Source organism: Hypanus sabinus, chromosome 9 (assembly GCF_030144855.1).
Source record: "Hypanus sabinus isolate sHypSab1 chromosome 9, sHypSab1.hap1, whole genome shotgun sequence".
Classification (NCBI taxonomy): domain Eukaryota; kingdom Metazoa; phylum Chordata; class Chondrichthyes; order Myliobatiformes; family Dasyatidae; genus Hypanus; species Hypanus sabinus.
Window position 1 is genome coordinate 131,327,856 of NC_082714.1, and position 288,358 is coordinate 131,616,213.

General features: G+C 39.4%; 1 protein-coding gene across 1 annotated transcript; it reads right to left on the bottom strand.

The window, feature by feature from the left end:
* Nucleotides 1-37,076: 37,076 nt before the first annotated feature.
* On the bottom strand, nt 37,077-234,277 carry prex1 (phosphatidylinositol-3,4,5-trisphosphate-dependent Rac exchange factor 1). Its single transcript, XM_059980583.1, has 41 exons — nt 234,206-234,277; nt 233,769-233,918; nt 171,977-172,048; nt 166,483-166,605; nt 161,309-161,413; nt 160,734-160,835; nt 151,113-151,274; nt 148,109-148,242; nt 146,335-146,450; nt 142,177-142,326; nt 126,288-126,435; nt 124,670-124,770; nt 115,134-115,237; nt 114,919-114,968; nt 113,393-113,468; nt 110,865-110,937; nt 109,674-109,816; nt 104,446-104,538; nt 98,711-98,859; nt 95,055-95,137; nt 86,666-86,802; nt 83,111-83,297; nt 78,753-78,919; nt 74,639-74,800; nt 72,165-72,375; nt 70,536-70,812; nt 69,638-69,838; nt 63,369-63,457; nt 62,279-62,361; nt 60,800-60,890; nt 59,990-60,118; nt 55,841-55,882; nt 53,897-54,114; nt 52,959-53,061; nt 50,731-50,874; nt 50,067-50,172; nt 49,368-49,434; nt 48,597-48,787; nt 43,468-43,570; nt 43,283-43,350; nt 37,077-40,446 (listed from the first exon to the last, which is right to left on the bottom strand). Exons 2-41 carry the CDS (start codon nt 233,907-233,909, stop codon nt 40,404-40,406), a joined length of 4,944 nt encoding a protein of 1,647 aa, XP_059836566.1. The 5' UTR covers nt 233,910-233,918; nt 234,206-234,277; the 3' UTR covers nt 37,077-40,403.
* Between the last annotated feature and the right edge of the window lie 54,081 nt (nt 234,278-288,358).

The window sequence follows — 288,358 nt, forward strand, 5'->3', positions numbered from 1 at the left end:
AAATTCAAAGCAGTGACAAATAATTGTAACATTTATTCAAATCTATTTAACACTACAATTAAAATTATTTTAGTCACCTTCTACCACCACTCTTCTCTGCCTCGCAGAATTCGTCCTCACCCTTAACAATTTCTCCTTTGGCTCCCCCCACTTCCTCCAAACTAAAGGTGTAGCCATCGATACCCGCATGGGTCCTAGCTATGCCTGCCTTTTTGTCGGCCATGTGGAGCAATCTATGTTCCAAGCCTACACCGGTATCTGTCCTCCTCTTTTCCTGCGTTATATCGATGACTGCATCGGTGCTGCTTCCTGCACGCATGCTGAGCTCATCGACTTCATTAACTTCGCCTCCAACTTTCACCCCGCCCTCAAATTCACCTGGTCTATTTCTGACACCTCCCTCCCCTTTCTAGATCTTTCTGTTTCTATCTCTGGAGACAGCCTATCCACCGATGTCTACTACAAACCTACTAACTCCCACAGCTACCTAGACTATTCCTCCTCCCACCCTGTCTGCTGCAAAAATGCTATCCCTTTCTCTCAATTCCTCCACCTCCGCTGCATCTGCTCTCAGGATGAGGCCTTTCATTCTAGGACAAAGGAGATGTCTTCCTTTTTGAAAGAAAAGGGCTTCCCTTCATCCACTTTCAACTCTGCCCTCCATCGCGTCTCCCGTATTTCATACACCTCTGCCCTCAACCCATCCCCCCGCCAGCCCACTAGGGATAGAGTCCCTCTGGTCCTCACCTATCACCCCACCAGCCTACAGATCCAACGTATAATCCTCCGTAACTTCCGCCACCTCCTATGTGATCCCACCACCAACCACATCTTCCCCTCCACCTCACTCTCGGCTTTCAGCAGGGATCGCTCCCTACGCGACTCCCTTGTCCATTCATCCCCTCCCCCATCCCTCTCCACGGACCTCCCTCCGGGCACTCATCCCTGCAAGTGGAAGAAGTGCTACACCTGCCCCCACACTTCTTCCCTCACCACCATCCCAGGCCCCCGACAGTCCTTTCAGGTGAGGCACCATTTCACCTGCGAGTCAACTGGGATGATATACTGTATCCAGTGCTCCCGATGTGGCCATTTATACATTGGGGAGACCCGCTGCAGACTGGGAGACTGTTTTGCCAAACACCGGCGCTCAGTCCTCCAGCAGTGGCGGGATCTCCCTACGGCCACACACTTCAATTCCACAGACCACTCCCACTCTGACATGTCTGTCCATGTCCTCCTCTACAGTCAAGATGAAGCCACACGCAGGTCGATGGAGCAACACCCTATCTCCTGCCTAAGTAGCCTCCTTCCTGCCGGCATGAAAATCCAACTCACTGACCTCTGTTGATACCCCTGCCACCCACCCTTACCCCTATCCCTATCTATTATTTTAGTCTGGTTCTCCTTCTCTCTCTTTTCCCCCCTCACTATAATCTCTCCCCCCAGGCCTACCTTTCTTTCTCTTTTATTTCCCATAATTCTCCACCTTCCCCCTAGCCCATTTCCCTCCAGCCTATAACTTCCCAGCTCTCTACTTTATCCCTCCCCCCTCTTCTTATTCCCCCTCGACCATCCCATGTTACTTCACTCCTGATGAAGGGTTTCGGCCTGAAACGTCATTATTACCTCCTCCCATAGATGTTGTCTGGCCTGCTGGGTTCTGCCAGCTTTTCGTGTTTTTTTAAATAAAATTATTTCTTCACTTAATTACAGGTAAAATGATTTTCATCAACAGTTTTAGAGCATACATTGGTAGTCAAGCTATTCATTACTTCATTGTTTTTTCACCTTTCGGTGAAATGAATGGGCTTGGTGCAGTGAGATCAGCTTCTCAACATCAGACTGAATGTCACTCAGAGGGAATGTCAGCTCCCCACATTCAGCAATTTGAAATCTGTTTCTTCACTTTGAAAGAAGTTGGATGACTGCACAGAAACTCTGCTCCACTAAATTTGATGTTGGAAAGGCAATAAAGAACATCTTGACCTTTTTCCACAGTGCAGGATAGCATTCAGAGATTTCTTTCTGGAACCAAATGTCTTGATAGGATTTCTTCAGCTCAAAGTCATTTTGTAGTGAGATCAGTTCCTCCTCCATCCTTCCTGTTAACTCCTCCTTACGAGTGTTCAGGAATAGGTTTTTTACCCAATCTGGAATTTGGATCGAGAGAAGATCCTGAAATTTCTCTGACTGGTCTTTATGCAGCTCACCCAGGTGGACACAGTATACTTGGAGATCATCACCTGGTATTCTGTTTTCCTCTTCCAATCCAGGGAGGCTCAAAAATTGAAAAAAGTTGTGATAGCCAACATTACACTTAAATAGGGTTAACTTGGACAGAAATGTGGAGATGACTGATTTGACCTTAATAAGATTCACATTATTTCCTTGCAATTGAAGATTCATTTCATTAAACTTCTTGAATAATTCTGACAAATAAGCAATGCCATTCCTAATATTCTTGTGTTGATTATTAAATGAAGCATTTGATTCTTCAAAAAATGTTATCACAACTTGAAAAAGTACATAAAAACATCTCAGGCAGTTTCTTTCAGACAGCTATCTGTCTTCTGTCTGCAACAGGAAGTATTCAAACTCTTCATCATTCTCAATTCAAGACCTTGAAATAGTTGCTGGAACTTTACTGCTCTATTTCATGACTTGTGTAGCTGAACACTGAGGTTTTTTTGTGACAAAATGTTGTCAGTGAATTACACAGTGAATGGTAAATATGTACAGTTTTTTTTCCTGAAAGTAATAACTCTGTTGTGACACTGAAGCTGGTGATATAGAAGCCTTTATTCAACACAGCAATCAGGCATTCTTATGGAGACACTCATGGTAGGGTCCCACAAACATAGAAGTACATCATATTTTTATACTCTTAAGGTCATATTCTGCATGGAGGCTGGTGACCAGTGGTGTGCCTTAGGGATCTGTTCTGGGACCCCCCTACTCTTCGTGATTTTTATAAATGATCTGGATGAGGAAGTGGAGGGATGGGTTAGTAACTTTGCTGATGACACAAAGGTTGGAGGTGTTGTGGATAGTGTGGAGGGCTGTCAGAGGTTACAGTGGGATATTGATAGGATGCAAAACTGGGCTGAGAAGTGGCAGATGGAATTCAATCCAGATAAGTGGAAGGTGGTTCATTTTGGTAGGTCAAATATGATGGCAGAATATAGTATTAACGGTAAGATTCTTGGCAATGTGGGGGATCAGAGTGATCTTGGGGTCCAAGTCCATTGGACGCTCAAAGCAGCTGTGCAGGTTGAACTCAGCAGGTCGGGCAGCATCCGTGGAAATGAGCAGTCAACGTTTCGGGCCGAGACCCTTCGTCCTGAAACATTGACTGGTCGTTTCCACAGATGCTTCCTTTGAATTACATATATACAGTGGGAGACACCTCTGTATGTTCAATCACCCCTGCTGGGATAAACTAATTGACTCAGGTATTCTGAAAACTTAAGAAGTCAGAGAGACAGACTGTGAAAACTGACTCTGACTGCACAATAGAAGAGCTATTGATTGCAACTGTGACCATCTTTGAAATGCTAAATGAAAATATCAGCCTGGTCTGCCAGCTTGAACTCATGTCACAATGGTGCAAATAACTGAGCATGTTGTCTAGTTTTGATGCAAGCCAGTTAACACAAACCCTTTGTCTTATGGTTTGGCTGATGCATATGTGGACGTCTCATGATACCTTTTGGAAAGCATGTCTCTTAGTCTGCTGGCTAGCCCATGTTCCACAGACAGTGCAAAGGCATTCTTTTAACTTTAATTTACTGCTTGCAATTTGTAATCCACATTAACAACTGAAGATAGGTTCTTGTTTGAATTAATATCTGTCTGTCTGTCTGCTATTGAAATATTAGAAAGTTTTTGACAAGAACAGCCCATGATGCTCAACAAAGCTTGCCAAATTCCTATTCATGTAGTGTAGTGTGTTGAAATAATATATAGTCATATAACTCCAGAATACTCCCTAACATACCTTCCCCTTGGCTCCTGGACAGAGATCTGTCCCAGGTCAGCCAAACTTTAACAAGGAGGAACTAATCAAGTAAGGCAGCAAAAATGCCCTTCACTTTGAATCCCTTCGCGAATTACGAACCTATCACGTCCCTGCACAGTCATCTCCAACTGGCTACCTACAAGTCTAAGCAGAGATGGCAATAAAACATTTTAGAAACTTGATCACATCCTCTACTCAGATACTTTTGTCCCCTTGATGTCAATCAGTCTTTAAAATGCAGCTTTGTCATTTTGCCTCCTTCCCTGCTGGCCCATTGCAGTTTATCACATCCTCATTTTCATTCCTTTATTCTCTGATGGTGAAAGCTATCAGAAGTGTCTGTCAGTGGTTACCATGTGGGTGGGGCACCAGCAGGGTAACTGCTTCAGGTTCACAGTAGACCGGTGCTTTATCACTTACGTTCCCTGTAATAACTTTCTGACTGGGTGGACTTGATCGCTTGTTCTGTCTGTGAGGGTGACAAGAAGATGACTCATACATTTAACCTGAATTTAACCAGCGGCAGGCTCACTGAGACTGCACACAAACATAGCTGTTATTTGTCAGAAGCACCACCTGTGGTCCTATCCACCTGGGAGCAAACCCTGCCTTTTCAGGCAGCTCCCTTACCGTGACCGGCTCATCTGGCTGTGGGTCGACTATCTTCTTTTTCTCAGGCTCTTTCTGATCAGCAACATGTTGCTGTTGTTTTGCACGGTCCCTCATCGTGATAACCTGGTTACAATGGTCCATCTCCATATGATCTCACTAAACTGGCTCCAGTGGTTTCTTCTTCCATCCTTGTAATTTCTGTCAACTCATTTTCCATTTCTCACTCTACACCGGGATTTGCAGACTCATTCCCTTTCTGTTCCCTAATCTCCCCTTTCTGATCTGACTTCACTTTGATTGCTGCTAACTCTGCAGGCAGCTGCACCGCTTTTAACACCTCTTGTTCTGTGGTTCGCCCCTCTGCCTGGGACCTCCTGACAAAATTCACACACTTGGTACTGTCTCCTGTCCCTGCTCAGAGCTGCTGTCTGTATCCGAGTCATGTCTGTTCTGGGGATCATACATGCCTGGTTCATCCATGTTATTTCTCCATTTCCTGAGTCTAGGATGGCACCTGCCTTACTTAGTGTGTCTATGCTCAGGATAGTACCCTTATTGTTCAGACACATCCAAACATCTGCACTCCCTCAGTCTCAGGAGCCTGAGTCTCATTTCCCTCAGCCCTCAGTGTTTCACCCCCCGGCAATGGTAATGTAAATAACCTCTACAGTCAAAGTCAAGGGGTAGATCAGTGATCAACTCTGAAGATCCCTTGTCCACTAACATAGCACATTGCCAGCCCCTTAAAAAACCTTCTGTGTACATCTATGGCTGACCAGTGCTGGCAATGGAGGCTGCAGCCTGCCATTTGTCTGGACCTAGATGCTATCGTCATTTGCTCTATAATCTGGTCGGCAGTCAAATTGGACAGAGAGGGCACTGCTGTGATTTTTATCTGTTTTGGTGAGTGATTCTCACACCTTCCTTCCATTTTAGAACACTACCTCCAACTATGCCCTGACAGGCCACAGCTGTAAGATTTCTCTTCTATGTCCATTCCAGCAGTTCCTTGCGAGGTGACCCAGTTACTGGCACACAAGGCAAGACCTCTGTGACATCGCAGCAGCTAAATGTCATTAGAACAATGTCTTGTACGAAGGTTACTGACTACCTGTTTCATCCTCAGACAGTGGTTTCAAAGGTACATTTAATGTCAGAGAAATGTATACAATATACATCCTGAAATGCTTTTTCTTCACAACCATCCATGAAAGCAGAGGAGTGCCCCCAAAGAATGAATGGCAGTTAAGTGTCAGAACCCCAAAGTCCACCCCAGCTCCCTCCCCCGAAACGTAAGCAGCAGCCAAGCAACGATTCCCCCCCACCAGCCAAAACAAGCATCGGCACCCACCAACGAGCACTCAAGCATGCAGCAAAGCAACAGCAAAGACACAGACTTGCAGTACCCCAAAGACTACTTGTTCATCCAGTATTCGACACATCCACAGCCCCTCTCTCTCTCTCTCTCTTCCCCCCGCCCCCCCAAAAAAGGGAGAAAGAGATGTCTCCGTTTCACAGCGAGAGGGGAAACATAACAAACAACTCAGTGGTTTATGATGTTAAAAGTCCATTGCGTCACTTTTTCTGAGCTCTGCCCAAAGATCTTGGGTCTCCGGGCACACAGCCAGAGACCTTCCGTCTCCCATGACACACCGATTTCCTGCTGGGACCCCAGCCTTCTGTCTGCCTGTCTCCAGAACCATGAGACCCTGGAACTCTGAAGGCGAGCTAATTCCTTAGGCCGCATCCTTGGTATTTTGAATAACAGCCAGTCACGAAACCCCGAGAGCAGATCCCATTCCCACAAAGAACCAAAGTCAGTGTGTAACTCCAGCTCAGGGTCTGAAAGGAAAAACAGAAATATTAAAGATGGAATTAAAGCTGTTTCCGAAGATGCAAGCAAAAGAGTCACCATTAGGCGCCATTGTCTCCTTCTAAGCAGGATGGAACTTGTAATGAAGGTATGGAATTCTAAGCAGAATCAAAGGCAATGCCTCTACCTCATCTACCACTGAGTATTAGTGTGGTGAACTACATATACCTGTCTGGACATGCTGACTGCTCCTGTGGCTCCTCCCACAGACCCCTGTATAAAGGCGATTGTGCCAGCGCACAGCTCGACCAGCTGTACGCCCTTCATGCACATCTTTGCCATCCGGGGGTCTCCCGATTTTACCATTTCGTGAAAGCCCGGAACCTGCCATACTCCCTGGGGGACATCAGGACGATGACCAGGGACTGCCAAATCTGCACTGAGTGGAAACCGCACTTCTACCGTCCTGAAAGGGCACCACTTGTCAAGGCCACCCGCCCTTTTGAGCGACTAAGTGTTGACTTTAAGGGCCCCCTTCCCTCCACCAACCGCAATGTCTATTTTCTCAATATTATCGACGAGTACTCGCGGTTCCCCTTTGCCATCCCCTGCCCCGACACCACTACCACATCCGTCATAAAAGCCCTGCGCCAGCTCTTCACTCTGTTTGGATATCCCTGCTATATCCACAGTGATAGAGGGTCCTCCTTTATGAGTGACGAGCTGTGCCGGTAGCTGCTAGCTAGGGACATTGTTACTAGTCGGACCACGAGTTATAATCCCCAGGGAAATGGACAGGTGGAGAGGGAGAATGCCACAGTGTGGAAGGCCACACTCTTAGCCCTTAAGTCAAAAGGGTTGCCGGTCTCTCGATGGCAGGAGGTCCTCCCTGAGGCACTCCACTCTATCCGTTCCCTGTTATGTACGTCCACCAATGCCACCCCTCACGAGTGCCTATTTTCTTTTCCCAGGAAGTCTGTCGCTGGGACCACCCTACCAGTTTGGCTGACATCCCCAGTGCTGCTCCAGAAACATGTGAGGAGTAATAAATACTCCCCGCTGGTCGAGAGGGTTCACCTTCTACATGCGAACCCCCAGTATGCCTACATGGTCTTACTTGATGGGCAGGAGGACACGGTCTCCGTCCGCGACCTGGCGCCCGCAGGAGCAGCAGACCACTACCCCAAACACTCCCCGGTAACTATGAACCCTGTACCCGAGGTGACACCGCGCACACCAGGCCCTACACAGACTCCTCACAAGACTCATATACCGGACGTCTCCTACGCATATATACCAGGCGCCTCGCACACGCGTGAGGGATCACTGACGACTAGTGGGCTGACATCTCCAGTTAGGCTGGAACCCGCACAACCTCTGTCTCCGGTGCAATCACAACCGGTGCTACGTAGATTGCAGCAACAGATTCGACCACCTGATAAACTTAACCTGTAAATATAGGTGAGAAACTTCGCCACATGGGGACTCTTTTTTTTAAAAACAAAGGTGGGGGGGTGAATGTGGTGAACTACATATACCTGTCTGGACACGTCCCCTGCTGACTGCTCCTGTGGCTCCTCCCACAGACCCCTGTATAAAGGCGATTGAGGTCTGAGCCTGGCCTCTCAGTCTCCAGTAGTCAATAAAAGCCGATATCTTGCCTTTACATCTCAGAGTGAGTTATTGATGGTGCATCAATTAGTCAAAACATCTGACAAATTTCATAGGCACAGAAGGGATTGAGAAAGATGATGGGGAGACTGAAAATTGTGGCAGAAAGTTAAGAATATCTTGTTTCAGTAACCATACAGGAATTCTAATTCCAAAATCTCCATCTTGTTTATGGAAATTACCACTGAACTATGAACATAAGAACTGCTGAAAAAGATGATAAATTCTAAGTGTCCATAAAATACTGCTTCTTTATTGACTTTGTTCTTGCAGAACATTGGGAGGAATCTCCAGCTCATTTGATCCGCCTTCTTTCCTCCTATGGAATCATACCTACTTTGCAGATTTGCTGCTGATAATCAGTTACACCATCCAGTTACTAGGTAAGAGATTCCTGATTAACCTGCTCTTCAAACTAATGATTTGTTCTTCAGACTCATAAATGAAATGAGAGCATATATTAATAAAATGGTAGACATATCCAATTGAGAGAGACAAGTAGCTTTTGGGATATCAGCTGTACTAGCAGCTTCATATTGAATTTTTTAAAGTATTTTACAAGTATTCCATAATCAATGTTTGATGGATTACCCTATATATACATCCATACCCTTATCAATATCAAATTGCCCAATAAGGGCACGTGGGATGGAGTGTGGTGTCCTTCACTTCTAGCTTTTGTTCCTAAATAGCAAATGCTGGAAACACTCAGTTAATCAGACAGCATTTGTGGAATGAATAGAATTAAGGTTACAGGTTGAAAAAAAAACATTGTCAGCAATTCATTTGTAAAGCTTTTTTTTTGCTGCCCATTGTGTGAGGGCACGATGCAATCTGAACCACTCAGGATTGTTACAATGGGCCAGCTCCAAACTAACATGTTGAAATTGAATTTTCTTTTCACTATTATCCATCCACTTTAGACATGGCTGTGCAACTTGTCATAAAAATCCTAAAATAATAGATTATTGTCTCCAAAGAAGCAAACCCATCATTTTATTGCGATCAACAAACTAAACGTTCTTCATTCACTATTATCTTTCACCTTATTTCTTTTCAAAGAGGCACACATTTCCACTGTTGTTGCCTGACTGCATTTAATTTCTGTTGGTTCAATGGTTCTTAAAAGCATAAGTGCAAGCTCCCAGTTAAAAAAAAATCCGTTGTCACTCTTTTGCTTCAGATACAAACAAACGTGTAAAAAGGAGCAAAAGACCCATTGTTTCTTTTGTGATATTTTTCATGACACGCCACTCTTATAAAAACACTCCACTCATATAAAACAAGAATTAGCAATTGGATTCATTGTCACCCATCTTATATGTACAAATTGTGGGTAAGGGCAATTTTATCCAGGTTACACTATGTTAATAATTTGTGGGTAAAATTGCAACCATCATCAAGTTAACCCAGACAATGCTGCAGCCAAGTCATCTGAGTGTGGCATGTACTGTCTCAATATCAGTTATGGAACTATTAACATGATAATTTGTTCATAAAAGAGAGTTGTTGTGCACAATCTGTGACTGTTGTTGAATACACATGATGCAGGGGTCAGCAATGAGATATCAGTTAGTGGGTCTAAATCATGGGCTCCCAACTGTTTTTGTACCTTGGACCCTTACCAGTAACCGAGGGGTTCAGGGACCCCGGGTTTGGAGCCCCTGGTCTAAACTGTGACTTTGATGTTGTGTATACATTATTTGCCAGTCTCAGGTTTTAATGTTTAGGATATTGAAACCTCAGCCTGGATAGCTCCTTCACATTTCACAGCCTTTTTATTCAGGGCTGCAAAGGTTGACCCAGTGAGTCATCGTGTATTCCACAGCGACATTGACCATGTTCCCTCTAATTAGAAAAAAAACACACAACTTTAGAAATAGCTTGTTTCATCCTGAAGCTGGGGCAGCATAGAAATAGCATAAACTGACAGTTATATTTTGGATGTGAGTTAAATATTGGTGCTTCATTCAATGTTTTGAAAAATATGTTTCTCTTCAGAAATATTGACTTTTGATGTACAGTACAATTAAAAATTAGAAACTGAAATCACGGAAGAACAAAAACATATCAAGTGTTATAGCAAGAGGGGAAGTTACAGCATTCAGATCTTTGAGCCTGTTCATGCCTGGTTTTCTGACTCAGTAGCATTTCCCGCTTTCTTACAAGAATTACCCTCTGATAGCTTTTCTTGCTAATTAACACCACTCATTATAGATTCTGGTGCTGTGCATAGCCAGGCTCCAATAACGTAATACCAATAATCTCAGTTTCTCCACATTCTGATTAAAGCAATGTTTACTGATCATTTTCTCTCATCACAGTACATTGAAAGGCAGGTCTTTATCAAGGTCTGTTTCTGCAAAATTGCTCAAAAGAGCTAACTTTTGACCTTTAAATCATTTGACATCCTCAGTGCAAGATTCCCCCAATTAATCTATATTATTCCGAACAAATATCCAACTAAAAGTAGCAGATTTTGTAGGTATGAAACTTGTTACCATAAAATAAACCATTGATATATAGTCCCTCATTATTCTACAAGCCGTAATTAATGGATAGAACAAAACATTGTGATTAGCTGAATATACAGTATGTAATTTGACATAACTCACATTAGAAAATTATCAATCATTTTTAGAAACATGATTCCTAAAGCTTTAGTCAAAGGAATGAGGCATTGAGTGCATACGATGATTGAAATTTGTCTCTGGAGCATCGGTTAAGGCAGGCTTTCATTGTCTTTCACACGTGATTGTGTGGACAAAGCACAACTACAGTAATGTTATACTTGTCCAAAAGGAGAAACTGATTAATAATGGTTACAAATATACCAGGTAATGAACAATGCACCTCAAAGATTCAGAAAAGCAATGGTAAAATGATGTCAGGATTTTGTTTCCTTTGGTGGTAAGTTTGTTTTAATTGTTCTTACTCTTTTTTCCCCGTACACCCTGTCAATTTACATTTAAGTTGACCCAAACTCCTGCAACAAAATTCAAGTCAGGGGTCATCATGGCTGAATGAAATGTTTTCTCTCTCTCCAAGCAAATACAAGCAATATCTGGAGAGAACAGGAAGAGTGGTTTTGCATGAGACTTGTCCAGCAGAATCAATGAGAGTAGTTGGTCTAAGAGAGCCAAAATCAATTGAATAGATTGACTAGTTTGGTTAACGTGCAAAAGTTCCATTGGCTGAAGATGTCTGAGCAAAAAACCAATAATCTCCACGAATTCAAGAATCTACATGAACACCTAGCATTTGTAAGGCAAGGGCAATATCTGAAATGGTAGAATAGTTTTATGTTTGATATACGAAGAATGATGAATCTCATTTTCAGTGGAGTTTGAATTAACAGATAGGCACATGAACAGTAAATTTTTTGAACATACGAGTGGTGGTTGATATGTTCATGGCCTAGGGTAGAAGGAGTCAATTTCAGAAAACCTAGCACATTTATTTTTCAACACAGTCTCTTCCCACATTTACACACCTAGTCCAGCAGTCGTGGAGCGTACGAATCTTGGACCTCCAGAAAGTGTCCACAGACGGGTGATTGATAAGTTCGTGGCCTAAGGTAGAAGGAGATGAGTTATATAGCTCTTGTTACATGCATATGCAGGTCAACTCTCTGAGTGATTATACAGAAAGTTTGAAGTTAATAACTCGTCTCCTTCTACCATAGGCCACGAACATATCAATCACCCCCCGTAAACCTTTCATGCACATTTTGAATATCCATTTACAGCTGTGAAAATCCCCAGCATCTAGTGACCCTGTGATCTCTGTCTCAGCCATCAATGTTCAAACATCCGTCATGAGGCCTTGACAGTGTACTGGCTGGGTATTGAAAATCTGTGCCAACCAACTGCTAGAAATTTCAAGGACATCTTCAACCTCTTGCTTCTGAGGTTCCCACCTACTTTAGAAGGGCAGTAATCATTCCGGTGCCCCAGAAGGATAGGGTGAACTGTTTCAATGACTATCACCCAACACTCCTAACTGCCTTAATGATATGCTTTGAGAAGTCAGTCATGACTAGAGTAATGATATTAACCTGCTCGAGTTCGTCTACTGTCACAAGAAGTCTAGAGCTGACGTAATCTTGATGGCTTTCCACTCTGTTTTGAAGCACCTAGAAAGCACAAGACATACTTCAACTACTACTTAATGATTATAGCTCAGTGTTGAATGCCATCATCCCCTCAATATTAATAATCAAGCCTCTGTACCACCCTCAGATACTGTGTCTTTTACTAAATATATCTTGTCCACAAAAAGCACTAATTAGATCTACTCATGTATAGCCTATCAAACTTCTTAAGAGATGGAAGATCAACATCATCACCAAGAGGCAGTTATTCATAATCTACTCACCAATATTTAATTTAGATTCTACCTACTCATCATTCCATCAGGACATCAATGTAGGCGTGGCACAAATATGAACAGTTGGTTGGGTTTAAGAGGAAAGGTGTGAGTGATTGCCCACAATAACAATGGTTTAGGAGGTTAATTTGTCATGTGAGTATAATTGGACTGCACAGGCTCATTGGGCTGAAAGATTTATTACAGTACTGCACCTCTAAATAAAACAAAAATAACAATTAAACTTGGCATGGCAATAATAATTTGTGGGAACTAGAGAGCAAGATGAAAATTCTCTGGTATTTCATATTAGGGTCCACTATGATAGACCATAGTATTAAATATGACTCCACACCAAAGAACTGATTGTGGACTTCAGAAAGGGTAGGACGAGGGAACACAAACCAATCTTCATAGAGGGATCAGAAGTGGAGAGAGTGAGCAATTTCAAGTTCCTGGGTGTCAAGATCTCTGAGGCATGGGGGGAAGCCACTACACAAGATCGAGCCAAGTTTCAGAAACTTGTAACATTGGTTAAATCCATCATGGGTACTAGACATCTTCAAGGAGCGGTGCGTTAGGAAGGTGACATCCATCATTAAGTACCCCCACCACCCAGGACATGCCCTCTTCTCATTGTTACTATCAGGAAGGAACACACTCAGCAATTCGGGAACAGCTTCTTCCTCTTTGCCATGATTTCTAAATAGACATTGAACCCATGAATACTACCTCACTACTTTTTTTAAATTTCTTTTTTTTTTGCTCTACTTATTTTTAACTTAACTGTGTAATGGGCATGTATATACTTACAGTAATTCAGTATTTTTCTCTCCGTTTATTTATCATTTATTTCATTGTACTGTTGTCGTGAAGTTTTTCACGATATTTGCCGGTGATATTAAACCTGATTCTGAATGCTTGCTGGAGTCCAGTCATATCCTAGTCCTAATCTCCAGTTTCATAGTCAATGAGCATACCTGCATAATAAAATGAAGCATTACAATAGGCATTGCTGATTATAAAACAGACTGGACCATGCTGACTTTTAGCTGCCAGAATTCAAACTGTGTTCTGGATTTGAGTGTCTACACACAGAGATGAGGATCAGGCTGGAGATCAGATGTCAAGCCGATTGCCATTCAGTCACAGTATGAAGAGGCTGGACACATAATATACACATGGTTCGACTGCTGTGTCCCACGTAGTTCATTTATTTGAACAGGTTTTCTGACTTTCCTTACAAAGGGAGGCTGTTTGCTTAGTCTTTTCCCTTTCTCTAAAACCTGATGTTAGAGTCTGCACAATTTGCACAATGTACAAGTGTTTCTTTAATACAAAATTAAATAATATTGAAGCATGCAAGTCAACAGCTTTTCTAAACTTGCACCATTAACAGCAAAATGTATGTGTTACACTCCACTTCAGAAATCAATTCTGTAATTGCTAGTGCCATGGAATCCATTGCTTTTTAAATTTCAAAACACAAGTAGAAACATATTGTTCACATAGAATAAAGTGGCAGCTGGCACCGCTCAAGTCTTTGGAAACTATGTGGTAAGGGAGCTGAAAATAACTCTGGAAGTAATATTCACATCTCATCTTTCTAGTGGTACCATTGCCAAACTAGTTCTCTTCAATAGAGCCATGAGAATAGGAAATTTGAAGTAACAAGTCCAAATGGTAATTGCCACTTTTCACTCTGCAAAAGATTTTCAATGCTTGGGCATTTTTTTAAAAATCGAAAACATAGGCTACATTGCAAAGAGAGTAAACAAGTGGAATAAGACCACATCCAAGTGCTATGTATATCTACTACATAATGCCATAGCACACGCCACTTTGCAATATCTGGCAAAAGTCCAAAATAAACATAACAGCTGAGTTGCTCCTGGGAAAATCATGGAGAGAGATCTTCATTTCTGGAGATTCCAGAGGTTTGCCAATTCTGCTGGGTGGACTTTGGAATCCAAAGCTGTCGGACCACCTATTGGCTTTCTGGTTCTGTCAGAAAGTGAAAACATCGTTTTGGACGCCCACAAACAAAATCCTAAACAATCCAGATGTCCCAGTTTGAAAGATAAACAACATAATAATTTTGTGAAGACTGTTAAGCTCCTCGCCAGCAAATGCAATCTCTGAGAATAGATGAAATAGATGATTGGCACTATACATATATATATAAAATTTGAAATTTATAAAAATTAAATGTCAGTGTAGCCCAAGAAAACATGTAAATAAATATTTCTTTTAGACTGCAACAAAGACAACAAAGGGGAATCCAAAAGTTATGCCAGGATTAATAAACATACGACACCATACAGACTCACTGTGTGTTTCTGTGTACTTGTTACCAATGCATCCATCCTTCCAAGTTGCCAATGAACATAAAAGATTACAGCACAGCACTGACCCACTATATTGTGCCAACCTTTTAACCTTCTCTGAAATCAATCTAGCGCTTCCCTCCTACTTAGTTCTCAATTTTTCTATAATCTATGTGCCATCTAGGAGTTTCTTAAATGCCCCTAATTTTCTCCATCTCTACCACCACCCTGGCAGGAAGTTCCGCACAGCTACCACGCCCTTTGTAAAGATCTTACCTCTGACTTCCCCCATGCTTTTCCTCAGGGCACATTAAAATTATCCTGCCTTGTATTATCCATTTCTGTCCTGGAAAGAAGTTTCTGGTCATCTACTCAATCTTTGCCTTTTATCTTCTTTTATACCTCTACCAAGTCACCTATCAACCTCCTTTGCTCCAAAGAGAATAGCCCTAGTTCACTTAACCCATCCTCATAATACAGGTATGTGCTTTCTAGTCCTAGCAAATCTCATCTGCTCTCTCTAAAGTTTCTCCATACAAAGAGGCAATCAAAACTCAATACGATATTTGAAATGTGGTACAACCAGTTTTATGAAGCTGCAACATTATGACATAGCTTTTTAACTCAGTCCCAAGACCAACACACGTTATGCCTTTTTAACCACCCTATCAACTTGCGCGGCAATTTTAAGTGATCAATGGACATGGACTGGCTCTGGTTCATCCATTCTGTCCAGGCCATCCTTCACCCTGAGACTATTACCTACAATTCCTACCCCAAAATCAAATTCCCATTTTCCCCACACGTCCCAAGCCCATCCCCATCTTGTTCACTCATTCCTGACTCTTCACTGTTCGCAAAGCCCATTGAAGCCAATGTCAAACTTAACACCAACCTGCAAATAAACACCAGTTGCGTACAATGTGGCCCTGGACAAGAAGTACACTGTATGCCTGGTTCATCCATCCTATCTTCGTGCCACACCACTTTACCCCAGCCCATGGTGATCGCACATCTGCCTACCCATTCGCTACCTTAAGTTTATTCACGTACAATTATCCATATACTAACCACGTCTAGCCCATGGGTGCCATTTCTGGACCACACTCACCCCAGTCACTCCACTTTGGCCCCAGACTTTCATCCCACACTGTACAACTCGTAATCCTTGCTCCACACACTCCTTTCCATAGGGAATGCCCCTATATACCTCTAATCCAGAGCACTCAAACATACACATTCCCCCTTGCACCCCCACCATGCAACATACCACTCCCACAAACCGGTCTTCTTGGACCACAAACATACACATCCACAAGACAGACTTCCAAAGCCCATCTGTCCTATTTCTCCATATTTTCTTGTTTGCTTTCCCTTTCGTGTGTACATTAAGCTTTGTAAAAGGTTGTTTGCATTGAACTAGTTAAATAGATCTTCATCACAGCATAGAGAGCTATTTGCATCAACCACATTTGATACACGTACATTCACCTTCATGTCCAGTTATACGGCCATGCTTCTGTGGACAACTATAACACAAAATGTTAGGCTCCTCTGCCTACCATCTTGTGGAGCAGTCAGCTTTGAAAATACTAACACAAGTCTTTCACCTTATTAGATGTCTCCCTCATGTGGTGAAAATTTTGCAGACGCATTATCACTCTGTGACAGCCAGTTATATGGCTTAACATAAGAAAAAGGACAATTGTGAGATGAGATTGAAATAAAGAAATGCAAGATCCATATCTGAGTAATTTAGTTCTTACAAATAGTATACAGTGCACATGGACATGAGTTAAGTGAGACAAACTGAGCACTTTTTTAATCACTTTTCCCTATTATGTACCAGTTTTAGTACTTTTTGAGATGAGGAAGCATCTTAAATGGAGCTTTGATGGATTCTGAAATTTCCTTCCCCGTGATCTGCTGTGTATTGAGAATAAAGTTCAAAATAAATTTATTATCAAAATACAAACGTTTGTACATGTGTGTCACCATATACAACCCTGAGTTCATTTTCTTGCAGGCATACTCAATCAATCAATAATAGAATAATAACCATAATAGAATCAATGAAATGCTGCATCATCTTGGGTGCTCAACCAGTGTACAGAATACACAAACTGTGCAAGTACATGAAGGAAATAAAATAAGTATAAATAAATAAGCTCTAAATATTGAGAACATGACACGAAGCCTTGAAAATGATTCCATAGCTTGTGGGAACATTTCAATAATGGGGTAAATGAAGTTGAGTGAGGTTATCCCCTTTGGTTCAAGAGCCTGATGGTTGAGGGGGAATAACTGTTCCTGAATGTTGTTCTGAAGCTCCTGTGCCTTCTTCTTGATGACAACGGTGAGAAGAGAGCATGTCCTGGGTGATGGGGGTCCCTGATAATGGATGATGCTTTCCTGCAAATACGCCATGTAGACGTGCTCAATGATGGGGAAGGTCTTACCCATGATGTATAGTGGGCCATATCCCCTACTTTTCTGTTCAAGTCTATTGGTGTTTCCATACCAGGCTGTGATGCAACTGGTCAACATACTCTGTACGGAAGTTTGTCAAAATTTTAGATATCGTGTCAGATCTTCGCAAACTGCTAAGGAATTAGAGTCACTGCCATGTTTTTTTTTTGTAATTACACTTACGTGCAGGGCTCATGACAGGCCCTCTGATATAATAACACAGAAGAAGTTAAAGTTGCTGACCCTCTCCACCTATGATCCTCGATGAGGACTGGCTCATGAACCTCTGGTTTCCTGCTCCTGAGGTCAATAATCAACTCCTTGATCTTGCTGACATTCAGTAAAAGATTGTTGTTCTGCACCATTCAACCAGATTTTCATCTCCCTCCTATATGCTGATTCATCACCACCTTTGAGTCTGCTTAAGACAGTGGTGTCAACAGCAAACTTGAATATGGCATTTGAGATGTGCTTAGCCACACTGTTATAAGTGTAAAATGAGTAGATCGGGGGCTAAGCACACAGCCTTGTGGTGCACCTGTGCTGCTGAAGATCATGAAGGAGATGGTGTTGCCAGTCCAATCTGACTGGGGGGTCTACAATTGAGGAATTCAAGGATCCAATTGCACAATGAGGCATTGAGGCCATGGTCTTACATACATAACATAGAGGCTTATTGATTAGCTTTGAAAGGATCATGGCATTGAATGCTGAGTTGCAGTTGATAAAGAACATCCTGATGTATGCAGCTTTGCTGTCCAGATGCTCTGGGGTTGAGTGAAGAGACAATGAGATGCTATCTGCCGTGGAGTTGTTGCTCCCAACGGCAAAATGGAGCAGATCCAAACCGCTTCTCAGGCAGGAGTTGATATGTTTCATCACTAACCTCTCAAAACACTTCATCACTGTGGATGTAAGTACTTCTAGACAATTCAAGCAGGTTACCACATTCTTCTTGGGCACCAGTATAACTGAAGCCTGCTTGAAGCATGTGGGTACCTCAGATTGCCAAAGTAAGAGGTTAAAGATTTCAGCGAACACTCCAGCCAATTGATCAGCATAGGCTTTTAGTACTTGGCCAGGTAACCCATCAGGGCTGGATGTTTCTTGTAGGTTCACCCTTCTATAGGTACGTCAGCCTCAGAGATTGAAATCATAGGATCATCAGGGGCTGTGGGAGTTTGTGATGGTTCCTCCATGTTTTATGGTCAAAGCAAGTGTAGAAGGCATTGAGCTCATCTGGAAATGAAAGCCTGTCTATGTCGCTTGATTTAACTTTTTAAGAGCCCTGCCACAACTGTGAAACATCCTTCGTTGATTCACATTACATGTACAAGAGCTGGGATGTTGTGATACATTTGTACAGAATGTTGGTTAGGCCACAGTTAGTGTCTGTGTAGAGTTCTCGTCTTTATGCTCTAGGATGGATGTGGTTACTCAAGAGAGGAAGCAGAAAAGATTCACAGGGACGTCACCTGGATAGAAGGATTTGAGTTTTTAGGGGAGATTGGATAGACTAGGCATGTTTTCCCTGCAGTAAAAAAGACTGAGAGGTGATATGATAGAAGAATATAGGATTAGAAAAGGTGGAGAGCCAGAGTCTGTTTCCCATGGCAACAGTGTTGAAATCCAGAAGGCATAGGTTTAATATCCAAGGGAGGAAGTCTGGCGAATAATTTTTCCACAGAAAAATGAGCTGCCAGAGGAGGTGCGAAGGCATGAATATTAACAACATTTAGGCATTCTGGACAGGTACTTGAATCAGCAGAGCATGCAGGGGGATGGAGTAATGCAGATAAGTGGGATTAATACAGATAGACATGATGGTCAGCCCAGATGTGTTGAGCTGAAGGGCTGTTTCTAGGCTGTATAACTCTATGACATTGTCTTCCGATAGGCAGAATCCCCAACAAAATACAAGATCAGAAAAAAAAAACATTCAGACCCAGGAGAAGATAAACCATGTCTGCAGTTTGGAATATAAAATGACAATGAATTTGCAAAGGTCAGACATCCTTCAGGCCTACGGAACCAAAGAGCATCTTTGAAAATCTCACACCAAACAGATCATAAACAACCAGATCAACTGATCATCAGAGTGAAATAGTTGCAAGATGCTCATGTGAAACAAAATTACTGGCACTGCTCACATTTTCACATCTCTCTTGCCCTGAGTGTTTCCGTTTTGCAGGTTTATATATTTCAGGTTATTTTCTTGTGATGTAGAAGGAGGCTATTCAGCCCAACAATGCAAATCCATCAGTCCCATTCCCTCATGTACTTCCCAGTAACCTGTTACGTCTGGCATTCTCATCGTCCCTCAGTATGTTCCAGATCAGATGCAGAACACTCTAAAGGGGGAGGGAGAACAAGCAGACGTCACGGCATACAGTGGTGCTACCATCATTGCTAGAAAGGGGAATAACGTTCTGTACAGTGAGTTTAAGGAGTCAAGTATAAGGTTTAAAGGCAAGACTTCCGAAGTCATAATGTTAGGATTACACTTGTGTCACAATCTAGCGAAGGTAAAAGTAGGAAAGGACAAATGAAAATGTGTCTAGAGAGCTGGTACATGGGGTGAGGGTTTTGGCCATTTGGATTATTGAGATCAAACTTCTAATAATGCAGTAGGTGTGGAGAAACATTTAGAGTAAGTCCAGAGCAGATTGGACTGAGGCAGCTTAGCCTCAGTGGGGACGTGCTGACTAACTCAACTGCATTTCCTTTCATTCAGGCTGTCTCACAGCAAAATCAGATGAGCTTAGATCAGCACTGGGAATTATGATGTTAAACAAGCCACAGAATTGTGTGTGAGGGAAGGGTAGGACTGACAATTAGTGTTCCTAGGTATAGAAGGTTCAGGCACAACAGAATACAAAAGAGGAGGGGAAGTTGCTCTAGTGATTAGGGAGAACATTACAGCAGGATATCCTGGAGGCTTATGGGTAAAATTTGGAAATAAAGGAACAGGTAATCCAATAATCTAATTCTGACTGACTATAGGACGTCCAATACTCAGTGGGATGTAAAGGTTTAGATATGTAACTAACTCACTGTTTGGTGTCAGAACAATAAGGGCATAGCAGTGGGGGATGTCAAATTTCATAATATAAACTGGGATTGCCTTAGAGATTGCAAAGGGTTTAGGTGGGGCAGAATTTGTTAAGTGCATGCATTTTCACGTGCCTATCTAAAAGCTTCTTAAATACTATGATCAGCTCTGTCCCACCACTGGCAACCCACTCCAGGCAACTACACTGTGTAAAATTTTCCCCAGAGCTCTCCTTTAAATATTTACCCTCTCACCTTAAAACCAAGTCCTCTGGTTCTTGACATTTCTGCTCTTGGAAAAAGATTCTGACCACTCTATTTATGTCTCTCATAATTTTGCAAATTTCTATCCGATCTTCCAGCTGGTGCTCCAGAAAAAATGATCCAAGTTTGTCTCGCCTCTCCTTATAGATCGTACCCTCTAATCCAGGCAGCATCGTGGGCAAAGAAACGGCAGATGGAATACAATGTCGGGAAGTGATGCACTTCGCTAGAAGAAATAAAAGGGTAAACAATTTTCCTGAATGGAAAGAAAATACAAAAATACTCAGGTGCAAAGGGACTTGAGAGTACTTTGCAGGATTCCCTAAAGGTTAATTTGCAGGTTGAGTCTGTGGTGAGGAAGGCAAATGCAATGTTCGCATTTACTTCAAAAGGACTAAAATATAAAAGCAACGATGTAATGTTGAGACTTTATAAAGCACTGGTCAAGTCTCACTTGGAGTGTTGTGAACAGTTTTGGACCCCTGATTGTAGAAAGGATGTGCTGAAACTGGAGAAGTTTTAATGAAAATGATTCCAGTTTTCAATGGCTTGTCATATAAAGAGTGTTTGATGGCTCTGGGCTTGCATTCACTGGAATTCAGAAGAATGAGGAGTAATCTCATTGAAACTTAATGAATGATGAAATGCTTTGGTAGAGCGGATGTGGAGAGGATATTTCTTATGGTGGAAGAGTCTAAGACGAGAGGACACAACCTCAGAATAGAGAGGCGTTCTTTTAGAATGGAGATGAGGATGATTTTCTTTAGCTGGAGTGGTGAATCTGTTGAATTCATTGCCACAGGCAACTGTGGAGACCAAGTCTGTATGTATATTTATGAGGAGGTTGATAGACTCTTGATCAGTTAGGGCATGAAGGGATATGAGGGGTGGGGGGGGGAGGCAGGAGTTCGGGGCTGAGAGGAAAAATGGATCAGCCATGATGGAATGCAGAAGCAGACTTGATAGGCAAAATGGCCTAATTCAGACAGACATACCTTATTGATCCTGAGGGAAATTGGGCTTCGTTACAGTCGCACCAAGAATAGTGTAGGCATATAGCAATATAAAATCATAAATAATAATAACTAAATAATGCCAAGTGGAAATAAGTCCAAGACCAGCCTATTGGCTCAGGGTGTCTGACACTCTGAGGGAGGAGTTGTAACGTTTGATGGCCACAGGTAGGAATGACTTCCTATGACGCTCAGTGCTGCATCTTGGTGGAATGAGTCTCTGGCTGAATGTACTCCTGTGCCTAACCAGTACATTATGGATTGGATGGGAGACATTGTCCAAGATGGCATGCAACTTGGACAGCATCCTCTTTTCAGACACCACCGTCAGAGAGTCCAGTTTCAGCCCCACAACATCACTGGCCTTGCGAATGAGTTTGTTGATTCTGTTGGTGTCTGCTACCCTCAGCCAGCACACAATAGCAAACATGATAGCACTGGCCACCACAGACTCATAGAACATCCTCAGCATCGTCCGGCAGATGTTAAAGGACCTCAGTCTCCACAGGAAGTAGAGACGACTCTGACCCTTCTTGTAGACCCTTCTTCTACTCCCATGTTTTATGGTCTTATGTCACTATATACAACCCTGAGATTAATTTTCTTGCAAGTATACTCAATAAATGAATAATAGATAATAACCATAAAAGAATCAATGAAAGACAGCACCTACTGAGCAGTCAACTAGTGTGCAAAAGACAACAAACTGTGTATATACAAAAAAAGAAATTCATAATAGTAATAAATAAATAAAGAACAAATATCAAGAATATGAGATGAAGGGTCTTTGAAATTGAGTCCATAGGTTGTGGGATTAGTTCAGTGATGGGGCGAGTAAAGTTGAGTGAAGTTATTCCCTTTGGTACATGAACCTGATGGTTGAGGGGTTCATTCTTGAACCCGGTGCTGTGGGTCCTGAGGCTCCTTTATCTTCCTGAAGGCAGCAATGAGAAAGGAGCATTTCCTAGATAGTGGAGGTCCGTAATGATGGATATAGCTTTCCCGTGACATCTACTCCTGTTCAATGATGGGGAGGGTTTTACCCATGATGGACTAAAATGTATCCACTACATTTTGTAGGCATTTCCTTTCAAGGACATTGGTGTTTCCATACTAGGCTACGATCCATCTCCCACTCCCCATCCTCACCACATTCTACAGAGGATGTATCAAGAGCATCCTGAGCAGCTGCATCACTGCCAGGTTTGGGAATTGCACTGTCTCGGATTACAAGACCCTACAGCGGATAGTGAGGTCAGCTGAGAAGATCATCAGGGTCTGTCTTCCTGCCATTACAGACGTTTACACCACATGCTGCACCCACAAAGCTAACAGCATTGTAAAGGACCCCATGCACCCCTCATACAAACTGTTCTCCCTCCTGCCATCTGGCAAAAGATACTGAAGCATTTGGGCTCTCATGACCAGACTGCAACAGTTTCTTCTCCCAAGCCATCAGATTCCTCAATACTCAGAGTCTAGACTGACATTTATGATATTATGGTATTATTATGGTATTGAAATTTGTCCTCTACTGTGCCTATTGTCTTGTTGATTAATTAATTAATTAATTATTCGTTATTGTACTACCCCGCACCGTTTTGTGCACTTTATATAGTTCTGTGTAGTTCTGTAGTCTAGTGTAGTTTTGTGTTGTTTCATGTAGCACCATGGTCCTGGATGAACATTGTTTTGTTTTTACTGTGTACTGTACCAGCAGTTTATGGTCGAAGTTACAATAAAAAGCAACTTGACTTGTTGCAACCAGTCAAAATACTTCGCACCACACATGTATACAAGTTTCTCAAAATTTTAGATGCCATGCCAAATCTTCACCAACTTCTAAGAAATTAGAGGCACTGCCATGCTTTCTTTGTAAAGGCATTTACATGCTGGGTCAGAACAGGTCCTCTGAAATAATAATACCAAGGAATATAAAGTTACTGACCCTCTCCCCCTCTCATCTCCCGATGAGGTCTGGCTGATGGACCTCTGGTTTTCTGCACCTAGAGTTAATAAGCTGCTCCTTAATAAACTTAAGGATTTCTGTTACCATTGATTGTTCAACCTCAAGAGGGAGACAAGATACATTTTTTTGCTATTAGAACATCATTTAGCATCTTACAGGGACAGTTTGGTCTCACTACTGCCATCATGTGGAGTAAATGGGAACTAAAGGACATTCAGAATGTAATAGCATTTACTGGGGAATATGTTTTCAAGAATAGGTTTACCACTTCTGTTCCTTAAGTCCACATATTTATAAGCTATATACAGTAGATTACAGGACTCTGAGGAGATTTGCATAGGGCAATGAATGACAAATATGGCAAATCCCTTTTTTTAAAACAAGAATTCAATCCTGTAGTAATTTCCTAAAATTTCACCAGGTTGGCATAATTTCTCAGGAAACAAGTTGACTACAACAGGAATCCAAGTAGAATTCAGAAAGTTTTCCTTTCCCCCACAGACATAGAGACAGAGTCCAAACAGAACTGCCTTCCTCATTGAATTACTTCTGAAAGATGTAAATAAAGCACTTCTGTGAGAGCAGATATTGTGTGAATAATTTGAAATTTGTTGTCACAGCCCGCTCTACAGGTACCTTCCAGAGAATGGAGACACAAAAGGCTGCAGATATTGGAACCTGGAGCAAATGAAAATAAACTATTGGAGGAACTCAGCATTATCTGTGGAGGCAAAGGGATTGCCAACATTTTGGGTCAAGACCCAGCTTCAGGACAGAAAGTGCAAAGGGAAGTTAGGTGTTTTAGACAAGTGAGAGGAAGGAGGGAGACAGAGGTGGGTAGGTAATAGGTGGAAACAAATAAGGGAGAGCACATGGAACTGGATGGGGCAGGAAAGCTAAACTAAGGGAGAAGAAACTCAACCAGGTAAGTATGCTGGTGATAGTAGAGGAACCGGGAGACGAGGAGGATGTGTGTAGGTTATGAGGGGACAGAGATAGAAAAGGTCAAAAGAGACACATCCTAGCTGAATCAATGGGAGTGAAAAAGGAACAAGGGTTACATGAAATTAGAAAACTCAGTGCTTGTTCCAAATTACTGCAGGCAGAACATGAAATGTTGTTCTTCCAGTTTGTGTTTGGCCTCACCTTGGCAATGGGGAAGGCTGAGACAAACATGTTGATGTGCAGAGTGAATGGGAAGTTGAAATGACGTGCAAGCAGATGACCATTACAGACAGTGGAGGTGTGTTGACCAAGACTTCCAGCATCTGCTGTATCTCTTGTGGATCTGCATCATAGTAGTCTGGCCTACACTCAGTCTCACCAATGTAAAGGGGGTTTCATTATGAGCACTGAATGCAGATGCTCAGGTTACAGGAGGTACATGTGTATCTCTGCCTCACTTAGAAAGACTGCTTCTATGTCTGGATGGTGGTGAAGGAGGTGCAGGGACATGTGTGCATTTCCTATGGTTGCAGGGCAAAATGCCAGGCAACAGGGAAAGTCAGACAGGAAGGGATGAGCAGAACTCAGAATCACAGAAGATATAGAACATAGGAACAGAGCCTTTGGAGCACAATATTGTGCCAAAATAATTAATTTGATAATGAAATGCCAAACCAAAGTAACCCCTTCTGCCTACACAGTTCCATTCATTTCCTGCACATTCACGTGCAAATCTTGGAGCTTCTTAAATGCCTCTATCATACCTGCCTCCACCACTACCCCTGGCAATGCACTCCAGCCACTATTCTGCATAAAAAACACTTTCCCCGCACATCTCGTTTGAACATACCCCTTTTCACCTTAAATGCATGCCCTCAGGTGTTGGATATTTCAATCCTGGGAAAAAGATATCAGCTGTCTCTCTCCGCCTTGCATCATTTTATAATCACCTAGCGATCTCCCCTTAGCCTCCACAGCTCCAGATCAAACAACCCACGTCTGTCGAAGCTCTTGTAATAGCAGGCACCCTCTGATCCAGCAGCCTAGCAAACCTTTTCTGCATCTTTTCCAAAGCCATCACATCCTTCCTATAATGGGGTGGCCAGAATTGAATGCATTACTCCAGATACAGCCCAACTAGCTTTATAAAGCTGCAACATAACTTCACAACTCTTGAATTCAATGCCTGACCAATAAAAACAAGAATGCCATTTGCTTTCTATATATCATCTTATGTAGCCTCTTCAAGGGAACAATGGACTTGGACACCAAGATCCTTCTGTACATCAACTTGGTTAAGGGGAGGGGTCACTGCAGAAAGCAGAAATGGGAAAGAAAGGAAAATAGGCGGGTGTTGGGAATCGTTGCAGTTAGTGGAAGTAGCAAAAGATGGTGTGGTTCACCTTAACTATCCCCTTCCCCTTGTTGGTTCCATCTGCCCATTATACCTCCCTACCTGGGTTTCATCTATCACCTACCAGCCTCAATCTGTGCCTCCGAGGAAAGCCACCACTACAGCCTGTAATCTGGTCATCCCCGAGGCTGAGGTACGCAGATGTTTCCAACGAGTGGACAATTGCAAGACTGTGGGACCGGACGGCATCCCAGGGCGTGTTCTTAGGATGTGCATGGCACAACTGGCAGGTGTGTTTACAGACATTTTTAATCTCTCCTCTCCCCGTGTTGAGTGCTCTCCTGCTTTAAAACATCCACCATTGTCCCTGTACCAAAAAACACCCAAGGTTTTCAATGCCTGAACGACTGACGTCCTGTCATACTCACCTCAATAATAAGCAAATGCTTTGAGATGCTGGTAAAGGATTACATCTGCAGCTGGCTACCACAAACACTGGACCTCCTACAATTCACCTATTTACACACCCAATCAACAGACGACGCAATAGCCACTGCTCTACATACCGTTCTTACACATCTGGAGAAGAACGATGTTTATGTGAGAATGCTGTTCTTGGACTACAATTCGGCACTCAACACCATAGTTTCATCCAGGCTTGACAGGAAGCTTAGAGACCTCGGCCTTGATGTTGCCTTGTGCAGCTGGATCCTGGACCTCTTGTCCGATCACCGGCAGGTGATAAGAGTGGGCTCCCTCACTTCCACCCCTCTGACCCTCAACACAGGAGCTGTGTACTAAGCCCCTCCTTTAGTCCCTGCATACCCAAGACTGTGTTGCCACCCACAACTCTAATCTGCTAATTAGATTTGCTGATGACACTACATTGATTGGCCTTATCTCAAACGATAATGAAGAGGCCTACAGGGGAGAAGTCATATCTTTGACACAGTGGTGTCAAGAAAAACAACCTCTCCCTCAATGTCGCAAAAACAAAGGAGCTGGTTGTGGACTACAGGAGGAATGGAGATGCGCTAATCCCTATTGACATCAAGGGATCTGAGGTTGAGAGGGTGAACAGCTTTAAGTTCCTTAGCATCCACATCACAGAGGACCTCACATCGTCTGTACACACCAGCTGTGTGGAGAAAAAGGCACAGCAGTGCTTCTTTCACCTCAGACAGTTGTGGAAGTTTGGTCTGGGCCCTCAAATCCTAAGAGCTTTCTACAGGGACACAATTGAGAGCATCCTGACTGGTTGCATCACAGCCTGCATGTGAACTGTACCTCCCTTAATCGCAGGATTCGGCAGAGAGTGATGCCGAATGCCCAGTGCATGTGTAATTATGAACTTCCCGTGATTCAGGATATTTACAAAGACAGGTGCAAAAAAAGGGCCCGAAAGATCAGTGGGGGCCTGAGTCTCCCCAACCACAATCTATTCCAGCTGCCACCATCCAGGAAACAGTACCGCAGCATAAAAATGAGGACAGACAGACTCCAGGAGAGTTTCTTCCACCCGGCCATCAGACTGATTAACTCACGCTGATTTGAGTGGATTTCTATGTTACATTGACTCTTCTGTTTATCATAAATGACTATGATTGCACATTCCGCATTTAGACAGAGACATAATGCAAAGATTTTTACTCCCCATGTATGTGAAGGATGTAAAAAATGAAGTCAATTCAATTCAGTCTACCCTCCCCTTCCCTCACCAGTCCATAAAACACCACCTCAACCGGGTTCCATGCAGGGATGACTAAAACATCAGCCATCCTTTTGCCTCCAGGAAAGAGCTGTTTGACCTACTGAGCTTTTCTAGCACTCTTCCATTTACTCCACCTTCCAGTAAATGTTTAAATAGCTCCTTTCAAGCTTCTTTCCTCCAACCAAGTCTGCTGATATTCGTCACCTATAAATTGATCAAGGAGTCCTCATTATATTTACCTGCTCTGCTCTCTAATCCTTCATCCCATTTCTATTTATCCATCCAACACAATTCTAAATGTTCACAATTTCCACGACCAAGTCCATATTTTGATTCTATACTATATGTTGCATAAAAGATTGTTTTGTCTTTTATTCTAAATTTCTTTTTATTTGAATTTGGTATTATTGTCTTATTACTCTAGACACCTCAAGTCATCCAAAATGGCCTGCTCATAGCCATCCCCTCCCATGCTTTCATATAAAAAGATACCAGCACAAACCATTATCTATTATTTACTTTAATCCAATGTTAGTATCTATTATTTTTAAATCCCAAACATTCTTGTCAATTTCTCCTAGATTCTACACTAGGGGTGATTTATAGAGGCCAATTCACCAATCCATCTGCATATCTTTGCACTTTCTGGGGAAAGCAAAACCAGGGCAAGCAGACGCAGCACATGTGGTGACAGGAAAACGTACAGACTCCACAAAGACATGACCCAAGGTCATAACTGAACCCTCTGGCACTGAAAGACTGCAGCTCTACTAGATGTGTACCGGCTACAATATGGTCCCAGCAGCTAATCTTCAAGTCAAGTCGACTTTTATTGCCATTTTGACCATAACTGCTGGTACAGTGCATAGTAAAAATGAGACAACGTTTTTCAGGACCATGGTGTTACATGACACAGTACAAAAAACTAGACTGAACTACGTAATAAAAAAAAACACAGAGAAAGCTACACTAGACTACAGACCTACACTGGACTGCATAAAGTGCACAAAAACAGTGCAGGCATTACAATAAATAATAAACAGGACAGTAGGGCAAGGTGTCAGTCCAGGCTTCGGGTATAGAGGAGTCTGATAGCTTGGGGGAAGAAACTATTATATAGACTGGTTGTGAGAGCCTGAATGCTTTGGAGCCTTTTCCCAGATGGCAGGAGGGAGAAGAGATTGTACGAGGGATGGATGGGGTCCTTCATAATGCTGTTTCCTTTGCGGATGCAGCGTGTAGTGTAAATGTCCGTGACAGCGGGAAGAGAGACCCCGATGATCTTCTCAGCTGACCTCACTATCCGCTGCAGGATCTTATGATCCGAGATGGTGCAATTTCCAAACCAGGCAGTGATGCAGCTGCTCAGGATGCTCTCAATACAACCCCTGTAGAAAGTGATGAGGATGGGGAGTAGGAGATGGACTTTCCTCAGCCTTCACAAAAAGTAGAGACGCTGCTGGGCTTTTTTTGCTATGGAGCTGGTGTTGAGGGACCAGGTGAGATTCTCCGTCAGGTGAACACCAAGAAATTTGGTGCTCTTTACGATCTCTACCAAGGAGCTGTTGATGTTCAGCGGGGAGTGGTCGCTTTGTGCCCTCCTGAAGTCAACAACCATCTCTTTTGTTCACATTAAGAGACAGGTTGTTGGCTCTGCACCGGTCCGTTCAGTTCAAAAGTTAGAAGGTAAGATTTTATTCATTTTTATTTCAAAGTATATATGTTTCAGTTAATTAATGGCAGTTGTGAAGTTAAACGCATTTAGAATTTATTGTTTTAATTATGTTGAATTCTTTTTTTGTTTGCAAATATCTTGGATCTTCAGGGACAATTGAAAACAGCGATGGTGTGAGTTCTGAGGGAAGATCCTCTGTCCGTACCATATGTCATCCAGAGGCCATGATGAAGTAATAAATTGAATGCCATGTGGCTGTAAACATTTGGTAAACCACAAGAGCTAATGCAGGTGCAGCACAATGGTTAAATAGACTTTATTTATTTAAATTAGACTTTAAAAAGTCTGCTTTAATTCTTAGAAACCATAAATGCATCCCAACACTGTAGAAACTATTTTTGCAAGTGTGCACCCTCAGAGACAATAATTGATTTGGCACAAAGAGAATCTGCATTAATTGACAATTATCTTCATTGCTTCTGTTTTAATTGAACATGCAAGTCATATAAAACTAAATATTTGTGTACCTACACACTAGATTTCCCTGACCCTCTTTAAACAGTCAAAGCATGGTAATAACCAGGAATGGGAGTTTACTCTAGCCAGGCATTCCTTTCAATCCCAAAGTAACCTCCATGTTTCTGATATGGGGTCATCCACTTTCATTATGGTTGATAGCTAGGGTTTTCACAGCTTTTCCACCTGAACTCTTCAATACTTTATCTCCTTTCTTATCGGATCAACTGTTGTTTCAATTTCATTGGTGCAGGCTTACCTGGCTTACCTGCACCAGCTCCTCACTGGATATATCTCACAGCCTTTAAAGAATGCCATTAATTCAATTGTCTGGGATGGAAACTTGAATTAATTTTCTCAAATGATGTGGAAGTCGAGTCTGACGGTTTAATGATCTCTGAGAAAACAATGATGTGGCATTTTCTCAAAGGATTGCAGTTCTGTTGGAGCAATTACACCTACAATGTTGCTTCTAGGGTGCTCCAGAGTGCTGACACATTAATAACGATGGAACTGTGATACACTTCCTCATTAAGATAGGGAAATCACAAATGGTGATATTTTCATATTCTGGATATTGTGAGGTTTACCAACATTTAATACATATGCCTTTCCAGTTTTAGAATCCAGTTGCAAACCCCACCAGGATGTTTTATAATTTAATTCTCTAATTCTTATTTTTATATAATGGTACTGGATAATTGCTTAAACTGTCCCAATATTTGCTGTTCATCAACCTGGAAATAGCATGACATTTCTTTTCAGCTGTTTGAGGGATGGTTTACCTTTGTTTCTTCTCTAATCAATGTTGATGAGGTCGTGAGCACTTTCCCCAATGCCACGCTTTAATTAGCCAACGTTACTTGAGCATCATGCTTGGAACATCGTTGGTTGATCAGCCTAACTACTCACTGGATGCCCATTCACCACCAGGGGACCTCATTAGTTTTAGACACTGCATTTGTTTCTCCCGTTCCTGGAGTGCACTTTTACTACTGTTGGGTTTAATATCAAACCCACAAAGGAACTCTGCATAGCAAAGAACTGATGTTGTAAAAGGCTTCATAATTTTTATGTGTGGAAGTTCTATAACTAAACAGCAGTAAACACCAGCTAGAAACAAATCAAACACTTTCTGCAATAACACTTAAAATATGATTCAAATAACCCTCAGCAGGATATTTTTGTAAATTAAAAGATAACTCTTCTTTAGAAAACTGGATACAAAGTAACACTCGCACTATACTTTTCCCATGCACTCGTGTACGAGACAAGTTTCTTTCTTCATGAGAAAGCGGAAGTACAAATCACTGTGTGAACATTTTCCAAGCACTTCTCGAGATAAAACAAGGGCTGGAAGTTGGAGACCTTGGTGAGAACTGTGCCTATTCAAACAACATACAGGGAGCTGATTGACTGATCTGTGGCAAAGTAGGTACTAAATCTTTATCCTTAATCAGTCTGAACCTCAGCACTAACTAACCCAATGAAGGGTTCTGTTTCCAGAACATAATTAGAATGTACAGCAAGTTTCCTGAAGAGACTGCTCTACAAAAATAAATCTTACTCTACATTTCTCTGTGCTATATGTGCACAGAGTAAAAGGTACAATAAACCATCATTACTCAGTCCCCCCCCCCCACCCGCCCACCATTCCTTCACTTCATGTAAGTCAGGGGACGTCTTTTGTGGGTACATTTTACAAGGGCTATGACACCTCTGTTATGGGTTGGGAAATACAATGGAAACAGCACTGATGAGCTGCTGTTGAGCAGTGCATACATTGTAAGATTATTTAGAACGTCCTGTGTGTCAAAAATTCCAGTTTAGTGCAATTTAATTTGCCAGCTTTTAGTCTTAGAATCAGAATCAGGTTCAATATCTCCAGCATGTGTTGTGAGATTTGGTGTCTTCATTGCAGCAGACAATGCAATGCATAATAATAATAGAGAAAAAACTGAATTCTAGTAAATAATTTTATATATATATATATATATATATATATATATATACACACACACACACAGTATATTAAATAGTTACATTAAATTAGTGTGCAAAAAATAGAAATTTTAAAAAGTAGTGAGGTAGTGGTCATGGGTTCAATGTCCATTCAGTCATCAGATGGCAGAGGGGAAGAAGCTGTTCCAGAATCTTCGAGAATGAACCTTCAAGCTTCTGTACCTCCTTCCAATGACAACAAGGCATGGCCTGGATGTTGGGGGTCCTTAATGATGGACACTGCCTTTTTGAGGCATCACTCCTTTAAGATGCCTGGATCCTATGGAGGCTAGTGCTCATGATGGAGCTGATTAAGATTACAACTCTGTGCAGCTTACTTCAATCCTGTGCAATAACCACCACCCCTCCCATAACAGATGATGATGCAGCCAGTTAGAATGCTCTGCATGATACACCTGTAGAAATGTGTGTTTTTGGTGACATACCAAATCCTCCCAAAGACCTAATGAAATATAGCCACAGTTGTGCCTTCTGATCCTGTGAGGACTGGTGTGTGTTCACTCATCCTACCCTTTTTGAAGTCCACAATCAGTTCTTTGATTTTACTAGTTGAGTGCAAGGTTGTTGCTGTAACACCACTCAACTGGCTGATGTATCTTGCTCCTGTATGCCCTCTTGTCACCATCTGAAATTCTACCAACATTGGTTTCATCATCAGCAAATTTGCCTAGCCCCAGAGTCATTGGTGTAGAGAGAAAAGAGCAATGCTGAGGTGTGCAGGTGTTGATTGTCAGTGAGGTGGAGATGTTGTCTCTGATCTGCACGGATTGTGGTCTTCTGGTCAGGAAGTCAAGGATCCTGTTACAAAGGGAGGTACAGGAGTCAAGTTCAGAGCTTTTTGATCAGAACTTTAGGAATGATTGTATTATATGTTGAGCTGTAATCAATAAACTGCATCCTGACATAGATATTTGTATTATCCAGGTGGTCCAAGACTGCATGAAGAGCCAATGAGATCATGTCCACTGTAGATCTATTGTGACAATAATCAAATTGCAGTGGGTCCAGGTCCTTGCTGAGATAGGAGTTAAATCTAGCCATAAGTAATATCTCAAAGCATTTCATCACCATTTATGTAAGCACTACTAGATGATAGACATTAAGGGTGCTCAGCTTGCTCTTCTTGGGCACCAATATAATTGTTGCCCCTTTAAAGCAGGAAGGAAATTGAAGATGTCTTTGAACACCCTGCAGGTTTTCAGTCCTACCAGGTACTGCACTGGAGCCTGTTGCCTTGCGAGGGATTACCCTCTTGAAAGACAGCCCGACTTCAGCCTCTGAGACAGAGGTCACAGGGTCATCAGGTGCAGCGGGGAACCGCATAGCTGTAGTTTTAATTCCCCCCTTCAAAGTGGGCATAAATTGCAGAGTTCATCTGGGAATAAAGCATCGCTGCCATTCATGATGTTGGGTGTTGCCTTGTAGAAACTACTGACCTGAAAACTCTGTCAGAGTTGACGTGCATCTGATTTTGTCTCCTACCTTGTTTGGAATTGTTCCTTAGCTATTGAAATAGCCCTCTGCAAGTCATACCTGTTTTTTTTTTGTACAGACCTGGGTCGCCAGACTTGAATGCCACAGGTCTAGCCCTCAGCCCACTACGGAACTCCTGGTTCATCCACAGCTTTTGCAAAAGCACAGAAAGCACAGGTTCAATTACATGTCAAAATACAATGAGTGTTTCTGCCCAACCACTTTTTCAAATAGACTCTGGTAACAAAACATTTACGTGATTGCTTCTGTAAGTTTCTGGATTATTGGGAAGGAGGATTTGGTAAGAGTAAATTATGATAAATTGCCAATAGTGTGAAAAACTGACAGCTCTAATCTTTGCAAAAATACAGTTAAACATGAAAATCTTAAAAGTCACGGCTGTGATGTCTGCTCCTTTATAGAGTGCACTTTGTCTTCTTTTGCACATTGGCTGTTTGCCAGCCTTTGAATGATTATGTATAGTTTTTTTGGTAAATTCTGTTACATTTTTTTTTCTCCCCTGTAATTGCCTGCAAGAAATGAATCACAATAGTACATAACATATGTGTGCAGTGGTGTAGAAAGTTAGTGAACCCTGTAGAATTTTCTCTATTTCTGCATAAATATGACTGGAAATGTGAATAAATCTTCATGCAAGTCTTAAAGGAGAATCCAATTAAATAAATAACACAAAAAAATTACACTTTTTCATTTATTTGAGAAAATTGATCCAAAATTTCATGTATTTGTTAGAAAAAGTATGTGAACCTCTGAGGTAATGCCTTCCACAAAATCTATTTGGAGTCAGGTGATCCAATCACTGAGCTGAGATTGGAGGTGTGGGTTGTAGAGGTGCCCTGCCCTGTAAAAATGACAAAGTCAGGTTACAGACAGAGCCTGCTCTTCTCAAGGAAGATCTGTATTTGTGCACCATGCCTCAATCAAAACAACTTTCAGAGGACCTTAGAAGAATTGTGGAGAAGCATGAAGATGGAAAAGGATACAAAAGTATTTCTAAAGACCTGAGTGTTCATCAGTCCACAGTAAGGGAAACTGTCTGCAAATAGAAGAATCTCAGTACTTTTGCTACTTGCCCTGGAAGTGGGCATCCTGCAAAGATCACACCAAGAGCACATTGTGCAATGCTGAAGGAGGTGAAAAGAACCCAAGAGTAACAGCAAAAGACCTGCAGAATTCTCTAGAACTTGCTAAAGTCTCTGTACATGTGTCAATTACAAGAAAAGCACTGAACAAGAATGGTGTTCATGTAAACTACTGCTCTCCAAAACAAAATTGCTGCAAATCCCAAGTTTGCTAAAGACTACCTGGATGTTCTCTGTTGCTTGCGGGACAATGTTCTTTTTGGCCAAAATTTGCTATGTTTGGAGGGAAAAGGGCACTGCACACGAACACCAAAAATTCATCCCAACTGTGAAGCATGGTGGAAGGAGATCATGGGTTGTGGCTGCTTTGCTGCCTCCAGGCCTGGACAGTTTGCAATCATTGAGGGAACAATGAATTCAAAACTATATCAAGATATTTTACAAGTGAATGTCAAGGTAGCAGTCTGTTATGTGAAGCTTAATAGAAGTTGGTTAATACAAGACAATTATCTGAAAGACAAGAGTAAATCAAGAATGGTTTAAAAAGAACATTTGTGTTTTGGAATGGCCGAGTCAAAGTCCTGAACATTATCCCACTGAAATGTTGTGGAAGGACCTGAAGCAAGTAGTTCTTGCAAGGAAGCCCACCAGTAAGTCAGAGATGAAGCAGTTTTGTAAAGAGGAATGGCCTAAAATTCCTCCAAACCGATGTGCAGGACTGAGCAATAGTTTCCAAACCATTTGGTTGAAACAATTGCTGTACGGGGGTGGGGGGGGTCACACCAGTTCATTTTTCCTCAGTAAACAATTGAGCATGTATAAAGCTTTTTCTATTATTTATGTAATTGGGTTCTGTCTGGTTTAAGGACTTGCATGAAGATCTGATCACATTTTAGGTCAGATTTATGCAGAAGTAGAGAAAATTCTACAGGGTTCATAAACTTTCTAGCACCACTGTACTTGTATAATAAATTTACTTTGAAATTTGAATCTTTGTTAAATGAAATATATTTAAGATCTTTATAATGTATGTCCTAAGTAACTCATCTTTGGTCCAGAAAACAATTCTAACAAGTGTAGAGTCTCATTCTCTCATGAATATATAGTCAGACTATTTTTTGTGATGTTTCATGTAGATTGTTACTTAAGCTTTAATCTTATATCTATTACCCAATTTTTCTTTCTGCAAAATAAAAGTGAATTACAATCCGTGCTTTCTATTTCGTGTGTTGCTATTTGGTAGGCTGAACAGAACGCCTGATACACCCAGCTCATTCCATCCTTCATCCCACAGTACTGTACCCTCATCCCTGCCTTTTCATCTGTTTCCACCTTTCGCCCACCAGACTCTTGCCCCACCCATCTCATATATTGGCAAATTTTCCTTGTCCCTCTCAGTCCTCATGCAGGGTCTCAACCCAGAACATTAATGTACACCTTTATCCCACACAGATGCTGCTTGATCTGCTGAGATCCTCCAGAGTTCTGCCTTTTGTTCCTGATCCCAGTATCTGATGTCGAGATAATTTTATAGTTGATATAGTACAAGATCTCCTGTAGATGGTGCCAAATTCAAAGTTACATCACAATAGAGGGAAACTACGGCACTGCAGCTAATACGATTAGTTGAGAGCACCATTCCTCTGCCTCCTTCTAATATTATGAAAAAAATTTTTCCCAATACTTTGAGTGTTTTCGTTTCATAGTTCAATTATTAAATAGGTCACAAAATTTGCAAAATGCAAAGTATAATCTTCAGTACATCTTTTTTGGAGCTATAAATGATTCCCTCAGTAATATTCTTCAAATAAACCATACGACTTACCATACCATTATTTTCTGTGGTATTTTAGCCTGATAGGTGGGTTGATCATACCAACAACAGGGACAAGGGGAGAATCACTGACAGCCAAACACAAGGTTATGCTCCACAGAAAATGTGTAAGTACAGAAAAGGCAACAGCATTCAAAGTATAAATTTGTGGCAAGTATTTGAGCCTGTTAGTGAACAGTCAATTGAGGACAAAACACATACCATCCACATGAAATTTGTTTTGCAGTTCCCCTCTCCTGCACAGACGCCAGCAATCCCACCCACACCCCTGCACACAAGGACTTTAATACTTTTTTTTAAGAGTGGCTATATAAATACCCCTTAATTCATCTACAAATGATTCATGATGTTGTCCAGCCTCCAGTCTTTTACATCAGAATGATAATTAAAATAACTCAGTTACAGCACTCTGAAACTAAATCAAGTCACTGAATTACACAGCATCAATATTCTATTTCACCATTTTGCAGAATGTGTTTTGTCTGATGTTCTGAGAAATTGATATCTTGGTAGACCCTTTCTCCCTTCTGGAGATAACAATCCATCCTCCTCTGATCACTTCTTTTAAAGAAACTGGTTAAATTATGCTGACCAGTTGTGATCATGCAATTCCAAAAATTCAATGAGATCTGGAACTAAGTGTCTGAGTGAGTTTTATGCTGTGTTAGGTTAATGGACTGAGACACTGCAAGCACTCCCATCTCACCTCTGGCCTCTGGACACCTATATTCTCAGTCCTTCAGGAGACAGTAGATTGCTCGGGCCAACCATTAAGCTCCTACAGACCACCATGTTTAGGATAGAAAGCTTGAGCCTCAATTTGTAGTTCAATCACTAAATGAAAGAATAAGGCAGACAATTCCCAAAACGTAAATAAACATTTATTGCCTATCAGGTTAAATCTACTATTTCAATAAAATAACATTAATCATACTTTCTGTACAATGGAAAATTAAAGAAAAACTACATCATAAACCTAACTTATTTACATTAGCAAAACAATGGTTACTAGCGTTATACACAACAATGGCTTTGTGTCAAATTTTATTAAGTCACTGCATGAAAGTGCACAACTTCCTTGCGGCACTTGACAAAAAGTATTGCACTGGTAATGACAGTAACTGTTAAGGGCTTTGCACTATCCTTTATCTAAATCAAGCAGAATGATTGTCTGCGTTTCACAGGTCTGTGAATTGACAATGTCCACGTCAGAGGTGCAATCTATTTAGCTCTACCCAAGACTTCAAGTGAAACAGAATTCCATTAATGATCCTGAATGTTTAACACAACTGCAGCATCCTGATAAACAAGGAATAGACAAGACTCAGAATAACTACACCACTTTCTGAGCAGTATTGAGTATTTTAAAATTGGATAATTAAATGCATAATTTTGTTATTTAAGAGACATTTTATTAATCAGTAGATTACGACTTGGTATTCAAACTCACTGTATGACTCTTTCTGTGCATAGAAATTGTCAAGAGTTACAGACATGGGATGCAAGACTGCTAAAATATCTATCTGTATCAAAAGGAGATTTTAAGTTGTCCAATTTCAAGTCTTTGCTTAACAAATTTTGAATTTTAATCTGGGTGCACAGTAAATAAAGGGGAAAATGTAAGAAGAAAAGATATCAGAGTGAGAATTCTTGTTATTTTTTAATTGGTGTAGAAAAATTCCAAAATGTCGAGCCCAACCCAGATCTACAAAAGGTTTTGTGTAATTCAACATTGATTTCTGTCCAGTAGCCTGATGAAAATTCCTGCACCAGAATAGAAATCCTAATGGCCCCAAGGTAAAACAGTCTGGCAGCAATCCCCATTTAGTTCACACCCAAAAAAATCCAAATAAAAACCTCCTGAATCAGGCAAAAAGGCTGCTGGCATCTATTGGCACACAACAGGTACCTCCAGGAAAGAAAATAGGAGGAGAAGAACAAGGAAGAAAAGAAACGAAATATTGCACTATGACATACAGCATTTAGTCTCACTAAGCTTTCTTAGCAAATTTCCAGAGTTTACACTACACAGAACCAAGTTACCAAAAGCCTGCACTGGAACAGCACTGAAGACATATAGCTACTTAAATATAAATCTTATACATACATACATATATATATATATATATATATAAAAAGTGGACTGAGATTTTTTTCAGAGAAACTAGTACAGTATTCAAGATTTTTCACAAGTACAGCCCAACTGAACCACACATTTTGGTCAATGCATTTAGGTCAGCTGGGTATTACTCAATTACAACAAACTGCTTCAGTAAAGACTAATTGGTATGAAACAATTATCCATTTTCTAGATCTATGGATGTTCAAGATATAAATGGATTGGAAATCAAATTAGAAAACGATAACTCTGTACCAGAATTAAATGTAGTTACTGCACTTCCCTCAAGTAATCACATAATGTTCTCGAATTCACAATTTAAAACACCTACAAACAAACTACACTAATTCAGCATCCACCAAACAGTAAAAATCGTTAGGGTACTTCTAAAATAAATGCAACTGAAGATACTTTACATTGTAAAAAAATAGAGTAAGTGTGATAAAATATTTACTGCGTTAACAATGAACAAAATTGTATTCCAAAGCAAAAATGACCAAATTTTAAGAGCCTATTCTATATTTAAGGCACTATTAAAGGGCTTCAAAACAGAACTTTGCCCTGAGAAAACTGCTTCAACATGTATCCAATGTGCAAATATACCACAGCAATTTTAAAAAGTTAGTACTAAAACCAAAATTCTTACAAGTCATCTGACTCATTTGTAACATTTAGAACAAATAGACAGTTTGTTTTATACAATTCTACCCCAAATATCAGCATATTCCAATGAAAAACTGACATATACTGGCATATAATCTGTTCTCCCCCTCTCAAGGGCACAACTCCAAATCTTCCCTTAGCAATTCAACACCTGGCAAGTATTGTGTAAAAACGTATTGTTTAAGAAATATTGAAGATCTGTCCTCGGCTGTAAACACAAGATACACTACTGTATTTTCAAGGAATGTCATCTTTTCATCTTTTGTCACAAAATAAAAATGTGAATAATTTAATACTGGTGGTTTTTCCACTGTTATTCAAAGTAAAAATGGATGCTATTTTCGGTCAAGACAAAAAAGCTCCATTCAACAAGACTGTCAGAAGTACCAGTGCTCAGTGCCATCATTTATAAACTTGCAAGTGGAATTCTTCAGACTTTAAGCAAAATGTGTGAAACACTACTGAACGTTTTTTTAAATACTGTATAAATCTGAGAGGTTTGGTTTTAAAATTTAGTTGCAATTGTATGCAAAAAATGTTAACAAATTAACTAACATTGCATTTGAATTCTTAACTTGTACTGTTATTGTTTGCTTTTGGAAAGTAAATGGAGAATTAAAGCATTGATTCAGCAGAAGAATGAATATAATTTAAGCATTTCCAGATTGCTGATCTTCAGAGCTCCTGCATTGAAAGGACTTAAAACAAGGGATGTAATTACAGTGAAGAAAATGTTAAATTGCTTGATTAAAATAGGAATCAATAACAGGACACATCAGTACTCAAGTAAACCAGAATGTTAATTGCTGCAGCTACACAATATATAGCTCTGTGAACAATATCTTGGATGTATACATATGTACATTTTTTGTAGTTGGTACTTGTTAAAGAGTAGCTGGAGCTCAGTCTGGCTAATTTAGCAACCTATTTATATAACATTCTGCTTTTACTTCATTGAATTGTTTTTGGTATTCTAAAACGAATGTCATCTTTTGAGATGCAGTTGGCAGAATTCCAACACATGGGGGGGGGGGGGGGTAGGGAAATGACAGGTGACAGTGGGAATCTGTGCTTACACGTTAGTACACTATTGATGTTAGCTAGCAAAATCTGCAAGTTTCATGCATTAGGATTAGATGGTCTTTTCAATAGTTGTAATATTGGTTCAATTAGCTACATGTATCCAGGAACCAGGGCGGGGGGGGTGGGGAAATCAAACAGTCGACTACCGCTTTGATATAAATGAAAATCTGCAGAGACGACTGTCCGTGTGCACGTTATGACACTGCCATTGTATTACTGTGCATATGTAGACATTCCATAGTTTAACAGAATATAGATGCCACAAACTCAAGATGTTCCAGCAGCTCTAATTCTTTGCGGAATCAGGAAGCTGTTACGAAGCAACTTTCATAGGTCTCCATCAGAAGGTGGTTGACAAAGGCGGTAGAGCCTAGAGAAAACATTTAAAGGAATTACAAATTTAATATCTATTTTGTCCTGTGAAGAAAAATAACAAGCATATTCTTTATGAGAGGAAAAAGTCTTGGAATTTCAAGATATGACCTGTCCTCTAGATGATTAATAAAGCACACTGAGCAGATGAAGGGAAAATTGCTGAGGTAACAGAAGTATACACCTGAATCAAGAATCTATTTCACATTCAGTTTTCTATTTCCTTTGGCTGCTAACATGTGATCACCCATTTTGCAAGTGGACAATTTCACCTCTTGCATTCCAAATTTTCCAGAAAAAACTTTTATGGCTTTCCCAACAAATCCTACCTCATCTAATACTGGAATGAGAAGAAGTTAGGCTTACAATTTCTAAGTTCTCTAAAGAAATGGACATGCTCCTTAAATATGCAAGCAAACCCAGTTAAAATAATATTAACAAAATCCTTTGCAAATATCTGTAAAGCTCACTTTTGATAATAATCTATATCCCCAGATTGTTTGTCACTTTGTCACATGGTGCGAGCAGAATCATCTGCAGCTTAAAGTGAAAAAGACTAAGGAGCTGGTGGTGGACCTGAGGAGGTCTAAGGCATTGGTGACCCCTGTTTCCATCCAAGGGGTCAGTGTGGATATAATGGAGGATTACAAGTACCTGGGGATACGAATGAACAATAAACTGGACTGGTCAAAGAACACTGAGGCTGTCTACAAGAAGGGTCAGTGCCATCTCTATTTCCTGAGGAGACTGAGGTCCTTTAAGATCTGCCGGACGATGCTGAGGATGTTCTACGAGTCTGTGGTGGCCAGTGCTATCATTTTTGCTGTTGTGTGCTGGGGCAGCAGGCCGAGGGTAGCAGACACCAACAGGATCAACAAACTCATTCGTAAGGCCAGTGATGCTGCGGGGGTGGAAATGGACTCTCTGACGGTGGTGTTTGAAAAGAGGATGCTGTCCAAGTTGCATGCCATCTTGGACAATGACTCCCATCCTCTCCATAATGTACTGGTTAGGCACAGGAGTACATTCAGCCAGAGACTCATTCCACCGAGATGCAACACTGAGCATCATAGGAAGTCATTCCTACCTGTGGCCATCAAACTTTACAACTCCTCCCTTGGAGTGTCAGACACCCTGAGCCAATAGGCTGTTCCTGGAGTTATTTCCACTTGGCATGATTAACTTATTATTATTTATGGTTTTATATTGCTATATTTCTTCACTATTCTTGGTTGGTGCGACTGTAACGAAACCCAATTTCCCGCGGGATCAATTAAGTACGTCTGTCTGTAATAGTACTTCTTTCTAGATCACCCCGGCTACTGGTACATCAATATTAGCTGAGTAGAGCACCAAGTCAAAGTTATTTTTAAGCAGATCAGACTACTAAAATGTCAACTCTTCATCTTTGCACTTTTACAGAAATAGATCTGGGCTGGTTCTTGAACTAATCATGTCAAATTCCATACTGGAATAAAAGATAAATGCACCTATTATATACCGGCTTAGTTACATTCCGAGAAGTCGATTTTGTTTAAAATAATTTTTTTACTTTCCAGTCCAAGTCTTAAGTTGTCATTTCTGATTATTATTCATTGAGTCAATTTAAACATGACAACTCACTGCATCGGTAACTAAAGTTACACAAGATGACTGTGGGACGAAAAATATTTCAGAGAGATACAGAGCATCTTTACTCAAAAGAAATGAGTGGGTTGGGAAATATTTTTTTTGAGTCCAGGCTGCTGATAGAAGATTCTCAAATTATGAAACTCAGTGTGCAAAACAGAAAAGAAATATCAGGCTTTAGGTCTGGACCAACTTGCAGAAGCTTAGAGAAGCAAAGTGATGGAACAGACCAAGGATTAAAATAACGCATTGGCTGAGTAGACCTTTGAGGACAGTGGGTTGGATAAAAGACAGAACATAGGCTGTAGAGCCTTAGATGGGTTCAAGCTTAGACGGAATTGTCTACCATGAGTGACCTGGAAAATCTGACATTATGGGAATGGATAAGTGTTAGGCAGTAAATGATCTAAGAGGTATCCAATGTTGCAGACATGGAACACACACATGGTCAGAAGCTCTTCGTGGTTTCAAGAAATTTGTGAATGATCGAGTTCTGTTTCAGGTCGCAAGTAATGGGAGGTAAATAAATGCTCACCTAAGAACTAAACTTATCCAAGGAACTGAAACAACAGTTGTCTCCCCAGTGCTTAAATGAAGAAAACCACTGTTTTCTAAAAGACAATGTGTGACAAATCAGTAACAGCAAAGATTATGAAAGAGGTGAAGAGGCAGAGGTCAAAATCAACTTAAAAAAAGGCACCTGAGGCTTCTCTATGAATGATGTTAATTGACAGCTTGTCAAAAGTAAAAAGGAGCAAAAGATCCATTCTTCAAGTTTGCACTACAAATAACACTAGAACTAGAAAACAAGCATTTCGGGTTATTGCCTGGCCAAGGCTAGGTTAGTAAGAACAGAATATGGAACAATAAGGACAGTAATATCCTCAACTGTGGCAAAGCCTACTGACAGATTGAGAGAGATGAGGAGGGATAGTTTATTGTGCTCACCTTTGTTATGGGGGATTGCAATGCTATGGCAATGTGATTGAAGTTGATCAAAGTATCAAAGACACTTGACTGGAAACAACACCTTAAAATATTTAACATCCTCTCTGCCTCTTGAAATATTTGACACTTCCAATAACTAAACTGATGAAAACATGCTGAAATACTAGTTTTGTTATTCCTTTCTGAAATAAAAGCAACCACTGATGTAACTATTAAACCTCACACATAAATAGAGCAGCAAAAAATTTATAACTTACCTTGGTACAGACTGTGGCATCTTATCCATTACTTTTAAATTTTTGGCAGAGTTTTCAACTCTTGCACCCTGAAAAGTGAAAAAAAGAACAATTCCATGTGCTCAAGTTATAGTAACTTCATTGTATACTTAAGGAACTTAAGGCTTAGGTCATGGGTCTAATTAATTGGTATTTGAAGGTCGTACCTGTTTCCTCATAATGTCTGTGGCCTGCATAATGCATCTAGGTAAAAGTCCATGGCTACGGGCCAAAATGACTGCTTGCTCCAGGGTCACACTTAAAGTACTCCTGCATAAAATTATAGAACTATTAAACCAACATCTAGAGTACATTCACGAGATTTATGTAGAAGAGCCTGAGAAAATATAGTGCATTACACAATAAACTCCACTACAGAGATCCATTTTGTATTTCCCTTGAACAAATCCACAAATGTACAAGAGCAGTCCACAGGAATCACATTAAGCTTCTGGTAGACTGCCACTTACACTTTCTATCTCAATCTGCTCTCTGATTTTGGGCCTTCATATGACTTCAACAATGCAAGTACAACGAACATCAACTGATCTTTCAACGATCCCTCAGAACTTAGTTGTGAATTCCACTATTTCACACACCCAGCCTTTCAAGTTTATGTCAGACCCAATTAGATGCAAAGTCAACATTAACTGTTGTACTTCTCCCAGAAATGTTGCCTAACTAGTGGAATATTTCCAACATTCCCAATCATTTCAACTTTTTTTTTTAAGAACTGCTATGTTCTTCTGTTTCAGCATCGGTCTCATACACCTCTGTATTTTTACACCTCCTCAAATGAATCAGATGCACCTTCAACATCTTTCAACCAGCACAAACACCATCTATGTCATTCAGCCTTCTTGACTCCCACTTTTCTGTGTACGATCTCTTCCTTCCTCTCCTTTGCATCTAGAATATGTTTGCTTTCTAATGTTCCCTGACCTGGATGAAAAGGTAATCAACTCTCTCCATAGATGCTGACTGACTGGCAAAGTATTTCCAGCATTCTTTTATTTAAGATTTCCAATATCTGCTATTTGATTATGCTTTCCCACAGGCAAAGATGAATTTTACAAGGTTAGCATTTTGTCCCAAGATTATAAAGTATAAAATTCTACCATTATCTTTCCAATAATCTAAATAATTAAATATACATCTGGAGAGTTCTGGTTTGGTTGAAAACAAGAGGAATTTACAACAGTTTTATAATGCTAACATTTTTTAACCTTTGTTGGGAAATATCTCCATTTCAAACAATTTCTGCATTGTACGATCACACAGAGTGCATGAAACTACAGAAAACAATCTTTATTAACAGGATATTGGTTAGCAACAAACCCCTGGTGGAACTAAGCAGGTCAGGCACCAGATGGGTGGTCTGGGTCCAGAACCTGGTTAACCTAGATATGGCAAAATTTATTTTACAAATAAACAGCTACCCAACCTCACATTGCTGTTTTGGTAAGTTCTAAGCTGAAGCATACAACTCAGTAGCCACTTTATTAGGTACACTTGTGCACCTACTCATTAATGCAAATATCTAATCAGCCAATCACGTGACAGCAATTCAATGTATAAAGTCATGCAGACATGGCCAAGAGCCTCTAATTGCTGTTCAGACCAACCATCAGAATGGGGAAGAAATGGGATCTCAGTGACATTGACTATGGTATGATTGTTGGTGCGAGGCAGGGATACTGCTGATCTCCTGGGATTTTCACACACAAAAGTCTTTCAAGTGTACAGAGACTAGTGTGAAAAACAAATTTTCAGTAAACTGCACTTCCGTGGGTGAAAACACCTTGTTATTGAGGGAGGTCACAGGAGAATGGCCAGACTGGTTCATGCTGACAAGAAGGTGCCAGTAACTCAAATAACCACGTGTTACAACAGTAGAATGCAGAACAGTATCTCTGAATGTACAACGTATCGAACCTTAAAGGGGATGGGCTACAGCAGCAGAACACCATGAAGATACATAAATATACTCAATAGTCACTGGAACAGTGACTACTGAGGATATACAAGTTCTAAATTTTATTCTGTGCACATCAGTATGTCAAAGACAAACATTCAATACAGTAAAACAAAAATTGCTTTCTTTGTACAATTATCAAAAGGAAAACAAACCCAAAAGGTAAACAAGCTCTGCACAAGTATATTTTGATGGAAGTAACTGTTAGGAATGGAATAAGAAATTACAAATGAAACTGGGACTAACTAAAGCATATAATTGTTGCAGTGCATATAATCAAGTATTTGAGTTCAGTTTAAAAGTATAGGCTCTGCTGTAACAATCTCAGAATGTCACTTCCTGGCTTCACTCTTCCTCTACACAATTAGAAACAAAGGCACATGTTATTGACAATTCAAATGTCAGGTGGGAAGGCAGGTTTCACGAACTTCCTCCGTACCAAAGAACAATCTATACCTATATACAACAGCCATGAAATTGTGATTTCACAAATGCTTCATAACTAATTAATTGGCCATCTATTTAGACATAAAAGGTTCAATTTCCAAAAAGCATCATTATACAAACAGAATAGGTTAAGAAATAGTCAATTTTTATTTCTTTAAATAGTTTTGGTAAAGGATAAATGCTAACAAGGAAACAGGACTTGTTTCTCTTCAGAACACCTTGATCAGGTATACATGGGACCAGACTAATAGCCAAAATTACTCTTCAAAAAAAACACACACACAAAGTGTTCCAATTGAAGTTTCACAATTGCTTCTTCCACTAAAATTGCTGCACCAAACTCAGTGCCAAGTTCACTGTATCCGGTGCAAACAAGAGCTGGCATTTGATGATCAGCTTTAATCTGCAAGTGGCCTATGGTGTCCATTATATTCATGCTAATTTGTGGTACTGGGACATTCGAAAGCTTTGTAGCTTTTATAATAATGCAGAACATGGGTGTCATTTCCGCAGTTCCCAGAACTGCAGTAAAATCCTACTCTGTTGTTTTGAGACTGCTGGCAAATTGAAATTTATACTATTTAGACTTTGCTGACTTAGGCATTGTCACAAGATGATAGGTGGCCATATCCCTGGGGATACATTAGAATGAGAGGTGGCCTCAGCCAATAGTGTGTTCAAAGTTCTGGTTTAAGAATGCAGAAAAAGGATACGAAAGCTTTTGGCATTCAGTATCTGGTGACAGGAATGTGTAAGACTGACTAACAAAACATGGAAATAGCCCACTGTGTCCATCTACAGTAATCCCAATTGCCAGCATTAGGGCCGCATCTTTCTGTCTCTTGCCTAATAAAAGGGGTATAAATGCCATTTAATTGTCGCAATTGTCATTTCTCCAAACAGAAAACTCCAGATATCAACCAATCTCTCTGAAAAAAATACTTAACCCCGCAATAACTCTTTATAACCCCTATCTTTCACCTCAAACCTATACCCTCCTGATTTTAATCCCCTAACCATAAGAAAAACATTTTCTATCTTATTTATGCCTCTCATAATCTTACATATTTCTATCAGGTCCTCCATCAGTTCCTTCATTTCAGGGAAAACAAAGCCAGCCTCTACAGTTAACATTGTGGCGAATCTCCTCTGCACAACCATATCCTTCCATATAATGGCAACCAGAAATGCACATAATACCCCCTTGTGTTATGGACTAGTGTTTTGTAAAGTTGCAACATAATTACCCAACTTTTGCATTCTATGTTTCAGTCTGTCAAGTCAACTTGCCATATGCCTTTTTCACCACCCTATTGACCTGTTTGCTAATTTCAAGGAATTATGAACTTGAAAACATAGGTCTTCCTCTTAATCAATATTGCTTGACACCCTGCTGTTCACTGAAATTGGTCCTGCTCCTACTTATCTTCCCAAAATGTGTCAATCAGGATTAAATTCCATCTAATGATGCTCCACCCAACTTTCTAACAGATCTATACCTTACTGAAGCCTCACACAACCATCTTCCCTATTGACAACACCGCTGATCTGTGGTATTTGCACATTCGCTTGAGCAGGGATTTGCTACCATGATCAACAGTGGCTTCACTAGCAGTTTCTATGCTTCAACAATAACCACAGAACCGCCCATTAACACTTTGGATCACAGCATCTGTGTCACACATCACACAATCAGAAGCACAGTGTTCGAACAATCTCGGAAAGCTGCATCCATCACCTTATGTGGCTGGAGGACTGTCGACCATATTTCTCTTCAAATTGCAGAGAACTATAAAAACCACTTCAAAAGCTATATATTTTGTTATTCATTTGTTCATTAAAAAATCCTGCTGGAAATCTGGGCATTTAATCATCCATTCCCAACTTCCTGCAAGTGAAACAGATGAATTCTTTTTATGACAATCTGGTAGTCTCCTGGTTACAGTTGAGACTAGCTTTACTTCCAGATTGATTTAATTACTTGAATTTAAATTCCCCAAGTGAATTGGTGGAAGTCAAACTTGTGTCTCTGTAGCAATGGTCCCGAACATTGGCTGCAGGTCCAGTAACCTTACCAGTAAACTAAAGAAAACTATCAGCCCAGTTTACAGCTGCTAACACACAAAATGCTGGAAGAACTCAGCAGGCCGGGCAGCGTCTATTTAAAAAGTACAGTTGATGCTTCGGGCCAAAACCCTTCGGCAGGACTGCAGAAAAAAAGCTGAGGAGTAGATTTGAAAGGTGGGGAGAGGGGAGAGAGAAACACCAGGTGGTAGGTGAAACTCCACTGTTGGGATAAGGCCACTCTTAGGTTGGAGGAAAAGCACCTTATATTCTGTCTGGGTAGCCTCCAACCTGATGGCATGAATATCCTGTAATGCTCCCCCTTCACCATTCCCCATCCCTTTGTCCCTCTCTCATGTTATCTTCTTGCCTGCCCATCGCCTTCCTCTCCCCAGCTTTTTTCCTTCCTTCCATGACCTTCTGTCGCGTTCACCAATCAACTTCCTAGCTCTTTCCTTCAACTCTCACCTATTGCCTGGTGTTTCTGCTCAGATTTCCAGCATCTGCAGATTTTCTGTTGTTTGTGATTTGATTACAGCTCCTGATATGCCTATGTACTGCAAATTAACATTAACTCAGGCAGTGCTGTGGGTCTCCGGCTTTATACTATAATACCAACCATGAGGTCAGGATTGCAGCATTATTAATGAAGTGCAAGTGAGCAAAAGAAGATCTATTTCACAAATGTAAACACTCAACCAAACCAGACACACTGATATTTCAGGATTAAGATTATTTTTATGCATTCCAACAAAGACACTGCACAGCTTTAAAATACAAGCTGAGGCTAACTGAAAAGATATCAATTACCTCTGAATGCCAGTGCTGCACATAACAATCTGACAGGCTCCAAGCCGGTTGCAGAGTTCAGAGGATATTGGCAAGACTGCAATTCCGGAAAGATTACTACTCAGGTTTGTCACAGACGTCGAATGTTTGGGACCGATGTACAACTCCATAAGCCGCTGTAGTTCCTCTAGTGCATTCAGTGGACGCAGCAACTATGAATTTAAATAGTTAGTAAATCTTACTTTATTTTAGAAAACCATGAATGGCACCGTAGTTTAATGTTTGCTCTTTCTCAGTTCACCAGCCCTCTCCCCAACTAAAGACTAAGTTTAGATGTTGCTGCACAGGATCTTTACGGGATCAAATAAAGTTTAACATGGTGATTTCATAAAACTGAACTATATTTGCACCATCAAACAGAAAAGGCATCCAACACAATTGTTCTGTGTTTGTATTTCTGCTTCACTAAAACCTCTTCCCACCAATCATAATGTACTTTCATTCCATTCCCTCTCATGTTTGCTCTAAGCAACAATGGCTAAGTTGACAATACACAATATGAGAAATGCAAACTAAATTTATGTTTTAAGTGACAATTCAATAAAATAAAAAAGAAAGCTATAGACAGATTGTTATATTTTGCCACACTAAGAACCAATTTATTAGAAAAACTGTAGGATTTAAAAACTGAAACACTTTATTTGACAATGTTAATTAACCAAATTGATGATTTAATAGAGGATATCAAAAACACACTTCATTCAGTTTGTCTACTCTTCCCATGCAACTTACCCTATTTATCTTTACGGCTGTAGCAGAAGAATCAGAAGGCAAATTAGACCTTTCAAGATAGAAAGCCCTGCAGAAAGATCAAAACTTTAGAAGTCCATTTGATCATTCAATGAAGACACATTTAGAAATACCCCAAATGTAATCGCAATATTCAGCTTGCATCAGATCTAAAACTTGACAAGAGACGTGAGCATCATTTTTCTTCCCATTCCTCTCAGGACATGTGGCTCTTTTGAACATAAAGGATGGTAGTGGCAGTGTTGATTCCTAAAAGTAAAATTAAGCTACCCAATAACTCTGTCCTGGTAAATATTAACACCCACTATGAACCCAACTTTTGCTGCACAATTTTGGCTATTACTTAAATTGACCGATCCAAAATTCACCTACTGAGAATGGAATTCAAACTTAAATTAGGACAGATCCAGCAGATAAGCCTAGTGAACAAACTACCTATTAACCAAATACCAATTCTAAGCAGATTGAATATGTATTTTTTTTTATCTAATTTCAAAAATGTTTTTATATTTTAAAGTGCAAAGTACTCTTAATCCAATGTAAATTTTTCAGAAATCTTGATGTACAGAGAATTCATATATACACCTAGTCTGTTCACAAGATCCTGAATAGACTTAAGAATACTTGCACAACAGCTGATCTTCCAGAAGGTAAATTTGCTTTTCTCCCCCCAAATCTTACCTGAGTTTTCGGTGATAATATTTAACTTTATCAAGAGATGCTAAATTGATTTGCTGTTGAAGTTCTTCTGCTGTCGTATTTTCTGCATAACATTGACCCTCAAGAGCTAAGGGAAAATATTAGAAAATAAAATTGAAAAGGGGAAAAAAGCCTTGATGTAGCCTACTGTGGCTGGCTGGTCATCACACAAAACTACTGATTATGAACAATCAACTCCTTCAGGAATAAGAAGAAAGAGCATCTATTCAACACACAGCTTCCTAAATAACTTAACTGAAACACATGAATGATTTTATCCGATTTATTTTTCTTTAATTGTAATTAGTTTAATTTGGACTGTTTCGCCATAGAATGCATTTTATTACAAAGCACCATTTTGACCAAAATATATTATGAACTATAATCAGGAAACAGGTCAATTAAATTACAGTGATCTTATATAGTTTATATCATAGCATAAAGCAAATGGCTTATAAGGAAGAAGCTACAAGTGCTGTGACTCCTTACGAGTCCAACTACTGCTTAAAGAAAAAAATACACCAACAAAAAACCCCAATAATTTAAAGCATTCCTTAAATTAAGCATTCAGGAGAATGTAGAGTTTGTGGGATTATTAATACATACTCAAAAGGAAAGCTGAAATATTAACAGGAAAATATAATACCTTGAGTAAATAGTACTGTCTGCAATTTTAAGCTTCCACCATTCTGAAACTTGGAAGGCAACTCTGTAAAGTTGTGACTATAGAGGTAAAAAATAACTTTCAGTGCTTGCCGGCTTCCATCCACCTGATAAGTAATGTTGTTGTCTGTAACAATAAAATCAAGACCATCAGTGTAAACATATTTTGATTTCATATAACCAAAAATTGATTACCTGTCATGTCTCTATACACAACATAGGGTGGGTGGGATTACTGCTAAGCAATTTTTCAGAAGGAAAATACTTGTGAAGAATAACCTGCACTTTAAGTTTCAAATACTTAATAATCACAAACACTTCGTGATCATTAAAAACCTCATGTCCACACCTTTCAAAAACTCAGATATATCTTAAAGGCTTCAGTTCATTTCAACAAAGAACAAGAGAAAGAATGGATATTCTTCAAAGTCTGAGAGAGAAGAAAAAATGAAAACCAACATGCAGTGAGTCAGAAACTTAATACCAAAACTCTGCTAATTCAAATTGGAGGTTAGCTCAACAGAGATGTCAGATTCAGGAAGACATTTGGTTCTGTTTACCCTTCTCACAACTCCTGTAAAATCTTTCCAAATTAGTCCCACTCCACTTAGTTCTTTCTCTATAATAGCAATTTTTCATCTTCAAGTACTATCAAGTACTTTTAGAAAGGTATTGGAATCCACCGTCTATTCAAGCAATTATTCCATATAATTAAGTTCTATTAAGTGTTTCTCTTCTCATCTCCTGCTCTTTTGTTAAACACAACTATAGACCGAAAAACTTGGCAACTGGACTGCAAAATATTTCACACTGAAGACAAGTTCTTACAAGTTTTTTAGTTCACAGAGGCTCCAAATGTAATTGCTAATAAGACAAAGGATCCTTGGGTTGACCTCAAACTGGAGTCCTCTGCATCAATAGCAGTTTCTAGCTGTTAGAATGCAGATGAGATTTTTCCTTACAATATCTGGAATGGGTCAATGTCCAGAATGTGGGTAAAGAGAAATGAGAATCAGTGAATTTATTAGCACAAAATGTGACCATTCAATGCAATACACAAGTAATAGGTCCATTCAGCGTCACAATACTATCTTGAAACATTCATCCCTCTGGTTAAATTACAGGCCGAAAACATCAGTCACACAGTGAAGGACTGCATCCAGATGTAGGAAAAACCTCAAGGTTTTTCACAAAATCAATACGCTTGAGGATATTACAGAAATGCATAAAGTGTTTACAATCGTGTTTGCTTTAATAGAAGCATTTAACCTCAAGATGTACATTATTTTTAAAGCAGGATTAATTAATATTATATATTGTGAATATCAAAAGTTAATAAGAAGGCCAGGTGAGTGAACAGAAGAAATAAACATGTACTCAGATTTCACTGAACCAGACAATTTTGTTGGTGAGTTAGAGGCCTTTATTTAAATGAGGATATTCAAAGGATAAGTGGGGAGTATCTCCAATAAGTGGATATTATCAAGTCTTTTAAATCCCTTAAAAAGGTGACCTGCTCTAAATAACATTGCTCCTCTTATTTGAAACTTCCAGCCTAAGAACGAACAGCAAATTAAAATGTACAATAATATGGAAGATATGCCATACAGACATAAATGGAAAAATTACAGCTTTAAAGCTTTGACAAACTTCCCTTTATTTACTGAAATTACATATTTTACAGTTAGACTATAACCAAACCACTCCCAGTGCTTTTTTTTTAAACTTCTGCAAACAGTGGAGTTATATTTCATACAGTGCAAATAAGGCTTTGGCATGACAATACAATCCATGTACTTGTATAATTTACAGGTATAGGTCAGAGCTGAGCTAGCACATTGTTGTAACATGTAAAAGATAATAGGTCTGGAAAACTGAGCTCCCTCAGTTAAAATTAAGTACTCTCAACTGAGATACTGAAGTTTAGCTATAATTTCTCCCTCCATTGAATTAAGTATTTCCCAACCTAAACAAAGCAAGTTTGAACACATTTGATAAGCATCGGCAGAAGCACCTATCCTTCTACCACACACTACTGCTAAATTATTTGATGCTTATGGTAAACAGCTGACTAAAAAAGATAAACAGCCAGCAATAAAAAATTCTTATAACCGACACCTCCCCATAACTACTACCGCAATACTTCACATTCCTTTGAAAATGTTTAGTAAAATCACCAGAAATTCAGTAGCAGATGTATGAAATGCTTACTTGCTACTGGGTATCCCTGCTCCTGATGTCTAAAATGGAAAGTTACATTGTCCAAATCAGATAGTGCAACCTTGGTGTCTTCCAACATAATGCGTTCATCCTTCTGTGCAGAATGAAAATGGCAATAATTAGTTTACAGAATCCAAACACCAGATGCAAAAAAACCCCAATTGTTCAAGTAACTCGCATATTAACTACTTCAACCCGTATCAGTACTCTACATTAACTTATTTTAACATAACTCAAATAAAACATTTATTGTTTATAGAGAATACAAAGAAAAAAGGATAATAGGATAATTCATAAGGTTGCCTGCAGGTTGCTTTAATCCTGAATGAGCAAAGAGTCACAAAGAGGATGGTTGTAAAAGGCCCCATGTTCTCTCTAACCTTACTTTCAACCTTGCTTGCCTATCAGTTACATTTGTGAGACTTTCAAACTATTGTAGCTTGATATTTACTACTGCCCATCTGGAAATTCTTTGAAACCCAACAACCTTACAACACTTCAAGAAAACAGAGCCAACAGAGATTGCATTAAGTCAAGCATGCCAGTAGCAGTGTTTCAGGGGTATTTGGTTGAATGCTCTAAATAAAAGCCAAAAAAAGCAGCTGATATGTCAAAGCAGGAATGAGAAATTCCCCTTTTCACTAATTTTATTAGAATAGTTAAGGTTGCTAACAAGAATGAGTGAATTTTTAATCACTGAAGTGAAAGAACAGGAATTTCACCCATAACACATCTAAAGACAAAGTGGAAAATTCAAATTCTTATTTGAAATGCCAACTTGAATAATTAAAGGTTTTACTAATATGTTTTCAATTTCTGTCCTAAAAATGCAAGCCACAATATCAATGAAAAATGTTATGGACCATGATTTTCATGTTGTTTAACAACGTGTACAGAGAATGGTGATCTGTAATCTTTCAATTACTTACCACAATGGGGGAGAGCAAAGATTGAAAGTTGAGAAGGACACCAGTAACAGCTATCTGCTCAAGCCACTTCTTACTGGCCTCTTTACCCTCCTCTTCATATTCTCCATTGTTGTTATATCGGTGATTCAAAGCAGCCAACAGCTGTTCAGAAAAGCTACAGATGGCTGCTACAAGACTTTGACAAAAGAGGACATCCCGTCGTAACTGCAAATCCAGGTCTGTCATGAATCAGGGATTGGAATGGAATCAGGAATTGTAGTCAAAATTAGTGCAGACAGTTTTCCAGTAATTAATTTTGAAGTGTTACTAGTAAGCTTTCCTTGGCTCCAAAGAATCTAACATAACCGAAACTGAAATTATTCATTAGTAGATGGACATACAAACTCAACTGTGTACTGCATAACCAAGGGACAACAGCCCCATAGAGCTCCACAAATTGCTCTTGAAGCTATGCATATTTAAAGAAGTGCAGAAAGCTTGAGTCAGGTGAATGAATGGCTAGCAGGACGGTTGAAGGACATTTGTTTATAACAAGGTTTGGAAATGTTTCAAAATGTACAGTATATACAGTTTTTGCCACAAAAATGTTTGGAACTAGACTAAGCAAATAAACTACTGAATCGCTGCCTTGCTAAATCATAACAAGCACACTCTTTTCACACTTAGTAAGAAAGTGGAGAATTCTAAATAGTTAAGTATAATGCAATCTCACCTTGACCAAAGAAATAAGTAAAACTAAAGCATACTCTAAATTATCCAAATAAACTCTAATGAATTGTAAATGAAAGATTTATACAAGGACCCACTTTCTGAGTGCCAAGTTGTGAAAGAATGTTTGTGACAGAACTAGGGCTATTTTCTAGTATAATGATTACGGTATATTCAAGGAAAGGGCAAACTGATGCAGGGAGAAATGTACCAGAATTTGTGGATGGTGTAAAGTCATCAACAATAAATTGTTCTTCAAGCCAACATAAATTTTATGTGTGTGTGTGTGTGTGTGTGTGTGTGTGTGTGTGTGTATATATAGTGCCTAATCTAATACACAGAATTTAAATAAAGAATAAGGAAACTATACCACCTCAGAAAAAGATACTGTACTTAACTGAAACTAGAAAACTAATAGGTGTCAACCAGAAAGGTTTTATTTAATAACTAAATTGGCAGTTCAGCTAAAATGCATGACAACTTGCAAATATTGTTGAAATTTGGTAATTTGACATTACCACAAAATACAATGAAATTTTATTAACTTGAAAGGGAGTTCCTTTCAGAGCACTCCCCTATAAGACAATGCTTTATATTGGAGTTACATTTTTCTTTGATTTACAATGAACTATAATTTGAAAATGACAATAATGTAATTAGCAACTTATTGCACATGCAGCACCATCAAGTGCACATTATTACATTAGACTAGTTTATATTCTAACATTAAGGTCCAGGGTTCATTTGAAAACAATCTTTGCTGCAGAAGGTGATTAAATCAAAAATGATTTACAAAGTAAAGCAAGATCTTATTTAAATAAAAACACAAAATGCTGGCAGAACTCAGCAGGTCAGACAGCATCTATGGGAGGAGGTAGTGACGACGTTTCGGGCCGAAACCCTTCATCAGGAGTGAAGTAACCTGGGATGGTCGATGGGGATAAGAAGTGGGGGGAGGGATGAAATAGAGAGCTGGGAAGTAATAGGAAATGGGCTAGGGGGAAGGTGGAGAACTGTGGGAAATAAAAGAGAAAGAAAGGTAGGGCTGGGGGGAGAGATTATAGTGAGGGTAGAAAAAGAGAGAGAAAGAGAACCAGACTAAAATTATCTAGGCGGGAGATAAGGTATTGCTCCATCAACCTGCCTGTGGCCTCATCTTATTTGCTGGTTCTGGCCTTTCACCTGCACCAGATGTTCATCTGTTTTAACATAATTGCTGAATATAACATTTCTTACCTGTGCAGTGGAGTAGAGCTAAAAGTAATTGATTCTTTCCATCTGTGGAAAGAATTATATGAGGATTATTGAAATGCCAATAGTTAAATATTTTGAAAATTACTCTTTATTGCAAAGTTTGTTCAGCAATATTAAAACATTTGTTTTTAATGGTGTCTATCATGGTGTGGAAAGATTAGCATAATGATCAAGTCAAAACAAATTAAAAGATACCAAAAAAAATTGTTGCAGCAGTATGTGGAAAGACAGAACCGTTAAATGGGATAAAGTAAGCAAGGGTAAATGCTACTGGGGAAGAGGGGAGGACTGAAAAAGCAAAAGAAAACGTAAACAAGAGAAGGTGGGGTGGGTCAGAGAGGTAATAACAGGGCAAAAAGACGGGGGATGGAATGATTAGGGCAAGTGAGATTTGCTTCACTTTCAGGCTGCATTGAAAACTGTTGATGTCGCAGAGGAAATATTAGACCATAAGACAGTGGAGCAGAATTAGGCCATTGGTCATCAAGTCTATTCTGCCATTCAATCCTGGCTGATCCTTCTTTCCCCTCTTCGGAACCTACTCCCTGGCCTTCTCCCCATAACCTTTGATACCGTGGCCAATCAAGAACCTATCAAGCTCTGCCTTAAATACATCCAACAACCTGGCCTCCACAGCTACCTGTGGTAACAAATTCCACAAATTCACCACCATCTGGCTAAAGAGATTTCTCCACATCTCTGTTTTACATGGACGCCCCTCTAACCTGAGGCTGTGCCCTCTTGTCCTAGACTCCCCCACGATGGGGAACACCCTTTCCACATCTACTCTGCCTACGACTTCCAAAATTTGAAAGGCTTCAGTGAGAACACTCCCTCATCCTTCTGAATTCTGGCAAGTACAGACTCAGAGAAATCAAATGTTCCTTATATGATAACCCTTTCATTCCCAGAATCAGCCTTGTGAACCTTCTCTGAACCCTCTGTATACACTGGAATTTAGAAGGACGAGAGGGGATCTGATTGAAACATATAAGATTATTAAGGGATTGGACACACTGGAGGCAGGAAGCATGTTCCCGCTGATGGGTGAGTCCAGAACTAGAGGCCACAGTTTAAGATAACGGGTAGACCATTTAGAACAGAGATGCGGAAAACCTTTTTCACCCAGAGAGTGGTGGATATGTGGAATGCTCTGCCCCAGAAGGCACTGGAGGCCAAGTCTCTGGATGCATTCAGGAGAGAGTTAGATAGAGCTCTTATAGATAGCGGGGTCAAGGCATATGGGGAGAGGGCAGGAATGGGGTACTGATTGTGTATGATCAGCCAAGATCACAGTGAATGGCGGTGCTGGCTAGAAGGGCCAAATGGCCTACTCCTGCACCTATTGTCTACTGTCTCTCCAATGCCAGCAGATCTTTTCTTAGATGAGTCCGAAAATGTTCACAATACTCAGGGTGAGGCCTCGCCAGTACTTATGAAGCCTCTGCATCACATCCCTGTTCTTATATTCTAGACCTCTTGAAATGAATGCTAACATTGCATTTGCCTTCCTCATCACCAACTCTACTTGCAAGTTAACGTTTAGGGTGTTCTGCACAAGGACTCTCAAGTCCCTTTGCATCTCAGATTTTTAGACTTTCTCCATTTAGAAAATTTATTTCTACTGCCAAAGTGCATTTCATTTACCACCTGTACGCCCTTTCTCCTAATCTGTGTAAGTCCTCATCATCTGTTACTTTCCTGTCCAATAGCAGAGTTAGCATACAAGCTGAGCTACAACTTTTAAAACATAAATTTATCCTGCCAACTCAACCAACTTATTTACTGTATAAACTTCCACACAGTTGGAAGAAATCTTGAGCCCTGTGTTAACCCCAGGCATATGCCCATTACATAAATGCAGATGATTACTCGATATCTGAGTATTTTAAGATATACAGATCCCAAAGAGAAGCAATCTCCTGTCTCAGTGAATGAATGCAGAAGTGTAATGAAATTTACTATCTATAGATCATGGTAATGAAATATATTTTTGTGTTAGAAATTATCTTCCAACTGGGGAAGTAAAAGACAATGTGACTCAAGTGTATGTGGGTGGAATAGAAGCTACGATCATGTTCAATGATGAACTATGGCTCACTCGAGTTTCTTTCTTCCACCCTCGCTATTATTTCAGTGACGTTAGCTGCAAGCACAGTTACATGGAAATGGATATTCACTTGTCTATCAATTGTCACAGTTGTTACAAGTGAATTTTTAAAATGTTAATGAAATAATAAAGGAAGTCAGTAACCCAATAAATAATTGGACGATATTTTTGCTCTTCACTGGCTCATAAAGAATGCAAGAATATACAACATAGAAACAGATCACTTTATTTTTTAGTGGGAAGAGCATGAAAGATATTGATTCTCAAGGGAGCTGGAGGTCCTTGTGCACCAATCACTGAATGTTAACAGCAGGCAATTAGAAAGACAAAAGGAATGTTGGTAATTATTGTGAGAGAATTTTTATACAAGAATAGAGATAACTTGCTCTGATTATATATGGGGCCTAGTGAGACTCTATCGGAATTAGTGAACACAGGTCTGATTTCCCAACCAAGGGACAGGCCTACTTCCAATAGTGGAACTTCAGAAAATGATAACTTGATGGACTTCAGGGAAAGGAAATTTCACATAAAAGGAGAAATTCAGTAGACTGGATTTATACTCCCTCAAGGTTAGGAATATGAGTGGTGACTTCATTGAAATGTACAAAATTCTTGAGCTTTGTCAAGGATAATGTCTCTCTTGCATGGAGCAGGAATCTCAATCTCAGGGGTCAGATATTCAGAATGGATGGAAAAAATATCTTGTTCTGCGAACAGTAAATCCTAGAAAAACCCCAAATAAGAGGTCTGAGAAAGCTCTTTCACTAAGAAAACTCAAGATGGAAATCAATAGATTTTCGGATGTTAAGGAAATGATGCGTCAGATGACTGGTGCAGGAGAGTGACAGCTAAAAGGCAGGGCAGACTTTATGGGCTAAGTTGCCTAATTCTGCTACCATATTTGATGATCTTATAGTCTAAAACCTTATTGAAAGGCAAAATGATACAAGGGAAGGGGCAAATGGAGTATTCCTCCCCTCCAATTCCTGTGATTGTATTAAGGACTTTGTATTACAGCTAATAACTTCAACTTAACTCAGTTCTTAACTTAGAATATCACCCCTGCTCCTCCCAATAGCGGAATCCCAAATGATCGAGTAGTCAGTGGTCCCGTATTAAAAACTATGAGTAAGTCAACCAAATCTTTGGTTAGGCCACACTTGGGAGCAGTGTATGTAACTCTGGTCATCCCATCACAGAAAGATGTGGAAGCTTTGGAAAGGAGACAGAAGAGGTTTACTTGGATTCTGCCCGCATTACAGGGTGTGGGTTATAAAAGTGGACAAAGTTGAGTTGTTTTCTCTGAGCATCAGAGGCTGAGGAGAAGCCTGATAGACGTTTATAAAGTTATGACAGCATAAATGGGTTAAGGGCAAACTGTCATCATTTTTGTCCCGGAGAGACTTGCCAAAGACCAGAAGATATGCAATTATGGTGAGGGAGTAATGTTTAAGGGAGATGAATGGGGTGATTTCTTTTATGTTTTTTATACATAGAGAGTAAGTGATTGAAAAGGGCCTGCCACAAGTAGTGGTTAAATCATATAAACTGGCATTTAAAAAGCTTTCAGGTATTCACATGAATATGCAGAGAATGTGAAGATATGGGTCATGTACAGGCAGAAGAGACAGAGCCTTTTTAGGCATTATTTTCAGCATAAACACCATGGGTTGAAGGGCTTATTGTGTGTTATCTGTAAATCCTGCCTGCTGAATATTAGGAAACAAGTTATTTAAAATACAAAATGTACAAGACAGTAAAGAACCAAGAACGCAGGCACTTCTATGAGAAATTAATTCAATTTGGTTTTGACTCATGTCAGATTCTGCATCTAGACATCCCATGATGAATGCACATTCAGGTATTTTTGCCTAGCTGTAACAAATAAGGTAAAGGTATCTAAAAATTATTTTAATTTACTTAATTAAGAACTGTTCATTAAATTTGTTATCAACAAATTCTGGAAGGCAACTGCAAGAATATCTGGACCTGTAATTAATAGAAAATACGTCACTAACCTTCCACATACTCCTGTACATTGTCCACCAATGCATTGATTGAACAAGGCAAGTTCCACGGGTCTTCCTGCACATTGGTCTGAATAATACTGCGACATTTTATATTCCGGTCAACTTTCTGCTGAAATTCTGAAAGATTCAAGAAGTCCGTGACCTACATTTCTGCAGTAACTTTCATAATCTGTTTAAGTCCAAACATTTATCTCTACATCAGTGATGCTGCCTATGAAATGGAAAATGGATTGTTGTAAAAATTCATCTTGCTGGCCATTAGGGCAAAACCTGGTCTTTATTTCAGATTGCTTACCCATGGAGTAGTGCTTTCCTTTCCCCAAGTTAGTAATTGCCCATACTTACACAAGAACATTACAAATGAGTGTAAATTCATTTTACATTGAGTAAACAAGTTAGAAACATGATTTAAACAATATTTCAAGAGATCAGCCCTAAAGACTTTATTATATATACAGGTGTACCCCAGGTTTACAAATGTTCGCTTTACGCCACTTCGATTTTACAAAAGACCTACATTAGTAACCTGTTTTCACATTGCAAAGAGGATTTTTGTTTTTACTAAAATTTTTCCCATATAAATTCATGATTACTCGCTTTACGCCATTTCGGCTTAAGAAAGATTTCATCGGAACACTCTACCTTTGTTAAGGGGGGGGGCACCTGTAAGACAATTTTTTAAACATTTGAACACCAATTTGCGATAGCAGTGAAAAGAGAGCTTCAAAAGTATTCAACAGATTGAACATTTCAAGCTAGAAGATAGAAATAATGTCATAATTTGAATGCTAGTGCTACCTTGTACATTGTATTCTGTATTAATGCCATTTGTCTCTTCAAATGCCTTGACCATAACTGCTCCCTTGAGAAGTGCATCAATTGAATCCACCTAGAAGAATTCAAATATTTATAAGGGTCACAATTTGCTTACATCTCTTATATGTTCATGAAACTTAGTTTGGATTCTTTATTTCACAAGTGTTTGAGAATCATAATGAAAGACTCTGGTGAAAAAATGATTCATGAAAAAGGAAGAGGATGTTAGAGTGGGTAAACGCAGCAGCAAGATTTAATGTGCTAATTAATAGGATGAGAAGTAAGCATTTTTCTGGAAAATAATGTTTCTCTCTTCACAAAGCCCTCAAAAATAAATATATCCTTTAATAATATCGCTAAATGGCTCTTTATTCTGTTAGTGTACTGATTAAAGTAAAAGCTAAAAGATTTTAAAAATTTGAAAATTAACACAAAGCTCTTGTTTAAATCCATGCACATTTTGCTTTCTTCACCAATGATAGCAAACAATACGCTATTATCAAAGGTTTGAAAACAGTTAAAACAAGATCACTTTAATAATGTTCTAGTACTTGCAGAACTCAGCGTATCCATTAAACATCAGAGCAAAGCAAACTATTCAAACACCTCACAAAATAATTACTCCTCTCCATTCCTTCCTTAATGCTTCCTACAAGTGTATTTAGCTCATTCAAAATGTCAAATGTAGTTGCCAAAAGGACACCTTGTGTCTAATATTCTTTCTGATCACAGTTAATGCAAAATAGAGCTCATATCAATTGCAGAAACAAGTGACCATTTCAGTTATCTACACACCACCCCCACATTTTCATCAATGGCAGGGTTCCCAATCATTTTTATGCCATGGACCAATACCAATACCAAGGGGTCTTGGGACCCAGGTTATGAAGATACCAAAATACGAATTAATTTAAAAATGTGGTATTATCCTAAGTTTTAAATTTAACATTAGGCTAGGGTGTTTGGCAGCACTTTGAATGTTAAGGTCTGTGATTATTCATTTATAGAAATGTACAGAAGTGGAACTCTGTGCTACTGACTTGTGGAATGTCATCAACTAGTGATGGCATGATTAAAGAACCCCCAAGAACACAAATCTTTTGACTTCAAGCTGGTACATGATGTAATCCTACAGTGTTGTAAACACATTTTGATTGCAGCAAATACAATTATGAAATTATAAATTTTTGGTAACAGTGCAATTTCACTGTTAATCGGAATTATTCTGAATTAGATAGCTTCACAGTAGTTTCTCTATTGCCAGATTTTCTAATTCTGATGGTAATATTCCCAACTATAAAATTGAAACTTTACGTTGCTTTCAAATTTTAAAATGGAAACAGCATTTCCAATTCAGACAGAAAAAAAAATGCAGACAAGCAAAGAGCCTTAAAGATGAAAACTTGGTATGCCGGGCATTATTGGGCACAATTTGCACATTAATGCTTAAGGTATCAGTACCTGATTGAAGAGGTGCTCGAGACAGCCATGCAACTTGTCCTGTTTATCAAGAGGAATTCTCATGTCACAAGGCAGTTCATCTCCTTTTTAAAATGAGAACAAAACATCAGTTTGCTAAAAATACAAGGAGGTGAAGGTACAACATTCTTGCATCTGATCAATCTTCAAGTCATATACTGGAAGATGATTAAAATACATCCAAGTTGTAAATTTCATAAACGCATGCGGTTTTGCTGTTTACACAGTGTGGGCTGTGAGGAGGATGTAGAAAGGCTTCAGGGGAAAAAACACATTAGTTAAATGAATGAAGGATATTGCAGATGGAAAAATATGAAGTTATCCAATATGATACAAAAATAAAAAAGCAGAATTTTTTTTTTTTAAATGGTGAGAGATTACAAGCTATTAGTGTCCAGGAGAACCTGTTTCCCCACACAAAAAGCATTTAGAGTTAACATGCAGAGATAACAAAGAATTAAAGAGGCAAATTTTATAGTGTCCCTTTTTTTTGTAAGAATAGAACGACTTTGCTGTAATCAGATATGGCTCTGATGGTGTCCACATTAGGAATATGTATGGGTTAGATCTGCCAACTTGTGACATAAAGGGAACAGCAATGATTCCTGATACATTAAATTTTATCATACAACAGTGAGCAGGCTTGCCCTATTCTTAAGCTTAAAGGAACAAATGGTAATATCAACAAGGCATGCATGGCAGAAATAGCTTTTGTGATTAAGGAAAAAATTGGCTAATATCAAAATCTATGCAGGAAAATGTAGATGATGCTAACTGTGGAATACATCCTCGCAGATCTACGTTTTTTTTAAATCAGAATCCAGAAGTTTCATTTCAGACAATTACATAATTAAGACAGGATGAACTGAATTTACCAACATGTGCTGATGTTAATATTAATTACAAAAATCAAATATTGGCAGATTTCTTATCCCGAACACATTACACCATTGTACTGACCTGAGATTTGTGATCAAAGCCAAACCATACAATAAGTTAGTTAAATTTTGGGCAGTCTTAGAAAAAAGAGTTTAAGTAGTTTCATAGTATTATACTTAAGGAAAATTTTCACCTGATCCCATTTCATCACTTCCTAGATAAGAGCTCCTGCTGCGGTCACTGGCATAGGAAAGTACCGAGTCTCTGTTGCTGTTGCACTCACTGCAAAATACCAAAAAAAAAACAAGTGGAACTTGCTGTAATAAAGTTCTTCACCATATTTCCACTTATGCACTTCCCATTCATAAAGTAGTCTGTAACTCAAAGGCCAGTACCCAATCAATTATCTTGAATGAACTTTTGCTGAAACTTCATAAAATTCTGGCAGTTTATCAAGCTACTTTTTTTTTTGCTTAGAGTCAAAACTTTTTCAAAACATAAAAGGTTACTTACAAGCACAGAAAATTGTGCACGTTTAAAACCTGGTTCTGTACCAGAAAGAAGCAAATAAATAATCACGTTCTCAGACTGTGTTGGTCATTGCCACAAATTATGCTTTTCATTGTACATGTTGATGTACAGCTTACAATAAAGCTCACCTTTCATATTTATTTCTGTTATTATTATTTCAATACACCATAGTCACTCTCCCACTCACGCACATATTTGAAGCAGTATTTTATTAAACAATTCACCTTGTATCTGAATATAATAACTCAAATCGGTAACCAATAGCTTACACATCTTAGTTGCACTTGTTTAAATAGCAGAAGTACTAGGAACGGAAATAATTTACACATTTCCATTTCAATGGTATCCTACCCCAAAGCACGTCTTGCCCTCCCCCTCCTCCCCACTTTCCATAGAGATCAATCTCCATGCGATACGTTTGGCCAACCGGTCCTCCTCATTGATCTCCCTCCTGGCACTTGTCCCTACAAGCAGGACAGGTGCCACAACTTCTGCCAGGTTCAACAGGATCCAACTATTAAACACATCTTTTCCTTCCCCAAATCCCCACCCGCCACTTTCCGATTCCTGCAGGGATCCCTCCCTCTATGACTCCCTTGTTCTATAGGTCTCTCCCCACTAATCTGCCTCTTCACACTCATCTCTGGAAGTGACACCTGCCTATTCACCTCCACCCTCACCTCTATTCAGCGCCCCAAACATACTTTACCTGCAAATCTGTTCGGGCTGTCTATTGTAGCTGGTGCCCTCGATGAGGCGTTGTGAGACTTAATGCAAGTTGGGGGACTGCTTTATTGAGGACCTCCACTCCATCTGCTAAAAGCAGAATTTCCTGATGGACAACCACTTCCTCATGTTCAGCTGACAGAGATTCTCACCTGGTCCCTCAACACCAGCTCCGTAGCAAAGAAAGCCCAGCAGCGTCTCTACTTTCTGCGAAGGCTGAGGAAAGTCCATCTCCCACACCCCCATCCTCATTACATTCTACAGGGGTTGTATTGAGAGCATCCTGAGCAGCTGCATCACTGCCTGGTTCGGAAATTGCACCACCTCGGATCGCAAGACCCTGCAGTGGATAATGAGGTCAGCTGAGAAGATCATCGGGGTCTCTCTTCCCACCATTATGGACATTTACATTACACGTTGCATCCGCAAAGTAAACAGCATTATGAAGGACCCCACGCACCCCTCATATAAACTCTTCTCCCTCCTGCCATCTGGGAAAAGGTACCGAAGCATTCAGGCTCTCACGACCAGACTATATAACAGTTTCTTCCCCCAAGTTATCAGACTCCTCAATACCTAGAGCCTGGACTGACATCTTACTGCCCTGCTGTCCTGTTTATTATTTATTGTGATGCCTGCACTGTTTTGTGCACTTTATGCAGTTTTGGGTAGGTCTGCAGTCTAGTGTAGTCTTTTCTGTGTTGTTTTTCATGTAGTTCAGTCTAGTTTTTGTACTGTGTCATGTAACACCATGGTCCTGAAAAAACATCGTCTCATTTTTACTATGTATTGTACCAACAGTTATGGTTGAAATGACAATAAAAGTGACTTGACTTGACTTGAATTCCTATCCCCATTCCAAAATGTCAGACCATAACCTCCTCTTTTGCCAAAATGAGGCCACTCTCAGGGTGGAGGAACACCTCATCACAGTAACATTGATTTCTCCTTCCGGTAATTTTTACCTTCCATCTTCTTTCCCCAATGTGGCTGCTCACCCCTTCTCCTCACCTACCTATTATCTCCGCCTGATGCCCCTCTTTCTTCACTTTCTCCTCTCCTGTCAAATTCCTTCTTCACCAGCTCTTTGCCTTTCCCTCCCACCTGGCTTCACCCATCCATCACCTTCTAGCCATCCTCCACCTCTCCCCTCAACTTTTAATTCTGTCTTCCCCTTTCCTTTCCAGTCCAGAAGAAGGGTCTCAGCCTGAAATCTCAACTGTTTATTCATTTCCATAGCTGCTGCCTGACCTGCTGAGTTCCTCCAAAATTCTGTGTGTGTTGTTAAAAGCTTAAAGTTAGATAAGGTCTGCTCCAAATGGAAAACAACAAGCAAAGTACAAAGAATGAACAGAAACTGAAGTATTCCATACTCCATTATTCCTTTGGGGTTTCAAGCAGCTCAAATTTTATTTAGTGCATTAATATAAATTAATATAAAATAGCTTAAGTCCATAAAAATAAGCTCAGGTGAAGTCTGATTATAGACAACATTCATGAAATGCAAACTTGAAAATCAAACTGATCAATTTTTGGAAACTGAACTATGAGACAACATTGACTCATTCCAGCACGGAAGCACAAAACAACAGTACTGTAGTGGAAAATCTACATAAGATTCCAGTATTTTGTTTACTTCACAACCAAGAAGGAACAATTGTTGTGTAACTGAATTTATTGATTTTTTTAAACATATTTTCAGATTTTTTTCCTTTTGACTTTTAAAAACTTTTTAAAACCTTTGACAAAGATCTACTTATAAAAACAACTTTAGCATCTGTTGAAAAGTTAGAAACATTCATCTGGCAGCAATCCTGAAAAGGCAATTCCTTTTACCGTAGGTGAAGACTGCTGTGCCAACATCTTTCCACCACCACATTATGCATTGTAAAGTCCCATCACTGTGCAGATCATCACTTCAGAGGATCAAAACTACAAGTTGTGTGGATTGGTTTGTATAAATCCAAAATTAGTGACAAGAATAAGCACTATTTTCTACGTGACTGCTGTGTACTTTGCTGTCATACCAGCTGTACATACCCAATGACTTTCTACAGCATTTCACATTTGAAAGAGACTTCTATTCAATATAATACTCTCTACAGGGGTCTGGGAATCAGACACACGATAGTATTTCATATCCTTGTCGGATATGGAAATACAGGGTAGTCAGTAGTCCACATTATACAGCTACAAGTAACCCAATAGAAAACAGCATTGTTCAGTCAGATTGGCTGAAGAGTGCCTCTCACAAATAGCCTAACCAGAATTTCCATTCATAATTTGGAATTGGGTGCTTGTAGCAAGAGAAGCTTTCTGTAATGTCAAAAACTTCCTTGGAAATTCTCAATGAATTTTGGTGAAACAAATAGATTCATTGTGAGTGCATCCTCCTTTACAAAAGAGGCATTAATCAGATTGCATTATTTAGCAGCTCGGAAACAATTTATGAAAACCACTATCAACTTTCTGATCTCTTAAATGAGCCAAAACAGATTTTTAAGTCCACACACTTAAAAGAAAAATTCCAAGAATGCTTAATGATCCTTGTTATGGAACTGAAAAATAATTTCAGAATAGTTTTGCAGCCAAAATTTTAAAATCTGGAAATGGTTCTGAAGTTTTTTTTAACAAGTTATTTCTAAATGACACCTGAACAAACAATTTTTCTTCCCCACCTCTTCACCTGCAAGACTCCAACATGAAAAGGAGAGAAAAAAAATTTCTATGTTTGCAACTGAACTCGTGAGAAAATTGCTCAGAGACCAGTGAAAAAAAGTCTTTAAAACAGCTGGTATTTCAAACCTACACCAACCATGAACAAGTTACAAGAAGCAAATCTGTTTCAAATCAGTGCACAATGAAACAATTGATTTGTTCAGCTTAAGCATCTGCATTCTGAAAAGAAGAAAACACACTTATAACTACTACTTAATGCTTCATTTTTAAGTTCTTATAGACCACATAAAGAACAGATTGCAAAACTCTTGGATTAATTTTATGGATTTTGTTTGAAAACGGGCAGATGACATTAATCACTTGCATCCTGTACACAAGTCAATTTATACAAACAAAAGTAATATTTCCACTACTTAAATTCTGAATACTTCCAGAAAAGATGTACACATTCTTGCAGAAATTGAAAGCAGCACAGCTACTTAAACCTATTATTGCTAATTTAAGTCAAGAGAAGATAATTAGCCATTAGTCATTGGAAGGGAAAGGGAAGGTCAGAATATATCTCAGTTATAACAGTTTCGACTTTAACTATTAAGAAGGAATCAAAAAATGAAAGAAATGTAACTTAGGCCAGAAAGGCTATAGTATCACTCAAAACCACAGCACTGAGGCTGGATTACAGGACAAGTAACCCATAGCTTTGTACAAAGGATAAAGAATTCTCATCATGAAAAATAAAAGGAATTTAAATCCATGAAATTATTTTTTTTTAATCTGGAAAAGAAAGAAAAAGCTGGAAATAGAATTAATGTTTCAAGTCAAACATTGAAACATTGATTTTGTTATCTTTCTACAGAAGCTGAATATTTCAAATAATTCCTATACTCAGTTAACTGGAATTGAAAAGATCATCAGAAAGTTTCACCATTTCTAAAATTGTCAGTAAAACCCCACCTGTTTAATGAATATCCTTCAAAGGATTAAATGTATCATCCTCACTCAGTATAGCCTACAACATGACTTCTCACCCACAGCACTATGCACTTTGAAAACCATCCAAATGAAAGGTAATTTATGATGGGACTTTTCCTAGTCTCTTAAGTAAGAACTGAGTATTTCTTGACTCATCAGCCAATTGGTTGTAAGGCCAGGAGTACAACAGAAAACAAATCAATTTGTTCAGAAGGCTTTATTTAAACAGCAGTGGGAAAAGAAAATGCAGCAACTTCTTACAAAAAACATTTGGTTAATTTCTTCAGAAAAGTGAGGTGGGGGATAGGTGTATAAAGTAACTACAGCTATGTGGTCACCTAAATTGTTTCATAGTCATCTCGAGGAAATCTGCAGATGCTGGAAATTGAAGCAAAACACATAGTATGCTGGTGGAATGCAGCAGGCCAGGCAGCATCTAAAGGAAGAAGCACTGTCGACGTTTCAGGCCGAGACCTTTCGTCCTGACAGGCCCGAAACGTTGACAATGCTTCTTCCTATAGATGCTGCCTGACCTGCTGTGTTCCACCAGAATTTTGTGTGTGTTGCTTCATAGTCATCTGATTTGTACTCAATACATGCATCCATAAAAATACGAAAATCTTCACTAATTCAGTAAATACTCCTGAGGAAGAGGTTGGCACATAAAAAAAATGTGCTGAGATTTCAGAGTAGTTAACAAAGACAAACATAAAAATAATTTCTTGCTGCAGCAAATCAACAAAAACAAACCAAGGCTAGTTGAATTCATCTTATTGTGCTGGAATAAAAGCATCAGATATTGCTGAAGAAATTGTGTACTGGTGGCTGTAGCCAACACAGCCTAGTTCAAAAGTCAAAACTTAATTGGTGGTTAGGCTTGAAATGCATCACCTTGTTACAGAATGCAGCATTCTTTGAGTAATCTGCTCTGATGCACATTTTTCATTATTCAATAATATTTTTTAAATCCGAATATTCAATTTGCCTAATCATCCTGTTTAATTACTTGCACTAATCAAATCTCAATCCACAATTTACATCTACACATAAATTCAAAAGTAACCAAGGACTTTGACTTCATCATACTTTCAATCCTTCTTGTGAGAAACCAATCTTTTATTGGATAGCTTCTTAGAATACCGGAAAGGCAGTGTATAAGAAATTAAAGATCTGAAAGGTCCAAATAAATAGGTTTGTAAGTCATTTTCAGACTACAGCAAAGGGCTATACACCATTATTGTCTCTAGGATTTCTACATGGAGTGCTAATGTCAAGTCCACCACAAAACCCATCAGGGTAATGAAACAAGCAATTAACTAAAAAAAAATCTAATAGACTTTCAACCAGAAGGCTAACAGAGGGTGCAACAAGTGAGCAGGTAAATAGAGTTAATGGAAGTGACATCTGTGAGAGAATAAAACTGGAACAAACTTAACAGAATTATTCAGTGTTGAACATTCCATGAGCAAACAACACAGAGTAATACTTGTATTATTGTTAACCTTCAAGATCCATAAAGTGCTAGTGACCCAATAAGAGAATTAAAAATCATACCTATAGGAATCCCTGTAACTTGTTGTGTCATGACCCGAATCATCCTGCTCCTCTTCCTTTACCACAAAGCAGACTCTCTTTGTTCCACAATGTTCAGCTTTATCAATATCATTTTCTTCCATTGACTGGGGAAGTGTAAGCTCCATTGAATTGTGCTCTGAAGCCTCAGAAGGAGCAGGTTCAGTTATTGAGGACAGCAGACTGCAGACACAATTGGAGCAATGTTAGTTTCTGATATTTTTGTGGCTGGAAATAATTTTCTCTTTTTTTAAAAAAAACAAACCACCTGGAAATAATCACTTGTACTTCAAATGGAGTGGGTACCACATCTTGCATTTGCTGAACACATAACTCAATTTAGAGGTGAAAACTGCAATTCAATCCAAACAGACTGATTCAATTTATAGTTAGGCCATATTGCAGAAAATGTCCAAAGGTTACTCCTTCTAGGTCATGGGTGCTGCCATGGAAACAGTACTTCATAGCCTGTCAATGGAACAGCTGAGAAAGCAAACAGTTTGAATCTCATTGGGTGCTTATCCTCCAGCTTCTCTGAGGTTCCCAGTCTGGTGTCGCAAACTTGCCAACTGCACACCCCACACAAGTTTGTAGTCCACCAAAGAAAACAATAATTTGGAACCATCTTCCAGCAGAACAGCTTTGAAGTCCAAAAAGATGCAACAGAAGTATAACCACAAGAGCACACCAAGTCTAAACTAAATTAACAACTTTTCATGTGCAGGATTCAAAACAAATACAGGTCCAAAACCAATAATTTCACAGTTAAGCTGGACCATTAAAGAAAAACTGTCAATAAATTAAAAACCCAGTTAGTTAAATCAGAATATTTTTAAATGGGTCAGAACTGATACTCATTTCTAAGCTACAAACCACTTACTCATTTATCTGCATTACATATTGCTTCATTTCCTTCAGAGAGATTTCCAGTTTATTAAAGAGTTGGAAGAAAGAATCCTGAATCTCCATGTCCTCCTGCTTCAATAGATTGCTCAAGCCTCCACTTTCTCGAATCAACCTTCCATTTTGTTGATTTGATAATTCATCCAGATCCTGTAGTTGATTAGTTTCTCCATCTTCCCCAATGTAACAGTTCCAGTGTGGTGCTGCCATTGTGGTGGTGACATGCTGAGTGTAGTTCATGAGATTTACAATGCCTGTAAACAAAACTGACATTTTAGTGATGTACACCAATGACTTTGATAACAAATGAAAATACTGAACGTTACACATCTCTGAGATGTTGAAGAAATGAGTGAAAGAAGGCTAAACTCATTGTTACCAACAGTTAGCTGCTACCGGTGGTGACAAAAGGGCATACAGGAATGAGATATGCCAACTAGCGGAGTGGTGCCGCAGCAACAACCTTGCACTCAAAGTCAGTAAGACAAAAGAGCTGATTGTGGACTTCAGGAAGGGTAAGATGAAGGAACACATACCAATCCTCATAGAGGGATCAGAAGTGGAGAGAGTGAACAGCTTCAAGTTCCTTGGTGTCAAGATCTCTGAGGATCTAACCTGGATCCAACATATTGATGTAGTCATAAAGAAGGCAAAACAGCGGCTATACTTTATTAGGAGCTTGAAGAGATTTGGCATGTTAACAGATACACTCAAAAACTTCTATAGTTGTACCGTGGAAAGCATTCTGACAGGCTGCATCACTGTCTGGTATGGAGGGGCTAATGCATAGTACTGAAAGAAGCTGTAGAAGGTTGTAAATCTAGTCAGCTCCATCTTGGGTACTAGCCTACAAAATACTCAGGACATCTTCAGGGAGTGGTGTCTCAGAAAGGCAGTGTCCATTATTAAGGACCTCCAGCAGCCAGGGCATGCATTTTTCCCACTTTTACCATCAGGTAGGAGGCACAGAAGCCTGAAGGCACACACTCAGCGATTCAGGAACAGCTTCTTCCCTGCGCCATCTGATTCCTAAATGGCCTTTGAAGCTTTGGACACAACCTCACTTTTTTAATATACAGTATTTCTGTTTTTGCACATTTTTAATAATCTATTCAATATACACAATTGATTTACTTGTTTATTTACTATTCTGCTTTTTTATTTATAATTTTTCTCTCTCTGCTAGATTATGTATCGCACTGAACTGCTGCTGCTAAGTTAACAAATTTCACATCATATGCCAGTGATAATAAACCCGATTCTGATAATCACCATAATGGTTGAAATTTATAGTAAGTGTACTTTACCCTCAAGCCAAAGAAAAAGAAAGGACTTTTTAAAATTAACTTATCTAAGTCTGTGCAGCAAGTGATCATCACTGAGACATGATGGGTCTGAAAAATTACTTTTAAAAATGGGTAACCTTTTCCAGTTTATAGTTATATCTCAACCAAATTATAGTTGAGATAAAAATCAAAACTTTTTTCCAGATTTATTTTCTCTTCTGTCCTTCCATTATTCCTTACTGAGCCAAATTCTTGGAAGTAAGCAAGAACTGAATAAATTGACACTGAACTTCAAATTTCAGTCAGTCACTTTTAAATACCTTGATCTTGCTCCAAGCCAAGGAAAGAATTTTTTCGACCAAAACGTATACTAAAAGATCTTCCAAGAGAGGTAGTATTTTTTGGACTGGACACTTCCATTACATTGACATGACAGTTGGTTGGACAAAAATCCATTCCACTTAACAGGTGTAACTCAGTTGAAGCTTGCTTGAAGGAAGGCCAAGCTCTGCTTTTCAATTCCTGGGCAAACTAGAGATAACCACAATTATATGTAATTTAATAAATATATCCAAGAAACTTCTCAGGGTTCAGCTGCTTACAAAACTTAAAGAGGAGGTTAAGTTACAGTGTTAAATGCTTCCACTCTAAAGACATACTTCCACTCTGAGAAATATCTTTGTACATATATTTACATTGATATTTTAAACTAATGCAATGCAGGAAACTCATGGGATAAAGTGGGGAAGATGAAGTGGTAAGAAATGGAACTATTGTTCTGGATTTTGTCATCAGCAGCCATGTGGCAGGTGAACCTGTAAGAAAGAATCTAGCTATCCAAGGAAAAAAAAAGGAAGTGCTGGAAATGTCTAGGTCAGGCAGAATCTTACTAACCATAGCACGGATTTCCCTTTCCTCAAAGCCAACTTCATTCTGCTAAGTCATAGGACCTTACAAGTTTGGCAACAGAGGTGTCAACAAGCAAGCTCAACAACGGAATGTGATCACAAACAGCAAACCAAGGCATATAAAGCACCCCCACACAAAATGCTGGTGGAACTCAGCAGGCCAAGCAGCATCTATAGAAAGAAATACAGTTGACGTTTCGGGCTGAGACCCTTCGTCCTCGTGTTTGCATATAAAGCACAGTTTTTAACCGTTGTTTCACAGTGAAAGACAGCATACTGGACTGGCCACAGTTCATCTTCTTATGAGCATAATAACTACAGTACATGTAGCAATAGTTTTGATTAATTGTGAAGATCTTTTCAGCTAAATTCACAGATATCTTTACCATTTTATTGGAAGTGACAACAAAAATATTTATTACACTACCTTCTTCAAGGAAGAGGGTTAATGAAGGTACAGTAGTAGATATTGTCTATATGGACTTTAGCAAGGCCTTTGACAAAATCCCTCATGGCAGGCTAGTCTGGGAGGTTAGATTGCATGCGATCCAGCGGAGGTAGTGACTTCATAATCAGCTCAGTGATGGAAGGTAGAGGGTGATGGTCAAGGGTTCTTTTTCAGACTGGAGGACAATGTCTAGTGGTGAGTCGCAGGGATCACTGCTTGGAACTTTGTTGTTTGGAAGTTACATAAACAATTTGAATATGAATGTACAATCCACAGTTAGTAAGTTTGCAGATGATACTAAAATAGGTGGTATTGCTGAGGGGTGATAAATTGATTTTAATCCAAATAAATGAGGTATTGCATTTTGGAAGATCAACCAGGGTAGGATTTATAGTGACTGCTAGAGCCCTGGGGAGTCTTATGGAACAGAATGACCTTGGAGTTCAAAGTTCCCTGAAAGTGATGTCAAAGGTAGATACGATGATGAAGGTGGCTTTTGGCATGCTAGCCATTATCAGTCAGGACACTATGTATGAGCTGGGAAGTTATGATGCAGTTATACAAGATATTGATAAGGCTACACTTGAAGTCCTGCGTACAGTTTTTATCAACTTGTTATAGGACAGATGTTATTAAACTTGAAAAAAGTACAGAGAAGATTTACCAGGATAGGACCTGATACATGCTCATAATAAAATGAGTTACAAGGAGAGGTAGTGCAAACTAGAACCTTATTTTCTGGAATGTAGAGATTGAGGCTCACTTGATAGATGTATACAAAATCATGAAGAGCATAGACAATCTTTTTCCCAGGAGGGGGTGCCAAAAACAATGGCATAAGTTGAAGATCAGAGGTGAGGTGAAAAATTTAGGATAGACTTCTTCACACAAAGGGCAGTACATGTTTGGAATGACCTCCCAGAAATAGTTGCTGAGGCAGGCAGATTAGCAACATTTAAAAGCCACCTAGGCAAGTAGATTTATAGGAAAGGCTTAGAGGACTGTGAGCCATATGTGGGCAGACAGCACACAATGTAGTCAAATATCATAATCACATCAGAAGACTGAGACCCATGCCATGTTGTGCACTATTGTGGAAGACTAGCCAAATCTCAATCCATTATTGAGCTGAGCTGGAAGCCAAGTCAATGTATAACTCTATCCGAGTGAATACATAAAACTGTCATCTGGATCACTTAATGAAGACTGCAAGCTAGTATGAGAAGCATTGATATAGGAAACTATCAAGTACTACATCCCTAACAAATCAATACCCTTGATCAAAGACAGAAATTTTAAATAAAAGCTGTTTAACACTGCTTAATATTATTTTAATAATACAAATTTTTTTAGTTTGCATGAGCCTACAGAAATCATCAGAGAATTCTCACACAAGTCTGATTAAATTAGACTCCATAACTATACAACAGACTTGTACCTTTGAGTATTTGGCAATCCGCATGCCGATGGTGTTGAGCTTGCTTTCACAAAGATGCCGGAATTCAAACTGAGGTTTAAAGATCATGGAATTTCTGGAAGTCATCAATCCTCTGCAGTTTCTTACAAACTGATCATCATCTGCTGCTAGAGCTTCTAAAATCTGATGAAAGAGGCAATGTTTTTGTATGAAGGCTGAATGAGTAAACTTAATATAAGAAAATTGGTTAAAATATCGGCATTATTTCACCTACAGCTTGTTCAGAGGAAACGATCATTTTCAAGCTTATCCTGTACAAAGCAAATAACCAAGTGTTCAACTCAAAAGATTGTTTCTGCCTTATAACTGCTGCCTGGTGCAAGAAAAATATAATCTGGTCAGCAGGGCAGACAAGTGGCTTATACAAATTAAGAGATTGAGGAGGGTGAGCTAATGTCTGGGGAGGCATAACAAGTAAAGGGAACTTACAAGAGCTAGTAGGGCACTGAGTAGTGTGGAACATTATAGGAACACTAGCATGCATGTCCGTAGATGCATAAATACAAAGAGAAAAGGTTAGCAAGGTAGATAATGGAGAAAATTACATTTAGATTTTCCTTAACAACGAGTCACCTAAATAGACAAAAGAATACAGACCTAATGCAGGTAGGGTAAAGGGTCCACTTCAGTGTAAAACTATGATTCTATAACTATGATACAAAATACAAGTATGCTACAAAACAAATTCTGCAGACCACATGCAAAATGTGGTTGTTATAGTCACCATAGCAAGGAAAAGCGCAATTGATACAGAAGAGGTTCATGAGAACATTGCTATGATGTGAATATTTTAACAGTGGGGGTGAAGGAACTGCATGAACTAGGTTGGTTTTCTTTAGAACCGAGGGGATAGAGGAAGATGTAACTATGCTGTAGAAAATTTTAAGGAACCATGAAAAAGTTATTTCCCTTATCTCCCAGTTTTTGACATGCTGCTAGAAATTTAAAGTAATTGTTGGAAGGATTAGGAGAAGAAAATGACAAAAGACCATTATATTTTACTCAGAATATGAAATGGGGCATTGAACTCCCTGGCTTAAAAAGATTGCAGATACAAGCACACTGGTTCTCCACAAAGTTGTGTCTGCAGCCTTCAACTCTACTCCTGTACTTCTGTGGTTGTGTGGCCACATTCTCCTCTAACTCCATCAGTGTTTGTAGCTGATAGCACTATGATAGCACTCTTCATCTATGATGTGGAGTACAGGAAGGAGATGGAGAGTGTAGTGACATGGTGTCATGACAAAAACTCTTCCATCAATGTCAACTAAACTGACATCAGAAAGGGTGGTGGTGCACATGTTCCTGTCTACTACAAGTGCGTTAAGATTGAGAGATTTGACAGATTCAAGTTCCAATAGGCTGTCCTGGTCCAACCACTTTGATGTCACAGCCAAGAAAGCTCACCTATGTCTCTACTAAATAAATGTCCCCGTTGACCCTTACCAACTTTATAGATTCGCTATGGAAAGTATGTTGTCTGGATGCACGATAGCTTGGTATGGCAACTGCACTGTCTGTATCCACAAGAAGCTGCAGAATTTTGTGGACAATGCCTAACACATCATGGGAAACAGCTATGCCTCCATGAACTCTGACTACATAATAAACCTGTACCTTAACACAATTAAACAGCCATTTCATATCTATTTGAAAAGACATGACCTGCAGTACAACAGACTGAGCCCTGGAAAATGAGATCACACCGTTTAATTCTTCCCCCACCAGTTTCCTCCCACCCCACTGATGTTGACAAATAGGTCAAATGGCCACCTCTTGTGCTGTATGTTTCTGCAAATTTTAAGTTAGTACACAACTGAGGCTCCATTTCATACACTATGAAAAACCATACTTGCATTCACAATTAAGAGATCTATGGCTCTTGATGAAATAAGTTCAAAGGAAATTTATTATATACGTACAATCCTGAGATTCATTTTCTTGCAGGCATTCACATTAGGACAAAGAAATACACAGAATCAATGAAAAACTACACACAAAGACTGATAAACAACCAATGTAAAAAAAAAGACCAGCTGTGGAGATGATGTTACTAATCCATACTGACTGGGGTCTGCAAGTGAAGAAATGAATGATCTAATTGCACAAGGAGATAAAGGCCAAGGTCATGGGACTTAATGATTAGTTTTGAAGGGATCATAGTGTTGAATGCTGAGCTTTAATCAATGAAGAGCATCCTGACTTATGCACTTTCATTTTCCAGAGCTGAGTGATGAGCCAATGAAATGGCACCTGCTGTTGACTTGTTGTGACGTTAGGCAAACTGGAGTGGATCCTAGGTGGGAACTGATGTACTTCATAAGCAACCACTCAGAACACTTCATCACAGTGGATATAAATGCAATTGGACGATACTTATTGAGGCAGATTACCATAGTTTTCATTGTAGTCTCAAAGGTAATGAGATGGGAGTCTCAATGAGATATAAACAGTTACATAAAATACAAAACTCTGACAAACCTATCCGGTATATCCATTTCCCTATCCATTATCAGAGCAAAATTTGTTGAAGTGGCAAGCTAGCCAAATAGGCCATGTTAATTGTGTTAAGGGTTGAGCCTGATGCTGTTCAGTATTTCTAGTCATTATTTGGCACCAACAGCAACAATGCAAGAAATGAAAATGAAGTGAGGAAAACAGCTGCAAACGGTGAAGAAGAAAAGATTCAAAGGGATTTCAGAGAGAGAAGAGGTTAAAGAAACTTTAACCTGATGAAAGGTCTCGGCCCAAAATGTCGACAGTGCTTCTCCTTACAGATGCTGCCTGGCCTGCTGTGTTTCACCAGCATTTTGTGTGTGTTGTTAAAGAAACTTTAATTTACATTCTAATTCTAATAGTCATAATGCATTGTCAAATTCTCCTCATTAATCAACATCATTACCATCAGACTCTGTGTTGCTGATAACGTTTAGTGCAACATTCTGCTATCATAACCCACAACTAATGTTAATTCTATGACTCACTGATTGATTCTGAAACTGCAGCCAAGATCCAGCCTACAATAAACAAGGGCTCAATGTGCTCGTCAACAGGCGCATTCTCCTCAATTTATTTTGGCACCAACATATCTGAACCACTGATATGGATTTACAACAGAATGTTTAAAAACTGGTTTGGCTTACAGTAACCTGAACCTGATTGTGTCTCATACCCTCACTCCACCAAGCTCCCAGTTGTTTCACCATCACTTGCCTCTTCTTCCACTGAGGTCACTACTGGGTGTGCTCTGTCCTGTAAAATGGCAAACTCTGACCTTCCTCAATTGTAAATGGTTTATCTATTTAAGAAACAGTAGCATTTATTTGGTAACATCATTTATCACTAGCCCAATGCATTTTGACTTGTATTGATCCTTCTGAGTATTAGACTGCAATCAATAATAAAACTGGCATATTTTCCAAACACAATTCTTTTCTCAGCACCACAGAAATGAAACCAACCCCTTGCACACTGTACAAAATATGCTATAATTTGGTGACACGGTGTTGTGCACAGCCTTTGAAATCAAAGACAGAGGCATTGTTAGTAGAAATGCTTTTTCAAAGCATCAGTAGCCTAGGTTAAAACTGACCTTCAGTGGTATTTATATAGAGATTATGTGTTCTCCCTATGACTGTGTGGCTTTCTTCTGAATGTTCCAGTTTCCTCCCACATCCCAATGACAGAGATTAGGAGGCTAACTGGCCAAATAAAATTGCCCCTAATATGCAAGCCAGTGATAGGATCTGGGGCAAAATGTTAAGAATATGGAAAGAAGAAATTGAGATTGGTGGAAGTAGATGATTGACAGTTGGTGTGCATTCAATGAACTGAATTAATAACCTGTTTCAGTACTGTCAATGACTCCTCATGAATTCTGGAGGTGGAATAGAATTCACTGCCACCAGCAAATATAGTGTCTGGCACTACTTATTGGAGATGAGTTTCTCAGCACATCTCACGAAGATAGCAGTGAAATTATTTATAATCCGCCGGTTAATAATTGGAAAATAATTCAGTATTTCACAACATACACAAGAAATAGAATTTTAAGGGTTAACTGAATAATCTGTACCTTTGCAGTTAAACTGAAGCATCCCTTGGGCTCCAGCATTTTTTCTTTGACGTGACACTTGATTCCCATAGTGCTGACGTATTCATAGATAACGCCGTGCTCCAAATGCACATTATCCACAGTCATGCTGACTTGAGAGGTAGCTCCTTCAGGACTCAAATTCAAGTCTGCAAGGTTTGAAAAATGATTACTCCTCAAAGGTGCAATTCAAATTAGCCTCAGTTATTCACTTGCTAGATTTAATTGAGCATAATAAAGTCTTTTATTATTTTTGTCACTTCTCTGACAGAGGTCAGTATTTACTGTGTCAACCAGAAGGACAGATAAATTATGGAATTAGTCAGGCCAACTTCTGATCTGTATTTAGTTTGTTGATTGTTTATAGGAGATTTCTTACACATGCCAAGACTGCATCATACCATAATGCATTTAAAAGGATTTGAAAACAAGCCAGCCAACCTGGAAACAATTAATCCAAGAATTTTATCTGAAAAATTTCTCAAACACATGGATATACAGAGAGTTGTTTTTGAAGCATACTTGAAACAACTTGTGATGTGATAAGACCATTAACCACTTTTCTAGTAACCTAAACTCTAAAGGATAGGGTGGGGGTAGTGGAAGGGGGAGGAAACAGAAGATAGAATGATGAATACACACTAAAATTATTGAGGGGTATCAGAAGTTGGCACAATACTGGTGCCTAGTTGGAAGGGCGTCATGGCTAAAAAGTGTGTCATGGAGATAAGATTCAGTAAGGAACTATGGAAATCAAGACGGCAAATTAGAAACAACATATTTAGAATTAGAATAGCGAAGCAGTGACTTCACACTCAGACAGAATAAACTTCAGACTCCCTTTGCACACTAGGCCAATCTACAAGCAAGACTCTTTTTTTGGCCAGATAATGTTATCAAGGACTAGGAACACACAAGATCAAGAACACTTAGAATAGTGTTCAGCTCTGGCCATCTCATTACAGGGGTGATCTAAAAGTTTTACAGAGGATGCACAAGAGATTTACCAGGATGCTGCTTAGATTAGAGAGCATGCTTACGAGGACTGGTTGAGTCAGCAAGGACTTTTTTCTTTGGAGTGAGGGAGGAAGAAAGGAGACTTGATAGAGTTGTACAAGATGTTAAGAGGCATGGATTGAGTGCATACCCAAAGAGTTGTTGCCCCCAGGATGGAAAATGCTAATACCAGTGAGTATAATTTTAAGGTAATTGGTGGAAAGTATAAGGGGGGGGGGGGGGGGGGTCGTCAAAAGCAAGTTCTTGACTCAGAAAGTGAGGAGCGCATGGAACACCCAGCCAGAGATGGTGGTAGAGGCCGGTACATTAAAAGGCATTTAAGAAGCTCTTAAACGGGCTCATGAATGATAGAAAAATGGAGGTCTATGGGCTAAATTGCCCTCAGTAGATTAAAAGGTCAGCATAAACTGAACCAAAGGGTCTGTACTGTGTTGTGGTGTTCTGGGTTCTAACACAGAACAAGACATTGCTCTGGTTTTGCTCAGAAGCATTTGCAAATCCATCACATTTCTCAGGCAGCTCTGCACTATTTTATATTTTTGTGCATGCAAATATTTTAAGTGCCACAGTTTGAGCCACAGTTCTTTGACCATGATTTAACACTGTGTTCTATACGAATATCCAGCATCAGGTTGGACCTGGTAGAGCATGTGCTCTGCCATTTATTTGATTAGTAAAGAATAGCCATGAGAGTGCTACAATAATAAGCCTTAGTTAACAAACAAATTCAAAATAATTAAGTAATTCAGTGAGCTTTTAGGTGTTTTACATTTACTTTAAACAGCTTTGAATGTCTAAAATTTATCAGTTTTAACCATTTCAGCTCTGCTCCTACTGGTGGAAGGTCTGGGGTGGGGTGAGGGATGGTAATTCAATTAACCCAATCTGTTTCTACTAAAAAATGGCAAGGCTTTTCTTTGAAAAGGCAGGTTTGTTTTGACCCACCCTCAAGATTGCAACACAGCAGGAAAAGCTTTGCCAGCGTGCGGAGCCTTGTCTAAAGCAACCCCTCTGACTCCTCCCCAGAATGGTACAGCTACTCAGAGCACCCCGGTAAGGACAGAGTTCACTCAGAAGTCAACACCAAACTTGGACTCACGGCAAATACTCAACAATCATAAATAGTGGTAATGTGGACCAGCCATTGCCTAACTGAACCAGTGAACATGTCCATGAGAGCAAGCTGTCCATAACTTTTCCCATGCACTCCCTTTCGCTGATCATCAGCACATTTTTGAGGCAATCGTTTCGGAATGTTACAATTGAAAATATCCAGAGATTGTGCATTACTGTCAGAAACACAGTTAATGCTAACAATGAAAATGGGCAAGAAAAGTTCACTTCCCTGTACTTAGAAACCCTTCTTTTAATCTATTCCACTGCTTACTGTTAAGAATATTCTCAAATTCTGAGATAGTGAATGGCATTATCAAACGTTAAATACATTGGAGGACAAACTACATAACATGTTCACAGCAAGATTAATGAAAGCTTGACAACAATGTCTTCTAGAATTTCGAAACTTGTAAGTCAAGTCGCTCTTATTGCCAGTTCAACCATAACTGCTAGTACAGTACATAGTAAAAATGAAACAACGTTCCTCCAGGACCCTGGTGCTATATGAAACAATACAAAACTACACTACATTACCTGAAACAACACTTAACCACATTAGACTTCAGACCCTACATAACTGGCACTACATAAGGTGTTCAAAACAGTGCAAGACAGTACAATAATTAATAAACACGATAATAGGCACAGTAAAGGGCAAATTACAATATAATAATAAATGATGTAAATGTAAACGATGTTTTAGCAAGAACTGAAAAAGAAATGAGCAAAAATTGCAGTGTGTGTGTGTGTGTGTGTGTGTGTCAGACTAGACTTTGGGAATTAAGTAATAGGGATGGAATGGAATTCAGAGTGGCACAATGGTGCAGCTCGAGGAACTCGGCTTCAATCCCAACTTTCAATGCTGTTTTTGTGGAGTTTTCACGTTCTTCCTTTGACCATGAAGATTTCCTTGGGATGCTCCAGTTTCCTCATATATCATAAAGACTTAAGAGCTGGAGGGTTAATGAGCCACTGTAAGTTGTTCCTAGTGTATAGCTGAATGTTGAAATCCAGGTAAGGTTGATGGGAATCAGAAATGGGAATATTGTTGAATTAATGTAAGTACATGGTTGACAGAAGAACTTGGTGGACTAAGTGACCTTTTTCTGTGATGTATTGTTCTATACCCTCCTCTCTCCCTCCACCACCACTTCCCCCACATAGATTTAAGCTATTGCAAAAAAAAAAAAAATTCTTTAACAGATAGAAAAGGCCTATTCTGAATGAACTGGAATATGCTTAACTGTAAACAATTATAAATTACTATGGAAATATGCCCCATACTAGAGCAAACAACATCAAAATCCTCAGTTTTAGGATGTTCAGACTTCTCCTCCTTCATTCTAGTCTGTCTGCACTGTATGAACTAATTTTAAGGGTTCCTGAAAGGAAAATTCTGGTGAAAAACAGGATCCTTAAAAAGAAAACCAACTTGGATTTGTGAAAGTTACAATAAAATCTGCCAGCCAGATAAGTGAATGGCCTCCCAAAAGCACACCATGCACAAAGAAACAAAATAAACTTCACACCATGTGGATGAAAGACACACACAAATTCAGCATTTTTTTTAATTCAAGGCAGTGGGCACAACCTATCTATAACCCACCCTTGCAACCCAATGCAGTAAGCATGCCTAAAATACATTTTTTCATCCCTCTGAGTTTCACCAATTTGTGGCCACTGGCAGCCAGAGCAAGAGCCACACTCAACATGCAGCCACAAATGCAAACTTAGTTCTTGCGTTGGTGCAGATGAAAATGAAACTGTTTTCCATCTTCCTTTACTGGTTTTAAAGGCCAAAAAAAAACTCAAAAGCCAAAAAAACTCAAAAGCCACTTTAAAGTGGCTTGATGTTTTCACGCTGAAAATAGTAGTTCAGGCCACAAAATTGTAATACCTGGGTAACTGAACACTGTGTTGGTGAATTTCTACCAGCTTGAAATACAGACCTTTACACAGTGTGACTTACAGGTTAACACCATACTATTCGTGTAAATAAGACAAAATTAAAATACATTAGCTGACCCCCCCCCCCCCCCCACCACCCCCATTCTTGGTTGTACAAGTATTACTTGAAATTAAAGGAAATAGGCAAGAAATAACTTAATTCATGTTAAGTTGACAAATCAAGAACTTTAAACCCAACAGACTGGGTGATTGATAACATAAACCTTAGTCAAATTAACTTGCAATTAACCACTGCATACCTGCCTCCTGTCCACTCTCACCAACGTGATCAAATACTTTTGTTTCATTAGTTGAGTCATTTAACAGCTTATCATGCAGTGATAAATCAGAAATGCTGAATAGGCATTCACTTTTGGGCTTGGTCTGTGCCGCCTCTTCATCCACATCTTCAACTGTTCGATAAATCCAGGTTCCTGATCTTTTTCCCTTGAAAGAGCAAAAATGCATTAGGACTGTTGACGCACTTCTGTCTGAGCGAATCATTTTTTTTAAAAAACAGGCAAACTAATTTAAAACAAAAAAGTTTTCATTTTCATGGGTTAATGAAGTCTGTATTTACTTGTATTCATATTTTGAATAATGAGGTTCTTGTAAGTGTTCTTGTTAGGCCCATTGTTTCTGCGTGCTCCTGTCCCACTAAACACATCTCCAGATATCTCCACACCATCTTACACCCTTGGTCCAGTGTGACACTTCACATGCACTTCATCACTAATTTCCCTGGTCCAAATTGTTTTATTTTCACTATGGTCATCCAGTCCTATGCACTTCCATTGCCCATCATGAAGGGCTTAAGGCTTGGCTTCTTTTTGGACACAAACCAAACCAGCTCCCCTCTACCATCATCCTCTTCCATCTCGCAGAACTGGTCCTTATCCTCACAGTTTTTACAAACTAAAGATGTAGCTATGGTTATTCACATGAGCCCTAGCAATGCCTGCCTTTTCCATGTCCCTAGCCTACACTGGCAATGCTCCCCAACTTTTCCTCCACTACACTGACAACTAAGTTGGTGTTGCTTCCTGCACCCATACTGGGCTCATTAATTTCATCAACCGGCCTACTTCCACTGTGCCCTCAAATTCACTTGGTCCATCTCTGACACCTTTCTCAATCTCTTTGTATCTATGTCTGGAGACAGACTATCTGCTGATAAACTTACAAACCTACTGACTCTCAGTTGTTCTGTCTATACCTTTTCCCACCTGCCATTTGTAAAGATGCTATTCCCTTCTCAGTTCTTCCATCTATGCAACATCTGTTGTTAGAAACAAGAAAAAAATCTGCAGATGCTGGAAATCCGAGCAATGCACACAAAATGATGAAGGAACTCAGCAAGCCAGGCAGCAGCGACAGAAACAAGTACAGTTGATGTTTCTAAGGGTTTCAGCCTGAAATGTTGACTGCACTTTTTTTCATAGATGCTGCCTGGCTTGCTGAGTTCCTCCAGCACTTTGTGTGGGTTGGTCTGTTCTCAGATGAGGCCTTCCATTTTAAAATATCTAAGGTGCCTCCGTCTTTGAAGGACGGGGTTTCTTTTCCACCACCCATTGTTGCTGTCCTGAGCCATATTTCCTCGACATCCCGCACATCTGCCCTCACCCCATACTCCTGCTATAAGAGTTGTTCTTGTCCTGATCTACCACCCAACATGCCTCTGTACCCAGTACATCATGCACAGTAACTACTGCTATCTCCAAAGAGATCGTACCACAAAACACATCCCCCCCCCACCACCCCCTCACTGTACTTTCCATAAGGGATAGCTCTCTACTCCACTCCTTTGTCCACTCGTTCCTCTTCAATGATCTCCCACTTAGCACTTATCCCCATGACGACTGTTACACTGCCCCTATAACTCTTCCCTCACTGCCACTCACAGCCCCAAATGATCTTTCCAGGTGAGGTGACATTTCATCTGTGAGTGTCAGGGTCACCTACTGTATCCGGTGCAGCCTGCTCTACATCGGTCAGACATGGTGCAGATTGGGTGACAACTTTATCAAGCTCCTTCGCTCTATCCTTTGCAAAAGGCAGGATCTCCTGGTGGCTAACTATTTCAATTCTAATTCCTGTACCCACTCTGATAAATCTGCCCTTAGCCTCCTCTTCTGCCACGATGAGGCCAAACATGATGGGTTGCCTCCAACCCGATAGCATGAACATCAATTTATCTAGCTTACAGTAACTTCTCCTCCCTTCCTCTTTCTTTTTCCATTCCCTATTTTGATAACCCTCTCAGCTCATCACTTCTCATCTGCCCAGCACCTCCCTGTGGTTCCCCACCTCCTTCCCTTTCTTCCATGGTTCACCTATTAGATTCTTCCTGCTTCAGCCCTTTAGCTCTTCCACCTATCATCTCTCCCTGCTTCTTACTTCATTAGTCATCCCCTCCCTCCCAACCAGCCACCCACCCTCTGCCCTAGTCTTACCCATCACCTGCCAGTTTGTGCACCTTCCCTCCTCCACCTCTCATTCTGCTTCTGGCCCCTTACTATCCTGTCCTGATGAAGGATTTTTGCTGAAGACATTAACTGTTTATTCCCCTCCCTTAGATGCTGCCTGACATCATGAGTTCCTTCAAAATTTTACTGCATTGCTCATTGAATAGCTTGGCAGTTTTCTTCACTGTACCAGAAACACAGAAGAATGAAACAAAATTAAAATATTTTAATAATATTAACAGCTGCTTTGTGCAAAGGATTAAGTATTATTCTTTATTCCAAAACAAAACTCATTTTCTTGCAGTTTAACTCAGTATTGCTTAATGCCATTTCCAGCACACAGGTGTAAAGGAAAATGAAATAATTATTACTCCAGATCTGATGCAGCATATAAAAATACACCAAGATAAAGAACACAAAAATTAAAAAAAATAATAAATATAAATGCATATGATAGCTTATATATATAGATAAATTGTATGTACATAAAATGACGAGATACAGGAGTGTCTGTACATAAGGTGGCTCTGACAGGAAATGATAAAGCAGCTGTGGTGGGGTGGGCTGGTGGGTGGAGGTGTTGATCAGTTTTACTGTTTAGGGACAGTAACTGTTTTTGAGTCTGGTGCAGATGCTACATAGCCTTCTCCCTGACAGACATGGGCAGCCTATAAATAGGCTGTGTGGAGTACTTTCCCGGCACCTTTCTATCTATATGTCCTTGTTGACTGCTGTCAGTGATTTGTTGGGCTGTTTTTTTACCTGCAGTGCTGCAGCATGTTAGGATTCCTCTACTGCACAATGGTAATGGTGGAAAATAGATAAAAACTACTTATCACGATCAATACAAACTAACTCGTTTACTAAGGAGCAATGCTAAAGTGCCTGGTGGTCTAATAGCACAGTGTCCTAGATAATAAGATTAAAAGCAATTGATATATGCTGAAGCAACCAATAGTAAATGAAAATAATTAGTGAGAGACAGAATGTATTAACATTCCATCAGATGTAGTAGATACCCACATAAGTGACATAATGCCATAAGTTTGGTATTCTGTTAAAGGTACTACACAAACTAAGCTTTGACAATTATATGTTCTCCAGAGACAAGCAAATTCAGGTGGTTTCCATTTTGGTGCATGTGCTCCTTCAAACAAAATAGGGATTGGGAAAAGTAACTTAATAAATACCCCCGGGCACTCAATTATACGATAGTGAGATACAAAATCAAGATCTGCCTCAGTAATGCAAGTGATTGAGACACTAAAAAATTCTCAAATGACTAAAGGTGGTGCGCAATAACAAAACCATTTCATGACCAGTTAGGATTATGTGTCTTGTGTTACTTACCTTTAAATGCTGCAGATTTTTTTTGTGTGTTGTAAAGTATTCAAGTACTGCAGTATAGTTCTCTTTACTGACATTACCACCATTTACTTTCAAAATACACTGGCCAGGGAGAAGGCCAGCTGCAGCAGCCCCAGAGCCTGCAAGATAATCAGATTCACATTGTGGAAACTATTTGCAATTCAAATTTCTCAAAACAACAAAACTCCACATTAAATGTAAAAACATTTGATTAACTTAGTTTATGCAACGAATTCGGCAAGAACCCAGATGGTTCCACAGTTTTACCAATCAAAGTGCCAGCCCTCACCGTTGGGCGCATTGTGAAGTAAATCGGTTTATTTTAGTGGGATAGGGGACTGGGGCAGCCGTATGCTGAAGTGGAATATGAGGGATTGGGGACAGCCATAGTGACACAAATTACAGAAAATATGTTGAAAATGGAGGAACTGTCCAAGGACTCTGAAATAAATACAGTAGATTCTGGTTAATTGGAACACCTCAGTACATTTTAGCCCAATTAACCCCAATTAGCTAAGTTTCATGGAAAAAAGATATAAAGATATACTACAGTTTAACTGAATGATAAATTATGTAATTAAATGAAATACAGAATAAAGTAGAACACAACCAATATGACTACAGATCTATAAAACTTTGTATTAGCTCCTAAAGCTCATCAACAGAGGAATTCATCGTGTACACTGTAGAGTTCTTTGGATTGACTGAAAATTAACAATTCAGCACAGACACCAAGTACATATGATGGTCTGCCTTCATACAATGCTTTTGATACTGCATCCCCAAAATCTTCACTTTCATTGTAACATTCAAGATAATTGTCGACACCTTCAAATTCTTTGTAGTTCCTAACTTGTTGAAGTAATGAAATAGATTCATTTTCACTGCCAGCCATTCCTGGCATCTGCAAGCCCAAATATTTGAAACCGAGTAAGCAAAACACTTCTGGGTAGCCTTACTGCTTATTTCTCATCAACTATCAGTGACAAAAATCACTGCTCTTTGGACACAAACACATGCAACTGACACTATTTAAAAATCTGTTTGCTTTAAGCACAGTACAGTATCTAATGGCCACAAAAGTACATGTGACTAACACTAGTTAGAAACTGTTTGGTGATAGTCTCCTGTCCTAATTTAGAGGCATAGTGTCCTAAATGAATCCTGGCAATTTTCTCAGTTAGTCTTTGTTCTTTAAGAGTTGTCCCAAATAAGTGGCTGCCCCAATTAATCAATGGCCCAATTAACAAGAATCCACTGTATCCACTTAAATCATTGAGTAGCATGAACAGACTTGACCCAGCTGTTAACAAGTAAACACTTCAGGAATTGAATGTACAGAACTACAGGGAGGATTTAATCCACAAATGAAACTATTTCACACCCGGAAGAGCTTTGTATACCAGTACACATAAGACACAAAATTAAGAAAGCATATGAACTTAAAATACAGTACAGTACATCCAAATATGTCAACAAATCCTGTTTTCACTTTTCTCCTCCTCCTTGATTTGCCTGGATTATGTTACATTCATTCATAAAGACGGCTTATTTAAGTCCATTAGTCAGTAAAATAGAGAAAGACAGAAGTGAAATGAAAGAGTGTAGAATAAACATCTGCAATTTCTGACAAGCCAACATGATGAATTACTTCATGATTGTTAACCTCTTTAGCTTGTGCAAATCTTTTAAGGACAAATGGCTTATTCTATAGGCTACCTACATACTTATTTTATAAAACTATAGAACAAAACTGTTTGGCAAGGAAAGGCATAGAAACCCATTTTGAACTCTCTTCAGCTAGACTCAAATCAAGTGTCAGTATGGTATTATGCTACACATTTCCTCAATTATTTTCTTTGAAGTGAATGCTTCACATTTTGGCTGGAAAAAAAAAGTCTTGATACATATGGTTTATAATCAGTTGAACTTCGAATCCTGAAGTTCACATACTTTGATTTAAATAGCTCTTAACCCAATCACTGCAGATAGACAATGGGTGCAGAAGTAGACCATTCGGCCCCTCGAGTCTGCACCGTCATTCTGAGATCATGGCTGATCATTCACTATCAATACCCAGTCCCTGCCTTGTCCCCATATCCCTTGATTCCCCTATCCATCAGATATCTATCTAGCTCCTTCTTGAAAGCATCCAGAGAATTGGCCTCCACCGTCTTCCAAGGCAGTGCATTCCACACCTCCACAACTCTCTGGGAGAAGAAGTTTTTCCTCAACTCTAGTTGTTTGCAAGTCAGTATAGCAGTTTCCTGTAGCATTTAATTGCACAGAGATCTACAGGTGAGCCCTGCTGTGTTCCTTAAAAAACTGTGTATCATTATTTTGTGTAAAGCAAAACCCTAGATCCCATTGAATCCCATGTGTTCTTATGGTATGTTTTCTCTCAACAGTAATAATAAATATTGCAATTGCTGTTTCACAGTGTGGAGTGGGGGGGGGGGGGGGGGAAAGGGTAGCCCTCAGGAGATTTGCTGTGGAAAGTGACAAGACAATCTCATAAGTGGCTGGCGGACACTTTTGAAGACACGAATGACCGCAGATACTCTTTACTTCACAGCCTTTCAACAGAATAGAATAGCAACTCTTAAATACATATCAAATATAGTTAATGAACTATTTGGTGTTTAAAAAAAAACAAAATCTACCAAACAAGGTTTTGAAGATGAGTCATTTAGACAAACAAAGCTGATCTGACCTGATGAGAAGTGGAATGATGCGAATTTGTGAAGTATACAAAACAATCATAGATAATCTGCAATCCATGGAAGTGGAATAATATAAACACTGGACGAATGGCACAGTGATAGCCCAGATGATTGCTTTTATTGGAGATGGGACAGAAGGAATGGTAAAAGAAACAAGTCAACCTGAGCAGTGGACTGAGTAAATGGTCTCAAGTGGCCTTGGATTTATGTTCAATCTTCTATCCCTTCAGACCAAACTACCTGCTCTTCTACACAATTGGTTTTGAACCACCAAAATTCTTGTTTATTCATACTGTTACCTTCTGCAAAGTACAAAGTGAAAATATAATCAGAAGTAAATCAAACAGAGGCAAAGAATACATCAAGGGTGCCTCCTACCACTGCAAAGGGTCTTCGTTTGGAATCATTTGGTCTCTGTTTTCTTTTCTACAGGTAACACCTGGCCTGCTGACCAGTTCTAGCATTTACTTTTTTTTTTGTTTTAAATGTCTAGCCTATTTACATTTTCCCATCAGTGCATTATTCCTGCTTCTTAAGGTCCTCAGAAAAACTCATGCTTCCTCATATCACCTTCATTAACTTGCCACATAATTATACCACTACCATGAAAGTCTAGGTTTTTCTTAAACAAACCTATTACTATGTTCCTAGCTACACAAAATCTTTCCACGGGAGAAATCGATAACTCGAAGAGGTGCTTCTCTTTACATCAGAACTGTCTGGATAATGGCGAGAAGAGTAAATGCAATAAATGGGCACCTTAAATATTTTAAGTATTAACCCAACCAAGCACTCGTGTCTGGAGAGCAGACTCCTCTGATGAATTTGAAATCTTGCTGGAGTGTTGGACATGAAACTAGTTTCAACTCTCTCACCTATTCACTTCAATTTCATCGCTTCAACAATGAAGAGCCATATTGAGGATAACCATGTTTTTTTTAATTATCTTGATAATCAGAATATATTAATCTCAAAATTAATAACATTAGAAGCTTCCATGATGGTCAACAAGTGAAGGCAAGCTTGTTTTTCTTGGTTTCAAAAATATGTATTAAGAAACTACATGAATAAATTTAATGCTCAAACTCATTTGAATATTGTTCTTGCTACAATTCTTCCTTTCAATAGAAAATGCATCTAAAGATAGTAGCAAAGTGTTGAACTGTGTGGGCGATAAAAAGTGTAGGGTTTAGCTTATAATTGTCAGGAAAACTTAAATCAATAATTTATTCAAACTCAAAAAAGATCCGCAACGTTTTTCCCTCAAATAATTTTGCAACCCCACTAAACATTTCTGCTTCTCTAGACCAGTCTTTCACTTTCCCGGTAATAAAATCCTACTCTCTTGCTTTCAATTAGGCTATTTCTTTGGCCAGTTCGAGCTTCTTTCCCTCCTTGTTGAAAGAAATCTAAATTACAGGTCACCAAGAAAGCATTTGAAACTTTAGGTTACTGTAATTGTAGAACTGTAAAAGCATCATGCTGAGATCTTTATTGATGTTCTGAATGTAGAGCCAATACTGAAAAGCTAGTATCTAATATGAATTTGAAAACACAGTTCAGCATGTTGATATATTATGTTGATATATGTTGTATTCTGAACATACCACAAATTGGTCACAGCACAAAAGGCCTTTTGGTTAATCAAGACTGTACTAGGTCTAACAAAAGACAATCCACTTGTCCTTCTCCATATTAATCCTGAAGAGTCTTTCCTTTCAGATACTTATCCAACTCCCATTTTAAAACTACATTTGAATCCCCTTCACTGTAACTTTTGGAATCATATTCCAGGCCCTAAACACTTCCTATTTTTAAGAAAAAAATCAAGCCACTCTCAGTTCTTTTATAAACAAGAAAAAAATCTGCAGCTGCTGGAAATCCAAGCAAGACACACAAAATGCAGGAGGAACTCAGCAGCCAGGAAGTATCTATGGAGTACAGTCATGTTTTAAGCTGAGGCCCTTCAGCAGAACTGATTTTTTAAAAATGGGAGTCAGTGTAAGAAGGTGGGGGGAAGAGGAGGAAGAAACAAAAGGTGATAGGTGAAACCAGGATGGGGTGGGGGGGGGGGGGGGGAGGGTGAAGCAAAGAGCTGTGATGTTGATTGTTTGAAGAGATACAGGGCTGGCGAAGGGCGAATCTAATAGGAGGACAGAAAGCCTTGGAAGAAAGAAAAAGGGGGGGAAGCACCAGAGGGAGGTGACAGACAAGCAAGGAGAAATGGTGAGAGGGGGAAAAGGGGATGGAAGGGTTTTCATTACTGGAAGTTTGAGAAATCAATGTTCATTCCATCATCAGGTTGGAGACTACCCAGATGAAACATAAGGTGTTGTTCCTCCAACCTCAATGTGGCCTCATTGCATCCCTCTGATGCTCCTCCCCCTTTTCTTTCTTCCATAGCTTTCTGTCCTCTCCTATTAGATTCCCCCTTCTCCAGCCCTGTATGTCTTTCACCAATCCACATACCAGCTCTTCACCTCATCCTTCCCCCTCCCAATTTGACCTATCACCTTGTGTTTCTTTCTCCCTCCCCTCCCAATCTTCTACGTTGTGGGATAATCATCTTTTTTTCCTCCAGTCCTCTGAAACATCGATTATACTCTTTTCCATAGATGCTGCCTGCCCTGCTGAGTTCCTCTAGCATTTGGTGTGTGTTGCTCAGTTCTTTTAAATCCTTTGGTTTTTGATCTTCCAAAACAAGGCTTCTGTACTTGATTTTACACACACTGAACTATGTACATTTCCAAATTGTAGTTTGTGTATCATAGTCCTCCTACTAAAAAAAGAGTTAAATGTGAAATAATCTTTGTCATGGCTGCTGTGAGTAGAACTGGGGCCAAAGTCTCAAAGGGTTCAAGATTAACAGAAGAATTTTCTTAACGTAGAGGGTGATGAATCATTGGAATTCTCTAGGTGGTTGAAGAGACTCCATCACTAATGATATTTTTAAATAAGACACGTACATGTTTTTAGGTACTAAGGGAATCAAGGTATATGTGTTCAAAGAAGCAAAGTCACGTGGAGCTGAAGGATCAGGTACAATCTATTGAACGGTGAAACAGATATGCAGATTAAGTTCCTGCTTCCAGATTCACCACCAAGTTTGTAAATACTTGTTACATGCCCAAGCCCAAGTCATTAATACATGTCTAATTCCCTTCAGTCTGAAAAACTTAATTCATATTCTATTACTTAGACAATTTTCTATGCATTCTATTACAGCCCCTTTTATTTAATGATCTTCAACCTTGATGACACATCTAGTAATCAAAACCCAATCACATGCCTTTTGAAAGTTGCCATCTACTACAACATCTTCAGCCTCGTCACTGATCCTCTACAACTTCACTGAAGTGCCTCTACCAACTTAGTTAGACATGACTTGCTTGGCCTTCTCAAACCAATCCAAATGTGCAAATGTCTACTAGTTCTGTCCCAGTTCAAGTTTCTCAAGGTCTACTCAGCAATGAGCACTGCCTGACTGTTCTGTCGTTACTTTATTTATACCTTCATCCTTTTTTAGACAAAGGTATAGCATTTGGCATTTCCAGTTGTTTAAACATCACATCCAAATCTACAGATGTCTAGATAATATCGCCAATTTCTCTGCAATATCTCTTTCACTTCCCTCACTTTCATCCTATTTGGACTAAGTGATTCATCAGTTGGTCTTATTAGTACTGATATATTTAGACCATCATACATCATAACTACATTTTATTTGCCAAGAGTTCGACAGCACCTTCTTGGTTGGTTTAAGACTGATGCAAAGTTCATATTTAATTACTCAGCTGTGGCCTCTACGTTTTAAGTACATTTCCTTTTTTTTTTAAATTCCAAATGACCCTCATCTCTCCACTTAAAACTGTGGCTGTTCAGATGTCTACTGAATGTTTTGATTCCCTCTTATATTTGCTCTAAAGCCTTTGCTGATTTTCTCTATGTCCCTCTCATTTCTGCTTTTTTCTAAACTTCCCTTTCAACTTACTGTAATCAGACTGACTCTCACTTGCCTAAACAACTAGCATTTGTCTTGGGGCCTTTTTCAAGTTCCATGGTGGTCAGCCATTGTGCTCTGGTCACATTTCTTTACCATTCTCCTTCATAGGAATCTATCGAGAATGTGCCGAAGTATTTCCAACTTCAAATGGTTGCCTTTGTTTAATAATAATTCTGGCTGCCAAACATCAATTCCAAATATCCAGACTAGATTTCTTCTCAGCCTTGTGAAGAGTCTCTCTTTAATTGAATATTTTTACCTTGGATTTGTCCAATTTCTTTCCATCTGATTCTAAACCTTGTGTAATGATCCCTGCCTCCCAGATCCTGTCTCACAACTCTTGTTAAACTTGGTTTGCCCCATTATCCACGACATGATCTATAATTGTCTAACTGACAAACACCCTCAACCCCCAAAATAACTGAGGAAGTAGATAAGATAAATGATCACTACTGGGGAAGTGAGTTTGTGACATGTGCTTGTGCATTTCTTAGCAGATGATTAAAGGCAGTCAAAGTAAAGATGATAAAAGATCAGTCTGCCGATTTCCTTAGATAAGATCAATCCCATGTTTGAGAAAGCAAAAGAGCAAATAAAAGTAAAATTCAGTAAATATTTCAAAATGCAACACCTTCAAAAAGAAAAGCAAGTAGATACTCCAAGCAATGTTAGATAAGCACAGGATTTGGGTAAAAAAATCCATGTGCCAATATGGAGAGCAAGGATGAATATAAATGTTCCACAAAAGAAATAGAGTGATGCACGCATAGATTCTTCTCTTACAGTTAAGTTGGCACATGTACATCAAAACAGAGTGAAATGTGTTGTTTGCATTAACAACCAATACAGTCTGAAGATGGACTGAGGGCAACCCACAAGTTTTCAGTATAGAAACTGGAGTAGTCATGGTAACAGTTAGCATGGCGCTATCACAGCTCAGAGCGTTCCAGAGATCTGGAGTTCAGAGATTAAATCCGGCACCGTTTGATTAGGTATCTCTGTATATCCTCCCTGTGGATTGTGTGGTTTTTCTCCGGGTCTCCTGGTTTCCTCCCACAGCCCACTAACCAGGTAGGTTAATGGGTCATTGTAAATTGTCCTGTGATTAGGTTAGGGTTAATCAAGTTTGTTGGGGGGTGCTGGGACGACATAGCTCAAAGGGCTGGCCTACAATAAATTGGATATAGATGGGATTGACAAACAGAGGCACACAAAGACTGGTTTTGCAACTGTTGCTTAACCTGAGACTAAAATAAAAACTGCAGATGCTGGAAATAATCAGCAAGACAGGCAGTAGAAACAAAAACAAAATTAACATTATATGGCCTTTTATTAACTGTTGCTTAATGTCTATTCAGAAATGAATCTGATTAATGGGAAGTTGTCATACTCTTGAATGACAGAAAGATTAATGAATCTGCAAAGTAAGGCTCAAAAGAGAGTTGAAATGTGATGAGCTACTTTTCACGAATTGATAGTTCTAAAGATACAAAATGGATTTGGCATGAAACAATTGTGCATTTCACACCTGACATATAACAGATAACACAAGAAATCTGTGGATATTTCTGCGATACCACAGTTAGTATAATACTCACATCATGCAAACTGATCCAAACCACATCTTGATGTCAGCATATCTTACCTTTCAGAACTGCATGAACAAATGGTGGAGCAGTGCCACGGATCTCTAGGTTCAGTCCTTCGGAGTCAGGAATTTTGATTATCCTAGATCAACAACACAAACATTGGAAAGTTAGCTGATTTCAAATACATATTTTGTTAATGGAAATTTACAACACTCCCAGGCAGGTTATAATTTTTGATGCACCTTATCACTATATAACCAATTGCCCTGAAAATTCCAACAGGAAGAAAAGTTGTTATTAGACTTGCATCGATCCAAGGATCTGAGCGATTAACAGCAGTTTAATAAAAAGTAAATGAAAGCTTTTAATGCCTTAAGCTGTGCCAAGGCACAAGGTTTCAATATTTTAGCTCTCAGAAGTCTTTGTGAAAAAAGTAGGACTTCACAGTGTGTAAAAATGCATCAACTACAACAGTTAAATTATGATACTTACTACAAAATGAAACGAGGAAAGCAAGAATATTAAAACTAAGGCATTTAAAATTGATCATAATTTCAAAAGAATAAAAAATATCAACAAATCAAATGCAAGGAAACATATTGTATCAAACCCCCTTGTTCCAGTTTTTAATGCATATTGGAAAAAATCTCCTTGCATTTACAGAAGGCTTTCTTGAACATAAATTCACAGACAAGACCAGAATGATTTACCACCAGCCAGCAGCGTTTCCTTTTAGCCGAAGTGACTGCAAGGATGAAATTTGGACAGCTTTTAAAAAGATTCAAGCTTGATATAATCAAATCCAGGATATCTCAAGAAGAAACAAAATTTCTCTCTACTTCAATTTTAGCAATATTTGCCAAGATTATTTAGTGTAGAACTTTGATATATTTCACAATAGAAAATCCATTAACAACAATTATTGCTGCATAGCTGAACACCAGCTAAACATTTGTATTTTAAGACTTAAAACTAAATTTTATAATACATTTGAACTAATGTGGGCAATATATTTAGCTTCTACTAAGTTGGTGCATAACGTCAAAAATTTATTGGGGTTTTAAAAACACTGCCAGAATATCTCATTGAATGAAATACAATGACAGTTTTATTAGCAAGTTAACACTTCATTTCTAAGTAATCGTGATAGAAGTGTTAAATGATTAAGATCTAATTTCACCTTTCAGGTGTCAAAAGGATGTTCGACACAAATATTCTGGCATAAAAGATTGCATAGTTGCATTGTCAAGATATGCGTAAAAACAAAAACCACAACTTAACAAAAACATTTAGCTCATTGTTTCCAACTTACTTATCTAAATTGAATGCAGCAAAGGTTCAAAATTTCAAAGTACATTTATTATCCAAGTATGTATACAATATACAATCCTGAGATTCGTCCTCCCGCAGGCAGCCACAAAACAAAGAAACATCATGAAACCCGTTAAAAGAAAACATCAAACACCCAATGCATGGAAAAATGCATGCAAAAGAGAGCAACTAACACACAGAATGTTAAACATCAAACCGCAGAGTCCCCGAAAATGGTCCAGGAGTGTCAGCCACTGAGTCAGTTCAGTTTCAGTTCAATGACTGCAGGCCACAGCTGCAGAACCAGTTCCGCATCAAAGGGCCTCGATCTAATCGTGCAAATAGCAAAAGAGTAATCAGAAACACAGGGAACATGAACCGAAGAGTCTTCCAAAAGTGAGTCCACGGAGCGTGGTCAGCACTGAGAACACTAAAGGTCAAACCACTGAACCCCCGGAAAAGAGCCCCGCAGTAAAAAGGCCCCTGCGAGGCAAACAAAACCAAGACCCCTGCAACCCTCCGGCAGCAGCAAAAGGGAGACCAGTCAAAGGAGGGCAGATGGCACTGTACACCCACTCGCTTTTGCTCCTGTCCGCGTCGATTTTAATCTCCTCGACGTTTTAATCAGTAAGGAGTAATGGAGCCAACCATAGGTTCGCATTCTGCCATTAGGAAACAATAGCCGCACACTCCGCTCTCATTCTCGCCAGATTCCTCCGGAGACAGCAAAAGCACCAGATCACTGTCAGGCCCAAAAGTACATCATGAAAATGGAAATTACAGACTGCAATTGATCGCAGTTCAGGAAAAGAAGCATATCTACAAGAAAAAGAAGTCGTAGTTTTGTGACCTGCCTGCAGAATATCGCCAGTGGTCGCATTGGTCGGTGGCTCCATCTTGAAAGCCTACTAAAGCCTAAAGCTGAATGACTGAAATGCACGCCTTTCCAATAATCTATGCTCCTAAAATACCAACTTAAATATATTTCTTCAGGTCTTCCTGTGGAAAGGAATGACTTAATCCACAGTAGTAAGCATGGACTTAAATAAGAGACGACAGGAGAAGGGGGTTGAGAGGGATAATAAATCAGCCATGATGGAATGGCAGAGAATCGATGGGTCAAATGGCCTAATTTTGCGCTTATGCCTTATAGTCTTCATGCCTGACAAACTTGATTAACTTTCTGAGGTAACTAAGATTGAGGACAGTAGAAAGTTTAATGAAATTCACATGGAATTCAGAAAGACATTTGCTAAGGTCCCCTGTGACAAACAGAAGACAAACAGAAGCACTGGAATATAAAAGAAACAGGCACTGTCACAACGCAAAGAGCACAATCAACATGTGTTTATGTATTAAAAAAAACTGTCAATCAAGGATGCATTGTACTGAACACAGAAATCTACAGCACATTACAGGCCCTTCGGCCCACAACATCATGCCGACTATGCAACCTACTCTAGAGACTGGCTAGAATTTCCCAACTGCATAGCCCTCTAATTTTCTAAGATGTGTTGTCAGCTTTTATAATTCTGAACTCTCCGTTACCTATTACTCCAATTAATAACCCATGAATAACATGTCGCAAATGTTTCAATGCAGAGATTCCTATTAACAAGGAATTCAGTGAAGGTGGCAGTTGGATCTTAGTTAATGCTGCTTCTTTTCTTATTAATGCAAATAACAGGTCCATGAAAAGGCAATCCTTTCTTGGAAGAGCAGAGATTTGATGCACGAGTAAAATAGGTAATTTCACAACTATGTCAAGACTTAAAGGAATTAGCTCATTGTATTTTTGGAAGAATAGCACACTGTACAACAGAACATCATCCTGCTACCTATGGGTAGAAAGAAGTTAAAAATTACCAAAAAAAATTTGATTCTAGGTACAATGAGTTCCAAGTCCTCAAACTTTTAAAATCTTGCTTCATATCCTGAAATAAGCTGATGGAATGAAATTGTTCTTGGTATGGTTGTAAAGCAAAGAGGAGTTTGAAAATTTTGATGCTATAAAAGACAATAACACTGGTAAATAAATGAAAGTATTGAAAAGTGTTACTCTACTGCAATCAATGGTACAGTTCAAGAAGTTAATTTTAATGGTGTGGCGGTACAGAGACAGCTTTACTCTTGGCAAATGATCAAATAGCCAATGCCAATAGCAAATGTTTCAATATGCAAAACCAACACCCTGATATATGCCAATTTATGATTGAAACAATCAGTGAGGAAGCAGTTCAAATGCATTGCCTACAAAGGCAATATTTCATGCCTATCTTAACACATCCATTTTTTGCAAAATAATTATGCAATTACTATTTTAATTCTCATCTGTGGAAAAGGGAAAATGACTAACAGTACTGTTTGAGCAAACTTTGGCTGGTCATATGACATGACTCACTCTTTGGGTTTCGTTGCAACCAGCACCCTCAGTGGCCTTTGACTACAATGCAGCTGATGTAGAATAGTCTCTACTTCCACAACTGGCCGCAAGAAAACCAAATCTTCATTAATGGAGTAAATCTTCCTTCCAACCGGAAGACCTGCCACCTGTAACAGAAATGAAGCACCAAATATTTCAAACCAATCCAAGATAAATATGCTTAAACTGGCCAACTAACACCAACCTACATTTGAGATATAAAAAAATTAAAAATGGAAAAATAGGCAAGGTCTACTATTTTTAACTAAACGAAAGTAGCAACTTGTGCACATATTTCAGTATGATCAATTTTTTCCACAGCAGAACACCAATACAACAGGATTTTATATGCTACCACTTTTTACATAGTGGCATATATACATTTTTATATACGAAAAAGATTTTGCAGACGAGTTCCAGTCCATGAGGGAAAAAAAAAGTTGAAATCAAATAATAAGTTAGGTGAAAGCCAAATTACACAGCAAACAAATTCATGCCTCAAATCAAAGCAAACCTTTTTATTGAATAATGGACAATTCATTGATGAAGGCTTTTACAGCAAACATCTTAATTAAGCTTCTCACCATTTCCCCACCCATTTCGTTTTTAATTAACTAATATCCTGGCTTACATCAAGTACATCTGCTCAGCTTTTAAACAACAAGACTGTTGCATAACAGTGTAGCAAGGCACTGTGATCAGCATCTTGAACAATTCCATCATTTATTACCAGATTGCCAATCTGTATTTAGTATTCAAGTCTCTACCCCACTGCATTCACCACTGTTACCAGAGCTGCTTTGAAAGCAAACTAACAAAAACTAATTTCTCAAAGATTTTTTAGAACTGAAAATAAATTAAGAAAAGGAAACAAAAATTTTCAGAATGCTTTTCTACATGCAGTTTTAGCACTTGTTAATTCAGGATGCATGTATGCAAACAGCCTTTATATTCACACAAAACTGCAAATTTTTGATCAAATACTCAGTGATCTGTAAAATATTAGTGAAGATGGTATCTAAAACGCAAATTTGAAAGAGTTGCTTTAAAATTAGCAATGAAAACAAGGTGAAGTGTGAGAAGTAACCAGCATAAAATAATTACTGTTTGATTCCAACCATGACTGCCAATGAAATGGAAATCACACAAGAAGCATCACAGTCACAAAAATATGTTAACACAAATTAGTAGAGGGCACACTTTTGAAGTGCTCATAATGTACTTATCAGGGTGAACCTACACAAATTTAAACTAACAATGAAATTATTTTTCATTTGTCATGCATAAAAATTAAAAATTGTATGTTATTACTATTAAGGGAAAAAAGGCACCAGTTCTACATCTAAATAAGAAATGCAGTATGCTCCAGGAAATGCGTATATTAAGATGAAAGTAAAATCTCAAAGAGCTTCTTCTGGATTATGGGAGAGTGCACAAGCAGAGCTTTTAAACTAATTGATATTTTGCTGTCTAAATACTCATACTGTGCTGGTATTATGCAATACCATTGTTCAAAAGAATGAAAATGCAATTGTTGGACTCTGGCATTTCTGCATTTGAAAAAGATTTTGCAAGGTTTAAACATGAACTCTTGTGTAGACTTCATTGACAGTTGACACACTATTTTGCTTCCAAGGGGTCATCATAATCTCTGAAACCATAACAACCACTAAGTAGGATGCGGAATGTTTAACTGAAAAACAGTTAATTTTCTGCAAAGGTTGCACAGAGCAATTTGAAATTCAAGCAACATTATATTTGAAGAATTATGTCAGATGGGTTATCAAACATGTTTATGCAACCACAATTTCTTTTAAATAACATGAATTACAAAACAGTGGTTGATATACTTTAAAAATTGTTCGACAAATAACAACCTTTCAATATTACTGATTTTTTAAATTTAAAAAAATTATCAAAATACACACATCACTATATACTACCTTGAGATTCATTTTCTTGCAAGCATTTGCAGGAAAATAAAGAAATGCAATAGAATTTTATGAAAAGCTAAACATAAGCAAAGACTGAGAAAGGACCAATATGTGAAACAAGGCGAGCCGTTCAAATAAAAAATAACACTGAGAACATAGACACGGGAGCAGAATTAGTCCGTTCAGCCAAACCATCAAGTCTGCTTTCCATTAATTTTCCCTCTCAATCTCATTCTCCTGCTTCCTCCCCACAGCCTTTGACATTCTTACTAATCAAAAACGTACCAACCTCCGCTTTAAATGTACCCTATAACTTGGCCTCCACAGCCATCTGTGGCCAAGAATTCCACAGATTCACCATCAGCTGGCTTAAGAAATTCCTCTCATCTCTGTTCTAAAGGGATGTTCTTCTATTCTGAGGCTGAGCCCTCTGATCCTAGACTCCCCCACTATTGGAAACATCTTCTCCAAGTCAACTCTACTGAGGCCTTTCAATAGTTGGTACATTTCAATAACATCCCGCTCCATTCTTCCAAACTCCAGTGAGTATACAAGTTGTAGGGTCCTTGAAAATGAGTCTGCAGGTCGTAGAATCAGTTCAGAGAAGTGGTGAATGAAGCTATCTGCACAGCTTCAGGAGCCTGATGGTTGTACTATAAAAACTACTCCTGAACCTGATGCGGTGGGACCCAAGGCTTCCATATCTCCTGCCTGATAATAGCAGTGGGCAGAGGGCTAGACATGAACATTGGGGGTCTTTGATGATGGATGCTTCTTTCTTCTGGCAATGATCATGTGTACATACTCAATGATGGGGACATGCCAAATCTACACAAACTTCTAAGAAAGTAGAGACGTCGTTATGTTAACACCAAGATATTTAAAACCACTTGTCAAGGTGCTCGACAAAGCAATTTAATTTACAGCGGGCCTCACCAATGCAGAGGAGGCTGCATTAGCAGCACCAGATACAATGGCTGACCTCAGCAGATTCACATGAGATGTTGCCTCACAGGAAAGGATTGATTAGGGCCCTGAATGGAAGTGAGTGAGGAGGTGAGTGGACAAGTGTAGCACTTTGGCCACTGCAGGGATAAGTGCTGGGAGGGGTATTAGTGGGGTGAGACAAGTGGGACTCAGGGAGGGAGCAATTTCTGCAGGAAGTGGACAGGGGGGTGGAGGTAAACGTGATTAGTGGTAGGATCCCTTTGGAAATGGTGGAAGTTGAGGAGAATGATGTGTTGGAAGTGGAGCCTCATGCAGTAGTAGATAAGGACATGAGGAAAATGGGGTGAGGATAGATGTCTGGGAAGTGGAGGAAATGCAGATGAAAGCAGCAACAATGGTAGAGAAAGAAATCCTGCTCTTTGATGGGGGAGGTTATCTCTAATATCCTGAAAAGGAAAGCCTCATCTGTGAACAGATGGAGCAGAGACAAGGGAACTGAGAGAAGGGAATAGCATTTTACAGGAGTCAGGGTGGGACAATGTATAATGGAGATAGCCATGGGAATCGGTAGGTTTATAAAAGATGTCAGTCAGAGACGGAGATAGAGAGATCAAAAAAGAGGAGCAAGCCGTGAGAAATGGACCAAATGAATGTAAGGGCAGAGTGGAAGTTGGAGGCAAAGCTGAAGAAATTGACAAGCTCAGCATAGATGCACAAAGCAACACCAATGCAGTCATCAACGTAGGACATAGGACACTCAAAGCTACTACACAGGTCGACATGCTGTTAAGAAGGCATATGTTGTGTTGGCATTCATCTGCTGTGGGACTGAGTTCAAGAGCTGTGAGTTAATATTACCGTTATACAAGAACTTGGTCAGACCCCACTTGAAGTACTGTGTTCAGTTCTGGTCACCTCACTACAGGAAGGATGTGGATGCTACAGAGTGCAGAGGAGATTTACAAGGATGTTGCCTGGATTGGGCAACGTGCCTTATGAGAATAGGTTGAGTGAACTTGGCCATTTCTCCTTGGAGCGACGGAGAATGAGAGGTGACCTAATAGGGGTGTATAAGATGATGAGCGCCATTGATCATGGGAACAGCCAGAGGATTTTCCCAGGGCTGAAATGGTTAACATGAGGGGGCGTAGTTTTAAGGTGCTTGGAAATAGGTACCGAGGGGATGTCAAGGGTAAGTTTTTCACAGAGTGTGGTGGATGCGTGGAATGCACTGCCAGTGGTGGTGGTGGAAGCAGATACAATAGGGTCTTTAAAGAGCCTCTTAGATAGGTACATGGAGCTTAGAAAAATAGAGGGCTATGCACTAGGGAAATTCTCAGCAGATTCTAGAGCAGGTTACATGGTCAGCACAACATTGTGGGCTGAAGGGCCTGTAACGTGCTGTAGATTTCTATATTCTATATAGTGGAGGAAGAGTTAGGAACATTATTGGGGAAGTCTTGGAACATGGACTGCTCTGCTTAGCCAATGAAATGGCATGCATAGCTGGGGCCCACGCAATTGCCCTTGGCTACCCCTCAACTCTAGATAAAGTGGAAGAGCGGAAGGCAAAATTGTTGAGGGTAAGGACCAGTTCTGCCAAACGAAGGAGAATGGTGATGGAGCAGAACTGATTAGTTCTTTTATTAGAAAGAAGCAAAGAACTTTTAAGATTGTCTTGATGAGGGGACAGAAATATGTAGAACATCCATGGTGAAAATGAGGCAGTCAAGGCCAGGGAATTGAAAGTTACTGAGGAGATCGAGAATGTGAGAAATGTCGTGGATGTAGGCAGGAAAGGACTGAACAAAGGGGGATAGAATGGAGTCGAGGTTTAAGGACACAAGTTCAGTGAGGCAGGAGGAAGCTGAGACATTGAGCCTACACAGACAGGCGATCAGGTTGATGGATCTTGGATAGAAAGTAGAAACAAGCCATGCAGAGTAAGGGAATTATGAATTTAGTGACAGTGGATGTTGATTGTGGGGCGGTGGGGTATCTCACTGAAACCTATTAAATATTAAAAGGCCAAGATAGAGTGGATGCAGAGAAGATATTTTCTATCATGGGTGAGTCCAGGACCAGAGGACACAGCCTCAGAATAGAGGGGCTTCCAATTAGAACAAAGGTGAGAAGGAATTTCTTCAGCCAGAGGATGGTGAATCGAATTCATTACTGTGGATGGCTTTGGAGGCCAATGTGGAGAATTGGATTGAGAGAGATAATAAATCAGCCATGATGGACTTGCAGATGAATTCAATGGGCCAAGTGGTCTAATTCTGCTCTTATATTTTATGGTCTTAAAATCACCTACGTTGACCTCTGATGTCTTATCCATTTCACCAGATGTTGAAAACCTTATCCACAATTGCACTATTTCCAGACCTGATAACTTCAGTGCCCCTGTAGTCAGATTCTATCGTCCATGAACTTGAACAATCCATTATTCTGGTTCCCACGTCCTTACCCTAGCTATTACTTTACTCAGAGCATTGATGCTGACTGACCTAAATTGATCACCACTATCCTTCTGTCAATCTTCTGATTTGATTACTCCATTTCTTCCAAACTCTAAGCCTTACAATCACCCAAAAACCCAGTTTCTTAGTATCAATACACACCAATTTTGCTTCAACCTGTGGCCATGAGCTCAGTTCAGAGGAACCCAAGCCCTGCATCTTTTTTGTTAAGATGACAATATTTTAACAAAAGCTGCACTAGAAAGACTGAACTCAAGTATTTCATTCACCTTTCTGTTATACAGCAAATAACTGACATATATAACTTATTACTCTTAAATTCCAAAATGGCTGTCGAAAAAGGAGTAATTACCTCAGCAGAAGAGTCATTTTGCACAGATTTCACAACAATGGTCTTGTTTTTCTCCTCAATTTCAAACCCATAGTCATCTTCTTCAGGAAAGATCTGTGGAAGATAAAATAACAGGTTTTCTATATGTAAACAAAAACAGAAATTAAAATTAGATAGCCAAGAAGGTTCCAGTATTAATTCTTGGTCATTGGCTTATTAATTGGCACATGCAACAAGCTGCAGTGAAAATTGGTTTTGCATGCAATCTATACAAATCACTTTATTATTCACAACATGCCAATCCATCATTCAAAGACAAACAAATACCTTTAAAAAATACAAAAAAAAATACCTTTAAACAAGAGGACAACATGTAGAACTCTACAATCAAACTAGAAAATTTTAGCATTTATATTTGTAATCATGTTAAATGCCAAGGGGAAGATTACTCTCTGGTTTATATACAAAATAATAATTATCAATCAGATCCAATTCATCGTGAAACTGAGCTTAAATACATTTTCTGCTGCACCTTTGAGCTGGGAAAGATGAAAAAGAGTCTTTAGAAATGAATGGAAAAGACAAACCAACCAGGGTGGCTCATGATAAAATAATCAGTTGTTTTGTGACTATTAACAACCAACGACAAACTTTGCAAACTTTTGATGTCCATGAAAAAATTCTACCCATTGCAAATTTTTAATCTCTCTGACAGAACTACTTCCAAATTCCAAAAATACTGCACCTTCCAAGATAAAAAGCCTAAAGCAGACAACAATTGCACAAGTCAAGCACAGGGCAAAATCTCATAACACTTAAAAATTATTAACTCCCTTCTATACAGTTTAAACCATTAATATACAAATGATAGATAATTTTAAGTCTGGTACACTATGTGATGCTCAACTTTTGAAAAATACTAAACCTGCCATTATCTGTTTAACCCTACAGTCCAGGGTAATCCTGATAAATATCTACTTTTTGTAAAAAAAAAAGTTACTTCATACTTATTTGCAAGACCTTTCTCAATGCTGACCATGTTTATTAAGCTTCTTGAGAGACTATAATATTTTCATATATGAAAGCCCTTCTTTGTCCATTTCAGAACTTAAAACATTCATTCAATAGCCAGACAAACTGACTGAAGGACATGATGGAAAAGCAGCATCCAAATTGAACAGAACAAGTCATGTAATTTTAATAAAAATTCCTATAAAATGACATTTTGCTATTTTAATTTTCCTTGTTTTAATATAACTGACAATGAAAAAAGTATATGGGCAACTAAACTGTGTTGGCCCTTGCATATCCCCTGTGGGCTGGCAGGGGGATGGGGTGAGGATACCAGGGATCAACCATGGATAGAGTCCCCTTGGTCCTCACCGATCACGCCACCAGCCTACAGATCCAATGCATAATCCTCCGTAACTTCCGCCACCTCCTACGTGATCCCACCACCAACCACATCTTCCCCTCCCCCCCACTCTCGGCTTTCAGCAGGGATCGCTCCCTACGCGACTCCCTTGTCCATTCATCCCCCCATCTCTCCCCATGGACCTCCCTCCTGGCACTCATCCCTGCAAACGATAGAAGTGCTACACCTGCCCCTATACTTCTTCCCTCACCACCAACCCAGGCCCCAGACAGTCCTTTCAGGTGAGGCACCACTTCACCTGCAAGTCAACTGGGGTGATATACTGTATCCGGTGCTCCCGATGTGGCCATTTATACATTGGGGAGACCTGCCGCAGTCTGGGAGACCGTTTCGCCGAACACCAGCGCTCGGTCCTCCAGCAGTGGCGGGGTTTCCCGGTGGCCACACACTTCAATTCCACAGACCACTCCCACTCCGTCATATCTGTCCATGGCCTCCTCTACCGTCAAGATGAGGCCACACGTAGGTCGGTAGAGCAATACCTTATCTCTCGCCTCGTTAGCCTCCTTCCTGCCGGCATGAACATCCAACTCACTGACCTCCGTTGATACCCCTGCCCCCCACCCTTACCCTCATCACTATCTATTATTTTAGTCTGGTTCTCTTTCTCTCTCTTTTCCCCCCTCACTATAATCTCTCCCCCCAGCCCTACCTTTCTTTCTCTTTTATTTCCCATAATTCTCCACCTTCCCCCTAGCCCATTTCCCTCCAGCCTATCACTTCCCAGCTCTCTACTTTATTCCTCCCCCCACTTCTTATTGCCCCCTCGACCATCCCATGTGACTTCACTCCTGATGAAGGGTTTCGGCCCGAAACATCGTTATTACCTCCTCCCAGAGATGCAGTCTGGCCTGCTGAGTTCGGCCAGCATTTCGTGTTTTTTATTTATTTCCAGCATCTGCAGATTCACTCATGCTGCCTTTGAATTAATGGAAATAGTTGGAATATATCACTGTCATATATAGTAAGGATAGTGTATCTGCTCCAGAAATGCAGATAACATTTCAAATCGGATGTGCTTTTCATATTGAAATTCAAAACACTTCAGGTAATTAATTATAGTACCAACTGGATATACATGTTTATATTTTCAATAGCTTTGAACAGTTTCAAATTTGGCCACCCTGCAAAGTAAGTCTTAAAGCTGTACACTTGATGTGAAGGCCAACAAATGTGAAAACAAAATGGCCTTTTCTCGGCCACTCCAATCCACACATAATCTGTTGAATGTAACATTGCAGCTGAACAATGAGGAAAAGCTTTGTAAGGTTATAAGGGGAAACCTTCTGGCACTGGATGATAAAGGATCAAAACAATATCAGGACGAGCATCTGTATGAAATTTTCATTGAAACTGTTTTAAGGATCTCCAGAATTTGTAAAGAATTATAAATAAATAATAAACTGGTTGATAAGAAAAGGAGAAATTAAAATGTAATTCTTAAAAGTATGCCATCAATTACATTAATACAAGCATGATATTAGAACATTTCACTTTCCCTCATCAAAAGCGCAAAATGGCATTTTCATCAGCATCAAATATCTGCCAGTCCTTTACTATCCAAACTTAAACTGTATTACCATGTTGGTTCATGAACGAAGGGTTTCATTTCTCAGCCTGATCCTAATAAACAAAAAAATCAACTGATTTACCACAAAGTGAACAGGAGCAGAGGGCCACCCAAAATTTCCCATCCTTGACACAAAAAGAACAAATGGTTATATCCATACAATCATCTAAGTTGAAAACGGTTCCTTTAGTACAGAGCAGGTATAAACCAGACCTCTCTCTAGTCTGTGTTCCACTTTCATTTTTTATGTAATTTTTTATTGAAGTTCATCATCAAACATTTCCATAAGATTTTGTACATATATATCATACAGTCATATATGCCACAAATCTCTACATAATATTTATCTGAAGTATACACTTATAGAGAGGAAAGAAAGAACTCAATTTCACCTTTACCTAGCAAGTTATTACTAGGAGACCAGTTGTATTTTTAAATTTAACATCTACTAGGTTAACACTTTTAGCTCACAATTATTTCCACACTCTTCAAATTAATTTAGAAATCAGCAAGCTACAATCAAATTTCTATACTTATAATTTGATCAACTGACTTAAATATTTCCATCCATAGGATGAAGACAATCTTGTTGAATTTTATTCTAACATTAGCTGTCATTGACATGCTAAATACTTTGTGCTGTTTTTAAGAACATCCGTTCACTTTTGCACAACTACTTTTAAGTATGTCGCTGCAGATTCTATCTGAGGACTAATGCATTATGAAGCACCAGCAATCCATGGCTAATCCAAAAGGCAAACATTATTGTTGAAATAACAACAAACATTGGAATATAAACGTAGAGGTGTATAAGATGATGAAAGGCATTGATCGTGTGGATAGTCAGAGGCCTTTTCCCAGGGCTGAAATGGCTAGCACGAGAGGGCACAGTTTTAAGGTGCTTGCAAGTAGGTGCAGAGCAGATGTCAGGGATAAGTTGTTGTTTTTTTTAAATGCAGAGTGCTGAGTGCTGGCAACGGTTGTGGAGGCGGAAATGATAGGGTTTTTTTCAGAGACTCCTGGATAGGTACATGGAGCTCAGAAAAACAGAGGGCTATGGGGAACCCCAGTAATTCTAAGGCAAGGACATGTTTGGCACAGCTTTGTGGGCTGAAGTACTATGCTGTAGGTTTTCTATGTTTCTATGATTATCTCCGACTCAGCCAAGAAAACTAATTCCACTAAGCAATGCAGTCTGGCAACAAAGCGTATTTCCCAATGCAGCGGTGGTAAAGCTGGCTGACATACCACCAGTTACCTTACAACAAACTAAGACTGATCTGACAGGGAACGGTTCCAATGTTGCTTTTTGCAATAGTCTCAGTTTCACAAAAGACCACAAATCCTATCAAACAGAGCTCATCTGCACTGATTTTATTAGCCTTCTTTGCATCATCTTATCCTGAAGGCACCAAATCTTTACCCTCATATAATGCAAAGTTTCTTATATTTTCAAATCCACCTTGATAAAGCAATTTGCTATAATTGGATTCACGATTACAAATAGCTAAAATCATTCCAAGGAGCTAACCAAATGGAAGAGTTAAATATAAGAAAATCCCTTGCTTTAGGGCAAAATGTAGATGATAGTTGGGGTGGGGAAATCAAATTCTTCTTGCATAACTCCCAACATTTGAATCTAAGGGGGCATAAGTAATACTTCTCCTTGTGGCCTTGGTGCCAAAGCAGCATTGGATGTCTTAGGGTCAGGGGTAGGGTGTTACAGGTCAAAAAAATAATCAAAAATATGTAAGAGAAAAGAAATAATTCATGATGCATACTAAATTAAAACTCAAGATGAATTGGAAAAGGTTTGAAACAAAAATCAGATAAGCAGGCTGAACCTTGCGAGCCATTCTCATAATTGTAGAAAGTGATCAGAATCAGGTTTATTGTCACCAGCATGTGTCGTGAAATTTGTTAACTTAGTAGCAGTTCAATGCAATACATAATCTAGCAGAGAGAAAAAAAACATAATAAATAAATCAATTACATATATTGAACAGATTTTTTAAAATGTGCAAAAAAACAAACACTGTATATTTAAAAAAAATGAAGTAGTGTCCAAAGTATGAACCACAAATAAAGCATGAAGTATTTACAGGTTAACCTCCTAAACAATAACTTAATCAATCTATGCAAAGAATTTTGTTCAATTGTTTCCAATCCATCATCTGCAATATTTGGATAGCAGAATGGAAAATTCTCCCACATATAATCCAAAACAATCATTTATCTTCTTACCAGAAGGGATTTAGCAAGTATGTTTTCAACCAATCTGAAGTCATTGCGCAGCTGTTTGTTTTTGGAGCTGGTCCCTTCCATTTCTTCATCAGGATAAAAGCGAAAAAACTGGGACTCATCCTTAAATTCACTTTTCTCTAACACTATTGGAATGAAAAATTAAAACTGAATATTAATAATGCAGTGGAATTAACAGACTTCAGCACTTCAAATTATCACTACAAGGCTTAAAATTCCAATTCAGATTTTAATAAAACTCAAAAATTCACCTTAACAAATTTTGTCTGTATATAATCAAGAACAGCAATAAAATCTTACTTTGATAAAAAAAACTATTAACTATAAGTTAAACAGAGGACACAAGTCTTTTAGTCCAGTTCAAAACATGAAAATTATATTCTCCCCTGACTCAATGACTGAACTAATCCCTATATGGACAACTATCAAATATGAAATAAGATTTCAACAAAAAAAATGTAAAGATACTTGCTGATGGAAGCACCAATTAACTAGGCAACATTATCTTGAGAAGGGTTTGAAGTACACAGTTCTATCCCATGAGGATTGACCCAAACTACGAATTGTCATCCCTTAGTCACAGGTCTAAAAACCTAGGATAATCAATGATAGGATATTTTCCATTTAGCTACAAACTGTCAAAGTGAAAGCAGGTTGTCATCACCTTTTCAAAAACCATGAGGAATGAGTAATAAATGCTAGCCTTGCTGCAAAACTCATTATCTCTTAAATGAAAATATTATTACAAAGAATTATCAATATTTATTATTTATCGTGGTTTTGAATTCTCAACTAAACCAGGGGAGAGGATTTCAGTGCAACTTCTCAAAGCACAATTTCTCATGTGTTCCTAGCTAAATGCTTAAATTAAACAGAAGTTTGCTAGCCACTTTTAAGTGGAAGAAACAAGGATATGACACAAACCACTTTGCCCACATCCCACCATACTCACAGGCAACAAATAGAGAACTCTACATTGAACTGACGTGATCCAAGTATTTGATGGGGAGTAGGGGGAGGGATGGTGTTAATTATAAAATATAAAGTCCCCAAAAAGAACAAAGAGAACTGTGAGACACTCCGACACATCACTGTCAAGTTAATTATGATGAACTCTCATTCACACTGAAAACACATTTGTTGAAAAATTCCTTTGTTTCTTTGATTGATTACCGTGATGCATGAAGCCATTATTACACAATCCAACACCGAGTGTGACCGCTTCCTCTCTAGTCTGGCAGTCGCCCTAGCAACAAAATGACATTTTTATATCCAAAGAGATTTCTTTTTAAGCCAACAGTTTGCAACTGCAAATCTAAGTTGAACAAGTGCACTCACTTCACTGTAAAGAATAATCTTACAAGACTACAAAGATCTGTGCTGTTGCATTGAAACAGTAAATGCAGTACTTTGTTAGTGTTTATTGTGACTGTTCTGTTGAAACAGTACTCAGACTATGCTTACATACAGTAGAAGGCAGAAGGACAAAGAAATGCATCTGGAAGCAATTATCTGAAGTTCAAATACAACCATGATACTTGCCATAAACAAATGATTTCGAACAGCTGACTTACATTTTGGATGCTGATGCAAAGTTTATTTTTGAACAGTAGTACCTAGAATTATCCACAAGTAGTCCTCTTGGACACAAGGTCATTACGAAATTGGATGAAATGAAAGATACACTAGCAGTTTACAGGTTAATTGAAGTCCGAGAATACGTTCTGGCTGAGTAATTGAAATCACTAAGATATCCCAAAGCTTCTAAAAACTGATCATTAACTTTGAGCAATGAACTTCACAGGATTCCTATAACTTGAGAATGTCACAAAAGATGGCGTTTTTAGATGCTGCTTCAGTTGTGACATCCCTTCCAAAAGATAGTGCAGAACTAGATTACATCTGACACCATCTCTTTTGCACAACGATTACAAATAACATAAATACTCTGTTAAACAGCAGCCAAAAATACAACTGAGTGTGCTGCTATGTGGTTAAGCTAAAGTTCACTTATTCCCCAAGTAGACAGTATGTGGTGAAGCCTTCATGTGTGCAGGTGCTTGAGCTCATCTAGGATTAAGTAAAAGTTAATAGCCTATTGAAAGAAATTTAAATGCAAAAACATGTTAGCAAGGGCTTGCGATGGTGTTTCACATTTCCAGATGCAAGTCATTCCACTGGCAGCTCCTGACCAGAAGAGATGAGATGAAAATGTCCAGTTATTCTGGACTCCCCAGAAACTTTAATTCAGTTTATAATAATGGCTCTACTTTCCCATTCTTTATGGAGCAACCAAATGACCAACCTGTGTGAAGTTTGAAAGATAAAGATTTCTAATACATATAACTACCGATAGGCACTCTAAGGACGCCATGGTGGTACAGCAGTTAGCGCAACACTATTCCAGCTCAGGGCACTCCAGAGTTCAGAGACCAATTCCTAAAGTAGTCTCTGTATGTCTTCCTCATAGAATGCGTGGGTTTTCTCCAGGTTCTCTGGTTTCCTCCTACAGTCCAAAGATGTGTTGGGTAGAATAATTGGTAAATTGTCCCGTGATTAGGTTAGAGTTAATTGGGAGTTGCTGGGGCTACATGGCTCAAAGGGCAGGGAGGGCCTATGGGTGGATGGATAAGTTAATAAATAAAGCTCTGAGGTCAGACTGGTAACAGGAAAAGTGAACGAACACTAGCCTTGAACTTTTCCTACTTCCAGCAAAGTGAAGTAGTGGCAGCAAGTTAGAGCCATGAACTGTCCTGAAAGTATTGCAAACCAGCGGTTTTCAGAATACATTCACTTGTAGGACGGATCACCAAATTATAGGGAATTATGATGCCACAAAAATGCAAGGAAACAGGCAGTTCATCGGGTCAGTTTTGGAGATAATTTCCTTGCATCTATCCAGTATTTGCCTCTGCCCTACCACAATGATGTTAGCCAGCTACTAATCATCGAGTTATTGCATCGGAACATTGACAGAAGCTTTGCAGAGGAGCTGCCACTTGACAGCAAATGGAAGAACAAAATTAATTCCTCCAACAAACAACAATGCCTCTACCTCAGTGTAAACAGCAAAATTGCTTATACAGGAATAAGGGCAAGTGTCTTTAAACTTACATTAGCAGTAAAAAAACTGGATTGGTAATCACTGAATTTCCTTCTTTCAATTTGGAAAGCCTGAGTAGCCTAGGATCGTGCCTGCTGGAGTTTAGTGGAGTGCATGGAAGCTCAATGGAAGCAAAGGACCCAGAGGGTTCTTAACAGTATGGGCAGGGAGAGCTTGCTTCTGGTGTAAGGGAGCTTAAGTCAGTGTTAACTGTTTAAAAACATGGTCAACTATAAAAAACAGGGATGAGACAATTTTTTTTCTTGAGGGTTACACATCTTTGGACTCTCAAAGGACAGTGAGAACAGACTTTGAATATTTTCATGGCCAGGATAAGTTCTTTGATATGCAAAGGGGACAAAGGTTACCAGAGGGAGACAGAAATTTAACTAGCCATGAATTTGAAATTGGGATTTGAATCCAGTTTCAAATTCATACACAGCTCAAAATATTTTCAGACTTCGACACTGTATTTCCAGTGCAGGGGTGATCTCTCATCTTTCAGCAGCTGGTATTTATTTCAAGAATTTAAAGTAGAAAGAAAAAGATCATGACAAGTGTGAATAAAACACCTATTGTTATCTGAACTATTTCTTACCTGTACTAGAAGCCAATCAATCAACTTGCTTGCCGGCACCACAGATTTGTATGTTTTCAAATGGTGATCTCTGTCTCTACATTTAATAACACAATTTTATTTGCAAACATTGGCAATGCAGTTGAAATCATTAAAATTAATTCAAAGGTTTAAGAACTCATTTTGTACAAGGTACAACTATATGCTTCATATCAACATAACAAAACAAGCCTTCAGAACTTAATAGCAAATATCACTAAACATATGGGTTGCTCTGTCAATAAAAGATCAAGTTCACAAGTGACCCAAAATCCTCAAGTCCTGTAAATCTCTATGTGGTTTTCATGCTTGCAAAAAGGTCTATCCTAACCTACCCTAAGCATTAGATCTAATCTACAAGAACCTTTCTGGCAACTTGAACAGTACTCAAAGTGCAGAGCCATTACTGTTAAATCCCCCAATTTCCCAAAAGGTCAAAATAAAAGTTTGCTTTTAATGGAAAGAAAGTTAAAGAGGTAATGGCCAATAATGCACCAGTAATAGACATCTCTTCCATCTTCAACAATTGGTGAAGAGTGTTCACAACCTATAATGCTTTAAATGGAAACAGACAGTGCACATTACTTGGTCTTGGGTGCCCCTTTTCCACTCAGTCCTGATTAATTATGCCATTACTTTAATTAGGATTAATAACAGATGTGTTCTCCAAAACTGCTCCAACACTTTGAACAAAGTATTTTAAAATGAATGCTTAATAAAGAATCAAACTTCAGGTGTAAATTGGATAGGAAATTTGATACACTGCTTTAGATAAAATCGTGAGCAAAATTAGTTTTATAAACTGCAGAAGAACACTAAGTAGTGCAATGTTAACATGAAAGATAGATAGCACAGTGTATTAAGTAGCTCAAATAATGTATGACTGCTTGCAAAGCACTAAAGAGTCTGACAGTATCTGTAGAAGGAAGTGGACGGTTGACTCTTTCAGTTGATACTCTTCGCCTGGACTGAAAGAACAGAGCAGAGTCAGCCAGAATAATCAGAGGTAAGAGGGAGGGGTGAGACAAAACCTGGGAAGTCATAAGTGGGTCCGGGGTGCATAGGAACTGATTGACAGGACAGATCATACCCTCCTCACTTGGACCCACATATAGCTTGTCAGCACTTTTCCAACCCACCTCTCAACCTCTGTATACTGGCCATCTCCCCTCTATTATTTCAATCCAGAAAAAGATGCTGTCTGAAGTGTTGAGTTCCTCGTCCAGCTCATTTTTTCCCTGCAAATTCCAGTGTGTGCAATCTCATGTGTGACAATGCATCATGAAGCTACATTAAAACTGTCAAAATTGGAAATTAATGTAGATGTCATAAAGAAATGGGACAAGTTATTTTGCAATAGATTTGAACAGATTTATGAAATTGGGAAAAAAACCAACAAGATCCTAAAAACTCTATTTGAAATGCTTGGAAAGCCATTCCTTTATAAAGATGGCCTTATTGTTTACTCAACCTTATCCCTCTACCAAATTTTTAAAAAGACAACTCACTTTACCACTGGCGTGAAGAGACAGTGTAATCGACAGTACAACCTTATGCCCTGTCAAGAGGAAAACAAGAATCATGAAACACTTTAGTCCGTACCCTTCATTCAAGTTAAGCCAGTCAGCCAATTCCTTCTGTCACTCTTCATCTCACGTGCATTCAGAATTGGCTACGAAAATCAAACTGAACAGAATGCTTTCTGTGTAATGGAGAACAGTACCTTAGATAAAATATCTTCCATCTCACTTCGGGCTTTGTAGGTTCCGTCGTCATACCGAAACCTGTAGAGCACCATTTCATTTTTGAAATGGTGTTTATCTGAAACTGAAGCATAAAAGTATCCATTAGAGAAGCCAGGACTAGGATACTGTCTTCAACTTATTCATCCCAAAATAGCTTCCAATTTTACTAAGACTCCTAAGTTCTTGTAAGTACTAAACAGACCTTGACCAATGCAAACTTTGCCATTCCCAAGTAAACGTCTAGAAATTCTAACTTGACAACATGCTGAGGCGAGAGGTGATGGTTTTTTAACTGGACCAATAAGGAGGCTGCTTACCACACAGGTAATTGGGAGTTCTAAGAGATTAATGAAGGATGCTCAAAGCAGCTGCGCAGGTTGACTCTGTGGTTAAGAAGGCATACAGTGCATTGGCCTTCATCAATCGTGGAATTGAATTTAGAAGCCAAGAGGTAATGTTGCAGCCATATAGGATCCTGGTCAGACCCCACTTGGAGTACTGTGCTCAGATCTGGTTGCCTCACTACAGGAAGGATGTGGAAACCATAGAGAGTGCAGAGGAAATTTACAAGGATGTTGCCGAGATTGGGGAGCATCCATTATGAGAATAGGTTGAGTGAACTCGGCCTTTACTCCTTGGAGGATGAGAGGCGACCTGTTAGAGGTGTACAAGATGATGAGAGGCATTGATCGTGTGGATAGTCAGAGGCTTTTTCCCAGGGCTTAAATGGTTACCACAAGAGGACCCAGGTTAAAGGTGCAGGGGAGTAGGTACAGAAGAGATGTCACGGGTAAGTTTTTACCCTTGAGTGCTGAGTGCATGGAATGGGCTGCCAGCAGTGGTGGTGATGGCAGATATGAAAGGGTCTTTTAAGAGACTTTTGGATAGGTACATGGAACTTAGAAAAATAGTGGGTTATGGGTAAGCCTAGTAATTTCTAATGTAAGGACATGTTCGGCATAACTTTGTGGGCCAAAGGGCCTGTTTTGTGCTGTAGGTTTTCTATGTTTCTATGAGCCAAGGATACATGCACCCACTGATTAAAAAGAACCGGCCAAGCACAATGTTTCATTTCTAGAGGAACAGGGTTAAAAGCAGAAGTTTGTTAAACTTCTATGGAAGCTTGGTTAAACCACATTTGGAACATTGTGTAAAATGCTGGTCAGCATATAAGGTGCAAGATTTAGAAGAACTAGGTGGTGCAGTAAGCCTTCAAAAAAAAAGCAGAAGTATAAAACAGAGAACTGACTCAGGCTGAGATTTTTCACTCTGAAAAGCAGAAGACTGGTGAACTGTTCAAGATTTCTGAAATATTATGGAAAGGGTTGAAAATGATAAAGAAGATAATTTTACCATTTATGGGGGGGGGGGGGGGGTCCAAAATGAGTGATCATTAACTCAAGAGGTAGATATTGATAAATCCAATGGGAACTCAGGAAAAACTACTCTATTCGAGGAGTGAAAACAGTATTTTTCACATTGCCCCATGAACAATTGAGGAGAAAAGCATATACACAAAGTAGGAGCAAAGAAAGCATATGAAATAATGGGACTTGGTGCTGGTTTGGTTTTGACTGTGTTGGATAGAGTTTGCGTCAAACCTAAAATCCTGAAATGACCAGGTTATCTCGATGTTATTTCAAAATATGCTCCATATTCAGAAGCATATTACCCAGAATAGTTACACCAACATTTTCATAAGATTAATTCATCCCCTAATTTAACATTAAAATGTCATCTGTTGTAATTTTGTCACAATCTTAAACATTCAGAGAATACTAAAAGACTGCAACTAGCATCTGTGTAATAGCCTTTAAAAGCCTTTAAGATATACAGCAGTTTTATGGGACTAAGGCAATAGAAATTTGCAGCTCAGTTCTTCACATTAACATTTGATCCAGCGTTAACTCCCAATTTTAAATCTGAGTTTGGTAGATAATTGTTAACTGAATGTATTAGGTGCATCCTTGATCCATGCTTGTTCAGATTCTGCTCACAAATCAGCCTGACCTCAGTGAAGACCACATTAGGCTTTTAGGACAAAACCTGTTCCCTTACAACCACATGAATAAAGATCTTCCTTCACGCAGAGATGCACGATCCCAAATTAACTCGGATATATTACAGCATTTTGCAACTGTAACCTGGAGATTCATAAGGAGCTGCAGGCTAAAAAAAAACCAATTAAAATTGCACTTCATAATCTGCAATCTGTGGGCGTTCATCTCTCATTTTACTGTTACAATCAAGCCAGGAACATGACTCAATAAGGAGCAGAGGAAAATACATCAGGAGCACAATCATTGAAAACCATCACACGAACCATCACCAAGCAGGAACACATGCAAAGGAAGGCTAGCACAACTGCACTGCTTTGAAACTCGGTTTTAGGGCCCAAATATAGACAAAGGCACTAAATGTGTATACACAGAAAATTCACAAACACCTTTGTGACACCAGGAACACATGGTGCAATGTGCCAAGGTCTACCAACCGGATCCAATTACAAATCCATCCTACACATCAATGACAGCAATGCCCCCCTTCCTCATAGGCTGAATGCCTTCCATGCACGATTTGGCTGACTGAATGATGTAGCATCACGGAAAGCCCTCTGAGGAACAGATGTCCTCTCAGGCCGCAGCCGGGGTAAGGACGATCCAGGATAAACCCATGCAAAGCTGTGGGGCTGGACAACCTACCTGGTCAAGTACTGAGGGACTGTGCGGCCCAGCTAACAGAAGTCTTAACAGACATCCCTAATATCTCTTCGAAGCAGTCCACTGTCCCTGCAGGCTTCAGGCAGACACCATCAAGAGCATGATGGTAACTGGCCTAAACAATTACCATCCAGTGGCACTGACTTCAACAATCAGAAAGTGCTTTCAGCAGCTGGCAATGGATTGTATAAAATCCCTCCTTCCAGCTACATCGGACCCTTTCCAGCTCACCTTTTGTTCAAACTGGTCCACTGATCATGTCATAGCCTAAGCTTTCCACTCCACCTGGTCTCACTTAGAAAACGATGTCTCATACGCCAGGATGTTGTTCATCAACTTCAGCTCAGCATTTAACACGATCATCCATCAGAGACTGGAGCATAAATTGCCCTCATTGGGACTCAACACCCCTTTCCATAACTGGATCGTGAGCATCTTGGCAGAAAGACCCCAGTCAATTCCATTTGGCAGCAACATCTCCAGTTCCATCATGCTGAGATATGGTGCTCCCCAGGGATCTGTACTCATCCCACTGCTGTTCAAGCTGCTGACTCATGAATACACTTCCAGACCCAGCTCAAACCACATCAACTTCACTAATGACATTAGAGGTTGGCCTCGTCAGTCCACAATGCTGTGCCAAAAATGTACTTTAGAAATTACCTCGGGTTACCCTAGCTCCTTATTTTTCTAAGCTCCATGTAGCTATTCAGGAGCCTCTTAAAAGACCCTATTGTATCCACCTCCACCACTGTCGCCGGCAGCCCATTCCATGCACTCACCACTCTCTGCGTAAAAAATTTACCCAACATCTCCTCTAACTACTTCCAAGCACCTTAAAACTGCATTCCCTCATGTAAAGTCATTTTAGCCCTGGGAAAAAGCCTCTGACTATCCACAAGATCAATGCTTCTCATCATCTTATACACCTCTATTAAGTCACCTCTCAATCTCTGTTGCTCCAAGGAGAAAAGGCCAAGTTCACTCAACCTATTCTCATAAGGTATGCTCCCCAATCCAGGCAATGTCCTTGTAAATCTCCTCTGCGCCCTTTCTATAGTTTCCATATCCTTCCTGTAGTGAGATGACCAGAACTGAGCACAGTGCTCTAAGTGGGTCTGACCAGAGTCCTATATAGCTGCAACATGACCTCTAGGCTCTTGAATTCAATCTCATGATCGATGAAAGCCAATGCACCGCATGCCTTCTTAACCACAGGATCAACCTGTGCTGCAGTCTTGAGTGTCCTATGGACCTGGACCCCAAGATCCCTCTGATCCTCCACACTGCCAAGAGTCTTACCATTAATAATATATTCTGCCATCATATTTGACCTACCAAAATGAACCACCTCACATTTATCTGGGTTGAACTCCATCTGCCATTTCTCAGCCCTGTTTTGCATCCTATCAATGTTTCGCTGTAATCTCTGACAGCCCTCCACACTATCCACAACACCCTCAACACCTTTGTGTCATCAGTTAATTTACTAACCCATCCCTCCACTTCCTCTTCCAGGTCACAAACAGAAGGGGTCACAGAACAGATCCCTGAGGCACACCATTGGTGACTGACCTCCATGAAGAGTATGACACGTCTACAACTGCAAGCCATTTCTGGATCCACAGAGCAATGTCCCCTTGGATCCCATGCTTTCTTACTTTCTCAATAAGCCTTGCATGGGGTACCTTATCAAATACCTTGCTGAAATCCATATACACTACATCTACTGCTCTGCCCTTATCAATGTGTTTAGTCACATCATCAAAAAATTCAATCAGGGTCGTAAGGCACAACCTGCCTGAGACAAAGCCATGCTGACTATTCCTAATCACATTATGCCTTTCCAGATGTTCATAAGTCCTGTCTCTCAGGATCTTCTCCATCAACTTACCAACCACTGAAGTAAGACTCGATGGTCTATAATTTCCTGGGCTACCTCTACCCCCTTTGTGTCAATTCTTTGCAATTTAGATCAAAATAAGCAAAATATGAAATGTATGCTGTAATGTTACGTTGAAAGCTGGAATGGAAGAAGTATGTCAAATCTACCACATGGTGCCTGAAGAAGATACAGAAAACAAAAGAGTTGCTGAAATGTTCGAAGAATTAAATTGCTGAATCAAGTAACATTTTTGACAAAAATCTACACACTTAATATAAGGAGAATGCACAAAACTATGAGCTCCTATTTATCTGCTTTCAAGGACGATTTTATATTGTTAAATCCAATTAAATTTCAAGGTGGCTAACTCCAAGTTGTTGTTGATTGGAAAACTACAGTGAAAGATACGACAATCAACAAGTTGCTAACATTTAAAGCTTTATTAAAGTTTACAACAAATACATACACCTAAAGACAAAAACAAAAACAGAAAAGGTAGAGAAGTTAAAGACTTAGAAAATAAAAGAGAATAGTGTAAAAGTCTGGAAATTTTTTCAGAACTCTAAAGGCATAAAGATAAGGAAAGCAAAATAGAAAAGCAGAGGCTAGATGCAAAGGAGGTGCAGAGCTTCTGAGATTACATACAAGGTAGAAGGTAAATTAATGTAGATCCCTTACACCGGAGAAATTATACTGATAAAGCATTGCAGAGAAATTAAAAATGTCTTGTGCAGTCTTCATGAAAGTTAAACGGATCTTTTTATTTTTGATTTCAAGCTTGCAACTAGTAGAATGGATAAAGAGAAACCAGTTATTTGGTTTATTTAGGATTAAAGAGGCCTTTAATGAGATGCCACAAAGAGATTACAGAACCAATTTGCAACATGCTGCTTTGGATATAAACTACTAGAGTGGATTAACAATCAAGAAGCAGTTGGAAAAGATGGGTCGTTTTCAAGTTGGAAGACTCTGACAAGTAGAGTGCCAAAGAGATTTGTGCCAAGCCCTGAAATTCACAATCTACTTCAATGAAATTTGATGAGAAGATTAGGCTAAGGGATCCAAGTTTCCTGATATTACGAAATCAATGATAGTGTAGACTGTGAAGTAGTTACAGGAGGCTAAGTGAATTAATGAGTGCATTGCAGGTGGAATTTTCAAAAGTATGTTAATATTATCCACTTAAGTTACAAAACTTACAAAGTTTAAAATGGAGTTTAAAGTGTTGTGTTTAGAAGGACCTGGTGGAATTTTACACAAAATGACTTAGAGTTAATATACTGGCATAGTAAGGAGTTGGTAAGGCAAATAATACCTTGGCCTTTAAGTTTAAGGAGTATTGAGATACAAAGCAGAAGTATTATACAGGGTATTACACAGGGCCCAATTATACAGGGTATTATACAAGGCCTGGTGAGATCACATCTACCTCCCCAGTGATGCATACAGTGATGGTTCAGTCGATTAACTTGTGTTTGTCATACAAGGAGAGAATACACAAACCTATCCTCCCAAATTTCAAAAAACAAGTATAGAACTTTCAAGGCATTCAAAATCCTTAACAGCCCTGTTACAGAGTGGATGCAGGGATATTCCCCTGATTAAGGTATCTAGACTCTGAAAATGCCACTAGAAGAGAGCCAGAGCCAAATAGCTCTTTTCTGTGCTGTACTCGTACAATGAAAACAAAAGGCCCCCCATTCAGGACAGAGGTGGGAAAAAATAACCTCAGCCACAGGCACTTGAACCTTGGAAGTGATCTACCCGGGGCAGGTCAGAGGCTCACCCACCAAGCATACCCAAAGTGCAAATCTGAAGGCTTTGATATCACTTGAGTCTAAAGTTGGTGTCAACACAGAAAATTGACACCAGTATAAGATGAACTATTATCTTATTGAGTAGTAGAGTTGGCTTGAGCAGATGACTGACCTACTCATGATACTCTAAAGTTTCATACTCCCAAGGTCAGAAATGAAATTCTCATTGATGAATGCACAATGTCTTATTCTCAGGAAAAAAAGCAGTCACTGACTGCATGCTGCAAGATGTGGACCATGCTTTTGTGTGGATGGTTACGTGGCCTGTAACATAGGTGACAAAATGACCAGCTCTTCAAAAGAGTATCTAGTTCCTCCAGAAACAAGTTCCCAATGTATGCAGTATTGGAAAGTCACTTAAATATGACTGCACAAGCAAGCAGAGTTGGTATCCAGCATCCACATGCGAACACCCACAAGTCAGGAACGCAAAGGACTTATCTACAATTGTCAGATGAATGGAATCCCAACACAGGCAGCTCAACAGAACTGCATTTAAAGTAATCCCTTTCTTAGGCATGCACAACCTCATTTATAAGGGAATTTTAGATCTAGAAACAAATGCTTACCTTGACATCAATGTTTAGTTTGCAGTTGATTTAATTCTATTATTTTATTATGGGTTCTGGAACTAAAGTCTAATTTCAATACTTTTGAGTGGGCTCCACTATTGCACACTTTTACCGCCAAGTTCAGGCTTTAAGTTTGTCCCAGCAGCTCCATTAATAAGTTATTACCATCATGTATTATTAAATGTCCTTTGTTTCTGCTGCTGCAGAAATTCAATATCTGAAGGAGACGAGTGTGTAATAATTCAGAACAAATGGGAGATGGCCATGGCAAAATATTCAACTTGTAACTCTTCTCCCCATTAAACTAAGCTCCAAGTTACTGTTCAAATCAATATCTCAACTGGATCAACACTCACCCGTTCCATCAATCCGTGGGATTTGAGCTGGCTCAATCTCACCAGACTCTTGTCCACAATTGAAGATCCAAATGAATTTTATTTTTGCTACACAGTTTGACATTTGGGGAGAATGAAGGTTTAAACTAATTTGAACAGCACATAATCACCAAGGCTACAGTTTTAGAAAAGAGATCATTAAAACTTGGTTCAGAAGGCAGTCATTTCGTACATGAGCGTGGGAAGATAGATTAACAATGGCTGAAAAGAAAAAGGTCAAATCGGTTGGAATATAGGAGATACTTGAGAGCGGAGGTAAAGAAAATCATAGAAAAGTTGTGGATATCTGGAGGGGACCGTTTCAAATGGTGGCAGAGGCAGACACTGTGTTTCGATGAGCATCTGAACAGCCCAAACCAACAAGACCACCAGAGCCCAAGAAAAGAAAGTGGGAGCAACTCAGCGAGCTCCATTTTTGGCTCAAGTGATCAGAATGTATCTGCACCAGAAATAATGTTTCCACTGTGGATTTTAGCACAAATCAGACAACTAGCTTCCAAATTTAAAAAAAAAAATTAGCTCATTCATAGTAATCACATCAATAACATTTGAGACAGAACTAATCATTGCTTTTAAATAGAGGTCATCCAAAAACAGATCCAATAATATGAGCAGTACAAAACTACCTACTTACTTACTCCAGTGTGGTGCTGATGCTCTGTAAATGAATTTGTACACAACTTATCGAAAAGGTGTCTGTTATAGCTGTTATTGTTGATGACCTTCAAGCAATATTTCTGAACAAAACTTTCCGGTCATAATAATGATAACATTTCTATTTATAAGAGTTTGCTCAGCACGAATTGACAGTTGTTTGTCTAACAGTGATTATTTGGCACAAATATCTCACTTTTTGGTAAGCACTGCGGAATGTCTTGAGTTTGTGAAAACTGTTGTTTCAGTGCCCATTTCTTTTGCAATTTTGAAAATCTCTTTCAAGTAATTCATCAACAATTTCAACCTGAAAATTGCATTTCCAGTTCCAATATGAGTCTCCAGCAAAACTTAAAACTCATCACTTCAAAATTTAAAGCAGAGAACTACTTTTAACAAGGTTACCATGCTTATTAGCAATTGTTGGACAATATCACTCCATGAAACTGTAAACTAAATGGTTAAAATAAAGCTGACATTTCACAAATTAGAAATGTGATGACTGATCATGAGTATAGGTGAGAAATCCTCAATACTCCTTGACTAACCTAGTTTAATTTTTCAATCTTCACAATGCTACCTGCAAAATATGCACTTGCTGCTCAGAAATAGCTACATGTGTATGATGTACCAGTCAGATTCTGTTTCAAATCTCAGCGTCATTGGCTTTTAAATAGCTTTTCAAATCAATGGGAAATAATATTAAGTGGGAAGAAGAGTGTAAAATAGATGGGCAATTATACAAGTTAATTTTCTAGCAAGTTAAAAATGATACCATATTGCTAATGTGCTCCTGTCATGTGATTCTGCAATACATAAAGATAATCACTGAGGGAAGAGAAGGATAATTTCAATATTCCATATGCACAACATATGCAACTGTTTTCTGCACTGAGGAATAAATGGTGTTCCACATGGCACAAACACCAGAATTACACTCCATAAGTCAATGCATTGTGACCAGAGTTACCTCTCTGCAATACAGTGCATGGTCATAAGACCATAAGGCATAACAACAAATTAGGCCACTCGGCCCATCAAGTCTGATCCGCCATTCTATCATGCTTGATTTTATTATCCCTCTCAACCCCATTCTCCTGTCTTCTCTCCTGAAGCTTTGACACCCTTACTAATCAAGAACCTATTAACCTCCACTTTAATATACCCAATGACTTTGCCTCCAAATCTCTCCGTGCCATTAAATTCCACAGATCTACCACCTTCTGGCTAAAGAAGCTCCTCATTACAGTTCTGACTTGCAAATCATGCGGAACATAATCTTTAAGTATTCTATAACAAACTAAGAGAAGTTGACAACTAGCTTCATCTTTAGGTGGAGCACTGTTCGTGACAGTTGCCAGAAAATATATTCATTCATGGTTCATCATATTGACAGCTGCCTCAGACCTAGAAAGAAGAAAGAAACAATTCCCTCTGTGCTGCAGTTTTGGGATCGCCTGAATATACTCACCATGATGAATTATGCCATTCTCAAGCAAAGCTTGACCCAGATTCACTCCTTCCTCAGCTTTACTGATCTCCCCTATCTCCATCAGCCAGGAAACAAACTCACTGCAAACAGAACATTACACAGAAATATCATTCAGGATACACCACAAAACGGTGTTAATTAATAGTCTAATTAGCATTGTTTGAGATTTTTAAAGTGCAAAAATTTAGTCTGAATCTTAATCTGAATAGAACCAGCACAGAAAAAAATACCTTCAGAAAGCTCAAACACATAACAAATATCCATCAACCAATTAAAACATCAAATGATAATTTATTATTCTTTAAAGTATCCTTAACTAAATGGCAAACTATTATAAATATATGAAGCAAGATATTGGTATTAAGATGCATGCTCATTCCCTAGTACTCGTTGTCATCTAAAGAACACAAATCCAAGAGTTACTTTGGCACAGTTTGTAAGCTCCAATAAGAGCCTAATTCTCAAACCAGGCTTCTTCAAGACTGAATTTTATTAGAAGCCAGGCAACAGCCTTTTCAAAAACAAGAACAAAATTAGTATTTAATTTACTCAAATATCATGCAAATATACCCAGCTGCCAGGAATCAACAAGAATTCAGTAACAAAATTGACTTTTTGTTCTAATCTTATTCCTTCTTGTGAATGCTGCTTATTTTATGCTATTTGCCTATAGTACAGCTGTACGCATGTTTTTCATTGCATCTGTGCATACATGCAATTGGCATAGACAAGAAGTTCAATTTTGACTGCGGATTGTTTAACATTCTGCTGTTACTTTTGGAAGGAGGAGCAGCTTGCATTCTTGTGTAGGTGAAGAACTGAAACCCGTATCTATATTTTCATCACTCTTATGCAAGAGATTATAAATTTATCAATATGCAAGGATATCAGCTACTTAACACTACTAATTTGCTTTAGTAGTATTGGCTAACTTATTCTTTGAACATTTTATAAAATAAAATGTAAAGACAGGCCTTAACTAGCAGTACTATAATAAAAGCATACAGTATCTGAACAAGCAGTTGGAGTTCCGGCAAACTAATTAGACATTGTTGATGAAATTTCAAGAGTATTTTTGACTTGAGCAAAAGACAACTATAACTTGTTATTTACAGTGACTACAAGGGATCATTCATACATTGAATCCAAGAGCTATTGCCAAGATACTCTCTATGCAACATGGACTTTTGAAAGCAAATAACAAAAAAAAATTAACATTCAGCAGAACACATGCATTCAAAAGCAAGTTGAATTTATGATATCATCTGTTTATAACCATTGTACAAGTATCCTAATTTACAATGGAACACAGTGTGATTAATAAAAGTTAAGGTAACAGACAAATCCTGCGCATAGCATTAAATAAAAATATTCAACTTACATTTGAGCTCATTTCAATTTTTTTTTTGAAAATGTATTCATTCAGCATCCATTTAAAACAAAAAAATTGTTTAATTACTCTTGCATTAGGTAATGTCTGTGCAATTACACTCAGAAAGTGTATCTGATTTGGCAAATTATATTAAGGTTGACAGGAAATCCAGTATTTAGCTATTCTAGTTACATGAATAGAGCATGAAAATTAATGAGGCCTTACTTGCCAAAAAAGCACTTAGGGACTATAGACAACTTTCTCCTCCTGTCCTTTATAAGATTTGTTTTTTTGTTCATCATCATGTGGTAGAATTTCTCTCCTTTCTCCGAGATCATGACATATGCATCTCGCTCCATGCCCAGTTTCAAACCTAGGAAACAAAGTTGAGAGACATACAAAATAAAAATTGAATGTTTATGGAAGCATTCCCCTGCATGTATTGCTTAAAACTAAAAGCACAGCTATCAGGATCAATGAAGCTGCCTGGAGCTGTTTTGTTGATGAATAGAGGACATGTGCTATGGCGAGTGAGTGGCTGGACAAACTTGGATTGCTTTCTCTGGAACTCTGGGGGCTGAGGGAAGATCTGATAAATTTATACGATATAAGGCACAGAGAGAGAATGCAGTGTCTTTACCTCAGGGTTGAAATATCTGACAGCAAAGGGCATGCATTCAAAGTGAGGGGGCAAGTTCAAAGGAGATGTGTTGAGAGTGTTTGGTGATGGGTTTGTGGTGGAGATAACACTGTAAGGGTGTTGAAGAGGTTCTCAGAGTGGTCCGTGAAATGTTATGTTACGGACATTGCAGAGGCAGAAGGGATTAGCTTATTGGACATTGATTACTAATTTCATTGACTCACCTCTGCACAATATTGTGGACCGAAGGGTCTGTTCCTGTACTGCATTGTTTTAGGTTGTCAGTGAAGGCACTGAGCATTGTCTCACAGGGGTTAGGTGAAAAAACACAAGCGAAATATAGGGCAGAGATCCTTCCACATTTTCAAGTTTTTCCTTCAAATAACAAACTATACTCATATAGTTTATATACTATATATTCATACTCACAGTTGTAAAATGGCTCTGACGAACCACAGTGATGTGTTGCAGGCAGCTTACAAAACTTCTAAATATACTTCTTCTGAACTACTCTCACTGGAATCTGCAGCCTGAGTTTTGAACTGTCTTAACAAAGTAGTGATTTCACAATCTACTGAAGGACTCAGTGGACTTAACTCTCATGCATTCAGCAACAGCACCTTTAAGCGGATGAAAGTACATTGCCATTGCCATGTTGGAGGAGGGCAGGTCTCCAAGCCTGCCTGAAATGCCAAGGTATGAAACTTTCTCTATACAACATCTTGTTATCAAATGTACAGTCGCTGGAGAGCAAGATGGGGAGTTAAGGACAAGATTGCTCTATCGGAGAAAAAAAAGGATTTGCTATGTTCTGCTGTTTTATGGAGACATGGCTCACTCTGGACATGCCAGATATGTTGGAAAGACCCGAGTGTTTCTTGATACACAGGATGGACCAAACAACTGATTCCAAGAAGGCAAAAGATGAGAATCTGCATTCCACGATAAACTCTTTGTGGTGCTCATTCACAGCAGTCTTGTCACAATCTCAACACCACACCTCCCTCAACCTGGAACATCTAATGATTAATTGCTGACCACTCTATTTACCAAGAGAGTTCCCCTACATGTTCCTGACAGTAGTTTATGTATCACCAAAGGCCAATGTTAAGCAGGCCATTGAGGCACTGAGTGATACCATCAGCAATTCCTGACACCTTTCAAATCATTGTCAGGCACCTCAATCAGGTTTGTTTAATGAAATTTCATCATATTTATGATCAACAAAGAACCTGCAGTATCAGGGATCCCAACACACTCAGTCACTACTATACGACCATTAGGAATGCCTAATATTCCATGCCCTAGACTGCATTTTGGAAAATCCGCTCACTAGGCTGTCTTCCTCCTAAATGCATACAGGCAGAGGCTAAAGAGCAAGGCTCCAGAGATGAGAACAACAGAAAGATGGTCATAGGAGTCAGAGGAGCAGCTACAGGATTGCTTCAAGTCGGTGGACACTCATCACAGATTTTATAAAAACAGTCGTAGACAACTGTATCCTCCCAAAATCATTCAGAGATCTTCTCAACTAGAAGCCACGGATGAACCATGAGCCAAGAAATCTACTAAAGGCCAAATCAATGGCATTCAGGTCCGGCTACCAAGAAAAACACAAGAGGTCCGAGTACAATCTCCGGAAAACCTTGTCACCTTGCGAAATGGCAATTCCAGATAAAGCTTGAATTACAAAAGGATACTCAACAGATTTTGAATGGTATCACCTTCAACAAAATGAAACCAAGTGACATAGGTGACAACAAGGTTTCACTCTTAGATGAGCTCAATGATTTCAATGCTTATTTTGACTGTCAAAACATGGAGGAATGTTCACGAACATCCACAGCCTACGATTACCCTGTGATTTTAGTCTCTCAGGCTGACGTGAGAGCATCCTTCAGAAGGGTGAACCCATGAAAAGCATTTGACCCAGACAGGATACCTGGTCGACTACTAAAGGACTGTGCTAATCAAGTGTCTGGGTGTTCACCGATATTTTTAACCTTTCGCTTCGGCAGTCTGAGATACCCACTCGCATCAAGCTGGCTTCAATTATATCAGTGCCCAAGAAGAACATGGTAACTTGTCTCAATGACTATTGTCCAGCAGTGCTTGCATCCACTGTGATGACGTGTGATAAAACATATCAACTCCTGCCTGACGAGAGACTTGGAATTGCCCCAACTTGCCTATCGTCACAACAGGCCAACAGCACATGCTGTTCCATTGGCTCTTCTTTCAACTCGAACATCTGGACAGCGAAGATAAACGCATCAGGAAGCTCTTTGTTGACTAGAGCTCAGAATTCAAAACAAACATCCACTCAAAACTAATCAATAAGCTTCAGGACTTAAGGCTCAAAACCTCCTTGCGCAACTGGATCCTCTATTTCCTCACTTGCAAACCTCAGTCAGTTTGGATTGGCAAAGGCATCTCTTCCACAATCTCCATCAGCACAAGCTGTATGTTTAGCCCCTACACTACTCACTGTATGCTCTTGACTGTGAAGCTAAACACAGCTCCACGTGTGGTGAAGGGTATGCTGACTGGCTGCATCACGGTCTCATATATAAACAACAATGCCATTGAATGGAAGAGCCTACAAAACGAAGTGAATATGGCCCAGTCCATCACAGTTATAGCCCTCCCCACTACTGAGCACATCTAGATAGAGAGCTTTCACAGGAAAGCAGCATCCATCATCAAGGACACCCACCATTCACTCCATGCTCTCTTCTCACTGCTGCCATCAGTAAGGTGGTACTAAAGCCTCCAGACCCACACCCCAGGTTCAGAACCAGTTATTACCCCTCAGCAATCAGGCTTCTGAACCAGAGATGATTACTTCACTCAATTTCACTCACCCCATCACTGAAATGTCCCCACAACCTATGGACTCATTTTCAAGGACTCTTCGTCTCATGTTCTCAATTTGATTTATCTATCTATCTATCTATCTATTTATTTATTTATTTATTATTGTTGTTTCTTTTTTCTTTTTATGTTTGCACAGTTTGTTGTCTTTTGCACATGGGGTGGTGGTCTTTCATTGATTCTATTGTGTTTCTTGTATTTACTGTGAATACCCATGAGAAAATGAATCCCAGGGTTGTCTAAGGTATTTCAATAATAACTTTGAACTTTTGAACTTTGACACAAAAAGATTAAATTTGCATGTGATATTTCAAACATTCCCAGGCAGTTCCACTTCATGACTGTGTCCTACAATAAATAAGAAGCTAGGGTTTTCTTCCAATTTTGAATTACGTAAAGGATCAAACATCTGAAAATACAAGGGCTGCTCAAAAAGAAGTTGGAAGATCATCTTCACTTGCATTAGGAATTTGCTGTGGTGTGTTGTTATCTCGGCATGCAACAAGAAAACTACATTCAATAATTAAAAATAATAAAGAATTACATAAAAATAATGCTGCAAGTATGGAGATGGAATAACATGTGCGTAAACACCAGCATGTATTTACAATGTAAACAGCATTTTAAAAAGTGGTTTAAAGTGTTGCCAATGCAGAGCAGTAATTGGGGGTGGGGGTCTATGGAGAATGGTTAATCAGATTAACTACCCTCAGGGAAGAAACTTTTAAGATGGCTTGATTTTCTTTTATTTTAATTTTCCTATAGCACTTTCCAGAAGGCAGCTTATGGAGAAGGTAGTTTGCTGGGTCATGGTGTCTGCAATGATTTTCCTGTCATCCTTTTTGTCCTGGACACATACAAGTCCACAGTTAAAGTAGACTGCAGCCAGTGACTTTTTCCAACTGAACTAACAGTTTGTTGTAGCCTTTCCTCTACTGTGAGAGGAAGGCGTACCAAACCAGACAGTAATGGCTGATGTGAAGATGCTCTCTATGCACCGGTATGTTCTGGAGAAGATGGTATTTTACCAATGGGCACAAGTACATTCTCTGCCAAGCCCTTTTGTCATTAAAGGAGATATGGTTCTTCTATATGAGGTCCTGCACAATAATGATGTCCAGGAACCTGAACTTTTAAGTTGAAAATGTTCAGCAGAATGTGGAATAAGCTTTTTTGCTATCAACTAATTTTGATATGGAGCAAGGAATCTAACTGTCCATAATATCAAGGTGTGCACCTTTTTTGAATCAGGATCAAAGTACAATCCAACTAAAACTGGCAATAATAACCAAGGAATCATATTTTGTCCTTTGAGACATGCTGCCCAGAAACCCACCAATTTAACCCTAGCCTAATCACGGGGCAATTTACAGCGACAAACTAACCTACTAACTAGTGCATCTTGGGACCGGGGGAGGAAACTGGAGCACTTGGAGGAAACCCACGAGCACAAGGGAAAGGGTGTACAAACTTGCTTACAGAGGACCCTAGAATCGAACCCCAAACTCAGATGCCCCGAGCTTTAATAGAGTTGCACCAACCACTAAGCTACAATGACTCAAATTTTGAGCATCCCAGTAAAAATAAGTTAATCTTCCGAAACAAAGCTGATGTTAAATTACTCAATATGGCAGTCATCACACAATACCAATTTACTGGTCACGTGAAAGTGATTGTAACCACAATAGGATCCCAGCCTCAGAATTTCTATTGTTGCCATGGTATTTACATGGATCACCCAATTGAGTTTCAATGCATTACCAGGTCATTCCTCATGCAAGTGAAAGTAACTTCATTTCTTGACGAACTATGAATATAAAGAATCACTGTGTATCGTCCACAAACTTTTTTCTGACCTAATGATAGAGAGAAGGTCATTGATGAATCAGCCTCTAAAGCTATTGAAATCACAAAATAAAAAAAAAGGGCCAGGGGATGAAGGCCTACTGCAATATTCAACTTCATTTATTTTAACTTAGAGAAACAGCACATTAACAGATCCTTCCATCCCAACAAGATCCTGCTGCCTAGTTACACCCATGTGACCAATATACCTACTATTGCATGTGTCATTGGAATGTGAGAGGAAACAGGAGCACCTGGAGGAAACCTGTGCAGTCACAGCAATTCCTTTCACACAGCGGCAGAATAGAACCTGGCTGGCAGGCATTATAATAGCATTTTGCTCACTGCTACACTACTGTACCACCCCTTGCCTGGGATGACAGGAAAAGTGAAAGCCACAAAATCTTCATATACTGGAAATCTAAAAGCTATGACCGCTATGCAAAATAACTTCTGAGTGTTCAGTTATTGACCATTTCCATAAATGTGAAATACTCAAGTTTCAATATCAATTCAATGTTTGTCTTCAGGAAGAAAAACACATTAAAATGAGGTAGAGAAAGACTAAAATAAAAAGCAGTATATTAGTGTCCTGTTTCTGCAATCACGAATGCCGTGTTTAACACTGTATAACCCAGAAACTTGTATCATCCCCTTCAAATGAGTTCCACGTTAGAAGTAAGATTCTGTATCCATGGCTTAGAAATAGCTGGGACCCAAGTCATGGCAGCAAAGCTCACAAGTTTGTATTTTGAGCATTTCATTCTCCAAGGTCCAATTAAAATCATGAGAATTGAAGTCTGATTTAATTACAGCAAATGCTCATTCACAAGACAAATTTGAAAAGATGTCACATTTTATCAATACTGGAATGATTATATATTTAAAAAATTAAAATAAAATGTCCGGACACAGCTCAACTGGGCATCGAATGGGCATTTCTCTTTAGAGAAGGGCATACGCATGATATCTTGATTAATTTCGGCACATCTCTTGTTAGGTTTTCTTGTATTCCCATTTTGCTCTTCCATCATCGTCACCAATGTCAATGAAATTTTATGGTCCACTTCTAAGTAATTATAATTCCAAGTGAAAGTTTTATATATATATATTTCTCATTGTTTATTCCAGTAAATGGTAATCAATGGTGTGTCCAGTTAATTCTGCCAGGTTATTAAAAAATCCCATATTGTAATTTGACAGTCAAGGTGGAGGCCATGAATGAATTTCTAACTCTTCCTTTATTCAATCCAAATTCTTAAACGTGTTTAAGACAGTAAATTTTTCCCCTCATTGCCCTTATACTCAGATATGATCTGTTGGATTAGCTTTTTTATTCTACTTTAAAAAAAAAGATTCCGAAAGAAAAGAAATGAGTCAGGTTTTCTAGATCTTTGAACACTATAGGCAATTCACCAGAGCTGCATTCTTTTGAGAAAGGTGGGTTTCTCCATTCTATACCCTTGTATACCACATATAGGTTCTCAGGCAAATTAAGAGATGAAATTTATTCCACAAGATGCTAAACTGGAAGAGGCTCACAGTCAAATGCAAGCCATTTATTGCAATGTACATCTTTCAACTACTTGACTAGCCAGGGACTATGCATTCATTCTAGCTTATGCCTGTTGAATCTCACACAGTCACTGCTCATGACTTATCCCCTTACTATATAACTATCTATTAATATTTCTGGACTGATACTTAATTGGCAAAACAAATTACTTTTCCAAATGTCATCATTACAGTCAAATTCCATTATATCACATGGCAAGCCAAATTTATCATGCAACTTAAAAAGATTGATCCTAGTGTGAATTCATTCAAACTATTTTGCATTGACAGTGGGCCAGAATTCATGTGGTGGTCAGCTATGCAATACCTCATCTGATCAAGTTGAAGACCCTGGAATTACAATTACAACTTACACCCATTACTCAAACATTTTCTAATATACTAAGGTAACAAAAGGAAATTTGCTCATTTGACAATCATACAAATCACAACATCACCGTAAACTATTCATGTGAGTTTCCTCCTAGTGCTCTGGTTTCTTGGTCAGATTCTAAGATGTGTGATTTTGTGGTATAATCAGTCACTGCAAATTGCCCTGGTGTGTAGGCGAGTATTAACCTCTAGGAGGAGATTCTGGGAATATGGGAAGAAAAAGAAATGGGGTTAGTGTAAATGGAATTTGTGCATTGACCGAATTGTCATTAATGGTTAGCATGGACTCAGTGGGCCAAAGGGTCTGTTGCCAAGTCCAAGAATTCCTGACCCAAGAAACTCAATATTTCTTCATAGAATCAAACTCGTCATCACAGGAATTAACAAAGTGATCCTTCTCTGCATTGCCCACCATGTAAGCACAGTTTTCCTGCAGAGTGAAGGCCAAAATTAGACAAGATGCTTCAGTGGCACTCTTGCCAATACCTTGACAAGTTTCATTAAAAAAAAACATAAGGAGAGAAAAGATGAAATATGAAAGTTAGCTCGCCAAAAATATCAAACAAGATACCAAAAGCTTTTTTTTCCCCCAGGTATATAGAGGGTAAAAGGGAGCCCAGAGTGGATATGGCCACTAAAAATGATGCTAGAGAGGTAGTAGGTAGGACAGATAAAGTGGGTGCAATGGATGTTGTATATTGGGACTTTCAGAAGGCCATTGACAAGGTCCCACACACAAGACTGCTTACCAAGTTTAGAACCCATGGTATTATAGGAAAATTACTAACATGGTTGGAGGATTGGCTGATTGGTGGGAGGCTGTGAGTTGGAATACAAGGATCCTTGTCTGGTTGGCTGAAGTGAATAGTGGTGTTCTGCAGGGATCGGTATTGGAACTGCATCTTTTTATGCTATATTTCAATGAGTTAGATGATGGAATAGATGGATGTGTTGCCAAGTTTGCAGATGATGCAAAGATTGATGGGGAGACAGGTAGTGTTGAGGAAACAGGTAGGAAGTAAAAGGAATTAGACAGGTTAGGAGAACGGGCAAGAAAGTGGCAAATGAAATACAATATTGGAAAATGCATGGTCCTGCACTTCGGTAATAGAAATAAATGCAGAGTATTTTCTAAACTGAGAGAAAATTCAAAAATTTAAGCTGCAAAGGGACTTCAGAGTCCGTGTGCAGAATACCCTAAAGGTTAACTTGCAGGTAGTCATGGTGAGGAAGGCAAATGCCATGTTAGCATTCATTTCGAGAGGTATAGAATACAAAAGCAGGAATTTGATGTGGAGGCTTTATAAGGCACTGGTGAAGCCTCACCTTGAGTATTGTGAAGTTTTGGGTTCCTCATCTAAGATATCTGCTGGCATTGGAGAGGGCCCAGGCAAGGTTCACACAGATGATTCCGGAAATGAAAGGGTTATCATAAAAGGAACATTTGTTGGCTCCGGGTCTGTATTTGCTGGATGGGGGGGGGGGGGGGGGGGGGGGAATCTCCATGAAACCTTTCAAATGTTGAAAGGCTGAGAAAGAGTAGATGTCAAAAGGCTGTTTCCCATTGTGGGGGAGTCTAGAACAAGTGGAGAAATTTCTTTAGCCAGAGGGCAGTGAATTTATGGAATTTGTTACCACATGCAGCTGTGGAGGCCAGGTCGTTGGGTTTATTTAAGGCAGAGATTGATCGGTTTTTGATTTGGCATCAAAGGTTATGGGAGTGGGGTGGGAGACTAGGGAATGAGGTTGAGGAGGAGTAAAGAAAATTCAATCAGCCATGATTGAATAGCAGAGCAGACTCAATGGGCCAAATAGTCTAATTCTGCTCCCAATGTCTTATGGTCTAAATCAGGATAAACAAATGGCAGATGAGCTTAATAAGTGAAAAAGGATCTAATGCTTCCCCGGCACATATGATGGATAAACTCTTTCTGGGCTTCAATCCAGGTACAGGCATCAATTATAATCAACATTTTGATGACAAACTTAGCTATCTTCTTCACTTCAGTTATAATTGATACCTGTACTAGCTTGAAAGCAGAGAAGACTTTATTCAAACTCAGTAAGTATTTTGCGTCAGTCTTCACTGTGGAAGACACAGCAGTGTACCAGAATTTGAGAATATCAGGGGACAGAAGTGAGTGTAATTGCTATTACTAAGGAGGAGGTACTTGGGAAGCTGAAAAGGCTGAAGATAGGTAATTAACTGGGCCAGACAGATAATACCCCAGGGTTCTGAAAGAGGTAGCTGTAGAGATAGTGGAAGCACTAGCAATGATCTTTCAGGAATGGTCCAGAGGTCTGGAAAATTGCTAATGTCACTCCACTGTTCAAGAAGGGAGTGAGGTAGATGAAAGGAATTCATATGCCAATTAGTCTGACCTCAATGGTTGGGAAGATTTTGGTGTCCATTATTAAGGATGAGGTTGCAGGGTACTTGAAGATGCATGATAAAGCAGGCTAAAGTCAGCTTGGTTTCCATCAAGAGAAATCGTGCTTGATAAATTTGTTGGAATTCTTTTGAGGAAATAGCAGATAGGATAGGCAAAGGAGTGTCAGTGGATGTTATTTACTTGGAATTTAAGAAGGTCTTTGTCAAGATGCAGTACATGAGGCTGCTTGACAAGAACCCATGCTATTACAGGAAAGCATGGATAGAAGAGTCAGAATAATGGGGGCCTATTCTGATCGGCTGCCGGTGACAAATGGTATTCCACACTGAATGGTACTAAGACCACTTCTTTTCATCTTATACGTCAATGATTTGGATGATGGAATTAATGGCTATGTGGTCAAGTTTGCAGATGATGCAAAGTTAGATGGAGAAGCAGGTAGTGCTGAGGAAGCAGGGAGTCTGCAGGAGGACTTGGAAGGGGAGGGAAGTGTATGTCATACACTTTGATAGAAGGAAAAAAGGCGTAGACTATTTTCTAAACGGAGAAAATTCAAAAATCAAAGTTACAAAGGAGTCCTTGTGCAGGATTCCCTAAAGGTTAACTTGCTGTTTGAACCAGTGTAAGGAAGGCAAATGCAATGTTAACATTCACTGTGAGAAGACTAGGTTACAAGACCAAGGATATGATGCTCAGGCTTTATGAGGCGTTGGTCAGACCGCACTTCGAGCATCGTCAGCAGCATTAGACCCTTATTGAAAAAAATCGTGCTGGCATTGGAGAGGGTCCACAGGAGGTCCACAAGAATTATCATGGGAGTTAAAGGGTTAAGGTATGAGGCGTGCTTAATGGCTCTGGGCCTGTACTCTCTTAAGTTTAGAAGAATGAGGAAGGATCATATTCAATCCTATCAAATATTGAAAGGCCTACACAGAGTGGATGTGGAGATAATGTTTCCTATAGTAGGTGAGTCTAAGACCAGACAAACAGCTTCAGAGTAGAGGAGCGTCCATTTGGAACATAGGTGAGAAGGAATTTTCTTTAGCCAGTGGATTGTGAAACCGTGGATGTCATTGCCACGGATTGTTGTGGAGGTCATCACTAAGCATACTTAAAATGGAAATTCACAGATTATTGATAGTCTGGAGATTGATAGATTTTTGGTTAGTCAGGGCATCAAAAGGTTAAGGGAAGAAGGCAAGAGAATGAAGTGAGAGGATAATATATCAGCCATGATGGTGCAGCAGAGTCAGCGGGTTGAGTGATCTAATAATACTCCTCTGCTTTATGGTCTTAATAACATTTTGCATTAGGTCAATATATCATTTGTCATTCTAATTAATTTTTGCCAAGCTTTTGCTTTTTAAGGACCAGGACCCCACATCCCTTTAAACTGTAGTCTCACTACATATTCATAACAGTTGCTCTTTCCTTTTTTCTTCCAAAGTAGATTTTCCCACTTGATACTCCACCTGACCACTCCTTCCTGCAACATGCCACATTCTTTCCCCTCAACCAGAACATCACCCAGCTCCATCATTGGCATGAGCCTCCCCATCATAGAGGGTATCTTCAAAATACAATGCCTCAATAAGTTGGCATCCTTCATTAAGAACCACCATCACCCAGGACATGCCCTGTTCTCATTGCTACCATGAAGGAGGTATGGGAGCCTGAGGACACATACTCAATACTTTAGGAACAGCCTCTTAACCTCTGGAATCAGATTTCTGAAGAGTCAATGAACTCATGTACACTATATGCTTTTTTTTCTCTTTCTGCACCACAATTTTTAAAAACATAATTCTTATTGTAGTATAATTTTTAATCATTATGTTTTGCAATGTACTGCTACAACAAAACAACACATTTCACAATATATGCCAGTGATATTAAACCTGATTTGGCTTGTATCATTCACCAGCTTTGCTGCAGTACACTTGTGCCCTTCATTCAAGTCATTTATGAAAATAATAAATAGTTCAGAGCCAAGCTCTGATCACTGTGGAGCCAAACTAGTCGCCAATTGTCAACCAAAAATAATCCACTTGTCCTGATTTTCTGTTTGGTGTCCATTCATCATTCCTCTATCCAAGTTAATAGATTATCCCATTCTTTTATTTAGTGAAATTACTTTTTATGCCTTACAGAAATCCTAGTACACCTACTGATTCACTTTTATACATGTGGGTATATTTTCAAAAGAACAAAAAAATTGTCAAACAATATTTTCTTCCCCAAAACCATGTTGACTCTGCTTAATTGTCTACTGATTTTGTGTAGGTCTTACTATTATCATCTGAACAATGGAATTCAGCAGCTTCCCAATGAGGACACAAGCCTAACTGTCCTACTGCTTCTGTAGGCTGATCCTGAGAGTGCAACTCTGAATTATATTTGACTTAGTAAAGTACCAACTAGCTTTGCAGAAGTAAGGTTGCTACACTTCATACTTTACTTTGCAACACATCACTTTGGAACTTATTACAACACAGCAGGAACAATTTTGCCGGAAAGTCCATGCTCGCAGCCAGTCTTAGTCCCCAGCTCACTACTGCTGAATAAATTTCAGTGAACCTCACCCCAAGCTTCTGGTAAATCTTCAGATATTGCAGCAAACTTTAAGCTGATATGAACTATTGCACTGGCATCAGACTGAATATTCACTGAAGCATTTTGTAGATGTCTTTCTCAATGCCATCCCTACTCCTCAACTCTGTAGTAAGACAAACAAAATCCTGGAAAAACTCAGCAAGTCAGGCAGCAACTATGGAAAGGAATAAAGTTATTTTGGACCAAGACCTGTCTTGATAAAAGGCCTCAGCCCAAAATATCAACCCTTTTCCTTTACATAGATGCTGCCTGACCTGCTGACTTGCTCCAGCATTCTACGTTACTCTGGATTACCAGCATTTGCAGGAACTCGTGTTTATCCTTAACTCTGTGTTCAGTCTTGTATATCATTTCACACTCATTACATTTCTGCAAACTTAAAAATGCTTTCAGCAAAGCTGTGAGCATCAAGCTTCTGATTTTGTCCCTATACCTGTAAATCACTGCGATAAAAACCTCTGCTTCATGAATCCATCTTTGATTTCCAACTTTCCACATTCCTCCTGGATTTGGACAGCTTCTCCAGAATTTCATTTCTCAGTTGTCTTGTTCACACTGAGCCATCAGTGACCCATCATTGCCAAGGTCAGGGATGTCTCAGTTCATGTCCACAGCATTTTGGAAGGAAAGGGAGAGCAGCCAGATGTCTTGGCACATATTGTTACCAATGACGCAGGAAGGAAAAGCAAAAAGATCCTGAAAACAGAATTTAGAGAGCCAGGCAGCAAGCTGAGAAGCAGACTTCCAGGGTAGTAATTTCTTGATTGCTGCCTATGCCACACACCAGTGAGGGTAGAAACAGGATGATATTCCAGATTAATGCATGGCTGAGAAGCTGGTGCAGGGGGCAGGGCTTCAGGCTGTTGGATCATTGGGATCTTTTCTGGGGGAGATATGACCAATACAAAAGGGACTGGTTGCACCTGAACACAAGGGGACCAATATTCTCGTGGGCAAGTTTGTTAAATCTGTTGGGAAGGATTTAAACTAATTTGGCAGGGGGGTAGGAACCAGAATGGAGGGACTCAAGGTAAGGTGGATGGTAAAAAAAAAAGTTAGCATGCAGTCAGACTGTCAGGAAGGGTAGGCTGATGGCAAGATAAAATTGTAGCCAGCAGGGTGAGTACCAGTGCAGTGGGGATGCAGAATCAAAAGGGGTAGCAAATACACTAGTCAAAACGATATATTCCAATGCATGAAGTATAAGAAATAAGGTGGATGATCTAGTTGCACTATTACAGATTGTCAGGTATGATGCTGTGGCATCAGTGAATGACGGCTGAAGGATGGTTGTAGTTGGTAGCTGAATGTCCAAGGTTACACATTACATCGGAGGGTAGGAAAGTAGACAGACGGGGTGGCCTAATTCTGCTCCTATGTCTTATGAAGGCTTTATTCACTGCCACATGCAGCAGCTCAAGTTCTTCATTATATTGAAAAAGTTGCAAATTAAATCCAAGTTACCATTTGGTGCATGTTCACAAAACCTGTTACTTCCTGTTAATACATTATTGATAACTTCGCCAAGCTTATTTCTATTCAACATACACATGCCCAGCTAGGTAGTCCGATAACATATTCACAACTCTAAATACATTTAAGCAGTCACTGATGCAAAATAAAATACAAGGCTATCAAGAAAATGCAACTTCATTTTGAAAAGTCAACTAAGGTTCACACATTACTCAAATGGAAAGCTGTGTAAGCTCAACTATTTCAAGAACTATTGACAAATTTGCGATGCACTGTACTTCAACCACTTATAAATGCAGCATTTCAGACACTCTCTACTAAGGTTAACTTCTATCAGGATAGTTCCCCTGTATCAAAAATAGTCCCTGATGTAATACACATCAAACTTTTGACTTAATTTTCCTGGGTATTATTTTCTACCTCTGACCATATCAAGCTGGTAAACTAATGCCTAATGTCAGGACAATACATAAATCTACAATACCAATTTCATGGTTTAGCTTTGAAAATTTGCATGTCTTTTAAATTTGCAAGTCCTCAGTGAAGTTGGGGGGACTGAATGCACTGAAGGTGCTGATGGTAATGGTAAGATAAAGAAATAGATTACATGACAAATACTGTACATTCACATCTCCATCTGTTTCCAATAGTTCTGAAGTACCTGCGGACCATTCACTTTCATTTGCTTCATTACAGAATTACAGAATTCAACAAATTCAACAAAAATTCAACAAATACAGCATATAGCATGCTTGAAAATTAAAATACAAAATATTAAGGAGAGAGATATATATATATATATATATATATATATATATATATTATAATGGTTTTGATTGTAATTTATTGGAGTAATATGTAAATTGTTAAACATGCAGGCGCGGTTTCCGTAAGGTTACAACCAAGTGAAGGAGACTCCAGTTTTACTTTTGATTTCTCTGTGCTCAACCCAATTCTCTTTAAAACAGCAATAATGCAGTTAACTGTTTAGTTGCCCCTTTCCCTTCATAATCTTGTAAAGAAAATGACCAATGTTTAGTGAATACCAAAACAAGGTATTTGTATCGTAACCTTGTTTTCCTTCAGGATCTTGCAAAGATCATTACAATCCCTGAAATAATATATTGCATCAATTTGTTGTCAATAGACTCTGGATGCCGCTCAGGTCTAAAATGCACTGCCTAAAAGCATTCAACTGTTGACCAAATAAAATAGATCAAAGATTATTAATATTTTCAATAAAACTATACGGCTTTCCACCAGTTGAAGGGGCACAGCTATTCCCAAGCTCTTCACACATAAGCAACACTATTACGCTATCAGTAAGGAGTTTCTATGTTTCTCCCGAGTGTGTGCTCTGCTCTGCTCTCCTCCCAGTCGAAAGACGTACTGGTTAGCAGGTTAATTGGTTATTGCAAATTGTCCTGTGATTAGGCTAGTATTAAATATGTGGGTTGCTGGGCGTGCAGCTCATCAGGCCAGAAGGGCCTGCTCCCTCTGTAAATCTAAATAATAAATAAATATTATGAAACTCATTTTGATGGTGGGAGCAGATGCAATATATACAACAATGCAATTCCAGATGTCAGTGTGGGCTTCAAAGAGATTACAGAAGTGCTTTAGAGGAATTTCAAAAGGCAAAGAGCCATAACATTATACAGGAAACAGGGCCTTCAGTTCACTCACCCATGCACACCAAGATATCCATGTAGCAATCCAAATGGCTTTTATCCATGTAGACATTTGACTACAGCTTCCTCTGACAGTTCAACCCACGTAGCCGACACTGCCTATGTGAAAAACTTGCCGATCCAGTCCCTTTTAAAGCCTTCCACCTATCACCGTAAATTTATATCCTCTCATTTTAGACTTCCTGGGGACAAGACTGTGATCATCCACCTTACCTATGCCCTTCATAATTTTATACACTCATCCTTAAAAATTAGAAGATTTTCTTGAGTAGGACTGCTTAGTTTTCTTTACACCTGATGAGCTGCTGCTCCAAAGTGATTCTAGCCTTCGATATTTGGGCCAACCGCTGGCATATTAACAGACTTTGCTTTGTCACAACATGCAAGTTAGTATCCACATACAGCAACTTTATTTTCAGTTACACTGCAAATCCTGAAATACATAGATTGAAAATAATTTGAGAGACTTTCTTTGCAATGGCCTTCGATACTTGAACTAATTGCAACCTTGTTGCATAAACTTTGAAAGCAGCGAAAGACAAAAAGTAAAACTGCTTTTGCATGTTATTAAACATAAGAATTGTTAAAAGACCTTTTACTTTAATGAAATATAATAACACTGATTACAAATTACTCACTCTCCCTCTGTTCCCGTTCCTTCAGAACTGCATCCAGCCACTTCTGTTTCTCATCAGACGTTTTGGCCATTAAAACAAACCACTTGTTTTTGGCCGTGTTGTGGATCTTCCAGCCATTTGTCACAGTATAGCCATTGCTGTGGTAATCAGCTATAAATACAACACAGGCAATTTAGGAATGTTAAAATGTGCTCGCAAACTAAAATTTAACACACACTGATTTTCTTGCCAATTATCTGGATTTACTGAAGCAGCCATATGCCAGGCCCTAACCACGTGTAATGGTGTGATCCTCGTATTGCTAATGATGCTATCTCAAAGCTCAACACTCAAAATAAATTTATTATCCAATTTATATCACCATATTCTACCTTGAGATTCATTTTCTCTCAGACATTAACAGGACAGTAAATAAATGGTAAAATTTATGGGGAGAAATGATCATACTTAACAAAGACTAACAAACATCCAATGTGCAGAAGAGGATAAATTGTGCAAATAATAATTTTTAAAATGTAAATAATGACTTGTAGACTCCTTGCAAATGAGTCTATACAGTAGGGTACAGAGTTAGCTCAGCACTGAGGAGAATAAAGTTATCCCCCACCCCAGTTCAGGAGCATCTACAACTCAGGTGCTCAATATTTATTACTTACTTATTACCACTATTTTGTTTTTTTTTCTTTTATATTTGCACAATTTGTTGTATTTTGCACATTAGTTGTTTGTCCGTGTTTGCATGCAGCTTTTCATTGATTCTATTCTGTTTCTTTGTATATCAATGTCCACAAGAAAATGATTATCAGGGTAATAGATGGTGACATAGATATACTTTGATAGTAACATTTACTTTGAACTTTGATAGTTATAGGATTATACACAGCATTTGCCTGTGATGCTACCACCAGTAAGTTTTTTTCACTGTATCAATGAATACATGTACTTGCGCTTATGACAATAAATTTGATTTTACTCGTTGTTGTGGATGTTTATTATATTACACAAACAGCAGGGCAGTGAGTGACACTGGTCAATGGATTGGGACTCTCAAGAGACATGAAAGTGCACACATATAATGCAGCACTGTGATAGACTTTTGCAATAACGACAATTTTCTCTAGCCATTTTGACTGATCTTGTTCTCCATAAAGCAAAAGGAGGAACAAATTGAGCTCATGGTGTTTTCTTGTGAGCAGCATGTGGCTAAGCAGGTAAAAAATTCCACATTTTCTAAGGCACATGTAACTGAGGCAGAAAAATCCCAACTATCTCAGGTTTCAATGAGTGAGGCCTTGCATCCTATTCCTCCTATTCAAATATGCAATCCTCTTCTCTCACTTATAACATACCCTCTCATCTCATACACTTTCTTTCTTTCACAGCCAAGGACATTACTTGTCTCGTGGATCCTGCTTCAGTACATAAGCAAGTTGTCTTGGTGTATACAGTGAATAACCCTTAACAGATTTTTGCACCACCATTAGGCTCCACGTCTGTAGGAATATTTGGCTAGTAAGGAAGTTACAGGTATGGGCTGAAGTCCTGAACCTACTGGCACTTCAGCAATCCACATGGAACTACCATCCAAGCTGAGCAAAATCCAAACCATTTTTTGCTTCAGGTTTAATGCAAAGTTGGGATAAGTTATGAAGATAACCATCAGAACTTAAATTATTTTCTAAGTAAACAGTACCAGGTACAAGCAGAGAAAAAAACCTGCAATTAATTATCTGGCAAATGAATCAAATAAAAGATACAATCTCCACTACAAATTCAACTGATCATATTTCACACCTCGACTTAGACTGTACTGAGCCCCAATTTTGACATTAGATTAGATTAGTTTAGACTGTAAGGACACTCAGTCCTCGTTTATTGTCATTTAGTAATACATGCATTAAGAAATGATACAATGTTTCTCCAGTATGATATCACATAAACACAAACATTGCAGTCCAATTCAGTGGAATATAAAGAGGAGCGCAGTATTTAGATCCTTAAATCACTGTGATTAATAGATGCAGACAGTAAGTTCATAAGATGTAATGCTTTGATCAGCCACACAGCAGAGCTGCCTGTTAAGCAGGAAATAAGCCAACACACAAAGGTCTTAAAAGCTGCACAACAGAAAGATTAAATTCTCAGTAGCCAACATTGGTTAGAGAACAGGAAACCTTTAATGGGTAGACAGTAAAATTGCACAAACTAAAACTTCCTCAATTTCTTAACTCTCTAAGTTTCTAAAACTTGCTTCATCCATCAGCACAGTGATAATTAAAATAGTTCAATCTGTCGTTTATGTTCAGATGGTAATGAAGTTTCTCGCTCCTTGGAGCAGAGTATCTGTGAAAAAGGTAGAATAATAGAAATAATCCAAATTATATTAGCAGTAATTTTAGCACTGCTATTAAACATTATATTCATAGGGATTCCAGTATTCAAGGCAGAACATACCAAGAAAATGATTCAAAATAAACCTTTAAACTTGAAATTGATGACAACTTTGTCCACCTTCCTCCAAATATGAGCAGAAATTTTTGTTTAAAAAAGGGATCATTAACGCCTGCAAATTGCATTATCTTAAGAGTATCATTTCATTCTGCCAACACTAAGATGTTACGGAACTAAATGCTGATGTGCCGAAGAAATTCCGCACATTGGCACAGGACTTTAAATTACAGAACCTTTCATGGTTGGAAATTTTGATGCATTAATGCTGTATGGAAAATTGCAACTTTATTAACTTTGACAGCTAGTGATCTGAAGGCTCAATGCAGGTTAAAAGCTTGAAAGTAATCAATAGCAAAAGAAAATTCCACCAGCTATATCCCTTTTATTAATCACTGTGTGCAAAAAATCTAATCAATAAACACAAGAAATTTTGCAGATTCTGGAAATCCAAAACAACACACACAAAATGCTAGAGGAACTCAGCAAATCAGGCAGCATCTAGGGAAATGAATAAACAATTGATGTTTTGGGCTGAGACCCTTCCTCAGGACTGAGAAGGAAGAGGAAAGATGCCAGAATAAAAAGGTGGATGGAGGAAAAATAGGCCAGCTGGAAGGGGATAGATGAAGTCAGGTGGGTGGGAAAGGTCAAGGGCTGGAAAGATAGAATCTGAAAGGAGGGGAGGGTGGACCACAAAAGAAAGGGAAGGAGGATGTGTCTGAGGGGGAGGTGATAGGCAGGTGAGAAGAGTAAGGGTCCAGATTGGGGAATAGAAAAGGGGGAGGGATTTTTTTTTAAACCAGAAAGAGAAATCAATATTCATGCCACGAGGTTGGAGGTTACCCAAATGGAATACATGACGTTGCTGCTTCACTCCAAGGGTAGCCTCACCGTGGCACAAGAGGAGGCCATGGACCGACATGTTGGAACAGGAATGGGAATCAGAATTAAAATGCTTGGCCAGCAGAAAGTTCCAGTTTTGGCAGATGGAGTGGAAATGCTCGACAAAACAGGCCCCCAATTTATGACAGGTCTCATCAATGTATCAGGAGCACTGGACACAATAGACGGCCCCAGCAGATTTGCAGGTGGAGTACTGATTCACCTGGAAGGACTGTTTGGGCCCTGACTGGAAGTGAGTGAGGAGGTGAATAGGCAGGTATAGCACTTTGGCCACTTGCAGGGATAAGTGCTGGGAGGGAGATTAGTGGAGTGAATGGACAAGGGAATTATGGAGGAAGTGATCCCTGTGGAAAGTGGGGGGGGGGGGGGGGGTAGAGGTAAAGATATGGCTAACCCTATGATCCCTTTGGAGATGGCAGAAGTTGAAGAGAGTGATGTGGAGGCTCACGGGGTGGTAGGTAAGGACAAGAGGATCTCTCTCACTGTTAAGACAGTGGAAAGATTGGGTGAGCATCTCAGGAAATAAAGGAGATGTCAGTGAGGGCAGCATCAATGGTGGTCAATGAGACAACAACCACATGCATTGTTCAATTTTCTGCATCCAGTAGATATTACAGTCCCTTGCTCAAGCTCAACTGAATTGTATAGAATTGGAGGTCATCAGAAGCCATTCTGTAAAGGCTTGCATTTAATAAAAGATTCAGTAAGTGACAGGGAGGAAATTCAAGCAAGCACTGATCACTTTAAACAGGATTGTGAAGAGAAAGGGGTAACTCAACAGTCAACTACAAGACACAATGATACCTGTTCCATCTTCAACATGCTCCACTTCCATAACCTCTGTATTGATTCTTCCACGAAAAATATATTGGGCTCCATTCATAGATTTGGTGCGCTTAGTTGATTTTTTACCAGAAACTCTAAAACAAGAAAAGAAACGTGCATTTCCAGAAATAATAATTCATTTCAATGAACAGGCCTGAAATTAAATAAATATGTGGTGAACTGAAGTGCTTCAGCATGAGGGACAGGAAGGATACAGAGCTTCAGCTGGCAAACCGCCTACTTTGATGTTGTTTCCAAGTAGCTTGAAGTTATACCACAAGTTAAGCAAATGGAAATCAGAACTCAGGCTTCATGCAAGTGTTCCAGTTCACAAGCATGATTTCTCATCTCCGTTAAGGCTCAAACAAAAATATCATTGAATGGCATTACTATCAAGTCTAGAATTTGATTATATAAAGTCATTCAAGCACCACCTCCCTGATATCCGTGCATAAAAAAAATCTTAACTAGAGTATGCAGATTTGCTCATAAATTGTACTATGATGCTCGCCTACAATTTCCTAACACACCTGCATCACCATTTCTTATTATAGGGCATGCAGGTGCAATTTTAAAGCAGAGCTCGGAAAATGTGTGGTTCTTTACAATTTTATGACTTCAAGCACATAATTAAATAAAATTGTTAACTTAACAACTGGACAATGCTCAAGCACTTCCGGAAAAAAAACTGCTCAGAAGTATCAAACATTTCAATAAATAATGTGGACTGCAGCTTGAGGCATCAATGATTTCTGCTGGCAATATGTCATGAAGAAATATGGAATGATCAGCTGATCCTGCATAGATTTAGAAACAAAAGCCACATCAACACAGCTGAAAATGTAGGGAAGTTACCAATTTTCATTTCCAAATCCTGTAAATGCTGACGCAACTTGAAACTACGTTTCCTTCCTCCTGTTATGACTCACAGTGCCTTCACCAGAAACAAAAGTACAAATACCTTTCACTGGACAAATCCGTTAATTTACCTAAACAAATGCAATTTGTGGTAATTTATCCCACAACTGGAGTTCTATCCCCAGAATCAGCATCCCCAGACTGGAGGCAAACAACAATTTCAGTGATGACATTCAGTGAAGGACACATTCATGATCATATGTCACCATTAGTACCTTGGAAAAATGAATTATTTATATCCTCAAGCCTGTATTATTTATTTATATAGTGGATGAACTACACTCACCTTTGTCACATAAATTTACTTAATATACATCTAAAAGGGATTTAAAATTAATGGAATTGCCATCAATTGTCATTGGAGTAAAGGGTCCCAAGCTCCTGTAACCCTTTACACATTCAAGCCTAAAACCTCGGTCAAAATACTTAAAACAGTGAGACATTTTACTGAGATTTGATTCAAAATACATGACAATGAGAAAAACAAATCAGCTAAATTTCAAGATATATAGATGCAATTTGCGTAATCTTCCCTCAATATGTCGAGTCCTAGCATCACTTCAAGTGTATTTTGCATTTCACCAGGCTGATAAATCCTTCCAGGGTTCATTCAGTTCCCTAATTTCCAGTTATGAACTGACCAGGGCTGAGGGGCTGCACAGATGGAAGTCACTCTCAAATAGGACAGCAAATGTACAAAATAATGAAACCCAAACTACAGAATTGTGTTTCTGATTATGAAAGGTGAACAGAATTAATTTCATCCCAAGGTCAAAAGTTAGCAATTTCTGGTGCATTTCAGGTTGTCATTTGACAGTTCCTAATCATACCTTACCTGGACTTCCTTTTGCAGTACACTAGTAAGTTATCAAACAAGAAGAAAACACGCTCTTGAATATTTCCAGCTGAGATTTTCAACAATGGACCTTGTTGCAGTAGTTCAGTACAAATATCCGTCAGATTTGAACCCTGGCCAAAAATAAAATGAGGAAAACCTAATGATACTCATCTCACAACAGCTTATGTGCAGTTATCAATATCTACATTGTGGAAAAAAACTGGAGGAAATAGAATTGCCTCATTGACATGTTTGCTTTTCTTATGTTAATGCCAACTGAAAGAAATTTTTAAGAGGAAGTTTACAGTTGAATTTTTTCAAACATAATCCTCATCTAGACACCAGGTTACAATTTTTATAATTGAAAGATAGGGAAGAATGTAAGTTGCAAAACCTTCAATTCCTCTTTGTAAACACTGCAAATGGTACAACTAATTGCAGAATTAAAACATGTACGCCTTCAAATAATCTTATCATCAAGCCTGAAATCTTTCTGGAGAAAAAGATAAACAGATGGCCAAGACAACATTGTTTTCTCCAGTTCCACAGGAACATAAAGAATCACAGGGCCATATTGCATACCATATGTGTTTAAGATAATGACAATAGCCTGAATGCATAGACCATACATGCTCTATTAAACCATGCAGCATGCTGTGAGTGGTCTGCATTACCATATGAACCATCAGGTTGTATCATTTTCCATTTGTCTTGCTAACTTCCAATTTTCAATCGTGAAGCATCAAGCTAATGACATTATTAACTTGCTAAAAAGGTGGGTTCCAGTTAGTGCTCTCAAGTTTGCATGAACTATGAAATGTGCAGAATTTCCTCAAGCTGCTCTGGTTCCCTCCCACATTTCAAAACCATGCAGATTTGTGCATTAATTAGCCTCAGTAAATTGCACCTAGTATGCAAGTGAAGGATTCTGGGAAGAGCTGGCAGGAACATGGGAAAAATAAAATGTAACTTGAAGGACAGTTCAGCCGATGAGTCAAAGGACCTGCTTCTGGTCTACGCCACTCAGTGACAGGCAAATTACTGGTGTTCCTGACAACTAAGCTTAATGCCCTGTCTTACAAACACCACTTCCCCAATTTGCTCTACATCTTTAAAATAATACCTGAAACCCCTCTCTTAGTACCTCTTCAATACCATATGCTTCACAGAGATGACAATGCACAAGGGACTCTGAAGTGTTTTATGATAAGCATGTGTCAATGTTATCTTGATTAATACATCTCATCACTTCTCCATTTCCTTATACATCATTTTTCTTGAGAAATAAGCTCCCTGTTTAGATACATTACAATGCATGACTATGTGAATCTGGTCAGCCTTAAAACACTCAGCAGCCTTTCTTTTTTCAAGACAGGAGATATTTCCTCCTGGCAGACAATTACATCATCTCTCCAGATGCTGCCAAGTAAAGGAATAAGCTGAAACAAAAGATTTCATTTTTTTGTTAACAATGGGCCATAAAAAGAAGCATTAACAGCTTTTCAGAAATAACCTTTAAAAAGAGATACAAGTGCGCTCATCTTGCACCTTGCTATTTTAAGACTAAATATTAACACCACATTAGCTTATGACAGAGCTGCATCTCAGGATGATAGGGAATAACTGAATTGATTATTAAATTAACAGTAATATATAGCCAAGTTCATAAATCTTAATATATAACACAAAATCAATGTGCTGCAAATTATTTGTTTCCAAAGATCATTTGAATTAAAAAGACATTGGCCAGGGGTAGTGGATGATGTCCAGTTAGACATAGGAGTGTGGAACTAATGGTATTGCTCTTTGGGAGCTGACATGAACCCTACAGAGACTTCAAAGACTGCAGATGCTCTAACCTACAGCATTAATGAAAACTGCTCAAAGGCCAACTGCCAGTTAAGATGGCATCTAGGTACAATGCTCTTTCAGTTGATATCTTCGGGATAGATCATGAAACCATACATTTCATTTCTTTTTTATGTCTTTTATATTTATTTTTCATCTTGGATGTGATTCTGGAACTGCTGGAGCCTGTGATTTGCAGTTTGGAGATCGTTCATGTGTTTCAGTGCTCTACAGTCTCCAAGAGGATTCCAGAAGGTAAAGGCAGTGTGTGCGAACTTCATGGCGGGTAGGTTGTGGCACAGGGCGTGAGCCAATGTTTCACTCCATTTCACCAATTAAATCTTTCATTGTGCACTGATTACAGCAATGAGGAAGATTGAAATATCAAGGCGAATGTGGAAGATGAGCGTCAGCTGCCTGCCTTTTGATCGCTGGGGATCGCTCTGCTACCGGACAGGGGAGACCCTGCCTCTATGCCCAGAGAATGTTACCCAGATTTTCTGCGTTTTGGATATGGCCTTCGACTATAGACTTTTTTTTAGTCTTATAGTTTTTTTTTACCCAAGTCTGTGTTTTTCTCCTGCTCTTTCACATTTTATTTGTGCGGGGAGGAGATTTGGGGATTGATGTGTCTATTCTGTTTTTGTTCCATTTTTGAGTGGGGAGGTAGTAGTTGGGGGTTGATGATTATGCTGCCGTTCTTTTCTTTCTTGGTTTCATGGCTAACCGGAGAAGAAGAATTTCAGGGTTGTATACTTCGATAATAAATTAACCTCTGAACCTTTAAATCTTTGAATTCAATGTGTCAGGCAGCATCAGTGGAGGCAAAGGAAGAGTCAACATTTCAGATCCTAATACAAGATCTCAAACTAAAATGTCAACCATTCCTTTTTTCCACAGATACTACCTAACCCATTGGGTTCCTCTAGCGATTTGCTTTTTTTTAAATTTTATTGAGATACAGCGCAGAATATGCCCATCCATCTTGCCCTTCGAGTGGGGTACCCAGTAATTTCCAAAATTACTACATATGTGAATATGTCTTTACAATTCCAAGAAGTAGACATTTCATTCTGCACATAAGGACAACTTGGAAAATGGTCTTAAATCCATTAAAAAGGTACTGTTATATCCTCGGCCTTCCAGATCATACCTCCCATCCTTCAATTGACGACTGCAAGTGCTCCAAAGCTTCAAGCTTCTCCATCTGCCTCTTTGTTTCGTTAATATTTGTACACACTGTCTTCATTGCCTGTAAGGCCTCCACTACTGCTGCGCTATCACCATGTTTTTTGGGAGTCCTTTTCAACAGCTCCTACAAAAATATAAATCATACTTCAACCATAGACCAAGATTCTCAACCATCAGATCTTAAAAAAAAATATTGACAATTGCTTTGGAGAAAGATACATTTTGATAGATCATTGTTGGCTTAAAAGACAAAAGTCAATTTCATTAACAATTTTCACAATTTTGACCAAGAGCCACATTTCCCACAGGTTCCAACAATTCCCTATTTCTTTTCATCCCAATCAGATCAACTTGAGGTCTGTTTGTTAAGAAATATATATTTTAGCACATTCCCATATGCTTAGAGTCACCAAGATCAAAGAACATTATATCAAAATTCACAATTTAGACAGAGTACAAAGTAAAAACTAGCCTGCAGAGTAATCATCCAGGCATCAACATGGAAGTCCCTGATCAAGACAATCTCACAATCTGGATCGCTACATCTATTTCTATTATGAGATTCCTTGTACATTGTCTTGATGAAGAATGTAGAATCATATATAAAGTCATACAGTTAATTGTTCAGTCCTAAAACAACATCCACTTGCAACAATATGTCATTAACATTTTTTACCTCCTCCTTCTGTTCCCCCTCATATTTTGCAGGAAGTAGTTTACGTAAACAGGTTCGGGTTTGAGTATCTTTGGAATTGGAAACAATTTTCAGGGCTCATTTTTCAATAATCCAAGAACACTCAATGTTTAGACCAGCTGTTTCATCTCCAAAGTCATCACACATAAGGTTCTTCAGTTTTACATTGTTACCATTTAGAAGCTTCATTTGGCATCTCTGCTTATTTTCTTTTAATAAAAAGCTTGATATGCTTCTCCTGATATTGTGACCACAAATAAAGACAAGATTTTACAGATGGTCAAGAACATACAAGAAAAATCAGAACACAAATCAGAACCACCTGAATTCTTTGAGCCTCCTTCATTCAATTTGATTGTGATTGGTTATACCCCTCTTGTCTCGGCTTCAAATGTTCACCAACATACATCAACTTTCTGCCTTTTAGCTAAACACCTTGTTCCTCCAATTATTAGCGTCCATTTGTTGTAATTAGGTGTCACCCACTGATCATGTCACATTCGCAGTTGATCCTTTTTGTTCTGCCTCTGCTTTGCAATTTTATTTTTCATTCAAGTTTTGTTTTTCTTTGGTATTAATTTTATAGTTGACATTCTGGCCCCAGCCTCAAAATTCTTAAATTTCCAAGTTCAAAACAACTAACACAGAATAACTTTATAACTCTAGAATAACTCTAGAAAAAGCAAGCCATGCTTAGAAGAGGCAATGCAACTTTCTAAATGTGCCCTCGTATTGGAAGGAACAATCATCTCCAGGGTCTTTTGAGATGTTAATGGATGACAGTTCAGGTAATCAGACAGATAATCCTAATTTAGTAATCTCAAAATAAATTCCAGATTTAGATCATGGGATGGGGGACATGGGCAGGAATTTGCACATTCCACTGTGATACTTTTCGCGGAATATATCATAGCAATGTACAAAAATGTTTTTCCAAACAAAACAAAAATCAATAGGGTGGGCAGAGATTATCTCAGAATAGATACACTCTAGGGACTTTCATAAATTTTATGTACAAATCAAACAGCTCTCCAGTATTTATATTCCTGAATTTAGTTGCCACCTATTTGTTCAATTGATCAGGGAAAAATTGAACTATCTACATTCCTGAAACAGTAATCAGAGGATTGAATGCACACTCAATATTAACTACTACCCCTTGAGACAAAGGGAAACTAGATCTACGTGTTAAAAGATGATGTGCATGAACGATGATTTGAGAGCTACCACACTGAAAGCTTTCCCTCGACCTGTCTGAAGTTCCTTCATCCTAGAGCTAGGATCCCACCCGTCATCCACCATCCTTTTAGACTTTCTACCATCAGGCAGGAGACTCCAATCCATTTTAAAAAAAGCAGTCAGGATGGGAAACAGTTTCTTCTCTCAGGCCATTAAGCTTCTGAACTCCCTGCCACATCACATTCAAAGTGTCACTGGTTAAGCCAATCGGTACATTACGATATTTAATTTAGGCACTTTTGGTTGTTATTTATGCATGATTCATCTGTAGATTTCATCCTGACATTTCAGAGATTATCGTGTGTTATGTGTACTACTATGCTTTACGCCCTGTTTCAGAGAAATGTTGTCTCATTTCTATATACATTATATATATGTATATAGTTAAATGACAATAAACTTGAATTCAGAATTTTCAAAACAGAGGTAAATACAGATCAGCAGAAACATTCGGTACAAAACTGGGGCAATGCTTCAGATGCAGATGTCTATATTTGAGGACGGGGAAGCAGAGTTGTCAAAAAAAAACACACAACACTGGAACCAACTCAACAGCTTTGGCAATTATTTTTTTTCAGTAAAATGTTAGTTTATGAACATTAAAGTATTAATTATGTCCAGTAGAGCTTACAATAGCTCTGTAGATTTTAATGGCCACCAGCTGTGAAATGAAAGCATTCTCTCTTCTGTGAAAATAACTAAAGACTAATCACTTAACATTCAGCAAAACCTGGCACTGCAGTACAGGGTTAAGTATTTAAAAGGAGCCAGCTATTGCTGGCCCTGGGACATCTTATTTTGGGAAGCTAATGAATGCTGTCATCATCATCAACAGAGTGCCTCTTCCCAGTTCCAAATCAAACTCAAGGTATTCAGCTTAACTACAGTTAAAGGAACTCAGCAACAACTGAATTCAAACACAATATTAAAGCCAGTGAGTTGTTTTATTTGTACAACACTTAAAATGTTTGCAGAAACAATAGATACTCATACAATTATAAACATAACACCATGAAGCTTCCGAAAGAGATTTGTTACACTTTGAGAATTACATTTCTGCCTTAGTTTTCTTAATAAGTTGCACTGAATGCACAAAGACTTCAAAGGGGGAAAAATATTGCTTAACCCATTAGAAATGAGAGCTAACTGGCAAGTAATCCAAAGGCTTCAAATGAATACTGATTAGCAGCTTTCTTTGGATATTTCAATTAAACAAAGACTGCATTAGTACCACAAACGGATGATGGAGACAAAGCTTAGCACAAAATTATATTTTACTGTTCCTACTAAATAAAATGTTCGCAACTTGAAAGTACTACATAATTAATATTAGTTCATTTTCAAGCAGTCAAGTGGTTCATTTCCATCATGCTAACACTACTTCAGTACTGCACAAGACAGAAGAACAAACCACAAGGATTAATACCATATTCTCAGTAGCAACTAAATTGAAACTCAGTCCAAGTTTATGCATAATAACTGTGTCTGCTTCAGGTCTCTCATAGCATGCAAGTATCACGCTCCAGTACAGATGCTGCAAGTTTAAAAGATAAAACTGTAAACTATAAAAGCTTTGAGAGGTTGGTTATGACTAGATTGAACTCCTGCCTCAGCAGGGATCTGGACCCATTGCAATTTGCCTATCACCACAATAGGTCAACGGCAGACACAATCTCAATGGCTCTCCACACGGCTTTAGACCACCTGGACAACACAAACACCTACGTCAGAATGCAGTTCATCGACTATTACTCAGCATTTAATACCATCATTCCCACAACCCTGATTGAGAAGTTGCAACACCTGAGCCTCTGTACCTCCCTCTGCAATTGGATCCTCGACTTCCTAACTGGAAGACCACAGTCCGTGTGGATTGGTGATAACATATCCTCCTCACTGACGATCAACACTGGCACACCTCAAAGGTGTGTGCTTAGCCCACTGTTTGACTCTCTATACACACATGACTGTGTGGCTAGGCATAGCTCAAATACCATCTATAAATTTGCTGGCATTGTTGGTAGAATCTTGGGTGGTGACGAGAGGGCATACAGGAATGAGATATGCCAACTTGTGGAGTGGTGCCGCAGCAACAACCTGGCACTCAACGTCATTAAGACGAAAGAGCTGATTGTGGACTTCAGGAAGGGTAAGATGAAGGAGCACATACCAATCCTCATAAAGGGATCAGAAGTGGAGAGAGTGAACTGCTTCAAGTTTCTCAGTGTCAAGATCTCTGAGGATCTGACCTGGACCCAACGTATCGATGTAGTTATAAAGAAAGCAAGACAGCGGCTATACTTTATTAAGAGTTTGAAGAGATTTGGCATATCACAAATACACTCAAGAACTTCTATAGTTGTACCATGGAGAATATTCTGACAGACTGCATCACTATCTGGTATGGAGGGTCCACTGCACAGGGCTGAAAGAAGCTGCAGTAGGTTGTAAATCTAGTCAGCTCCACCTTGGGCACTAGCCTACAAAGTACCCAGGACATCTTTAGTGAGCAGTGTCTCAGAAAGGCAGCGTCTATTATTAAGGACCGCCAGCACCCAGGGCATGCCCTTTTCTCACGGTAACCATCAGGTAGGAGATACGGAAGCCTAAAGGCACACACTCAGCGATTCAGAAACAGCTTCATCCCCTCTGCCACCCTATTCTTAAATGGACATTGAAGCCTTGGACACTACCTGATTTTTTAAAAAATATACAGTATTTCTGTTTTTATACATTTTAAAAAATCTATTCAATATATGTAATTGATTTACTTGTTTATTTATAATGTTTTATTTTATTTATTATTATTTTTTTCTCTCTTCTAGATGTATTAGATGTATTGCATTGAACTACTGCTGCTAAGTTAACAAATTTCGCGTCATATGCCGGTGATAATAAACCTGATTCTAATTCTGATATTTCAATAAATATAAGGTAGGTGCTGATATCATATACTGTGGCGACCCATTTCCTGGCGCATCCGAACCGACTCACAATTAGATAGCCTACGGGGGTTTGCGAACACAGAGCTTTGGAGCCTCTGCGCCATGGGGGGCCGGTTGAGGGAGGCTTAAAAGTGAGGCTGAAGTTTTCGAATAAAGTTTTTTCCTTCGACTACAGTTACCGACTCCGTGTCGTAATTTTAGCGCTGCGTGTAGCACACCGCTACAATACCTTCTTCAATAGTAACAAAGTTGAAAGTAAAAGTACATAAGCATCACCATATACAACCCTGAGATTCATTTTCTTGTGAGCATACTCATAAATCCTTAACAGAGCAACAACCAACTCAATGAATGTCAGCACCATTTTGGGTATTCAACTTGTGTACAAAAGACAACAATCCGCAAATACGAAAAGAGAAAACAATAATAATAAATAAATAATAAATATCAAGAACCTGGGATGATGTGTCCTTAAAAATGAGTCCATATGTTGTGAGAACATTTCAACAATGGGGAAAGTAAAGCTGTGTGAAGTTATCCCCTTAGGTTCAAGAGCCTGATGATGCTTGATAAGCAATAACTATACCTGAAAGTGGTGGTGTAAGTCCTGTACCTTCTTCCTGATGGCAGGAGAGAGAGGAGAGCATGTTCTGGATGGTGAGGGTCCCAATGATGGATGCTGCTTTCCTGCAACAACATTTGGTGCCAATGTGCTCAATGGTGGGGATGGCTTTATCCATGATGGACTAGGCCGTAGGACTTTCCTTTCAAGGGCTTTGGTGTTTCCATGCTAGGCTGTGATGCACCTGGCCAATACACTCTCCCTACACATCTAACAAAATCTGTCAAAGTTTTAGATGTCATGCCAAATCATCACAAACTCCTAAGGAAGTAGAGGGGCTGCAGTGCCTTCTTCATAATTGCACTGACGTGATAGGCACAGGACAGGTCCTCCAACATAATAACACCAAATTATTTAAAGTTGCTGACCTTTTCCACCTTTGATCCTCCAATGAGGACAAGTTCATGGACCTCTGGTTTCCTCCTCCTAAGTCAATAATTAGGTCCTTCATCTTGTCAAATTATGAAGTACTTGTTGTGGCACCACTCAGCCAGATTTTCAATCTCTCTCCTATATGCTGATTCATCACCACCTTTAATTTGGCCTACGACAGTGGTGTTGTCCGCAAATTTGAATATGGCATTGGAGCCATGTTTAGCCACGGTCATTAGTGTAAAGCAAGTAGAGCAGGGGCGAAGCACACAGTTTTGGGTGCACCCTTGCTGATGGAGACCATAGAGGAGATGCTCTTGCCAATCTGAACTGACCCGAGTCTGCAAGTGAGGAAATCGAGGATCCTATTGTAGAAGAAAGCATTGAGGCCAAGTTCTTAAAGCTTTTGACTAGTTTTGAGCAGATGATGGCTTTGAATGCCAAGCTGTAGTTGATAGAGAACATTTTGACCTATGCATCTTTGCTGTCTAGATGTTCCAAGGTTGAGTGTAGAGCCATCTGCTGTGGACCTGTTGGTCCAGTTAGCAATTTTGAGTGGATCCAAGTCATTTCTCAGGCAAGACTTGATATGCTTCATCAGCAACCTCTGAAAACATTTCTTCACTGTGGATCTAAGTGTTGCTGGATGACAGTCACATTACCATGTTCTTCCTAGGCACCAGTATAACTAAAGCCTGGTTAAGCAGTTGGGTACCTCAGACTGCCAAAGCAGGAGGTTAAAGACCTCCATGAACTCTCCAGACAGTTGATCAGCACAGGTTTTTAGTACTTGGCCAGGTAAGCTGTCTGGGCCAGATGCTTTTCATGGGTTCATGAGGAGGAGTGCTAACAGATGCTCCAAAGATTTCATCACTGAGAGAGGAAGGATCAAATGAGCTTGGGGTCTACTTGCAGCGAGTGGTCTACGCCGCAGTAAGGGTGATGGTCTTAGGAAATATTGTGGGCCAAAGAGCCTTTTCCTGCAAGTACTTTTCTATGCACTGTAACATTATTTTGCATTAGTAAGGCATTGTTATCAAGACCAATACTGACTAGTCATCCAATCAGGGGAGGAGAAAATCAGAACAGTTACTTAAATAAGGCTACTTTCTGAAGACATATCCACTTCCTGGACATTAGCACTGTGTATAGTTCAGCTGAATGAAACCAAGCTTAATTTGAACATTATCCCCAAATGTTTCTGCATTAAGAAATACCATAGAAAGCTGATAACCTCATCAAAATAAACAGATGGTTGCTACTTGGTTAATTAGAATTCCCATTTGAAACATGATTTTTGCACTTAATAATGAAACAAAAATGCACAGGCAACATTAGCAATGAATTATAGAAATGCTTGGTGCATCGCATAAAGTTGCCTACATATCATTGAGAGCCTCACAAAACAATTTGACCTTCCAAGAGCATCACATTGAAGGTGAAGGTTATAAATAAATGCCTCATTAAGTATTTAACATTTCACGAACACGCAGAGAAGTGAATAAGCTGTCTCTGTAAGGCCAGCAGGGGAGATGAGATCAAATTTATCAATTTTTGTTTTATTTTTATGGCATGATTCTCGATTCAGGGAGAAGAACATTTTCAATGTCAAAAGAAACTTTCTAGTAAAATGTAGCATATGACAAGGTAACTTTCAAACACTGTAATATAATGGAAGCATTTAATGCTAATTTCTTGGAGCAAGGATCTATTGTTGCATTAACTGCACCAATTGTTACCTATGGACCAGATATGCATCCATCCATATAATAATCCTCTTGGGGAAAGAGGAAAAATATACAGTCAGCATTGTATCAGATTATTATCACACGATCATTTCCATTTCCCCCTCCTCATTATGACATGAAGTATCTCCATTCAATTTAATTGCTACAGGAAATGTACATTTTTGGTGACAAAGAAAAAGTTGTTTCCTGGTGGAAAAAATGCACTAATTTATAAAACAGACGTTCTCATTCTCTCTGAGAGGTGAAATTTGTCCTTAACTTTAAGTTCTGAATTGTTGCAAGTTACCTGGAAAGTAAAATGCAAGCAACCATGGATAACAGATTCCAGCAACAATGGTAAATCATGGCCAAATTACAGATCAAGTATAAATACCCACCTTTGCGCAGAATGTCAAATAAGAAAGAAACCTGCTTTAAAAGTGTTTTATAATCCACAGGAACTGTGAAATTCAGTAGTGCCAGATTAATTTTATCTAACCATCTACCATGTATTCTTATCCAAGAGAAATTGCAGAAAAAAATATTGAAAATGCTTTCTGGATATTATTTACTAATAACCTATCTATTAATGGAACTATACATCTAATAAGATTAAATTGAAGTGCCGCATTTTATTGCCAAATCAGAAGAGGTCATGCTGAAACTATATTCGCTTCATAAAGGTGACTTTGTTTAAAGTTATTATTAATCAAATACTGGCCTTGGACATACAAGTGAAGAACTACATAAAATATATTTTTTAATTATGCCTTTAACCAAGTTTTCAAAAAATCTGCAGTAAAATAAAGGTAGTAATTTCAATTTTACTTGCTCATCACACCAACTTCAAGATGAGGGAAAGGAAAAATGTCTGGATCATAGAAACAAGCCTTTGGCAAAATTTGTCCATGCTACTAACAGAATTAGTCTCATAGCCCACTAAATTACCCCTATCTATGTGCTGACCCAAATGTCTCTTGAAAGTCTTAATCGTCCCTGCCTCTACTATGAACGTTGACAGTGCGTCCCACATGTGCACCACCCTCTGAAGGAAAACATTGCCTCCCAGGTCCAGTTTAAATCTCTTCCCTTCCCCTTTTAAAGGAGGCCTGACCAATGTCTGGTACAGCTGTAACATGCTGGTCTACCCCTGTACTTAAGATCCTGACTGATTAAGGCAAGCAAACCCAAGACCTTCTTCACCACTCTGTCTAGCTATATCACCAAACACTGTAATTGTTGGTACAATTACAAAAAGTTGGTACTTCCACATTTTTCTCTGCAGTTCCTTCCATATACCCACCATCCTGTGTAAAAATTTTGTTCCTCAGATCCCTTTTAAATCTTTCCCTCTCACTTTAAATATATATTCTCTAGTTTTTAAATTCCCCTACTCAGGGGAAGAAGATATGATCATCAATTAATCACCACAAAGCACAATAAAATCAAAGGAGAAAACTCAATCCACTCCTTATTCATTTCATTTATTTTCTACTGTTTGCTTCACCTCATTCCCCATCCAAATCCAATTTTACCACTGCCTTCTAAGTGTGCTCAACTCAAATACCATACTTAGCTCTGAGGCCCCAGCAAGGCTATGGAAGATCAAGCATTGAATGTTTTTTTTTAAACCTCTGGGCGTTTTTGGCTTAAAACAAAAGATAATGAAAAGATACAGTCAGCCTAACTTGATAAACATGGGTTCATTTACACCAGAAATTCTGATGAACCAACAGAATTATGGTAGTTAAAAAAAAAATGAGTTTCATCCAAATAACTGACAGTCTTAAAATAAAATTAAAGATAAGCCTCTGAATAATAATTATTATACAATATTATTCAATTTACTCTATTTTCTTGTATTAATCCAACCAGAATAAACTGCAGGTAAGGCAGATCTGACTTCACATATTAACCAATATGTGGACAAATAATAAGGTAATGAAGAATTCATTAATTTCGTTGAATTCCATAGGTTTTGTACCTTCAGCAGTAGAGGATATTTACAGATTCTCTGTATTGGAGTGAGCAAGTAGCCTTCCAGTGGAATATCAGTGGTCTTCATTCCTCCCAATACCATGCAATTCTAAAACAAAGAAAAATTGTTAGGACTAATACATTTTCTATAAATAGCATTTCAAGAGACAAGACTATAGAAAAAGATCTCAATTAACATATATTGATTACACCATCTTCATTTGCAAGCATTTAAATCAAACTCCCTTAAAGAAAGGAAGTAAATCTCTTGGTTATAGAAAATCTTTATTTGCTTAATAAAGGAGACTTTATTTCAAGTTATTATTAATCAAATACTGGCCTTGGACTACAATTGAAGAACTACATAAAATATTTTTTTTAATTATGCCTTTAACCAAGTTTTCAAAAATCTGAAGTAAAATAAAGGTAGCAATTTCAATTTTACTTGCTAATTTAATTTAACAACTTAATGAGATCTACTGGAAAGGCAATAGAATCAAAACCAGTCTACTTGACCACACATTGCAAATATTTTTCAACAAACAGATACAGCTTAATTCTAGTGTGACCAGACATGCTTACCAAAATCATAGTCCGCACTTCAGGTATTTTGTTCAATTCCATTAGAAGTCTCAAAGCCTTTTCATGGTTGCTACAATATTCTTGATAGACACAAAATCGATCTTTCTACAATACAAAGATATTACTGAAGTTACAATGATAATATACATAAGTACTGCATTATGTTAAGGTTATCTTTGGTTGAAGTAGATTTGGTGGAAGACAAACATCTGGAGAAGCAATTATTTAACAAGTAAAGACAAGGGCAGTTAACGAGACCTTTGATCAAGGATTAACAGAGTTTAGTTAAATAGCAATATCTTTAAATTCAACTCATATTTAGCAACTGACAAAATATACATGGACTTTTTATCCCTACTCTTTGGGTTCTATTTTAAGCGTCTCACACTGAATTTTTTTTTTAAATGAAGGAATTTTTTTGCTTGTACTGCTGCTCTGTTCTGGAGCCTAAAAAGTATTCTCCTATTAGTGGGATATTGATAGGATGCAAAACTGGGCTAAGAAGTGGCAGATGGAGTTCAACCCAGATAAGTGTGAGGTGGTTCATTTTGGTAGGTCAAATATGATGGCAGAATATAGTATTAATGGTAAGACTCTTGGCAGTGTGGAGGATCAGAGGGAACTTGGCATCAGAGTCCATAGTACACTCAAAGCTGCTACACAGGTTAACTATGTGGTTAAGAAGGCATGCAATGCATTGGCCTTCATCAATCGTGGGATTGAGTTTAGGAGCTGATAGATAATGTTGCAGCTATATAGGACCCTGGTCAGACCTTACTTGGAGTACTGTGCTCAGTTCTGGTTGTCTCACTACAAGGAGGACGTGGAAACCATAAATAGGGTGCAGAGGAGATTTACAAGGATGTTGCCTGGATTGGGGTGCATGCCTTATGAGAATAGGTTGAGTGAACTCAGCCTTTTCTCCTTGGAGTGATGGAGGATCAGACGTGACCTGATAGATGTATATAAGATGATGAGAGGCATTGATCATATGGACAGTCAGATATGCCTGAAGTGGCTAGCACAAAAGGGCACAGTTTTAAGGTGCTTGGAAGTAGGCACAGAGGAAATGTCAGGGATAAGTTTTTTTTTTAAAAACGCAGAGAGTGGTGAGTGCGTGAAATGGGCTGCCGGTGACGGTGGTGGAGGCGGATACAATAGGGTCTTTTAAGAGACTCCTGGATAGGTATATGCAGCTCAGAAAAATAGAGGGCTATGGCTAACCCTAGGTAATTTTTAAGGTACGAACATGTTCAGCACAGTTTTGTGGGCCAAAGGGGCTGTATTGTGCTGTAGGTTTTCTATGTTTCTATGTATTACTTGGGTGCACCTAGGAAATGTGGATCAAATTTGACTCTTATTTTTCATACAAAATAGTGGGCTTAGTGGGTGCTGCGCCCCTTAATTTTCTTTACATGACACAGTTATAGAGTCAAAATCTATTAGGTTTTCTGTAGGAAATTCATAGTGCAACAATAAGAATAAATCTGTGCGATCAAGATTTAACATGGAACTGTAACCCAAGTTACACAAAAGTTTTGTCAATATTCAAGATAACATGAATTGTATGCTTAAAAGCAGAACCTCAAAGTACATGTCTACCTGTGACTTAGTATTGGGAATCTGTAATAGTTAAGAATCGGATTCATAATTTCAACAAACACTTGAACTCATTGAATGTATTTTCCCTCAAAAGAAAATATTAAGTAAGCAAATACGATCAAGGTTAGTGAAAAAGAAAAAAAAACCTTGTGTGCAATAAAGCAATTTTAAAACCTTGTTCAATTTACAATTGGTTCAATTAGCCAACTCTTTCTTGGAGGCAAAGTAATTATCTTCGCCTATTGAGCAACCATAACTTTTGAAGTACCAGTATTACTTGGACTTCAGAGCTTTCAAAAATCACAAAGCTAAATCCTTGACTCCCTGGCCAAGGAAAATATGATTTTATGAAAAACAACCATGTGAATGGATCCGAGCCTACTTTAACATATCAATTTTTAAATAAATTTCACTTCTCAACTTCTCCATTAAATCCTAGAGGTTTCTCAATGACAAATCAATTGCTATCATTGATTATTCTTGGAAAGGCCACTGAAATGAATTTATATCTGCATGAGAAAAGGTATTGAACACAGGGAAAATAAATAGGTGTCAGTTCTTATCCAGAATTAATATTAACTTAATTTTTATGAGAATAAATAAACATTTCTACCAATTCAATTTCAATTATTTTGCATTATAAACACTATTACAAGAAATACTTTTACCTTGCACTGGAATGGGGGGAGGGGGTTAATAAATTATTTATCAATGGCAAGCAAGTCAAAAATCTTCCTCAAAACTTGAAGTACATTGAAACTAAAATAGATCAGAGTATTGTAATAAGACAGACAATCTTTCAAGCAGTTTAAAATGGGGACAAGGTTGGGAACTAAGCATTAATACAAACAACTAATGCAAAAAAATGCAAAGTGTGTTCCTTACATTCTTGGCTGAGCTTCACATAAAAAGAATTTAATTGTAACTCCTTTCCTCAGGATATCCAAGCCTACTTGCAAGTTAGCTGTAAAGGTATTAGTAGTTCATGTGCAAAAACAAGTGGATGGACCCACCAGTAATCAACCTAATGATAATGATGTCTAATTTTTTTCATTCATATTAAGCCTAAAAATTATGAGATGTCTTAGCAACAATAGAAGTAAATAAATTCTCAGTGCTGAATTATACTTATCCTAGCCTGCTATAAAAGGCAGGGGAGAAAATTGCTGGAGATAATTTGGATAATTATTTACATCTTAACTGGCCACAAGCGAGGTGCTACAAAAATGTTAAACAATAAATGTGGTTCCTTTATTCAAGAAAGGCAGGATGATAACCTGGATAACCAACTCAGCAAGATGACCACAGTTAACCACTGGAATGTGTTGTGGGTTGCTTACAAAACTTCTAAATATACCTCTACTGAATTACTCACTGCAATCTGGAGCCTGTAATTTCCCTTTAAGCAACATACTTGTGAACCATCTTAATGAACTAGCGATTTTCCAATCTTCTGAAGGACTCAATCGACTTAACTCTCAAGCATGAAGGAACAGCACCTTTTAAGTGGGCGAAGTATTTTGCCATTGCTGAAAGAGAGGGAGGAGGGGAGAAGACCAAGCCAGGCTGAAACACCAAGCACTGAAAGTTTCTCTACCCAGCATTCTGTTAGCAAATGTGCTGTCACTGGAGAACAAGACTGAGGATGCAAGGGGTAGATTGCTGTATTGGAGAGAAATGAGGAATTGCTGTGTTCTGTGTTTCACGAAGATATGGCTCACTTCGAACATGCTAGATTTGGCAATCAGGTCAGAGGGCTTCTTGATACACAGGATGAACTGAACAGCTGATTCGGGGAAGGCAAAATGTGGGGGTCTGTGTTTCCTGATAAACTCTCTGTGGTGCTTGGACACAGCAGTTTTGGTCTTGAAGCACTCTAGTTTTCCCAACCTGTAACATCTAACATTACATGTAGGCGTCTAAATCCTCAACAAACATTCTCAATGTAAACTGCAGAATAATGTCACCATGCACTTCCGTGTGTGAAGTTAAAATAATACTTCGGTTAGATAACTTGACAAGTCTGAAAGATGGTATCAGATAGACTACTAACACATTTCACATCAGGGATAAATGACAAATATAGTTTAGTTTTTCAGTCTCTTTCTCACTCAAGCATTTACTTCCAATACTCTTCAAAACAATATTCCACTCAATTACTAAATGACTGGTAACCATCTCAATTGATCCCAGCAAAGCATGATGAAACTAGGTGTTTCTGGGAAAGCACCATTGGTTTGTAGTCTCTGTGTCAAGAGGACTACAGGTACTTGCCCCACTCTGGAGATCAGAGCACAAATATGCTGAAATTTCAATCCATTTGGTAGGAAAAGATTCACTGCTTGAGGCTCAATCTTTGAGATAAACTGCTAAAGGCAAGATATGCCTTTTCAGGTGACTTCAGAATGATCCACAAATCAATATAAAAAGCAGCTGTTTTCTTGTTACTCATCCCACCTGTGGACCAACCATCAACACTTAGCTCATTGCTTTGTGCAACTGACTCAACAAAAGTGACAGCATTTCAGAAACAACTCGTAGCTTGCAGGTTAGGCTTTTGTAAAATCAAAATATTTCAAAGCAATTTGCAGTTCAAGTCACAAATAGAAAGTACACAAACTAGCTTCCAAAAAAAAAGTTACATATTGGCTGAATTAATGGAGAACAACTATTAGTTGAACACATCCATGGGATCATTAACAAACACTTGAAAGGGCTTCTGTTTTAATGCATTTCCTCTTTAGGGAAGGCATAATCTCACAAAATTAGTTACTGGAGTCCTGGTTCAAACTATTAATGTGAATGTTGATTAAGTATAATGGTTTGGTATGGTTACTGGAGGCTGGCTAAGATCTATTCTCTCTATACTCAATACTATGTGGCTAAGCACAGCTCAAAATTCATCTTTTAATTTGCCAATGACATAACTGTTGTCAGCAGAATCTCAGAAGATGCAAAGGAAATATACAGGTGTGAGACAGGTCAGCTGGTTAAATAGAGTCGCAACAACAACCTTGCATTCAACGTCAGTAAGTACAAAGAATTGATTATGGACTCGGGGAATGGAAATAGAAAAAACACACAGTTATCATCGAAGGGTTGGCAGTGGAAAGGGTGAGCAGCTTTCGAGTTCTTGGGTATTAACATTTCTGAAGATCTACCTTGGTCCCAACATACTGTTCCAATTAAAAAGAAGGCACACCAAGAGCTCTATTCATTAGGAGTTTGAGGAAATTTGGTATGGCACCAAATACTCACAAATTTCCACAGATTACCATAAAAAATATTCTAAGTGACTGTATCACCGACTGCTATGGAAGCACCAATGCAGAAGATCAGAAAAGGCTGCAGATGGTTGCAGTCTCAGGCATCTTGAATGCTTGATAGATGTTCTGTAACATCTCGGATTTTCAAGATGTTACAACCTTTATGTTGAAATGGCAGAGACCTTTCATTTTCAGCATTTGCATATCCCCAAATTCTAAACTGAGAGCAAGAATTAAGAGCTGCCACATCTATGGAACTGATTAAATTAAAGGAAAAAAGATAAAACACTGACAAATTCTACTCACAAACTGAAGGAAGATATTCCCAAGTTCATGTTGAGGTTGTGGTTCTGGTTGTAAACGGCATTCAAGAGCTTCAAGGAACAACATGTGGACATCAAGTATCTCCTCAATATTAGAAAACAAAACCTAAAAAAAAAAACAGCAGAACCACATCCAGAATATAATTCTTCACGTTAAACTATCAATCTGCTCTCAGGATCATTCAGGAGGGTTTATTTCCATGAGAAAAGCATTAAAGTACAGTGTCCATCCCACTTTCTATATTAGACGACCATTGGAAACTGCTGCATATACTGCGGAAAACCCTCATCACACTGAGCGATGAAGCAGCTACAACCATAATTCAAGTTTGCTACAAAGGATACAAAATATGATTTTTTTTGGAAGAAAAATCAGCAAACCAAATCTTGATCACTCATTTTCATGATTTTATTTTATGTATAGGCCAGAAATAAACCTACCATCATTGTCACATTTCATTATAATTGGAACTTTAGTATTGTACTAAAGAAGAGCTCATGACAACATTGGTTGCATGTAATCAGCATGATTACCTCCAACCACTCTGGCAAATGTCTCAGGAAATTTCACACCCCTCTATGGGGAGCAAAGAGGGAAAGACAGAGATAGGCATGGGGAGAATAACTGATAATTCCTTTAACTGAACACTGAAGCAAAAAAAGCAAGACATAATATGCACCAAATATAAGGGGATCACAAAGTTACCTTAGTGTTTGGTTCCTGGAGACAGAATTTTATTTAAGTTGAAAATGAGCAATTTTGCCCACAATTCCTTGACAGCTCTCAAGGAATGATTTACAAAGAGTACACTGGGGGGAAAAGAAATATCAGCATAGGTGACAGCAAAAAAAACTGTGACAAATGTTTGAGTGCAATTCAAGTGCAACAGTGGTGGTTGGTGGGGGGGGGAGTGTGGAGGGAAGTGAAAAGGATCTGTAAATTACTAAAATAAGGTTGTATGTTAATGAGAAGTGGCTGGGTTTGGTAATGTTTTAATTTATCTGCAGGAGAGTTTCACGAGAACATTGGCTTTTCCCGTATGTGTTCTCTGAATTGCTTACTGGTCAAAAGCATTACCTAAGAGCAGAGTTTGGTAGAATTCTGTGGTCAGTTCTTCACAAGTCAGTTCTTCCATGACCCAGGGACCTTCTGCATTGCAATCTGTAGGCAGACTTGCTTTGTCACCAAATAAACTCACAGCAGAATTGTCTCTAATGCTGCATTCCTGCCTACACCAGGTAACCTTTCACCCTTTTGTTTATCAAGAATTCAGGACGTTGCTGATTGTTCAGAGAACGTCCGCGTGCCAGGGTCAGCCTGGGCCTTGAATAAGGTCAGAATAGAAACATAGAAAATAGGTGCAGGAGTAGGCCATTCAGCCCTTCGAGCCTGCACCGCCGTTCAATATGATCATGGCTGATCATCCAACTCAGAACCCTGTACCTGCTTTCTCTCCATACCCTCTGATCCCTTTAGCCACAAGGGCCATATCTAACTTCCTCTTAAATATAGCCAATGAACTGGCCTCAACTGTTTCCTGTGGCAGAGAATTCCACAAATTCACCACTCTCTGTGTGAAGAAGTTTTTCCTCATCTCGGTCCAAAAAGGCTTCCCCTTTATCCTTAAACTGTGACCCCTCATTCTGGACTTCCCCAACATCGGAAACAATCTTCCTGCATCTAGCCTGTCCAATTCCTTTAGAATTTTATACGTTTCAATAAGATCCCCCCTCAATCTTCTAAATTCCAGTGAGTATAAGCCTAGTCGATCCAGTCTTTCTTCATATGAAAGTCCTGCCATCCCAGGAATCAATCTGGTGAACCTTCTCTGTACTCCCTCTATGGCAAGAATGTCTTTCCTCAGATTAGGGGACCAAAACTGCACACACTACTCTAAGTGCAGTCTCACCAAGGCCTTGTACAACTGCAGTAGAACCTCCCTGCTCCTGTACTCAAATCCTTTTGCTGAATGCCAACATACCATTTGCCTTTTTCACCGCCTGCTGTACCTGCATGCCTACCTACAATGACACCCAGGTCTCGTTGCACCTCCCCTTTTCCTAATCAGCCACCATTCAGATAATAATCTGTTTTCCTGTTCTTGCAACCAAAGTGGATAACCTCACATTTATCCACATTAAATTGCATCTGCCATGAATTTGCCCACTCACCTAACCTATCCAAGTCACCCAGCGTCCTCTTAGCATCCTCCTCACAGCTAACACCACCGCCCAGCTTCGTGTCATCCGCAAACTTGGAAATGCTGCATTTAATTCCCTCGTCTAAATCATTAATATATATTGTGAACAACTGGGGTCCCAGCACTGAGCCTTGCGGTACCCCACTAGTCACCGCCTGCCATTCTGAAAAGGTCCCCTTTGCTTCCTGTCTGCCAACCAATTCTCTATCCACATCAATATCATACCCCCAATACCATTGTGCTTTAAGTTTGCACACTAATCTCCTGTGTGGGACCTTGTCAAAAGCCTTTTGAAAATCTAAGTATACCACATCCACTGGCTCTCCCCTATCCACTCTACTAGTTAAATCTTCAAAAAATTCTATAAGATTCGTCAGACATGATTTTCCTTTCACAAATCCATGCTGACTTTGTCCGGTGATTTCACCTCTTTCCAAATGTGCTGTTATCACATCTTTGATAACCGACTCTAGCATTTTCCCCACCACTGATGTCAGACTAACTTTTCCCGGTTTCTCTGTCCCTCCTTTTTTAAAAAGTGGGGTTACATTAGCCACCCTCCAATCCTCAGGAACTAATCCAGAATCTAAGGAGTTTTGAAAAATTATCACTAATGCATCCACTATTTCTTGGGCTTCTTCCTTAAGCGCTCTGGGATGCAGACCATCTGGCCCTGGGGATTTATCTGCCTTTAATCCCTTCAATTTACCTAACACCACTTCCCTATTAACATGTATTTCCCTCAGTTCCTTCATTTCACTAGACCCTCTGTCCCTTACTATTTCCAAAAGATTATTTATGTCCTCCTTAGTAAAGACAGAACCAAGGTAGTTATTCAATTGGTCTGCCATGTCTTTGTTCCCTATGATTAATTCACCTGTTTCTGACTGTAAAGGACCTACATTTGTCCTGACCAATCTTTTTCTTTTCACGTATCTATAAAAGCTTTTACAGTCAGTTTTTATGTTCCCTGCAGATTTCTCTCATAATCTTTTTTCCCTTTCCTAATTAAGCCCTTTGTCCTCCTCTGCTGGTCTCTGCATTTCTACCAGTCCTCAGGTGTGCCGCTTTTTTTGGCTAATTTATATGTTTCTTCTTTGGACTTGATACTATCCCTAATTTCCCTTGTCAGCCATGGGTACACTACCTTCCCTGGTTTATTCTTTTGCCAAACTGGGGTGAACAATTGTTGTAGTTCATCCATGAGATCTTTAAATGCTTGCCATTGCATATCTACCATCAACCCTTTAAGTATCATTTGCCAGTCTATCTTAGCTAATTCATGTCTCATACCTTCAAAGTTACCCTTCTTTAAGTTCAGAACCTTTGTTTCTGAATTAACTATGTCACGGTCCATCTTAATGAAGAATTCCACCATATTATGGTCACTCTTACCCGAGGGGCCTCACACGACAAGATTGCTAACTAACCCTTCCTCATTGCTCAATACCCAATCTAGAATGGCCTGCTCTCTCGTTGCAATGTATGCGGGATGGTTTTCTGAACCAACATGTCAAGGAACCAAGAAATCCTCTTCCTCAACACCCTTACCAATTTGGTTCACCCAATCTATATGCAGATTGAAGTCACACATTACAACTACTGTTCCTTTATTGCACGCATTTCTAATTTCCTGTTTAATGCCATCCCCAACCTCACTACTACTGTTAGGTGGCCTGTACGCAATTCCCACCGGTGTTTTCTGCCCCTTAGTGTTATGCAGCTCTACTCATATCGATTCCACATCCTCCAGGCTAATGTCCTTCCTTTCTATTGCATTAATCTCCTCTCTAACCAGCAATGCTACCCCACCTCCTTTTCTTTCCTGTCTATCCCTCCTGAATATTGAATATCCCTGGATGTTGAGCTCCCATCCTTGGTCTCCCAGGAGCTATGTCTCTGTGATTCCCAACTATATCATATTCATTAATAACTATCTGCACATTCAATTCATCCACCTTGTTACGAATGCTCCTCGCATTGACACACAAAGCCTTCAGGCTTGTTTTCACAACACTCTTAGCCCTTATACAATTATGTTGAAAAGTGGCTCTTTTTGCCCTGGATTTGTCTGCCTGCCACTTTTACTTTTCACCTTACTACTTTTTGGTTCTACCCTCATTTTACACCCCTCTGTCTCTCTGCACTTGTTCCCATCCCCCTGCCACATTAGTTTAAAGCCTCCTGAACAGCAGTAGCAAACGTTCCCCCTAGGACATTGGTTCCAGTCCAGCCCAGGTGCAGACCGCCCTGTTTATACCGGTCCCACCTCCCCCAGAATTGGTTCCAATGCCCCAGAAATTTGAATCCCTCCCCCTTGCACCATTTTTCAAGCCACATATCCATCTGAAATATCCTCCTATTTCTACTCTGACTAGCACATGGCACTGGTAGTAATCCAGAGATTATTACCTTTGTGGTCCTACTTTTTAGTTTATCTCCTAACTCCCTAAATTCACCTTGTAGGACTACATCCCATTTTTTTTACCTATATCGTTGGTACCTATGTGCACCACGACCACTGGCTGTTCACCCTCCTATTCCAGAATGTCCTGCAGCCGCTCAGAGACATCCTTGACCCTTGCACCAGGGAGACAACATACCATCCCGGAGTCTCATTTGCAGCCGCAGAAACGCCTATCTATTCCCCTCACAATCGAATCCCCTATCACTATAGCTCTCCTACTCCTTTCCCTTCCCTCCTGTGCCACAGAGCTACCCATGGTGCAATGAACTCGGCTGCTGCTGCCTTCCCCTGATGAGACATCTCCCCCAACAGTATCCAAAACAGTATATCTGTTTAGGAGGGAGATGACCTCAGGGGACTCCTGCTCTACCTGCCTACTGCTACACTGTCTAATGGCCACCCCTTCCCTTTCTGCCTGTGTAGCCTTTACCTGCGGTGTGGCCAACTCACTGAACGTGCTATTCACGACTTTGACACACCCAGCATCAATACAGGCAAACAGCAAGCCCAGGACTGCTAAGGAATAAACTCATTCGTCCCAGTTTGATGATGGTCAGGTCAAGCATTGGCCCGAGCTTTTTTTAAAATTCAAGCAGGCCTCCAGCTCCCATTGGCAACTTGAAAGTGTTATGAGGCAAAGGAAAAAGGTGAAAACTACTGGCTGAATACTTTTAAATACATACCATCTTTGAAATGTAATATTAAAGTATTCAATAAATAATAAATGTGTTCTTTTGTTAATTATTCCAGACTAAGTCCAAAGGGCAATTACTAGTTAATACTAAAATTTATCCATCTTGAAGTCTTACCTTGAGATCTTCATCAGTGATCTGTTTCTCTGACTTCCCTCCATCGTTCTGATGATTTCTATGTAGGAATGACTAAACACAAGGTGGGAGAAAAGATTAATTATATTTGTGCAAGGTGTAGATTTATAGAAATTTACATTTTAAAAAACTGTCACAAAACACTTCAAAAATACCCTGCACTTCACACTTTTTAAAATTCACCGAATTTGTTATCACCAAGGATCAGCGTTCAAGGAAAAACAGGAAGTACAAACTTTGAAGATAAAATGTTTTCAGTGACTGCTTTCAAATTTAATCCTCCCCAGATGGCAATGATAATATCAGTTAAAGGGCTTACTAATTTATATTCTGTTTATATAGTTTGATTGCAATTTCTATTGATACAGTTCAATACAAAAAACTATGTAAACTCAGTCTATCAATAGTAGTCATGACTCGAGTAAGGTGGAAAAAATGTACAAGGCAGCACCAACCACCATGAATTGGTTTCCAGCAACCTCTCAAATGCCTTGCATCTCAAGGACAAGGAATCACTATGCGAGGACCACACAAGCCATCATCCTAATCAATATGTACACTCTGAGCCTGTTAGATACAGATGGTTCACAGCCAAATCTTTGATCGCGATAGCCAAGGTCAAATTTGCCCACATAGCCGAGATGCATTTAATTAATTCCTGGTATAAATGCGTCCTTTATCAAGCAGAATCCATCGATATTTGAATTTAGAAGGTTAATACTTTCAGTACATTCTCAGTGATCCTACTTAAATATGTAATTATCAGTAGGTGGCTAGATCCTCACATTCAACAATACAAATTGAGGGGATGGTGCCTCAAAATAATAATTGCAGTTTATGGCTCACGGGAAGAAACCTCTTCACGTGCAAAGCTGAGTTTTCAGAATTCCCTACCTCAGTTTGCACAGAGACGATGACATGCAATACAAATGCCACAGGTAGCAAGAGACAAGCAGAATAAAAACAACAATAACTAGCAAGGTGCAGCAGAAGTTGATTGCAGAGGCAAATTGCTTGAGGTTTGTCACAATATTTGTTTTGCTCCTATTTCTTATATTATTAATTTTGTAATTGGTAATATAGAACAACATGCATGTGAAAATGACAATTAAACTACCAAGCTTATTGGAGAACAAACACAAGTGCTTCTCTGCTGCACTATCTCCATATTGCCTTCCAGTGGACAGCGATCATTTGAACAGATTGCTATTAGTACAAGAGGTACAAGAGCCTTAGGTCCCAAACCATCAGGTTCAGTAACAGGTATTACCCTACAACTATCGGGCTCCTGAACCAGCATGGATAACTTACTTCAAAACTGAACTGACTCTACAATCTATAGACCCACTTTCAATGACTCTACAATTCATGTTCTCAATAGAATTTTTTATTATTATTTGGATGATTTGTCTTGTTTTGCACATTGTTTGTCAGTCTGTTATTTATATTTTTTCATAAATGTTATTGTATTTCTTTATTTTCCTATAAATGCCTGCAAGAAAATGAATCACAAGGTAGCATATGGTGATAAATAGGTACTTTGATAATACATTTACTTTGACTTTGAAGACTTGACGTGACAAAGTTTGGCTCTGACCAGCTTATTAACAGACTGGGATGCAAATTGAAGACCAATACAAGTTTAATTACATAGTAACTGTTTAGAAGGCTTGACAGAATTACATGCAGGGGCACCACCTTCCTTGGCTGCATTACTTGACAGCATTTCTGCACCTAAACAATTAAGTTTGCAAATTTAAAATAATTTGCATCAAACTTATTTTTTACTGTCTATAGACACTACCGTATTCTAGGAACAATGGTAATTTGTTCTTTGTGCAAATTAAGTCAAACTATTAAAGGCTTTATCTCCACCAACCAAATTTTTAATGAAGTACTGACAATCAGAAAGCACAGGATTAAGAGATTTGACAATCAAAGATACCAACTGAAGTTCAGTTACTGAGGCATAGGAGTTTAGAAACATTGCTGTCTGAATTCATTCTTATGCAATTTCCTGTAAAGTCAACAGAATCCACAAGCGTGTACCAGAGATCTACAAGAGTCAACGTCTCAGGAAAGTAATGTCTGTCATCAGTGTGCACACCTCCTGGACTTATGCCCTCCTTTCAATGATGCCATCAGGCAAGAGGTGCAGGGTGCCTGAAGATGCACACTTCAAAGTTCAACAAATGTTAGCATTGTTTATTTTTAGGCACATGAATGCATAATTTAATTTACGCCCGTCAGATTTGCAATGTACAGTACTGCTGCAAAAGGCTAATCTCCACAGCATTTACACCCCATTTACGTATACCTATTACAATAGAATCACAACTTCCATCAGCAATTTTTTAAGTGTATAAAGACATTCCCTTGCTGGGATCAGGTAGAGCCCAAAGGTTTTGGAAGATGCTTCATTCGTAAACTAGTGATTAACATCCATTATAGTTAATTTTTCAAAACAAAAACAGAAAAATACACGCCAAAAAGCCAATATACACAGTTCTTTCACTTCAGAAGTGCAAAATACATGACCTGGTAGAGAAATGAGAAAAGATTACAAGCAAAATGCTATTTTGTCTTTCCTCACACCCCCCCCCCCCCCACCACATACTGTATATTGAATGGGCAAATGCACATCAAGTACTTTTTGAAACATCTGGTGGCAATACTTGGCATGACATCAGTACAAAGTGAACTTCCAATACCAAAAAGATCAAATGCTTATTAATTCCATCAAAAAGACTGATCTCCATAATAGTCCCAATTATGACTTTAGCTCATCCAATATTTAGGATTTCAAGAGCCCAAATAGTTAAAGCAGCCCATAAAGGAATATCATTTCTTCACAAGTCAAAAATCACTGCAAGTTTAAAGTACTTCGCCAATTTCTTTGATACCAATTCACTTTTTTACTTCACAATTTCAATACTGGGAAATTTCAACAGTGTTCTGAGAAGAATGCTTAGGGGTTTAAAACTGTCAATTTAAATTTCAAAGATAGTGCCCAAAATAACTTGGATTTAAAAACAGCTCCATAATTACCAAGTAAAAACATGACCTTCATTGCATTTAATCTCAAAATCACATACTCCAGAATCAGTCTTGACTGCGGTTTCAACCACGCCTGTCTAACTGAAAGACCAAACACCAAAGCAAATAGAAAAGCTTTTGCAACTCTTGTAATCACTGAGACCTGGCCGCTCCCTCATTGTTTTTCTCTGCATTCTAACTTCCATTCAGACCAGGAGTTTGTTGAAAACAAACGAGTTTAATTGTATTTTAGCAAAATATCTCAAATTTCATATGTACACAGTCTCACCTGAAGTAAAAATAGTCACATTATTATGTCAACATTTTTCTATCTGCAGGAATCAGAATATCGCCAGCACATCATGAAATTTGTTGTATTACAGCAGCAGTACATTACAGTACAATCATTTCAAAACCTACAAATTACAATAAGCATTATTAAAAATTTACATTAAATTAGTGCAAAGAGAGATCAAACAAAAAGTGAGGCAGTGTTTGTCAATTCATCATCCATTCAGAAATCTGATGGCAGAGGGGAAGAAGCTGTACATAAAACATTGGATGTGTGTCTTCAGTTCCTGTATCTCCTCCTTGATGGTAGCAATGAGAAGAGGATATATCCAGGGTGAAGGGGGCCCTTGATAATGAATACTGTGTTTTTGAGGCATCACCTTTTGAACATGTCTTGATGCAGAATATTATTTTAATTAAATTCTTATAAGAGATAACACAGATTGCTTCTCCCGTGTACTGGAAGGAGTGATCAAGGTGAATGAACATGAAAAGGTTCTTTATAGTCAATGATGTTCAGAATGCAAGAGAGATTCCAAGAGAAAAATAACTCCAGTCCTCTTTAAATTAGCAATTGATTACTGCTTCTTTCCTTAAACAGCAGGTGGGGGGAAGGGGTGAGAATCAATTCTGAGCAAACTAACAGAAAAAAATCTTTCAAGAAATAACAAAAAAATCATTCTCTTCACTTAAATCACTTATTTTCACCATCAACAGCCAGTCCTGAGACACTTCCATCCACCCCCCCCCCCAAACCCCCCATCTGCAAAGCCTTAACGCTCTCTGCTTCTTTTTGGACAATAAACCTTGCCAGTTTGCCTCCACCACACTCTCTTGTGGCTGGAGGACTTGGTTCTTTTCTACAACAATTTCTTTCTCCAAAGCAAACATGTAGCCATAGGCACTCATTTGGGCCAACCCAACTATCAACAGAAACTTGCAGGATTTAACAAACGCAGCTCATACTGTAATCCTGAGCTGACACAATTCAGAGAGATTCACAAAATTCTGCTCCAGTGTCAAAACAACACTAACCTCAGTTCTAAACTAAATCATTAAGGACATCTTAGAACTTACAGATGTACTTTATTGTTTACTTACTCCAACAAAATAATGGCAACATCCATTATAGAGGACCCACACCACCGTGGACATGCCTCTTTCTCATTGTTACTGTCAGGAAGCAGGTACAGAAACCTGAAGGGCTAAACTCAGTAATTCAGGAACAGCCTCTTCCCCTCTATCATATGATTTCTAAATGGACATTGAACCCATGAACACTACCTCATTTTATTTTATATATTATTTATGCTTTTACACTGTTTTAAATCTATTCAATATACATATATATACTTACTGTAATTGATTTATTTATTTTTCCCTTTCTATATTATTATTGTACTGCTGCTTAAGTTAATAAATTTCACAACATGTACCGGAAATAATAAACCTGATTCTGAAAAAAAAAGAGAATAGCCAGATTTCTAAAACCAAACTATTAGGTGTGACCCCCCATGTTAAGTTTATGCTTAAGAGATTGCAAACGGCATTGTGATTCTAAGACATTAAATGTAAAGTCCATGAACTAGCTGAATCACTTCACCATTTAATGGAAAATGTCAGATTCAAAAGACCTAAATAACTCCCTTGCATACATTTATCCTTTCGTTTACTGACAAAGAAAAAATATACTTTAAGTACATAAAAGCTCAACTTTTTGTGAGCATTTGATCCTGTTCTGTCCATCAATTTGGCAAATTCTTGGCTATTAAGCATTGCTAAGAATAACTGAAGTAGCTCCACAAGTACCTGAAATCAGTTCAGAGAACAAATCCGCCTGAGAGTTTTGGACACCAAGTGTAACCTGGGAACATCAACACATACTGCTTCAATGGATAGAACTTTATTGGATAATCAAGATCTAGGTTTAAAAGTGGTCAATCATTCCAAATCAGTCCATGCTTCATGGGACAAGATAATGCCCCTGTCATGAAAGTATTAAAATTTGTTACTTTTTCTTTCTGATTCAGCAGCAAAAGGTATCCACAAACACGGGAGATCGTGTACACAGGTTAATGTTGTAAGAAATTGCTCTAGAATAATAAAATACAGAAAGAACAAAATTAATAAAATGCTAAAAGATTCAAAATAATACCAGGCACTAAACCACACTCCACAATATACCTCAAATGTCCAACAGCTTTTCCAGTTTCTCTCTCAATATCTTTGTCTCTACCTCCAAGTCTTAGCACTAGTTGTGTCCCAGCCAAACAGAAGATAACCCTCCCAGCACAAAGAAATTTTATTTTTTATATATATAACCCATTCAAAACACCTTACTCTAATATTTTCCAAGACAATACTATTTTTCACCATTATCTACTCTCAAGACTGCAGGCTCGAGCTCACATTAAGTTCTCAAAACATGGCTGTACTTATTCAAAACATTCCCACATCCCAGACTAATACCATTTTGTCTTACAAACTTCCATCTTGTTTGGTATACCAAGGAGTCAAATTTAACTCTTTCCTTACAGCCTTAATTTAATTCAGAAGTCTAACATGCACGTATGTATATTTGTCCCATGAAAGATAGAATTAGTTTCTTCCCTTTCTCATCACTTTTTGAATGAAAGACTTCTCTCTTACGAGTCTTGTGTGATTTTAATGGCATTCATTGCAGTACTGTACTGTACCATATTGTGTTATTCTTGTTTATTTTCTAGCTTAAAGACAAAAATCAACCTACAGGCTACTCCAAAATTGGAATTTATTTATTATCGGGGATGGCCTGTATAAATAAACTTAAACAAACTTAAGAACTTTGTGCATTACATTGTATGAAGTGATACATTGTTGCATGAAAACATGAAACATCAGCACTTCCATGGGAGAGTCACTTCCTCTGATATATACAATGCTATTGATAACATTCCAAATGAATTTTATTTCATAAATTCAAAAAATTATTATTTGTCAAACATTGACACTGGATAAATTAATAGAACTGATTGCAAAATGATAAGCTGTCAGGACCTACTAATAGGCACCCTTTAAAAGGCTATGATGATACTACACCTGGAATATGAAGGAGGAGGTCTTGTTTGCTTATCAAAGAAAAGATTTACCAATGATGGAGGGAATACAGCAAACTGTCTGTGGATTGATTTCTGGAATAAGGGTTGTCTGAATGAGCTGTCTGGCTTTACATGCTGATCAGTTGAGAGAATGAGAAGCTTCCCATTGAAAAATCAGAAATTGGGCTTGACGTGATAGATGCAGGATGATATTTCCCCTGGCCGAGGTCCTCTGTAGCCAGTGGTCACAGCCTCAGAATAAAGAGAAAAAAGAAAAACTTGCTTCATCCCAACAATAGTGTAATTTGGGCAGTTTTCCAATCAAGGATTTGAGAAGTTCAATTGCTATATATCAGAGCTCAATACATTTTTTGGATATTAAACAGATCAATGGATATTAATTTAATATAGCAGGTGTCACTGAAGTAAATGAGCTGGCATAATCTTAGTGAATGACAGGGTGGGCAGAAGCTGAAAAGCATTCTTTTATTTATTTGGATTTGCAGCAGAATCAATGGCACCACGATTGCTACATTTTGACAGGACAAACTTAAAATCTTTAAGTATGCATGAGTTTTCAGGGAACTCTGAGATGGGCCATTTGATTTTATCTTCAGTGCAAGCATAAATTTGAATGAAAGGTGATTTATTTATTGAGCTGCAACATGAAATAGGACCTTCCAACCCTTCACGCTGTGCCACCCAGCAACTCTCAATTTAACCCTAGCCTAAACACAGGACAAGTTACAATTACTGATTAATCTACCAACCGGTACATCTTTGGACAGTGGGAGGAAACCAGAGCTACTAAAGCAAACCCGCGTGGTCATAGGAAGAACATGCAAACTCCTTACAGATAGCAGCAGGAATAGAATATTCTTGAAAGGAATAGAAGAGATTTGCTGTGTCTTGCCAATATTGGAATTATGTGCAACCCCTATAGCCACAACTGAAAGCTGAAGTATGCAGCAATACCCATGTAGTCAAGGTAGAATTTAACTTAGTAATCAGAATCGGAATCAGGTTTATTATCACCAGCATGTGATGTGAAATTTATTTATTTAGCAGCAGCAGTTCAATGCAATACCTCATATAGAAGAGGAAGAAAAAAATAAAAATAATAATAATAAGTAAATCAATTACAGTATACTTATATGGAATAGATTTAAAAACATGCAAAAAGCAGAAATACTGTATTATTTTAAAAAGTGAGGTCGTGTCCAAGGGTTCAATGTTCATTTAGGAATTGGATGGCAGAGGGGAAGAAAGCTGTTCCTGAATTGCTGAGTGTGTGCCTTCAGGCTTCTGTACCTCCTACCTGATGGTAACAATGGGAAAAGGGCATGCCCTGGGTGCTGGAGGTCCTTAATAATGGACGCTGCCTTTCTGAGACACCACTCCCTAAAGACGTCCAGGGTACTTTGTAGGCTAATGCTCAAGATGGAGCTGATTAGACTTACAACCTTCTGCAGCTTCTTTCAGTCCTGTGCAGTAGTTCCCCCCCCCCACCACACCCCGATACCAGCTAGTGATGCAACCTGTCAGAAAGCTCTCTACAGTACATCTATAGATGTTTTTGAGTGTAATTGTTGACATACCAAACCTCTTCAAACTCCTAATAAAGTATAGCTGCTGTCTTGCCTTCTTTATAACTATATTGATATGTTGGGACCAAGTTATATCTTCAGAGATCTTGACACCCAAGAACTTTCCACTGCTGACTCTCTCCACTTTTGCTCCCTCTAAGCATTGGTATGAGCTCCTTCATCTTACCCTTCCTGAAAGTCCACAATCAGCTCTTTCGTCTTACTGACATTGAGCGCCAGGTTGGCATATCTCACGCCTGTACATCCACTCATCACCACCTGAGATTCTACCAACAATACTTGTATCATCAGCAAATTAATAGATGGTATTTGAGCTATGCTTAGCCACACAGTCATGTGTATACAGAGAGTAGAGCAGTAAGCTAAGTTGATTGTCAGCAAGGAGGATAAGTTATCACCAATTCGCACAGATTGTGGTCTTCCGGTTAGGAAGTCGAGGATCCAATTGCAGAGGGAGGTACAGAGGCCCAGGTTCTGCAACTTCTCAATCAGGGCTGTGGGAATGATGGTATTAAATGCTGAGCTATAGCTGATGAACAGCATCCTGACATACAGGTAGGTGTTTGTGTTGTCCAGGTGGTTTAAAGCAGTGTGGAGAGCCACTGCAATTGCATCTGCCATTGACCTATTGTGGCGATAGGCAAGTTACAATGGGTCCAGCTTCTTGCTGAGGCAGGAGTTTAGTCTAGTCATGACCAACCTCTCAAAGCATTTCATCACTGTCAATGTGAGTGCTACTGGGCGATAATCATTAAGGCAGCTCACTTTATTCTTCTTCAGCACTGGTATAATTGTTGCCTTTTTGAAGCAAGTGGGAACTTCCACCCGTAGCTGTGAGAGGTTGAAAATATCCTTGAATACTTCCGCCAGTTGGCTGGCACAGGTTTTCAGAGCCTTACCAGGTACTCCATTGGGACCTTTTGCCTGGTGAGAGTTCACTCTCTTTAAAGACAGGCTAGCATCTGCCTCTGAGACAGAGATCACAGGGTCATCAGGAACAGCAGGGATCTTCACAGCTGTAGTTGTTCTCCCTTTCAAAGCAGACAGAGAAGGCATCGAGTTTATCTGGTAGTGAAGCAATGCTGCCATTCATGTTATTGGGTTTCGCTTTGTAAGAAGTAATGTCTTCCAAACCCTGCCAGAGTTGTTGTACATCTAATGTCACCTTCAACCTCGTTCAAAATTATCTCTTTGCCCTTGAAATAGCCCTCCACAAACCCTCCTGGGTTTCTGGTACAGGCCTGGGTAGCCAGACTTGAATGCCACAGATCTATCCTTCAGCAGAATACATAACTCTTGGTTCCACTACAGATTTTGGTTTGGGAATGTATAGTAAGTCTTTGTAGGCAACACTCATCCACACAGGTTTTAATGAAGTTGGTAACAACTGTAGCATACTTAGCCAGGATTCTACTGGAACTTGATTCCTATCAGATGGACAGGAACTTAAAAAGTGCATAAACAACCTGAATAAGAAGGAAAGCATGACAGGCTCAATAACCACCACCTGGCAAAGGATGTTACACAATAATCATGAAACAGAGAAATGGAGAAGTGGACCATTACATCAAAAGCCACAGTGACATCACTGAAAACTAATTTATGATGATCACAAAACATCATAAACCACAGATTGCCCTGTGAACTAAGTAATTGAAATCCTTGGACTCGGATTTGAATTTTGGAGTACTGTTAACTTCTTCCTTTTCTTCCATTTATTTCTTAGGTCCCTTCTTAAGTATTCAATGTCCCATTGTTCACTTGTCAACAACTAGATTTTGCAAGTATCAGTACATGCGATTGGGGTGGGAGCACGCAAATGTGATTGATTATGGCTCTTAGTTGGAATAATACTTTCCAGCAAAATTTTCAAATGGGATGGTCCATCAGCTACCTCCAGGAGATCAACAAATCTGAAGATATATATTTTAACCTCTCAGTTGAAGCGATAGCATATGCTAGTAAACATTTTGAGCATCAGCAATTTTAGGGCATATCTGCACTGCATTTTAAGCCATTTAATATTTTGACAAGGAAAAACAAGCGGCAGGGGTTCAAAAGGTAATTCTACTTCACAACAGAAATTAAATTGCCTTTCTGAAATTATCTATAATTTGTTACATTTAAATGGAGCATGAATGGTTTGAAGGAGTTACTTATTTTGGAGATACATTTGTTGCTCAATTTCTTGGCGGTGGGGTGTGTGTGTGTGTGTGTGTGCGTGTGTGCGCGCGCCCAAATTGTTTCTACTTTAGATACTGGTTATTTTAAATGTATTATTTTTACTTTGCTTGGAATTTCCTTTCTCAAAGGGCAACTTCAGTTAAGTCCATTGACTAATACTCATCTTTGCCCATTTACCAGAGGAAACAGGCAAGTGATCAAATTCAGGAATGGAAACCAGAAAGAGTAAAATAAGTGCATCTGGGTCCACCTCAGTCAGTTTTGTGTGCACTCTGGAAAAAAAAACACAATTGCCTGTTCAATTGAACATAAAAGAAACAACTGTAATTTTACAGACATTCACTCCTTTGACAAACTGCAATATTATCCTTGCCAGTTGCGCCAACTCTTTGACAGCTAAGCTGCAGAAATGCACATGAAGGGTCGACTATCCATTACTCGCTGCCAGAAATATCGAGTTCCTTCAGCTTCTTGTGTGTTGTTCCAGATTCCAGCATCTGCAGTCTCTTGTCCCCATGGTAAACATGGAGTTATGACTAGAGAACTGCAAATGATCAAACTGGTGGAAAGCTTCAGAGGTGTCAAGGAAGTAAGTGGGGGGAAAATGCACCCAGGAGATAAAGATTCAACGATTGACGGAATACCATCCTTAATCTCCTACATTATAGCAGTGAAGTTCTTTAAAAAAAAACAGCTTTGCATCTTCTGGCTTGTCACATGTCAATCCTCAGGACTTAACATATTAAATCCATTCCAGTGATTTTCGATTTAATAAACCAAATTGTAACCAAAGCAATTGTATAATTTTGAAAATAATATTCCTTTTTTAAGCTAAAAATAAAACTTGGCTCTTAAAGAGAATATCAACATAAACTCATGATGAACTCCTGTTTGTAACATCATTGGACCAAAAAGCCAAGCATGGCCAAAAAATGTGTTTTCATATTCTGATTCATCATACCAATATAAATGAGTGTTTAGCAAATATTTTGTACTAATCTTCCCTCAAAGCACATGAAATCATTTCCATGGTGAGAAACAACCTGAATTGCCTAAAGCAATATCTTTAATCAGGCACTTCAACTGACAGTGCACAGGAATCTTGTTGTTCAATACCGCTGCTTTTTGCATACCACTATGTACACATCAGTATAGATTTTTTAGTGTCAAGGCTAAACCACATTGATATAATTTTTAAATTACCACCCTATTTTTCAGCCAACTTGAAACGAAGGAAGCTAATTCTGGTGAACGGGACGGGATCATAGTAGTTGTGAAGTACTTGCAGTTACAGGGAGGATGATCATTTTTGTGATGCAGAAAACACAACGATCAGAGCAAGCCACACAATGGGGTAACAAGGTCTGTGATACAACGTATTAAAGCAGACATAGGCATTCAAAGACACCCAATTTCTACCACATCCTGTTTGTTCACATCTCTTCAACTGAGGAAAACAGTATGAACATATTCCAACATCAAATTCAAAATGCAACTAAAACGTCTCAATAACTGCTATTGGGAATTATATCAGAATATCAGGTACAAAACGCTCTTTCATATTTAAAGATTCTTCATCGATAATCACCAAAGAGAAGGAGATGGAGGAGAGCAAGATGAAAGCATGTTGATATCAAGTAGTAGTGCCTTTGTAACTTCTGAAAAATATTATGTGATTAAGTTCCAAGGGTCTGATGGGATCTATCCTAGATTCAGATATCCTGGATCTATCAGATTGGTGGAGTATAAACTGAGGAAGATAATCAAGAAGATTAACCACATGGGAAAACTTACAAAACTGGATTCAATACTGGCTTGGCCAAAGACAGAAACCAGTGGAGGAGGTGTGCTGTTATGAATAGAGCTCTCAAACCAGTGGTTATTTACTGGATGAATGCCGGGACCACTATTGTTTATGTTTTTCAAAGTTCAAAGTCAATTTATTATCAAAGTACATACATGTCACCATATGCAACCGTAAGATTTGTTTTCTTGCAGGCACTCACAATAGATGCAAAGAAGCACAACGGAATCAATGAAAATCTACACACAATAACAGATTAACAACCAATGGGCACAAGAAGGCAAACTGTGCAATTAGAGAAAAATAATAGATAAATAAAGTTGAAAGCATGAATTTTAGACTCCTTCAAAGTGAGACCATAGGCTGTGAAACAGCTCAGTGTTAAAATGAGTCAAGTCATCCATACTGGTTCAGAAGCCTGATGGTTGAAGAGTAATAATGGCTCCTGAAACTAGTGGTGTGGGACCTAAGGCTCCTGAACCTCCTTTCCGATGGCAGCTGTGAGATGAGAGAATGGCTTCTATGGTGGGGGTACTGCTTTCCTGCGACAGAGCTGCTTGTAGATGTTCTCAATGGTGGGATGGACTTTTCCAGTCATAGACTGAATGATATTCTTTGCTTTTTGAAGACTTTTCCAAACCAGGCCATGATATAACCAATCAGGATTATCTCCACCATGCATCCACTGATCTTTGTCAAAATTTTAGATGGCATGCCAAATCTGCGTAGACTTCTTCTAAACTAGAGGCCTTGACGTGCCTTCTTTGTAATGGCACTTAGTTGCTGGTCCAAGGACAAATGCTCTGATATGATAACACCAAAGAATTCTTTCAACATCTGATCTGCTAATGAGGATTGACTCATTGACCTCCAGTTTTCTCCTCCTGTAATCAATAATCAGCTCTTTGCTTTTGTTGAGTGAGAGGTGGTTGTTGTGGCACCATTCAACTAGATTTTCAATCTCACTCCAATATGCCAATTCACCACCACCTTTGATTCTGCCAACAGTGGTGTCATCAGCAAACCTGAACAAGACATTAGAGCTGTACTTAGCCTCACAATCATAAGTACCAAGAGAGAAAATATAGGTGGACTGATGACCAAGTTTGTAGATAGCACAGATTTGCTGACAATGAGGAAGGATGACAGAGGATCAGCAGGATATAGACCAGTTGGGAACATGAGCAGAGAAATGGCAAGTGGAGTTGAATATGACAAGTGCAAGGTCTTGCACTTTAAGAGGTTAAATGCATAAGGATATGATCCAATAAATGGCAGTAACATTAAGAAGTTCAGAGGAATCTTAAGATGCAAGTCTCCAACTCCAGTAACAGGCAACAGAGGGAGACAAAGCCAGGGGTTGAGATTTAAGTTATTTGCAGATGTATAAAACTTGGTGAAAGCTACATTTGCAGTACTGGGTGTAGTTTTGCTTGCTGTATTATGGGAAGGATGTAGTTATTTTGAAGGTGGTGCAGAAGATATTCACCAGGTTGTTGTCCACATTAGGTCAAATCAAGAAAATGAAATGTTAAACTGACTTAGATTTTTCCCCTTTGAGGGGCAAGCTGATAGATGAATATAAAACTCAGGAAGACATAGATAAAGTGGCAGATCAGAAACACAAGGGATTCTGCAGATGCTAGAAATCCACAGAAACCAACACAAAACAATGCAGGAACTCAGCAGGTCAGGCAGCATCCATCCAGAGGAATGAACAAGCCAAGATCCTTCATCAGGACTGGAAAGGAAAGGGAAGAAGCCAGAATAAGATGGTGGGGTTAAGGGAATAATTTAAATATAAATCCCACAACTAATTATTATTTGATGATCTATCTGTTGCGTGACAACTATAAAATAGTTTTCTCTAATTTATGTTTGTTTTTGCATTTGCAAATGCAATGGGTATTATTTATTTATTGAAATACAGCATGGAATAGGCCCTTCCGGCTCTTACTTTTAGCTTTCTGCTGCAGCACAATATTTATTAAAAACAACTTAAAATTCATTCAGAATAGCATTTGTTTACACTGCAGACACAAATTCTGCAGGAAATGCTTAAGAAAAAATCTGTGCACATGGCGGAGATAAAATACAGCTGCAAACAATATGTATTTGATGCCGTCTGAGTAAAACAACAAAATGACAGAAGTCACTTCAAAAGGCAGTTTGACAACATAGACTTTGTCCACAGAATCAGCTGAAGGGAGGAACTGAGTGCCACAGACCTGTATAGTGGGCTTCCTTGCCTGCTCAGCATTTGGCAGACTAATTTATTTTTAGATGCAGACAACTATTAACAATGGCTATTGTTCAACATTTTAAAGGAAAATTACATTCATATTACACGACTTCCTTGCAATTACTGTACTCAATTTAGTATACACAATACAGCATGTAAACAGATGCCTATCTTGGGTAGAATGCACTGCACATAACACACACTAGATGAACTAGACAAATGAATTGCCTTACCTAACTGCACTAAATTCTAAATTTTATGTTCAGCTGCTGACAATAGTTTCATTACTGGACAAGAGCTACCAAACGTGATTCAAATCTGGATCACCTGAATCACAGACCAACTTGAAACTTGCTATTTTGAAACAGGATCGAAACAATTCCAATTTGCCTCCACTTTGACCCCATTTAAGCTATTCTTTGTCTTAAACTGACAAATTCACTTCTGATTTCACATTCAATAAGTTCATCTCTTGAGAGCCAGTTCATTTTTGTCTATATTAAATTTAAATTGATAACAGATTGCATACATCGAGCTGTTGACATCAAAAATTGAGACTACAATTTGGAATTTATCCAGCAATGAAGCAGTACAGCACTTTCCCAATTTTCAAGTTTCTAAAATTCAACAGCAGGAACTTCATTTACATGAAATAGAAAACAACTTTAATTTAAACGATGCACTTAAGATAACAAAGTGTTTCTCAGAAGCATGACCAATTCAAAAAAATGGACATCAAATCACAGAACATATTGTAATGCATAACCAGAACTATGATCAAGAAGGAAGTCTTTTAAAAAGGAGGAAAGAGGAAAAAAGTTGGAAGCTCACACCTGGGTCTTTAGCAGCTGAAGGCAGAGACACCAGCAGTGTAATGATTGCATGTGGGCTTGCTGGAAGTTTATACTGGTGCAGGTATATTTAAAGCCAACAGGGCTGGAAGAGATTTCAAAGGAATGATGGAGGGAAAATACAGCTGAATGAGGCATCACTTAGTCAGGAGCCAGAGGTTAGCAAGCACGGAGTATTGGACCACATAAAGTTGATGCAAGCTTGGGCACCGGAAGTAGAGTTAACTGAGAGTGAAAGCGGGTAACCAGTCAGAAATGCAATGGAGAAAGTTAAGGTAGGGTGGAAGATTTACAAGGTCAACTGAAGCAGGGAAGTGATCAAGCAAAGTGAAGATGGTGGAGTTAGGTAGTCTTACAATGGCACAGATATGAGATACAAAACTCACTGGCACAGCAGCCATCTTCAGGTTCCCAGACAAGTCACACAGCATTCTGACGCAAATAATTCCCCATTCCTTCATTATCAGAGTCAAAATCCTGAAGTTGTCTTATTTCCTTCTGACAAATTGAAATTGGTTAAGGGAGCAGCGCACCATCATCTTCAAGGACAATTAGAGATGGCCACCACATCCAGGGGTTGCTAGCAATCCCTTTTCAAAAATTACAAGGATGAATGTAAAACAGTGAGCACATGTATCATTCCCTAAGAAGCAAATTTATGCATCACATTGCAGGGTCCAAGCAATTTTAATTCAAAAAGAACAGTCTTGATGTCAAAGCTTGCAAGGTAATTATCTGGAAATAGCTAAACTGCGAGTTCCAATTGCTGACAATGCACCATTCCATTGGAATAAATGGCAGTATTTTGCATCTGTCCAAAGATTCCAGGAAGGAAAAAAAAGTGCCAGCTGATGAACAGTATATGAATGGAATACATCAAATATACGGCAAACAAACTATTGACCAAATACTACCCTGATGTTAATGTTCAATACTAAACTCCTTCCACTCTATTTCATACTTAATATATGTCGATAACACTAACGATTCAAGTCAACTGCACTCTTCTCTATCAACTTTTATACTATAGTTGGTAACATTTCTGCGGCGGTTTCTACTGGCTGTCCTGTTTTGCTGTATAGCAACAGATATAAATAACATTTCCACTCGCACCCAATTATGCTTCTTTAAAATTCATGCAGAGAAACACTGTAGTAATAATGAAACCATCAGCCTTGTTATGAGATCAGCGCATCCTCAGTCTGAACAAACTTCTTTCATGTTTATCATCTCTTTTGATTTTAGTTGTCCTTACAAATTTTCTCTACATGTTTTGCACTAAAAACAGCAAAAATCATTTTCGTTTTGTCCAGACTAAAACTGTGCTCACATTAACCTATCAAAAGCACCTTCCTTTCTAATTAAGTATTACTGTGCATTTAGGTGATTCTCTCCTTGCTAAGGAAACTCTGGTGGTTTTTAGACTTTATAAATACCCGGTCCTTTAAATAACTAACCAGCATTAGTATCTACCCCACAAGCGCCCCCCCCCCACCCCATGCACTTGTCTGAATATTTTACTTTCTATTTGCATGCCCTTCATCATCTTGCATTTTGTTGCAGGATTAAATAACCTAATTATGCACTGCTGCAGACTTTGAAATCATCCCCCAACACTACAGTTAGCAAAATGATTTTAAAAGGCTTTTTTCATCTGGTGCATTCCTCATATTGCAATCATCAAAGAATTGTAAACCTATTCTATTTATTGCTTCCCAGCTGCCCTCCTACTTTTCCTCCAAATCCATTCCACCTTAATTCAGCTAATAAGCTACAATGCTGTACCTTATGGAGGCATTGGGAATTTCTGTGTACATTGTACCTATAACCATGAGCTCATCAATACTTCCCATTGCTTTTCCAAGGAACTTAACTGGTGGGTCAACATAACTTCATTTCAACATTTCACAGAGACTATTCAACTTAAGTCCCATTATAAGCTTCTTCAGATTTCATAACCTAATCACACCTAACATTGGTCATCAGAGTTACTTCCAATCATCCAGGATTTGTAAAAAAAAAAATGGAATAACATGAACAAACCACACAATACTGACAACGTTTGAAACGGCTTTCACAACTTTCACATCCTCTTGTCAAGTGACATCACAATCATTTGGCTAGCTGAGAAGTTGAACCTATGAAACAACGTTCAATGGTACAATTTTATTAAATTATGCTGGTTAAAATTCTAAAAAATCAAGTTATTGTTTTGTTTCCTTGTTCCCAAGAAATTTGGATAGATATATGGATGGTGAGGTCTCAGTGCAGGTTGATTGGTGGAAGTATACAGTCTAAATGGTTCGGCACAGACTGGGCCAAAGGACCTGTTTCAGAGCTGTGCTTTTCTAGGATCCTCTGACTTTGAGATTCCGTAGATGCTGGATATTTTGACCAAAACATATAAAGTGCTAAAGCAACTCAGCAAATCAATCAGCATCTATGGAGAGGAATAAACAGTCAACATTTCAGGTCAAGACTCTTCACCAGCACTGGAGAGAAAGAGGTCCAAGCCAGAATAAGGTGGTTAGGAGAGGGGAAGGAGTACAAGATGGCAGTTCATAGGTGAGGAGTAGAATGGATGGGTGGGGGGAGGAGGTATGAAGTGAAATGCTGTGAGGTGATATATGGAAGAGGTAAAGGGCTGAAGGAGAAATCTGACAGGAGAGGACGGTGAACAATGGAAGAAAGGGAAGGAAGAGGGGAACAAGAGGGAGATGAAGGGCAGATGAGGAGCAGAGAATAACCTGAATGGGGAATGGAAGAGGGAATGGGAGAAGGGGAGTAATAACCAGAAATTAAAGAAATCAATGTTTGCTGCCTCAGGTTAGAAGTGACCCAGACAGATTATGAGGTGTTGCTACTCAAACTTGAGTTTCAGCAACACACACAAAATGCTGGAGGAACCCTGTAAGTCAGACAGCATCTATGGAGGAGAATCAGCAGTCAACCCTGCATTATGCTTACAGACATAGTGTAAATTAAACTGCAGAGATCATGGTAAATTAAGTATATTTAGAGTTTTTTATTTTAATTTTTAATTAAAAAGTATTCATACCATTAATCATAGCAAAGATACAAGTAAATTAAGGGTCAACAGATAGGACTCTTCAATCTTGTTGTTTAGGAGCTGATTATTTCAGTGGATAACAGCTTGATTTCTTATTGATGTACAGGATTTATCGAATACATCTCAACCAGTATGGATTAATTTTCGGTACCAAAAACCGTTAATTATACTACCAATTTAACTTTGTAGATCAAAAATACTTCAATGCTTTTTACATAAATGCTCATTTTCAAATATCTAACAATGTAGCTAACAATAACTAAAAGCAAACATTAGGGCAGGGAAAAAACCAGCAATTCCATTTGTTCTTGTGGTTTATAACTGCAAGTTATCACAATGCACTTAAATTAACAGCTATAACACAACTGAAGTACAAATTGCATAGCTGTATTTAAGGGATTGTGGAGGCATTGAAACTCAGTCTTATAGTCTTTTTAATCCTTTAGTCTTTCAGTTTATTTTGATTTAATATTCAGATTACCTAAGGGACTTTCAATTTTGAAAATGAAATGGTAGCACTGCATACTAGGCCTTCCTTTTACAACAGGGAGGAGGAGGAGGAACTTCTTTAGCTAGAGAGTGGTGAATGTGTGGAATTCATTGCCAATGACTGTTGTGGAGGCCTAGTCTTTGTGCATATTTAAAGCAGAGGTTTCTTGCAACACCCACAAAGTGCTGGAGAAACTCAGCAGGCCAGGCGACATCTACGGTAAAAAGTACAGTTTGACATTTCCGGTCAAAACCTTTCGGCAGGACTGTAGAAAAAATGCTGAGAAGTACATTTGAAAGGTGGGGGAGGGGAGAGACAAACACCCAGGCGAGAGGTCAAACTTTGGGGGGTGGGGGTGGAGATGAAGCAAAGAGTTTGGAAGTTGATTGGTGAAAGGTACAGAAGGCCATGAAAGAAAGAAGGCGGCGGAGGGGGGAGAAACAGCAGAGGGAGGAAATGGGTAGGCAAGGAGATAACATGAGGGAGGGGCAAGTGGATGGGAAATGGTGAAGGGGAGGGGGCGGGGGGCATTACTGGAAGTTTGAGAAAGCAATGTTCAGGTTGGAGGCTACCCAAACAGAATACAAGGAGTTTTTCCTTCTACCTTGTCCCGACAGTGGAGGAGGCCATGGATGGATGTATCGGAATGGGAATGGGAAGTGGAATTACAAGTGGCTGGCCACTGGGAGATCCCACTTGTTCTGGCGGACGGAGCATAGATGCTCAGTGGTGATCTCCCAATCTACATCAGGTCTCACTGATAAACAGGAGGCCACACCGAGAGCACTGAACACAGTATATGACCCCAAAAGACTCACATGTGAAGTGTTGCCTCACCTGGAAGGACTGTTTGGGGCCCTGAATGGTAGTGAGGTAGGAGGTGTAGCGGCAGGGAAGCACCTGCTCTGCTTGTAAGGATAAGTGTCAGGAGGGAGATAAGTGGGGAGGGACGAATGGACAAGGGAGTTGCGCAGGGGGCTATCCCTATGGAAAACAGTAAGTGGGGGGAGGGACAGATGTGTTTGGTGGTGGAATACAATTGGAGGTGGAAGTTTCGGAGAATTATGTGCTGAACATGGGAGGCTGATGGGGTGGTAGGTGAGGACAAGAGGAACCCTATTACTGGTAGCGTGGCAGGAAGATGCGGGTGAAATAGAAGAGATGCGGTCGAGGGCAGCGTTGATGGTGGAGGAAGGGAAACCCCTTTCTTTGAAAAAGGGGGACATCTCCTTCGTTCTAGAATGAAACACCTCATCCTGAGAGCAGATGGGGCAGAGACAGAGGAATTGAGAGTAGGGGATGGTGTTTTTACAAGTAGCAGTGTAGGACAAGGTATAATCCAGGCAGCTGTGAGAGGACAAAATATAGACCAGATACCTGTGATAGGATGAAGTTTCGGAAGATGGATTCTGGATTAGTCAGGACATGAAGGGATACAGAAAGATGGCAGGAGATTGGGGCTGAGAAAAAAAATGGGTCAGCAGCCATGACGAAATGGCAGAGCAGACTTGATGGGTCAAATGGCCTAATTTTGCTCCTATATCGAATGGTCTTATGGACATTTATTGCAAATCAAGTTGTTGGACCCTCTGCTGCAGCCATTTAATCTTTTCACATGATCATGTGCAGCATGACCAGAATAATTTAACATGATACAGCTTGGTTCATCAGAAGCAAAATCAGACCTCAATAATTAGAGGAATTCAGATTGAACAGATCCTCTCCCCAACAGATACAATGGAAACTGTCTGAAAGCACAGCAACTGAAGTTGACTTAACTACAACAAGACTAGTCCAGGTTGAAATGATATGATAATACAGTGCACAAACATGAGAAAATCTTCAGAAGCTGGAAATTCAAGCAACACACACAAAATGCTGGAGGAACTTAGCAGACCAGGCAGCATCTATGGAAAAAAAATACAGCTGACATTTCAGGCTGAAACTGAAACATCAACTGTACTTCTTTCCATAGATGCTACCTAGCCTGCTGTGATCCTCCAGCATTTTGTGTGTGTTGCTATAATAATACAGTACATCTTATCTTTAGAGAAATTTATAGTAGCATGCAATTGTGGGCACATTCTTATGTACAACATCCTGCTCAGAAACTATCTATCTTCACTATGGTTAACCAAGGTATGTGGAACATCTTGAAGGACTAAGGAGAAATGGGCCACAGTTCCAAAGCAAGAGAAAAATAAACATTAAATCATCAAACGTTAACCCAGGGTAAAAAGGATTCAACAGTCAGCAGTGTCAGAGTTCTCACTGAGTGAACGATAACTGAGGTGCAATATATGGAGCTTACTGACCAACTTAACAATTGGTTGCAAAACATATTGAAGACAATGGGCAGGCAGCCTAATTGATAAGGACACACAGTGACTGATGGTGGAAAAAGTTGTGTCCTGAAAGAATCTATGCTGGAGACAAATCTGTTCAATGCATTTATAAGTGAGTTGGATTTTTATAACTACAATCTATGTTTACAAATGCAATAAAAAGATATGGTGCAATGCACAGAGTGCAAAACAGAAGCATTTAATTATAATGAGACATTAATAGATTAGGGCATGGCCATATATATAGCAAATGGATTCAATCAAGGCAAACGTGAGTTTGCATTTTCTTTCCAAAATTGAACCGTATTAATAACTGTTAAAATATGAAAACAGTGGAGATCCAAGGAGAATAGAGTGCATGAGGGCAAGGAGGAGGGTGTGTAGGGAGGGTCCCATAGACAAGTATTAATAAAACTTGTGTATGGACATGACATCAAACTTTAATTAAATTTTTGCCAATATATCTGACAGCATATCAAGAGTAAAGGAGGTTAGGAGCTTATAGTGTATTCAATATTTCAGTAATATTTGAGTAATGCTGTAAATATTGTTTGATTAAGCATTCTTTGTTTGTTTACATAATTGATAGCGGATTATATGTGAATAGCATACATCATTGTGCCACCATGTCACATCTGAGTGCCTCACTAAAACAAAATTAAGTAGACAAGTATCCTAGCTCCTGGTTTTCCTTTCGATTAGTTTCTGGAGATACAAAACATTATAGTGAGTAGAAGACATTGGAGCAGAATTAGGCCACACAGCCCATTGAGTCTGCACCACCATTCCACCCTAGCCAATTTAGTATCCCTTCTAACCCTGTTCTCCTGCCTTTTCCCCATATCCTTTCACACCTGGACTAAATCAAGAACCTATCAACCTCCACTTTAAATATCCTCAATGACTTGGCCTTCACAGCCATCCGTGGAAATGAATTCCACAGATTCACCACCCTCTGGCTGAAGAAACTCCTCCCCATCTCTGTTCTAAATGGACATCACTCTATTCTGAAGCTGTGCCTTCCGCTCCCAGACTCTCCCACTATTGTAAGCATCCTCTCCACCTCCTTTCAGTATTTGATATGTTTCAACAAGACCCCCATCATTCTTCCAAACTCCAGCAAGCACAGGACCAGAGTCATCAAACGCCCTTGACATGTTAACCACTTCAATTCCTAGAATCATTCCCATGAACCTCCTCTGGACCCTCTCCAATGCCAGCGTATCTTTTCCTAGATAGGCAGCCCAAAAATGCTCATAATATTCCAAGTATGGTCTAAATCAATATGGAGCCATCCACATTTCCACGTTGGAGGGCAGATTATTGGAATTTTATTGTACCTTTCAATGGATTCAACAACGCTGGATGCTCGTGCCAGTCTACATCTGCCCAACCAGCAGCCCAACCCTGGTGATGCTTTGAAGATGTGAATACTTTGCAAGGATATGAAGTAGTTTTAAAACAAACCTTGAGTTGACTACCTACCTGTTGAAGCACAGTGTGTTTTTCTTCAGGAGAGAGAAGTTTGAGTTTAAAAAAAAAGGTAGAAAACAGAAAAATTGACATCATTTGCCACAGGTTGATAAGCAGCAAGTACTGGGTACTAATAATAATAATGCTTTAAAAATGCAAAAATAGTTCGCTACATCAGAAAGATAGATGCGTTCAATTGCACAACAGATAATTGATGATGTATATATACAGAACAAACTGAGCAGCATTTTGAAGCAAGTGAAAGAGCCATTGAAAAACGAGTGCAATGGGTAGAAAAATATACAAATTGCTTAGAAGTTTAACTGCTCTGACCAAACCAGCTATGATTGTCTGAGACAACTAGAACTTAATCGGAGATTCATCCACAATCTGCATGCCACATCCGCAATAATTAAGCCAACTGAAATCGAATTATGAAAGGTACTGGATGCTGCCACAGCAGTGTTCAAAGACGGCATTGGAAAACTCAAACACATCAAGGGTGAAATACCACATCCAAGTTTTATAAAGCCTGTCCAGTTCCTTATACCATTTGTGATAAAGTAGCCAGTGAGCTAAATTATTTGGAGGTTGAAGGAATTATTTCCAAAGTTGAGCGGAGCCCCTGAGCAATGCCAGTGGTCCCAATAACTAAGGGGTATGTATCTGTCAGGATTTGCAGTGATTTTAAGGTTACCACCAACCTAGTACTGAACATAGATCAATACCCTCTGCCCAGTATAGAGGATGTCTTTGCAAACCTTTCTGGAAGGAAACTCTTCAGCAAAGTGGACTTAGCTGAGGTCTACCTACAGATGGAGGTAGAAGAGAAGTCCAAAGTGTTTCTCACTATGATCACTCACAAAGGGCCTTATCATTATAATAGGCCTTTTTATGAGTAGCATCTGCACAAGCACTCTGGCACAGAGTGAAGGGCCAGTTGGTACGAGGCTGCCCAGACACTCAGTGTTAACAGGATGACATCCCTGTTACCGGTGAGGATGACAAGGATCATCTCTAAAATCTCAAGACAGAGTTAAAAAGATTAGAAAATTATAGGCCCAGAGCACCATGCAACAATATGAATTCTTTAAACCAAGCATCGCTTATTGTGGTCACACCACTGACGCACAAGTATTACACAAGCGTTCTAAGAAATTTCAAGCAGTGGTGGATGCCGCTTGAAATCATGACTACAGATTGGGAAGAAATGGCAATGAACAGTGTGAAAAGCAGTGTGAGGTGGCTTTCCAATAGGCAAAGGAAATGGTGACATCAGGCACTGTACTCACACATTAAGATGCACCTCATCCAGTCAAGCTTAGCTGTGACGCCTTGATTTATGATATAGGAGTAGTCATGTCATGTTATGAATGATGGAAGTTAATGCTGCATTGCCTTTGCATCACACTCCCTTACTGCTGCAGAGAAAATTTATGGACAGATTGACAGAGAGGCCTTCAGTCTGGTTTGGGGTGTAAAATATTTCAACCAGTACCTGTATGGGAGAGCGTTTACCCTCATTACTGTCATCAACCACTGGTGTTTATTTTCAATCAACTGAAGGGTGTTCCACTAACAGCAACAGCAGGAGTGTAGAAATTAATTCTGTTTTTTGGAGGACACAATAACAAGATCAAATTCAAGAGGACAACTAATCATGGAAATGCTGATGGATCATTACCCTTGGAAAAGAAAATAACTGAAAAATTTACAAAAGAGGACACTCCTCTTGATGTATTCCCCAAAATGGAAGTCAAAAGTCTCCCTATTATTACAGAGATGATCCTAAGGAAACCAGAAAAGACCCAACACTCTCTCAGTGGCCAAGCAAAATGGCTGGCTGGAGTCTGCAGCCGAAATTCTAGTTCCCCCATTTTTATCAGCATCAGGATAAACTTGCCCTTGACAGGGGTTGCCGTAGGTAGGGATTGACATATGTTGTACCATCCAACAGCTGATGTGTCGGGAGGACCTACATGTCAGTCATTTAGGCGTGGTCAGAATGAAGTTGTTGGTATGAACCTCTCTCTGGTGCCTGGGATAGACCAGTAGATCGAGGAGCCTCCCTTGCACTAGTAGAGATGCTAACACATCTAGATGACATCAAGAGCTGTGCCTCTCTATACCTGGGAATGGCCTGCATTGCCCAGACAGAGGAGGCTTGTGGATTCTGTCAGACTATTCATGGGCACAATTTTTTGATAGTAATGGATACAGCTACAAGAGGCCAGAAGTGTTTCCAATAGCCTCCACTACAGCCTCACACACTGCTGAGGTGTTGGGAAGCCTTTTCTTTTGGACTAGGGTTCGAGAAAACTTCGTCACTGACAATGGACCACAGTTTGTTATGAAACAGTTTCAGTCATTCCTAAAAATGAATGCAATAAGACATATTACATCTGTACCATACCACCCTGCTTCAAATGGCTTAGCAGAAGGAAATATCCAGAACCTAAAGAACGCAATGTCAGCAAACACACTACACTAATACAGTGATAGAAGCGCACCAATTTCCTCCGTGCATATCACAATGCAAGCTCACTCCACAGCCAGCAACTCACCAGCTAAGCCGTTCCTGGGTTGTCCCTTGCACTCATGCTTGGCTCCCCTCACACCCAATCTTAGAAAACAGGAGGCACAATGAGGACACAAGGAAGGCTGCAACATCCAAGTACATCCAATGCGTGAGAAAGGTCCTCAAAAGCCAGCTGAATGGGAAGAACAAGATCAGAGCCATTGGCACATTCGCCCTACCGGTTACCAGATACCCAGCCACAATAGTGTGCTGACCAAGAAACAAACTGGAAGCCAGTGACATCAAGACCCAGAAACTACTAACAATACATGGAGGATTCCATCCAAAGTCCAACATCGAGCAACTGTACAACCAACAGAATAAAAGAGGGCGGGGTTTTGGAAGTGTCAAGGGCAGAATCTCAGTAGAAATGCGAAACATCCATAAGAACGTCTGGAATGTGGCCCTTAAGGACAACCAACTGGGAGAATACCTCAGAGAGCAGGCAGTGAATATGGAGATGGAAATGGGTAAAGGAGAACCAGAGAGGACCAGAGGCCATGGCAGGACAAGCCACTGCACAGGATGTACCATCGCCAGATATCAGGTGTGGCTAATATAAGAAAGCCCAACCAATGGCTGGAAATGGTAAGGATGAGGGACACTGCAGAGGTGCTGAGCATGTGAAAAATAGAAGCAGGGTCTATCACACCAGACAAGACCCAATCGCAGACCGTGCAAGGAATCTGCTGAAACCATCCAGCACAAACTAGCAGGGTGTAAGATGCAGGCAGGGACAGCATACACTGAACGGCACAACCACGCTGCAGAAATTGTGCACAGGTAGATCTGCGCTGAATATGGATTGGACACTCCCAAGTACAAATGGCAAATGCCCAAGAAGGTAGTGGAGAATGACAGAGCCAAGATTCTGTGAGACTTCCAAATACAGACTGTTAAGCAGGTACTGGTTAACCAATCAGATATAGTAATACCGAACAAGGAAGAAAAGAAAGCAATAATAATAGATGTGGCAATCCCAAATGACAGTAACATCAGGAAGAAAGAATACGTGAAGCTGGAGAAATACCAGGGTTTGAAAGAGCTGATAGAAAAGAGTAATCCCAGTGGTGATAGGAGCTCTTGGAACTGTGACATCTGGACTGGGACAGTGGCTCCAATAAATCCCAGGAACGACATCTGAGATCTCAGTCCAGAAGAGCGGACTACTAGGAACAGCAAGGATACTGCGCTGAATCCTCAAATTCACAAGCTTCTGGCAGAGGACCCAAGATTGAAGGAAAAATACATATATACACCACCCATGGGGGGGGAGGGAGGGAAAAATATTGTTTGATTATGCATTCTTTGCTTACATCCATTATGGCACCGTGTCATATGTCAGCACCTCACTACAGAAAAACTGAGGCAAGTATTTCGGCTCCTGTGTGGTCTTTTGATTCGTTTCTGAAGTTACAAAACATAACCAAGTTCTGTATTGAAGGTTTGGTTAAACCACACCTACATTATCTGAGTAATATTTTCACCACACCCAAGTATACTACAGCCTTCTAGGACTACAGAATAGATTCATCAGATATCAATTTAATCCTTATAAACCAGGTGACAAATAATGCTTCCACCAACTAATTTTACTTCTTCAAATTCAAAGTTTAATTTAAGTTTTCAATTTGTAGGGAAGTAATGAAGAAAAGAGAAAATGATTCATATGATTTTTGAGAGTCAAAGTGTTGAAATTCAAAATATCAGAGCATGAAATATCATAACCAACATCAGGAGACATCTTTTTGCAGAGGATGGAATAAGTTTGCAACTTTGCAGAGAAAATAAGGAATGGCACAATAGTAATTGGTTTTTCTGTATCTGCAATGGATACATCCTTGCTGACTAACAGATCCAACAGGATTTAAAATGATCACAGATTATCCATGATCCTATCAAATGACGGAATGTTGCAATGAGTCAAATGGTCTGCATTAGCTCTTCTGGTCTTTTAAAACAGTGAATAAGATTTCACAATGCCATGTTTATGGAACAATTATTCTGCAAAGAAATGTTCTGACTCACTTTTTTTTTAAAAAAAAGGACAGCAAATAAAACTGCCTTGATATTGTTTTCAAGTAGCCAGTGTTAAGACTAAATTTAGATAAACATAGCCATTGAAACCTAACTATAAAACATTTTGCTGATATTTACTGGTAAAAGAGCAATGTTAAGTCAGAAACATCTTTTTAGGAAATACCTCCAAGTTCCAGACAGATTCTCTCAATTGCTGGCTTTTGTACCATTTCCTCATATTGTTATACAAGAAAAACAAAAACATTATTCACAAAGCAATGTCATTTTTCATAGCCACAAACATTGTGAAAATATTTTGACAACTTCTCCAGGTTAGTTATTCAAACGCAAGCGTGGTTTTTCAGTTTCCCAATCCCTAAAAAGACAACTGCTCAAACCAAACACTGGGTGCAGATGGAACATCATTGCAGTAATTGAGCAAGCCAATGGGGGCAATTGCACAGACACTGGCCACAAAATGTGGAGTTCTGAGGGAATGGAATAGTGACATAAAACTGGATGTATTCTATTGGAAGAGGGATGATCACAGCATCTTTTAGCCAGTCAGCCTGATGATGATGGTCAAGGATTTCTTTGCAATATAGTAATCTAGGACAAATAATCGAGATTATGATAAAATAACAACAGATTATTTTAATGAAAATATGAATTTATGGAAGTTAAGATCTGATAAAGGCAAATCACATGTTTTGTCGTTTTGGAGTTCGTTGATTTCGGGAGATGCCTGTTTATTGTAGAACACGTAACATCTGATGTCTCAATCAGGATTTTAATGTATGGATAATGACTTTAAAAAAAAATGTAATTAATGGACATGAGATTGTAAAAGGCTTAGTCTTTACATTTGTTAATGAGCATGATAGTTTATACATGGAAAACATGGAAATATCCTGTTGTAGGTAACAATGGGAAATGAAATTGCCTGCACAAAACAAAACTGAACAGGATTTATGCTCAGAGTCATCAAGAACTCATATCATTAAACTAAATGCTGCATACAGATATGCTAAGTTGAACCTACAAAAGGAGAGTATGCAAAGTTTGATGATTAATGCATGCAAGAGTGTTAGCCTCCAGGCAGTGTTAACTCATTGTGAAAAATCATCTTCAAAGATCTTTCACATTATTGTAGACTCAAAGGCATCATCATGACGATGCAACCTAAATTTTGCATTAGTGCCAACAAACATTAATTTTTTTCAAATATTAATAGTGTTTAACTAGCCAGAATATAAAGCTCAAAGGAAAGATGTGCAATTGTCCAGAGTATTTTTTAAACACTGTACTCAAGTAGATGCGAACTGCATTGCAAACCTAAGATTTAAGCAACAGCAAAGACATGGCAATCTCAGCCAAAGTCCAAACACATTGAATTCCCAGTAAACCAATGCTGACAAAAAAAAAGAACCAAAATTTCCATCATGGCACTCACAAAAAAATCAAAAGGGAGGCTGTGAGCTGAAGGAAATGAACTCTGAAATGCTGGGGTCTAGCTATCCATAGATAAGTAGAAACCTTATTCCTCATATCTAGTTAGTCCGCAAATCACTTTGGAAATGCTAATCCTCAATTTATTGCTTAAGTGAAACTGCTGATTAACCAAGAACTCCTATCAAAACAGCGCAAGGTGATGATGGTCCCTTGATAGGTCAACAGACTAATTCACTAACAATATCAAGGAAGTACCATTTCAGACAGAGTAAAGAAAAGATTAAGATAGTACAAACAAAGTAGGGGTATGGGGAGAAAGAGAAACATGTCAAATCTGACTTTTTTTGTGAAGGCTTCAAGATTGCATCATAGCTGATTGGTAACGTTATGGGCAGGATCATACCCTGCACATATAGGAACAGACTCTTTCATTTGATTGCTGGCATGAGTTATATTGAAAATCATCCAGCAATGCTAAAACTGTACATGCAATTAAAATTGGCAGAATTAGTCAAGCTTTGAATAAACCAGCTGCATGTTTTCTTGCAGCTCTCCTTGTCTCTTTACTAATTCATTGTTCTCTTTGCTCAGATTTGAATTAAATAGAAGAGCCCAGGCAACTACAAGTACCAGACAATGACTTTATGCCAAACCTATATATGTAAAAAGATCAAATGGTGCTGAGGACAGTTCCAAACACATTTCAGGATAGCTTGGAAAAGGATCACACATACCAAGGATGTGAGAATTTAATTACACAGGCAGACTACACACTAGATCCCCTTAGTCACAGAACCAGACCCTTTGCCCCATCTAGTCTATGCCAAACTGTTGATGTGCCTCATAGTCCCATCAACCTGCACCCAGACCATAGCTCTCTATGCTCCTCCTCCCATCCACGTATTTATCCAAATTTCTCTTAAATTGTGAAATCGACATCGCATCCAACCCACATGAACTGGCAGCTTGTTCCACATTCTCACCACCCTCTGAGTAAAGAAGCTCCCCTTAAACACTTCATCTTTCATCCTTAACTCATGACCTCTACTTCTAGTCTCACACAACCTCAGTGGAAAAGGCTTGCTTGCATTTGCCCCATCTATGTTCCTCAATTTTCTATAACCCTATCAAATCTCCTCTTAATCTTCTACGTCAAGGATTAAAGTCCTAACCTATTCAACCTTTCCCTATAACTCAGGTCCTCAAGTCCCAGCAGCAGCCTCATCAATTTTGTCTGCTCTCTTTTGATCTTATTTACATCATTTTGTCTATTTTCCTTGTTATTTCTTCAAAGAATTCCAACAGACGTGCCAGGTAAGATTTTCCCTGAAGGAAACCATGCTGCCTTAGGTCTATTTTATCATATGGCTTCAAGTACCCTAAAACCACATCCTTAACAATCTATCCCAACATCTTCTCAACCAGAGGCCAGACTAACCAAATTTCTTCTGCCTCTCTCCATTCTTGAAGAATGGAGTGGCATTTGCAATTTTCCAGTCCTCCGGAGCCATGACAAAATCCAGTTATTCTTGAAAGATCATTACTAACAACTCTACAATCTCTTCAGCCACCTCCTTTAGTGCCCTGGGGTGTAAACCATCTAGTCCAGATGACTTACCTACCTTCAAACATTCCATTTCCCAAACACCTTCTCCCTAGTAATGGCAACTTCACTCACTTCTGCCTCCTAACACCCTCGAACTTCTGGCATACTGCTAGTGTCTTCCATAGTGAAAACTGATGCAAAATACTCATTCAGTTTGTCCACCATTTCCTTGTCTACCATTATAATCTCCTCAGCATCATTTTCCAGCAGTCCAATATCTATTCTTGCCACTCCTTTACACTTCATATATCTGAAGAAACTTTTGATATCCCCTTTAATAGTATTGGCTAGCTTACCTTCATATTCCATCTTTTCCTTCTTAAAGGCTGTTTTAGTTGCCTTCTGTTGGTTTTAAAAGCTTCCCAATCTTCTAACTTCTCACTAATTTTTCTTTTTCTATGCCCTCTCTTTGGCTTTTCTATTGGTTTTCACTTCTCATCAGCCATGGTTGTATTAGCCTGCCATCAGAATACTACTTCGTTGGGATGTATTTATCCTGCACCTTCTGAGTTGTTCCCAGAAACTCTAGCCATTGCTGCTCTGCCATCATCCCTGCTAGTGTTTGCTTCCAATCAATTTTGCCAGCTCCTCTCTCATGCTTCATTTTACTGCACTGTAATACTGCTATATATGACTTTAGCTTCTCCTGCCCAAATTGCAGGGTGAATTCTATCATACCATGATCACTGTCCCCTAAGGCACAGCCTCTAATTGCCTTAAGCTCTCTAATCAATCCTGGCTCATTGCACAACACCCAATCCAAAATTGCTGATCTTGTAGTGACTCATTTACAAGTTGCCCTGAAAAGAAAATTCTATAAATTACTTTTTCTGGGCTGCAGCACCATCCTGGTGTTCCCCAATCCACCTGCGTACTGAAATCCCCATGACTAACATAACATTGCCTTTTTGACATGGATTTTCTATCTCCTGTTGTAAATTGAGATAACACATTTTTGCTACTGTTTAAGAGGTCTGTCTATAACTCCCAGCAAGGTCTATATACCCTTGCAATTTCATAGCTCTACCCACAACGATTCTACACTTTCTGATCCTATATCACATCTTTCTAATGATTTGATTTTTTTTTAAACCAACAGAGCTAGCCCATCCCCTCTGCCTCCCCGCCTGTTCCTTGGATACAATGCGTACCCTTGGATATTAAGCTCCCAGCTATAATCCTCTTTCAGCCACAATTCAGTGATGCCCACAACGCCATATATGCCAATCTGCAATTGTGCTACGTTAATCGTCCTTATTCTGTATACTGCATGCATTCAAATTTAACATTTTCAGTCCTATATTCATCACTCCTTTCATCTCATTGTCTGCAATTTTGCCTCTTAGTGGCCTCTCCTTGCTAGCAGTCTTACTCCACACTGCCACCATCAGAAGACTAATAATCCCATCCTCAGCCCTATCACTCTGGTTCCCACCCTCCTTGCTATCCTTTTGTCCATTCTACATAGCTGTAGAAGCCCTTAGGATTCTCCTTCACCTTGTCTGCTAAAGCAATCTCATGTCTTTTTTGAACCCTCCTGATTTCTTCGTTGTGTTCTCTTGCATTTTTTTTCTGCTTAAGTACCTCATTTGTTCCTGCCTGCCTATTCCTTTTTCTTAATAAAGGCCCCTATCTCTCAGAAGCCAAAGGGCTCTACACCCATCATCCTTGCCTTTTATTCTGACAAGAACATACAAACTCTGTACTCTCAAAATTTCATGTTTGAAGGTGTCCCACTAACCAAGTACACCTTTTCCAGAAAACAACCTATTGTAATTCACACTTGCCAGATACTTCCTGATACCATCAAAACTGGCCATTTTCCAATTTGAAATCTCAACCTGAAGACCATAATTACCTTAAAACTAATGACACTATGATGACTAGATGCAGAGTGTTTCCTTAAACAAATTGTGTCACCTGACCAAACTTATTCTCTAATAGGAGACCTTGTTTCACACTCTCTCTAATTGGGGCTTCTATGTACCAATTAAGGAAACTTTCTTGAACACATTTGACAAACTTCTTCCCAGCACTTTCCAGTCAATATGTGGGAAGTCAAAAATCACCTACTATTTCTACCTTATCTCTTCTCCCCACGTGCCCAACTCCTCCCTCTAGTGTCACTTCTTCTTCCCTTCCTATCACTGTCCTCCCCTATTAAATTCTCCTTCTTCATCCCTTTACCTCTTACACCTATTACCTCCCAGCTTCTTACTTCATCCCCACTCCCCCCACCTGGTTTTACCCAACACTTCCCCCATCTTCTTAATCTGGCTTCTGCCCCCCTCCTTTCCTGTCCAGATGAAGTGTCGAGTCAGCTGTTTACTCCCTTCCATAGGTGCTGCATGACTAGTTGAATTCCTCCAGCATTTTATGCACGTTGCTCAAGATTTCCAGCATCTACAAAATCTTGTGTCCAAGAGCCACGATTGGGGAAGCAGTAACATTCAAGAGTTAACCAAACTACCAGTCCAAAAACATGAAGATAATCTGACTTCCAAGACAAAAATTCTTAATGAAAGAAACGGGCAATATGAACGCACTGGAGATACTTATCCCAAATGAAGGAGACACATATAAGAAGTCTTAAATTACCTCAGAGTTTTTTTAACTGCTGCCGCCAAATACCGTTCTATTGATATGTCACTGAAAATGTACTGATCTGTCTTAAGGATGCAAAAATGCCCAAGAAATATTTAAAACTACACTTAGCTAATAGAGATATTTCATTTTGTTCTTCAGATTTATCAAACTTTTCTGAAGAAAAATCAGCTTTTTGCAAAATATCACACTATTTCAACACTAATAAGGAAATAATAGAGGAATGAACCTTTGAGAAATAAATATTACAAAAATTGCTTTCTGTAATTCTTGTATGTCAAACCAGCTTCAAACACAACTTTCCTCATACTAGTCAACTCAACTTAATTGCTGAAAAGAATGGTTAACAAATGTGTTAAACAACATCCACCTGAAACAGGCTTGAACAAACACTATTGTGCTGTTAAAAATAGGCAGAGCAACAGAAAACTAGAAAGAACAATTATAACCCTTTGATAGCTGTACAATGTTTAGAATCATCCTGGCAGGAAGACTTCAGTGTGTTTCTACTCAAAAATATTGCTGTAAGCACCCTTTTATACACACATCAGCTGCTATGGTTGACTTTGCATTTTGAGAAAATACCAATTTAATAAACTGCACGCTATATTTAGGAAAGGCTAATTATTCAGCAGTTTTAATGCTCAATTCAAGCATCTGTCACTACCCGAAACTCATCAAGATGCACTTAAATTTCAATCTTGCTTTAAACACTGCAGTTATGACTTGTCTGATCTCTCAAACAGACTTCAGTAGTTTTAGCAACACTTGGAGACGAGTGGGAAATTTGGCACTTGAAATTCTAAATTCATAAATTCAGCTGCTTTTCACATTTCTCAATTTTTAAGCAATGATATTAATTTATTTTAGTCTCAGTTTGTTTCTGGCTCATTAATAATTAAAATACATGAAGGTAGTGACTGATAGTTGAAAATGTCAGTTCTGTTTCTTTCATAATATGCAACTTAACGTCATTTTGACATTTGATGCAGTTTCTTCCTATCAATGTGACCTACATAGAGAGCCCACAAAGGACGCAGGAAATTGTTTTAATACAAAAGACATTTCATTTGCAGCACATAGTTTAATTCATGTCTTCAATGTGATTTGAAGCCCTACAAATAATGATGCACTTGAATATGCCATATTAATTCCTCAATTTCAAACATGAATTCTCTTTTTCAGGCAATAAAGTTTCAGTGGAAATGCAACAGAAAATTGAAACACTGAAGAATTTTAATGTACATACAATTCAACACCAATATAGTTCAAAATCATTGCATTACATGACCCAGCCAGAATCCTGAGCAAAATGTATGTCTCAACCTGTATAAGGACTTGATCATCTCCGCCTTGAACTTTGTAGTTGTGACTATGATCAAGCTATTGCTGTTTGTCATGATTACTTCACAAATCTGAAACAACTTTGGAATCTCCAAATTTGCATAACCAAATGTAAATACAGAAATTACCATCAGTAATTCTGTGCATCACTGAAGGCAGACTGTTTATGGGTTCTCTGTCACAATCAAGGGAAAGCAAGTACTGTCGCGTTTCAAGTGATAATTAAGTTCTCTCCAGCAAAGAAATGTCTTTGATTATATCCAAAAGTAGAACCAGGCTCATTTTTAGCTAATCAACATCTTTTATAATCAGTTAAATGATATGGAATCACACAATAGCATAATTTTAAGCATTTTATTTGGGCAGAGAACTTAGTACAGTATTTCTGAAGAAGGAGTCCTTGGGTAATAGCTGTGAAAGTTCAAAGTAAATTTTATCCTCAAAGTATATACAAGTTGCCATATACTACCTTGAGGTTTATTTTATTGCAGGCATTAACAGGAAAATAAATTCTATTGTATTTCTTTCTGGAAAAACTGCACACAAAAGATAAACGTAATGTTGACAAGACGACAATTCGTGCAAACAAAAAAATAATACTGAGAAAATTACTTGTAGTGTCCTTGAAAGTGAGTCTCAAGCAAGAGAAAATCTGCAGATGCTGGAAATCCAAGCAGCACACATAACGCTTGAGGAACTCAGAAGGCCAGGCAGCATCTATGAAAAAGAGTACAGTCAACGTTCCAGACAAGATGCTTCACCAGGATAGGAGAAAAAAAAGATGAGGAGTCAGAGTTAGAAGGGGGAGCTGGGGAAGGGAGAAACACAAGGTGATAGGTGAAACCAGGAGAGGGGCAGGGATGAAGTAAAAAGCTGGGAAGTTGATTGGTCAAAGAAATAGAGGGCTGGGGAAGGGGATATTGACAGGAAAGAACAGGCCATGTAAGAAAGAAAAGGGGGAGGAGCACAAGTAGGTGATTGGCAGGTATACAGATAAAGTGAGTGCAGAAAAAAAGGAATGGTGAATGTGGAGGGGGAGGAGGATTACTGGAAGTTGGAGAAATCGATGTTCATGCCATCAGGTTGGAGGCGACCTGGAAGGTATAAGGTGTGGCCTCATCATAACAGAGGAAGAGAGTGAGTCTGTAGGTCAGACTCGTAGTGAGTGAAGTTATTCATGCCTGTTCAGCAGTCCGAGGGTTGTAGAGTAATAATTATTCCTGGACCTGGTGATGTGGGACCTCAGGCTTCTACATCTCCTGTATGATGGCAGCAGCAAGAAGACAGCATTGCCTGGATGGTACAGGTCTTTGATGATGGATGCTGCTTTCTTGCGGCAGTGCTCCATGTAAATGTGCTCAACAGCGGAAGGGCTTTGCCTGTCATGGACTGGGCTGTATCCACCACTTTCTGCAATGACGGCAATGTAAATTCAAAATAATCTCCCCTGCCTGCACATGATTCCGTATTCTCTGCCTGTCCAAATACAATAGACAATAGGTGCAGGAGTAGGCCATTCGACCCTTCAAGCCAGCACCACCATTCACTGTGATCATGGCTGATCATCCACAATCAGTACTCTATTCCTGTTCTCCCCATATCCCTTGACTCCACTATCTTTAAGAGCTCTATCTAACTCTTTCTTAAAAACATCCAGAGAATTGGCCTCCACTGCCTTCTGGGGCAGAGCATTCCATAGATCCACGACACTCTGGGTGGAAAAGTTTTTCCTCAATTCCGTTCTAAATGGCCTACCCCTTATTCTTAAACTGTGGCCTCTGGTTCTGGACTCCCCCAACGTCGGGAACATGTTTCCTGCCTCTAGCATGTCCAATCCCTTAATAATCTTATATGCTTCAATCAGATCGCCTTTTATCCTTCTAAATTCAAGTGTATACAAGCCCAGTTGCTCCAATCTTTCAACATATGACAGTCCCGCCATCCTGGGAATTAACCTCGTGAACCTATGCTGCACTCCCTCAATAGCAAGAATGTCCTTCCTCAAACTTGGAGACCAAAACTGAACACAATACTCCAAGTGTGGTCTCACCAGGGCCCTGTACAAATGCAGAAGGACCTCTTTGCTCCTATACTCAATTCCCCTTGTTATGAAGGCCAATATGCCATTAGCTTTCTTCACTGCCTGCTGTATCTGCAAGCTTTCTTTCAGTGACTGATGAACAAGGACACAGAGATCTCGTTGTACTTCCCATTTTCCAAACTTAACACCATTCAGATAGTAATCTGCCTTCCTGTTCTTGCCACCAAAGTGGATAACCTCACATTTATCCACATTAAACTACATCTGCCATGCATCTGCCCACTCAGCCAACCTGTCCAAGTCACCCTGCATTCTCCTAACATCCTACTCATATTTCACACTACCACCCAGCTTTGTGTCATCGGCAAATTTGCTAACGTTACTTTTAATCTCTTCATCTAAATCATTAACGTACATTGTAAATAGCTGCAGTCCCAGCTAGTCACTGCCTGCCATTCTGAAAAGGACCCATTAAGCCCTACTCTTTGTTTCCTGTTTGCAAACCAATTTTCTATCCATGTGAGTACGCTACCCCCAATACCATGTGCTCTAATTTTGCCCACTAATCTCCTATGTGGGACCTCATCAAAGGCTTTCTGAATGTCCAGGTACATTACATCCACTGGCTCTCCCTTGTCCATTTTCATAATTACATCCTCAAAAAATTCCAGAATATTAGTCAAGCATGATTTCCCCTTCGTAAATCCATGCTGACTTGGACCGATCTTGTTACTGTTATCCAAATGTGCCGCTATTTCATCTTTTATAATTGACTCCAGCATCTCCCCCACCACTGATGTCAGGCTAACTGGTCTATAATTCCCTGTTTTCTCTCTCCCTCCTTTCTTAAAAAGTGAGATAACATTAGCTACCCTCCAATCCTCGGGAACTGATACTGAATCTATAGAACATTGGAAAATGATTACCAATGCGACCACGATTTCTAGAGCCACCTCCTTAAGTACCCTGGGATGCAGACCATCTGGCCCTGGGGATTTATCGGCCTTCAGTCCCATCAGCCTATCCAACACCATTTTTTGTCTAATGTGAATTTCTTTCAATTCCTCCGTTACCCTAGGTCCTCTGGCCACTATTACATCTGGGAGATTGTCTGTGTCCTCCCTAGTGAAGACAGATCCAAAGTACCTGTTCAACTCGTCATCCATTTCCTTGTTCCCCATAATAAATTCACCCATTTCTGTCTTAAAGGGCCCAACTTCAGTCTTAACTAATTTTTGCCATTTCACATACCTAAAGAAGCTTTTACTATCCTCTGTTATATTCTTGGCTACATTATCTTCGTGCCTCATCTTTTCCCGCATTGCCTTTTTAGTTATCTTCTGTATCTTAATACTTCTTAAGCATTACTATTGTATCTCTTCCACTACTTCCCCTGGCAGCACTCATCCAAATCCTCATTGTGAAGTTCCATTTCAGCTCCCTCTTTTTCTCTTCCTTGTCCCCGCCTTAAAGCCCACACCTCTGACCAGGTTCCAGCTACTGTTCCCAGGTTATTGATCTGCCTGGTCAGAGCTGAGTGCTCTTTTTCAGAAGTGCTACTGTTATTGCTGATACAATAGTAAGGAAATATACAGATAAGGATTTCCAAGAAATTTTTCCATTTAGATCTTCATTTCCTAGATGAGACTAGATGGATCTTATTGATCTGAATTTCATAATTTACATCTGCAAGTGAATTGGTGTTTTGAAACTTTTTTGCCCAAGCTATGATTTGAGTTCCTCCAAAAAAATTTCCTCCAAAATCATTCGGTTTTCCCAAAACTATCATATGATTTCCTCCCAGAAGATCACAACCTTATCTTTTTTGGAGACCTGGAGACCTACGCTCACTGAAGTCAGAGCCTTATGCTTTGAATCCTGTTAAAGTCACCCATGCCACACAGGTCAAAGGGTAAAGGCCAGACCAAGAGTGGTCCACCAATCCTCTTGGTTTGGGGATTCAGCTCAGGGCTAACAATCCTGACTGGTCAAACAAAACTGTTATGGAAACAGCGATGAAAATCCTTCTAAATCTGTGTGCAACGGTATTCCTGAGTCTCCACCTGGACCGCACTTGCACAGCTGACAGTAGTGAAAGCAACGAGGAAGCTGCTGGCACGATGAAGGAATGGCAAAGGCATAAAGGACTGGAAGTATCATTTGATTTATCCAGATTCCAAATGTGGTCATTGACTGAGAGCATGAAAGAAAAAGATTCTACATAATTAGTTTACACATGATAATTAAATGCAAATTGAGATCATCACTATCAAAAACAACAGACATCGGGATTTCAATTTATTGCCCATTTAATACGCCTCCAAATTATCCATTCCAGCAAAGAACTTGGTTATATTCTAGGATATTATTATAGCCTTATTAATAACCCTTAATATTAAATGTATTCTTGTTGGCATCATCAGGTAAAATGACATTGATGCCAGTGTGAATGAATGCACTGCTATTTGACTTCCCAGCAATAACCAAATAAAAATCATGTTTAATTGAACACCTTCAATTGAACTCATCTTCAAAGAAGCCCTCTCATTTCTTCTCTCTCATTCACAAAACCACTGGAGAAATGCCAGCTAGTTGAACAAAATGTTCTTTAATTACTGAAACAAAACCTATATAGCAAAGAGCATTTCTCTGTTGGTGCACAGGATGACTGCTTCTTCCCAGAGGAAAGCACAGTTGCTGGAACGATCTCTAAACATGTGTAGTATGTGCACAGAAAGCAGTTGGGCACTTGATAATTTTTGAAGCAGTGCATATCTAATATTACACAAAACAGTAAAAATAACACAAACAGATCCGCAAATAGATTATTCATCCCCTCATGCCTGCTCAATTATATCAAAATTGAACTGCTTCAATGCCACTTTCCGACAAATCCACACTCCTCAATAATCTGCAAATCAATCTATATGTTTAAAGCACAGTGACTGAGCTGCTACAGACCTCTGCAGATGGCAATTACTAAGATTAACTGCTGCTCCAAATTCAAAATGCCTTTATGCTTTTTACCCAAAACTGCCTGATCCTGATTTTTGAAACCGTAACCTCTAGTTTTGAATTCTTCCGCTAGGGGAAACGTCCTCTCCAGAGCTACCTGTTTTGCCCTTGAAGGATTTTGTACATTTCTGTTAAGATTATTCTCGATTACTCTGAACTGGAGAGAAAGCAGGCCCAACATACTCAGATCTCTCTTCCTGTGACAAGGCAAACATCCCATGAACCAGAATGGTGAAATTTCACTGTTCTATAACAAGCATATTCTTTTTCAAGGAAGAAAATCAAAATAGCACATAATCCGGATGTGGTCCCACTTTGTTCCTATTTATTTCAGCTGAACACTATACTTGTATGCAAATCCTCCAGCAATTGAGACAGATGTAAAACTTGTCTTCCTGATTGCTCACTGGAAATTTCACACGTAGGTACAAAGTTTAAAGTAAATTTATTTTCAAAGTGCGTACGTGACCATATAGTACTCTGAGATTCATTTCCTTGCAGGCACTTACAGGAAAATAAAGAAATAGAATGGAACTTTTGAAAAACTGTTCATAGGCTGACGGACAACCAACCAATGTGCAAAAGATGACAAATTGTGCAGATATTGCTTTAAAAAGGTAAATAAACAATACTGAGAACTTGAATCACAGAGTCCCTGAAAGTGAGTCTATAGGTTGTGGAGTCAGTTCAGAACTGAGATGAGTGACATTATTCATGCTGATTCAAGAGTCTGATGTTTGTAGGGTAATAACTGTTCCTGAACCTGGTGGTGTGGGAGGCCCCTGTACCTCCTGCTCCATGGTAGTACGTGAGAAAAGAGCATGGCCTGGATGGTGCGGGTCCTCGACGATGGATGCTGTTTAACTCCTTGTAAATGTGCTCAATGATGGGAAGGGCTTTGCCTGTGATGGACTGAGATGTATCCACCACCTTTTGTCCACTCCTGTGCATTGGTGTTACCATACCAGGCTGTGATTTTCAGCAATTTATTTCCAATGACATCCAGGTCCTTTTGAATATCAACATTTCATACCCTTTATTTACTCGAGGTATTCAGCATTTATTCCCCTTTAAAAGTGTCTAACTTGACACCCGTCCACATTATGTCTCATCTTTTATGTTGTTGCAAACACACTGAGCTCAACTCAGTACCCATAATGCACCTTTTCATCTGCATCATTCCTCATGTCCTGATTTATCTATGTCATCTGAACAACCGGTAAAGGAATATTTGATTTCCTCAGCATTCTGTGAGTTTATTTTTCAAATAATTTCAACCAAAACGTCAAAATCACTGTAGTACCCCACAACTCCAGATCAATTATTTTGTAAACAAACCAGTTATTCTTACGTTTTCGCACAATGCTTAAAATATATTATTCTCCATCTTGAATATCCAGATGAGTGAGCCTACATTGTCCATATGGATAGAAAAGTTCAAAGACTGATTTACTCTCAGGTAGAATTTTCATCTACTCTCTGCTGAACAGCTGACCAGCTACTTTTTTTTTAAAAAAAGACTTCAACTTTTGGTTTTTAACATAGTAGTTATGGGTAAGCCATCCCCACATCCACCCTGTTAAGAACATCATGAATTGCAGCTGCTTCATTTATTCCTTAACCAGGAGAAAACTGGCTCAGTCAACTTAACCTTTCCATATACTGTACAACAGATCTGCCACTCCTGGAATCAATATGGTGACCACTTATTACGGTCCTTCCACTGCAAGAACTCCTTACAGAGGAACATCAGGCTTCCAAGCTTTTGATTCACTGGGATACAAAATAATTCTTGATATGTATTTTATATGTCTTTACACATGTACTTAAATTCTCCAGAACAAGACCAATAGACTTATTTGTTCTCCTAATCACCTGCTTTTCTTGCATACCAACTGCCTCATAGATTCTGTAAACATACAAATATTCTTAAGCACTGAAAAATCTTCCTCCTAAGCACAGAAGAACTTTCAATAAAAGTCAAAATACAGTATATCACCTGGAAAAATTAGCACAATGTTTGTATTTTAAATATATCCTTTTTTTTTAAACACTTTGCAACACACACAAAATGCTGGAGGAACTCAGCAGATCAGGCAGCATTTACAAGTCCTGATGAAGTGTCTCAGCCTGAAACGTCGACTGTTTACACCTGCTGAGTTCCTCCAATATTTTGTATGTGTTGCTTTAGATTTCCAAAATCAGCAGATTTTCTTGTGTTTATTCAAATATTTTGTTTCCTTTCTTAGTTTCAAGCAGAATGATGTGACCTACATTGCACTCTTTTGCAGCTATCAATACTTACATTTATTCAGAAGGAACGCAATTTTTGCACAACGACATCAATAACGTGCAGTGCCTCCACTTTCACCAGTATTCTCAGAGATCAAACCCTCTAATCACTCAAATTACCTCATCTATCTGTCCAAAGAAATACATCCATTTCTGGAAACACTAAGGTAGGAATGAGAATTTGAGAATCAATGTAACAGGTTTTAAACTTCTTTTTTCCCCAATGCAACAACGAGTACAAAAAATATAGCTTGAAAGTTGTAAGCAAAGTTTAAACAGGAACTTCATATGTAAATTTAGCTATTACTCAAAAAGGGAAAAAAAGAAAATTGCAAAATATCAGATAACCCATTTTCTGGAAAAAGGTCCAGTTTATGAAGGATATGGTAACAGGGACATATGAGAAATCCTGTGGTTAGGAAGTGCCAATACGGTTACGGAAATGTACAACCACACTTAGAAAACTGATTCTCTGCCCACAGATGATGCCCATCTTGCTGAAATCAAAGCTTAGCAATTACAACAGCAAATGAAGGATATTAAGGTGACAGCAACAGTCTAGATAAACTTCAAAAGAGAGAAATGTAGTGAAACTAAATCCAGAGCTCTCTGGATAACCAAAAGAAATGATAGTGCAATAGAAGAACCAGCATTTCACATATGCCAAGTTGCTAACACTAGTAAGAAACAGGCTGTTTATAAGAAGCTCAAGGAACAAGCGAAGAAGGTAACAAAAGAGAAAGAGTAAATAGAAAATATTACAGACTGAAAGCAAAAATAAAGGGAAACATAAAAATATTCTACAGGAATATGAGCAGATAAACAACTGCAAAAAGAAGGGTAGGTTCAATCAAAAACTAAGAAGGAATCTAATTCTGATGGCAGAAGACTTCCTGATATACTGAATGAGTATTTTCCTTCAATGAAGACATAAACATGGAACATAGAACATAGTACAACACAGCACAAGAACAGGCCTGTTGACCAACAATGCCATGCTAAACCAAACACAATAGTAATCAACTGGCCAACTAAACTAATCCCTTATGTCTACACAATGTCCATATCCTTCCATTTCCTCAGTTATTTGTGTAGGCTAGGAAAAAAGGAAATAACGAGCAAGGCTAACTGTATTTAAGAGTGGATAAACACTGAAGATAAGACATTTATTAAAAAAAGGTAGGAAATTGCTAGGAAAAATGGTTGAAGCCTGGAGACTGGATAATTCCTAATTTTACACTGTTGCTCAAGAACTTAGGGAAAATCTAGTAGCTACAAACTTGTTGGTTCAACTTCGGCAGTTGCAGTTAACGTGGTAAATGTTAACTTCTAAAAACCTCTTTATAAAATACCAGATAACAGATTAATAGATACCAGATGAATACTAAGGTTGAAGACCATGAAAGGCAAGTTATTTTCACAGAATGGGTAGAAAACTGGCAACAGAAAACAGAATAGTCTTGAAAAGATGGTGATTTTTTTTCCCCAGATAGGAAGAAGTAGTTCAATATCTGAAAGATCAAAGTAAATTTATTATGAAGGTACACATACAGTATGTCACTTTATCCAAACTTGAGATTCATTTTCTGGAGAGCATACTCATTAAATCAAAAATAACCATAATGGAATCAATGAAAGATTCAACCAGTGTGCAAAAGACGACAAACTGTGCAAACACCAAAAGAAAGAAACGACATAAATAAATAAGCATAAATATCGAGAACATGAGATGAAGAGTCCAAAGACTGTGGGATCATTTTAGTAATGTGGCAAATAAAATTGAGTGAAGTTATCCCTTTTAGTAAAATAACCATATTACTTGGTCTTCAATAAACAGGTCACAAGTACAACATATACAGTTTACAGAAGTTGAGAGGTATAGTGGATTGTTTTGTAACAGATTTAATAAACAGGCTGAAAGAATAGCCAGATTAAATATAACAAACTGTGCAATGTAGGTGTTATTTATTTATCTTTATGGAAAAAAAGAGGCAATGTAAACTAGACTGCAAAATTTTAAAGGAACCAAAGACAAATGGATTTAATAGGTACAAATAGGATTGCTTTCCAGTGAAGGTCGGGTTGGTTTAAAAAAAACCACAATATTTGCCATCCCAACTGGAGCAAAGAGATTAAGATAAACGTTAATAAGATTAATGTTTTATGGCCAACAGGATTACTAGCTCTAATTCTAAGTGCAGGAAGTTTTTGGGTTTCAGGAGTAACTCAGCAAAGATTCACCATTCCTGACCTACTCTTGGAGTCACTGTGTTTTAAACAGCATGTTGATGGTGCAGATATAAGCAATTGTGTTCTTGTTGATTATAAAGGGTGTGTGGTACAATTCCGTTGGAGGAAATAAGAAACAGGTGGAAAGCCAGCAACATGACTACAATCAAGTAAATATCACATTCATCAGCTAGCTGTACCTTATCTAAAAATGGGAATTGCATCTGCATGACTTTCAACAAATTTGATCAAGCAAACAGTGACTGAATTGCAGATATTAAATAAAATTTTTGGTCATGCCAACAATGAATCTTTCATGTAGATATTTACTTCAAATATAATTGTAGTCATTTCAAGATGAATCTAGATATATACAGTAAATTTGGGCTTTTTTAAAAAATCTGAATTAATAGATATTAAGGCTTTAAAAAAGCATGAATTTGGAGTGACAGACTTGTATTTGGCCAAATTTATCACTTTCCCAGTAGACTGGTGAATAACATACATTTTACTGCTTTCATGTAGAGTCTTATCTTACCAGCTGAAAGTATTTTTTCTAAACATTAGTAACAGAGGGGCCCCTTTGTTACCAGGCACATTCGGCAGGGTCTACAAAGGAGCACTCAGTATAATAAGATTGCTGTCAGTCAGACCCTTCCAACTGAATAAAATTCAGCTGCCTCTGGTTGTCCAGACCAACTACGGTACATTAAGTACTGCTCTTTATTTTCAATACTAAAAAGTATAGTTAAAATGGTTAGGGACAAAACAAGTTTGCTACACAACACTAAAAAACAAAAACAAAGAGCAACAACAGATAAAAATATAATGTTAAACTGTTTATTGAGAATGTATTCAATTACCCTTTAAAGCAAGAAAGTTGAAAGTTGTATACTAACCTTGTCAAAACAAATTATTCCAATTTCTTAAAGGCTTCATAATCAGAATTATTCAAAATACACTCACGCACCCTTTGAATCAAGATACTTCACAAATTAATCTCTGCCATTACATCAAGGACAGATGCAACAGAGTTGAGTTACCATATGTAAATATGCAAGACAATGCCAGATACACATACTACTTAAGATTTCAATCTAAAATGATAGCGATTTAGGTCAGACTCCAAATAAAGGGAGCTAGACCTTATTTAAATTACAAATGTTAGATTTAAAATGTAAATTTATGAGTCAAGTTTATTTTAACAAGATTACAGAGAAGAAACATGGGGATGTCATGTCCAGATCTTAGTGGAAAACCCATTTCATATCTGATATTCACAAAAATCCCCTGAAATCTAAATTTGCAGACAATATTCAGCTTTGGAATCTCCCTGTCGCACTCCAGATACAATGCCTTGAAAAAGTATTCAGTCCCCAATCCTTTGTTCAGATAAATGAGTATCACAACCATAGATTTTGATTAATAGAACAAGAATTGTTATTTGTTAATCACATGCACCTTTTTTCAAAGCAGAGCCCCAAAGAAGGGAAAATTATAAAGAATGAAAAAAATTTTTTAAATCAAGAAATGAAAGTTCAAAAGTATTCATCCCCCTTTGCTCAGTACTTAGTTGAACCACCTCTTGCAGCTATTACAGTCAGTAGTCTTTTTGGATAAGTCTCTATTAGCTTTGCATAATCTGATGGAGCAAGATTTGGACATTCCTCCTCGCAAGATTGCTCAAGCTGTGCCAGTTTTGTCGGGGAGCAGCAGTGGACGGCAATCTTGAGGTCTTGCCAGAGATGTTCAGTTGGCTTCAGGTCAGGACTCTGACTGGGCCACTCAAGGACATCAATTTTCTTCATGGTTGTTCTGGAAATGTGCTTTGGGTTGTTGTCCTGCTGGAAGATGGACTTCCTCCTAGGTTTAAACTTTCTGGCTGAGGCTAGAAAGTTTTTAAATGTAGACTTTCTCTGTATTTAGCAAAATACATCTTCCCATCAACCCTGACCAGATTTCTAGTCCCTGCTGCTGAAAAGCATCCATATAGCATGATGCTAACTCCACTGTACTTCACAGCAGGGATAGTGTTACTTTTTGTGCAATACCTTAGAGATCATGCAGCCATTAACCTCATCTCTAGTTACAGCCACTGACTTGTGCAGCTCACTCAGAGTGACTGCTGGTGTCACAGTAGCCTCTCTTAGAAGCGCCATTCTTCGACCACAACTAAGATTTTACACGTGTGTCGCATCTACGCCATAGGTAATGCGTACCCTACACCATACCTATGCCGTGGCCTACGCCGTAGGGTGACGTGCACCTCTCCAGAAAAATTACTCATGCGTCGCAGCCCACAACAACTGTGATTGGTCTGCTTGGTAGCATTGCATTTGCTCCGACGCATTTCCAGTTGCTTCTTCTCCACCACGTTTGTAGGCTGTGCGTACACTGACATGAAATAGATAACCAAATTGTCAAAACTACCTGCCAACATGCGAAAATGTTTGAAATGCATTTCCTCGTCCATGTCTCTCACGAAGAAACTCAACACAGTGGCATGGAAACCCCACAGTCAACTATCATTTTGGCACACACCAACACTTGCTCACTGCAGTGTAGAGCGACAGAGAAGTGAAAATCAGGGTTATGGCGTAGGCTGCAGCATAGCCCATACGCACAAGTATAAATCAGCCTTAAGTTTAGAGGGGTGGCCTGACCTAAGCAATGTGGCTATGGTTTCATACTTTTCCACTTTTTCCACAAAGGACTGCACTGAGCTCCAAGGTATATTCAGTGCCTCGAGATGGTCTTGTAACCTTCCCCAGATTTGAGCTCCCCTATTATCATTTCCCTGATTTGTCTTGAATGTTCTTTTGGCATCATTTTGATTTGGTCTGTTGAAAATCTACCATACTGTTGGACCTTACAGAGAAAGTGGGTATTTATTCTTATGAATTCATTGTAAACAGGTGATCCTCCAATTTCCTACATCAACTAATTGGTGCGCAACGTAAAATACAGTATTACACATGAGGAATATTAGAGTAGTAATTACAAAGGGGATGAATACTTTTTCCAGCCTCAATTTTGGTTTTTAATTTTCAGTAAATTGTTGACAGGTTTTGGATTTTTTCTTTTGATTTGACAAGGTGCACAATGTTTTGTAGATTAGCACAAAAATCCCTGCTTCAATGTATCTTAATTTTAGAAAATGAGATGGTAAAATGTGAAAATAGTTGTAGGGGTTGAATACTTCAAGGCAGGAAAATTTAATTCTTTAAGAAATGCAAATTGGCAACCTGCGCTGAGATGACAAAGAAATTTTTAATAGATTTATGTTCCTAAATAACGTACAATCTTCTTCCCTCTTTTTTTCCCATTTCCCACTCTGGTTACCCTCACACCCCTTCTCTTCTCCTTCCCAGCCCATCACTTCCATCTGGTTCCCCTCCTCCTTCGCTTTCTTCACTGTCATCTCCTATCAGATTCTTCGCACATCACTGATTCAAATGTTTGCAATTGACAATTCAATAACCAGGCCATGGATCATTGAAGTACTCATAATTCGAAATGTTGTTCAGAACAGCTTATTAAAATGTCCCATTTTTATGTGGGTATTTGGCATCACGTTTGAAGGCATGCACAAAATTTAAATCTATTCAATTTAAACAAGTCAGTCAGAAAATCATCCACCAATAAAATCATTATCTTCACAGAGTCCATTTTTGGCTCATTACTGAAACTCATCTCTTGTAAAGACGTCTGTCTGCTCTTTGGCCTGAAATGAAATAAAACCCCCATTGTCCTATTCGCCTGGGCTCTTAGACAAAGGCACAGTTTCTGCAGGGTGTTCGTGAATGACAGCCAACTTTACCCTTTTCGCTCCCATAACTAGTGCTCCTTGGCAAATACCGGAAAGCTCAGTATTTATTCATGACTCAGGTTTTGAACAGTTAGAAGTTGTTACACACTTTACTCTTTTTGAGGGAAAATGAATGTGCTGTGGAAAAAATAAGGTGGCACTTCTTTATTGAGATGCATGACACATTTATTTCATGGAGAGGCTTCAAACAAGGATGGAGTCCTCTCCAATTCCAAAGTAAAAGCATTATCTTCTTGAGGTGGTTCTAAATTTGGAAAGATTAATGTGATATTGGCATAATTTTCATTGTTTTAAAAGCTGAATATACCCTAGACAGTTACAATTTCACTGAGTAATATTTAATGTTAAACTGATATGGTAAATGAAAACATAATGCTACTTTTGTACAGTGTTTTATATTCACAACTAAAAACACTCCTTTCCTTCCCAATCTCCATCATACTTAATTGTCTTTGTCAAAAATATCCTTAATGCATTCAAAGTTTCCATGTCCCTCTGAAAGAGATTCAAAGAATGACAACATCCTATTTAAAGAGATATCTGTTCATCCTATATGCCCACAAACTGTTACAATTTAATGATTATGTCCCACATTCTCAGTTCTCCAGCCTGAACACACAACCTTTCAGCATCCATCCAGTTAAACTCTTGTTTTTCTCAATTCCACCAACACCATTTTTGCACTACATCCCAATCACACAATCAATCTAGAAAACTGCTGAAGGAGGTACAGCCTTCCTTCAGGACAGAAATCCAGTCTCTGAGCTACTACAGATGTTTGTCCAAAGCCCGGTGCAAGTGCTTTGTGACATGTTTACATTTGCCCTCCAATTCACTTGCTCTCGAAGCCAACAAATCATTGGCCTTCAAACTACCCATCAACCTGTATGTTAGCTTTCTGCAATTGTGTACTAGCACAAGATCCCAGCACTAATTTCCTTGTTTCCCCAACCAATAAACTATCTGCTTCCTCCCCTCATTAACTGCATTATTTCCTCATACCGTTCAGCCAGTCTCTGTTTAAATGTAATCAGCAACCACAAAAATACATTTTAAAAATTTCTTTTGTATTCTTTCTAAGCAATGACGTCAGTCTTACCACATCTGTGCCTATTCATCCATTCGTGGCCTAATTGGTATTTCACGCTGTACACTAGTGCTTAATTCTTCCATCGATAAACAGAAGTATTCAGTGTGCCTCATCATCCCCTAGCTCGATCTTCAATAAGCATGATAGCTATCCTCTTTTACACTTCCCAAATTCCATCAAGGCGATCTTAACATTTCTCGGAGATGGGTGGCAGGGTGTCAAGAAATGCAGGTTGAAAAAAATATAATATTTTCTCCCTCATTATTTTCCTAAGCAAATTTTTATTCCTCTTCCCAGAATTTTTGTTCGTGAATTGTGAATTCCCAATTGTGAATTTCTGTTCAGCAAACTGCCATAAGCTGTACTTACATTGCTTTACAGCATATCCCATGGTAATCGTAGTCTGACTGATTCAACCAAGCAATGAGAACCTTTTGATTAGAATGATGTTTATTTGGTGGTCTGGTTAAACCGGGGGTAATATCAGATCATGTGCATACTTAAATCACATGTATTTTGTCATTGACTTTATTCTCTCAGCTTCAATAAACCATTTAATTCGACTGTCAAACTTCAATACGTGTATTGAGCCTAAACTGGCACATGGTTGAAATAGTTTTCCTGTTACAAATCGAACTTGTATTACGTTCATTCATAAGTATCCTCTCCAAATTCTTCACAATAAATTTTAAGATTCAAGTTAACAGCCCTGATGACTTTTCCCAGTGAATTTATGTCCTTCCATCTAATTAAACAGTTGCCAATAAGCAAGTGAACTTGGACTGAGAAAAGGGGGCATTTTTTATTATTGAATATCAATTGCACATCCAGTGTCAAACAGTGAAGCTTTACATTCAAATCACAAGACATTCAGCAGATGCTGAAAATCTTGAGAAAACATACAAAATGCTGGAGGAAATCAGCTCAGGCAACATCAATAGGAAGGAATAGAGACTCAACGTTTTGAGCCATGACCCTTCATCAAGATCATAAAGGGAGAAGAAGTCAAAAATAAGATTAGGGAGGGGACGGAAAACAAGCTGGTAGGTGATACGCGAGGTCAGGTGTGGGGGGAAGGGGTGAAGAAATTAGCAGAGAGGGGATAGCTGGGACAGGTAAAGGGCTGAAGGAGGAATCTGATAGTAAATAACAATGGACCATGGAAGAAAGGTAAGGAGAAACCAAAGGGAGGTGCTGGGCAGATGAGAAGAGGGGATCAGAGGGTAACATGAAATTATGAATAGAAAAATAGGAAGGAAGGGGAATCAGTTAGAAGTCAGAGAAAGCCATGTTTATGTCATTAGGTTGGAGGCTACCCAGATGGAAGTTGAGGTGATGCTTCTTCAACCTGAGCGTGGTTGCTTCAGGACAGTAGAGCAGGCCCAAAACAAGACGTGTCAAAAACTGAAATTAACATAGGAATTTGAATTGAAATGGGCAGCCGCAGGGAGATTCTGCCTGTTTACAGCGGACAGAGTGAAGGAGGTCGACAAAGCAGTACCACCATTGAGTTGGTAGAGGAAGCCGCTTCGGGAACAGAGGATGGAATAGATGGCCCCAATGTCATTGTTTATTCTGCTTCATAGATGCTGATTGACTTGCTGAGTTACTCCAGCATTTTGTGCATTACTCATCTTAACATCCAAGAGTGATTCTTCTGTGCCAGACTGGGTCTGCTGCCTGTTCCCATCACCTACTGTAGTTGGGTTACGTGCTGGAATCCAGCTAAGGGATCAACATGCCAGGTGGGCCTCTGGCATGAGCCCAAACACCAAGACAACCTGTGACAGGCACTGCCAGCATGTTGAAGCTCTGCTAGCTAAGGAATTATTTGTTTTAAAATATGACTGACTTGTGGCTGCTCCAAAAGCAATTCAGAAATCAACAGAATTAACCACCAAAAAGGACAATAAAGAACTTAGAACTGGTTGTTTTCCTGTTCCATCGATATCACTGGGATTTCTTGCCTAACGACATCATGGGCATCCCTTCACCATAAAATAAGTGCACATTCAAGATGTCAACTGATCTCAAGAGCAATTAGTGATGGGCCATAAATTAACAGCTGCCACATCATAACAAAATGGAAAAAGTTTAAATGTATGCATTGTTAATAAAATATTTCAACATTTTACAGTTTAGTTAAAATCAAAAATTGAAGTAAAAAGGAATGTTATTAAAACAATCAAAATAATTTAAAGAAACATTTTTTCCAAATTCACAGAGCTACTAACTCCAGTGAAATCACCAGAGGCTCAGATCCTTCCTTTAATGGAATAAATCCCTTTCAGACAGGGCTCTAAAGGAGCGGAGTTACAGATCAAACTGACAGATTCAACATGCAGACCCCCGAGTTCTGATCGATAGAGACCCGGCCAAAGTCCACAATAACTATCATCTAAAACAGCTGAACAAAAGTGGCTCTGATCCGAACTGTTGCAAAAAGTCAGCATTCTGCTGCCTTTGCACATGAATGTTGAGCTATTTTGTATGAATACTGACCTGCTGAGCAAGAAAGGTTAACCAATGCACAACATCAAGTGCTCAGAGCAAACCTCTGCTGGGTATTTTATAGCAGCCAAAGGAAATAGGTTCTACATTTGAGAATGATGGGAACTCCCACAACCAACATATCTGATCAGCACTCTGCAGTCCTGCTATATCTTTTCATGAACAGTGGTGAACAACTTAACAGGTAATGACAGGAGTTAGCTCCAAAAAGTTGACTTCCATGGTGGGACTCATCATGCAAGCACCACACACAAGTAGAAACACTCCGAAATTATACTCACTGGGCATTGTCAAGTTATCCATTATTGTTGCACCCTCACAACATGGCAATCTTCAGGTAATTTGGTTCACACCACAATGCCAAATAATGGCTAAAAGCACTTGATACAACAAAGGCAATGAGATTTGATGGCATTCCTGCGACACAATTGACTTATTTTACAGAATTAGGAGCAATTCTAGTCAAGTTATTCTATTGCTGTTACATCACTGTCATCTAGTGAACAATGTACAAAATGGTTTCTCAACAGAAGGAGGACAAAACCAATCCATCTGGTTACTAACTAATCCTTCTATTCTCAAAGTAATGGAAAGTATCATCAACAATGCCATCAAGTGGCTCTGACTTAATAACCTTTTTAACAAAGCTCAGCCAGGTCACGCTAGGATGACTTCATCTGAGATCTCAGAGCAACCTTGAACCCAACATGAACCAAAGAACCAAATTGTTGACTTGAAGTAAAAAGTGAATATCCTTAAAAGCAAGGGAGTATTTGACAAGAGTCTGGCAACAAGAAGCAGTTTAAGCCAAAGAAAAAGAACTCAATGGCTGGGATCATGCCTTAAGGAAAATAGCCATGATAGTTGAACAGTAATCATCTCGCAAGTTTAGTCATAAATACAGAAATCTTCAGGTGCTTCATCAATCATCACCAGATCAGGTTAGAAGAGCATACATACATAGTGTTGCATTCCATTTTCAGCCCAAAAAATTAATCAGTGCTTGCCTGTATAAACATTAAGGCACTGGCTGATTTGTGCAAACAAAGCATTCCCACCACACAAGTACCAGATAATGATCACTTCAAAATGATGGAACCTAATCAACTGCACTAAATAGTCAATGACATTTAACATCTCTCAGCCCACAATCTTTATTACAGTGAAATAAGTGCCATTAAGCGGGTATTGAACTAATCCCAGTTGAATAAATGTGGTTGCAAGAACAGATAAATGATCATTACTCATCAATTTTCTCAGCTTCTGCATCCCCAAATACTTCCCACCATCTGCAATTCTAAAGTTAAGAGTATGCTTTCAATTTCCCACTCGGGATCAAAAAGGTACTTATTATTATTATGGTGGAATATTCCCCACAAATAATTATGAGGTGAATTCCTCAATGAAATTCCCTCAAAGCATACACCTTGTAAGAATGAATACTGACATGGGCAACCACATTAGTCATGTCTAAAATCTACAAGTATTAGAAGTACAGTCATGAAGTACCAAGAAGACCCTGTGACACACTAAATTTACGGAGTCCAACTAATACCTATCTGTAACTGAACAATAGTTAAGTAAATCTGAAGAAAAGTGTTCTGAACCTTTCACTTGCAGTTTGATAAACTGGCCAAACTGTCAATTAAATACATTTTAAAATCTGGGATAAGTACAATAGTTAAGAGCTCTGAATATTGCCTGTTTTACTACGGCAAAAAGCACCAATCATAAATGATGGGGAGAAGACATTTATAAAGAGGGCATGTTTAAAACAGCTTTTGATCATTACTCAATGTCACGGACTTGTACAGTTCAATTGGTTTGAGTCTGTCAATACTAAACAAAACTGCAGAGAGCTTACTAAAATGTGAAGTTAAAAAAGAAAGTCACAAAGAAAATGAACTAATTTTTAAAAATCACCATCTTTGCCACTTTACCAAATGTTCCTTTTATTCATTCAGCTGTAACACACACTTGCTGATGATAATGAATGATGCATGCTTTCCAAATAATTTTAGCCATCCAAAGCCTCACAATAGCAATCCTTCATTCAAGAACTGAGAGATCAGAATGTGTCTAATTTAAAAACTAGGTACAAAACAACTTATTACGTCATATCACGTTTGCCGCAGGATCAAATATTATTACTGAAGATTTCATATTGACCTTTTGCCATCTCAATCCTTGAATGCTGAACATTTGCATTATTGAAACCTATTCAGAAATGAGTAATAGGTTAAGTGCTGTTTGGGGAGAATATGAATTTCCTTTAACTGGAATTTAGAATTTCAAAGGGCTTTTACATACCAACCACATCCTTCAGTATCAAGGTTGGTAACATTTGGAAAACATAAACTACAACACTTGCAAAGAGCCTGCAGCAAACTTCAGAACTGTTTAAATTGCAACATCTCTATTAGAATTAAACCTCCCTGTAAAGAAAATAAGGATACATATTTGTTAAGGTTGGCAGAGTTTGTCATCATTCACTTAGAGGCAAAAGTATATTGGCCCATGGCCATGCTCTTAATTAATTTAAGAACTTCCTAAATAATATATGGTTAAGCTTTCAAACAAAAAAAAATCAATTGACATTTTAAACCAAGGAAACAAAGGGTAAAAATGGACCTATTCAACACTTCAGCAGAAAAGACAGAATGACAGTGAAATCAGAAGAATGATTGATTTGGATCTGAAGAATTTTTTGATGTATTAGATGAGATGAGGAGGACGACATCTGGTGTGTTTCTCATATAAATTTTTAGCAGAAGATATAAAGATCAAAAGAACATAACCTTGGAACGAGTATGGCGAAATTTCAAGGTGACCAAATTGCAGCTCTGATACTGAAATTGTTTTTTTTAAAACTACTACCTCTTCTCCTTCAAAAAAATACAGATTATAGACAGTTCAGGAATTGGAGGAATCTTGCATTTGCTGAAGAAAACAAAAAGCTGAAAGAAACACAATCAGTATTTTTAACCCTAATTTGAAAACAAGTATTAGCCAATTGTAAGTCACCAGATAAATTCAAACAGCTGTCATTTGCTGATTGAGTCCAAACAGAAATCAAGAAGCACATAGCCACAGGTTTTCTTGAACCAGCCCATTTCATGATACTGTAAATGCGTTTATCTCACTAAATCAAAAACCGCTGTTGTACTTTCTGACCAATTCTATGTTTGTTTTCTATTGTGATTGCACAATCACCAGTGACACTTTGCATTCTGGGCACATCACCTGTGTATATAAACTCATCTTAATTGCACTTGGGCAACATCCAATATGCCAAGTTTAAAAACTACTTTTGACTTCAATGCAGCATATATTCTAAATTAAGTCTTCCCTGTACTCCAATTTAAGAAATTTTGCAAGAGTAAACTTTCCCCTGCAGCTTTTGCACAAAATGCACACTGGAAGCAAAGCTCTGCCCTATCAATAACTTCATTTATACAAGTCAAATAAACGACACTTTCTAATTTTACATCCAGTTAGTCACGAGTTTCAGATCCAACACACTGCAAAGCACTAGACAAAATATCAGATGAAGAATGAAGATTAGTACCTGTACACAAAACTTCACTTTTAACCCACAGTAGGATTCAAATGCACACCAATATTTTGTACTTAAAATCCTCCATACCAAACTCTAAAATTTTTTCAGAGTTACAGATCCATTCATCAATGCCGTTCTCTCTCCGTCACACCAACTCCAGTGCTTGGACAAAGTTGTTAAGTAGCCTAATCTTGGGGATCTTAATACTTACAAAATGGTCCTGGCAATAAGTTAAAAAAAACACTCAGGAACAAAGAAGTCAAACCTGGAATAAAACCCCAGGAATTATTCAGCAATTCAGGGTGATCTTGACTGAACTTTTACCTTAGCACTTTTTAACTGACTCATTCTTCAATTCCCACAACCAGCCAGAATTCTCTTGGCCAGACAATTTCAGTAACTCATTACTCCAAAATAAAGGCATTTATAATCTCACTGGCTCATCGTTTTAAGACCGAGACTCTAGATATACTAGTTACAGGAATCATGAAGTCATGAAATCAACAACTAGCCTGTCAATCCCCGAGGATTTTAAACATTTCAATGGAATCATGTTTCAATCTCCTACCTCACAAAGTCACGATCTCATAATCCCAGAATCAATCTGCTAAACTATATTTCTACTACCACATGCATTTCCTATCTTTGGAAGTCGAGGCCGGTACACAATATTCCAGGTATTGTGCAACTAAGCTCTATACAATTGGAGCGAGCAACCCCTACACTTGCATTCCCATGCAGATCTGTCCCTCATGTCAAATCAGCCTTTCTGGGTCAGACCATCAAAGGTGGCTCCATTCTGAGCATTCATCAGATGTGCTCTAGTGTTAAAAAACATGGATAGAAATGTGTCCAATTATCACCGGCATATCCCTCTTCACAATGGCTAGTATCTACAGGAGACATTATCACTGAGAGAGTCCAGAGCAGGTTCACAAAAATGATTCATGAATGAAAGAGTTAACGTATGAGAAGCATTTGATGATTCCATACTTGTACTTGCTGGAGTGTAGAAGAATGAACTGGATCTCTTTAAAACCTATCAAATATTGAAAAACCTAGACAGAGTGGACATGGAGAGGATGTTTCCTATAGTGGGGGAGAATGGTACCACAGTGCACAGCCTCAGAACAGAGGGATATCTGCTTTGAACAGGAATGAGGAGGCATTTCTTCAGGCAGCAGGAGGTGAATCTGTGTAATTAATTGCCGTAAGTGGTTGTGGAGGCCAAGTCATTCAGTATATTTAAAGAGGAGGTTGATAGGTTTTTGATTAGTAAGGGTTTTATAGACTACAGGAAGGAATTGAGGGATAATAAATCAGCCATGATGGAATGATGGAACAGACTTGATGGGCCAATTGGCCTAATTCTGTTCCTTTGTTTTATGGTCTAAGACAGCATCCATAGAGCCCAACCATCCAGGCCAAGAAATCTTCTTGCCATGACCATCAAGCAGAAGGTACAGAAACCTTAAGTCCCAGACCTCTGGGATCAAGTACAGCTACTTCCCTTCAATCAGTTTGTTCTTGAGCAAAATCCTGATCACCACAGTTTAACAATACTATAAGCATATCAATCACTGCACTAAAATTGACCTTTTGTTCTAAATGTTGACTTTCTTATAAAATACAGGTATGATTTACATTTACTTTATGATTTTGATGTGAATGCTAATTATATGGTGCAATATGATGCTATTTCTGTGATGCACATGCAATAAATTTTACATTACACGTGTACATATGCACATATGACAATAAACTCAGCTTCAACAGTGCATATTGAATCATTCTCTGGCATCTGCTTTCAAGTTTTCAATGTAATTCAACAAAAGCAAAGTGGTTATAAAGAGACCCAACAATGTCACTGCTTGCAGTTCATGATCTTTCTCATTATTCCATGAGATAAATGAGCAGAATGAGGCCATTTGGCCCATTGATTCTGCTCTGCCATTTAATCATGACTGATCCTTCCCCCCACCTTCAACCCCACTCCCCAGCCTTCTCCCCATTAACCTTTGATGCCATGTCCAATCAAGAACATATCAAGCTCTGCCTTAAATACACCCAACAACCTGGCCTCCACAGCTGCGTGTGGTAATAAATTCAACAAATTCACCACCGTCTGATTAAAGAAATTTCTCCACAATGCTGTTTTAAAAGGACACCCCACTATCCTGAGTCTGTGCCCTCTTGTTCTAGACTTCCCCACCGTGGGAAACATCCTTTCCACATCGACTGTGTCTTGGCCTTTCAACATTCAAAAGGTTTCACAGAGATCCTTTCTTGTCTTTCTGAATTCCAGCAAGTACAAACCTAGAGCTATCAAATGTTCCTCATACGATAACCCTTTCATTCCCGAAACCATCTTTATGAACCTCCTCTGAACCCTCTCCAATGCCAGCACTTCTTTTCTCAGACGAGGAGCTCAAAACTATTCACAATATTCAAGATGAGGCCTCACCAGTGCGTTATAAAGCCTCAGCATCACATCCCTGCTCTTGTATTCTAGACCTCTTGAAATGAATGCTACAATTGCATTTGCCTTCCTCACCACCAAATCTACCTGCAAATTAACCTTTAGGGTTTTCTGCACAAGGATTCCCAAGTCCCTTTGCATCTCAGATTTTTGGATTTCCTCCCAGTTTAGAAAATACTCTGCATTTATTTCTACTACCAAAGTGCATTGCCATGCATTTTCCAACATAGTATTTCATTTCCCACTCTCTTGCTTACTCTCTTAACCTAAGTCCTTCTGCAGCCTACCTGTTTCCTCAACACTACCTGCCACTCCACCAATCTTCGTATCACCTGCAAACTTGGCAACAAAGCCATCTATTCCATTAACTAACATCAAAGTATCCCATCAAAGTATTCACCAGTTCATCAACAGAGAAATTCTGTATAGGAGATTAAGTGATCCATTTGAAAGATAGCTTATTTCATTGAACTCTCAGGCATACCTCAAACCACAAGTATACAAATAGTCATACCGTAAGTGGTTCATTTCCACAATCCAATCTTCACATACAAACCCCATGAATCAAATGAGCATCATTGAGCACCTGCTATATCACTGCCTAGAATTTTCCCATTTGCTGTATGACACAGAATATTCTGCAGATGCTGGAAATTAGAAATATAACAGAAAATACAGGAAGTACTCATCAGGTCAGGTAGATGCTTCCTGAACCCACATCTCCAGTTATTACCCTTCATCTATCCGGCTATTGAACCAGAGGGTATAACTTCACTCACTCAAACACTGAACTGTTCCCACAGCCTATGGATTCACTTTCAAGGACTCCATCTCATGTTCTCAACAGTTATTGCTTATTTATTTACTGTACAATGTGCCTTCTAAGCTGCATGGGTGAGTAGCTGTGCAGTAACTGAAATGCTCCCACACACTTAGCCTTTGTTGTCATGCAGCTGGAATTTAAAAACATAATGTTAATATAATTTTGAAATTATGCTAATATAATTTGAGATCTGTTAATGTAATTGTGAAATACCCTGTAATAATTAATAAATTTTCTAAATAAACATGCCACCTTTAATTTGAAACATTTTGGAGCTTCAATGTATTTACATTGCCAGTGTTTCAAGTTACAAAACTGTTGCAAATGGTAACAATAAACAAAAAATGGAAGTCGGTAGTGCTTAGCAATACCGTTTATTGAAGTGACAAAGTGAAAGATCTGCTGTCTGATGTGGATACTGCACCTTCAATATGTGTGTAATCACTGGGATAATAGATTTTTCGAAGATGGGTTAAGAGAATGTTAAGCTTTTGACCCTGCTGCTAATGCAAGCGCAGCCAATTTTGACTTGGGAAAAGAGAATGTTATTTGACTGACAAAAAAATACTCAGTTACTATTATAACTACAGTGAAAGCATCACCTCAAAAATATTGCAGCAATACTGTGATTTCAAATTTTTCATTTCTGAGAAAGTTAAGACTGGTTCAATTTAGACATTCACTGACGTAAAGTCATAGAAAACTACTGTAAAGGTACAGGCCCTTTGGCCCATCTAGTCTGTGCCGAACCATTTAAACTGCCTGGTCCCATCGACCTGCACCAGGAACATAGTCCTCCATTTACCTATCCAAACTTATCTTAAACAATGAAATCAAAATTGCATCCACCATTTGTGCAGGCAGCTCATTTCATATTCTCGTCACCCTCTACGTGAAGAAGTCTCCCCTCATGTTCCCCTTAAACATCTCACCTTTCACCCTTAACCCACGACCTCGTCCAAGTCCCACCTAACCTCAATTGGAAAAGGGCTGCTTGCATTTACCCTATCTATAACCCTCATAATTTCGTATACTTCTATCAAATGTACTTAATCCTTTGATTTATGAAGGCCAATGTGCCAAAAGCTTTCTTTACGATCTTATCTACCTGCGACACCACTTTCAATGAATTACAGACGTATTCCCAGATCTTTTTGTCCTACCATACGCTACATTGCCCTACCATTCACTGTGTAAGACCCACCCTGGTAACAACTCACACTTTTCTGCATGAAATTCCATCTGACATTTTTCAGCCCATTTTTCCAGCTGGTCCAGATATGTTGAACTATATGCTCAGAAACAAATAATTTGAAGAACTGTCAATTCTTGTTGACATCATTGGAACATTGCAAGGTTCCAGTGCTGACTATGAACATATTATGAATTCAATCAAACGTAAATCCAGAAACAGACCAGAATTAAACATTTGGATGATCTAATGAGGATTAAGATATGTCTTTCATCTGGATGCAAAATTCATCCAGACGGTGTTTATAGACAGCAGATTTGTAATAAAGATGAGAAAAGGTTTATGAAGCAAGATTTTCTTTGATGTACTGGATTTCATTATACCCTTCAATTAATAAATAAAAAAGTATGTGATTTTTCAATTTTCACTCTCAATATCCATATTACAAAAAAAAATTAAAGCATCATACAGTTTTCAGGCCAGGTAAAAAAATTCCTGTTCAGAGCAACAATTGGCTCAGGCAGCTTTAAAAAAAATTAGAGGGAACATTGTTTGTTTGTTTTATTTCTTTTTGCATTTCCAGTTTGTTGTATTTTGCACATTGGCTGTTTATTCATCTTCTTGTATCTGTTTTTTGATCAATTCTATTGTATTTCTTTGTATTTACTGCAAATGCCCACAAGAAAATGAATCCATGGTGACATACAGTAAGAACTTTGATCTGCCCTATATCCCCAAAATTACATGGTTAAGTGATCATAACATGCAAGTACTTTGATATTCAAGATATCCTCAAGTGCATCAAGTTATGTGCCAAGTTACTAATATGCAAGTGTGAAAGACAAGTTCTTGTACAACAAACTTTGCTGAAGTCACATGCCAACTTTGAGGCTTTTGCATCCTGAAGGATGCCAAGTGATCAGCTCAGGAAGGCTGGAGAGCTTTCTCAGTAATGATTGGTTTCTCCTCTGGAGCTTGGACTCCACACACATGCCACGTGCATCTCTTACTTGAGTGCATAGCTTCCAACTTCAAAAGCAGCAGGAACAGCCATTTGACTGTATCTAATCAAGAATCTCAACCTGTGTTTGATGAAATCAGAAAGTACACTTAGTCACTCAGCAACTGAGTGAGGTGTCACCCTACCCCTCCTCTCCCTCCCAAGGTTCTTAAAGCCTGCTAGGACAGCAGAAAGTCTTTAACACAAATCGCCATACTCAGCACTAGACCGACAATACCAAATGTTTCACTGTTCAAGATTTCAGGCACATTCGAATTTCAAATGATCCCACCAACAAATGCAAATTATTTGGTATTCACAAGCCCATTCTTCAAAACATCATCAATGAAGATACGAAAACAGAGAAAGTGGGCAGCCCATTTTCAGCCCGCTTTCTAAATTCAGTGAACCTTTCGGCACTGAAGCAGTACATCGATACAAAATAAATCAGTTAACATCTGTAGCTTAGCAATGGAGTGGTGCAAATCCCGCTCATCAGTCTAACCAATTATTGAAATCAAGATTAACAAAAGCCAAAGACCCCATTTTCAAGAAAAATACTGTACTTTATTACAACCTTTAGTGCGAAATGCTGTCTGGTGTAGTGGGTGGATGGCGAGCAACAAATGGGGAGAAAATCTTTGACTGGATGACTTCCACAACAATAACCAGAATCTAACCGAAACCTTAACCTAGCTCTACCTGACACATAATCACCATTTTCGATCTGACTTAGTCGATCTTGTCCGTTTGTTCAGAGATGTTATAAATAATGGCAGGTTGTTTCAGGTCCCATGGGACCGCTCGAGGGGCTTCCGCCAAATGCTCAGATGTTCAATCGGGAGAGGGCAAACTGATTTACTGAGCCTTTCCTCTTTCTCTCATTGTGTCTAGAAAACGGGATTTGACTTTACACAAACCATATGGCACACCTTTCAGCCCAAGAAGGCTTATCGGCAGCAAGCAAACCTTCTGCCTCAACAGGAAACCACCGAAACAGCAAACTTAATTACTGTCCCAAAAAAAAGGCTCGAATTAATTTCAGAATCCTGGACCAAGTAGAAACAAAAACATCAATGGGGCGGTTAAACCCGTTTTAAAATAAACTGGAAGCATTCTTGCATGATTCATGTTCAGTATTTTCTAAAAGAGGGGTTTACCCATCTCCGTGGACGTTTTATTGAGAAAAGCCACAAAGAGGAGCATTCATTATCACAATTATTTCAGTCTCCATAAATCCGATAGAACGATTCCCAGTATTGTGCGAGTTAACCAGGCAACTGGTGCACCACCGCGAATGTAAGATTAGTCAAACGAGAACTTCCACAAATTGCATTTTCGAAGCCCTTTAAACAGAATCGCTTAGTGTGAACCTTAGATCCAACAACGTGCACCTCGGCCCCAGAAGGGAAATCTGACTCGACACACAGTTTCAAATGACAACGAGTGCAGTATTTTCGGAGCTAACAGACTAGTGATCGAAAAAAAGAACCACAAAGCCCTTCCACGTGAAATTTAAACATTGCTAACATTGTGTTAATGCATCCAACGGGCTAACACGTCGATCTGAGAGAGTGATTTCACATCCCAGAAAGACAAAACAAACTACACAGAGACTCTAGCAGGGGAAAAAAAACTTACAGACTTCAGAAATTTCAAGGACCCCACGTAGTCCCTCTCTGTTTTTAAAATCTCATTCATCACACACACACGTAAGCGAAGCTGCCGATCGGTGTCTTTTCCACTCTCCACTCCATTTTCTTGGTGACTTTCTTCGTCCATGTTCCTGTGCTGTTAGAAGTAAACAAGTCAGTTCAAAGGCAAAACAAAAAAATACACGTGAAGATAAATTTCTATCACTTCACAACAGGCGGCTTCTTTAAAAGAGTTGAGAATCAATTTGGTTCGGATCCACTAGCATTTTGCTGGCTTCCCTATTCCGTTCTATCCGATAAAACGAGACTGAAGGGTTCGGTTTTACGGCTCCTTGGAGAAGTCACAACTCCGTTAGAAGACTCTTCGCAACGTGAAACGGATGACTTATAGCACATTTGTTCTCAAACTTCTGCCGAACTTACTTAAAGCTAGAGGAAGAAAGCCACCATAACACTGGCTGAGATAAAGAGAATGGGACTGAGTTACAAATTGCCAAAATCTGCAGCAAATGCTACCGTCCAGCAGGATTCCGCTTTTTGCCAATGAGACAACAGGCACATGCTCAGAAACCACGTAAAGGGACCGTCTCCAAAATCTCACTTAAACTCCGACAGCTCTGCCCACTGGGCGCCAAAAAGCAACTGTTAAAACCAAACCCGTTCACAACTAAAATGGTTACATTTTTGCCAATAACTTTTTTCATCATTACGAAGATTCAAGACAGTGGATCTCACCATGGCAAAGTTGAACTTTTGTTTAATTGCTAAACATGTCCAAAGTGCAATGTTGCCTGCTTGATGAAAAGCACAGAATTATTTGGCTTAAAAGAGTAATTTCGTTTTACAGTAATTATGTTAAAATACAACATTATACTGTTTGGAGATTTATTTTAAATAATAACTTGAATTCCTGAAAAATGCAAATATTTTTCAGTGACTCGTTTTTTAAATTGCAATCTTAGAGATGGTCCCTTACTTTTGGCCTTCGCGTTGTCTAGAATTCCGCTATTCTCTTTGACTGCAGCACAGTAATTTTATTAACGTGGAGGTATGTGTTAAGATAAATTGAAGAAATTTTACTTGCTTTCACAAGGGCGACCATTATTTACAGAAAGAAAATAAAAATACCAATTAACTAATATTCGTTAGATTTGTCCCTTTTTTACTCTAGAGGGCAATCTTTACAAATGCATTTGGTAGATTAGACTTGCTCGAGATCTTTACAAAACTCATCTGAGAAGACTGTGAAAATAAGTAGCTTTATTTTCCTTCAATGAGTATTTAAGCAGGAACTGCATTAATTTAAGACAAGGATATATTTTACTCTGATGCAATAATGTGATTGAAACTAATCCAATTCTCAATTCAATGAAAGCAGCACTCTGCAGGATCCTATCGTGACGATGGAAAGATTGCAGAAGAGATTCATCAGGATGCTGCCCGGAATGGGGATCTATAATTAGAAGGAGAGACTGGATATGTTGTGTTTATTCTCGCTGGAATGTGGGAGGTTGAGTGATGATCTTACAGAGGTTTACGAAATTACAAGGGGTATAAAAAGGATCGGTGGAGTGTTTTTCCTCGGGCAAGGGAGTCTAAGACTGAAATATAGTTTTAAGGTGAGGGGGTAAATTTAAAGGAGATTTAAGGGGCAAGCTTTTCACACAGAAAAATAGATGTTATTTGGAATGGCTGTCAAAGGAAGTCGTAGAGGTAACACCTTTGTCAGTGTTTGCCTCTTTATAAAACCCTCCAATCGATTTACTTATCTAGATGTCTTTTAAATGTTGTTATTGTACTCTGTCTCAACCACATCCTCTGGTAACTTTTTTCCATATTTGCACCAGGTTTTGCGTGAAGAAAACCTCCTTAACCTATATCCTTCAGTTTTAAGTTCACCTTCCCTGGGAAAAAGACTAAATGCATTTACCCTATTTATACCTCTCATGATTTTAAGGAGTCACTTCTCAATTTCCTACATTCCAGGGAATAAAATCCTAGCCTACACGACTTCTCTCTGAAACTCGGGCCCTCAAGTCCTGGCAGCATTTTCATAAATCATCTCTGTACTTGTTACAGTTTAATGATTCTTTCAGTTCAAAAAACTCTCAGCTATACCTCAAATATTGAGCTTTTCTTCACCATATATACTCTTCTTCATGACATGTTGTCTTGTCACTGTTCTAAACTGACACCAACACCAATCCTTGATACTCAATTCTTGAAAGAAACCATATGGCTACCAGAGAATACAATGAAGGTTGATACTCTTGCAATCCATTTAGTCTTCTCAGTCAAAGACAGTTATTTCATTCCTGCCCTCAATATCACCATGACCCTAGTTCCATCACTCATTTTTACCATCATCCTTTGTACAGTTTTCATCTGTAGCTGTCTTGCGGTAACATTGATTTTCCTTGATGCCCCCCCTTTGGCATTCATGTTTCCAGCAACTGTCATGAAAGGTCACAGATCCGAATGCTTCCAAATTTCAGTGTTATGACCAGATAATGAACCTTGGGCACTATCTGACTGCAGATAGTAAGATAGTGACTGCATATTTGCATATATGATGCAAAGTCTGCATATTTCAAATAAACTTATTATAGGCAATACAGTATGTTATCCCAAGAATTTCTTCTCTCTTCAGATCCACCTTTATACCTTGTCTATCACAAAACCATATGTTAATAAAAAAAATTGACTTTGAAGTATTTTCTCAACAGTCATGTCTATAATCAAGGTGGCTCAGCCATCTCTCAGTGCAGAAATTGGAATCAAACCAAAGATTAAAATTAAAGGCAGGCTATTAAATACACTGATACATCTGCACACAATAAATCAAATCAGTTTTTGAATCTACACAGATGTGTAAGATATGAATATAGGCCCTTCATATGTATTAGGAATATTTTTCAGGAAGCTTATTTAAAACTGCAGATGCACCTTGTAGTGAAATACATGCACACATAGTGAATACCCAGCCATAGTCATGTCCTCATGTAGAATTCGGCCAGCAGGAGGTGAATATGTTCCTCAAAGGAATCATTTGTCAACCGAAAGTATTGAATAAACAGTATCTCTGTAACTCTCGAAATTGTATTGCATCACCTATTGTTAACATAGATCTTATCTGATAAATGTGAAACATTTTTTTGTTTGTGAGGCTCTATCAAGAGTGTCTCCAGGAGAATATCTTTTTTTGTGATGAATAAAGACTTTTACATCACCAGCTTCAATATCTCTCTGGTGACTTTAATCATAGCCACAATGTATGAACGTTGTTTAAATTTAAACATGTAACACTAAAAATAAATGAACTGTGTTTCAATTACTTTGTTAACTGGAAGTATCTTTTCCTTACTAACGAGAGGGGACCCACCACTCAAATAGTGGGTATTGGCAGCTGAACTCCCCACGATGAATAAACCGAGAAGTGAACTAGTCTTTGAAGATTGGGTAGTTACCTCCCTCTAGTGAGGGTATCCATAGCTGTCTACATTGGATAGGGCTTAAGGTTTTCTTCTGAGTTTAGAACTTCACGGTCAGCAAACCCAATGCCATCAGACAAGGAATCTCCAAGACTAGTATGATGAGACTACCAGCAGATCCACAAGCTCAGTAATTGTTAACACAAGGCATTCATAGACTCAGAAGACAGTCATTTTTCAAGGACAATAAAAACATCTACACACATTTATAAACTGAAGTCCAACAAACAAAAGTCTAAAGAACAGATGATGGGTGCAAAGAATGCATAGATGCAGTAACCACACACACTTGTATTCTATAGTAATAACAAAAGCAACAATTGTCCAAACATACAAGGATCTATCACAACTGGAGCCAAGAACAGCCATGAGCAGACCACAGATAGAAAAGCAGTGACTACTCGAAAGAAGGAGCATTTTGAAGATCTCATCATCTGACAATGTACCAATTTTCACAGAATTGGTATTACTTGAGCTGGACAAGAAGGTAAGAAGACCATACAACAGTTGAAAGGCAACAGTATTCTGGAACAGATGCAATTCATGTCTAACTACTAAAATATGGTGGAGCATTAATTCTGGTGAATTCTTTATTTCATCTCCTTCTGGAAAGAAGGAAGCATGCCTGAGAATGACAGAGTCAGTATGATCATGACCAACATCAACGAAGTCTACATATTTGAGAGAAAATCATCACAAGGATTTTCCCTAGGCATCTCCTCCCAGAGGCCAAATAGTCAATTCAGATTCCAAATGTAGATTCCATTCATTAAAAGGGGTTGAAGACCTGATCATCAGCATCTAAAAATGAAACACTATCATACATTTCCTCTCCATTCCCACAAGAGCCTTTGACATCATTAAGTATAAGGAATTGTGGAGAAGCATTCTCAAATTTGGCTTTCCCATGTAATTCATTACTGTTACCTATCTGCTATCTGAACAATACAAACCATAATCCTGATCAATTAGTCCAAAATAGACCAAATCCCAATGCTGAATGGGCTTGAGCAAGATTGTGTCAAAGTATCAATCCTTTTCCAGTCTTCCTCAGTAATACTCAAACAAGATTCCAAATGAAATTGAGTTATACAAAATTATTGTTTCCACTCCAAAACAAGATCACCCAGAAGTACACAGGTGGCAGCTGCATATGTGCACACTTAGACACTGAGGTGAATCATCACTGATTCCTTCATTGAAATATACAAAAGGCTGGGCTTCAATTTAAACACCCAGGAGAAAATGTACCCACCACAAACACCTCAAAATAAAGATCCAGAGCTGGAGACTGGAAACTTTAAATAGTTAAATAGTAGCTATGTTGCAGTAGTGGCAGACTTCAAGGACGAAACTCACTGGCATCCCCAGTGCACCAGCTGTTCTGCTGACTAAGCAAAAAGTATTCAAAGACCAGGACTTCAACCTGACACCAAACTTACGATCTAAAGAGTTGCAGTGATCTTTGCTCACCTGTGCACTTTGGAGTCACAGAGTGTTGAATACACAACAATCCTAGAAGAACATCACATGCTGTGATAGGCAGGATGAGTGAACCTAATTCAGTTTCCTTTCCCAGGCCAACACCCTTGACTAAGATATTAGGGGCATACTCATGCAGCTCCAGATGGGGAGCACTTGGACCTCCTCAGCACTTTCCACAGATTGTTGATAAATTACAGCATTCTTGGTCCAAGGGAAAAGTATTTTTGCCAATAAATCATAACGGAAAGAAGTAAAATATCTTCCCAGCTTACCAGCTGACTAGCTGACTAGCTTGCCAAATGGGCCTTGTTTGCATTTATTTAGATGAGTGGTGCCACAGCAATAAACCTTACACTTAATGGCAGCAAGACCAAGGAGGTGATTATTGACTTCAGGAGGAGGAAACCAGAGATCCCTGAGCCCATCCTCTTCAGGGGATCAGATGTGGAAGGGTCAGCAATTTTGAATTCTTTAGGGTTATCATTACAGTGGATCTGTTTTGTGTCCAGCATGTAAGTGCCGTTATAAAGAAAGCATGGTAGCAGTTCATAGAAGTTTTTTTCCTTAGAAGTTTGTGAAAATTTGGCATGTCATCTAAAACTTTGACAAATTTCTATAGATGTGTGGTGAAGAGTATATTGACTGGTTGCATCACAGCCTGGTATGGAAACACCAATGCCCTTGTATGGAGAAGCCAACAAAAAGTAGTGAATATGGTCCAGTCCATCACGGGTAAAGCCCTTTCCACCATTGAACGCATCTATATGGAGCGCAGTCGCAAGAAAGCAGCATCCATCATAAAGGGCCTCCACCATCCAGGCTGTGATCTCTTCTCACGCTGCCATCAGGTAGAAGGTACAGGAGTTGCAGGGCCCAAACCACCAGTTGCAGGAACAGTTATTATCCCTCACCCATCAGAGGGGATTGCTTCATTTGCCTCGTCACTGAACTGTTCCCACAACATATGCACTCATCTTTAAGGACTCTTCGTTTCATGTCCTCAATATTTATTGCATATTTATTTATTATTATTATAATACATTTTTTTTGTGTTTGCACAGTTTTTGTTTCTTTTTGTATATTTATTGTTGTCTGTCCTGTTGGGTGAAGTCTTTCATTTATTGTGTTTCTTGTATTTATAGTGAATGCCCATAGAAAATGAATCTCAGCATTGTATATGGTAACATATATGTTATTTTTCCTCTTTCTGCCTTGTGGTGCATTGGGAGCAACCATGCCACTTCTTTAGTATTTTGTGTCTGTTTTTAATGAGGTCAAGTTGCTAGCTCTATGCTCAACCCAGCAAGGGTGCTAGGAGCCGGCTATATTCAAACCCGGGACACCTTGCCTTTGAACTTTGAACTTACTTTCCCAATGAAAGCACATTATGTCACTAGCCAATGTATAGGAGTTTGTCAATGTCAATGGATAAGGACTACTGTGAATTCCTCAATTCTACATGACAGAAGCATACATCAGAGACCACCATGTGCCCCATAAAACAGCAACTAAGATACCTACAGCAGAATCTGCAGATTCTACACAGACTCATCAGCTATCTCAGAACCCAGAGAACTGGAGTGGAAGCATTCATTGTTAACTTAAAAAAAAAGAACATCTCCAGTAAGATGCTGCTTTTACAATTGGGCCCCTATTTCTGTCTGAATGAACTATTATTGGAAGTCCATGACATAAAGTGTTGGATCAAGTTTTTCAGAAAAACTATTGGATACCTGCAAGTATCGAGAGAGAGCGTGCAAATTTATCAAATTTTCACCAATACTTAGGCTGAGGAATGTGACTCCCACATCTACACAAGAAAAGCAACGCCAGCATTTACTTAGAGATAAACAGCTTTAAAGTCTCAAAAAAGTTGTGCTAGTAAACAATGCTTTGAGTTAGTTGTTTAATAAAATATTTTAATTGATTTATATTTGTTTTAGAGTATTTGGGGCTTGGGAAATATTCAGAATTTTTGAAGGGCTTGATGACTTAGATTACAGAGGTGTGGGTTACATGTTACATGTCTGTCAAAGCTCATTGCATCTCTTTTGGGGCAGAGTTGTTCCAGTCCATGTGGTATTATATCACATTAGGCCTTGCCTGGCTTAATAGAGCAAGTAAACAATGATAGATCTACAAGAGGTAAGTTCAGAACTACCATGAGGCTCAGTGGGAAGCTGGTTTAAATCCTGGCCCACGATAACAGAGCAATATGCAATGCAGTTATTTTCTTTTATTGTACAAGTCACATTGTAAGTTAGATCATTTTGAAATAGTGGAAAGGTTGATACTGCTTTATCCTGATTTGTTTGTGATCCAAGGGTCGTTCGGAAGCTAAAAAAAAGTCATAAAACTTGTTGCTTACAATCATTTTATTAAGCATTACAAGTACAAAGACGAAGGAAGAAGCGAGGTGAGAATTAAAGAGGGAACGAGAGAGCCAGCAGAGAAAGAGCAGAGGAAGAGAGCTGAAGAAAAAGCGTCTAAGGAAAAAGAGAGCAAACAATTGATTTGCTTATACCAAATATCAAAGTAAGGTGGTTATCAAAGTCCATATATGTCACCAAATACTACCCGGCGATTCCTTTTCTTTCAGGGATTCACAGTCGAACAAAGAAGTACAATAAAATCAATGAAAAATTACACATGGAGTATGACACATTGTGCCAATACAAAAATATACAAGTAATAATAAAATTAAATAAATACATACGAGACTGTGTATATCTAGAAATATACGTAGAAAAATAAATCTGAGAACATGTGTAGTAGAGTCCTTGAAAGTGAGTCCAGAGGTTATGTTCAATAAGTAGTTCAGTGCTGTGGTGAGTGAAGATGGCCACACTGGTTCAGGAGCCTGATGGTTGAAGGGTAATAACTGTTCTTAGACCTGGTAGTATGGGAACTAGGGCTTTTATACGTTCTTCCTGCTGATAGTAATGAGAAGAGAGCATGGCCAGGATGGTGGTGGCCCTTGATGATGCTTTCTTGTCACAGTGCTCTTTGTAGATGAGCTCTATGGTTGAGAGGGTTTTTCCTGTGATGAACTTTCTGACAGCTTTTCTGTTTTTGGGCACTGGTGTTTCTTTACCAGACTGAGGTGCAAGCAGTCAGGATACTCTCCACTATGCATCTATAGAAGTTTGTTAGAGTTTTCGATGACATACTGAATTTGTGCAAACTTCAGTGAAGAGCATCCTTATGTATGCATCTTCACTGTCCAGATGTTCCAGGACTGAGTGAAGAGCCAATGAAATGGCATCTGCTGTTGACCTGTTGTGCTGGTAGACAAATTGAAGCAGATCCAAATCACTTCTCAGGCAGGAGTTGATATGTTTCATCACCTGCCTCTCAAAGCACTTCATCACAGTGGACAATAGTCATAGAAAGAGAACACCACATTCATTTGCAGCACAGGTATAATTGAAGCCTGCTTGAAGCAGATAGATACTTCATACTGCTGAAGCAAGAGGTTAAAAATGTCTGTAAACACTCCTGCCAGTTGATTAGCACACATCTTTGGTATTCAGCCAGGTACACTGTTTGGGTCAGTTGTTTCTGAAAGTTACACCCTCTTGAAGGATGCTGTCAGCCTCAGAGACTGAAATTACAGGATCATCAGGGGCTTTGGGAGTTTGTGTAGGTGCCTCTATGTTTTGTCAGTCCAAGTGAGCATAAAAGTCATTGAGATCATCTGGAAGTGAAACATTGTTGTTTATCTCACTTAGTTTTGTTTTGTAGGAGGTAATGAAATACTGGCCCTGTGAGACCAATGATACTACTGAAATTCCAACAGTTAACAATTAGCCAATTAAAGAAACGGTGTTGGATAGACTGTTGAGTCTTAAGGCTGATAAGTCCCAGGGACTTGATGGTCTGCATCCCAGGGTACTTAAAGAGGTAGCTGTAGAAATCGTGGACGCATTGGTAATCATTTTCCAATGTTCTATAGATTCAGGAACAGTTCCTGCTGATTGGAGGGTGGCTAATGTTGTCCCACTTTTCAAGAAAGGAGGGAGAGAGAAAACAGGGAATTATAGACAAGTTAGCCTGACGTCAGTGGTGGGAAAGATGCTGGAGTCAATTATAAAAGAGGAAATTAAGACACATTTGGATAGCAGTAGAAGGATCAGTCCAAGTCAGCATGGATTTATGAAGGGAAAATCATGCCTAACTAATCTGGAGTTTTTTGAGGATGTAAATATGAAAATGGACAAGGGAGAGCCAGTGGATGTAGTGTACCTGGACTTGCAGAAAGCTTTTGATAAAGTCCCACATAGGAGATTAGTGGGCAAAATTAGGGCACATGGTATTGAGGGCAGAGTACTGGCATGGATTGAAAATTGGCTGGCTGACAGGAAACAAAGAGTAGCGATTAACCGGTCCCTTTCGGAATGGCAGGCTGTGACCAGTGGGGTAGCGCAAGGTTCGGTGCTGGGACCGCAGCTGTTTACAATATACATTAATGATTTAGATGAAGGGATTAAAAGTAACTTCGGCAAATTTGCTGATGACACAAAGCTGGATGGCAGTGTGAAATGTCAGGAGGATGTTATGAGAACGCAGGGTAACTTGGACAGGTTGGGTGAGTGGGCAAATGTATGGCAGATGCAGTTTAATGTGGATAAATGTGAGGTTATCCACTTTGGTGGCAAGAACAGGAAGGCAGATTACTATCTAAATGGAGTCAAGTTAGGAAAAGGGGAAGTACAATGAGATCTAGGTGTTCTTGTACATCAGTCAATGAAAGCAAGCATGCAGGTACAGCAGGCAGTGAAGAAGGCTAATGGCATGCTGTCTTTTATAACAAGAGGAATTGAGTATAGGAGTAAAGAGGTCCTTCTGCAGCTGTACAGGGCCCTGGTGAGACCCCACCTGGAGTATTGTTTGCCGTTTTGGTCTCCAAATTTGAGGAAGGACATTCTTGCTATTGAGGGAGTGCAGCGTAGGTTAATTCCCAGAATGGCAGGACTGTCATATGTTGAAAGATTGGAGTGACTGGGCTTGTATACACTGGAATTTAGAAGGATGAGAGGGGATCTGATTGAAACATATAAGATTATTAAGGGATTGGACACACTGGAGGCAGGAAGCATGTTCCCGCTGATGGGTGAGTCCAGAACTAGAGGCGACAGTTTAAGAATAAGGGGTAGGCCATTCAGAACAGAGATGTGGAAAAACTTTTTCACCCAGAGAGTGGTGGATATGTAGAATGCTCTGCCCCAGAAGGCAGTGGAGGTCAAGTCTCTGGATACATTTAAGAGAGAGTTAGATAGAGCTCTTATAGATAGCGGGGTCAAGGGATATGGGGAGAGGGCAGGAACGAGGCACTGATTGTGTATGATCAGCCATGATCACAGTGAATGGCGGTGCTGGCTAGAAGGGCTGAATGGCCTACTCCTGCACCTACTGTCTATTGTCTATTGTCTATAAATACCCAGATTCAAGTACAGTAACACCTGTTATTGAAACCAAGAGGATTCCAGAAAAATACAGAGTCAACTGCAACTACTGGAAATCTCACTGAGAAATCACATAGATATAGGTGATTATATAAAAATACAATCAAGCATAACAAAGTTAAACTACAAGAAAAATAACAATTCTACAGCTCAATCTAACAATACAAAGTTCCAAGCCAAATATCAAATGGAATGAAGTTACTAATCTAAATTTTGCATAGCTTTGCTAGCAGTTCCATAGAGATTGCTATCATTGCCTGGCGTAAAAGCTAACATGTTCAGCATTACACAACTGCAGAAGTGTTAATCTTAGGGGATGAGCTCTATTAGCGAACTACCACATTTGCTCTACCTGTGGACTCTATCTCCAGGTATTTCTCTAGTATTTGGACTGGGGAATCTCTTGTTCCATATTTGTTTTAAATTACCACTCTTTGATAAGTAATCTTCAGCTGAATTGTTTTTGAACATTGTTATTTTATTTATCTAAGAGATAACTGAATCAGAATCAATGGTGTATGTCATGAAATCTGTTGTTACTGATTGTGGCAGCAGTACATTGCAATCCATAATAATAAAATCTGTAAATTACAGTAAGAAGTATATATATGTAAAAAGTTAAATTAAGTAAATAGTTCAAAAAGAGAACAAAAATATTGAGGTGGTGCCTCATAGGTCCATTTAGGAACCTAACGGCTAAGGGAAAGAAGCTATTCTTGAATCACTGTGTGAGTGTCTTCAGGCTTCTGTACCTCCTCCCTGATGGTACCAACGAGAAGAGGGCATACCCTGAGAGATGGAGGTCCTTAATGATGGGTGACGCCTTTTTGAGGCATTGCTCTTTGAAGATGTACCGGATGCTGGGGATGCTAGTGCCTGTGATGGAGCTGACTGAGTTTACAACTCTCTACAGCTTATTTTGATCCTGTGCAATGCCCGCCTCTGCCCCCATACCAGATGACAGTGCAGCCAATTAGAATGCTCCCCATGGATTCACCATAATAGAAAGGAAGAGGATCGTTGGTGAGTGCAGACACTGAAACTAAAAACAGTAATCAGTATCTTGAAGATGAGCCATACTATTGTGAGCCATACTATTATGACGAGCCATACTACTGGCTTAAATATTAATTGAAAGGCTGGTTTTAACTTGTATATAGGAAGTTTCAAATCAACTTCCTGGAATAGTTCTTCCTGTTTCCGTGGAATTTATCCCTGTGGGTAAAATAACTGCACTTTAAGAAAAATAAGATGTTAGCGAATGACCTGCAGCACTAACAAACAATTGGCAAAAAAGATAGCCATTTTGAGCAGTTTCACATGTATGTTAAATGAAGAGAGAATATCTGTGCTATACCAGAGCAAGGGAGAGGTAGGCTGGTTCAAAGGTGGAATGAGAGAGGGCAAGTAAGATCTACAGCATGGAGAGTAATAGAATGGATAGTTGGAATGCAATTCTGAATTGTCTGTGTAATCTTCTTTCTAGGCAGACTATTATTGATTTATTATTGAACATTTGCATTCTTATAGTGCTTTCAATATTATGTACCAACCCAAGGTGCTGCAGGGGATTGTTACGCCCATGGCCCCCTCCTTTTTGAGAATCGCAGGATCGCTATTGATTCGAGTCAGGAGACCCAGGAAATGAGAGAGAGAGACACAGATTCCTCAGTGGTTGGAATGTTTCCTGGGCCTCCGAGATAAAAAGCCACGGAACAGGTCATTGTCTTTTGCAGACGGAATTGGGTATTGAATCCTGTACGATGCATCGAAGCCCCAGGCAATGAACCGAGGGAGAGGTTGGTGGAGGGATTGCACCATCCCAACCTGATTGACATCTGAGACCCTGTGAGTCAGGATAAAAGAGGGTCTGTGGGAACAGCCCCTCAGACACACCAGAAGAAACGCTAGCGATCCCCTAATAGCGAAAGCCGGTGGGAAGGCCACATGCATCCGTTTCCATTTGCCTCGGAATCGGTGGTCCTTTACCATGGAAGAACGGTTTTTAGCTAACAACGGGGAAATCAACTCCCAACGACTCTCGAAGGATTGACATCATAAAACGAATGGGCAAGTTTTAACCCGTCTTTCTCTCCAACCAAAAAGCTGCAGCTTGAATGAACTAAAGTGACTTTTATATTTCCATCAGACTATACATTATCCCCTAGACAACAATAGAGATATTCCTTATTGATTATTATTATACCTGCGCTTTTAGATTTAGTATTGACGACGTATATTATCTGTATGTTTGCATTGATATTATTTTTGTGTATTTTTATCAATAAATACTGTTAAAAATAGTACCATCAAATTTCAACGGACCTCTCTATCTTTGCTGGTAAGTGACCCAATTGTGGGGTACGTAACAGGATAGTTATTAAATAAATTTTGACCCTAAACAAGGAATGATAACTGAGAACAAGTACATGAGGACATAGACATATACAGCATAGAAACGGGCCCTTGGCCTCAAGGTGTCTAAGCACTCATTTACGCTATTCCCAATTTCATTCTTATCTTCTTCCCGTGCCCCTACCTCCTCAGATTCTATCACTGACTGACACTCTAGGGGAAAGTTACAGCCGATAGTTCAGGTAACAACCGACAGAAATGAGAGCACCCAGAGGAAATCCATTGGGTTCAGAGGGAGACTGAGCAAAATCCATAATGACAGCAGTGGAGATGAAAATTGAACTCTAGTCGCTGGAGTTGTAAAGTACAAGCTCTGTTTAAGCAAGCATCTTAAAGAAGGGAGACAGAGAGAAAATTGGAGAGACATAACAATGGAATTCTGGAGCTCAGGATTCAAAAATTCAAGATTCAAAAGTGTTTAATGTCATTTGGATTACATAAGTGTAAAGGAGGACGAAACAATTGTTATTTTGAGCTGGTGCAGCACAAAAAAAAGCACAATAAAACACACAATAAATATAAATACATAAGATTGCTTATATAGGGAGATTGATTGTATGTACATAAAGTGATGCTAGGTACAAGAGTGTCTATACATAAGGTAACTTTGACAGGAAAAGAAAAAGTATTGATTTGGTGGGTTGGATTAGTGGGTGGAGCTGTTGATCAGCCTTACTGCTTGGTGAAAGTAACTGTGTTTGAGTCTGGTTGTCCTGGCATGTATGCTTCGTAGCCTCATACCTGATGGGAGCTAGACAAACAGTCCATGAGAAGAGTGAGTGGAATCCTTTTTTAATATTGCTGGTCTTTTTCCCACACTTTCTGCATATATATCCTTGACGGTGGATAGGCTGTTACCAGTGATGCATTGGGCAGTTTGATGACCAGTTGTTGAGTCTTCCTGCACATCGCAGTGCAGCTTCTATACCATGCAGTGATGCATCACATTAGGATGCTCTCTACTGCACATCTATGGAAGGTTGTGAATACTGATGCACATAGTCCAGCTATCTTCAGCCACTTCCGAAAGTAGAGGCATTGGTGAGCTTCTTGCAGGATGCATTCTGAGACCATAAGAGGTTGTGCAAGATGTGCAGTCCTGGGAGTTTGAAACTGCCGCAAATGTACAGAGGGAGTTCCCCTGGAATTGTTAATCATCTCCTTTGTCACGTTGGCATTAAGGAAAATGCTATTTGCCTGGCACCAGGCCTCGAGCTCTTCGACCTCCTCTCTGTAGGTCGTCTCATTGCTGTTGGTGATGAGCCCCACCACTGTTGTGTCGGTGTTATTACTCGAGTGTTTGACTGTGCAGTCATGTATGAGCAGAGTGTGGAGCAATGGGCTCAGCATACGGCCCTGGGGTGGGGGGGGGGCACCCATATGAGGTTGATGGGGAGGGAGGAACGGGTGTGTTTCCTGACTATCTGAGGTCTGGTTAAGAACGTCAACATTCAGATGCACAGTGGTGTATTTAGACCAAGGAGTAGGAGTTTGTTCACCAATGTCACTGGGACAATAGTGTTGAATATCAAACTGAAATCCAGAAACAGCATTCTGACATAAGTGTCCTTGTTTTCTAGATGTGTCAGGGCCTAGTGCACGGAAGTTGCAATGGGATTGTTGTAGAGCAGTTCTGTTAGTAAGCATATTGGGGAAATTCACTGTGGTGGGAATGGAGTTTTTGATATGTGTCATTATCAGCCATTCAAAGTACTTCATGGTGATTGGTTTCAGTGCCACCAGGCGGAAACAATTAGTTCTGAATGTGTAGAGTTCGCTGGTACAGAGATGATAGTGACTGGTTTGTAGCATGCAGGTTCAGTAGCCTGGATGAGTGTCTGTGAAGATAGCAGTCAGCTGAGCAGACTCCCTGAGTACTCCGCCTGAGATCTTGTCTGGCCCAGCAGCCTTACAGGGGTTGACTCTCTGCAGAGTCCTTCTCATGTCTGCTGCTGTTACAGATGTGACTCACCTGGAAGGAGAATAGCTTTGGTGGCTGGTATTGTGTTGCATGCTTCAAATCGTGCATAAAAGCTGTTCAGCGTGCTGGGCAGGGAGTCATCTCTGATACTGTAAACACTATTTTTCCTTGCCTAGTCAGTAATGCCTTTAATGCCCAATAACATATTCCGGGGATCATTATCGGACAGATGTTCCTGAATTTTTTGTGTGTAGGCGGCCTTTGCCCTCTTGATGCGTAAGATTATGGTTCTCCTGGCTGCTCCGAGAGCTGTTCTGCCAGCCAACTTGAAGGAAGCTTTCTGGCTTTTAATAGGGAATGCATCTCTGTATTCAGCCAGGGCTCCTGGTTAGGCCGTGAGATGGCCATACTTGAGGAACCAATGTCATCTATGCACTTACAGATGTAGCTGGTGACAGATGCAGCATATTCCTCAAGGTCTGTGTCTTCTCCATTTGTGGCAGCCTCCCTGAAAATCTGCCAGTTACTCAGTTTAAAACACTGAAGTACAGAAAGTGCCTCATTAGGCCATACAATGATGGTCCTCTTGAATGGCTTCTCTTTTTTCAGCAGCAGACATATGCTGGGATGAACATTATGGAGATGTGGAGGGAGAGGCCAAAATGAGAGCAAGGGGCGACTTTGTAAGTACCTTGTCTGTTCATATAAACATGGTCCAGTCTGTTTGTTCCCCCAGTTGTCATGGTAATGCTTTGGAGGAATTAGGGTACAATGTCATGATTGAAGTCTCCTGCAATTATGAAGAGACTGTCTGGATGTTTTCTTGGTAGAGAACTGATGAGACTGTAAAGCTTGATCTTGGCATTAGCACTCAGAGGGAGGCGTTGGGTATAAGCAATGACAATGAACGCAACAGTCAACTTCATGAGCAGGAATGTTGCTGGCATTTAATTGTAAGATGTTCAATTGCCATAGAACAGTGACTGCTAACTACACATGAGTTTATTCACCAACCTTTGTTAAAGTACACAAAGGAATTCACCTCCTTGAAACTTTTTCATGTTTAGTTACTAAGAGATTGGGAAGCTTAGATTACATATGTTACTCAGAGTCTGTTTCTGTATACGTTAACCATTAATAATGTAATCCCAATCTCTTTGTATCATTGTCATTGTTATGTTTATCTACTCTAAACTTAATAAAAAAGATTGAGAAAGAAAGGAATCCACCTCCTTTGGATTTCTCCAACAGGGAGGTCCTATCCACGTGGAACAGAGTCATCCTGTTGAGTTGAAACATTGAGTCGGGCATGTGCTTGTTTAGCCAAGTTTCAGTGAAAGCCAGACTTTAGCAACCTCTCATCTCTTTGTGTACATTCATTGCCAGTTTCAGTGAGACCATTTCATTTTCTAGCGAATGGATATTGGCCAGGAAAAATAATGGCACAACTGGCCTGGTCAGGTTAGCTCTCAGCCTAGCTAGTGCTCCAACTCCATTCCCATGTTTCTGCTTCCTCTCACTTGCCGCTCCCTCGGCTGAACCACCTAGGCCAGGTCACTACTGCCAGGCCTGTTCCCTGGTCTGTTGAGGACCATTGTTAACCAGCAGATTAAAAGAAACTTTGTCTAACAGTCCAGTAGTGCTGGGTTCGCTGAGCTTTGGTTGACTGAAATCCCTGGCTAGAAACTTTGAAACATTATCTAAGGATTTGAAACTAGCTCTATTACTGGGAGCCAGGGACAATATTGTGCCTCTGCATGACAACATTTTCAAAGAAGAAATTAAGATTAGTAATGCCCCAACTATAATCTGTAGGCCTTGAAATAAGTAGATGCAGTATGCCAAAAGTGCCTTCCAATGCACAGTATAGAAAGTAAGAGTCAGTTTTTTGATATTGACCATGAAGATAGAATCCATTATTTTTAACAAGACTGGACCACAACAAATGCTGGAGCAAATGAATGTGGCAGACATGGGATGGGTGGTGGGCATGAGTCCTGGGAGGGTTACTGGACCTGAAGCAAACTTCACTTCTCCTTGTCCATGAGCAGTGTTATAAAGGCTATTAACTCATGGATTCAGATTTTTTCTTTATCGTTCTTATTGTTATACTTAGCCAGTCAAGGAAAATTTGCCTAACTGTGGTTATGAATCCATTTATTGTTAAAAACATGGTATAGTTTCATCAACATATCTAAATGACACAGTATTAGTTGCCAACCCTATCCTCCTCCAGTTCTGATGATTGAGATGTATCACATGCTTGAATTTTTAATTCTAATTATGTACCCAAGATCGGCACACTAACCCAGCAGTCCCTGCATGTTAAGTTTAGGCTTGTTAAATGTAAGTTCAAGAGAGGCAGAGGGGTGCTTACTGCCCTCCTTTGAGTCGGTGGATTGGACAATAATCAGGGATTCATTTTGAAACTGAATGAATACTTATCAATTTTCACCAGCTTCATCAAGATCTGTGTGAGTAAGAGTGTGCCTTTGAGAACATACCAGACGTACCCAAACCAGAAGCCATGGATGAACCAGGAGGTTTGAGGTCTGCTGAAGACTAGATCAGTGGCATCCAAGACGGGTAATTTACTGCGAAACTAGAAATCCAGGTACAACCAACAGAAGGCTATTTTAAGAGTGATAAAATATGCCGAGTGAGGTCAGAGACAAAATTGAATGCATGTCAGCTCTGGAAGGGTTTGCAAGCCATTACTTCCTACAAGATGAAGCCTAACATCATGGATGGCTGTGATGTTTTACTCCCAGATGAGCTCAGTGCCTTTTATACATGTTTTGAAAGGGAGAATAAAACTCCACCAGTGCAAATCCCTGCAGCATCTAGTGACCCTGAGACCTCTCTCAGAAGCCGACGTCAGAACATCTTTCAAGAGTATGAACCCTTGCAAGGATTTAGACCCTGATGGTGTACCTGTTAGGGCTCTGAAAACCTGTGCCAATCAACTGACAGGAGTGTTCAAGGGCATCTTAAATCTTTTACTGCTGCCGTTGAAGCTTCCCACCTCTTCAAAAGCATAACAGCCATACCAGTACACAAGAAGAGCAGGGTGAACTGCCTCAACAACTATCACCCAGTTGCACTCACAACTACTGTGATGAAGTGGTTTGAGAGGTTGGTCATAGCTAAAATCAGTTCTTACCTCGGTAAGGACCCATACCAGCTGCTATTTCCTGTCACCACAATAGGTCTACAGCAGATGCAATCTCACTGGTTCTTCCCTCGGACTTGGATCACCTGGAAGATAGCAATACGCACGTCAGGCTGCTGTTTATTGATTACAGCTCAGTGTTCAACACAATCATACCCTTAGTTCTAATCAACAATCTCCAAACCCTGAGCCTCTGTACCTCCCTCTGCAACCGGATCCTTGAGGTCCTCACTGGGAGACCACAGTCAGTGCGGATTAGAAATGACAACTCCTGTTTGCTGACAGTCTACATTGGTGCACCTCAAGAATGCATGCTTCGCCCACTGCTCTACTCTCTCTACGTTCACAGACGTGTGGCTGGGCACAGCTCAAGCATCATCTATAATTTTCCCGATGACACAACTATTATTGGCAGAATGTTAGACGGTGATGAGGAGGCGTTTGGGAGTGAGATAAATCAGCTAGTTGAGTGGTATTGCAACAACAACCTTGCACAACATCAATAAGATCAAGGAATTGATGGCTGACTTCAGGAAGGGGAAGTCAAGGACAGAAAACTTACGGCACAATACAGGCCGTTCGGCCCACAAAGTTGTGCCGAACATGTCCCTACCTTAGAAATGACTAGGCTTACCTACAGCCCTCTATTTTACAAAGCTCCATATACCTATCCAAAAGTCTTTTAAAAGACCCTATCATATCCGCCTCCACCACCATTGCCGGAAGCCCATTCCACACACTTACCACTCTCTGAGTAAAAAAACTTACCCCTGACATCTCCTCTGTACCTACTCCCCAGCACCTTAAACCTGTGTCCTCTTGTGGCAACCATTTCAGCCCTGGGAAAAAGCCTCTGACATGACATGACATGATACACCCACCATCGTTATAGAGGGATCATACAGTTAGTGGAAAGGATGAACAGTTTCAAGTTCCTGGGAGTCAACATCTCTGAAGATCTATTCTGGGTCCAACATATTGCTGCAATTACAAAGGAGGCATGTAGTGGCTGTATTTCATTAGAAGTTTGAGGAGGCTTTGTATGTCACCAAAGACTCTTGCAAATTTCTACAAGTATACCGAGGAGAGCATCCTAATCGGTTGGATCACCGTCTGGTATGGAGGAACTACTGCACTGGATCGGAAAAACTCAGCCACCTCCATCTTGGGCACGTGTCTCCCCAGCATCAAGGACACCTTTAAAAGGCTCATGAAGGCGGTTTCCATCATTAAGCACCCCCGTCACCCAGGACATGCCCTCTACTCATTGCTCCCATCAAGGAGGAAACAGAGGAGCCTGAAGACACACCCTCAATGTTTCAGTAACATCTTCTTTGCCTCTGCCATCAGATTTCTAAATGAACACTACATCAGCATTTAATTTTGCTCTCTTTTTGCCCTAGTTGCTATCTAACTATTTATTTATTTATTAGGATACAGCACCAAAAAGCCCCTTTCAGCCCTTCGAGCCATGCTGCCCAGCAATCCCCTGATTTAATCCTAGCCTGATCACAGGACAATTTACTAAAACCAATTAATCTAACAACTGCTACATCTTTGAACTGTGGTAGGAAATTAGTGCACCCGGAGGAAACCCACATGGTCATGGGGAGAACATACAAATTCCTTACATGCAGCGGCATGTAATTAAATACTTACTTTGTTTTTAATATACTGTATTTTTTTTTGTAATTTATAATTTTTTTGTGATGCATTGCAATGCACTGCTGCTGCAAAAGAACAAATTTCACGACAAATGCCAGTTGCCTAATTCATTTTGCAACTCATTTAGACCCCTAATGATACGAATTTGCCAGAATCTTGATCAACTTTATCTTCGGTTCAGATAAAGCAATTACGACAACAACAGTTACATTGGATTGCTAAAGGGTTATTAAACCTGATTCTGATTCTATTCATGCATTGTGTCCTTATTCATTAAGCATGCATGGCACGTCAAGGCAGTATCAGAGTAAAATTGAATGTAGGTTCTTTGTTAAAGTGGCTCTATTTTCTCATTTAAAAAGGTATTTACTGCAAAATGCAATGTTTATCATCGAACTTTCTTACATGGAAAAATAAAAAGAAAAATGCCATTTTTACAGTGTTGAATTAGAATAAGAAAAGAAGCTTTAATGGGTGCTTCTTTAAATAAAAATGTTATTTCAATATTAGACAATAGAACATAGAAAGCCTACAGCATAGTACAGGCCCTTCGGCCACAAAGCTCTGCAGACCATGTCCTTTACTATAGAAACTACCTAGGGATACCCATAGCCCTCTATTTTTCTATGCTCCATGTACCTATCCAGAAGTCTCTTAAAAGACCCTATCATATCCACCTCCACCACTGTTGCCAGCAGCCCATTCCATGCACTCACCACTCTGCGTAAAAAACTCACCCCTGACATTTTCTCTGTAGCTACTTCCAAGCACCTTAAACTTATTCTGAAAATATCTCAAAATCAGTGTATCTAATTATTGATTTGTAAATATTTTAGTTTGCTACGTGTTCATGCAAAGAAATTTACCATTTAGACACAACCCTTCAGCAATCCAATTTAACTGTTGTTGCAGTACTTGTTTTATCTGTACCAGAGGTCAAATTGATCAAGATTCTGGCAAATTCATGTCATTAGGAGTCCAGACGAGTTGCAAAATAAATTAGGTAACTCAGAATCATAACCGAGCCACAATTCATGCATATATTTTTCAATCATATGTGGGATACTGAGGTCAGTGTCCAGTACAGCATTTATTGCCCCAATCCTTAATCCCTCGGGAGAAGATGATAGTAGTGATCTTTCTCCTTGTGCCACTGAAATATTTTAGTGAAGGTATATTTACACTGATGGTGGATGGGCCATCATTGGTACTTACTGCCCTTGTCCTTCTGATGGTAGAATTTGAGGTTGGAGAGGTGTTCAAGAAACCTTGGAGAATACTTATTGTAGGTGATCTATATTTTGCCCAGATGAGTCAGCGGTGAAGCGAGCAAATATTTAGGGGAGTGATTGGAGTGCTTAATCAAGTTGGTTGCTTTGTCCATCATGACACAAAGTTTCTGAAATATTAAGTATAAAGCAACAATGCTATGGAACAGTATGGACCATCTTTTGTGTGACCATAGACTTGTCCCAGATTACGTTTTTTATGCACTAATGCCTTGTTTTGTACAGCCTTGCTCTTCACTCTCTCGTCGAATCTATGTATAATTTTTGTTCTGTGTAGTGTCTGAATTTACGTGCCTATCATGCTACTGAAAGCAAGTTTTTCATTGTACCCCTATACATGTGAAATTACAGGATGGCACCAGTGAAGCACAGTGACGTGTTGCAGGTGGATTATAAAACTTGTAGATATACCTCTTCTGTAATGACTCTCACTGCAATCTGCAGCTTGTACTTTCCCTCTATATCCTGTGTTTTTTGCCCAATTTTCTCGTTTTGTTTTGTGTGGGGGGAGGGGATTTGCAGGTCAATGAGCCTGATCCATTTTGTTCAATTTTTGTGCTTTTGAACCATCTTAATGATTTCATGATCTTTATGAAGAGCTCAGTGAACAACTCTCAAGTATGAAGGAATACACCTTTAAGCAGTCAAATGTACATCACCATGGCCAGAAGAGAGGGAGGAAAGGAGGGGCTGCAGGCCAGGCTGAAATGGCAAGAAATCCTCTACCCAGCATCATTATAAAATGACCAGTTGCTGGAGAACAAGACTGAGGACCTAAGGGCAAGATTGCTGAATCAGAGAGAACTGAGGAATTGCTCATGGAGACATGACACTCCAGATATGCCGATATGCCAGTAAGACCCAGAGACTTCTTGATACACAGGATGGGCTGGACTGCTGATTCAGAGAAGGCTAAAGGTGGGGGTCTGAGTTTCATGATAAACTCTTTGTTATGCTTGGATGTAGCAGTCTTGTCACATTGTAGTTCTCCTGACCTAGAACATTTAATGATTAGGTGCTAATTGCTTCATTCACTAAGAGAGTTCTCCTCTGCTGAAAGCAAATAATAATCAGGTATCTGAGATATTGAATGCAGCCATCACCAAACAAGAAACTGCCCAACCTGATGCATTTCAAATCATAGTCAGGAACTTCAGTCAGGTTTGTTTGAAGAAATGTCTGCCCAATTATCATCAGCATATAACCTGTAGCACCATTGGTCCCAACATACTCAATCACACCTAGACTATGATTAGGAATGGCTACTGTTCCATGCTTAGACTACATTTCGGGAAATCTGATCACTTGGCTATCCTTCTCCTGCCTGCAGACAGGCAGAGGCTAAAGAGCAAGTCTCCAGAGGTAAGGACAACAAAGAGATGATCACAGGAAGCAGAGGAGTGGCTAGGGGATAGCTTCAAGTCAGTGGACTGGGCCATATTGAAGAACTCATCAGAGGATCTGAATGAACACACCAAGGTTGTCACAAACTTAATAAAAACAGTGGGAAACGAGTGTGTCCCCACAAAACCATTCAGCTTTCCTCAACCGGAAGTCCTGGATGAGCTATGAGATCTGCAATCTGCTGAGGACCAAATCAGTGGCATTCAGGTCTGGCGACCAAGTATGATACAAGAGGTCTAGGTATAATCTCCGGAAAGCCACCTAACATGAACTGTAATCCCAGACCAAACTTCAGTCACTGAAGGATGCTCGACAGCTGAGGCAGGGTTTGAAAGCTATCACCTCTTACAAACTGAAACCAAACAGTGAACTCAATACCTTTTGTGCTCGCTTTGACCATTAAAACAAGGAGGAACCATTGCGGACTTCCACAGCCTCAGTCTCTGAGGCAGGCTTGCGAGCATTCTTCAAGAGGGTGAACCCATGAAAAGCATCTGGCACAGAGGGGTACCTGCCCAGGTACTAAAGATCTATGCTGATCAGTTGGATGGAAGGCTCACCGATATATTTAACCTCTTGCTTTGGCAGTCTGAGGTACCCACCTACTTCATGCAGGCTTCAGTTATACCGGTGCCCAAAAAGAATGTGCCTCAATGACTCTCATCCAGTAGTGTTTATATCCAGTGTGATGACGTGTTTTGAGAGGTTGGTGATGAAACATACCAATTCCTGCCTGAGAAGCAACTTGGATCTGCTCCAATTTTGCAACCATCACAACAGGTCCACAACAGATATCATTTCATTAGCTGTTTGCTCAACTCTGGAACAGCTGGACAGCAAAGATGCATACAGCAGGATACTCTTTAGCAACTACAGCTCGGCATTCAATACTATCATCCCTACAAAACTAATCGAAAAGCCGCAAGACCTTGTGCAATTCATTTGCAGACCCCAGTCAATTTTGATTGACAACAACATCTCCTTCACAATCTCCATCAGTACAAGTACACCACAAGTCTGCATGCTTAGCCCCTGCTCTACTCACTTTATACTTTATGACTGTGAGACTAAGCACCCCTCCAATGCCATATTTAAGTTTGCTGATGACACGACTGTTGTTGGTTGAATCTAAGGTAGTGACAAATCAGCATATAGGAGAGAGATTGAAAATCTGCCTGAATGGTGACACAACAACAACCTCTCACGCAATGTCAGCAAGACCAGGGAGCTGATTATTGACCTCAGGATGAGGAAACCAGTGGTCCATGAAGCAGTCTTCATCAGGGCATCAGGGATGAAAAGGGTAAACAAATTTACATTCCTCAATGTTATCATTGCAGGGGGTCGTTCTTGATACCGGCATTTAAGTGCCTTTGCAAAGAAAGCAGAGCAGCACCTCGACTTCCTTAGGAGTTTGCAAAGATACGGCATGACATCTAAAACTTTGACAAACTTCTATATGTGTGTGGTGGAGAGTATATTGGCTGGTTGCATCATGGTGTGCTATGAAAACACCAATGCCCTTGAATGGAAAATCTGGCAAAATGTACTAGATATGGCCCAGTGCAGCACAGGTAAAACCCTCCCCATCAATGAATACACCTATGTAGAGTGCTGCTGCAGGAAAACAGCATCCATTATCCCCAGACCCTCACCAGCCAGGCCATGCTCTCTTCCCACTGCTGCCCTCACAACACCAGGTTCAGAAACAGTTATTACCCCTCAGCCATCTGTCTCTTGAACCAGACGGGAATAACTTCATTCGTACCATCACTGAACTGTTTACACAAACTACGGACTCACTTTCAAGCACTTTTCATTACAAATTCTTGATAGTTATGCTTTCTTCTGTTTTGCACAGTTTGTTGTCTTTTGCATATTGGTTGTTTGTCCATCCTGTTGTGTGCAGGCTTTCATTGATTCCACTGAGTTTTTTTGGATTTAATGTGTATGCCTGCAATGGTGACATATATGTTCTTTGAGAATAAATTTACTTGGAACTTTGAAAATTTACTTCGGGTAAACTCAAACTGACATGAATCGTGTATCAGGGGATAAATAGAGTTGACGTGGATAGGCTTTTTCCATTGAGAGTAGGGGAGATTCAAACAAGAGGACATGATTTGAGAGTTAAGGGGCAAAAGTTTAGGGGTAACATGAGGGGGAACTTCTTTACTCGGAGAGTGGTAGCTGTGTGGAACGAGCTTCCAGTAGAAGTGGTAGAGGCAGGTTCGATTTTGCCATTTAAAAAAAAATTGTATAGGTATATGGACAGGAAAGGAATGGAGGGTTCTGGGCTGAGTGCAGTTCAGTGGGACTAGGTGAGAGTAAGTGTTCGACACTGACTAGAAGGGCCGAGATGGCCTTTTTCCCTGCTGTAATTGTTATACGGTTATATGGTTAATAGGCTGGTTGAAAGTATCCAAAGTATCATTGTCCTGATTTAAAATCTTTCAAGGTCATGTCACTGCACATTGTAAAGTTTTCCATTAGTTCTGAAGATCAGTAGCACAGTCATGCAAAATATTTTGGAAGTGAAAGGCAATAGTTGCTGCAAGAAATGATGTGTACAGTTTTGGGGTCAATGATGCAACTTGGTTTGACAATAGACTTTATTTTGATCAGCTCTGTTGTAGACTCATTAGTTAATATTTGATGCCAGTGACTAGAACACCATTGTTGAGCACATGGAAGATGAGCACCAATTTCTGTGTGCAACTGCATTTGAAGGGGGTATCCACAGGCCCTCTCAAGATTCAGTGAGGTCTAAGAGGATCATAGTGCTGCATTTTTCTTGGAAGTGACACTCAGTGAAGATCACGTCAACTGTGCCTCTGGATAGATGGAGTCCATACCATGATTTGGAACATTGTTCTTCAGCCTCTGCAAAGAGGTGATTGAAGAGGATCCTGGCGATGACTTTCTATGCAACAAACTGCAGGGAGACACTTCTGAAATCGTTTCCTTTCTCAAAGATGGTCATGATTGCTGTATTCCTGGGGTCTTCTAGTATCTCTTCCATCCTCTTAGATGAGAATGATACGCCTGCACTTCAGCAACTGAGCTTCAGTAAGCAGATGATGTTAATACCATAAGATATAGAAGCAGAATTAGGCCATCTGGCCCAATCATGGCTGATCCTTTTTTCTATCTCCTCCTCAACTGCAGTTCCCAGTCTTTCCCCCATAACCTTTGATGCCATGTCCAATCAAGAACCTATCAATCTCTGCCTTAAATACACACAATGACCTGGCCTCCACAGCTGCATGTGGCAACAAATTTCACATTCATCACCCTTTGGCTGAAGAAGTATCTCCACATCTCTGTGTTGAAAGGGAGGCCCTCTCTCCTGAGGCTGTGCCCTCTTGTCCTAGACTCTCCCACCATGGGAAGCATCCTTTCCACATCTACTCTGTCTAGGCCTTTCAACATTCGAAAGGTTTCATCCTTCTGAATTCCTGCAAGTACAGACCCACAGTCATCAGACGTTCTTCATATGATAACCCTATCATTCCTGGAAGTCATTCTTATGATCCTCCTCTGGACCCTCTCCAATGCCAGCATACCTTTTCTAAGATGAGGAGCCCAAAAGTGTTCACAATATTCTGTTGCCAGATTGTGCCAGTCAATTTTCCTGAGCCTTTCCAGCATTCGTATCTGTATTCTGTCTGTCTGAATATTGACTCTGCCTGTTTCCTGGTTCTGGTTTTTGGATTTCTTTGGATGTTTTGATCTCTGCCTGAACTTTGACGTCGAATTTGTTTGCAGCTTGGGCTTTGTTACTCAATTAATATCACTGTGTGCACAGTACTGGGTCTGCGATTGGATCCTGACAGTGCAATCTGGCCCGAATGGATCCAACAGACCCCGGTCGTCTGAGAGTTATCCTGGAACAACAGGGAGTGATGCTGGGGAGACACCAGAACCAGCTGGACTCTGTGTTCAGGGCAGTGGAGTTGCTTTTTGACAATGTAACTGATCTTGTGGCCCAGACACAGTCACTCCAGCTGTCCCAGAGTGCCCATCAACATTCTGCAACTGCACCTTCCACCCTGCTCTCTGCGTTCTCACATGCTGCTCCTGTCCAAGAGCCCTGTCTGTCTCCTCCAGAGAAATACTCAGGTGAACCTGGTACCTGCCGCTCTTTTCTTTCCCAGCGCACCCTCATTTTTGAATTACAACCAACAACGTTTCCAAATGCTTGAGCCAAAGTGGCCCATGTCATCACCCAACTGTCCGGTCGGGTGATAGAAAGTGGAAAAGCCGTCTGGGAGGCATGTTCCCCTTTCTGCAGTAGTTTTCAGTTATTTTCTGAGGAGATGAGTAAAGTGTTTGATTCCTCCAAACATTGAAGAGAGTCTGCCTGTGAAATGCTGCACGTGCACTGGGGCGCAGATCTGCGTCAGATTACACCATAGAATTCTGGACCCTTGCCACCTCCAGCGGCTGGAACTCGGAGGCACAGTACAACACCTTCCTGAATGGCCTCTCCAAATACATCAGACATGAGCTGGTCACCCAGAATGTTCCTGCCACCTTTGAAGCCTTGGTGGATTTGGCCATCGTATTGATGTTTGCCTGCAGCAGAGCCGCAGAGGGAGGAGTTCCAGAGGGTCCCTGGGGGCACTGGGTGAGTTCCAAGCCCCTCATCAGTCTATTTTGCCCTGCTGTTTGCCTTCATCTACAATTCCTGTTCTAGAGCCCAGAGCTATGCAGGTTGACTGTACCCACCTGACGCCGACTAAAAGACAAAGGAGAATCAGCACCCATTCCTGTCTGTACTGTGGCCAACCAGGCCACTTCATCTCCACCAGCCCTCACCAGTAAGACAAGGAGTTCTGGTGAGTGTGACCCCTCTCCTGTCCTCCTCAACACCACTCACTCTCGTACCTGCTTCTCTGGAGGGGGGTGTCCAATGGCAAGCAGTCTTTGCCTTGGTCGATTCTGGTGTGGAGAGGAGTTTTATCGATTCTGGCTTGGCAGCCCAGTAGGGGTTACCCACATCTGCTCCCCAGTCACCATTAATGGCCAATGCCTTGAACGGTCAGAGACTGGCTAACATCACCCATGTCACAGCCCCAGTGAGTCTCAGTTTATCCGGCAACCATTGTGAACAGTTAACCCTTTATGTTATTGACTCTCCTCAAGGTCCCATTGTCCTGGGCCATCACTGGTTAGTCAGACACAACCCCACATTAAACACATACAAGCAAGCTGGATGAACTCAGCAGGTTAGGCAGCATCCATTGAAAGGACAGATCTGACAAAGGGTCTCAGCCCGAAATGTTGACTGCTCCTTTCAATGGATGCTGCCTGACCTGCTGAGTTCATCCAGCTTGTTTGTATATGTTTATTTGACCATAGAATCTACAGTGTACTCTGTGTTTACAACCCCACGTTGACTGGCTCAGTCGCAAGATTGTAGGCAGGAGCCCATTCTCACTCCCACTGCCTCCACCATGCTCAGATCCCCTTGTCTTCAAGCCCAGATCTCCCCGAGGAATTTCTGGACTTTTAGTGCCATCCCTCCAGAATACATGAACCTCAAGGCTGTGTTCAGCTAGTCCTGGGCCACTTCCCTACTGCCTCATCGTCCATATGATTTTGCCATTGACCTCTTGCCTGGCACACCAGAGGCCAAGCTCTAAGCCATTAACAACCCATTTGCCAAAGCTTGTGTAAGGAGAAAGCTTTGCACTCAACAACCTACAATCCTGCAACAATTAAAAAAGTCACATTGAGACTCTGGAAAACATGGGCCATATTACATACTTATCTTAGCTGAAACCTCATTAATGATAAAACTCACCACTCACCTTTGGCTTATTGAGAAAAGGATGATTTATAATAAAGGATTCAGAGCTGGAACAACAGTTTCAGTTTACTGGGCATCCCTGCCTTCTTATATACTTTTAAGACCTGATCTATCAATGGCAGGCATCTGAAACTCCTGGAAAAGTTCCAGCAACATGAACTTGGCAAAATCCTTGAATTGCACAACCCGCATACTCTCCCAGTTCAAAATAAATCGAGCATGGAGGCCTGAATCAGTCAGTTATATTGTAAAGGCTGTACCATTTGTATGCTCTACAGCAGTCTTCTGAAACAGTCACTCTTTTATGAGTTCAATTGGTGGATATTACCTGGCAGGTGGAAAAAGAGTTTTAAGTAAGTACTTAAAGCTTTGTTAAATAATCATCATGGACCACTGGGAACTCTGCCCATGACTGCTCAAGATGAAGGAAAAGCATTTGGGATGGTATGCACAGAGAAGCACTGCATGAAATGCAGAAGGTGCCAGTGCCCCCACCTGACAAACTATCTACCCAGCTGCTAGTTTGTTATTACCTGCCCTGTCTGTGGAAGAGTCTAAGGTTCCCATATTAATATAATTAGCCACCTTAGCACACAATAAACTAGAGTGGAAGCAAGTCATCCTCAATTTTGAGGGACTGCCTAAGAAGAAGATACTGGACAGTTTGATGGTGCTTAGAAAAAGTCCTTCACCATCAGATACCCAGACCCTGACCTGCCTGTGAACCTGCAATATCTCTATGGTTAATCTCGCTATGTTTCCAGTTACAGTGGACAACAACCTTTTTCAAAAGTGTTTCTTCCTGGAGTTCTTTGAGGACATAATGAGTGCAGTGGATAGCAGGGAACAGGTGGATGTCATATTCTTGGATTTACAGAAGGCATTCGATTAAGGTGCCGCACAAGAGACTTATAAATAATATATGGATTCATGGAGTCGGAGGAAGTGTATTGGCATAGATAGTGGATTGGTTAACCAACAGAACACATGAACAGAAATGGGTGTTTCTCCGGTTGGCAGCCATTGGTGAGTGGAGTGCCGCAGGGGTTGGTGCTGGGCCCGCAGCTGTTTACCATTTACATTGATGGTTTGGAAGAGGGGACTGAGTATAGCATAGCAATATTTGCTGATGACACTAAACTGAGTGGAAAAGCAAATTGTTCAGAGGATGTGGAGAGTCTGCAGAGGGATATAGATAGGTTAAGTGAGTGGGGCAAGGGCTGGCAGATGGAATACAACATTGTTAAATGCGAGATCATCCACTTTGGAAAGAATAATAGAAAAGAAGATTATTATTTAAATGGTGAAAGATTGCAGCATGCTGTTGTGCAGAGGGACTTGGGAGTGCTTGTGCATGAATTGCAAAAAGTTGGCTTGCAGGTGCAATAGGTTATTAAGAAGGCAAACGAAATGTTGGCCTTCACTGCTGGAGGAATTGAATTCAAGAGCAGGGAGGTCATGCTGCAACTATACAGGGTACTGGTGAGGCTGCACCTGGAGTAGTGTATGCAGTTCTGGTCTCCATACTTGAGGAAGGATATACTGGCTTTGGAGGCAGCGCAGAGGAGGTTCACCAGGTTGATTCCAGAGATGAAGGGGTTAACCTATGAGGAGCGATTGAGTCGCCTGGGACTATACTCTCTGGAATTCAGAAGAATGAGAGGGGATCTTACAGAAACATACAAAATTTTGAAAGGGATAGATAAGATAGAAGTAGGAAAGTTGTTTCCATAGTTAAGTGAGACTAGAACTACAGAACATTGCTTCAAGATTCAGGGCAGAAGATTTAGGATGGAGATGAGGAGAAACTGTTTTTCCCAGAGAGTGGTGAATCTGTTGAATTCTCTGCCCAGGGAAGCAGTTGTGGCTTCTTCACTAAATATATTTAAGATACAGTTAGATAGATTTTTACATAGTAGGGCGATTAAGGGTTATGGGGAAAAGGCAGGTAGATGGATCTGAGTTATGGACAGATCAGCCATGATCTTGTTGAATGGCGGGGCAGGCTCGATGGCCCGGAAGGCCTACTCCTGCTCCTCTTTCTTATGTTCTTATGTTACTCAAAATTATTTGTGTTTATGATAGACAGCTTGAAAACAAATATAATTTCAGACTAATTGTATCACGTGGGTATTTGGAGAAACAAGAAATTAACTTTTTTTTGAATAATGGTGCTGTTGCTTTGCAATAGTTCAAGTGAACGAAAAATGTTTTGTTGATGATTTTCATTTGTATTCAGTGTCTGAGGATTCTCACTAAGTGTCCAACAATATTCAGCCAACATTGATGGATTCCAGTTGACCTGATACTGTTTCTCCATGACTGCAATATCCTGGTGATAACCTTTCACCGTGCTCATCACTAAGAGCATTAAGATCTGCAAGGAAGGAGTCTAAATGGGAACGCAGAAGATGAATATTTAATGACATGTTGCACTTCATGGTTTTGTATGCCTGAAGTATGTTGTCAACCAGCTGCATGTAATTTGGTGTTCTGTTGCTGCCAAGAAATTTTTCAACAATATCCTTGAACTTCTTCCACACGATTTTCTCCGGTCCCCATGGAAGTTCTCTGAATTGTCTGTCATTGATGACCTGTTTGAATTCTGGACCCACAGAAATACCTTCCTTAATTTTGGCATCAGTCATTCTGACTTGAATTATGAATTGAAATAACAAATACAGACAATTTCAAAAAAAACACGTGAAAGGGAAATTTCATGGTGATTTTCATGATCAGCAGCCCAAAATCTATAAGGTACACCCAAAAGTATTCAAGAAGCAAAATCTTTGCTGACCTGTGCTATTAGTGGCACCCTGGTTATTGATTTGGAGGGACATGGCAATGGTATTAACATTGAAAGAGAAGTGCTTAGACCCTATTTGGAAATGAAAATATCCCCAACTTAGCAAGTTTCAAACACAAGACTGAGAAGAGGTTCCCTGCTTAGCCAGCAGGAAGGGGTATTTTGGTGTAGGTTTCACTTCAAGTTCCACTTCGGCATTGTAAGTTAACTTGCCTCAGATCATGACTGATAAAAAAAAACTCAATCATTATTTTCCACTATTTAAGGAGATCTCAGCAACCGAGAGGAAACTGCATGGAAAAATAATGCCTTCACTTAATAATTTGAAAGTACAGAAAATTGAGATGTATTTCTATGCTAAGTTCTATAGGTTATTTTTTGACAGCTAAATGCAGAAAAATACACAGGAGAATTTTTATAGAAACAACTTCCAGGAAGTCAGATGCATGAAAATACTCAGTGTTCCAATCTGCATGCCACATTATTTCTCAGCAATTGAGTGTCCGAGTTTGCTACAAAATCAAGACCATTTATATTGAGTTCCCCTCCTCAGCAAGTTACATTGAGCAGTACTGGTGAAGATCTGGGAATGTGATCTGTCCTGTTGAAAAATATATATGTTCGACAGTTGACAGAAGTAGCATGAACTTACACAAAGAAACTAAATGTGTGAAACATATAAAAATGTGTTGCAATAATTTATCAAAGTTTGAAATGATCTGTCAGTTAGTTAAGAAAATAATGCTCGCACATTTGTGTAGATCCAACAGAAACAATACAAGTAAGAAAAGGTTTCTGTTCAGGAAAGAAACAAAGAGTTTCCCTAAGTTTTGCTTTAATTGACTACAGTGTCTTTAAGTTAAAACTGCAAATCAATGCAAAGGAATATGGTCCAGGTGTAGCCCAGCCCAAGCTGAGCTCAGTAAATTGTAGTTTTCAATTGTTACCAGATGTGCTCCAGGATGTGCATAGTGTTTGTAACCGAAAAAAGAGACTTCTCCTTTTTCAAACATCTTGTTTAATTACACATTAAATCTGCTTAAAATTAAATGCTTGTCAAGTTACTCCTTACTAATAATGGACAATTAATATAGAAGATACAAGACTGGTTAAATTATTATGAATGACTATCCTACTTAAAATGCATGAACTTGGAACACCTCATATTTATAAGCACACTTTTATATATACAAAGCAGGATTTAGGAACTGAAGAAAAAGGAGTAGTTAATTTTGCCCTCAAGCCTGTTTGACCATTCAATTTGATCATCTGATTCAGACCTCAGTCTGATTTACCAACCATCGTTTCATATTCCTACACAGTCTTGAGGTAATTAACTTTTAGAATGTTTAGGAAGCCATTGTGTGTGGCTTCCCAAACATTACAAAAGTTCATTACATCAAAACTATTAAAATCATTAGATGTCAGTGACGCTCAGAGTACTGAGGGGGATGTCTTCTTTGAGATACTTGATCGTTGCCTGAGTCACATTAAAAATTAAGACCCAATGCTTATTTAGAAAATAACTTGAGAACCATTGGGAGGCAAAGAATATAAAAGTATTCAGAGAAGGAACAGAAAAGTTAGCTTAATAGTTTCAGAGTCAGTAGCAGAAGAGCCGATTTGATGGATCAGCTTTTTCTAGCTAGGCTGTTATTTCTATGATTCTAAGGCCTTAGATATGTGATTGATGCGGCTGATGAATCAAAAAAAGGTAAAGTCACTGCTGTACTCTATTTTAGAAGCAGGTTGTTGAAAACATTAATACTACAAAAGGACTTAGATGTAGCATGAAAAGGCAGAGATGTTAATTAAAACTTCAGTTTTATTGGGATTACACACCATATGGCCTCATTATAACATCTGTGCCAGGTGCAAAAGTTACTTCACAGTTGCAAAGTAAATAAAAGGGCAGTTTCAGTGAAAAATATTTCATGTCAGTGGAATCAGATTACAAGTAACCAATTTATTAAAAGCATTGGTTGAAAAGATTAAAGGTATTATTCCCCTAATTTATATTTCTCAACAGTTATTAATTGTTATCTTTTGATCCACAGAGGGCAATCAACTTTCAAAGTGATTACTGTTCACTTAAGAGAAAACAGTAAATTACTTTTGAAGAAAAATTGTTAGCAGCCAAGATGAAAAAGGCTGTTTGCTATTACCTAAAATACATTCTTTTTTTTCTATACAGTATTTATCACAAGGCTGGAGGATTCAGTAATTAGAAGATTTTGTATAAACAGAATTTTATAAACATCAAGCACTTTCTGTTCAATGATGAGCCTGAGTTTTGATGAAAAAAAACACCAAGACATCTTGACAGTTGCAGTGACAACTACAGAAAAATTTTAACAATATTTCCACCAGAAACAACTTTAAAAGGTTCATTCTGAAATGTTCTAACTATGTAGCTACGTTGAATTAGGTAGCAGATGTGGGAGGAATGCCTTCTGGTGCCTCATATGTCCTTTAACTTTCAAAAGCTTTTCACTTCTCTATTTCCTCTATTTAAAAACATGTTTTTCTTTATATTCTAAGGATGACAGTTTAGGCTGTCAAAATTATTAATCGAACATCAATGGAGCTGAAGGTGCATTCTTCTTTCAGTAATCTCTTATTTCAAGTTCATACTCATTCATGCACTAACCACAAAATTATATAAGTACACATGAGCAAAGAGTAATATTGTTACATGGATACTTGTATTGATGTTGTACCACTACCTTCAAAATGGAACGCAAGTGAGCATATTAAATTATTGTAGGATTAGTCTAAACCTATGTTTGATGGTCGATATGGTCTCAATGGCCAAAGGGTCTGAATTCTTGACTCTATGAAAGCTACAGCTTAACAGGAGTAGCTTGTAATTCCAACTATTTTTGGTCAAATTGCGATATTCCAGAAATACAGATGACCACTTTTAACTGAGATTCACCTTTGCATATTTGTCACAGTTTCTACAGGGTGATGCATTCAACATTAATTCATGAACATATCCAGTTAATTGAAACAGGTAATTATGGAAACAACATTTTCTGATCTGCCCTGAATCCTAGAATTTCTAGAACCCGGAACCAAAAATTCCCCCAAAGCCCCTTTCTCCATGACCCCAATGCCCATAATTATTGATAGCTACATTCAGTTGACTCCAACCATAACCTTGCTTACAATTTCCACCCACCATTAGCCTCGATCTTGAACATCAACAATGCCCCCTTCACCCTCCTACGTCCTTCCCAAGTATTGATCCTATCCTGCTCCCCAATTTGGTCTATAGCCACTGGGCCTTGCTCTCCCTAATTCTCTGGACCTGGCCTCCACTCTGGGTTGTATATTTTAGAACATGAGAAAATGAATCACACAAAGGGTAGTACTTTTGTCCATTAAGACATGCTGGAATTTCAAGATCAAAATTCATTTGTCTGGTAACTTACTTAGTTCAACTCATGAAATCTCGGTCATAAATAGCAATTAACTGGCTCTAGAAGCAATGAGTCAGCTTTAAATAAGATTTAGAATATTGATGTCTTAATTGGATGAGTACTTTAATGAAAAAGCAGGGAAATTCAGAGAAGCTTACTTAGTAGATAAAACACAATATAAAATATGACATTAAGTTGAAATATATGGTACACAAGGATGAGACCAGTAAACAAGGAGAATAATTGAATGAAATGAAACCTAGGGTTTTTTTCTTTGGAGTGAAAGAGGGTAAGAGGCAACTTGAAGAGGTGTACAAGATGATAAGAGGCATAGATTCAGTAGATAACGTGCAACCTTTTCCTTGGGCGGAAATTGCTCATACCAGAGTACGTAGTTTTAAGATAATGGGAGAAAAGTATGGGGCGGAGGGAAAATATCTGAGGTTAGTTTTTTACACAGTGAGTGGTGAGTGTAGGAAATGGAGGCAGAGTTGTGGTAAATGTCCCCAGATGTATTGAAGTCATTTAAGAAAAACTTAGTTAGGCATATAGATGGTAAAAAAAATGGAATGCTATGGAGGAAGGAAGGTTTAGAGTGATCTTAAGGCAAGTAAAATAGGCGGCAAAACATTGTAGGCTGAATAGTCTGTACTGATCTGTACTGTACTGTACTGTAGTCTGCTCACTTTATACTTATGACTATGTGGCTAAGCACAGCTCTAACGCCATATTTAAATTTGCTGTCATTGTTCAAATCAATGTTGGTGTCAAATCAGCATTTTGGAGACAGATTGAAAATCTGGCTGATTGGCGACACAACAGCCTTTCACTCAATGTTAGAAAAACCAAAGAGTTGGTTATTGACTACAGGACGAACAAAATTGGAGGTCCACGAACCAACGTCATCAGAGGAATTGATGTGGACAGGTCAGCAACTTTAAATATGTCATTCATTCAATCATTTAGGTATCTTCCCCTTCCTTTGCAAGCCTAATGAAAGATCTCAGCCTGAAACATTGACTGCTATTCATTTCCATAGATGCTGCCTGCCCAATTGAGTTCCTCCAGCATTTTGTCTATGTTGTTCTGGATTTCAAGGATTTGCAGAATCTCTTGTGTTGAAATTCCTTGGCATTATCATTTCAGAGGATCTGTCCTGGATCCAGCATGTAAGTGCCATTACAAAGAAAGCACGGCAGCACCTCTGCTTTTATTTTAGAAGTTTGCAAACATTTGGATTGACATCCAAAACCTTGACAAACTTCTCTAGAGGTGTAGTGGAGAGTGCACCGACTGGTTGCATCACAGCCTAGTATGGAAATACCAATGCTCTTGAATGGAAAAACCCACAAAAGCCCAGCCCATCCTGGGGAAAGCCCTTTCAACCACTGAGGACACCTTACACTCGTTAATAAGAATAGCATGACCAGGTATATTAATATGTGGCTGAGAGACTGGTGTAGGTACAGGGCTTTGTATTCCTGGATCATTGGGGCCTCTTCTGTGTGAGGTACAACCTGTACAAAAAGGATGGGTTACATCTGAACTCAAAGAGGTCCAATATCCTAGCAGACAGGTTTAATGGAGTTGTTAGGGAGGGTTTAACCTAATTTGGCAAGGGGATGGGAACCAAAGTGATAGGACTGAGGAAGGGGAAAACAGAAATAAATCAAAGGTAGCATGCAACAGAGATGAAAGAAAGGACAAGCAGGAGATGAGGCATAATCACAGCCAGTGGGATGAGTTACAGGACAATAGAGGCCAGGTGCAGTTAAAACAGAAAGCAACAAATACTGGACTGAAAGTGGTATATTTGAATGCACACAGCAAAAGAAATAAAATGGATGATCTTGACATTCAGCTACTGATTGGTAAGTACGACATTGTGGTCATCTCTGAAACTTGGCAAAAGGATGGCTGCCATTCGGAGCTGAATGTCCAAGGATATACGCTGTACCAGAAAGATAGCTTAGTAGGTGGGGGGGGGGGTGTGGCCCTGTGTGTAAAAAATAATATTAAATCATTAGAAAGGGATGACATAGGATCAGAAGGTGCAGAGTCTCTATGGGTTGAATTAAGAAATGGCAAGAGTAAAAGTTGTATACAGACCTCTAAACAGCAGCCGGGATGTGGATTACAAATTACAGCAGGAGATGGAAAAGGCATGTCAGAAAGGCAATTTTATGATAATTGTTGGGGATTTTAACATGAAAGTGGATTGGGAAAACTAGGCCAGCACTAGACCTCAAGAGAGAGAATTTGTAGAATGTCTAAGGGACGGCTTTTTTTGAACAGCTTGTTGTTGAGCCCACTAGGGAATCGGTTGTGCTGGATTGGGTGTTGTGCAATGATCCAGAGGTGATAAGAGAGCTTAAGGTTAAGGAACCTTAGGGAACAGTGATCACAATTTGAATGAGTTCACTTCGAAATTTGAGAAAGAGAAACTAAATTCCAATGTGTCGGTATTTCAGAGAAATAAAGGAAATTACAATAGCATGACAGGGGAACTGGCCAAAGTTGACTGGAAATGGACACCAATAGGAAGAACAGCAGAGCACCAATGATTGGAGTTTCTGCAAAAAATGAGGGAAGTCAAGACAGAAATAAGAAGACATATTCGATTGGAAAAAGGACACTACCGTGGCTGACAAGTCAGAACCAAAGTAAAGAGAGGGCATACAAGGAAGCCAAAGCTAGTAGGAAGATAGAAGATTGGGGAGCTTTAAGAAACTTGCAGAAGGAAACTAAGAAGGTCATTAGGAGGGAAAAGATGAATTATGAAAGGATGTTGGTGACTAATATCAAATAAGATACTAAAAGCTTTTTTAAGTATATAAAGGGTGTAAAAGAGTGAAGGGTAGATATAGGACCAGTAGAAAATGACGCTGGAGATATTGTAATGAGAGATGCAGAGATGTCAGAGGAACTGAATGCATATTTTGCATCAGTCTTCACTGTGAAAGACATCTGAGTATACCGGACATTCAAGAGTGTCACAGAAGTGAAGCATGTGCAGTGAAAATTATGACTGAGAAGGTGCTCAGGAAGCTTAATGGTCTGAGGGTGGATAAATCTCCTGTGCCTGATGAAATGCACCCTTGAGTTCTGAAGGAAATAGCTGGAGAGATTGCGGAGGCATTAACAATGATCTTTCAAGAATTCATAGATTCTAGCATTGTACCGGATGACTGGAAAATTGCAACTGTTACTCTGCTATTTAAGAAGGGTGGGAGGAAGCTGAAAGGAAACTACAGACCTGTTAGCCCGACATCAGTGGTTGGGAAGTTGTTGGAATCGATTGTTAGGGATGAGATTATGGTGTACCTGGAGGCACATGACAAGATAGGTCAAAGCCAGCATGGTTTCCTGAAAGGAAAATCTTGCTTGATAAACCAACTGCAATTTTTTAAGGAAATTACAAGCAGGGTGGACAAAGATGATATAGTAGATGTGATATACTTGGATTTTCAGAAGGCCTTTGACAAGATGTGACACATGAGGCTGCTTGTCAAGATAAGAGCCCACGGAATTACAGGGAGGTTACTAGCATGGGTGGAGCATTGGCTGGTCAGCAGAAAACAGAGAGTGGAAATAAAGGTATCCTATTCTGGCTGGCTGCCAGCTACCAGTGGAGTTCCACAGGGGTCAGTATTGGGACCGTAGCTTTTTACGATGTGTGTCAATGATTTGGACTATGGGATTAATGGATTTGTGGCTAAATTTGCTGATGATACCAAGACAGGTGGGGGAGCAGGTAGTGTTGAGGAAACAGAGAGCCTGCAGAGAGACTTACTGTAGATAGTTTAGAAGAATGGGCAAAGAAATGGGAAATTAAATACCATGTTGGAAAGTGCATGGTCATGTACTTTGGTGGAAGAAATAAACAGGAAGACTATTATTTAAATGGGGAGAGAATTCAAAATGCAGTGCAAGGGGACTTGGGAGTCCTTGTGCAGGATACCTTAAAGGTTAACCTCCAGGTTGAGTCAGTGGTGAAGAAGGTGAATGCAATGTTGGCATTCATTTCTAGAGGTACAGAATATAAGAGTAGGGATGTGATGTTGAGACTCTATAAGACACTCAAGGGATCACACTTGAAGTATTGTGTGCAGTTTTGGGCTCCGTAATTTACAAAGGATATACTGACTTTGGAGAGGGTTCAGAGAAGATTCACAAGAATGATTCCAGGAATGAAAGCATTACCATATAAGGAACGTCTGGCAGATCTTGGGCTGTATTCCCTTTTCAGTAGAATGAGGGGGGTCTCATGGAAACATTCTGAATGTTAAAAGGCCTGAACAGATTAGATATGACAAAGTTATTTCCTATGGTAGGGGAGTCTAGGAAAAGAGGGCACAACTGCAAGATTGAAAGATGTCCATTTAGACCAGAGATGCAGAGAAATTACTTTAGTCAGATGGTGGTAAATCTGTGGAATTTGTTGCTGTGAACGGCTGTGGAGGCCAAGTTGTTGGGTGTATTTAAGGGAGAGATAGATAGTTTCTTGATTATCCAGGGCATCAAAGGGCATGGGGAGAAGGCAGGGGAGTGGGGATGACTGGAAGAATTCAATCAGCCTATGATTGAATAGTGGAGCAGACTCAATGGGCCGAATGGCCTACTTCCGCTCCTATATCTTATAGCCTTATGGTCTTATCTACATGGTGCAGTGTCTGCAGGAAAGCAGCATCCATCATGAAGGACATCCAACCTCCAGGCCATGCTTTCTTCTCACTGCTGCCATCAAGAAGGAGGTACAGGAGCCTCAATACTCATGCAACCAGGTTCAGGAACAGTTATTACCCCTCAACCATCAGGCTCTTGAACCAGAGGAGAAAACTTAACTCACCCCACCAGTGAACTGTTTCCACAACTTATGGACTCACTTTCAAAGATTCTTCATCTCATATTCTCAATATTTATTGCTTAGTTGATTATTGTTATTTTGTTTGTTTTTTCCTTTTTGTATTTGCAGCTTGTCCTTTTTTGCACATTGATTGTCCATTTTGTTTAGTGAAGGTTTCCTTGATTCCATTCTATTTCTTTGTATTCACTGCAAATGCCCACAAGAAAATCTATCTTAGAGTAGTATAAGGTGACATATATGTACTTAGATAATAAATTTCCTATGAACTTATGAGTTAAAATTTACTTTGTTCTATGTTCTAGGTTCCATATTCTATAAAATGGCCATAAATTTGAGATGAGAATAACGATGGAGCTAACATTGGTCAGCATGAAAATGATGAAAATCTGGCAACAATTTCTGGAATACACATATATGATTACAGAAGGCCTGAAGTTTGTTTTAATGATCCCCTGCTTCTCCACAGGGTGTACAATTTGCAGCTTTCTCAAATAAAATCTGTACAAACCAGTAAACTTAAGAAATCCTGATGTTTATGAACTATTTTCACTCTAAAATAACCTGAAAATGTTATGTTTTTGCATATTTTTATTAGACTGCATTTACAGTTCCTCAAATGAGGCACTTTAAATTCTTAAGTGTAACCAATATTTCATTCTGTGAAGTTTTTGCATTTTCTGCATCAACCTCCATCTCATATTTATCTCCAAATTTTATTTTTCTCAGTCCTTTACTGTTCGCAGTTCCAGCAGTATACACTGCAGGACTACGATTCAAGGGCCTATGGCAAGGAGATAAGAGGTACAGAAACAGTAGGTACCTCATTCAAAGTCAATGTGTTAAAGTTGGAGGCTCTTGAATGAACAGTCAGCCTCCAGCAGCAGATATCCAAAGAGAGGACCATTCTTTAAATTGCATGGTTGGAAATGAATGGAGTGCCATGCAAATATGCATCCCTATTGTTGGCTGATATTTATTCAAACCTGAAAAGCATGACTGAATATTCACCCCATGTCGTTCTGAATCAGCCTTGTACTGTGAATGACATTACTCTGTGTCCATTTAAAGTATCAAAATGTCTAATATGCATAGGTATGCCACGTAACAAAAAATACTGGTCAAATTTCACAAGCTATTTATGTATAATGACTGAATTTTTGTTATTTACAAATTAAAACAGAAACCTTAAATCATATAGCACAACAAATGCTCTGCGATGAACTTTCTACACGTTACTTTAAAAAGATAGATGAATTATGTTGTGTGTAGGTATGTCCACCATAAACAGGCCACAATCTGTCCTGATTCATTCCAGGCAAATAAGTTCAGGCTTAGCAATTATTCCAGAAAACAATTGGTCTTTTAATTGTGCTTAAACAACTTACCAATAAAATTTAGTCAAAACTGTTTCTTGAATAAATAATTAAGAAATAATCTTGTTTATCTGTGAAATATATGCTTGACTGCTCCCTTTAGGTCATGAGCGGAGGATAGAATCAAACTATTTTGATAAAGCTAGCATTTATTCTCCACCTGAAAATTCAGTGTTCATGAACGTTGTGCAATGTCTTACAATAGATGACTGTAAGTGCTAAGTCAATGAATGTAGTGAAATGCTTTTGAAGGAGAGAGTGAAGATTTTGACAAAATCCAAATAAAAAAAGACAGGTATTTCTAGGCAAGGATGAAGTAAAACTTGGAGGGAGAATTGGCATTCTGGCTGAGTATAAAGGTTCTGCTTTTAAGAGTGCTATCAAAAGATCTTTGGAAAATTGCTGCAGGGCTTCTTTTTGTACCAATTATGCCTGAGTGATATACCTAAAGTAGTGAAGGGTTGTTTTCTCAATCAGACAGACTGCTTTGGATGCTGAAAATCTATTTTAAATTTTTGAGGCTGCACCCATTACGGGAAATGTAAACAACTCCACCAGGCTCTTGATATGTACTTGGTAAGTGATTCAAAGGCTTTAGGAAGTCAAGAGATTTGTCAGCAACAGAAAACTTAGCCCCGACTTTCTCTTGTGGCCACTGTATTAATGTGGTTTGTCCCATTAACTTCTTGGCCAATGGCTTACTCCACAATGTAATAACACCGAGTGTTAAACAGACATGGTTATACTCTTGTCAGAGATAGTAATTTCCTTGCACTTGAGATGCACAAATATTGCTTCCATTGAACAATCCTGAACTGGTATTGTCCAGATCTCATTGCATGTAAGCACATACTGCTATGTTAATGAGTGAATATACATAAGACTGAGACACCATGATCGAGGATATCCAACCTCTGACATTTCAGTCAGAAAGCCATTGATGAAACAACTGAAGATGGATTAAAGACAGTGCCCTGAAAAGATTTTTCAACTGGGCTGAGAAAATTGGCTCCAACACCACTTCCGCCTTCTACTGTGGTAAGTATGACTTAAAAGGTCATGAGCTTTACTCTGGCTGTTGTTCAATTTCCAAAGAATTTGCTTATATCAGGACTGCTTAACGTCACAATTAAATACTACCTTGGAGTCACTTCAAACTTATTTCTGAAATCAAACCTTTATTGATGATTGTGCAAAGGCTTCAATGAATTTCGGAACGTAGTATTACTGTTGAATGACAGCAATTGCTTGGATTGTATTTGTCCTTTTTTCTGTGCACTGGACTTAGCTTTTGGAGCTTCTTAGAATTGAACAGTTTAGATGGGGGTACAGCTATCTCTGTGGCACAAGGCTTTTATACTGCAGCTGGGATGCTTTTCAAGCTGACAGCCTTTGAAAGGACTTTTGCTCTCAGCCAAACCTTGATACTACAATCAATGAATTGAATTGAGTGGAGTCAAGTTATTTTATTGCTGAAGCAGATAGTTAAAATAAATCATCTACTTAGCACTTACAATCAAATGTGATTATACATACTTTATCCTTATCTTGTTCACGCATTCCTTGAACTTCACCATCATTGTCAAAGGAGGTTCAACCTTACTTTGCTGTTTAATTGCGAAGTACTATTTACAACTAGAATGAGTAGGACTTCAGCTTTCCAATTTAATCCCTTAGTTGAGGGATATCATTTCCACAGATTGGTCTAAATCCAGTGCTAGGTTGGAGTGTGACAATGTTGGTATCTCATTTTAAGGTTTTTCTGTTCTTGGCATTTTCTTCTATACATTGAAATGAACCAGTGTTTTCCTCCTAACTCTTTAGCAATGGTACAATGAGGAATTTGTTGATTCATGAGATTATACATACAGGTATATTGTGCAGAAGTACCATCTGACTACTGCTCACTGTTCACAGTGCTTTACACGTGTCAATTTTGGGCTGCGAGAACTGTTGACACTCAGTCCAATTAGCATTTTATGTCACAAACCTTGAACGGAGCATACATTGGCCATTCTTATTTATTCTGTCATGGGCAGGTGCACTTTAACAGTGGATGAATAGTTTTTCCCCTTGTGTTCATTCTTTTACTATCCACTAATGCTGAAGCTTTAAAACACACTAGTCAGGCCACACTTGGAGTATTATCAACAGTTTTGGGCTCCATATCTCAGAAAGGATGTGTTGTTATTAGAGAGAATAACTTGGAATAACAGGGGACGTTCACAAAGATGATACCAGAAGTGAATGGATTAACATATGAAGAACGTTTGGCAGTTTTGGGCCTGTACTCACCGGAATTTAGAAGAATGCAGGAGAATTCCATTGAAACCTACCGATTAGATAAGGTGGAGGTGGAGAGGAGGTTTCCTATGGTGGGGGTATCCAGAACTAGAGGGCACAGCCTCAGAATTCAGGGCAACTTTTTAAAACAGAGATAAGGAGGAATTTTTTTAGCCAGGGAGTAGTGAATCTGTGGAATGCTCTGCCATGGACTGCAGTGGAGGCTAAGTCCATGGGTATATTTAAGGCAAAAATTGATTATTTCCTGATTGGTCAGGGCATCAAAGGATATGGCAAGAAGGCATGTGTATGGGGTTAAATGGGATCCAGGATCAGTCATGATGGAGTGGCAGAGCAGGCGCGATAGGCTGAATGGCCTAATTCTGCTCCTATGTCATATGGCCTTACAAGGCTACTTCTTAAGGACCTATCCATGAAATCAGTAGTAGAACTCTAATTGGTGATATACATTAAAAATTACTACACTGTATTTTTCCTACCCTCAATGCTCTTTGAAGTTGTGTTCAACATTGAAGAATACTAATTTATCAGCTTGAAGAAATTCACTGTCTTCCTAACCCATGATCAACAGATCTTAAATTGCTATGGAGGCCACACCTTGAATGAACATCGTTATGGCTCCTCTCTTGGGGCAAAGATCTTGGCGTTGCTCCAGGATATAGATGAAGAATGGTAATGGGAGAGTTTGGGATATGGATAGAAAGGTATGATTCAGTGAGATGATGTCAGGTAATTATGTACCAAGTCTGCGGGTTAGATCTCTCACTTTTAGCTCAAGGCCTTGAATACTTGTGGAGAGCATTTTATAGAATGAACTGGGTTGGATACACCCTCTCTGTATAACTTAATTCCATAATGCCAAGTGACCAAAATGATTCTTTAGTGTCGAAAACAATGGTTTATATAATTTCTCACTGCATTTCAGTCCAGCAGAGTGCTTTTGAATTGCACTTACACATCAAACACATTACACTATGCCTTGTGTTACATAAAAAAGCCAAATTTGCCTAAATTCCAACAAAATTTAAAGTAAATTACTTTATTTTCTCCAAGTGGCTGTGAGGAAATACAAACTTTCTCGGTCTTTTTTGGCCAAGGTTTTACAGAAAATGTTCTGCTCAATTTCTCATTTCTGGCTGTTATTTAGCGATATGTATTTTTGAAATTTGAGTAAGGATAAAGGCATATTTAGTCACTACAGCTTCCCTATAGGGCAGTCTTTCCACATAAACTAGAGTTACACATAAAGGTGTAGCTGCTAACTTGGAGCAGTACCTTTGTGTCAAATGACTGGAGGAAATATGAAGAAGAAAAAAGTGAAAGAAAATCAATACACTCAGTGAATTTTATTTTCATTCTAGCTGATGCTGGGAATCCATAAAGAACCGAATCACTTGCATCCATTTGTTCCCAAAATACAGTAATCTCTCTCCCAATAGGGATGTTTAAATGCCTTTAGTGAAAACAATCCCTCTGGAGAATATTGCTTCTTGGAACCTCGTGCTGAAAACATTGTTACATGTCCAGCAGCTACTTGACAAATTGACATGGCATGTCTGAAGCACAGCTGTAAATAAATAGCACAAAGATGAAGGAAACATGGTGAAGTTGCCATTAGGTTCACCTATGCATAGAAAAGAAGACATTGAAAGTTAATTTATTCATATTTCACAAACCAGAGAAAATCTGCAGATACTAGAAGTCCAAACAACACACACAAAATGCTGGAGGAACTCAGCAGGCCAGGCAGCATCTAGGAAAAGAATATTGTCAATGTTTTGGGCCAAGACCCTCAGGACTGGAGAGAAAAAGATGAGGAGTCAGAGTTAGAAAGTAGGGGGGAAGGGAGGAAGAAACACAAGGTGATAGGTGAAACTGGGAAGGTGAGGGGTGAAGTAAAGAGCTGGGAAGTTGATTGGCAAAAGAGATACGGGGCTGGAGAAGGAGGATTCTGATAGGAGAGGACAGAAGACATCGGAAGAAACAAAAGGGGGAGGTTCACCAGAGGGAAGTAATGGGCAGGTAAGGAGATAAGTTGAGAGAGGGAAAAGGGGATGGAGAATGGTGAAGGAGTTTGGGGCATTACTGGAAGTCTGAGAAATTAATGGTCATGCCATCAGGTTGGAGGCTACCCAAATGGAATGTGAGGTGTTGTTCCTCCAACCTCGTTGCGACAATACTACCATGATGGAATGGGAATGGGAAGTAGAATTAAAATGGATGGCAACGGGGAGATCCTGCTTTTTCTGGCAGACAGAGTGTAGGTGCTCAGTGAATCAGTCTCCCAATCTGTGTCATATCTCACCGATATACAGGAGGCCACACTGGGAGCACCACAGTATTTGACTCCAACAGACTTACAAGTTAAGTGTCATCTCACCTGGAAGGACTGTTTGGAGCTCTGAATGGTAGTGAGGGAGGAGGTGTAGGGGCAGGTGTAGCATTTATTCTGCTTGCAAGGGTAAGTGCCAGGAGGGAGATCGATGGGGAGGGATGAATGGATAAGGGAGTCACATAGGGAGTGATCCCTGCGGAAAGCAGAAAATTAGGAGGGAAAGGTGTGCTTGGGGGTGGTATCCTGTTGGAGATGGCAGAAGTTCCAGAGAATTATGTGGTGGCTGCTGGGGTGGTAGGTGAGGACAAAATGAACCCTATCCCTGATGGGGTGGTGGTAGGATGGGATCAGGGTAGATGTGCGCAAAATGGAAGAAATGCGGTTGAGGGCAGCATTGATAGTGGAGGAAGGGAAGATCCTTTCTTTGAAGAATGAGGCCATCTCCTTAGTTCTGGAATGAAACTAAGAGCAGATGTGGCAGAGACAAGGAATTAAGGGAAGGGGGTGGCATTATGTATCATTCTGATTGTCCAAGCTGAGCAACAAGTTTGGTGATGAGGTGCAGATCATAGAGCTCAAGGTTATATTTGGTTAGCAGTACCCATTTACAATAAGCTTCTGTCCCAGAATGGGTAACGTGATTCATTTTGAGTCATCACTTCATTATGGAGACCACAACAGTCCAGGTTGATTTTACAGAGACTGGCAATAAATCAAAAACCATTAGAAAATACAGTGTAAGATAAATCTTGACAGGAGAGCATGACATTAGTGAAGATTCAGTTGATACCAGATGCTAGGTGCCATTCTTCTGCTACGGGGTCTCCTGTGCTGTGTCAAGGCATGCCAGCATCAACCACACAGGAAATCATGATGTAAGTTGTGCAGCTACTGGGCTGAAAATATCACTGAAAGGAAACAAGTTTGGCATGGCAGGTACCTACTGAAACAGCTGGCTCTTGTACTTTTCCTTCTAACATGAGAAGTTATGTGGCTCAGACAAAAGATAAGTTTATGGTACATCTTAAAAAGGCCCATGTCACAAATTATTCCAGAAGTTGTTCCTTAATTAAATTTTCCTTGATGATAGTTACTGGTTGTTCACCCAAGAGGTCAAATTTTACCACAACTCTGCCTTACTTATTTAAATATAAAAAATGAGGTGGATTTTGGTCAAACAGTAACAACTTAAAAATAAGACCAATGTAAATAATTTTCTTGATTCATGAAAAAGTAAAGCAGAGGCAGTTAACATACATAAAGCATAAATTAACAAAACATTTTAAATGGCTTAAAACTTAATTTTAACAATGAACAGTCAGCATTTTGTCATTTATTCTGTTACACTGCCCTCAGGTGGTATTACATTGACTAGCACAATTCAAAGTTCAAAGATCAAAGTAAATTTATTATCGAAGTACACATATGTCATCATATACAACCCTGAGATTCATTTTCTTGTGGGCATACTCAATAATTATCCATTATAGAATAATAACCATAATATAACCAATGGACCACATCTACATGGGTGTCCAACCAGTGTGCAATAAATAACAAACTGTACAAATGCAAGAAGAAAGAATAATAATTAAAAAACAAACAATAAATATTGAGATCATGAGATGAAGAGTCTTTGAAAGTGAGTCCATAGGTTGTGGGAACATTTCAATGATGGGGCAAGTGAAGTTGAGTGCATTTATCCTCTTTAGTTCAAGAACCTGATGGTTGAGAGGTAATAACTGTTCCTGAACCTGGTTGTGTGAGTCCTAAGGTCTGTGTACCTTCTTCCTGATGGCAGCAGCGAGAAGAGAGCATGTCCTAGGTGGTGGGGGTCCCTAATAATGGAGGCTGCTTTCTTGTGACAGTGCTTCATGTAGATGCACTAAATGGTGAGGAGGGATTTATCCGTGATGGACTGGCCCATATCCACTTCTTTTTGTAGGATTTTCCATTCAAGGACTTTGGTGTTTCCATATCAGACTATGAAGCAGCTAGTCAATATACACTCCACCATATATCTATAGAAGTTTGTCAAAGATTTAGATGTCATGCCAAATCTTTGCAAGCTGCTAAGGAAGTAGAGGTGTTGCCATGCTTTCTTCATCATTGCACTTACATGCTGGGCCTATAATAGGTCCTTCGAAATAACAGCAGTGAGGAATTTAAAGTTGCTGACCTGCTCCACCTCTGATCCCCCAATGAGGACTGGCTCACGGGCCTCTGGTTTCCTCTTCCTGAAGTCAATAATTAGCTCCTTGGTCTTGCTGATATTGAGTGAGAGGTTGTTGTTGTTGTGGCACCACCTAGCCAGATTTTCAATCTCCCTCCTATATGGTGATTCGTCATCACTTCTGATTCAGCCTACAAGTGTCATCAGCAAACTTGAATATGGCATATTGATCTTTTCTTAATGCTTCTATTGGATTTACAATCAGATCACAGACAAATAAACATGCCAATGTATAGCTTTAGCTTGTGATTTTAACTAGTCATAAATAGATAAATACTAACTTCTGAAGTAAAAGGATTAACTTACTCATAATAGTTGGTCTACTATGACCAAGGGACAGCCAAGCATTCTCTGGAATTATGTACATTTATGCCTTTCCTTCCACTTCATTAAAACCTGAGATTTGATTTGAGAACTTCCATTTAGTATTTCCATATAAAACCTTATTTCAAGCTGTTAGAAATTCAATGGAAGCATATTAGAATTAGTCATGTCAATTCTGTGGCTAGGCAAATGGTTATTCACTTCATCATCCCAATTCTCCTGCAATGTTTACTCAGGGTAGAGAGTACAGACTTTATAAAAACAGTTGTAGATGAGTGTGTCCCCACAAAATCAGAGTCTTCCCCAACTAGAAGCCCTGGATGAACCATGAGATCCACAATTGGCTGAGTACCAGATCAGAGGCATTCAAGTCTGGTGACCAAGAAAGCTACAAGAGGTCTAGATACAATCTCCAGAAAGCGACTGCAAAGGTGAAGTGGCAATTCTGAACTAAACTTGAATCAATGAAGGATGCTCAGCAGTTGTAGCGGGACTTGAATGCTATCACCTCTTAGAAAGTAAAAACAAGTGACATAGGCAACAACAGAGCTTCACTTCCAGATTGGCTCAATGACTTCTATGCTCACTTTGACCATCAAAACATGGAGGAACCATCAAGAACTCCCATAACCCCTGGTGATCTTGTGATTGCAGTCTCTGAGGCCAACATGTGAGTATCCTTCAGGAGAATTGTTAGAGTGATTTTTGGGGTTATGATATTTACATTTAGCGATTGACTTTCATCACACCTCGAAAGTGTATTGTGGATTTAATTTGGAGTGCAGTTTGAACAATGGGTTTGTAAAAGTTGTGAGTCCCCAGTTCAAATAATGCTGATTAAAATTCATTTGGATGTCTGTGGTGTAGATACGAATCGGGATGTGTGAAGGTTGTATGTGGTTCCAAAGAAAGTATTGTCCATACATTGTAAATATGGAGTTGTCCTTTGATGCTTGGCAGATAAAGTATCGAGCCCAATGTTGGGCCAGTGAGACCTTTTGACCAAAAACATCTCCAATTGATGCCAGTTGGACCTTGTTTTGTCAAATAAAGAAGCTGTTTTGTATCTACCAGTAATTTTCTCCGGTGACTTCATTCACGTAACAACAGGGTGAACGCACAAAAACCATCCAGCCCAATCAGAGTACCTGGACAAGTACTAATGATCTGTGTTGATCAAATGGCTGGAGTGTTCACTGAGATTTTGAACTTCATGCAGCTGCAGGCTGAGGTACCCGCCTGCTTCAAGCAGACTTCAATTATACTGATACCTCAGAAGAACATGGCAACCTGCCTCAATAACTAATGTCTAGAAGAACTTACACCCATAGTGATGAAGTGTTTTGAGAAGTTGGTGAGACCCAGGCCATGAATGATTACATTGCAGAAGTGTTACAGCACAGCTTCATTTGGGCATACTAGTCCCCAGCCAGTGCAGGATTCTTGTCTAAAACGCGGATGGAGGGGATCTTCATCCCCGCGTTGATGACTCAACAAAATCACCATTTAGAACTGCTATCCTCTCCCTTGATGGATAGTGCATTCGAAACACTTTGTCGGGCCCAGATCATCACCATACTGGATCTACAGAGTGCATACAACCTGACCTGCATGCCAGGGAAGACAGTGGTCATAACATCCACTGGCCACTATGAATTTGGAGGTGCCATTCAGATTTTCCAACAGTCCATCCATCTTCCAAGACTTCATTCACAAGATCCTTCAAGGCATGCTATGCAGGTACAGGACATAATTTTCTATCATAATTACATCTTCATCTTCTCCTAAGACTCTCATCTGTCATCTGTTTAGTCCTTCAGTGTTTACTTGAAAATCAACTATACTGCAAGTTAGAAAAATGCCAGTTCCACACCTCAGTCATTTACTTCCGGAGTTACATTCTTTCCCTCAGGCATAACCATGGACCCTGAGAGTACACGTCATCGTTGAATGGCCCAACTGCATTCCTCAACAGCAACATTACTTCTTCTTCTTCTCCAACTTCTACTGCCGTTTCATTAGAAACTACAGACAAATTGCTGTTCCTCATGGGAGTAAGAGATCGGGAGCTAGTCACCATAAAGTGGGTCTTAAAGGACTGGAGAAATTGGCTAATGGGAAGCACTAAGCCCTTCCTGATCTGGACTGATCACCAGAATCTCAAATCAATAAAACAGACCGACCAATTCAACCCATGTCAGGCTTGCTGGGCCCTCTTCTTTGAGCAGTTCAACTTTACCATCTCATACTGGCCTGGCTCCAAAAATGCCATGGCAAATGCCCTGTCATGACAGTTTGACTCTGCTGAAAAGAAAATTGACCCTCAGCCCATCATTCGTGGATCCTCGCCCCAATCGTCTGCGATCTTGAGAACCAGATAAGCATGAACTTGTTCTGGCTGACATGTATGTTCTAGCAGCCGTGCGCTCTGAGACATTCCAGTGAGCCTGCTCCTCAACTCACTATGGCCATCCAGTGGCATGACGGATTCTGGATTTTCTGCGACGCCGATTCTGGTGGCCTACCATGATCACAGACATATGTCAGTTCATCACTGCCTGCTCTCAATATCCCTAGTCAGATTCCTCTAGCCAGCAACCCTCTGGGCTCCTGTGGCTTTTACTGGTCCCTGACTCCCATGGTCCCACATTACCATGGATTTGCCACCTTCCCATGGGGCCGCAGTGATCATGACAGCAGTGGACCGGTTTTTGAAGGCGCCCATTTCATTGCCCTTTCCAAACTTCTGTCAGCCACTGAGACAGCAGGTAGGTCTTTTCTATGGTTTCCCTCAGGAGATTGTGTCTGATTGGGGCCCATAAATTGTCTCACACTTTTGGCATTACTCCGTCAAAACACCTCAGTGAGTTTGTCCTCCTGCTGTCATCCAAAACCAATGGACAGTTAGAAAGAGCTAATCAGCAAGTGAAGTTTCTGCAATGGATTGCCGTCTCTAACCCTTCCATATGGAAGAAGTGTCTGCTTTGGGCCAAGCTGTCCCACTATATTCACACCTTTTCTTCCAAGGGTTTGTCACTCTTTGCAGTTATTCATGGCTACCAATTCAGGGCTCCATCCCTCCTCCCCATTTTTCCCCATACAGGAGCCAACAGTGGAGGTCCTGTATGCCTGTGCCCTGGTTCTCTTCTGCCAGAATGCTTGGAAGAGGGCACAAACAGTCAACATAGCTGCCAACTGCATCTAATGCCGCCAGTCCAGCCACTATCTGCACCCAACAAACTCTGGCCTAAGGACTATATCTGGCTGTCCATTTGAGATCTGTCCCTGCACACCGACTCCTACCAGCTCTTGTCCCGGATCACTGGTCCCTTCAAAATTACCCATTAAATTAATCTTTCATTTACCATCTCCTGCTACCACCAACCCTCGCGATCACACATACCTTCTATATATCCTGCCTCAAGCCCGTGTACGGTGGACCACTCAACCCACCTGAGCCTGCATCTCCAGAACATAGATTGGTGGAAGGTGGTCTAGTGTACACTGTTCACTGATTGATAGATTCATTTTGTCACAGACGGGGGTGAGAAGGGTACGACCTGGAGGAGAGCTCTCGGTTGCTGTCTAGTTTCATCTTGGATCCAATGCACATCAAGGTGTTCCACCAGACCCATCCTGAGCCTTTGGGTACTGGCCATAGGAGGGAGAGACTTGTATAGGCAGGCACCTCCCCGTCTCCACCCATCTAACAGGAGTCTCCTCCCACTTGTTTCCAACTGCTCACCTGCAGCCTATTTAGAAAATAGAACATAGAAATTTACAGCACATTACAGGCCATTCAGCCCACAATGTTGTGCCGACCATGTAATCTGCTCAAGAGACTGCCTAGAATTTCCCTAGCGCATAGCCCTCTAGTTTACTAAGCTCCATGTACCTATCTAAGAGGTTCTTAAAAGACCCTATTGTATCCGCTCCACCACCACTGCTGGCAGTGCATTCCACACACTCTGAGAAACTTACCCCAACATCCCTTTAGTACCTATTTCCAAGCACCTTAAAACTACACCCCCTCGTGTTAGCTATTTCAGCCTTGGGAAAAAGCCTCTGGCTATCCACATGATCAATGACCCTCATCATCTTATACACCTCTATCAGGTCACTTTTCATCCTCTATTGCTCCAAGGAGAAAAGCCCAAGTACACTCAACCTTTTTCATAAGGTACGCCCTCCAATCCAGGTAACGTTCTTGTAAACCTCCTCTACACTCTATCTATAATATCCATATCCTTCCAAATTATGCCTCTTGAACTCTATACCACGGTTGATGAATGCAAATCCATCATATGCCTTCTTAACACTGCCAACCTGCTTTGAGTGTCCTATCAACACAGACCCCAAGATCTCTCAGATCCTCCACATTGCCAAAAATTTTACCATTTATATTATATTCAAGTTAGACCTACCGAAATAAACCACTTCACACTTATCTGGATTTAAGTCTATATGCCAATTCAGCCCCGTTCTGCATCCTATCAATGTCCCACTGTAACCTCTGACAACCCTCCAGACTATCCACAACACCCCCAACCATTGTGTCATCAGCAAACTTACTAACCCACCCTTCTACTTCTTCATCTAGGTCATTTATAAAGATCACAAATAGGATGGGTCCCAAAACAAATCCCTACAGTGCACCACTGGTCACCAACCTCCATGCAGAATATGAACCATCTGCAACCATCCTTTCCCTTCTGTAGACAAGCTAATTCTGGATCCACAAAGCAAGGTCTCCTTGGATCCCATGCCTCCTTACTTTCTGAAGGAGCCTTGTATGGAAAACCTATCAAATGCCTTACTGAAATCCATATACACTACATCCACTACTCTGCCTTCATCAATGTCTTTTGTTCCATCCTCAAAGAATTCAATCAGATTTCTATTTAAACCCAACTCTTATCCACAATCCTTGTTCATCCATCAAACAAGCCAGTCTCAACCAGTTGCTCCTCGTCTTCAATTACCTTGTTGCTTTGTCATGTTACGTATTTGTTCTGTCTTGACTTGTGGCCCCTCGTGGCCTGTTAATTTGCAGTTTCTTGATAAAGTATCGGTTACTGCTAAATCGTCTCTATTTCCCTGCTTTTAGGTCAAGCCTCCGCTACATTTCCTGACAAATATCCCTTCATTCTCATCCTGTTTTGCTGTTCCTTTAACTACTTTTACTGTTCTATCAAAGTTCAACTTCTTTTCAGATAATTTCGCTGTCAGCCTATTTTTTTCATTTATACCTTGATGGGTGATAACGAATACAAAACATATTTGAGATCATTCTTTGGATACAAAGTTAATTTTTTTTGATTTCCTGATAATTAAACTAATTTAACCCTGATAAAAGAACTTTAAGACAGCTTGATAAACTTTATCAATATTATGAAATGAAAAAGTGTTTAACAAATTTCATAACTGCAAGTGCATGTCTCTTTTCTTCTTGAGTAAACCTTTTAAAGTATAGTCCTTCATTTACCGTGTTTTTAATTATTTATTTACAAACCAATCTTTTCTTCAAGTAAAGAGCATTAAAATTGCAAGAAATTAAAAAAATTAATTATCATAGGTTACTGAATTGTCCTGATTCATTCAGTCAAATTTAGAACTCAGCACGTATTGATTGCTAAAAACATTCTCAGTTCAGTGACAGAATGCCTCGTTGAAACCTTTGGGAGAGATTGGAATCTTCAAATAAAAGCAAAGGAATATTGGCACTAAAGGATACATATACTGCTGAAAACTCATCAATTAATTAATGTTATTGTATAGTTTCAGCTCTTCTTTATTAAGTATAGTTAGTGCATAGTTAAATAAGATCAGAAATATCAGAAGAGAAACCAAAGTCCTTCAAACTATATGCTGCCTCAATTTACATCAAAGAATCTCTATTATTAGAACAAATTAGAACTAATTCCGTCACTGATCATCTGCTATTTTTCAACAAAAATACAAGTTTCCTGCTAGCAAGGACAGTAATTATTGCCTATCCTAATTGTTTTATGAGAGGATGGTGCAGTTATATCCACTGCTGCAGTTCTTAGTACATTCTCAAAGTAACTTTCCAGCTAGATGCCCTCTGAAGCACGTTCAGGTGATGGCATTCCAGTGCACCTGCTTCCTGTGTGATTCACTGTGGTAGAGTGTACAGATTAGGGAGGTACTATCAAAATAGACTGGACAAATAATTGCAGTACATTTTTGAGATGGTACATAACACTGCCAACTTGGACTTGCAGATGGTGAAAATACCACGGGTCATTGCCCCAGTCTCTGACCTGCTTGCTGCCATGCTATTTAATTAATTGATGCAGTTATTTTTGATCAAACAGGATGTTCATTATTGGAGGGTGCTGGTGCACAGTTCGATAATGGTAATGTAATGTTTAAGCATGAGGGTAGGCAGTTAGACTCCATTTTGATGATGGTCATTAAGCTGGCATTTTTTTGGCATGAATGCTATTTTCCTATTGTCACCTTTCTTTAACTCACACAATAATGAAATTCAGGAAAAGTCTTATTGGGATTGTACATTTCTGCTTAAGAATTAACTTTTGGGCCACTCATGTTCTTTGCTGAAGCATATATTAGAACAAGAGGAAAGGAAGTGTGGGTGGTTAGTAAGTGTGCAGATGACAAAAATGTTAGCGCTGAATGGGCATATTAGGCGAGGTTCTCGCAGCAAGATAAAAATCAAATTGCAAATTGGGCAGAGTACTGGCAGACAAATTTGCGGAGTCTAGGACATAGTAAGTGATAGGAAGCAAAAGAGTATTGATGA

What these genes read in the sequence shown, in the direction of transcription:
- prex1 (XM_059980583.1), bottom strand. Translation starts at nt 233,909, where the DNA reads ATGGACGAAGAAAGTCACCAAGAAAATGGAGTGGAGAGTGGAAAAGAC. An exon ending in TAATGGCTTCATGCATCACG is followed by an intron (nt 109,817 to 110,864) that starts GTAATCAATCAA and finishes TCATTCCAATAG; the next exon opens with TGTTAGAGAAAAGTGAATTT. An exon ending in CAGCCGTAAAGATAAATAGG is followed by an intron (nt 48,788 to 49,367) that starts GTAAGTTGCATG and finishes TTAAATTCATAG; the next exon opens with TTGCTGCGTCCACTGAATGC.